Source organism: Rutidosis leptorrhynchoides, chromosome 8, assembly GCF_046630445.1.
Source record: "Rutidosis leptorrhynchoides isolate AG116_Rl617_1_P2 chromosome 8, CSIRO_AGI_Rlap_v1, whole genome shotgun sequence".
NCBI classification, from domain to species: Eukaryota; Viridiplantae; Streptophyta; class Magnoliopsida; order Asterales; family Asteraceae; genus Rutidosis; species Rutidosis leptorrhynchoides.
The window spans coordinates 339,007,583-339,295,940 of record NC_092340.1 but is presented as its reverse complement, the minus strand read 5'-3'; the positions used below and the strand labels follow the sequence as shown (position 1 = coordinate 339,295,940).

Here is a 288,358-nt window from a genome sequence, read left to right as displayed (position 1 = left end):
TTATCACAAGGATACCATAGGCCCAAATTCGGAGTTTGCTTTAAGTAATGCATAATCTTTTTCACCACAAGCAAATGATGTACATTCGGATTTGCTTGATAGGGAGCACATAAACAAACTGCGAACATGATATCAGGGCGAGACGCTGTCAGATACATCAAAGAACCAATGATGGCCCTATATAAGGTTTGATCAACCTTAGCACCTTCCTTATCCGGTGTAATCCCGTGATTCACCGATAGCGGCGTCTTTGCAGGACGTTCATCTTCCATTTTGAATCTTTTCAGAATATCTGATACATATTTCATCTAATGTAAAAAGATACCCTAATTTGTTTGTACAACCTGAATACCAAGGAAGAATTTGATAGTTCCCATTGAACTCATCTTGAACCGTTTCTGCATTACCTCCTCAAAATCATCCACCATCGTCTTATCTGTAGATCCAAAGATAATATCATCCACGTACACCTGTACTAGCATAATATGCTTGCCCTTTTCTTTGATGAAAAGTGTCTGATCGATGACACCTCTTTTGAAACCATTATCAATCATATAGTTGGACAACGTACCATACCACGCTCTTGGAGCTCGATGAAGCCCATACAGTGCTTTTTCTAGACGATATACCTTTTCTGGAGAGTGTGGATCTGTAAAACCCGGTGGTTGCTTAACAAACGTGGTCTCATTGAGAGTCCCGTACAAAAAAGCGCTTTTGACATCCATTTGATAGACCTTGAAGCCTTTAAATGATGCGAATGCCAAAAATATTCGAATTACCTCCAGTCTAGCCACTGGTGCAAATACTTCATCATAATCTATATCAGGGATCTGTTGATATCCCTTCACAACCAGTCTAGCTTTATTTCGGATTACAATACCTTGCTCATCTTTTTTATTCTTCCATACCCATCGAAGCCCATAAGGTTTGCAACCATGAGGCGGATTCACCAGTTTCCATACTTCTAAATGCTTGAATTGCAAAAGCTCTTCTTGCATAGCATTTACCCAATCATCATATAGAAGAGCTTCCTCAACAGAGTCTGGTTCAATTTGACACACAAAGCATGAATATGCATGTAAGAAGAGTTTGCCTGACCTATTTAGCGAAGAATAGAAAGCTTGCATAACATTTTCAGTTTAAGCTTTATGATTTTCAGACGTTGAGGCATAATTTGATGGTGCTCCAGAAACTCCTTTCGAATCAACAATAAAATCATCTAAGTATCGTGGTAGGACAACTGTTCGTGATGATCTACGAACACCTTCAGGTTCTGGTTGTTCTTCCTGAACTTCTAAAATTTGTGGCAGATTATGAACACTTTCTCCACTATCTATATGTTGTGACTCCTCTTCAGAATCAGATCCATCATAAGATGTATCAGCTTGATGATCACCGGATTCTTTATCATCTTGAACAATTTGTTGTTGTAGCACTGTGTGGTTGTGGTGCCGTTTGTGATTGCGGAACCATTTGTGATGGAGACGTATGCATTTCATTCAGCAATTTTGCAATAACTTCATCATCAGTAGCAATAGACGGAAGACCAAAAGAATCAAACAAATCTTCATAATCGAACTGCCATGAAAAACCTTTCCCAGCAGGAATAGCAGCATTTCTTTGAACATCTACTTCGAAATGTTCTTCAACACGTTTAGATACAGTGTTGAAAACTCTTTTGTTTGGATTCCCATAACCAAGAAATATACCAGGAACAACCTTATGATTAAATTTTCCTCCAGTATCTCGTATCATGATTGAACACGGTGCACCAAAGGGTTCGAAATGTTTAATGTTAAGCTTCCTTTTATGTAGCAATTCATAGCAAGTCTTTCCATGCCTCTTGACTACTAACAATCGATTCATTGTATAACATGATGTAGCCACAGCTTCACTCCAGAAGTTAACCGGTAAACTTGAGTCGGCTAACATTTTTCTCGCAGTTTCAATTAACGTTCTGTTACGTCTTTCAGCAACACCATTTGATTGCGGAGTATAAGCTGGACTGAACTGTTGTTGAATGCCTTTCTCGTTGCAGAAACTCTCCATCTGCTGATTCTTGTGTAACAACCCAACCCTTAAGCAACCGAAATATGCAAAAATAAAAAAAAAAATTTGTTTGTTCAGCAAATGGCGCGGCTCGCCATATGGCCGCGCGGCGCGCCAAACTGGTCTGTCCAAAAAGTCTTTAAACGTGAAAAAGATTGGCCACTTCCCGACATATTTAGACGAAACGCTTTTACCCACATCTTCAAATATGTAAAACTAATACGATTCAAACATAAAATAAGTTTTACACAGTGGGGCCCACATCGGCCGTTTTACGAGTTTCATACAAAAGTTTGAGTTTCGACCACATTAGTTTAATTTCCAAACAAACTACGAGCATGATGTTTGGGGATAAACTACCCAAATCCTAGGCCGAATCCACAAGTAATCCAAGCAAGCAACCAAAAAGGGAAATCATCTAAATCTCGAACATACCCTTGCCACGTCCGCCTCCGAATCTAAAAATGTAAACAACGAGAGGGTAAGCTAATGCTTAGTGAATGCAATACTTATACGCATACATACATAATCTAATTACTTGCATACACCTACACAACAACACAATAACATTAGCAAACCGCAATATCGAATAAACGAATAATCGTACGTACAACAAGTCAACATCATTAGCATAGAGATCTCAACAACAATATACGCCAAATACAAATACGTACAATGCTAATAAAATTACACATCCCAATATACCCAATGTCGACATTCGACTCGATGGTGGCCGACGAAGAGTAGTAGGTCAAAATCGTTAACTACTCACCACCCATCGCACGCGTACGTGGCCGACGAAGAGTAGTAGGTCAAAATCGTTAACTACTCACCACTACGCACCATGAGGCCGACGAAAAGTGCAACCGAAACGTTAACACTTACCTCAATCACAAGGATGGCCGACGAAAAGCGAAACCGCTTCCATCCCACGATAAGTGGCCAACGAAGAGCGGATCCCCAAACGGATAACACTCACCACTTACCCCCAACACACATATGTGGCCGACGAAGAGCGATAGGTCAAACATTAATCACTCACCACATATCTAAACATACACATGTAGCCAACGAAGAGTGATAGGTCATACGTTAATCACTTGATACATGCCCAAACACACACATACACACGTGGCCGACAAAGAGCGATAGGTCAAACGTTAATCACTCGCCACAAACACAAAACGAATATAGCCAACGAAGAGCTATCCACACGGATATCACTCACTATATTTTCCCATCTCAATCGTGGTCCACGAAAAGTGAATCCTAACGGATGTCACTTACCACATCGCACACAAGCAACCAAATTATATACATAAGCGTATAAATATTCCACTCACCTTGATTACTTGAAAAGCAATCCCGCTTGAGCTCCTAATCGCCCAAATGCAATTTACCTAAGTAATTCACAAACAAATAAGCTAAACACTCTAGCTTATGCCCAAAACACCAATAAGTGCAATTTTGACCCATTTGCACTTCCAAGCACAAACCGCTCCCAAACTAACCAATAATAATTAAAACAAGTGAGAATGGTCCTAATATGCCAATCAAACCCAATCATAGGTGTTAAACACTTATCTTGCCCAAAATGACACTTAAACCCTAATTTGACCCATAAGAAGTCAATATCACGCCATTAGCAAGTTTTGACACCAAAACATATTTAACTCGGTTCTATGCTTCAACTTAATCCATTTTAAGTTTATAAACCTTATTAAATCGGCAATTGAGTCATAGTCATCAACAAACCCTAATTTTGACTCTAGTCAAAATTAGTCAACCATAAGAACCCTAATGGTTTCTAAAACACCAATAATCACTAACACTAGTGATTATACACCATTTACAAGTCTTAAACATGGTTAAATCATTAACCAACCCAAAAACCGTCAAATATCAAAATAACAAGTTTCAATAAACCCTCTTCATCAACCAAATGGGTTTTACAACTAACAATCTCAAACCCTAACTTGAATATCAAATCTAACAAATGAAATTCGGAGTTAGAACTTACCAATACTACCAAAACATAGCTAGGAGCGAGATGAACAACTTTAAAACCCGAGCTTTGGTGAGAATCCAACTCCTTCTTCTCCAATTCAAGCTCTCTCACTCTAGAACTCTTCCTCTGTCTCTAGATATGGATGAGAGTGTTTGTGTGGGTGAGAAATGAGCTCCAATGGAGTTCTAGATCAGTTTTGGTGACCCTAAACCGACCCTAAATGAAAAGACCAAAGTACCCCTCATTTGAAACTTTTAAAAAGACTGAAAAATGCTTCAGGGGCAATTGGCGCGCCGCGCCAAAAGGTGGAGCGCCACTCCAAACAACTGGAATTTGTGGTCGAGCCCAAAACAGGTTTCAGCAACTTGTTTTGGCCATAACTTTTCGACCGTAACTCCGTTTTCGATGAATCAAATATCGTTGGAAACGTAATAAGATTTCCTTTCCAATGGTAAGGCTTTGAAACATCAACACAATTTATTTAGGGTTGAAAAGATACGTACACACCTTGTCATTTCAGACAACGTCTAGTTTTCTTCGGCGTTCGAGCAAGCAACACGTACCCTTCATACACGCATCGTACACCATAAATACATTATGTACAATAAATATTTGGGTCTTACAACTCTCCCCCACTTAAACTCGATCACGCCCTCATGATCTTATCCACTTAACCAATCCGGACCTACTCAACGGTCCTCAATTATAACTCCCAATCCGAACTTTCCTAGATAATTCTTCCCAATGAATCACCTTTAATAACTAAATCGTCACCCTCGATTTATCAAATCCACCAACCGAGCACTAAAACCTTGTTCAATCCCTCACATCGGGAAAAAATCGACCAATCTTGAACCGAGATATCAATTCCTTAGCGTACCTTTACCAAGGACCACGCTAAAAGCGACCAAGTCTCAACCTAAAGTCAACAATCCGAACGTTGAAGATCGAACCACATGAATCCTTACGGACCCACCATCGGTGTATAAAATAACCGATAGATCACTCAACACCGGATGAAGTCAGCGAACCCCGTCAACGGTCATGGTTCACCGATATAACACTACACCCATGATGAAGTCAGCGGACCCCGAAGGTCATGCTTCACCAATCAACAATACCATGATGAAGTCAGCGGACCCCGAAGGTCATGCTTCACCAATCAACGCCCTTTTAGCCTCGAACAAGGAGTAACGTAACATCGCGCTCTGCTACACCATAGTGAATCCTAACGGATACCACTAACCATTCACACAATCGAGCAAGAACCACCTATATCGAACATAGGCACAAAACAAAAATTCTCTAAAAGAGAATCTGCCACACACACATCCCTTAACCGAGGGATTTCACCTTGCTCGCCAAACACGTCCTTTATCTCTCAACGAGATTTACCACATTACCACCCCGGTGATAATTCAAATCCAAAATCATAAGTACAATTTAACCGAAATTGTACTTTACCACAAATCGACCAAACTAGGTCCCAACACAAGTTTCGGATCTACCATAAGAATTATCCGAATGCTCACCCTAAGGTCCCCTCGTGCGGGTGTATAACTCCCCCACTTGGAACTACGTTCCATATCCACAACTCGTACAATGCTACCAAAAGTAGACTTTACCAACAATTGGGTTCACACGACCCATCGCCATATCTTGCTCTAATCTTGAGCACCCGAAGGATTTCAATCAATCCTTAAACACTTCGAACGAAAGGTGTAACACAATTACACAAACCATACCCCCGCAATCATCCAATTGCTTTAGTTTGTCAAATTCCACCTAGTCACTCATGTACCTAAGGGTTTCTCCTTGGTACCCTAAGTACAATGTAATCGCAACACAATCGAAGTCGAACACCACGCTAGTAGGTATAAAAGAGGCACCTAATGTCGCTTCACGTAGACTGCTTTACCAACATACATCGAGATCAACACTCGATTTCTACGGTTCCATCCCACCCGTCGAACCTCATGGTTCATCAACTTCAACACAAAAGCGAACACGCTCTAACATCCGAACACCAAAACCCACCCATATGGCTTGGTATAAACATTTCCCAAATATCAAGGAATGCTTGGTTGCACCAAGTCTTATGTAATGACCCGAACTTTTCCATGTTTAAAAATATATTAAATGAAATTGTTATTTACATGATTAAGTGTTTCCAACATGTTAAGCAATCAAACTTGTTAAGACTTGATTAATTGAAATAGGTTTCATATAGACAATTGACCACCCAAGTTGACCGGTGATTCACGAACGTTAAAACTTGTAAAAACTATACGATGACATATATATGGTTATATATATAGTTAAAATGATTTTATTATAAGTATGTATATCATTAGGTATTTTAACAATGAGTTATATACATAAAAATGAGACTATTAATTTAAGAAACTCGAAAACGATATATATAACGATTATCGTTATAACAACGTCTTACTAGGTACATATGAATCATATTAAGATATTGATACACTTGGTTAATTATGTTAAATGATAAGTAAATATATTATTAAGTGTATTAACAATGAAATACATATGTAAAAATAAGACTACTAACTTAATGATTTCGAAACGAGACATATATGTAACGATTATCGTTGTAACGACATTTAACTGTATATATATCATACTAAGATATATTATATATCATAATATCATGATAATATAACAATTTAACATCTCATTTGTTATAATAAACAATGGGTTAACAACATTCAACAAGATCGTTAACCTAAAGGTTTCAAAACAACATTTAATGTAACGACTAACGATGACTTAACGACTCAGTTAAAATGTATATACATGTGGTGTTTTAATATGTATTCATACACTTTTGAAAGACTTCAAGACACTTATCAAAATACTTCTACTTAACAAAAATGCTTACAATTACATCCTCATTCAGTTTCATCAACAATTCTACTCGTATGCACCCGTATTCGTACTCGTACAATACACAGCTTTTAGATGTATGTACTATTAGTATATACACTCCAATGATCAGCTCTTAGCAGCCCATGTGAGTCACCTAACACATGTGGGAACCATCATTTGGCAACTAGCATAAAATATCTCATAAAATTACAAAAATTTGAGTAATCATTCATGACTTATTTACATGAAAACAAAATTACATATCCTTTATATCTAATCCATACACCAACGACCAAAAACACCTACAAACACTTTTATTCTTCAATTTTCTTCATCTAATTGATCTCTCTCAAGTTCTATCTTCAAGTTCTAAGTGTTCTTCATAAATTCCAAAAGTTCTAGTTTCATAAAATCAAGAATACTTCCAAGATTGCAAGTTTACTTCCAAGTTTTCTAAATCCATTCCAAGTAATCATCCAAGATCAAGAAACCTTTGTTACTTACAGTAGGTTATCTTTCTAATACAAGGTAATAATCATATTCAAACTTTAATTCAATTTCTATAACTATAACAATCTTATTTCGAGTGGAAATCTTACTTGAAATTGTTTTCGTGTCATGATTCTGCTTCAAGAACTTTCAAGCCATCCAAGGATCCTTTGAGGCTAGATCTATTTTTTTCATTTCCAGTAGGTTTATCCAAGGAACTTGAGGTAGTAATGATGTTCATAACATCATTCTATTCATACATATAAAGCTATCTTATTCGAAGGTTTAAACTTGTAATCACTAGAACATAGTTTAGTTAATTCTAAACTTATTCGCAAATAAAAGTTAATCCTTCTAACTTGACTTTTAAAATCAACTAAACACATGTTCTATATCTATATTATATGCTAACTTAATGATTTAAAACCTGGAAACACGAAAAACACCGTAAAACCGGATTTACGCCGTCGTAGTAACACCGCGGGCCGTTTTGGGTTAGTTAATTAAAAACTATGATAAACTTTGATTTAAAAGTTGTTATTCTGGGAAAATGATTTTTTATTATGAACATGAAACTATATCCAAAAATTATGATTAAACTCAAAGTGGAAGTATGTTTTCTAAAATGGTCATCTAGACGTCGTTCTTTCGACTGAAATGACTACCTTTACAAAAATGACTTGTAACTTATTTTTCTGACTATAAACCTATACTTTTTCTGTTTATATTCATAAAATATAGTTGAATATGAAACCATAGCAATTTGATTCACTCAAAACGGATTTAAAATGAAGAAGTTATGGGTAAAACAAGATTGGATAATTTTTCTCATTTTAGCTACGTGAAAATTGGTAACAAATCTATTCCAACCATAACTTAATCAACTTGTATTGTATATTATGTAATCTTGAGATACCATAGACACGTATACAATGTTTCGACTTATCATGTCGACACATCTATATATATTTCAGAACAACCATAGACACTCTATACGTGAATGTTGGAGTTAGCTATACAGGGTTGAGGTTGATTCCAAAATATATATAGTTTGAGTTGTGATCAATACTGAGATACGTATACACTGGGTCGTGGATTGATTCAAGATAATATTTATCAATTTATTTCTGTACATCTAAATGTGGACAACTAGTTGTAGGTTACTAACGAGGACAACTGACTTAATAAACTTAAAACATCAAAATATATTAAAAGTGTTGTAAATATATTTTGAACATACTTTGATATATATGTATATATTGTTATAGGTTCGTGAATCAACCAGTGGCCAAGTCTTACTTCCCAACGAAGTAAAAATCTGTGAAAGTGAGTTATAGTCTCACTTTTAAAATCTAATATTTTTGGGATGAGAATACATGCAGGTTTTATAAATGATTTACAAAATAGACACAAGTACGTGAAACTACATTCTATGGTTGAATTATCGAAATCGAATATGCCCCTTTTTATTAAGTCTGGTAATCTAAGAATTAGGGAACAGACACCCTAATTGACGCGAATCCTAAAGATAGATCTATTGGGCCTAACAAACCCCATCCAAAGTACCGGATGCTTTAGTACTTTGAAATTTATATCATATCCGAAGGGTGTCCCGGAATGATGGGGATATTCTTATATATGCATCTTGTTAATATCGGTTACCAGGTGTTCACCATATGAATGATTTTTATCTCTATGTATGGGATGTGTATTGAAATATGAAATCTTGTGGTCTATTATTACGATTTGATATATATAGGTTAAACCTATAACTCACCAACATTTTTGTTCACGTTTAAAGCATGTTTATTCTCAGGTGAATACTAAGAGCTTCCGCTGTTGCATACTAAAATAAGGACAAGATTTGGAGTCCATGTTTGTATGATATTGTGTAAAAACTGCATTCAAGAAACTGATTTCGATGTAACATATTTGTATTGTAAACCATTATGTAATGGTCGTGTGTAAATAGGATATTTTAGATTATCATTATTTGATAATCTACGTAAAGCTTTTTAAACCTTTATTTATGAAATAAAGGTTATGGTTTAAAAATGAATGCAGTCTTTGAAAAAACGTCTCATATAGAGGTCAAAACCTCGCAACGAAATCAATTAATATGGAACGTTTTTAATCAATAAGAACGGGACATTTTAGTTGGTATCAGAGCGTTGGTCTTAGAGAACCAGAAAATTTGCATTAGTATGTCTTATCGAGTTTGTTAGGATGCATTAGTGAGTCTGGACTTCGACCGTGTTTTCTTTAAAAATGATTGGTTAACATTTTTGTTGGAAACTATATATTATTAACATGTATATATTATGTGATATATTAATCTCTTAACATGTTTGATATTGTGTGATAGATGTCTACCTCTAGCACAAATCCCATTGACTCACCTAATAATAACGAAGAGTCGAATATGTATTGGACTGATTCACAAGTTCCCGAAGAAGAACCGGAAGAAGAATCAGAACCGAAAGAAGAATCAGAACCGAAAGAGGAGGAACCGGAGGAGGAAATAGAACCGGTGGGGGAAATAATAAAATGGTTAAGTAAAAGAAAATCCTCAACCAACCGACCAAGGTTAATTATGGTCAATGGTGTTTCCGCCAAGGAAGCAAAATATTGGGAGGATTACCAATTCTCCGATGAATCGGATTCCGACGAAAATTCCGATGATGTTATAGAAATTACCCCAACTGAATTTAAAAAGGCAAAAGAAAATAATAAGGGAAAGGGCATAAAAATAGAGAAATCTAATTCCAACCCCGATGAACTTTATATGTATCGTCAACCCCCGAAGCCCTTAAGTTGTAACAATGACCCGGGAACCTCTAAACCACCAGGTTTTTCTAAACCGTTGTGGAAAACGACAGCTCGTATTAGGGGAACATCATATATCCCTAGAAACTTGGCAAAACGAACCAAAACCGAAGAAGAAGAAACGAGCGAGTCGGAATAAGATAGTTGTATTCGTGTGGTGTAATATATGTAATATAGTGTACTTATGCTTTATGATATATGTAAAAATTGCTTGTATTAATAAGTATTTTTTTTTATGAATCTAACTCTTGTCTATTTTACAGTATAAAAACACAAAATGGATAGACAACCCAATATTTTAAGAGACCTACCCGGAGACATGATTGATGAAATCTTGTCTAGAGTCGGTCAGAATTCTTCAGCACAACTATTTACGGCGAAATCAGTTTTTAAGACATTCGAAGAACGTTCCAAGAATGTCTTGGTATATAAGAGACTTTCGTTTGAAAGATGGGGGATATCACATTGGGAAACCCATAAGTTACGATGTGTTTACTTTGACGCATATATTGCGGGGAATCCAAATGCTATTTTACGCAACGGGTTAAGAAATTATTTTGATTCAATGTATCCGAATATAGGACTTCATGATTTAGAAAAAGCAGCTAACATGCAACATAAAGAAGCATGCTATGCTTACGGGTTAGTAATGTTCGCTTCTCACCAAAGTGAGAAAAAGAACATCGGGCTACAACTATTAAACAAAACGCTCCCACAAGTGACGGAGTCGGTAATTGGGGTAAGAAATGAGGTTTTTAGGTTATTACGAGACTGTTGGTCATTAAGTAACCCTCGTCCCTTTGACGACGTTACAACATGCTGTCTTATCAACGGCCATAACGGTTATGTTCCACAAGACCAAGGATGGGAAGTAGTCCTAGTAAAACCAGAATGCATGACTTGTTTCTGGACGTATGAATTACGTGTCTTTATTGCCTTTGCTGAACGACTTGTGTACTAGCTAAAATTATCTTCACAACTATCTTGTATCAAAGTTATTGTGTGCTATATTTCATGCTTTATGTAATATAAGCGGTATTGTAAATTTGTAAAATATTGTATAAAAGTTTGAACGCGAAATATTATTATAATCAGTTTTTCATATAGAATTGTAGTAGTTGAATTGTATATTAGCTACTAAGTATGAACTTAACGGGTAGGTACTACCCGAATTTAAACTTATAAAACGCTAATATGAAGAAAAAGTTTTATAAATGAGTTCATATTATGCTACGAAATACTATTAACTACTCTTAATATTCTGTATGATTAACTTGTTCCATTTGACTATTTTGAAGGAAATGGCACCGACTACTCGACACACCGTGAATATGAATGAAGAGGAATTCCGTACTTTTCTAGCTTCAAACATAGCCGCAGTACATGCTGCGCTACATACCAACAATAACCTTGGATCTAGCAGTACAGGAAATCGTGTAGGATGCACCTACAAAGAATTCACTGCCTGCAAACCTTTGGAATTTGATGGAACTGAAGGACCGATCGGATTGAAACGGTTGACCGAGAAGGTCGAATCGGTGTTTTCCATAAGTAAGTGTACTGAAGAGGACAAAGTGAAGTACGCTACGCATACCTTCACTGGTTCTGCGTTAACATGGTGGAATACCTATCTAGAGCAAGTGGGACAAGATAATGCGTACGCACTACCGTGGTCAGCATTCAAGCACTTGATGAACGAGAAGTACCGTCCCAGAACCGAGGTCAATAAGCTCAAGACAGAACTTAGAGGGTTACGAACCCAAGGATTTGATATTACCACGTACGAAAGACGATTCACAGAATTGTGCCTATTGTGTCCGGGAGCGTTCGAAGATGAGGAAGAGAAGATCGACGCGTTTGTGAAAGGATTACCGGAAAGAATCCAAGAAGATATAAGTTTACACGAGCCCGCCTCCATACAACAGGCATGTAGAATGGCTCACAAATTAGTGAACCAGATTGAGGAAAGAATTAAAGAACAGACGGCTGAAGAGGCCAATGTGAAGCAAGTCAAAAGAAAGTGGGAGGAAAACGGTGATAAGAATCACCAATACAACAACAACAGCAATTACAATAATAATCGCAACAATTATCCCAACAATCGCAACATCAATCGCAACTACAACAAACGGCCCAACAACAACAACAACAACAACAACAACAATAACAACAACAACAACAGCAACTACAACAATCATCCCAACAATAATAACAACCGCAACAACAACAACAATCAGAAGCAGCTATGCCAAAGGTGTGAAAAGTATCACTCGGGGTTCTGCACCAAATTTTGCAACAAGTGTAAAATAAATGGTCATAGCGCGGCGAAGTGTGAGGTCTACGGACCAGGGGTTAACAGAACGAAAGGAACAAATGGTGTCGGAATGAGTAATGGCGGAGCAAGTAGTGTCGGAGCAAGTTATGCCAATGTAGTTTGTTATAAATGTGGAAAACCGGGCCACATTATTAGAAATTGCCCGAACCAGGAGAACACGAATGGACAAGGCCGCGGAAGAGTTTTCAATATTAATGCGGCAGAGGCACAGGAAGACCCGGAGCTTGTTACGTGTACGTTTCTTATTGACAATAAATCTGCTTACGTTTTATTTGATTCGGGTGCGGATAGAAGCTATATGAGTAGAGATTTTTGTGCTAAATTAAGTTGTCCATTGACGCCGTTGGATAGTAAATTTTTACTTTAATTAGCAAACGGTAAATTAATTTCAGCAGATAATATATGCCGGAATCAAGAAATTAAACTGGGTAGCGAAATATTTAAGATTGATTTGATACCAGTAGAGTTAGGGAGTTTTGATGTAATAGTTGGCATGGACTGGCTGAAGAAGGTGAAAGCAGAGATCGTATGTTATAAAAATGCAATTCGCATTGTACGAGAAGAAGGAGAACCCTTAATGGTGTACGGAGAAAAGGGCAACATGAAGCTACATCTAATTAGTAATTTGAAGGCACAAAAACTAATAAGAAAAGGTTGCTATGCTGTTCTAGCACACGTCGAGAAAGTACAAACTGAAGAAAAGAGCATCAATGATGTTCCCGTCGCAAAAGAATTTCCTGATGTATTTCCGAAAGAATTACCGGGACTACCTCCACATCGATCTGTTGAATTTCAAATAGATCTTGTACCAGGAGCTGCACCAATAGCTCGTGCTCCTTATAGACTCGCACCCAGCGAGATGAAAGAACTGCAAAGCCAACTGCAAGAACTATTAGAACGTGGTTTCATTCAACCAAGCACATCACCATGGGGAGCTCCTGTTTTGTTTGTCAAGAAGAAGGATGGTACATTTAGGTTGTGTATTGACTACAGAGAGTTGAACAAACTTACCATCAAAAACCGTTATCCACTGCCGAGAATTGACGACTTATTTGATCAACTACAAGGCTCGTCGGTTTATTCGAAGATCGATTTACGTTCTGGATATCATCAAATGCGAGTAAAGGAGGATGATATTCCAAAAACTGCTTTTAGGACGCGTTATGGTCATTACGAGTTTATGGTTATGCCGTTTGGATTGACTAACGCACCAGCTGTGTTCATGGACCTTATGAACCGAGTGTGTGGGCCATATCTTGACAAGTTTGTCATTGTTTTCATCGATGACATACTTATTTACTCAAAGAATGATCAAGAGCACGAAGAACATTTGAGAAAAGTGCTAGAAGTATTGAGGAAAGAAAAACTGTACGCTAAGTTTTCAAAGTGTGCATTTTGGTTGGAAGAAGTTCAATTCCTCGGTCATATAGTGAACAAAGAAGGTATCCAGGTGGACCCGGCAAAGATCGAAACCGTTGAAAAGTGGGAAACCCCAAAAACTCCGAAGCATATACGTCAATTTTTAGGATTGGCTGGTTACTACAGAAGATTCATCCAAGATTTCTCCAAAATAGCAAAACCCTTGACTGCATTAACGCATAAAGGGAAGAAATTTGAATGGAAGGATGAACAAGAGAAGGCGTTTCAATTATTGAAGAAAAAGCTAACTATGGCACCTATATTGTCATTTCCTGAAGGGAATGATGATTTTGTGATTTATTGTGACGCATCAAAGCAAGGTCTCGGTTGTGTATTAATGCAACGGACGAAGGTGATTGCTTATGCGTCTAGACAATTGAAGATTCACGAGCAAAATTATACGACGCATGATTTGGAATTAGGCGCGGTTGTTTTTGCATTAAAGTCTTGGAGGCACTACTTATATGGGGTCAAAAGTATTATATATACCGACCACAAAAGTCTTCAACACATATTTAATCAGAAACAACTGAATATGAGGCAGCGTAGGTGGATTGAATTGTTGAATGATTACGACTTTGAGATTCGTTACCACCCGGGGAAGACAAATGTGGTAGCCGACGCCTTGAGCAGAAAGGACAGAGAACCCATTTGAGTAAAATCTATGAATATAATGATTCACACTAACCTTACTACTCAAATAAAGGAGGCACAACAAGGAGTTTTAAAAGAGGGAAATTTAAAGGATGAAATACCCAAAGGATCGGAGAAGCATCTTAATATTCGGGAAGACGGAACCCGGTATAGGGCTGAAAGAATCTGGGTACCAAAATTTGGAGATATGAGAGAAATGGTACTTAGAGAAGCTCATAAAACCAGATACTCAATACATCCTGGAACGGGGAAGATGTACAAGGATCTTAAGAAACATTTTTGGTGGCCAGGTATGAAAGCCGATATTGCTAAATATGTAGGAGAATGTTTGACGTGTTCTAAGGTCAAAGCTGAACATTAGAAACCATCAGGTCTACTACAACAACCTGAAATCCCGGAATGGAAATGGGAAACATTACCATGGATTTCATTACTAAATTGCCAAGGACTGCAAGTGGTTATGATACTATTTGGGTAATAGTTGATCGTCTCACCAAGTCAGCACACTTCCTGCCAATAAGAGAAGATGACAAGATGGAGAAGTTAGCACGACTGTATTTGAAGGAAGTCGTCTCCAGACATGGAATACCAATCTCTATTATCTCTGATAGGGATGGCAGATTTATTTCAAGATTCTGGCAGACATTACAGCAAGCATTGGGAACTCGTCTAGACATGAGTACTGCCTATCATCCACAAATTGATGGGCAGAGCGAAAGGACGATACAAACGCTTGAATACATGCTACGAGCTTGTGTTATTGATTTCGGAAACAGTTGGGATCGACATCTACCGTTAGCAGAATTTTCCTACAACAACAGCTACCATTCAAGCATTGAGATGGCGCCGTTTGAAGCACTTTATGGTAGAAAGTGCAGGTCTCTAATTTGTTGGAGTGAAGTGAGGGATAGACAGATTACGGGTCCGGAGATAATACAAGAAACTACCGAGAAAATCATCCAAATTCAACAAAGATTGAAAACCGCCCAGAGTCGACAAAAGAGCTACGCGGACAGTAAAAGAAAAGATATAGAGTTTGAAATTGGAGAAATGGTCATGCTTAAGGTTTCACCTTGGAAAGGCGTTGTTCGATTTGGTAAACGGGGGAAACTAAATCCATGGTACATTGGACCATTCAAGATTATAGATCGTGTCGGACCAGTAGCTTACCAACTGGAGCTACCTCAACAACTCGCGGCTGTACATAACACTTTCCACGTCTCAAATTTGAAGAAATGTTTTACTAAAGAAGATCTCACTATTCCGTTGGACGAAATCCAAATCAATGAAAAACTTCAATTCATTGAAGAACCCGTCGAAATAATGGATCGTGAGGTTAAGAGACTTAAACAAAACAAGATACCGATTGTTAAGGTTCGATGGAATGCTCGTAGAGGACCCGAGTTCACCTGGGAGCGTGAAGATCAGATGAAGAAGAAATACCCGCATTTATTTCCAGAAGATACGTCAACACCTCCAACTGCTTAAAATTTCGAGACGAAATTTATTTAACGGGTAGGTACTGTAATGACCCGAACTTTTACATGTTTAAAAATATATTAAATGAAATTGTTATTTACATGATTAAGTGTTTCCAACATGTTAAGCAATCAAACTTGTTAAGACTTGATTAATTGAAATAGGTTTCATATAGACAATTGACCACCCAAGTTGACCGGTGATTCACGAACGTTAAAACTTGTAAAAACTATACGATGACATATATATGGTTATATATATAGTTAAAATGATTTTATTATAAGTATGTATATCATTAGGTATTTTGACAATGAGTTATATACATAAAAATGAGACTATTAATTTAAGAAACTCGAAAACGATATATATAACGATTATCGTTATAACAACGTCTTACTAGGTACATATGAATCATATTAAGATATTGATACACTTGGTTAATTATGTTAAATGATAAGTAAATATATTATTAAGTGTATCAACAATGAAATACATATGTAAAAATAAGACTACTAACTTAATGATTTCGAAACGAGACATATATGTAACGATTATCGTTGTAACGACATTTAACTGTATATATATCATACTAAGATATATTATATATCATAATATCATGATAATATAACAATTTAACATCTCATTTGTTATAATAAACAATGGGTTAACAACATTCAACAAGATCGTTAACCTAAAGGTTTCAAAACAACATTTAATGTAATGACTAACGATGACTTAACGACTCAGTTAAAATGTATATACATGTGGTGTTTTAATATGTATTCATACACTTTTAAAAGACTTCAAGACACTTATCAAAATACTTCTACTTAACAAAAATGCTTACAATTACATCCTCATTCAGTTTCATCAACAATTCTACTCGTATGCACCCGTATTCGTACTCGTACAATACACAGCTTTTAGATGTATGTACTATTGGTATATACACTCCAATGATCAGCTCTTAGCAGCCCATGTGAGTCACCTAACACATGTGGGAACCATCATTTGGCAACTAGCATAAAATATCTCATAAAATTACAAAAATTTGAGTAATCATTCATGACTTATTTACATGAAAACAAAATTACATATCCTTTATATCTAATCCATACACCAACGACCAAAAACACCTACAAACACTTTTATTCTTCAATTTTCTTCATCTAATTGATCTCTCTCAAGTTCTATCTTCAAGTTCTAAGTGTTCTTCATAAATTCCAAAAGTTCTAGTTTCATAAAATCAAGAATACTTCCAAGATTGCAAGTTTACTTCCAAGTTTTCTAAATCCATTCCAAGTAATCATCCAAGATCAAGAAACCTTTGTTTCTTACAGTAGGTTATCTTTCTAATACAAGGTAATAATCATATTCAAACTTTAATTCAATTTCTATAACTATAACAATCTTATTTCGAGTGGAAATCTTACTTGAAATTGTTTTCGTGTCATGATTTTGCTTCAAGAACTTTCAAGCCATCCAAGAATCCTTTGAAGCTAGATCTATTTTTCTCATTTCCAGTAGGTTTATCCAAGGAACTTGAGGTAGTAATGATGTTCATAACATCATTCTATTCATACATATAAAGCTATCTTATTCGAAGGTTTAAACTTGTAATCACTAGAACATAGTTTAGTTAATTCTAAACTTGTTCGCAAATAAAAGTTAATCCTTCTAACTTGACTTTTAAAATCAACTAAACACATGTTCTATATCTATATGATATGCTAACTTAATGATTTAAAACCTGGAAACACGAAAAACACCGTAAAACCGGATTTACGCCGTCGTAGTAACACCGCGGGCTGTTTTGGGTTAGTTAATTAAAAACTATGATAAACTTTGATTTAAAAGTTGTTATTCTGGGAAAATGATTTTTATTATGAACATGAAACTATATCCAAAAATTATGGTTAAACTCAAAGTGGAAGTATGTTTTCTAAAATGGTCATCTAGACGTCGTTCTTTCGACTGAAATGACTACCTTTATAAAAACGACTTGTAACTTATTTTTACGACTATAAACCTATACTTTTTATGTTTAGATTCATAAAATAGAGTTCAATATGAAACCATAGCAATTTGATTCACTCAAAACGGATTTAAAATGAAGAAGTTATGGGTAAAACAAGATTGGATAATTTTTCTCATTTTAGTTACGTGAAAATTGGTAACAAATCTATTCCAACCATAACTTAATCAACTTGTATTGTATATTATGTAATCTTGAGATACCATAGACACGTATACAATGTTTCGACCTATCATGTTGACACATCTATATATATTTCGGAACAACCATAGACACTCTATATGTGAATGTTGGAGTTAGCTATACAGGGTTGAGGTTGATTCCAAAATATATATAGTTTGAGTTGTGATCAATACTGAGATACGTATACACTGGGTCATTGATTGATTTAAGATAATATTTATCGATTTATTTATGTACATCTAACTGTGGACAACTAGTTGTAGGTTACTAACGAGGACATCTGACTTAATAAACTTAAAACATCAAAATATATTAAAAGTGTTGTAAATATATTTTGAACATACTTTGATATATATGTATATATTGTTATAGGTTCATGAATCAACCAGTGGCCAAGTCTTACTTCCCGACGAAGTAAAAATCTGTGAAAGTGAGTTATAGTCCCACTTTTAAAATCTAATATTTTTGGGATGAGAATACATGCAGGTTTTATAAATGATTTACAAAATAGACACAAGTACGTGAAACTACATTCTATGGTTGAATTATCGAAATCGAATATGCCCCTTTTTATTAAGTCTGGTAATCTAAGAATTAGGGAACAGACACCCTAATTGATGTGAATCCTAAAGATAGATCTATTGGGCCTAACAAACCCCATCCAAAGTACCGGATACTTTAGTACTTCAAAATTTATATCATATCCGAAGGGCGTCCCGGAATGATGGGGATATTCTTATATATGCATCTTGTTAATGTCGGTTACCAGGTGTTCACCATATGAATGATTTTTATCTCTATGTATGGGATGTGTATTGAAATATGAAATCTTGTGGTCTATTGTTACGATTTGATATATATAGGTTAAACCTATAACTCACCAACATTTTTGTTGACGTTTAAAGCATGTTTATTCTCAGGTGAATACTAAGAGCTTCCGCTGTTGCATACTAAAATAAGGACAAGATTTGGAGTCCATGTTTGTATGATATTGTGTAAAAACTGCATTCAAGAAACTGATTTCGATGTAACATATTTGTATTGTAAACCATTATGTAATGGTCGTGTGTAAACAGGATATTTTAGATTATCATTATTTGATAATCTACGTAAAGCCTTTTAAACCTTTATTTATGAAATAAAGGTTATGGTTTAAAAATGAATGCAGTCTTTGAAAAAACGTCTCATATAGAGGTCAAAACCTCGCAACGAAATCAATTAATATGGAACGTTTTTAATCAATAAGAACGGGACATTTCATCTTACGCCCTTCGCCCTATAACCAGACCATCAACATAGGGTAATTCCACAAGGAACGCTACCCCTCATTACACTACACACTAACACAAAACGCATTACACAACATCATAAGTACGTTTCAATAAGATAGTCGAAAAGTACCTGAACACCGTCGTCAGGTTCTCATGCATCACCAACTAGATCCGGGCACGCTGACTTTCGGTGTCCCTCCTTTCGACAATTAAAACAAGTAACCTTGTTAGACTTCGCATTCGTACATTCACGCGACAAATGACCCCGTTCCCCGCAATTATAACACGTGGGCACAAAACCACAGTTGCCACTCTTCTTCACACTTCCGCCACCCTCGGAAGTGCTCTTACTTTTCTTGTTCGAATGCATCGTAGTCTCGGACTTCCGCTTACTAACATCGGGAACACTTTTCCTAAGGACAAGCGCCTCAAAACCCTTCGCCATGTCAAACAACTCGTCAAAAGTTTTCACCACGTTTACGCTAATCTTCTCTTGATAACCATCGTTCAAGATTCGATAGAAGTCTTCCTTCAACATTTTATCATTACCGACATACTCCGGGAAAAATTGGGTCTTTGATAAAAACACGGATTTGAAAGTGTTCAAATCCATCGACCATTGCCTCAAGGAACGTAACTCGTCCTTAAGCCTTTTAAGATCGGCCGAAGTTCGGTATTCGTCGAAAAACTCTTTCTTGAATTCATCCCAGGTGAACTCCATGCATTGTTCTTCGCCATAAAGTCGGATCTTCCCGTCCCACCACAATTTAGCATCACCTCTTAACATGCTACAACCATATCTCGTCTTTTTATCGAGAGGGCATTCACACGTACGAAAAGCCCCCTCCATATCGGAGATCCAACAGGCACTCTTAAGTGGGTCCCATTCACCTTCAAAGGTGGGAGGTTGAGAATCCTTGAAATTCTTAAAGAAAAAGTCCCGTCTCCTCACATTATCCTCTTGAAGAACGGCCTTAACTTGCTCCTTTACCACATTGACTAGTTGCTCGTCAATCGTATCTAGGAACATCTTCTTAACATCTTCGAGAAACTCCTCTTTTTGACGTTTAAAGATGGCCTCAACTTTGGCCGTGAACTCAACGTCCTCACTCGTACTTCCATCATTGGTGTCGTGTCCATTTCTCATCTTCATTCTATAAAACGAAGTAATTAAGCAAAGAAACGAAGGGACATAACACATAGGTATATACATATACACCACACTACACCATCTTGCTCAACAATCGTCTTACATCACTCGTTTGACACGATTTGAACCCGTAACAATGGTAGCTAATCATTGTTACGCGAACACGTCGCATTAACTCGCTAGTACAACGTCCATCTCGCTTGATGATTGCTAAACACAACACAAATCAATTAGCACAATGTTAGTTCATATAAATCAAAGCACTAACAATTCCCGATTAGACCCAAAGTCCTACAAGTCCCGTATAAAGTGTACACACAATAAATTCTAAGTCTAGGCACCTATCTCAAGTCGCTTAAATCCCTTAGACCATGCTCTGATACCACTTGTAACAACCCAACCCTTAAGCAACCGAAATATGCAAAAATAAAAATAAAAAATTTGTTTGTTCAGAAAATGGCGCGGTGCGCCATATGGCAGCGCGGCCCGCCAAACTGGTCTGTCCAAAAAGTCTTTAAACGTGAAAAAGATTGGCCACTTCCCGACATATTTAGACGAAATGCTTTTACCCACATCTTCAAATATGTAAAACTAACACGATTCAAACATAAAATAAGTTTTACAAAGTGGGGCCCACATCGGCCGTTTTACGAGTTTCATACAAAAGTTTGAGTTTCGACCACATTAGTTTAATTTCCAAACAAACTACGAGCATGATGTTTGGGGATAAACTACCCAAATCCTAGGCCGAATCCACAAGTAATCCAAGCAAGCAACCAAAAAGGGAAATCATCTAAATCCCGAGCATACCCTTGCCACGTCCGCCTCCGAACCTAAAAATGTAAACAACAAGAGGGTAAGCTAATGCTTAGTGAATGCAATACTTATACGCATACATACATAATCCAATTACTTGCATACACCTACACAACAACACAATAACATTAGTAAACCGCAATATCGAATAAACGAATAATCGTACGTACAACAAGTCAACATCATTAGCATAGAGATCTCAACAATAATATATGCCAAATACAAATACGTACAATGCTAATAAAATTACACATCCCAATATACCCAATGTCGACATTCGACTCGATGGTGGCCGACGAAGAGTAGTAGGTCAAAATCGTTAACTACTCACCACCCATCGCACGCGTACGTGGCCGACGAAGAGTAGTAGGTCAAAATCATTAACTACTCACCACTACGCACCATGAGGCAGACGAAAAGTGCAACCGAAACGTTAACAATTACCTCAATCACAAGGATGGCCGACGAAAAGCGAAACCGCTTCCATCCCACGATAAGTGGCCAACGAAGAGCGGATCCCCAAACGGATAACACTCACCACTTACCCCAAAACACATATGTGGCCGACGAAGAGCGATAGGTCAAACATTAATCACTCACCACATATCTAAACATACACATGTAGCCGACGAAGAGTGATAGGTCATACGTTAATCACTTGCTACATGCCCAAACACACACATACACACGTGGCCGACAAAGAGGGATAGGTCAAACGTTAATCACTCGCCACAAACACAAAACGAATATATCCAACGAAGAGCTATCCACACGGATATCACTCACTATATTTTCCCATCTCAATCGTGGTCCACGAAAAGTGAATCTTAACGGATGTCACTTACCACATCTCACACAAGCAACCAAATTATATACATAAGCGTATAAATATTCCACTCACCTTGATTACTTGAAAAGCAATCCCGCTTGAGCTCCTAATCGTCCAAATACAATTTACCTAAGTAATTCACAAACAAATAAGCTAAATACTCTAGCTTATGCCCAAAACACCAATAAGTGCAATTTCGACCCATTTGCACTTCCAAGCACAAACCGCGCCCAAACTAACCAATAATCACTAACACAAGTGAGAATGGTCCTAATATGCTAATCAAACCCAATCATAGGTGTTAAACACCTATCTTGCCCAAAATGACACTTAAACCCTAATTTGACCCATAAGAAGTCAATATCACGCCATTAGCAAGTTTTGACACCAAAACATATTTAACTCTGTTCTATGCTTCAACTTAATCCATTTTAATTTTATAAACCTTATTAAATCGGCAATTGAGTCATAATCATCAACAAACCCTAATTTTGACTCTAGTCAAAATTAGTCAACCATAAGAACCCTAATGGTTTCCAAAACACCAATAATCACTAACACTAGTGATTATACACCATTTACAAGTCTTAAACATGGTTAAATCATTAACCAACCCAAAACCCGCCAAATATCAAAATAGCAAGTTTCCATAAACCCTCTTCATCAACTAAATGGGTTTTACAACTAACAATCTCAAACCCTAACTTGAATATCAAATCTAACAAATGAAATTCGGAGTTAGAACTTACCAATACTACCAAAACATAGCTAGGAGCGAGATGAACAACTTTAAAACCCGAGCTTTGGTGAGAATCCAACTCCTTCTTCTCCAATTCAATCTCTCTCACTCTAGAACTCTTCCTCTCTCTAGATATGGATGAGAGTGTTTGTGTGGGTGAGAAATGAGCTCCAATGGAGTTCTAGATCAGTTTTGATGACCCTAAACCGACTCTAAATGAAAAGACCAAAGTACCCCTCATTTGAACCTTTTAAAAAGGCTGAAAAATGCTTCAGGGGTAATCGGCGCGCCGCGTCAAAAGGTGGAGCGCCGCTCCAAACAACTGGAATTTGTGGTCGAGCCCAAAACAGGTTTCAGCAACTTGTTTTGGCCATAAATTTTCGACCGTAACTCCGTTTTCGATGAATCAAATATCGTTGGAAACGTAATAAGATTTACTTTCTAATGGTAAGGCTTTGAAACATCAACACAAACTTTATTTGGGGTTGAAAAGATACGTACACACCTTGTCACTTCAGACAACGTCTAGTTTCCTTCGGCGTTCGAGCAAGCAACACGTACCCTTCATACACGCATCGTACACCATAAATACATTATGTACAATAAATATTTGGGTCTTACATCTTGAATTCAGTACCATTATCTGTTCGAGTCTTCCTAACCTTTAACTTGTACAAAGATTCCAGCTTCAAAAACAACAACTTTATATTTTCAAACGTGTCAGACTTCTTCTTTAACATCACTACCCAAGAGTATCGTGAGTATTCATCAGTCACTACCAAACAATATGAATCTCCAGAGATGCTTGTTCTATTAATCGAACCAAAAAGATCCATATGTAACAACTCTAGAGGAATAACAATTGAATGATGTTTCTTTGTTGCATGTGAATTTTTAGTCTATTTGCCTTTCTTACATGGAAAACATCCTTCAGGAATTTAAAAACTCTTAACATTTACTACCTCAACCAGATTATTATGAACAAGATTGTTCATCTTTCTCAAGCTCAAATGACCCATACGCTTGTACCATGATATTGATTCTTGTTCTGTAGCTTTGGATATGAAAGCTTGATGACCTGTTGCAGCTTTAACATGGGCTGTGGACATATCCAAAATATACAAATCTTTATTTCTGAGAGCTATCATAAGAATCATATCTTTCGGTATTACATATTCTTTCTTCAAAATGTAGCATCTTTGATCATCAAAAGCAACCTTATGCTTTTTATCTGCTACTTGCGAAACTGACAGCAAATTATTTGACATCTGCTTCACAAAATTTACTTTATCAAAACTAACATTAGCATTAGAAATCACACCCTGAGCTGTAATAAAACCTCCTTCATCTCCTGCAAAAGAAACAGATCCTCCATTTACTGACTTGACATTAGAAAGTAAGGACATGTTTCCTGTCATGTGCCGGGACGCCCCACTATCAACAATCCAGGTATTTCTACTAGGATCGTAGGCGACCTGCACAACAAGAAAAGAAGTTAGTTTGAGATGGACATCCATGCCCGAATGGCAGTGGGTTTCCCATCGACACCAATAACTTGCACATCCATCCATTGACCCTTTGATCCTGATGGATCTTTGGACTTGTTAACAACCTTTGTCTCAGTTTTAGGTTTCCAAACGGTACGTTTACCAACAAATTTCTTATAATAGTCATTCGTTTGAAAATTGGTGTTCACCCTTGACTGTACCCTTGTGGATGAATTAGCAACATAATTTGACTTTGGTCTACAAAAACTTTTTGAACTATTATTTGAAGTACCTATGGAACTGGTACTAGAAGCATAGTGTTTAGTTTTCGTTTCAGTGTCAGATTTTCTGTTTGGTGTTTTCCAACCCTGTTGACAGTTAACAGCACAATGACCCTTTTTCCCACATTTATTACAGTTTTGAGTTCCTTGAGTAGGTGCTTTTGAACTCAGATTATTATTGGGCAAAGACTGTTTCTTGGGTGACATAGGCTTCTCAACTTGATGTTTCAAGCCCGGTCGATGGTTAGGGTGTACATATTTAGGCACATTGTCAGTATTAGGGCCCTTCTTATTAAATAGCTCTTCAGGTGCTTGTGTAAGAACATATTCTTTATCTAGGTTGAGTCCCTGCTGATACTTAACAGGTTTCTAAAATATTTTCTTTCCATTAGAATACCTAGAGTTTACTTGTTTTCTAGGTGTGGGTCGTCTGCTTTCACTAGCCTTACTAGCATTCAATGGATTTTTCAGGATAGTGATTGGTTTGGATTTTGGTGTTACAATCTCAGAAACTTTTTCATACTCTGAGTCAGATTTACTGTCCTCCACTAAGCCTTCGACAACAGGCTTAGTACTGTCTGATTTTTCATTCTCTACAGGCTGAACACTTAGGATTTCACTAAGGCAAGAATCAGAAGGTTTATTAATGTACTCATTCCTAAGAGGAGGAGGACACTCTTTATAACCTAAACCCTTTTTACCATCATTCTTGTTGTAGACAGTATAGTCAATGACATATGACATTCGTTGTCAAGTGTCATTTCTAGCCTTTTCTGACTCATACTTAATCTTAAATTCTTCCTTTTCTCTCTTAGCACATTCAAGTTGATTTAAGTACATCATTATGGCCTTTTGATCACCTGAAATTGTAGCTCTTAAATCATGAACTTGATTTTCTAGAGTTTTGATTGTGTCTCCCTGAATTCCTTTTTATTATTAAACTGAGTTAAATTAGTCTCGTATAGGTCTTTTACCTCAAGATAAGCTGCTTTAACAATCCTAAGTTCCTGTTTTACTTCAGGACAATAAATACATCCTAAGGGGATATCATTCAGTTTAGAAACTATGCATTCAAGTTTAGCAATTTCTAACTTATGATCAGCACAATCGTTACATACCAAAGAAAATTCAATTTGTACCTTAGAATCACTTGATGTGTTTGCCATGAACGCATATTCCTTTTCTTCAGTCTCTGATTCAAGTTCAGATTCTGAACTAGAACTGGAACAGTCAGAATTACTCAACTCAACTGAAGTCTTGACATCATCTACCACAATAGTTTCGCCATCTGATGAAGACGAACTACTGTAATCAGTCCATACATCGCCGTCATTGTGCATTGCGTATTTGAACTTCTCATACACTCTCTTGTTAAGAACACCTCTTCTAACATATCTGATCGTTGCATAAGTTTGCTCAATTCTTGCTTCCATCTTGCAGATGTAACACATGCATTCATTCGCAGTACCAACACAACCAGCTTTCTCTCTCTCTTGTTTCTCACTTTCAATTTCTTCTACGGTCTTAGGCATTCTAACAACATTAGCATGATTTTCATCATCAGCAAATACTGTCCAATCACAACCTTCGTCTGAATATGTTGCAATTAAGCCTTTTGCTTTATCATTTCTGATAGTATCACTGCTCGTTGTTTCAACTGGCACATTAACCTTTGTCTTATTATACTGATTGTGAAAACCAGTTTTCTATGGCCTGGTACATGTTCTTTTGAAGTGTCCTAACTCATTGGAATTGAAACATCTCATTTTTGACATATCAAAGCCTAACTTAGTATCTCTAGTAACACCTAAGCTCTGTTGACCTGTCCTTTTCAGAAATTTCTTAGCTCGTCTAATCACACTACCCATAGCCCAGAGGATATCCATCTTTTCAAGTTCATCCTCGTCAATCTGCTCATAATCTTTTGCTTCTAAATGAGCATTACCAATTTGATCACCAACCATTTCATTATAAGAATTAACTACCAAAGCAACTAAAGCCATATCTTCCTCTACAACTGCAAGGGCCTAGTTCTTAAATTCTCAGTGTTGAGAACTACAGTTTTTGGCTCCTGTCTAATAGTGGACTGATTTGTACTAATAGGCTTATTTACTTGGGTTTGAAACATCACATTTTGAGCAGGTTGTGATCTATTTACAACACTATCACTAGAAACAAACGCTGTTTGTAAGGGAGCATGAACATTACTCAATCCAGAAGTACCAGCTTTGTAAATTATAGGACTCTGCTGACCCTCAAGGCGTTTCTTCTTGATTTCCATATCCAAGTCCTTTACCAGAAAAATGGAAGAACTCTCGGCCGTTACTATGAATGCTAATTGTTCAGCAGTGCTGTTGAATAAGATACCAGAAAAACTATCTGATCCAGGAAGTTTCACAATTCCATGTTTTCTGGGTAGTCTTAGTTCAATAGAAGCATTGGCAGACTTAGGTGCTAGTATAAATTTAATGCCGTATTCACTATACGCTAAACTAGACCTTGGAGAATTGAAACCAACAAGAATAAGTATACAACTAGCCGATAGATCAATAAAATATCCTAGAGGGATAATGGAGAACATGCTAGTTAAAGTTGGTACTTTAGTATTTCCAGTAGATTTTGTTGTTCTAGACATGGAAGAAGATTATCAAGTTCCTCTCATATTAGGAAGACCATTCTTAAACACGGCTAAAGCAATGATAGACGTGTTTGGTAAGAAACTGACCCTAAGTATAGAGGACGAGAGTGTTACCTTTTCAATTGATAGAGCAATGTAACAACCGTAATCTGCAGGTGATACATGCTATTATATTCAAACTATAGATTCACATGCAGAATTGTTAGAAGAATTTCCAGAATTACAAGGAACAGGAGAATGTTCTTTAGGAGAAGAAACTGAACCAATTGATGAAACTGAAATGTTAGTTACACTAATGGCTAATGGATATGAACCAACAACAGAAGAAATTTAAATGCTAAAAGAAGAAGACAGATATCGATATAAATCATCGATAGAAGAACCTCCGACATTAGAGTTAAAGCCACTTCCAAATCATTTGGAATACGCTTATTTACATGGTGAATCTGAATTATCTGTAATAATATCGTCTTCTGTTACTGAAAATAAAAAATCTCAACTCATTTCTGTGTTGAAAGCTCATAAACCAGCTATTGCATTGAAGATTCATGATATTAAAGGAATAAGTCCTTCGTATTGCACACATAAAATCCTTATGGAAGAAGGTCATAAAACGTATGTGCAACGCCAACGAAGACTAAATCCTAATATGCAAGATGTAGTTAAGAAAGAAATTATTAAACTGCTTGATGCAGGTTTAATTTATCCAATTTCTGATAGTCCATGAGTAAGCCCAGTTCAATGCGTGCCTAAGAAGGGTGGCATGACTGTCATTACAAATGAAAAAAATGAGCTTATTCCTACTAGGACTGTAACAGGATGGCGTGTATGTATTGATTATAGAAAATTAAATGACGCTACCAGAAAAGATCACTTTCCCTTACCTTTCATTGCTCAAATGTTGGAAAGGTTAGCCGAAAATAGTTACTATTGTTTTCTTGATGGTTTTTTCGAATATTTTCAAATTCCAATAGCACCCGAGGACCAAGAGAAAACAACGTTCACGTGCCCTTATGGTACTTTTGCTTACAAACGCATGCCATTTGGACTTTGCAACGCCCCTGCAACCTTTCAAAGGTGCATGATGGCGATTTTTCACGACATGATAGAAGAATGCATGGAAGTTTTCATGGATGACTTTTCAGTCTTCGGTGATACATTTGAATCATGTCTAGTTAATCTGGAACGAATGCTTATTAGATGCGAACAATCAAATCTAGTACTTAATTGGGAGAAATGCCATTTCATGGTTAAAGAAGGCATCGTTCTTGGACATAAAATTTCAAAGGAAGGAATTGAAGTGGATAGAGCTAAAGTAGATGTAATTGCTAAACTTCCACATCCCACCAATATTAGAGGAGTTAGGAGTTTTCTAGGGCATGCCGGTTTTTACCGACGCTTCATAAAAGATTTTTCTAAAATTGCCACTCCTATGAATAAACTCCTAGAAAAAGATGCTCCATTCATCTTTTCAGATGAATGCATCAAATCTTTTAATATTCTTAAAGAGAAACTCACTAATGCGCCGATCATGATAACTCCAAATTGGAATCTACCATTCGAACTAATGTGCGATGCAAGTGATTTTGCAATGGGAGCCGTTTTAGGACAAAGGATTGAAAAACGATTTCAACCTATATATTATGCTAGTAAGACGTTACAAGGAGCACAAACAAATTACACAACTACTGAAAAAGAACTCCTTGCTATTGTCTTTGCTTTTGATAAATTTCGTTCATATCTCGTTCTAGCTAAAACGGTGGTCTATACCGACCATTCTGCTCTTAGATACCTATTTTTGAAACAAGATGCCAAACCTAGATTAATCTGTTGGATCTTACTCTTACAAGAGTTTGATATTGAAATCCGAGATAAAAGAGGAGCAGAAAATCTCGCCGCTGATCATCTTTCTCATCTTGAAAATCCCAAATTAGAAGTTCTAAATGAATCGGCCATACAAGACAACTTTCCTGATGAATATCTATTGAAGATAGATTATAATGAAATACCATGGTTTGCAGACTATGCAAACTACTTAGTTTGTGGATTCCTTGAAAAAGGATTATCATAACAAAAACGAAAGAAATTCTTTAGTGATATAAAACACTATTTCTGGGAAGATCCACATTTGTTTAAAAGTTGTCCCGATGGAATAATACGCCGATGTGTATTCGGAGATGAAGCCAATCAAATCTTAAACCATTGTCACACAGGACCAACAGGAGGGCATTATGGGCCTCAACTAACAGCAAGAAAAGTTTATGATGCTGGATTCTATTGGCCTACAATTTACAAAGACGCACACCTTCTTTGCAAATCCTGTGATGCTTGTCAAAGGGCCGGAAAAATAAGTCAACGTGATGAAATGCCACAAAATGTCATTCAAGTATGTGAAGTATTTGACATTTGGGGTATTGACTTTATGGGTCCATTTCCAAAATCTCATAATAATCTCTACATACTCGTTGCCATTGATTATGTATCTAAATGGGCGGAAGCACAAGCTCTCCCAACTAACGATTCACGAGTTGTAGTCAACTTTTTAAAACGTCTTTTTGCAAGGTTTGGAACACCGAAAGCTTTAATAAGTGATCGGGGAACTCATTTCTGTAATAATCAACTTGAGAAAGTTCTCAAAAGATATGGAGTAACTCATAAAATCTCCACCGCTTATCATCTACAGACAAGTGGATAAGTTGAAAATACTAACCGAGCTTTGAAACGTATTCTAGAGAAAACCGTAGGATCAAATCCGAAGGAATGGTCCATTAAATTGGAGGATGCACTCTGGGCTTTTAGAACAGCCTACAAAACTCCAATTGGAACCACACCTTTCAAACTCGTTTACGGAAAAGCATGTCATCTTCCAGTAGAAATTGAACACAAAGCATTTTGGGCTTTGAAGACATGTAATCTTGATTTACATGAAGCCGGACGTCTACGGTTAAGTCAACTAAACGAATTAGAAGAATTAAGACAAGAAGCATACGAAAATCCGTTAATCTATAAGGAAAGAACGAAGAAATGGCATGATAAAAGAATCAGAAGTTCAAAAGAATTTAAAGAAGGAGATAGAGTTCTTCTTTTTAATTCACGATTCAAGCTATTTCCTGGAAAATTGAAATCAAGATGGTCTGGACCATTCATAGTCAAAAGAGTTTTCCCTTACGGAACAGTAGAATTAATAAATTCAAATGGGATTGAATTTAAAGTTAATGGTCACAGAGTTAAACATTACATAGATAGTAAAATGGAAGTTGACAACGAAGTTAATCACAATTTCGATACCACAGCTAACTAAGTGTGGGGAGAATCAAGTCTTTAAAGGATAATATGTATTTCTGTTAGAGTTAGATTTTCTGTTTTCGTGTAGTTCTCGAAAATGGAACCCGAATGGTCTTTCCCTAGCAGACCCTAAAGAACTAGTCTTCTCCCCCCCATTCTGAATTTTTATTTTTTTAGGTTTTTACGAAATGAAGACTTCCTGTGAACTGAACCATGGTCTAATGCTACACGCTTTGATTACTAAACGTAATAATGACACACTTCCTAGTGAACTGGTATTAGTAATCAGAGAAAAATTGGACGGAGTAAGAAAAGAATCCAGATGCGAAGATAATAAGTTACAATTTGGTAAAGGAAAATCAAAATCCGCAGCGAAAAGAAGAGCACGACACCTTGAAAAATGTCACAAATGCAGAAAATGGTCACACGAAGGTAAATGTTCAAATAATCAAACCTATTCAAACACCGAATTTGTTACTTTATGCAGAGACGGACCGTTCATATGTTTAGAAGAAAAAACACTGAATGCTCGAGGTTACGCCTATGTAGCCATGGAAAACCAATTAGTCCGACTATCTTATGAGTGGGCTAGAGCATATCACTAAGAAATATATTTCACAGGTAAGTTTGTATAGTTTTCATTTTTATTTATTTATTTATTTTTTTTAACCTTTTGATAATAAACGCTAATTTATTCGCTATAAAGTATTAAATTGATATTCGATAAAATTAGGTCTTGCGACCGAAATTATTTAATCATTCAAAAATTTATTACATCACTGCGAAATTTAACGTTTATTCTTAAGGTATAAATATCTTTAATCAATCAACCCAAAATATTTCAAAAATTCGTCATGAGTTAAATTAGGTTATGGAACCGAAATTACTTTACCAAAAAGAGGGGCGTATATTTTTGATAATATTTGATTGATTAAAGTGGGATAAAAGCCAAAAAGATTTTTAATTTTATTTTTACCATGTTTTTAAAATTAATATATAAATCTTAAATTGATATTGTAAACTTTTTAAATCAATATATTTAAAATTGTAAATATTTTAAAAATTAATATTTTTAATATAAGTTTTTATGTGTAAAAACAAAATTAAATTTAAGTTTGGTGGGAATTTTTAATAATATGAATTTTTAATTTTATGCATTTTAAATTTAAGTTTGGTGTGAATTTAAAAACAAAAATTTACTTTATTTCGCTAAGTTAAAAATATGATTTTTAAAATTCGTCGTGAGTTGAAGACTAGGTCTTTGAACCGAAATTGCTATACCCGAGGGAGGGACGAGAACTTTTATTATCATTATTTTTAATCTTATTGAATTAAAGTATGCCAAAAAAATTTAAAAACCCAAAAATCTTTGTTTTTAAAACCGCGCTTTAAATTGACAAATTTTAAAATTTTGTCGAGGGACGGACTAGGACATCATTCCGAAACGACCTCATCCTAAATAACAAAGGAAACAAAATTTTAAAATTAATTAATTAATTGTTTTATAAGTTAAGGTTTTTATAAAAAAAAAAAAAAAAAAGGACATCGCGACTCGCGGAGTTTGAAGGTGTTATACACCGCGACTCGCGGAGTTTGTAAAATACAGAAAAAAATAAAATGCAAGAACAGATCAGTTTACCAACACCCACACCCAAATAACTGCGAAAATACCCGAAAAACACACACAAAAACCTCCCAAATTCGCAATTTTCACCAAAAATCATAAAATCTTTCACAAAATCATGTTGAGAAGGATGCTATCAAGGAATTACTCAAGGAAAACGGTAATTTCTTCATCAAAACACCCATTTAATCCGAAAATTAGTGTTCTTGAACAAATTTATACCCAATTCGATTTTGATGCTTTTTAGTGTAATTATGCTTAAATTGCTTATGTATTATGCTTGTATAACCTAGATTGATGCTATTTAACATGATTAGAAGTCTTAAACTTTAAATTTTGCGTAATCTAGGGTTTGTGTTCTTGAGCAATTTGGGGCTTTTTGATATAAACAGGTTATGGCCGATTTTTGTCATGAATTATTGCTAAATTAAGTAGTGTAACATGTTTAGGTAGTTAAATGATCTAAACTTTGAGCCTAAACATGATTTTTGAGAATTAAAGTGGACTTTTTCAAGTCTAAAATTCATGAACTTGATTTTTGAGAGATAATGCCATTTGAAACTTGTTTAATTGCTAATAATGATTATTTTGACATGTTATTTGAGTTGAATGCTTATGAACTTGGCGAACATTTTCGTATATGCTTATTTGAAAAAGTGTAGATTTGATAAAAATATGAAAATGAGCATAAGTTTGATATAAATTGAACATGTCATTCTAATTATTTTGATTGATGATTTTGCTGACACTAATGCATATTTGGATGCACAAAAATTGTATTTGATGTGTTTTGCAGACTGAAAGGGGTGAATCTTCATCCCAAGCTCGCATTGCTCCTCCTGAGAATGCGGAACAACAGGATGTTGATAACTATTACAAACAAGATATACCTCATCCAGTTATGATATTTTCAGATATGCACGTGGAAGATTTGCACCCGAACTTGAGATTAGACAGACGTTGGATAGATTATCCAAAATACCAAAGGAGCTTGCACATTCTTCATTCTAAAGCTGTTGAAGTACCTAGGGTAATAGAATGGGAACCATTAGAGGTAGTGGAATTGGCCGAGCCAATCAGGGAATTACTTACTCAGAGGTATGGTAATTCTACTTTTAACGATTGGGTACGATTATTCAACATGCGTAGACCTGTATATAAAGTATGGTGTGAAGAATTATTGTGTAGTATAGAAATAAATGATCGGGTAGCTAGTTTAACCGATCGAACTTTTATTAGATTTTTGTTAGGAGGTTCGATGGGCCACATGTCTCTACTAGACATGGCTCAGGCCTTACGTATATATACGCCTGAGGAGCTAGCATCTGCCGATTGTCAAGGGTTGATATTAAATGGTAGGAAGATTGATGAAAATTTTGATAAGCATGGTGTATGGAGTCAAATGACTAGCCATCACCGATTTAAAGGGGGAAATTACTCTTATACGGATATAGATAGAGCTGAGTTAAGAGTAATTCACAGGTTTCTAGCGAACTCGATTACACAGCGAGGTAAAAATAAGGAAAAGGTAAATGAGCAAGATTTATTTTACCACATGTGTATTCGAGACCCACAAAGCGCTGTAAGTATACCTTATTGTGTGGGTTATTATTTATCGGCTATGGTTTGGGGGATGAGACCGCACAGTATAATAGGAGGTGGTATATTTATTACATTAATTGTTGAGTATCTCGATGTGGATATAAGTCGGGGGGAATTATTAATCGAAGAACCAGAACCCCACGATAAAATTAGTTTAAATGTATATCATGGTGCTAAGGTTTTGAAGAGGCGAAATAACGCCGAAGTACCATATAATGGAAGACATCCACAGGTTAAGAGAAATCAACAGCCAGGTAATGTGGGAGGGGGAAATGAAATGACAGAAATACAAAGGTTTATAGCTTCACAAGAATATGAAAATGCTAGACATCGAGCATTTGAAGATTGACAAGTTCATCAAAACCACATCATAGCTCATTGCCAACATGTAGGTAGAAACTATATTCCTACTCCAAAGCCCGTATTTCCTCCCTGGTCTATAGAGATCCAACCACCGTATCCTACTTATAACCCAGCTGAAGCATTTTATAACACATACGGTTATGCATGGAACCCCTACTGGTATCAGTATCAACCCTAGTTTATTTAGTTTTATTTATTTTATTTTTGTAATGTTACTACATTTAACACTTATGTTGATATTGTAATAGTTTTTATAATTTTCGAACTTTTATTATTAGATTTTAATAATTTTTGAATGTGGGGTAATATACCAAACTTCAAAAATATGTATATATGTTTGCAGTTTATCTTATGTACACAACAGGGTAAAACAACGCATTTTCAAAGACTGACATTAAGTTCAGCAAAAGCAACTAATTTTGACGACAAGATGAAAAATAAATGTGATCTAACAACAAGATGGAATGAACAAATGATATGCACCATTTATCATTCAGCAAACAAACGCCAATATGTTTGGAAACTTTGGTAAAATTTAATCATTTCTACGCTAATCACCCTCAATAATTTAAATTGTTACTGATTTCTTGCAAATGAGGGCATTGCAAGATCTTAAGTGTGGGAAGGGGTTAAATTCTTTCGGATTTTTAAAATTTTTACTTTATACACTTGGTTATCATTAGAAATACTAGTAACGCAGTAGTTGTATTAGAATCTAGTGCTCTCTGATAATAAAGAACAGCCCTAGTCTTATATACTGACTACCAAATTCTAGTAAAATTTTTCAAAATTTTCAATTAAATGAATTCAAAATCATGTTTATACATATTTATGAACGATAAAACTAGGTGTTAACACCGAAATTATTGTTACCTTGGAAAGGACATAAATTGAGAAACAAATCAAAATGTTAGAATTCATTTAAAATAGAATAGAGGACAATAAAAAGGCAAATAAAAGAAAATAAATGCCAAGTGTGGGAATATTTACCAAATTATTTTAAACATATGTCACATATTTTTGTACAAATAACTGAAGATACTTTTGTTTTGGACAATTTCTAAAAAGTTTTACCCGATTTACTGTAAGAAAGATGGATCTACACGATGAATCAATTCCATCATTAAAAGGAAGTAAAGTCTTCCGAAAAAGACACGCGCTTCTTGATTTAGGTCAAGAAGTTGTCGTTCAGACCAGCTGTAGGTTAACGAAAAATCTAGAAAAGTCATCACTAAAATCAGCAGGAAATCCACGGACCTCAGCATCAAACAGGGTCGCCATGTGGTCATATTTATCCTAACCATGAGAAGAATTTATCTCGTACAATGGGGGGCACCGTGCAAATTAGCTTGATAAAACTAATGAATCAGATCCCCAGAAAGGATAATCTCCTTAAAGATCAAAAATCAGCTTTTAAGACTGATATTACTCAATTCTTGAGATTGACCTTAAAGATTGAGAATTACAAACTCATGGAATTCGATGATATCTAAACTCGAGCTTGAACGAGAAAATATTTTGATCAAAATTACAAACCAATTTGTTTTCTGAAAACCCATTTTCAATGCGTTCATTACCATTGAACGTAAAATCCTAGGAATTCACCTGGAATTCATTAGGTCACCTGAACCAAATCGGGTGTCAACCGTAAGAACGGTAGTTGTATAGCATGGTCAAAGACAGGACCTTGTGCCAGATCGGAAAATTATAAGGGTGAGCTTTACTATTGCTCATACCAAGGATAGTAATTGCGTCCGACACGTTATAGACCATAATTAAAAGCATGTCAGGGGACATTGCCTTAACAGTTGCTTGTTCAACGCTTTCCTTTACAACCGGACGGTAGTTTATCGAAAGGTAATATACGGAGCAAGTATACTGGACGTGTTGCTGTCCCAATACAAGGTTAGCAAGTGGGTGACTCAAAACCACAAGTTTTGAGCTAAAATTTTCAAATCTGAAACCCACCAAACCCACAAAAATATTTTGCAAACATCGGTGAAGGGTTATTCCGGAAAACTTATCTAGGGTAAAAAACTAGATTTAATTTTCAAAAGATCAAATGTTTTCATAAAGATCCAATTTCCTTAATGGATCTAAATTTTATAGTCATGTGGGACTGTAAACCACATCGTTACTACCATTGTTTATACTGCCGTATAGAAATCACTGATGTACAAAGTGTGAAGAATAAAGAAGTGATTCTATTATATTTCAAGACTATATTACTTGAGGACAAGCAACGCTCAAGTGTGGGAATATTTGATAATGCTAAAAACGAACATATATTTCATAGCATTATTCCTCAAGAAAGACAAGCTTTTAGTTGCAATTGTCCTATTTACAAGTGATATTCGGTTAAATAATAAAAGGTGAAGACAAAAGATAGATTCGACGAATTGAAGACGCAAACGACCAAAAAGCTCAAAAGTATAAAATACAATCAAAGAGGTTCCAATTATTGATAAGAAACGTCTCAGAATTACAAGAGTACAAGATTCAAAACGCAAAGTACAAGATATTAAATTGTACGCAAGGACGTCCGAAAATCCGGAACCGGGACCAGAGTCAACTCTCAACGCTCGACGCAACGGACTAAAAATTACAAGTTAACTATGTATATAAATATAATATAATATATAATTAATTATATAAATTATATATATATATATATATATTATATTTATATATTAAAACCGTCGGCAGACTAGGATCCAAACCTGTGTGAGCTGGATTTACGAACTCCGCAACTCGCGGAGTTTGTAGTGCAAAAATGTCGCGACTCGCGGAGCCCCAAATTATGAAACTGCCTATAAAAGCCAACGTATTTGATCCGTTTTAAATATCCATCCATCAATCTCTCTATCTATATGTAAACGTATATATATATATTTATATTTTAATTTTAATTTTAAATCCTAATAATAAGGGTATGTTAGCGAATGTTGTAAGGGTGTAAGTCGAAATTCTGTCCGTGTAACGTTACGCTATTTTTAATCATTGTAAGTTATGTTCAACCTTTTTAATTTAATGTCTCGTAGCTAAGTTATTATTATGCTTACTTAATCCGAAGTAATCATGATGTTGGGCTAAAAAATATTAAAATTGGGTAATTGGGCTTTGTACCATAATTGGGGTTTGGACAAAAGAACGACACTTGTAGAAATTAGACTATGGGCTATTAATGGGCTTTATATTTTTTTTTTAACTAAATGATAGTTTGTTAATTTTAATATAAAGATTTGCAATTGAACGTCCCTATAAATAACCGTATACACTCGATCGGACACGATGGGCGGGATATTTATATGTACGAATAATCGTTCATTTAACCGGACACAAGAATGAATTAATAGTCTATGGAATTATTAAAACATGGGTGAAATTATGTACAAGGACACTTGGCATAATTGATAACAAAGTATTAAAACCTTGGGTTACACGAAGTCGATAACTTGGTGTAATTATTAAACAAAGTAATAAAACCTTGTTACAGTTTAAGTCCCCAATTAGTTGGAATATTTGACTTCGGGTATAAGGATAATTTGACGAGGACACTCGCACCTTAAATTTATGACCAATGGACTGTTATGGACAAAAACCAGACGGACATATTAAATAATCCAGGACAAAGGACAATTAACCCATGGGTATAAAACTAAAATCAACACGTCAAACATCATGATTACGGAAGTTTAAATAAGCATAATTCTTTTATTTCATATTTAATTTCCTTTATTTTATATTTAATTGCACTTTTAATTATCGCACTTTTATTTATTGTTATTGTATTTAATTGCACTTTTAATTATCGTACTTTTTAATTATTGCAATTTTATTTTATCTCACTTTTATTTATCACAATTTCATTACCGTTATTTACTTTACGCTTTAAATTAAGTCTTTTATTTATTTAATATTTTACATTAGGTTTTAACTGCGACTAAAGTTTTAAAAATCGACAAATCGGTCATCAAACGGTAAAAACCCCCCTTTATAATAATAATATTACTTATATATTTTTGTATTTTTATAAATTAAAACTAATATAGCGTTAAGCTTTGTTTAAAAGATTTTCCCTGTGGAACGAACCGGACTTACTAAAAACTACACTACAGTACGATTAGGTACACTGCCTATAAGTGTTGTAGCAAGGTTTAAGTATATCCATTCTATAAATAAATAAATATCTTGTGTAAAATTGTATCGTATTTAATAGTTTTTTCGTTGTAAAAGTAAAGCTATTTTATATACACCTCGCATAACATCACTTATCTTTGAGTTTTTATTACTATTATCATTGTAAATTGTTATAATTTGATTATTATTAGGAAGTGGAAGCGGAACTCATAGCTCTGAAGACAAATGTGCTGAATTCGGCCGGCTCTTCTAGTGTTAAGGTAAAAATTAGAAAATTTCTGGTCAGGGATATTATCTAGTTTCGAGGTAGGAATGCCAAAAGAACCTGAACCCGACGGGTTCAGGATGGGTTGGTTTGGGTAATGGGTCATAACATTTTTGGGTTGAAATGGGTCATGGGTCAAATGGGTCCAAATTGGTCAGGTTGGGTTGGGGAACGGGTCGAAACGGTTTTGGGTTGAAATGGATCACGGGTCAAGACGGTCAGATTTTTTAAACGGGTCCAAATTGGCCAGGTTTGGTAACTGGTCATGGGTCAAACAGGTCATTTTTTCAAAATTTTTATTTATGTATTATATTATTTTAGTTATTTATTATTCATAGTTATTATATATATAATAATTATAATTATAATAAAATATTATTGTAATATACATAATAAATAAATGATATAACTATAAATGTTTTCATAAATGTTTGATGGATGAAACATGTTATCATCTTTAAGCTCGAACCGTTTGACCCATTCACAAGACCCATTAGACCTATATGAGCTTTATGAATCGATACCCATTGGACATGTTCCTTTATAATTAGTATATGACCCAATAGGTTGGTGGGAAACCCGTTGGACCTTTTTAAGGTTTTTTCTTATTATTATCATTGTAAAATCATTAACATTATTATTATTTGATTATTATTAGGATAAGGGAAAGGAAATTGAGCAGCTTCCGGGTTCCGGTGCTGAGGTAAATATTAGAAAAATTCGGGTCGGGTCGGGGATATGATATTAGCTATAATATTGATTGAGTTTACAAGATAAGTGATGTTTAAAATGTGGTGCAGTAAAACAATAAGTTGAGTTTAAAGCATGTGGACGGACTTTGGCGAAATGTTCGGGATAAGGTTTCTTGATGAAGAAGAAAGGGTGAACATGCTTAAACGGATAGAAACCCTGCAAACGGCGAGTGAGGTGAGAAACCTTGTGTTTTTAATCTTTATTTATTTATGTTTTGTTTAAATATAGGGATAACAATTTTTAATAATTGATGCAGGGGAGCTCATCAAAAAAGAAGAAGGAGAAGGGTACTTTCGAAAGGATGTTTGGAATGAAGAGAAAAAAAGTATCTAGTGGTTGAAGAATATGTTTTCGGGATGTAGGATCCTTATCAAGTTATTTTTATATTTTATGAATTTGAATCAATCAAAATGTTTAACTTAACCGGTACCAAGAGAAATCAGAGGAATATCTTAAACCTATTTGAATTCGAATATTAGTATTAGTTGAATTCAAACCAAAATGGTCAACAAATGTGAATTTCTTAAACCAATAAATTCTTAATACTAACTGACCACTAATTCTTCAATTTCCCCTTTTTAAGGATCACCTTTCTGCAATGCTCTTTTTATAGCCTCACATTACTACTACTTGTTCATTAATCATTATTGACTGCAAAAAAACATACTACGGAGTAATATTTTTCCAATCAAAAATGGACTTTATGTCTCTTCCTTCCTCTTATTACCTTTCTGCACCCACAAGCCCCACTAGTTGCCTTTGGTCGAACCCGATGCAACCTTTTGACCCTCGCTTGGTGCAAAAAAGTTCGACAACGATGACGCATTTGAGTTCGAGTTCGATACTAGTCGATGGGAGGACCATGTGTATCGAAAACCAGCTCGAGCAAATTCGTTTTCAACCATTGGTCAAACCTTGCCTTTGAAACTCCCTCCGCGCCTTCAAAAATCGGTCCCTACCTCACCTAAGTTGTTAAGTTCACGGGCCCGGAGTCCATTTGCACGGAAATGTACATGGAATGACGGTTTTAACCCTTAACGGGTAGGTACTACCCGATTTAAACTTATAAAACGCTAATATGAAGACTTGTTTAATTGAAATAGGTACTAACCCTTTCATTGAGATTGATATTTACATGATTAAATGTTTCCAACATGTTAAGCAATCAAAGTTGTTAAGACTTGTTTAATTGAAATATGTTTCATATAGACAATTGACCACCCAAGTTGACCGGCGATTCACGAACGTTAAAACTTGTAAAAACGACATGACGATATATATATGGATATACATATGGTTAACATGAGATTATGATAAGTAAGTATCTCCATAAGTATATTAACAATGAGTTATATACATATAAACAAGACTACTAACTTAAAGATTTCGAAACGAGACATATATGTAACGATTATCGTTGTAACGACATTTAAATGTATATATATCATATTAAGATATATTAATATATCATAATATCATGATAATATAATAATTTAACATCTCATTAGATATAATAAACAATGGGTTAACAACATTAATTGAGATCGTTAACTTAAAGGTTTCAAAACAACACTTACATGTAACGACTAAGGATGACTTAACGACTCAGTTAAAATGTATATACATGTAGTGTATTTAGATGTATTAAAATACTTTTGGAAGACTTCAAGACATATATCAAAACACTCATACTTAACGAAAATGGTTACAGTTACTTTTCCATTCTTTTCTTTCATCAAGAATTCTAGTCGTATTCTTACCCGTATTATACACAGCTTCAAAACGTACTTACTATGAGTATATACCAATAGGAACTAGCATGGGATTCCACTCTTGATTATGTCATGTATGACTAATCAATTTTAACTTCTACCATGAGCTAGTTAACTAACTAGAACTCCTTTTAACCCCACTCACTACTCACCAATTACCACTCATCATTCACTCCATTTCACTTCCAATTCTCTTTCTAATTCTCTCTCAACACACACACACACTATTATGAACGTATTTTTCCAGTAGTTAATCATCATCTTCATCAAAAATCACTTCAAGAATCAAGCTATAATCATCATAGGAAGAACACTTCAAGAACACTTCAAAAATGCCTTCAAGTTTACTAATTTACTTCCAAGCTTTCTAATCCATTCCAAGTAATCATATAAGATCAAGAAACCTTTGTTATATACAGTAGGTTATCTTTCTTATTCAAGGTAATATTCATATTCAAACTTTGATTCAATTTCTATAACTATAAACTATCTTAATTCGAGTAAAAATCTTACTTGAACTTGTTTTTGTGTCATGATCCTACTTCAAGAACTTTCAAGCCATCCAAGATCCTTTGAAGCTAGATCATTTCTTGTCACTTCCAGTAGGTTTACCTACTAAACTTGAGGTAGTAATGATGTTCATAACATCATTCAATTCATATATATAAAACTATTTTATTCGAAGGTTTAAACTCGTAATCATTAGAACATAGTTTAGTTAATTCTAAACTTGTTCGCAAACAAAAGTTAATCCTTCTAACTTGACTTTTAAAATTAACTACACACATGTTCTATATCTATATGATATGCTAACTTAATGATTTAAAACCTGGAAACACGAAAAACACCGTAAAACCGGATTTACGCCGTCGTAGTAACACCGCGGGCTGTTTTGGGTTAGTTAATTAAAAACTATGATAAACTTTGATTTAAAAGTTGTTATTCTGAGAAAATGATTTTTATTATGAACATGAAACTATACCCAAAAATTATGGTTAAACTCAAAGTGGAAGTATGTTTTCTAAAATGGTCATCTAGACGTCGTTCTTTCGACTGAAATGACTACCTTTACAAAAACGACTTGTAACTTATTTTTCCGACTATAAACCTATACTTTTTCTGTTTATATTCATAAAATAGAGTTCAATATGAAACCATAGCAATTTGATTCACTCAAAACGGATTTAAAATGAAGAAGTTATGGGTAAAACAAGATTGGATAATTTTTCTCATTTTAGCTACGTGAAAATTGGTAACAAATCTATTCCAACCATAACTTAATCAACTTGTATTGTATATTATGTAATCTTGAGATACCATAGACACGTATACAATGTTTCGACCTATCATGTCGACACATCTATATATATTTCGGAACAACCATAGACACTCTATATGTGAATGTTGGAGTTAGCTACACAGGGTTGAGGTTGATTCCAAAATATATATAGTTTGAGTTGTGATCAATACTGAGATATGTATATACTGGGTCGTGGATTGATTCAAGATAATATTTATCGATTTATTTCTGTACATCTAACTGTGGACAACTAGTTGTAGGTTACTAACGAGGACAGCTGACTTAATAAACTTAAAACATCAAAATATATTAAAAGTGTTGTAAATATATTTTAAACATACTTTGATATATATGTATATATTGTTATAGGTTCGTGAATCAACCAGTGGCCAAGTCTTACTTCCCGACGAAGTAAAAATCTGTGAAAGTGAGTTATAGTCCTACTTTTAAAATCTAATATTTTTAGGGTGAGAATACATGCAGGTTTTATAAATGATTTACAAAATAGACACAAATACGTGAAACTACATTCTATGGTTGAATTATCGAAATCGAATATGCCCCTTTTTATTAAGTCTGGTAATCTAAGAATTAGGGAACAGACACCCTAATTGACGCGAATCCTAAAGATAGATCTATTGGGCCTAACAAACCCCATCCAAAGTACCGGATGATTTTTTATCTCTATGTATGGGATGATGTTTACGAAAAATGGAAATATGAAATCTTGTGATCTATTAATACGATTGATAAATATATAGGTTAAACCTATAACTCACCAACATTTTTGTTGATGTTTTAAACATGTTTATTCTCAGGTAATTGTTAAGAGCTTCCGCTGTTGCATACTAAAATAAGGACAAGATTTGGAGTCCATGTTTGTATGATATTGTGTAAAAACTGCATTCAAGAAACTGATTTCGATGTAACATATTTGTATTGTAAACCATTATGTAATGGTCGTGTGTAAACAGGATATTTTAGATTATCATTATTTGATAATCTACGTAAAGCTTTTTAAACCTTTATTTATGAAATAAAGGTTATGGTTTGTTTTAAAAATGAATGCAGTCTTTGAAAAACGTCTCATATAGAGGTCAAAACCTCGCAACGAAATCAATTAATATGGAACGTTTTTAATCAATAAGAACGGAACATTTCAACCATGGTCAAGAAAAGGAGCCCGATATGATGGATCACAAAGGGTCCATGTATTCAAAATGGGCCAGGAGTCAAACCATGGTCAAGAGCCCAACGGCTCGAACCATGATGAAAAAGATGTGGTTGGGCCACGATGAACCTGCGAAGCACATGAAGCGAAGCGAACCTAGTAGAGAATCAAAGATGAAAAAAGTAAAATCAGTTTTGTTTCGGTATGCATCATTAAAGAAGGAAACTAGTGAAAGTAAGCAGTCGAGAGAGATTATAACAACACGATCAAAAACAAGTTATTTCAAGCGATTTAGCCGAGAATCAAAGGAAAATTAGAGGAATAAAGATTCATTTGAAGAAACCAAAATGGTTATCGTTAAACATGATAAGAAACTGCCTCAATGCTTAAGTTATGCTCCGATGACTCCAAAATGGCTATAGTTCATTGGTGGTGTAAGGGAAGATAAGATGTCGAAAATCTTATTTCTAACGATCCAACCAACTTTGTTTTCAACTATAAAATCGCGTTCGAGATGATTTCTGAAAGTTTCAACTGTCATCTAAGATCTATGGTTAACAACAAAGATGTTATCTGAAGAAGAAATATAATGGTTACCTTTTATGCAATTAGCTCTTTGAAAAACATTAGTTTTTTGTGTATTTGGTATGATATTATAGATATTTCTAACGATATCCTAATGACTGTCGTTAACACGCTAAAAATGTTGCACATATTGGTTAATTATTATTTTTAGAGGGGTGATTATTCATATCATCATCATCATATGTACAACACTTTTAAACGTATTAATGACAACTTTTAGGGCTGTCGTTAGAAAAATTCACTTTTTATATTTGCCACATAGTGGTAACTTAAGAAGATCAGTACAGCACAAGGAAAGTAGTTTCACATTTGAATGATAGAATTGTAAGTAGTAACAACTAGTTTTCGAACCCTCGCTTCGCGGCGGGGGTTCGGTTTTCAATGTATTTTATTGCGTATAGTTTGTAAAATTATTCTGTGACTAACGATGATGTCGTTGAAATGCAACTCTAGTCGAACTAAAAGGTTTAGCTCGTGAAAGATTTAAATGTTATGTTAAATTAACAATATATGTGCATTTCCGCGTTTCGCTATGGAGTTGTCGACTTTTAAAAATTTAACGCAAAATCAACGTGTATGAAAAGTACCCAAAATATTTAGCACTTTTTAAAAAGCGTCCGTTTTGCGTATAGTTAGTGACATTGTGTTCCTAATATTTTTTCGAGTTTAACGATGGTGTTGGAAAAATTTAACTCGTTGCGAGCGAGAAGATATAACCCGTTAAAGATTTGGGGGGAGTTTGTTTAAGAATTTTTTTTTATGAAAATGGTTATTTGACACTTTACCCCCTGTTTAGGGGGGCAATTTGAATTTTCGGAGAAAGTCTGGGGTTAAATAATAATAATAATCCAAAAAAAAAAAAGTGTAAAGTTGGAATTACCCCTGGTCACTATTCATTTCACCTATGTCAATAATAATAATAATCCACAAAAAAAAGTGTAAAGTCGAAATTACCCCATGTCACTATTCATTTCACCTATGTCTTTTAGATATAGGTATAAACCAGCCAGGGAATGGGTAGACTTGCCACCCCACTCTTACAAATTTTATGCTTTAGTGCTGTTTTTTACATGATTAATTTTCAGCATCTTTTCATTAGGAAGTTCATGTCCAAATATTAGTATTACATTTAAGTGAATCAGTTTTCATTTACTTTCTTTCAGGAGTTGATTGATGGATGCGGATCTTGTACATGTTAGTCAAATAGTTATTGTAGACGGTTTGTTTGGACAAAGTAATTCTATGTTGATAGAGGAAAGATGTTGATAGAGGAAAGATAGTTGAAGCAAATACAAAGTTTGGCTTGGCTAGATTTCATCTGTAAATATCACATCATATATAAATGTAAGTTTAGGCCTGTATTGCTAATAGGCAATAGCCCCATTTCGCATCATTAATTTGTATGATCTGTTGGTACGCATATAGTCAGGGACGGAGCTTCAACACTTAAATAGGAGGGGCCGAACTCCCTTAAACATAATATATAATCTTAGAATATATATATATATATATATATATATATATATATATATATATATATATATATATATATATATATATATATATATATATATATATATATATATATATATATATATATATATGTCACTGACGTGAAAAAGACATATTCAATGGGGTGATACACATAAGTTAACTGATCATTAAATATAATAAAGATGATTTAAACATATTCATGAATCTAAGTTATGATTAGAGTTACTAAAGATGATCATTACAAATAGATTAGTTGTGATTAGAGTTGATGAACATGTTAAATTACTAAAGAGATGATTTAATCATATTCATGAATCTAAGTCATTTAATAGAAGTAAACATATGATCGAATGAAATGGTGTATTACTAAAAATTTACAAGAGAAATAGAAGAACACTTGTATATATACTTTAATAGAAGATGCATGTTGAAAATAAAATTGTAAATAATTAATATGAATGCAAACAAAAAGTCACACAGATTTCAATTTTTCAATTTTAAAAATGCAAGCAGATAGATAGTTAATTCATCAGGTTATCAGGTAGATTTTAACAATATTTAATTCCTAGACTTATAGAATTTGCTGTTTGGTCCAAAACTTTCTGAGGTGGCCAAGGCCACCCCTAGCCCTAAGAAAGCTCCGTCTCTGCATATAGTTTAAAACATACTTTGTTGGTTAAATACAAAATTCAGCGACAACTTTCCAAGTTGCCGATTACTTTGAAATTCAGTCAAACTCAGTCAAAACTCCTGAGTACTCCCCGAGATGCCGATTACTCTCTAAAACGTATTGCTAGTTATTGATTTCGTACATAGAAAAGAGAAAAAAAATTAGATTGAGCATATTGGCAACCACAAAATGTAGCCACAATCACATATATCATATATACTTAATATTCCGGAGTCCTTTTATTCAAAGGTTCTTTAAGGTCCTTCCCACTGATAAAGCACCAAAGTATGATCCGGGTGCTCTATGATAATAGCTAAACACTCATGTGCTTGATCTTTGACTAAAAGGGTTAGGTTGTAAGTTAAACCAATAAAATGATACCTTTGACTGGATGAACGTACACGTATTAAATTAATTGTAGTTAATGAAATGATTTTTTTTATAAATTTTATTCAGAGAGAATTTGATTATTCCACTCTCATAAATACGTAAGAACCTTTTTCTTTAACATACTCAAGCTCATATAGATTATAGATATACTACTACTTTTAAGGTGTGTATCTATATCTATATATATACTCCTTTCTTCCTGCAATTTAAATTCTTTTCTTCCTGCAAAAACACACATACACAGAATCAAATTCATTCACAACATTTAATTCACTTTCGTCATCTTGATCGAAGCCCCATCCATATTTTTTATTTAATTTTATTCAATGTGATCAAAACTATTATCGCGAGAATTAGTACAAAAAACAATATTTGATTTATTTTTAGAATATAATCTTCGTCCGTGCTGCTTAGTTTTGGATTGTGTATGATGACGTGAGTAAATTAAAAAATGATTGTGATTGTAATGCATGCGGTTAGTTAATTAAGGTGAAATATGAGGTTAATTTTAGGTAACTGTAGTTAGGTTTTAGTTTCAGAGATGATGTTGATAGATGCAAACTCCAGGGATGATTTCTGATGCCAGTAGGACTGTTACTACTGATATATAAAATAAATAAAATAATATTAGAATATTTGATTATCAAGTGCATGTTTATTGTTAGTGTTTTATTCTTAGATTATTAAATTACTAATTACTATGGTAGTAATAGTTTTTTTTTTCCTGTATTTTATTAGCATGTTACAGTGATGTTTTGGTATTAAAAGTGGATTTGTGGTATCTAATAAATGTAAACTGATTCATTAGGTTTCAATCTAGAAGGTAAACAATGTGTTTGTTTTTTATGTTATTTGAATTTGTTCTGTAATCGGGATATAGGGCAGGGTGTTTTTCTTTTTCTTTCGGAAGGTTAATGCAGGGTGTTATGACTTATGTCCATACCATAAGGTACCACCAAAGGACTAAAGATTATCAAATGCAAACTATGGTATCATCCATGTTAACTTGATCTAATTAAAAGTAACTGTTTCTTGTTATCCGATATTACTTTCTTAACTGGTTTATGCACTTTCTCTAGTAAATCTATCTTTATTACTGATATGTGATGTATGCATTTAACGTAATATCCGGATGATATTCATTATCGGCAATTACTGCTTTAAAGAAGGGGCTTATCTTCTCAAATATGGAAGAAGAGGGAAGCCTAAGTTTTGTCCCTTCAGGCTAGCTAATGTAAGTTTTGTCAAATCTTGGTGCTATAATTACTCACCCTTTTTTTTAGATTTAATTTATGTAAATCTTATTATTATAGCTCAGTAATTAAATAAACTATAAAATAAAATGTTGATTTGATATGATATGATGTTTCAGGATGAATCGGTTCTCATATGGTTTTCTAGAAAAGAGGAAAAACACCTTAGACCAAGTCATGTCTCTAGAATTGTTTCAGGGCAGCCAACTGTAAGTTCCTATGGTAAAACTTATACTGTAAGTTATCTGGGGCAGTACCATTATACCATGAACTGTTGATAACTCGTTTTAGTTAAAATAAAAGTTGTTTTGATGGTTGTGGAAAGTAATTAACTGATTCTGAAATAACAATACGATTCTCCTGATGATAAAATTGCATGAATTATCATGCACATAAATTAACATACTATACACTAATATACACTCACTCATGTTTTCTTAGGATTAAAAATAATTGATGTTTTACTTGGAACTTGTTAAATTACATGTATAGTTCTATACTTTTTCCTTACCATGAATTAACGTACCATTTTGATTTGATTTTCTTTATGTAGCCAACCTTTCAAAGGTATCCGCGGCCTGAGAAAGAGTGTCAATCATTTTCTTTACTATATAACGACAGATCTCTATATTTGGTAAGATAGTCATCCCTTTTCTTGACACATATTGTTTTTACATAGTTGTATTATTAATTGTCAAGAACAAGTTTTTGTGATTCATATAAATATTCTTGAACTTAGTAGTTAATTATTTAATGTTTCTAGATATGCAAGGATAAGGATGAAGCCGAGGTATGGTTTAGTGGTCTTAAAAGCTTTAATATCACGTAGCCGTCAAAGGAAATGGAGAACAGAATCAAGTGATGGTATCCCATCTGAATCTACTGTTAGAAATCGGGTATAAATTGACTGACAGATTCGTTCTTGAATCGTGTAATCACTATCTCTATAAAGTATTTCAACCCTACGATTGCCTTGGTTGCACGAAATCTTTACAGGGATAAGACAAGAACGCGATCAGTGTTTTTGGCAATGAAATCACTGATCAAATTGTTAGAGAATATGTGTATGTTTCTGTTTGTTGATGAATGCAGAGAATTGATGGAAAAACGTCCACCAAATTGTTATATAAAACAGTTAAAACCGAAAGGGTGTATCCCTTCATATTTGGCGGGAAAATTGGTTATACAGAAAAGGTATAACTGTTGAAATCCCAGCCAGGGGCGCTGCCCCTTGGACCCCGCCAGTTACGGGCGTGTACTCCACACTCTCCGAACCCGTTGTTAAGTATAGCTAGCTAACACCTACATTCAAGTAAATCACAACTAACTAAAATGCACGTTGGATGACACTAAAATCACCAACAAATCCCCCCATTTTAGTGTAATCCTTGATTTACTAAAATAACTAAACAAACAGAACAAACTAATGCATAAATGAAAATGTTTCAGAAATTAAATTTTCACTTAGTATAATATTTACGAGAATTCGAGTATCAGGGTGTTTCAGAAATTGAACCCTTACAATCGTATGAAAACTATAAAATATTATACACATCAGTTTCTTACATATCTCTATAACAATCTTGACACTATTATAAGCCATGTGTCCCAATCCTTCAGTGAACATATTGGCAGCTAAGTCCAAAGCTCCATTGAAGCGACAAAACTTCATGCTCACATAGGTTGTCCTTTTATATCTTGCACCTGCATATGCAATTTTTCAAAAGAACTATTAAGAAGAATAACTTCAACCTAACTCAACTTGCAGGTCTAAACACATACTTTGGGATCAGAATTTTATGTGTTTCAATCTTTAGAAAGTAAGCTTACCTCATTGAATTCAGCTTCTAGCGTTGTACTAGAAGGAAATTGGGCGTCTCACTTTGGAAGATTTATGTGGACTTCAATCCCACTCAGCCGACTTGTGCACTAAGTCTCGGGCTAATGCTTTAGTCAAGTGATCCGCTAAATTTTGTTGTGATCTAACGAAACTTATGGATATCACTCCATGTGAAATCAGCTCGTGAACCATACTGTGTCTAACACCTAAGTGTCTAGACTTTCCATTGTACATTTGGCTTTAAGCCTTAGCCAAAGTAGCTTCACTGTCACAACGGATGGAAATAGGAGATATTAGCTTCGGCCACAAAGGAATTTCATGAATCAGATTCCTCAACCAATCAGCTTCCTTACCAGCTGCAGCTAAAGCTACAAATTCAGACTCCATGGTTGAATTTGTAATGCATGTTTGTTTCTTAGAAGCCCATGATATAGCACCTCCTCCAAGTAGGAATATTCAACCAGTCGTAGATGAATGATCTTAGACGTTAGTTATCCAACTTGCATCCGAATATCCTTCTAAAACTAAAGGGAACCCAGTATAAGTGATACCATAATTCATAGTACCCTTTAAATACTTGAATACTCTAACCACGGCACGCCAATGAGTAGCATTTGGATTACTAGTAAACCTACTCAGTTTTCCCACTATGAAAGCAATATCGGGGCGTGTGCTTGTCATAGCATACATCAAACATCCAATTGCTCGAGAGTACTCAAGCTGTGATACAGCTTTACCCGAATGGGGCATAAGCTTCACAGTTGTATCAACGGGAGTATTCAAGGGAGAACATTGATCACACTTAAACCATTTCAGAATCTTCTCAATATAATGAGATTGTGTGATCGTGATACCTCTATGATCCTTTTTGATCCTTATGCCTAGGATTACATCCGCCACTCCCATGTCCTTCATGGAGAACTTCGAAGATAAAACTCCTTTATTCTATCAACTTGATCTTGGTCAGTACCAAAGATCAACATGTCATCTACGTATAAGCAAATGATCACACCTTTTCCAGATTGATCGAATTTGCTATATACACATTTGTCAGATTGATTTAGTACAAAACCATTAGACAACACCACATCATCAAACTTCTGATGCCACTTCTTGGGAGCTTGTTTCAGCACGTACAAGGATTTAACCAACTTGCACACCTTATGCTCATGACCTGGCATAACAAACCCTTCTGGTTATCTCATATACAATTCCTCTTCTAAATCACCATTCAAGAATACTGTTTTGACATCCATTTGATGGATCACTAGATCATACGTAGCAGCAAGTGCTATTAACAATCTAATAGTATTAATACGAGCAACAGGAGCATATGTATCGAAATAATCAATACCCTCCTTTTGTTTAAAGCCTTGGATAACCAATCTAGCTTTAAACTTATCAATTGTGCCATTGACTTTCATCTTCTTCTTGAAGATCCACTTGTTTCCCAAAGGTTTGCATCCCGGTGGTAAATCTGTTAATACCCAAGTATTATTCTCCAAAATAGAACTCATCTCGTCGTCAATTGCTTCTTTCCAAAAAGCAACGTCACGAGATTTCATAGCCTCATCAAAGGTTCTAGGATCATCATCTATATTATAATAGTAAGAAAATTGTGACTTAACACAATCTCTCGATCCTTCAACTAGGTAAAGTTGAAAATCAGAACCATACGACTTGGGTGTCCTAGTTCTAGAACCCCTACGAGGTTCTAGTGACTCACTTGGAATTTCTTCCAAGTTAACTCCTTGTGTAGTCTCATTTGAATGAGAAATCACGTCCCTTGGTCTAGGTATTGATGTAAAACGGGATTCATCAAATATTGCATCTCTTGATTCTATAACGGTGTTAATCGAAATAAAATCATTAGGTTCTATCACATAAAACCTAAGAACTTTGGAATGCTCAGCATATCCAATAAAGATGCAATCAATACCTCTTTCACCCAAAGTTTTCCTTTTGGGTTCGGTTAATCTTACAATTGCCCGACATCCCAAACTCGCAAATAATGCAAGTTTGGTTGTTTCTTGTACCAAAGTTCATAAGGAGTCATAGTTCCTCTTTTATTAGGAACTCTATTCAAAATGTGACAAGCCGTTAACATGGCTTCTCCCCAAAATCCGTCACTCAAACCCGAGTACGTCATCATGGAATTAACCATTTCCTTGAGAGACCTATTTTTCCTCTCAGCTACACCATTTTGTTGTGGTGTATATGGAGCTGTAGTTTGAAGAATAATCCCTACAGATTGGAAATACATTAGATCATAATACTCACCACCTCTATCGGTGCGCAACGTTTTAATTAAACCATTTTGTTGTAATTCCACTTCAGTCTTATAGATTTTAAATTTGTCTAAGGCCTCATCTTTAGCATGCAAAAGATAAACATAGTAAAACCTAGACGCATCATCTATAAATGTGATTACATACTTCTTATTTCCTAAAGAAGGTGTTGCATGAAAATCACAAAGGTCACTATGAATTAGTTCTAAATTCAAAGACGTCCTGTTTATGGTCTTAAAAGGTTGTCTCGTGATTTTATTCAACATACAAGTATTACATTTTTCATAACATTTTTCAAAGGTAGGAATCAAATAAACTTTAGATATTTCATACATTCTTTTATAATATACATGTCCTAGATGCGAATGCCATAAACTTGACTCATTTGAACTAGAACTAATCATGCAAGCAGAATTATCAACAACAGGAACATTCTTAAGATTCAACATAAACATACCATTATTATAGTATCTAAATCCAATAAACATGCCACCCTTCGACAAGATATACTTATTGGATTCAAATACTTGTTTATAACCACACTTATTTAATATAGGATTCGAAATCAAATTCTTTCTCAACCCATGAACATACACAACATTATTTAAAGTAATTGTCTTATCAGAACTAAATTGTAAAACAACATCCCCACGACCAAGGACAGGAGTGACTGATTCGTTCCCCATGTGAAGCACATCATCATCAGGTTGAAATGTCTTAAACCAACAGCGATCTTTACATGCATGACATGTGGCCCTGGAATCAATCCACCACGCTATGTTATCATCATGCACATAAAATGCTTCATAAATATGTGATACATAATTCTGAACAGAATTTATAATACAATCAAAATTCTGACCTTGGTTAGGAACTTGGTCCTTAGACCCGTTTCCCGAACCCGAACTGCTTGCTCCATCCTTGTTCTTTCCAACACGACATTCTTTCTTAAAGTGACCAGGTTTGTCACAAATCCAACAAGATAGAGATTTCTTATCCTTCTCGTTGGAACCATCGTTGTTCCCTTGAAACTTACGTTTCTTTCCATTAAACTTTTTGTTGTTTTTGTTCCCACGTTTATATCCTCAATCATGTTAACAGAGGATGATGCAACGTCCTTTTCTTTAGTCTTACCACCCTCTTGATCACGTATTGATTCCTCAATACGTAGGGTGCCTCCCAATTCAGTCAAGGACAATTCTTCTTTCTTATGTTTTAACATGTGTTTGAAAGTCTACCATGATGGTGGCAGTTTGTCTATAATTGAAGACACTAAAATGGATTCATCCATTTTCAGATTGTGTTGTGTAAACTGTCCCAAAATTTGAAGAATTTCATGGAACTGTTCCATAACAGGCCTTGAATCTACCATTTTGTAATTATTGAAATTACTCACAAGAAACTTCTTACTCGAAGCATCTTTGGCCATGTATTTGGATTCAAGTGAATCCCATAGTTCCTTAGCAGTTTCTACAGATTGGTAAACATCAAAAAGAGTATCAGACATACCATTTAGAATGTGGCCATGACATATGAAATCATCGTTATCCCACTTATTTCTTCTCCTGATTTGATCCAATGTTGCATCCTCAGGAAGTTCTGGCATGGGGGTGGATAGAACATGAACAACCTTCAACGTTGTTAACAAAAATCGCATCTTCTGTTGCCATCTACGAAAATTAACTCCTTCAAATTTCTCCAGTTTTACAAACTGCCTTGTCATCTCTTCACTGTTTCCCAGACATGATTACAGACTAAATACTTTATAGATTTGTAAGAAATCGGGTATAAATTGATTGCCGGGTTCGTTCTTGAATCGTGTAATCACTGTCTCTATAAAGTATTTCGACCCTATGATTGCCTTGGTTGCACGAAATCTTTACAGGGATAAGACAAGAACGCAATTAGTGTTTTTGACAATGAAATCACTGATTAAATTGTTAGAGAATATGTGTGTGTTTCTGTTTGTTGATGAATGCAGAGAATTGATGGAAAAACGTCCACCAAACTGTTATATAAAATAGTTAAAACTGAAAGGGTGTATCCCATCATATTTGGCGGGAAAATCAGTTATACAGAAAAGGTATAACCTGGGAGCGGGGCCCCAGCCAGGGGCGCTGCCCCTTGGACCCCGCCAGCGGCGCTGCTGTGACAACCCGAAAATTTCCGACCAAATTTAAACTTTATCTTTACCTTATTCCGACACGACAAGCAAAGTTTGTTAAGTTGAATCTCAAGGATTTTAAACTGTGTTCATACATTCTTTTAACCTCGACCAAATTCCGACGATTCACGAACCACTATATAAATGAATATGATTATATATATATATATATATATATATATATATATATATATATATATATATATATTATAACTTGAGAATATTAACAAGGTATTTAAATGTATAATACTTTACAATGAACGTATCTGCTTCAATATGTTTATCAATGGAATTATAAGATAATATCAAATGATTGAGTTATCAAAATTCATTAGGATACGATTTACATGTCTCTGTTGAGAGGTCCACTTTGAATTAGGAAACCTTTCCTTTTAACGGTATTCGGAATAAATGGTAAAGTGATTACAAGTAAGAACAAAGTGTCACTTAACAAGAATTAGACAAAAGTTAGTGGAGATTCCTATTTGATTTTCAATTCATGCTTTACAACATTTTCCTCGTGATTTTTATAAGATAACTATTTTAACTTTCATCTTAAAGATGGAACGTGGAATGTAAATAACTTAGACGTTGAATATCGATATTTTACATTAAGATGATTTCATACGTTTATCTAACCTTTGGACTTTATCCCACGCCTCGTCATCAAACGGTAATTTAAAAACTTGAAACCTATTAAGAGTATATTTAATCTTATTTTTCTAAAACGTTTTACGATATAACAACTTCTACTATTATAACCTTTTTAGTAAAATGATTCTTAAATATATTTAGTTTTGGAAAACAAAGTTTTTATATTTATTTAATATTGTTTCAGACGTACAAAAATATTTTTTGGTTTAAAAAGAACTTTATTATAAAAACGTTTTATAAGATAATTTGTTCATAAGTTTTAAAGAACTTAATTAAAGATTTGTATTATAAATTACATATATATATATATATATATATATATATATATATATATATATATATATATATATATATATATATATATATATATATATATATATATATATATATATATATATATATTGTTTCAAAAATGTAAACGTGATACGACATAATATTTTCTATTACTTAAACAATTTTTAAAATGAACTTTGAAATATAATTCTGAAAAACTAAACGTTATATTATTAAATAGATATTTCAATTATATATAAGATGTACAAAATTATATTTTTTAATAAGAATATATATATATATATATATATATATATATATATATATACAATACGTTAATGTATAATTTAAATATAAAACGTTTCGATATTATTAAACTTATTTTAATAAACAACGAGACACTGATTTATAGAAGCAAATGACCACAACACTGAAATGAAAAGATTATACTTTGGGTAATATAGATTATAGATGATTAATTCTAATTATTGATAATAGGTACACGTCGTGTAACATAAAGAGCTAGTTTTCTAAACTTACGAAAATCCGTTCGAGAAACCTAAACCTGAACATAAGTCGAGAGACAACGTACGCGTCATCGAAATGGAAATTATAAATTAACTATGTACGTAAATATAATATAATATATAATTAATTATATAAATTAAATAAATATATATTAAATAAATTAAACGAGTGTCGGCAGCCCTTGTTGGTGGGTTATGAGCTGGAAAAGACAGCCATGCGATCGCATGGCATCTCCTCACAATACCCAAGCGATCGCATGGTGAGGAGGAAGTGGCCAAGTGCTATAAAGCTCGATTCATTCAATTCTTCTGATCCATTTTTCACACTCTCTATCTCTCTCAATGTATATATATATATATATATATATATATATATATATATATATATATATATATATATATATATATAATAATAATAATAATAATAATAATTATTATTATTATTAATATTAAGATTAATATTATTATTAATCTTATTATAATTATTAGTATTATACATAAAATAATACGACGGAGACATGAGCGAATAAATTCTAAACGGGTTTTACTAGTGGGGCATGAAATGTCCCGTTCTTATTGATTAAAAACGTTCCATATTAATTGATTTCGTTGCGAGGTTTTGACCTCTATATGAGACGTTTTTCAAAGACTGCATTCATTTTAAAACAAACCATAACCTTTATTTCATCAATAAAGGTTTAAAAAGCTTTACGTAGATTATCAAATAATGATAATCTAAAATATCCTGTTTACACACGACCATTACATAATGGTTTACAATACAAATATGTTACAACAAAATAAGTTTCTTGAATGCAGTTTTTACATAATATCATACAAGCATGGACTCCAAATCTCGTCCTTATTTAAGTATGCGATAGTGGAAGCTCTTAATAATCACCTGAGAATAAACATGCTTAAAACGTCAACAAAAATGTTGGTGAGTTATAGGTTTAACCTATATATATCAAATCATAATAATAGACCACAAGATTTCATATTTCAATACACATCCCATACATAGAGATAAAAATCATTCATATGGTGAACACCTGGTAACCGACATTAACAAGATGCATATATAAGAATATCCCCATCATTCCGGGACACCCTTCGGATATGATATAAATTTCGAAGTACTAAAGCATCCGGTACTTTGGATGGGGTTTGTTAGGCCCAATAGATCTATCTTTAGGATTCGCGTCAATTAGGGTGTCTGTTCCCTAATTCTTAGATTACCAGACTTAATAAAAAGGGGCATATTCGATTTCGATAATTCAACCATAGAATGTAGTTTCACGTACTTGTGTCTATTTTGTAAATCATTTATAAAACCTGCATGTATTCTCATCCCAAAAATATTAGATTTTAAAAGTGGGACTATAACTCACTTTCACAGATTTTTACTTCATCGGGAAGTAAGACTTGGCCACTGGTTAATTCACGAACCTATAACAATATATACATATATATCAAAGTATGTTCAAAATATATTTACAACACTTTTAATATATTTTGATGTTTTAAGTTTATTAAGTCAGCTGTCCTCGTTAATAACCTACAACTAGTTGTCCACAGTTAGATGTACAGAAATAAATCGATAAATATTATCTTGAATCAATCCACGACCCAGTGTATACGTATCTCAGTATTGATCACAACTCAAACTATATATATTTTGGAATCAACCTCAACCCTGTATAGCTAACTCCAACATTCACATATAGAGTGTCTATGGTTGTTCCGAAATATATATAGATGTGTCGACATGATAGGTCGAAACATTGTATACGTGTCTATGGTATCTCAAGATTACATAATATACAATACAAGTTGATTAAGTTATGGTTGGAATAGATTTGTTACCAATTTTCACGTAGCTAAAATGAGAAAAATTATCCAATCTTGTTTTACCCATAACTTCTTCATTTTAAATCCGTTTTGAGTGAATCAAATTGCTATGGTTTTATATTGAACTATATTTTATGAATCTAAACAGAAAAAGTATAGGTTTATAGTCAGAAAAATAAGTTACAAGTCGTTTTTGTAAAGGTAGTCATTTCAGTCGAAAGAACGACGTCTAGATGACCATTTTAGAAAACATACTTCCACTTTGAGTTTAACCATAATTTTTGGATATAGTTTCATGTTCATAATAAAAATCATTTTCTCAGAATAACAACTTTTAAATCAAAGTTTATCATAGTTTTTAATTAACTAACCCAAAACAGCCCGCGGTGTTACTACGACGGCGTAAATCCGGTTTTACGGTGTTTTTCGTGTTTCCAGGTTTTAAATCATTAAGTTAGCATATCATATAGATATAGAACATGTGTTTAGTTGATTTTAAAAGTCAAGTTAGAAGGATTAACTTTTGTTTGCGAACAAGTTTAGAATTAACTAAACTATGTTCTAGTGATTACAACTTTAAACCTTCGAATAAGATAGCTTTATATGTATGAATTGAATGATGTTATGAACATCATTACTACCTTAAGTTCCTTGGATAAACCTACTGGAAAAGAGAAAAATGGATCTAGCTTCAACGGATCCTTGGATGGCTCAAAGTTCTTGAAGCAGAATCATGACACGAAAACAAGTTCAAGTAAGATCATCACTTGAAATAAGATTGTTATAGTTATAGAAATTGAACCAAAGTTTGAATATGATTATTACCTTGTATTAGAATGATAACCTACTGTAAGAAACAAAGATTTCTTGAGGTTGGATGATCACCTTACAAGATTGGAAGTGAGCTAGCAAACTTGAAAGTATTCTTGATTTTATGTAACTAGAACTTGTAAAATATATGAAGAACACTTAGAACTTGAAGATAGTACTTGAGAGAGATCAATTAGATGAAGAAAATTGAAGAATGAAAGTGTTTGTAGGTGTTTTTGGTCGTTGGTGTATGGATTAGATATAAAGGATATGTAATTTTGTTTTCATGTAAATAAGTCATGAATGATTACTCATATTTTTGTAATTTTATGAGATATTTCATGCTAGTTGCCAAATGATGGTTCCCACATGTTTTAGGTGACTCACATGGGCTGCTAAGAGCTAATCATTGGAGTGTATATACCAATAGTACATACATCTAAAAGCTGTGTATTGTACGAGTACGAATACGGGTGCATACGAGTAGAATTGTTGATGAAACTGAACGAGGATGTAATTGTAAGCATTTTTGTTAAGTAGAAGTATTTTGATAAGTGTATTGAAGTCTTTCAAAAGTGTATAAATACATATTAAAACACTACATGTATATACATTTTAACTGAGTCGTTAAGTCATCGTTAGTCGTTACATGTAAATGTTGTTTTGAAACCTTTAGGTTAACGATCTTGTTAAATGTTGTTAACCCAATGTTTATAATATCAAATGAGATTTTAAATTATTATATTATCATGATATTATCATGTATGAATATCTCTTAATATGATATATATACATTAAATGTCTTTACAACGATAATCGTTACATATATGTCTCGTTTAAAAATCATTAAGTTAGTAGTCTTATTTTTACATATGTAGTTCATTGTTAATATACTTAATGATATGCTTACTTATCATAGTATCATTTTAACTATATATATATCCATATATATGTCATCATATAGTTTTTACAAGTTTTAACGTTCGTGAATCACCGGTCAACTTGGGTGGTTAATTGTCTATATGAAACATATTTCAATTAATCAAGTCTTAAAAGTTTGATTTCTTAACATGTTGGAAATATTTAATCATGTAAATATCAATCTCAATTAATATATATAAACATGGAAAAGTTCGGGTCACTACAGTACCTACCCGTTAAATAAATTTCGTCCCGAAATTTTAAGCTGTTGAAGGTGTTGACGAATCTTCTGGAAATAGATGCGGGTATTTCTTCTTCATCTGATCTTCACGCTCCCAGGTGAACTCGGGTCCTCTACGAGCATTCCATCGAACCTTAACAATTGGTATCTTGTTTTGCTTAAGTCTTTTAACCTCACGATCCATTATTTCGACGGGTTCTTCGATGAATTGAAGTTTTTCGTTGATTTGGATTTCATCTAACGGAATAGTGAGATCTTCTTTAGCAAAACATTTCTTCAAATTCGAGACGTGGAAAGTGTTATGTACAGCCGCGAGTTGTTGAGGTAACTCAAGTCGGTAAGCTACTGGTCCTACACGATCAATAATCTTGAATGGTCCAATATACCTTGGATTTAATTTCCCTCGTTTACCAAATCGAACAACGCCTTTCCAAGGTGCAACTTTAAGCATGACCATCTTTCCAATTTCAAATTCTATATCTTTTCTTTTAATGTCAGCGTAGCTCTTTTGTCGACTTTGGGCGGTTTTCAACCGTTGTTGAATTTGGATGATCTTCTCGGTAGTTTCTTGTATAATCTCCGGACCCGTAATCTGTCTATCCCCCACTTCACTCCAACAAATCGGAGACCTGCACTTTCTACCATAAAGTGCTTCAAACGGCGCCATCTCAATGCTTGAATGGTAGCTGTTGTTGTAGGAAAATTCTGCTAACGGTAGATGTCGATCCCAACTGTTTCCGAAATCAATAACACATGCTCGTAGCATGTCTTCAAGTGTTTGTATCGTCCTTTTGCTCTGCCCATCAGTTTGTGGATGATAGGCAGTACTCATGTCTAGACGAGTTCCTAATGCTTGCTGTAATGTCTGCCAGAATCTTGAAATAAATCTGCCATCCCGATCAGAGATAATAGAGATTGGTATTCCATGTCTGGAGACGACTTCCTTCAAATACAGTCATGCTAACTTCTCCATCTTGTCATCTTCTCTTATTGGCAGGAAATGTGCTGATTTGGTGAGACGATCAACTATTACCCAAATAGTATCAAAACCACTTGCAGTCCTTGGCAATTTAGTGATGAAATCCATGGTAATGTTTTCCCATTTCCATTCCGGGATTTCGGGTTGTTGAAGTAGACCTGATGGTTTCTGATGCTCAGCTTTGACCTTAGAACACGTCAAACATTCTCCTACGTATTTAGTAACATCGGCTTTCATACCCGGCCACCAAAAATGTTTCTTGAGATCCTTGTACATCTTCCCCGTTCCAGGATGTATTGAGTATCTGGTTTTATGAGCTTCTCTAAGTACCATTTCTCTCATATCTCCAAATTTTGGTACCCAAATCCTTTCAGCCCTATACCGGGTTCTGTCTTCCCGAATATTAAGATGCTTCTCCGATCCTTTGGGTATTTCATCCTTTAAATTTCCCTCTTTTAAAACTCCTTGTTGCACCTCCTTTATTTGAGTAGTAAGGTTATTATGAATCATTATATTCATAGATTTTACTCGAATGGGTTCTCTGTCCTTCCTGCTCAAGGCATCGACTACCACATTTGCCTTCCCCGGGTGGTAACGAATCTCAAAGTCGTAATCATTCAATAATCCAATCCACCTACGCTGCCTCATATTCAGTTGTTTCTGATTAAATATGTGTTGAAGACTTTTGTGGTCGGTACATATAATACTTTTGACCCCATATAAGTAGTGCCTCCAAGTCTTTAATGCAAAAACAACCGCGCCTAATTCCAAATCATGCGTCGTATAATTTTGTTCGTGAATCTTCAATTGTCTAGACGCATAAGCAATCACCTTCGTTCGTTGCATTAATACACAACCGAGACCTTGCTTTGATGCGTCACAATAAATCACAAAATCATCATTCCCTTCAGGCAATGACAATATAGGTGCCGTAGTTAGCTTTTTCTTCAATAACTGAAACGCTTTCTCTTGTTCATCATTCCATTCAAATTTCTTCCCTTTATGCGTTAATGCAGTTAAGGGTTTTGCTATTCTGGAAAAGTCTTAGATGAACCTTCTGTAGTAACCAGCTAGTCCTAAAAATGGGCGTATGTGTTTCGGAGTTTTTGGGGTTTCCCACTTTTCAACAGTTTCTATCTTTGCCGGATCCACCTTAATACCTTCTTTGTTCACTATGTGACCGAGGAATTGAACTTCTTCCAACCAAAATGCACACTTTGAAAACTTAGCGTACAATTCTTCCTTCCTCAATACTTCTAACACCTTTCTCAAATGTTCACCGTGTTCTTGGTCATTCTTTGAGTAAATAAGTATGTCATCAATGAAAACAATGACAAACTTGTCAAGGTATGGTCCACACACTCGGTTCATAAGGTCCATGAAAACAGCTGGTGCATTAGTTAAACCAAACGGCATGACCATAAACACGTAATGACCGTAACGTGTTCTGAAAGCAGTCTTTGGAATATCATCTTCTTTCACCCGCATTTGATGATACCCGGAACGTAAGTCAATCTTTGAATAAACAGACGAGCCTTGTAGTTGATCAAATAAGTCGTCGATTCTCGGTAGTGGGTAGCGGTTCTTGATGGTAAGTTTGTTCAACTCTCGGTAGTCGATACACAACCTGAATGTACCATCTTTCTTCTTGACAAACAAAACAGGAGCTCCCCACGGTGATGTGCTTGGTCGAATGAAACCACGCTCTAAAAGTTCTTGTAATTGGCTTTGCAGTTCTTTCATCTCGCTGGGTGCGAGTCTGTAAGGAGCACGAGGTATTGGTGCAGCTCCTGGTACAAGATCTATTTGAAATTCAACGGATTGCTGTGGGGGTAATCCCGGTAATTCTTTCGGAAATACATCGGGAAATTCTTTTGCAATGGGAACATCATTGATGCTCTTTTCTTCAGTTTGTACTTTCTCGACGTGTGCTAGAACAGCATAGCAACCTTTTCTTATTAGTTTTTGTGCCTTCAAATTACTAATAAGATGTAGCTTCGTGTTGCCCTTTTCTCCGTACACCATTAAGGGTTTTCCTTTTTCTCGTATAATGTGAATTGCATTTTTGTAACAGACGATCTCTGCTTTCACTTCTTTCAACCAGTCCATACCGATTATCACATCAAAACTCCCTAACTCTACTGGTATCAAATCAATCTTAAATGTTTCGCTAACCAGTTTAATTTCTCGATTCTGACATATATTATCTGCTGAAATTAATTTACCATTTGCTAATTCGAGTAAAAATTTACTATCCAAAGGCGTCAATGGACAACTTAATTTAGCACAAAAATATCTACTCATATAGCTTCTATCCGCACCCGAATCAAATAAAACGTAAGCAGATTTATTGTCGATAAGAAACGTACCCGTAACAAGCTCCGGGTCTTCCTGTGCCTCTACCGCATTAATATTGAAAACTCTTCCGCGGCCTTGTCCATTCGTGTTCTCCTGGTTCGGGCAATTTCTAATAATGTGGCCCGGTTTTCCACATTTATAACAAACTACATTGGCATAACTTGCTCCGACACTACTTGCTCCACCATTACTCGTTCCGACACCATTTATTCCTTTCGTTCTATTAACCCCTGGTCCGTAGACCTCACACTTCGCCGCGCTATGACCATTTCTTTTACACTTGTTGTAAAATTTGGTGCAGAACCCCGAGTGATACTTTTCACACCTTTGGCATAGCTGCTTCTGATTGTTGTTGTTGTTGCGGTTATTATTGTTGTTGGAATGATTGTTGTAGTTGCTGTTGCTGTTGTTGTTGTTGTTGTTGGGCCGTTTGTTGTAGTTGCGATTGATGTTGCAATTGTTGGGATAATTGTTGCGATTATTGTTGTAATTGTTGTTGTTGTTGTATTGGTGATTCTTATCACCATTTTCCTCCCACTTTCTTTTGACTTGCTTCACATTGGCCTCTTCAGCACTCTGTTCTTTAATTCTTTCTTCAATCTGGTTCACTAGTTTGTGAGCCATTCTACATGCCTGTTGTATGGAGGTGGGCTCGTGTGAACTTATATCTTCTTGGATTCTTTTCGGTAATCCTTTCACAAACGCGTCGATCTTCTCTTCCTCATCTTCGAACGCTCCCGGACACAATAGGCACAATTCTGTGAATCGTCTTTCGTACGTGGTAATATCAAATCCTTGGGTTCGTAACCCTCTAAGTTCTGTCTTGAGCTTATTGACCTCGGTTCTGGGACGGTACTTCTCGTTCATCAAGTGCTTGAATGCTGACCACGGTAGTGCGTACGCATCGTCTTGTCCCACTTGCTCTAGATAGGTATTCCACCATGTTAACGCAGAACCTGTGAAGGTATGCGTAGCGTACTTCACTTTGTCCTCTTCAGTACACTTACTTATGGCAAACACCGATTCGACCTTCTCGGTCCACCGTTTCAATCCGATCGGTCCTTCGGTTCCATCAAATTCCAAAGGTTTGCAGGCAGTGAATTCATTGTAGGTGCATCCTACATGATTTCCTGTACTGCTAGATCCAAGGTTATTGTTGGTATGTAGCGCAGCCTGTACTGCGGCTATGTTTGAAGCTAGAAAAGTACGGAATTCCTCTTCATTCATATTCACGGTGTGTCGAGTAGTCGGTGCCATTTCCTTCAAAATAGTCAAATGGAACAAGTTAATCATACAGAATATTAAGAGTAGTTAATAGTATTTCGTAGCATAATATGAACTCATTTATAAAAGCTTTTTCTTCATATTAGCTGATGTCGAACGAGGTGTATATAAAATAGTTTATAATTTTAGCAGGAAATACTATTAAATACGATACAATTTTACACAAGATATTTATTTATTTATAGAATGGATATACTTAAACCTTGCTACAACACTTATAGGCAGTGTACCTAATCGTACAGTAGTGTAGTTTTTAGTAAGTCCGGTTCGTTCCACAGGGAAATCTTTAAACAAAGCTCAACGCTATATTAGTTTACTTTTATAAAAATACAAATATATATATAGGTAATATTATTATTATAAAGGGGGGTTTTTACCGTTTAATGACCGGTTTGTCGATTTTAAAACTTTAGTCGCAGTTAAAACCTAATGTAAAATATAAAATACAAGACTTAAATTAAAGCGTAAAGTAAATAACGATAATTAAATTGCGATAAAAGTACGATAAATAAAAGTGCGATAAAATAACAATAAATAAAAGTGCGATAATTAGAAGTGCAATTAAATATAAAATAAAGGAAATTAAATATGAAATAAAAGAATTATGCTTATTTAAACTTCCGTAATCATGATGTTTGACGTGTTGATTTTAGTTTTATGCCCATGGGTTAATTGTCCTTTGTCCTGGATTATTCAATATGTCCGTCTGGTTTTTGTCCATAACAGTCCATCAGTCATAAATATAAATTGCAAGTGTCCTTGTCAAATTATTATTATACCCGAAGATAAATATTCCAACTAATTGGGGATTCGAATTGTAACAAGGTTTTAATACTTTGTTTAATGAATACACCAGGTTATCGACTGCGTGTAAACCAAGGTTTTACTACTTTGTTAACAATTACACCAATTACCCTTGAATGTAATTTCACCCCTGTTTTAATTATTCTAGTGGCTATTAATCCATTCCCGTGTCCGGTTAAATGAACGATTATTCGTACAAATAAATACCCCGCCCATCGTGTCCGATCGAGTGTATATGGTAATTTATAGGGACGCCCAATTGTAAATCTTTATATTAACATTAACAAACTTTCATTTAGTTAAACAAATATAAAGCCCATTAATAGCCCATAGTCTAGTTTCCACAAGTGTCGTTCTTTTGTCCAAACCCCAATTATGGTACAAAGCCCAATTACCCAATTTTAGTAATTAGCCCAACATCATGATTACTTCGTTTTAAACAAGCATAATAATAACTTAGCTACGAGACATTAATATAAAAAGGTTGAACATAACTTACAATGATTAAAAATAGCGTAGCGTTACACGGACAGAATTTCGACTTACACCCTTACAACATTCGCTAACATACCCTTATTATTAGAATTATAATTAAAATTAAAATATAAATTATAAATATAAATATATATTATTCGTATATATTGAGAGAGATTGAGAAAAAAAAGATGATAAATTCGATCAGAATTCGGTTGGCTTTATAGCCAGAAGTGAAATTTGGGGCTCCGCGACTCGCGGCAAAATGGCCTTAAAACTCCGCGAGTCGCGGAGAGGTATTTTCATTTCACACCCTTGGAGTTTCTGGCTGCCGACGGTTTTAATAATATATATATATAATATATATATAATTAATATAATTAATTATATATTATATTATATTTATATACATAGTTAACTTGTAATTTTTAGTCCGTTGCGTCGAGCGTTAAGAGTTGACTCTGGTCCCGGTTCCGGTTTTTCGAACGTCCTTGCGTACAATTTAATATCTTGTACTTTGCGTTTTGAATCTTGTACTCTTGTGATTTCGAGACGTTTCTTATCAATAATTGGAACCTTTTTGATTGTCTTTTGTTCTTTTGAGCTTTTTGGTCGTTTGCGTCTTCAAATCGTCGAATCTGTCTTTTGTCTTCACCTTTTATTATTTAAACGAATATCACTTGTAAATAGAACAATTGCAACTAAAAGCTTGTCTTTCTTGAGGAATAATGCTATGAAATATATGTTCGTTTTTAGCATTATCAAATATTCCCACACTTGAGCGTTGCTTGTCCTCAAGCAATATTGTCTTGAAATACTAGAATCACTTCTTTATTCTTCACACTTTGTACATCAGTGATTTCTATACGGCGGTATAAACAATGGTAGTAACGATATGGTTTACAGTCCCACATGACTATAAAAATTTAGATCCATTAAGGAAATTGGATCTTTATGAAAACATTTGATCTTTTGAAAATTAAATCTAGTTTTTTTTACCCTAGATAAGTTTTCCGGAATAACCCTTTACCGGTGTTTGCAAAATATTTTTGTGGGTTTGGTGGGTTTCAGATTTGAAAATTTTAGCTCAAAACTTGCGGTTTTGTGTCACTCACTTGCTAACCTTGTATTTGGAAAGCAACACGTCCAGTTTACTTGTTCCGTATATTACCTTTCGGCAAACTACCGTCCGGTTGTAAAGGAAAGCGTTGAACAAGCAACTGTTTAAGGCAATGTCCCGTGACATGCTTTTGATTATGGTTTATAACGTGTCGGACGCAATTACTATCCTTGGTAGGAGCAATAGTAAAACTCACCCTTATAATTTTTCGGTCTGGCACAAGGTCCTGTCTTTGACCATGCTATGCAACCACCGTTCTTACGGTTGACACCCGATTTAGTTCAGGTGACCTAATGAATTCCAGGTGAATTCCTAGGATTTTACGTTCAATGGTAATGAACGTATTGAAAATAGGGTTTTCAGAAAACAAATCGGTTTGTATTTTTGATCAAAATATTTTCTCGTTCAAGCTCGAGTTTAGATATCATCGAATTCCATGAGTTTGAATTCTCAATCTTTAAGGTCAATCTCAAGGATTGAGTGATATCAGTCTTAAAAGCTGATTTTTAATCTTTAAGGAGATTATCCTTTCTGGGGATCTGATTCATTAGTCTTATCCAGCTAATTTGCATGGTGCCTCCCCATTGTACGAGATAAATCCTTCTCATGGTTAGGATAAATCTGACCACTTGGCGACCCTGTTTAATGCTGAGGTCCGTGGATTTCCTGCTGATTTTAGTGATGACTTTTCTAGATTTTTCGTCAACCTACAGCTGGTCTGAACGACAACTTCATGACCTAAATCAAGAAGCGCGTGTCTTTTTCGGAAGACTTTACTTCCTTTTAATGATGGAATTGATTCATCGTGTAGATCCATCTCTTCTTTTCTTTCATTGGGTAAAACAGTTTAGTTTAGTTCAAAGCAAAAGTATTTTCAGTTATTTGTTACAAATATATGTGGCATATGTTTAAAATAACTTGGTAAATTTTCCCACACTTGGCTTTTTATTTTTCTTTTTATCGTCCTCTATTCCATTTTAAATGAATTTTGACGTTTTAGTTTGTTTCTCAATTTATGTCCTTTTTGAGGTAACAATAATTTCGGTGTTAAAACCTAGTTTTATCGTTCATAAATATGTATAAACATGTTTTTGAATTCATTTAATTGAAAATTTTGAAAAATTTTACTAGAATTGGGTAGTCAGTATATAAGACCAGGGCTGTTCTTTATTATCAGAGAGCACTAGATTCTAATACAACTACTGCTTTACTAGTATTTTTAATGGTAACCAAGTGTATAAAGTAAAAAATTTTAAAATCCGAAAGAATTTAATCCCTTCCCACACTTAAGATCTTGCAATGCCCTCATTTGCAAGAAATCAGTAACAATTTAAATTATTGAGGGTGATTTGTGTGAAAATGATTAAATTTTTACCAAAGTTTCCAAATATATTGGCGTTTGTTTGCTGAATGATAAATGGTGCACATCATTTGTTCATTCCGTCTTGTTGTTATTTCACATATATTTTGCATCATTGTCGTCAAAATTACTTGCTTTTGCTGAACTTAATGCCAGTCTTTGAAAATGCGTTGTTTTACCCTGTTGTTTACATAAGATAAACTGCAAACATATATACATATTTTTGAAGTTTGGTATATTACCCCACATTCAAAAATTATTAAAATCTAAGAATAAAAGTTAGATAAATATAAAAATGGTTACAATATTAACAAAAAATATTAAACATATCAATAATTACAAATTACAAAATAAAAATAAAAATAAGTAAACTAAGGATGATATTGGTACCAATAGGGGTTCCACGCATAACCATAAGTGCTATAGAATGCCTCGGCAGGGTCATACGTAGGATATGGTGGCTGCATCTCTATCGACCAAGGAGGGAAGACGGGTTTCGGTGTAGGAATATAGTTTCTACCTATATGTTGGCAATGCGCTATGATCTGGTTCTGATGAACTTGCCAATCTTCAAATGCTCTCTGTCTAGCATTTTCGTATTCCTGAGAAGCTATAAACCTATGCATTTCTTGCCCCCCTCCTACATTACCTTGTTCCTGGTTTCTCTCTACCTGTGGATGTCTACCATTGTATCGTACTGCGGCGTTGTTTCGCCGCTTCAAAACTTTCGCACCATGGTACACATTTAAACCTATAGTGTCGCGGGGTTCCGGCTCTTCTACTAATAATCCCCCCCGACTTATATCCACACCGAGATATTCACCAATCAAAGTAATAAAAATACCACCCCCTATTATGCTATGTGGACGCATCCCTCGAACCATAGCTGATAAATAATAACCCACACAATATGGTATACTTACAGCGCTGTGTGGGTCTCGAATACACATATGGTAAAACAAATCTTGTTCATTTACCTTTTCTTTGTTTTTACCCCTTTGTGTAATCGAGTTAGCTAAAAACCTATGTATTACTCTTAATTCGGCTCTATCTATATCCAAATAAGAGTAGTTTCCCCCTTTAAAACGGTGATGGCTTGTCATTTGACTCCACACACCGTGTGTATCAAAATTTTCATCTATTTTCCTACCGTTTAGTATCAATCCTCTACAATCGGCAGACGCTAATTCCTCAGGCGTATATATACGTAAAGCCTGAGCCATGTCCAGTAAAGACATGTGGCGCATCGAACCGCCTAACAAAAATCTAATAAAAGAACGATCGGTTAAACTGGCTACCCGATCATTCAACTCTATACTACATAACAACTCTTCACACCATACTTTATATACAGGTCTGCGTATGGTGAATAAACATATCCAGTCATTAAAAGAAGAATTACCATACCTCTGTACCAGTAATTCCCTAATTGGCCCGGCCAATTCTACAGCTTCCAAGGGTCCCCATTCTATGACCCTCGGTACCTCAATAACCTTGGAATGAAGAGTATGCAAACCCCGTTGATATTTTGGATAATCTATCCAAAGTCTGTCAAATCGCAGGTTCGGGTGCAACTGTTCCAAGTGCATATCTGAAAAGGTCATGACTGGATGAGGTACATCCTGCTTGTAGTAGTTATCTACCTCCTGTTGTTCCAAGTTCTCAGCAGGAGCATGGCGGGCTTGGGATGAAGATTCACCCCTTTCATTCTGCAAAACACATCAAACACAAATTTTGTTCATCCAAATATGCATTAGTGTCAGCAAAATCATCAATCAAAATAATTACAATGACATTATTAATTTATATCAAACTTAAGCTTATTTTCACATTTTTATCAAATCTACACTTTTTCAAATAATCATATATGAAAATTTTCGCCAAGTTCATAAGCATTCAATTCAAATAACATGTCAAAATAATCATTACTAGCAAATAAACAAGTCTCAAATGGCATTATCTTTCAAAAATCAAGTTCATGAATTTTGGACTTGAAAAAGTCCACTTTAATTCTCAAAATCATGTTTAGGCTCAAAGTTTTGATCATTTAACTACCTAGACATGTTACACTACTCAATTTAGCAACAATTCATGACAAAAATCGGCCATAACCTGTTTATATCAAAAAGCCCCAAATTTGCTCAAGAACACAAACCCTAGATTCTAAAAATTTTGAAGTTTTTGGCTTCAAATCATGTTAACAAGCATCAATCTAGGTTATACATGCATAATATACTAACAATTTAACACTAATTACACTAAAAATTAACAAAATTCAAATTATGAAAATATGCTCAAGAACACACTAAAATTCGGATTTAAAGGTGATTTGGGGTGTAATTGTACCTGTTTTCTTGAGTAATTCTTAGATAAGATCCTCCTCAACATGATTGTAGTGAAAAATTTGAAGATTAACGGTGAAAAATCGAGTTTTTGGGATGATTTTCGTGGGTTTTCTCGGGTTTTTTCGAGCTGTATTTGGGTGTTTATGTGTGTGTGTGAGTTATCTGATCGAGCAGCTAGTTTTATTTTTTTTTCTGTAATTTTGTCCCTCCGCGAGTCGCGGAGGTTTGCACTTAAAACTCCGCGAGTCGCGGAGTTTACCTTTTTTTTTTTTTTTTATAATCTTTAACTTCTTAAAACAATTAAGAAATTAATTTTAAAATTTTGTTTCTCTTGTTATTTAGGACGAGGTTGTTACGGATCGATGTCCTAGTCCGTCCCTCGACAAAATTTTAAAATTTGTCTTTTTGTAGCGATTGTTTTAAAAGCTAAGATTTTTGGGTTTTTTTTTAATGTTTTTGGCATACTTTAAATCAATAAGATTAAAAATAATGATAATAAAAGTTCTCGTCCCTTACTCGGGTAAAGCAATTTCGGTTCAAAGACCTAGTCTTCAACTTACGACGAATTTTAAAAATCATATTTTTAACTTAATGAGATAAAGTAAATTTTTGTTTTTAAATTCACACAACATAAATATAAAATTCATAATTAATATTAAAAATTAAAAATTCACACCAAACTTAAAATTTGAAATGCATAAAATTAAAATTTCATATTTTAAAAATTAAAAATTCACACCAAACTTAATTTAAAAATTTATAAATTCATACCAAACTTATATTAATTTTTCAAATATTTACAATTTTAAAAATATTGTTTTTACAAAGTTTACAATATTAATTTAAGATTTAAATATTAATTTTAAAAACATGGTAAAAATAAAATTAAAAATCTTTTTGTCTTTTTATCCCACTTTAATCAATCAAATATTATCAAAAATATGCGCCCCTCTTTTCGGTAAAGTAATTTCGGTTCCAAGACCTAATTTAACTCATGACGAATTTTTGAAATATTTTGGTTTGATTGATTAAAGATATTTATACCTTAAGAATAAACGTTAAATTTCGCAGTGATGTAATAAATTTTTGAATGATATCAATAATTTCGGTCGCCAAACCTAATTTTATTTAATACCAATTTAATACTTTTTAGCGAACAAATTAGCGTTTATTATCAAAAGGTTAAAAATAAAAATAAAAATAAAAACTATACAGACATACCTGTGAAATAGATTTCTTAGTTATATGATCTATTATATTCATAAGATAGTCGGTTTAATTGGTCTTCCATGGCTGCATAGGCGTAACCTCGAGCATTCATTGTCTTTTCTTCTAAACATATGAACGGTCCTTCTCTGCATAAAGTAACAAATTCGGTATTTGAATAGGTTTGATTATTTGAACATTTACCTCCATGTGACCATTTTCCGCATTTGTGACATTTTTCTAGGTGTCGTGCTCTTCTTTTCGCTGCGGATTTTGATTTTCCTTTACCAAATTGTAACTTATTATCTTCGCATCTGGATCCTTTTCTAACTCCGTCCATTCTTTCTCTGATTACTGATACTATTTCACTCGGGAGTATGTCATTATTACGTTTAGTGATCAAAGCGTGTAGCATTAGACCATGGTTTAGTTCACAGGCAGTCTTCATTTCGTAAAAACCTAAAAAAAATAAAAATTCAGAATGGGGGGAGAAGACTAGTTCTTTAGGGTCTGCTAGGGAAAGACCATACGTGTTCCATTTTCGAGAACTACACGAAAACAGACAATCTAACTTTAACAGAAATACATATTTTTCCTTTAAAGACTTGATTCTCCCCACACTTAGTTAGCTGTGGTGTCGAAATTGTGATTAACTTCGTTGTCGACTTCCATCGGACCATGTATGTAATGTTTAACTCTGTGACCATTAACTTTAAATTCAATCCCATTTGAATTTATCAATTCTATCGTTCCGTATGGGAAAACTCTTTTGACTATGAATGGTCCAGACCATCTTGATTTCAATTTTCCAGGAAATAGCTTGAATCGTGAATTGAAAAGAAGAACTCTATCTCCTTCTTTAAATTCTTTTGAACTTCTGATTCTTTTATCATGCCATTTCTTCGTTCTTTCTTTATAGATTAACGAATTTTCGTATGCTTCATGTCTTAATTCTTCTAATTCGTTTAGTTGACTTAATCGTAGACGTCCAGCTTCATGTAAATCAAGATTACATGTCTTCAAAGCCCAAAATGCTTTGTGTTCAATTTCTACTGGAAGATGACATGCTTTTCCATACACAAGTCTAAAAGGTGTGGTTCCAATTGGAGTTTTGTAGGCTGTTCTAAAAGCCCAGAGTGCATCCTCCAATTTAATGGACCATTCCTTCGAATTTGATCCTACGGTTTTCTCTAGAATACGTTTTAAAGCTCGGTTGGTATTTTCAACTTGTCCACTTGTTTGTGGATGATATGCGGTGGAGATTTTATGAGTTACTCCATATCTTTTAAGAACTTTCTCAAGTTGATTATTACAAAAATGAGTACCCCGATCACTTATTAAAGCTTTCGGTGTTCCAAACCTTGCAAAAAGACGTTTTAAAAAGTTTACTACAACTCGTGCATCGTTAGTTGGGAGAGCTTGTGCTTCCGCCCATTTAGATACATAATCAATGGCTACGAGTATATATAGATTATTATGAGATTTTGGAAATGGACCCATAAAGTCAATACCCCAAATGTCAAATACTTCACATACTTGGATGACATTTTGTGGCATTTCATCATGTTGACTTATTTTTCCGGCCCTTTGACATGCATCACAAGATTTGCAAAGAAGGTGCGCGTCTTTGTAAATTGTAGGCCAATAGAATCCAGCTTCATAAACTTTTCTTGCTGTTAGTTGAGGCCCATAATGCCCTCCTGTTGGTCCTGTGTGACAATGGTTTAATATTTTACTAGCTTCATCTCCAAATACACATCGGCGTATTATTCCATCGGGACAACTTTTGAACAGATGTGGATCTTCCCAGAAATAGTGTTTTATATCACTGAAGAATTTCTTTCGTCTTTGGTACGATAATCCTTTTTCAAGGAATCCACAAACTAAGTAGTTTGCATAGTCTGCAAACCATGGGATTTCTTTATAATCTATCTTCAATAGATATTCATCAGGAAAGTTGTCTTGTATGGCTGATTCATTCAAAACTTCTAATTCGGGATTTTCAAGACGAGAAAGATGATCAGCGGCGAGATTTTCTGCTCCTTTTTTATCTCGGATTTCAATATCAAACTCTTGTAAGAGTAAGATCCAACGGATTAATCTTGGTTTAGCATCTTGTTTTGAAAATAGGTATCTAAGAGCAGAATGGTCGGTATAGACCACCGTTTTTGCTAGAACGAGATATGATCGAAATTTGTCAAAAGCAAAGACAATAGCAAGGAGTTCTTTTTCAGTAGTTGTATAGTTCGTTTGTGCTCCTTGTAATGTCTTACTAGCATAATATATAGGTTGAAATCGTTTTTCAATCCTTTGTCCTAAAACGGCTCCCATTGCAAAATCACTTGCATCGCACATTAGTTCAAATGGTAGATTCCAATTTGGTGTTATCATGATCGGTGCATTAGTGAGTTTTTCTTTAAGAATATTAAAAGATTTGATACATTCATCTGAAAAGATAAATGGCGCATCCTTTTCTAGGAGTTTATTCATAGGAGTGGCAATTTTAGAAAAATCTTTTATGAAACGTCGGTAAAAACCGGCATGCCCTAGAAAACTCCTAACTCCTCTAACATTGGTGGGATGTGGAAGTTTAGCAATTACATCTACTTTAGCTCTATCCACTTCAATTCCTTCTTTTGAAATTTTATGTCCAAGAACGATGCCTTCTTTAACCATGAAATGGCATTTCTCCCAATTAAGTACTAGATTTGATTTTTCGCATCTAATTAGCATTCGTTCCAGATTAACTAGACATGATTTAAATGTATCACCGAAGACTGAAAAGTCATCCATGAATACTTCCATGCATTCTTCTATCATGTCGTGAAAAATCGCCATCATGCACCTTTGAAAGGTTGCAGGGGCGTTGCAAAGTCCAAATGGCATGCGTTTGTAAGCAAAAGTACCATAAGGGCACGTGAATGTGGTTTTCTCTTGGTCCTCGGGTGCTATTGGAATTTGAAAATATCCGGAAAATCCATCTAGAAAACAATAGTAACTATTTCCGGCTAATCTTTCCAACATTTGATCTATGAAAGGTAAGGGAAAGTGATCTTTTCTGGTGGCGTCATTTAATTTTCTATAATCAATACATACACGCCATCCTGTTACAGTCCTAGTAGGAATAAGCTCATTTTTCTCATTTGTGATGACAGTCATGCCACCCTTCTTCGGCACGCATTGAACTGGGCTTACCCATGGGCTATCAGAAATTGGGTAAATTAAACCTGCATCTAGCAGTTTAATAATCTCTTTCTTAACTACATCTTGCATATTAGGATTTAGTCTTCGTTGGCGTTGCACATACGTTTTATGACCTTCTTCCATAAGGATTTTATGTGTGCAATACGAAGGACTTATTCCTTTAATATCATGAATCTTCCATGCAATGGCTGGTTTATGAGCTTTCAACACAGAAATGAGTTGTGATTTCTCATTTTCAGTAAGAGAAGACGATATTATTACAGGTAATTCAGATTCACCATGTAAATAAGCGTATTCCAAATGGTTTGGAAGTGGCTTCAACTCTAATTTCGGAGGTTCTTCTATCGATGATTTATATCGATATCTGTCTTCTTCTTTTAGCATTTGAATTTCTTCTGTTGTTGGTTCATATCCATTAGCTATAAGTGTAGCTAACATTTCAGCTTCATCAATTGGTTCATTACCTTCTCCTAAAGAACATTCTCCTGTTCCTTGTAATTCTGGAAATTCTTCTAATAATTCTGCATGTGCATCTATAGTTTGAATATAATAACATGTATCATCTGCAGATTGTGGTTGTTGCATGGCTCTATCCACTGAAAAGGTAACACTCTCATCCTCTATACTTAGGGTCAGTTTCTTACCGAACACGTCTATCATTGCTTTAGCCGTGTTTAAGAATGGTCTTCCTAATATGAGAGGAACTTGAGAATCTTCTTCCATGTCCAAAACAACAAAGTCTACTGGAAATACTAAAGTACCTACTTTAACTAGCATGTTCTCCATTATCCCTCTAGGATATTTTATTGATCTATCGGCTAGTTGTATGCTTATTCTAGTTGGTTTTAATTCTCCAAGGTCTAGTTTAGCGTATAGTGAATACGGCATTAGATTTATACTAGCACCTAAATCTGCTAATGCTTCTATTGAACTAAGACTACCCAGAAAACATGGAATTGTGAAACTTCCTGGATCAGATAGTTTTTCTGGTATCTTATTCAACAGCACTGCTGAACAATTAGCATTCATAGTAACAGCCGAGAGTTCTTCCATTTTCTTTCTATTTGTGATTAGATCTTTCAAGAATTTAGCATATCTTGGCATTCCTGAAATCACGTCAATGAAAGGAAGATTTACATTTATCTGTTTAAACATATCCAAAAATTTGGATTGCTCGGCTTCAAGTTTTTCTTTCTTCATTTTACTCGGATAAGGAAGAGGTGGTTGGTATGGTTTAACATAAGGTTTATCCTTAACTGTGTTATCTTCATTAACCTTTTCAACTACCGGTTCTTTTTCCTTATCAGGTTGTGGTTCTTGTGGAGTAGGAATAGTTTCATCAGAAGTTACAGGTATTTCAGGTGGTTTAAGTGTTGTACCACTTCTTGTGGTAATAGCTTTAGCTGTTTCATTCCGGGGGTTAGCATTTGTATCACTAGGTAAACTTCCCGGTTTTCTTTCACCTATTAACCTTGCTAGGTTACTCACTTCTTGTTCCAGATTTTGAATAGAAGCTTGTTGATTTCTAAATGCTTGAGCATTTTGTTCATTGGTTTGTTTTTGAGATGTGAAAAACTGCGTTTGAGTTTCAACTAGCTTCGTCATCATTTCTTCTAAATTCGGCTTTTTATCATCGGTTTGTTGTGGTGGTTTGTTTTGAAAATTCGGTCTTTGCTGATTGTAAGTATTATTGGATACTTGTTGATTGCTAGGACCTTGTTGGTTGTTGTATGGAATATTTCGGTTATAATTCTGGTTTTGATTGTAAATCGGTCTTGGCGGTTGATAATTATTCTGATAATTATTTCCAGGCCTTTGGTTTATGTATGAAATATTCTCTCTTTGTTCCATTGTTAATTCAATACTGAGACAATCTTTTGTCAAATGTGGTCCTCCACACTGCTCACAACTAATTCGTATAGCATGAATATCTTTAGTCATCTTTTCCATTCGTCTCTCGAAAGCATCTATCTTTGCGGAAATGGAATCTAAGTCATGGCTAGAATCGGCTCTAGCTGCTTTAGATGATCTAATGATATCTTTTTCTTGGTGCCACTCATGTGAGTGGGAAGCAGTATTATCAATAATTTTGTAAGCATCAGTTTCGGTTTTCTTCATAATAGAACCACCAGCTGCTATATCTATATCTTTCCTTGTAGTGATGTCGCATCCTTGGTAAAATATTTGTACTATTTGACAGGTGTCTAAACCATGTTGCGGACATCCTCTTAATAACTTTCCATATCTTGTCCACGCCTCATATAGAGTTTCATTTGGCTTCTGTGTGAACGTAACAATTTCTGCTTGAAGTCTTACTGCTTTAGATGCAGGAAAAAATTGTTTAAGAAATTTGTCAATTAAAACATCCCATGTATCGATCGCTCCTTCAGGTAACGATTCCAACCAATCTTTGGCTTCTCCCTTTAAAGTCCAGGGAAATAACATGAGATATATCTGTTCATCCTCCACTTCTCGGATTTTAAATAGTGTGCAGATCCTATTAAAGGTACGTAGATGTTCATTTGGATCTTCCTTCGGCGCACCACTAAATTGGCATTGATTAGTCACCATGTGTAGAATTTGTCCTTTGATTTCATAATCTGGCGCATTAATGTCTGGATGAGTAATTGCGTGACCTTGGCCAGTGCGTTTAGCTCTCATTCGGTCTTCCATACTTAAAGGTTCCAGATTCTCCATAATTGAATTTGTTGACTCGGTATCACTAGATGCTTCAGATTTAATGGTTCGTTCCTCAACAATCTCTGTTTGAATGATTGGTGGTTCCGGAGGAAAGTTTAATGGTTCAGGATCTATGAACCGTTCCTGAATATTTTCTGGATTCTCAATTGTGAGGTTTGTTTCAAAAAATGGATTATCGGAAATTTGAACTGAAGTACTTGGTCGACTGGATGACGATTCTAAAGAAAAATCAACGGCGGTTATATTTGTTAAACGATGTCTTGATCGAGTTACAGGTGGTGAACGTACAAAAGGTGATGAACGTCTTGCTCGGTGCATTCACTGAATATCCTATTAGTTTTTAAAAGGAAAGAAAAATTATAATAAGTTATCCAATCAATAGACTTTTCTGATTTTGCCCACGTTTCGAATAGCCAAAAGATGCAGCAGAGGGGCAGGATTCGTTTGGTCTCAATATAATTGAGGACTGTTTGGCTCCAATAACCCGGTCCACGTACAAATCCAACTATTACTACGAACCAGAAAATTTTGATGTCTATCAATTTAACCACTTAAAATAAGTTTTCGTAATTTTTAGAAATTTAGATAAGAAGTAGAAAAAATTCTAAGTCCTAAAACTAGAATAGCGAGAAATAAGAAAGACAAAGAGTTCGTCGCAAAATGTCGAAAAAGAAATGGTTGAAAAATAAAAGGTGACGGAAAAATAAAAGAAACTTATAAAAACTTAAAAATACTTAACTAATTTAACCTTATTACTATAACTAACTTAAAATTATAATCGCAAATTGAAATTACTAATTGGAATGATAATTGATACATAGTAAAAGGTCTAAAAATATTAAAGCTTACAGGAAAAACTAAATCCCAAATGGAAATAACTTAAAAAGAAACTAAAACTTAAAAAGGCGTCGCAAAATTCTAAAGCACCTAAATCTTAGTCTAAAGAAAAAGCACTTAAGGAATTCTACGGCAAAGCCTAAAAATCTAGGAGTAAAAATAACTATAGCTAAAACTAAGTTTAAAATTAAATATGAGCTAAAAATATAAATATTACGCTACAACGATTAAAAAGGTACAAAATATAAAAATATACAAAAAGTTGTAAAAAGTACAATTTTTATAAAAAATATTATTTTTATATTATTTATTTAATAAAAACTACTAATTTTACAATTTTAATAAAACTAATTAAACAAAATACATAAATATAAAGTAAAAAGTAAAAATAAAACTAAAATTAATAATAATAATAATAATAATTAAGTTAAATAATAATAATAATAATTAAAACCCCGTAATCAATGCTTGATTAGGGTTTTGTCCGTGTGTCAGAAACCCTCCGCGAGTCGCGGCAATTAAAGAGGAAAACCCCGCAAGTCGCGGGGTTCAGAAAAACAGTTGACAGGTTTCACTTTTTTACGCGTTTTTCTTTATTTTTTTTTTTTTTTCTTATTTTCTTTTTTCTGTTTTTAGTTTAAATAAACGATTTTTAATAAAATTTATATTTTTATAAATTAAAATAAAGATAAAGAAACTTATAAAACTTAAATATTTAACAAAATCCTAAAAATACTTATATTTTTGTTTTTCTTTTTATATTTTTGAATAATTAAAACGTAATTTTTACAAAAACGACTTTTAATAAAAGTAGATAAAAATCTTTTTTTTTTTTCTATATTAGCGTTGCGCTTCCGGCTTTTAAGATAGATCCCCGGCAGCGGCGCCAAAAAATACTTGATGTCGAACGAGGTGTATATAAAATAGTTTATAATTTTAGCAGGAAATACTATTAAATACGATACAATTTTACACAAGATATTTATTTATTTATAGAATGGATATACTTAAACCTTGCTACAACACTTATAGGCAGTGTACCTAATCGTACAGTAGTGTAGTTTTTAGTAAGTCCGGTTCGTTCCACAGGGAAATCTTTAAACAAAGCTCAACGCTATATTAGTTTACTTTTATAAAAATACAAATATATATATAGGTAATATTATTATTATAAAGGGGGGTTTTTACCGTTTAATGACCGGTTTGTCGATTTTAAAACTTTAGTCGCAGTTAAAACCTAATGTAAAATATAAAATACAAGACTTAAATTAAAGCGTAAAGTAAATAACGATAATTAAATTGCGATAAAAGTACGATAAATAAAAGTGCGATAAAATAACAATAAATAAAAGTGCGATAATTAGAAGTGCAATTAAATATAAAATAAAGGAAATTAAATATGAAATAAAAGAATTATGCTTATTTAAACTTCCGTAATCATGATGTTTGACGTGTTGATTTTAGTTTTATGCCCATGGGTTAATTGTCCTTTGTCCTGGATTATTCAATATGTCCGTCTGGTTTTTGTCCATAACAGTCCATCAGTCATAAATATAAATTGCAAGTGTCCTTGTCAAATTATTATTATACCCGAAGATAAATATTCCAACTAATTGGGGATTCGAATTGTAACAAGGTTTTAATACTTTGTTTAATGAATACACCAGGTTATCGACTGCGTGTAAACCAAGGTTTTACTACTTTGTTAACAATTACACCAATTACCCTTGAATGTAATTTCACCCCTGTTTTAATTATTCTAGTGGCTATTAATCCATTCCCGTGTCCGGTTAAATGAACGATTATTCGTACAAATAAATACCCCGCCCATCGTGTCCGATCGAGTGTATATGGTAATTTATAGGGACGCCCAATTGTAAATCTTTATATTAACATTAACAAACTTTCATTTAGTTAAACAAATATAAAGCCCATTAATAGCCCATAGTCTAGTTTCCACAAGTGTCGTTCTTTTGTCCAAACCCCAATTATGGTACAAAGCCCAATTACCCAATTTTAGTAATTAGCCCAACATCATGATTACTTCGTTTTAAACAAGCATAATAATAACTTAGCTACGAGACATTAATATAAAAAGGTTGAACATAACTTACAATGATTAAAAATAGCGTAGCGTTACACGGACAGAATTTCGACTTACACCCTTACAACATTCGCTAACATACCCTTATTATTAGAATTATAATTAAAATTAAAATATAAATTATAAATATAAATATATATTATTCGTATATATTGAGAGAGATTGAGAAAAAAAAGATGATAAATTCGATCAGAATTCGGTTGGCTTTATAGCCAGAAGTGAAATTTGGGGCTCCGCGACTCGCGGCAAAATGGCCTTAAAACTCCGCGAGTCGCGGAGAGGTATTTTCATTTCACACCCTTGGAGTTTCTGGCTGCCGACGGTTTTAATAATATATATATATAATATATATATAATTAATATAATTAATTATATATTATATTATATTTATATACATAGTTAACTTGTAATTTTTAGTCCGTTGCGTCGAGCGTTAAGAGTTGACTCTGGTCCCGGTTCCGGTTTTTCGAACGTCCTTGCGTACAATTTAATATCTTGTACTTTGCGTTTTGAATCTTGTACTCTTGTGATTTCGAGACGTTTCTTATCAATAATTGGAACCTTTTTGATTGTCTTTTGTTCTTTTGAGCTTTTTGGTCGTTTGCGTCTTCAAATCGTCGAATCTGTCTTTTGTCTTCACCTTTTATTATTTAAACGAATATCACTTGTAAATAGAACAATTGCAACTAAAAGCTTGTCTTTCTTGAGGAATAATGCTATGAAATATATGTTCGTTTTTAGCATTATCATTAGCGTTTTATAAGTTTAAATTCGGGTAGTACCTACCCGTTAAGTTCATACTTAGTAGCTAATATACAATTCAACTACTACAATTCTATATGAAAAACTGATTATAATAATATTTCGCGTTCAAACTTTTACACAATATTTTACAAACTTACAATACCGCTTATTTTACATATAGCATGAAATATAGCACACAATAAATTTGATACAAGATGGTTGTGAAGATAATTCTAGCTAGTACACAAGTCGTTCAGCAAAGGCAATAAAGACACGTAATTCATACGTCCAGAAACAAGTCATGCATTCTGGTTTTACTAGGATTACTTCCCATCCTTGGTCTTGTGGAACATAACCGTTATGGCCGTTGATAAGACAGCGTGTTGTAACGTCGTCAAAGGGACGAGGGTTACGTAATGTCCAACAGTCCCGTAACAATCTAAAAACCTCATTTCTTACCCCAATTACCGACTCCGTCACTTGTGGAAATGTTTTGTTTAATAGTTGTAGCCCGATGTTCTTGTTCTCACTTTGGTGAGAAGCGAACATTTCTAATCCGTAAGCATAACACGCTTCTTTATGTTGCATGTTAGCCGCTTTTTCTAAATCACGAAGTCCAATATTCGGATATATTGAGTCAAAATAATTTCTTAACCCATTGCGTAAAATAGCATTTGGGTTCCCCGCAATATATGCGTCAAAGTAAACACATCGTAACTTATGGATTTTCCAATGTGATATCCCCCATCTTTCGAACGAAAGCCTTTTATAAACCAAGGCATTCTTGGAAAGTTCTTCGAATGTCTTACAAAATGATCTCGCCTTAAATAGTTGTGCCGAAGAATTCTGACCGACTCTAGACAAGATTTCATCAATCATGTCTCCGGGTAGGTCTCTTAAAATATTGGGTTGTCTATCCATTTTGTGTTTTTATACTGTAAAATAGACAAGAGTTAGATTCATAAAAAAAAAAATACTTATTAATACAAGCAATTTTTACATATATCATAAAGCATAAGCACACTATATTACATATATTACACCACACGAATACAACTATCTTATTCCGACTTGCTTGTTTCTTCTTCTTCGGTTTTGGTTCGTTTTGCCAAGTTTCAAGGGATATATGATGTTCCTCTAATACGAGCCGTCGTTTTCCACATTGGTTTAGAAAAACCTGGTGGTTTAGAGGTTCCCGGGTCATTGTTACAACTTAAGGACTTCGGGGGTTGACGATACATATAAAGTTCATCGGGGTTGGAATTAGATTTCTCTATTTTTATGCCCTTTCCCTTATTATTTTCTTTTGCCTTTTTAAATTCAGTTGGGGTAATTTCTATAACATCATCGGAATTCTCGTCGGAATCCGATTCATCGGAGAATTGGTAATCCTCCCAATATTTTGCTTCCTTGGCGGAAACACCATTGACCATAATTAACCTTGGTCGGTTGGTTGAGGATTTTCTTTTACTTAACCGTTTTATTATTTCCCCCACCGGTTCTATTTCTTCATCCGGTTCCGATTCTCTTTTTCCGGTTCCTCTTCGGGAACTTGTGAATCAGTCCACGAATCATCCCAATTTACATTTGACTCTTCATTATTATTAGGTGAGTCAATGGGACTTGTTCTAGAGGTAGACATCTATCACATAATATCAAACGCGTTAAGAGATTAATATATCACATAATATTCACATGTTAAAAATATATAGTTTCCAACAAAATTTGTTAAGCAATCATTTTTCAAGTAAACACGGTCGAAGTCCAGACTCACTAATGCATCCTAACAAACTCGATAAGACACACTAATGCAAAATTCTGGTTCTCTAAGACCAACGCTCAGATACCAACTGAAATGGTTTACAATACAAATATGTTACAACAAAATAAGTTTCTTGAATGCAGTTTTTACACAATATCAAACAAGCATGGACTCCAAATCTCGTCCTTATTTAAGTATGCGATAGCGGAAGCTCTTAATAATCACCTGAGAATAAACATGCTTAAAACGTCAACAAAAATGTTGGTGAGTTATAGGTTTAACCTATATATATCAAATCATAATAATAGACCACAAGATTTCATATTTCAATACACATCCCATACATAGAGATAAAAATCATTCATATGGTGAACACCTGGTAACCGACATTAACAAGATGCTTATATAAGAATATCCCCATCATTCCGGGACACCCTTCGGATATGATATAAATTTCGAAGTACTAAAGCATCTGGTACTTTGGATGGGGTTTGTTAGGCCCAATAGATCTATCTTTAGGATTCGCGTCAATTAGGGTGTCTGTTCCCTAATTCTTAGATTACCAGACTTAATAAAAAGGGGCATATTCGATTTCGATAATTCAACCATAGAATGTAGTTTCACGTACTTGTGTCTATTTTGTAAATCATTTATAAAACCTGCATGTATTCTCATCCCAAAAATATTAGATTTTAAAAGTGGGACTATAACTCACTTTCACAGATTTTTACTTCGTCGGGAAGTAAGACTTGGCCACTGGTTGATTCACGAACCTATAACAATATATACATATATATCAAAGTATGTTCAAAATATATTTACAACACTTTTAATATATTTTGATGTTTTAAGTTTATTAAGTCAGCTGTCCTCGTTAATAACCTACAACTAGTTGTCCACAGTTAGATGTACAGAAATAAATCGATAAATATTATCTTGAATCAATCCACGACCCAGTGTATACGTATCTCAGTATTGATCACAACTCAAACTATATATATTTTGGAATCAACCTCAACCCTGTATAGCTAACTCCAACATTCACATATAGAGTGTCTATGGTTGTTCCGAAATATATATAGATGTGTCGACATGATAGGTCGAAACATTGTATACGTGTCTATGGTATCTCAAGATTACATAATATACAATACAAGTTGATTAAGTTATGGTTGGAATAGATTTGTTACCAATTTTCACGTAGCTAAAATGAGAAAAATTATCCAATCTTGTTTTACCCATAACTTCTTCATTTTAAATCCATTTTGAGTGAATCAAATTGATATGGTTTCATATTGAACTCTATTTTATGAATCTAAACAGAAAAAGTATAGGTTTATAGTCGAAAAAATAAGTTACAAGTCGTTTTTGTAAAGGTAGTCATTTCAGTCGAAAGAACGACGTCTAGATGACCATTTTAGAAAACATACTTCCACTTTGAGTTTAACCATAATTTTTGGATATAGTTTCATGTTCATAATAAAAATCATTTTCTCAGAATAACAACTTTTAAATCAAAGTTTATCATAGTTTTTAATTAACTAACCCAAAACAGCCCGCGGTGTTACTACGACGGCGTAAATCCGGTTTTACGGTGTTTTTCGTGTTTCCAGGTTTTAAATCATTAAGTTAGCATATCATATAGATATAGAACATGTTTTTAGTTGATTTTAAAAGTCAAGTTAGAAGGATTAACTTTTGTTTGCGAACAAGTTTAGAATTAACTAAACTATGTTCTAGTGATTACAAGTTTAAACCTTCGAATAAGATAGCTTTATATGTATGAATTGAATGATGTTATGAACTTCATTACTACCTTAAGTTCCTTGGATAAACCTACTGGAAAAGATAAAAATGGATCTAGCTTCAACGGATCCTTGGATGGCTCAAAGTTCTTGAAGCAGAATCATGACACGAAAACAAGTTCAAGTAAGATCATCACTTGAAATAAGATTGTTATAGTTATAGAAATTGAACCAAAGTTTGAATATGATTATTACCTTGTATTAGAATGATAACCTACTGTAAGAAACAAAGATTTCTTGAGGTTGGATGATCACCTTACAAGATTGGAAGTGAGCTAGCAAACTTGAAAGTATTCTTGATTTTATGTAACTAGAACTTGTAAAATATATGAAGAACACTTAGAACTTGAAGATAGTACTTGAGAGAGATCAATTAGATGAAGAAAATTGAAGAATGAAAGTGTTTGTAGGTGTTTTTGGTCGTTGGTGTATGGATTAGATATAAAGGATATGTAATTTTGTTTTCATGTAAATAAGTCATGAATGATTACTCATATTTTTGTAATTTTATGAGATATTTCATGCTAGTTGCCAAATGATGGTTCCCACATGTGTTAGGTGACTCACATGGGCTGCTAAAAGCTGATCATTGGAGTGTATATACTAATAGTACATACATCTAAAAGCTGTGTATTGTACGAGTACGAATACGGGTGCATACGAGTAGAATTGTTGATGAAACTGAACGAGGATGTAATTGTAAGCATTTTTGTTAAGTAGAAGTATTTTGATAAGTGTATTGAAGTTTTTCAAAAGTGTATAAATACATATTAAAACACTACATGTATATACATTTTAACTGAGTCGTTAAGTCATCGTTAGTCGTTACATGTAAATGTTGTTTTGAAACCTTTAGGTTAACGATCTTGTTAAATGTTGTTAACCCAATATTTATAATATCAAATGAGATTTTAAATTATTATATTATCATGATATTATCATGTATGAATATCTCTTAATATGATATATATACATTAAATGTCTTTACAACGATAATCGTTACATATATGTCTCGTTTAAAAATCATTAAGTTAGTAGTCTTGTTTTTACATATGTAGTTCATTGTTAATATACTTAATGATATGTTTACTTATCATAGTATCATTTTAACTATATATATATATCCATATATATGTCATCATATAGTTTTTACAAGTTTTAACGTTCGTGAATCACCGGTCAACTTGGGTGGTCAATTGTCTATATGAAACATATTTCAATTAATCAAGTCTTAACAAGTTTGATTGCTTAACATGTTGGAAATATTTAATCATGTAAATATCAATCTCAATTAATATATATAAACATGGAAAAGTTCGGGTCACTACAGGGCAGAGCTAAGGAAAGTATTGGTTATAGCTATGGAGGTTATGGTTATGGTTCGGGGGTATGCTCGTGAGGTCAACCTAGTGATTATCGTCTCCGTTGCGTCTACTTAATTTCCTGCAATATTAAATCTCAATATTGATACGTGAGCACTCATAACTTAACTTTTATATATTAATAGTGTATCCCTGACTAGTGCTCGAGTATATATGATTATGCATGCTTGTATGTTTAATTTTTGTCGTGAGATAGTTATGATAAATCGCGAATTTGATACTGATGATGTAGCGTGAGGGTACGAAATAGTATTATTTTTAATACAAAATACTACAAAATATGACACAAGTTTTATTAATTTACGGATGGGATATACCTAAACCTTGCTACAACACTATAGGCAGTGTACCTAATCGTAGAGTAGTGTAGTTTTTAGTAAGTCCGGTTCGTTCCACAGGGAGCTGGTGATACTATATTTTTAACTATATTTATACAAAATATATATAATTATATAAGTAGTAATATTATTATAAAAGAGGGGTTTTACCGTTTAATGACCGGTTTGTCGATTCTATATTTTAAGCGTAAAGATAAATGACGATAATTAAAGTGCGTAAAATAATGACAATAAATAAAATGACAGTAAATAAAATTGCGAGTAATAAAATGACAGTAAATAAAGATACGATGAGAAATATAATAAAAGAATTATGCTTATTTAAACTTCCGTAATCATGATGTTTGACGTGTTGATTTTAATTTATTACCATGGGTTAATTGTCCTTTGTCCTGGTTTATTTGATACGTCTATCTGGTTTTTGTCCATAATAGTCCATCGGTCATAAAAATAAAGTGCGAGTATCCTCGTCAAATTACCCTTATACCCGAAGTCAAATATTCCAACTGATTAAGGATTTAAACTGTGACGCAGTTATCACTTCTGTCAACAATTACACCAGTTATCACTGTATGTAATCCACCCCTGTTTTAATTAGTTTATGAATATTAATTCATCCACTTGATCAGAATGAATAATCAATTACCCAACCCAATTGATTAATTAAATGATTATAACAGATTCCATATGAACATCACTAAATAGGACAACCATAATCATTATTAATTATTAGGTTAATTAATTTGAAGATAGGTTCGACAGACTCCAATGAGTTGTCACTCAATTAGACAATACCCCCCATCTATTAATAGTCAATAGTTCAATTTCCACAAGTGTCGGTCTTTTGCCCAAACCTTAATTATGGTCCAAAGTTCAATAACCCCTTCTTAATATTTTAGCCCAACATCACGATTACTTCGGCTCAAATAAGCATAATAATAACTTAGTTACGATACATTAATGTAAAAAGGTTGAACATAACTTACAATGATTAAAAATAGCGTAGCGTTACACGGACAGAATTTCGACTTACACACTCAAACGATCTCTATCATAAATCTTATTATTATCATAATTTAAAATTAAAATTAAGATTATTGTTATATCTTATTAAGTTAACATTATGATAGAGATATAGAATATAGATATTGATAATTGATATTGATAAATAAGAAAAAGATAGAAAAAGGTGTGTTTTTACATTACGATTACAAAGCCTTTTATAGGCGAATTTAGAAATTGAATTTTCACTTATGACCCCTGAACTATGCTCAATTAACAACTTTTTATTATTTAATATTATTCTTATTATGAATTATTTAAATATTATATTTTATTCTTGTGCATAGTTGACTCGTAATTTTTACACCGTTGCGTCGAGCGTTGAGAGTTGACTCTGGTCCCGGTTCCGGATTTTGGAACGTCCTTGCGTACAAATTTATATTTTGTACTTTGCGTTTTGTAACTTGTACTCTTGTCATTTTTAGACGTTCCTCATCAATAATTTGAACCTTTTTGATTGTATCTTGTACTTTTGAGCTTTTTGGACCTTTGTGTCTTCAATTCGTCATTTTCGCCTTTTGTCTTCGCACTTATTTAAAATAAACGAATATTACTTGAAAATGGAACAATTGCAACTAAAATCTTGTCTTTCTTGGGGGATTTTGCTATGAAATATATGTTCCTTTTTAGCCTTATCAATATCCCCACACTTGAGCGTTGCTTGTCCTCAAGCAATACAGTCTTGAAATAATATAATACATCACACGAATCACTTCTTTATTCTTCACACTTTGTACATCAGTGATTTTGATAGAGCGGTATAAACAATGATATTAACAATAGAACCATGGTTAAAGGTGGGTGTGTCATCCACAGTTGCCTCGGGTTTAGGTCAACGACACTTGCAATCAAATAGCCGATTTACTTTCGGTTTCCAAAGCAAAGTGCACATTTGAAAGGCGGTTTACAGTCCCACATGACTATAAAAATTTAGATCCTTTAGGAAATAGGATCTTTATGAAAACATTTGATCTTTTGAAAATTCAATCTAACTTTTACCCTAGATAAGTTTTCTGATTTGATCCATCATCGGTGTTGCAAAATATATTTGTGGATCAATATTTTTGCTAAAACTTTTAGGTTCGTGTAATCCACTGCTATCCCGGTATCGGAAAGTACACATCCAGTTTACTTGTTCCGTATATTATCTTTCGGTAAACTACCGTCCGGTTGTAAAGGAAAGCGATGAACAAGAAACTGTTAAGGCAATGTCCCGTGACATGCAGATGATTATGGTCTTTTAACGTGTCGGATGCTAGAACTATCCTTGGTAGGAGCGATAGTAAAGATCATCCTATGATTTTTCGGTCTGGCACAAGGTCCTGTCTCCGACCATGCTATGCAACCACCGTTCTTACGGTTGACACCCGATTTGGTTCAGGTGACCTAATGAATTCCAGGTGAATTCCTAGGATTTTACGTTCAATGGTAATGAACGCATTGAAAATGGGTTTTCAGAAAACAAATCGGTTTGTATTTTTGATCAAAATATTTTCTCGTTCAAGCTCGAGTTTAGATATCATTGAATTCCATGAGTTTGAATTCTCAATCTTTAAGGTCAATCTCAAGGATTGAGTAATATCAGTCTTAAAAGCTGATTTTTAATCTTTAAGGAGATTATCCTTTCTGGGGATCTGATTCATTAGTCTTATCAAGCTAATTTGCACGGTGCCTCCCCATTGTACGAGATAAATCCTTCTCATGGTTAGGATAAATCTGACCACTTGGCGACCCTGTTTGATGCTGAGGTCCGTGGATTTCCTGCTGATTTTAGAGATGACTTTTCTAGATTTTTCGTCAACCTACAGCTGGTCTGGACGACAACTTCTTGACCTAAATCAAGAAGCGCGTGTCTTTTTCGGAAGACTTTACTTCCTTTTAATGATGGAATTGATTCATCGTGTTGATCCATCTTTCTATCAAATATATTACAGTAAACCGGGTAAAACTGATTAGTATCATCCAAAACAAAAGTACCTGCAATAATCTTGTACAAAGATATGTGATAGATAATTTTTAATTGAATAACTTGGTACATTCTCCCCACACTTAGTTTCTTTCTTTTCCTTTTTATTCTCCTTTATTCCATTTTAAATGAATTCAAGCATTTTAGGTTGTTTCTCAATTTATGTCCTTTCCGAGGTAACGATAATTTCGGTATTAACACCTAGTTTTCATCGTTCATAAATATGTATAAACATGATTTTGAGTTCATTTAGTTGAAAATTTTTCAAATTTTCACAAAATTTGGCAAATAAACCAAGTATAAACCTGAGAGAATTTATAACCCTTCCCCACACTTAAGATCATGCAATGCCCTCATTTGCATGAAATCAGACTATAATTTAAATTCATGAGGGTGATTAGCGTAGAAAAGTGATTAAAAATACCGAGTTTGCAAACATATTGTTATTTCACATTTGATTTTTTGCGTCTTGTCAAAATCAGTAGCTTTTGCTGAACTTCATGACAGTCTTTGAAAGTGCGCTGTTTTACCCTGTTTTGTACATAAGATAAAATATAAACATATATATATATATATATATATATATATATATTTTTGAAGTTTGGTTTATAACCCCACTTTTCAAAAATTTATAAAGTATAATATTTTTGGCATACTTTAAATCAATAAAATTAAAAATAATGATAACAAAATTTGTCGCCCCGCCCTCGGGTAAAGTAATTTCGGCTCAACGACCTAGTCTTCAACTCACGACGAATTTTAAAAATCATATTTTTAACTTAATGAAATAAAGTAAATTTTGTTTTTTAAAATCACAATAAAACATAAATTAAAATGCATATTAATTTCAAATAAAACCTAAAAAAAATAAAAATTCAGAATGGAGGGAGAAAACTAGTTCTTTAGTGTCTGCTAGCGGAAAAGACCAATCGGATTCCATTCTCGGAACTACACGAGAACAGAACAACTAACTCTAGATAACATTTTCTTAGAACATTTGAATCTCCCCACACTTAGGTAGCTGTGGTGTCGAAATTGTGATTAACTTCATCGTCAATTTCTTTTGGTCCATAATCAACTTGCCTATCTGTGACTTTTTCTTTAAGCCAGTGCCCGGCTTCTTCCGTAATATCCCAAAATTCAACTAGTTTCGCCTTTTCTTTAGGCGAAAGATTGGATACTAACCTGTTACATAACTTAAAGTTCCCCTTACTTCTAGCATCGATAGCCCGTTTAAAAATTTTCTTCATTGAACTGTTAATAACGGGGTCATTTAATTTCGTATCAACAACGGGGTTCTTTATTATCAAGTCATCATTAGGTTTTACTTCATTTTCCCCACACTTAGGCGTTTTATTATTGCTAAGCACTACCGTTGGAGTTGGTAAAACAACATGGTTATTACCAATCATTTTTACTGGTTCAACGGTTTTAGTTGGTGGAGATTTAGACTTTCGAATCATAAAGGTGATTGATTTGTTACCACTTTTAAGTGTCATTCTTCCATTTCCTACATCAAATAACGCCCCGGTGGACGCAAAGAATGGTCGACCTAAAATTAGAGGAACGTTTGGGTCCTCTTCTATGTCAATGACAATAAATTCGACTAGAAAGGTTAAATTGCCTACTTGAATGGGTAGGTTGTCAGCAATTCCAACTGGGTGCTTAATGGTTTGATCAAAGAGTCGAACACTCATATCCGTTGGACTTAACTCACCTACTCCTAATCTCTTATATAATGAAAGAGACATAACACTCACACTTGCACCTAAATCTGCCAGTGCATCATACATGACACAATCACTAAGTAGACAAGGAACAATAAATTCACCCGGATCACCTACCCTAGGTGGAGGTTTTGGTGGAACTGTATTCACCGGGTTTACTTCTACGGCTTTTGTTTCTTGTACTTTCTTATTCTTTTTCTTCTTCTTCTTTCCAGAGGTATCACCAACTTTATTACCTATTACTTGCTCATACTCAACTCCTTTTCTTGGAAACGGGATGGGTGGTTTGTATGGTGCCACCACTGGCTTTACATACTCGGGTGGTGGTGGTGTAACTTCTTCATTGTTACTCTCATCTAAAACCTTCCCATCTTCTGGAGCTGGTTTTTCAGAATTCGTTGAGACCATATTAACATTCTTATTCCGAGGATTTACTTCAGTATTACTCGGTAGCTTTCCTTGTTCCCTCTCACTCATCATGCTAGCAAGAGTACCTACGTGTTTTTCTAGATTCAAAATGGAAGCTTGTTGAGTTCTTAATGACTGATCAAATCTCTCGTTCGTTTGGGTTTGAGTTTCAATAAATTGTGTTTGAGATTCAACTAGCTTGAATACCACGTCTTCCATATTTGACTTTTTCTCTTCGGTTTGTTGTTGTGGTTTATATAAGCCAGGTCTTTGTTGATTGAAAGTGTTGTTTTGAGTTGGTTGGTTATTCGGACCTTGTTGGTTATACCAGTTATTTTCGGGTCCTTTTGGATTGTAAAGAATGTTTTGATTTCGATTGAAGTTTAGCTTTGGCGGTTGATAATTATTTTGATAATTATTTCCAGGCCTTTGGTTCATATAGGAAACATTCTCTCGTTGTTCCAATGTTGGTTCAATGTGACAATCTTTCAATAAGTGTGGTCCACCGCATAGCTCACAACTGATTCGTATTGCGTGAATATCTTTATTCATCTTTTCCATTCGTCTTTCGAAAGCATCTATTTTTGCGGAAACGGAATCAAAGTCATGGCTAGAATCGGCTCTAGCCGCTTTAGATGATCGAAAGATATCTTTTTCTTGGTGCCACTCATGAGAGTGGGAGGCTGTGTTATCAATAATTTTGTAAGCTTCAGTTGCGGTTTTCTTCATAATGGAACCACCAGCTGTTATGTCGATGTCTTTTCGTGTAGCAACGTTGACACCTTGGTAGAATATTTGTACTATTTGATAAGTGTCTAAACCGTGTTGAGGACATCCTCTCAACAACTTTCCAAATCTTGTCCACGCCTCATATAGAGTTTCATTTGGCTTTTGCGCGAACGTAACAATTTCTCCTTGAAGTCTCACGGCTTTGGATGCCGGAAAGAATTGTTTAAGAAATTTTTCAACTAAAACATCCCATGTGTCAATCGCCCCTTCAGGTAACGATTCTAACCAATCTTTGGCTTCTCCCTTTAAAGTCCAGGGAAACAACATGAGATAGATCTGCTCATCTTCCACTTCTCGGATTTTGAATAGTGTACAAATTCTTTTAAACGTACGAAGGTGTTCGTTAGGATCTTCATTCGGTGCACCACTGAATTGGCATTGGTTAGTTACCATGTGTAGAATTTGTCCTTTGATTTCATAATCTGGCGCATTAACTTCTGGCTTAATAATGGCGTGACCTTGGCCCGTGCGTGTGGCTCTCATTCGATCTTCCATACTTAGAGGTTCCGTTACTTCCATAATTGAATTTGTTGAATACGAATCACTAGAGGATTCTGATTTAATGGTTTGTGGCTCAGGAGGAATAATTAGTGGTTCAGGATCTTGGAATTGTCCTTGAATATGCTCCGGGTTCTTAATTGTGAAGTCGGGTTCAAAAGATGGATTATCGGAAATTTGAGTTGGAGTTCTTGTTCGACTAGATGACGATTCTAAAGAAAAATCAACGGCGACAATATTTGCTAGATGTCTTGATCGAGTTACAGGTGGTGAACGTATGAAAGGTGGTGAACGTTTTGCTCGGTGCATTCACAGAATATCCTATTAGTTATAAAAATAAGAAAAACTTATATAAGTTGTCCAATCAATAGACTTTTCTGATTTTGCCCACGTTTCGAATAGCCAAAAGATGCAGCAGAGGGGCAGGATTCGTTTGGTCTCAATATAATTGAGTACTGTTTGGCTCCAATAACCCGGTCCACGTACAAATCCAACTATTACTACGAACCAGAAAATTTTGATGTCTATCAATTTAACCACTTAAAATAAATTTTCGTAATTTTAAGAAATTTAGAGAAGAAGTAGAAAAAAATCTAAGTCCTAAAAACTAGAAAGGCGAGAAATAAGAAAGAAAAAGATTGCGCGTCGAAAAATAAAAAGGTCGAAAAATAGGCGTCGAAAAATAAAAATAAGAAAGTAGTGCGAAATACGGCGTCGTAAAATTCTAAAGCACCTAAAACTTAATCTAAGGAATAAGCACTTAAGGGATTTTACGGCAAAGCCTAAAAATTCTAGAAGTAAAAATAACTATGGCAAAACTAAACTTAATACTAAAAGTTGCGACTATAGTCTAAAAATCTAAAGGTAATAAAACTAAAAAAAAACAAATTTTTTTTTATAGACAAAATCTTAAAAAATATATATATATTTTTTTTAATAATTTTTTTTTTTTTTTTACGTTTTTTTTTTACGTTTTTTTTTAAAAACGAATTTTTTTTCTAAAAAAAACGTTTTTTTTTTACAATTTTTTTTTTTTTTTTTTTAAAAAAATGATTTTTTTTTACAAATTAATACTTTTTTTTATAATTATTATTTTTTTTTCAAAACTTTTTTTTTTAATTCATTTACTATTCATGAATAGTAAATGAAAAGAAATTAATTAATTTACTATTCACATGAAAGCGACATGATAGAAATTATTAATTACAATTTACATAATATACCCCTGAAGTATTTAATAAATACGACTTTTTAAAACTTTTACGATTCAAAATATATTCTAAAATATTATTATATTATTATATTCTATTTCAATATTATTATATTATTATATTCTATTTCAATATTATTATATTATTATATTTTATTTCAATATTATTATAATTAAAAATATAGCGTTTTAGCGCTCCCCGGCAGCGGCGCCAAAAACTTGATGATGTAGCGTGAGGGTATGAAATAGTATTATTTTTAATACAAAATACTACAAAATATGACACAAGTTTTATTAATTTACGGATGGGATATACCTAAACCTTGCTACAACACTATAGGCAGTGTACCTAATCGTAGAGTAGTGTAGTTTTTAGTAAGTCCGGTTCGTTCCACAGGGAGCTGGTGATACTATATTTTTAACTATATTTATACAAAATATATATAATTATATAAGTAGTAATATTATTATAAAAGAGGGGTTTTACCGTTTAATGACCGGTTTGTCGATTCTATATTTTAAGCGTAAAGATAAATGACGATAATTAAAGTGCGTAAAATAATGACAATAAATAAAATGACAGTAAATAAATTTGCGAGTAATAAAATGACAGTAAATAAAGATACGATGAGAAATATAATAAAAGAATTATGCTTATTTAAACTTCCGTAATCATAATGTTTGACGTGTTGATTTTAATTTATTACCATGGGTTAATTGTCCTTTGTCCTGGTTTATTTGATACGTCTATCTGGTTTTTGTCCATAATAGTCCATCGGTCATAAAAATAAAGTGCGAGTATCCTCGTCAAATTACCCTTATACCCGAAGTCAAATATTCCAACTGATTAAGGATTTAAACTGTGACGCAGTTATCACTTCTGTCAACAATTACACCAGTTATCACTGTATGTAATCCACCCCTGTTTTAATTAGTTTATGAATATTAATTCATCCACTTGATCAGAATGAATAATCAATTACCCAACCCAATTGATTAATTAAATGATTATAACAGATTCCATATGAACATCACTAAATAGGACAACCATAATCATTATTAATTATTAGGTTAATTAATTTGAAGATAGGTTCGACAGACTCCAATGAGTTGTCACTCAATTAGACAATACCCCCCATCTATTAATAGTCAATAGTTCAATTTCCACAAGTGTCGGTCTTTTGCCCAAACCTTAATTATGGTCCAAAGTTCAATAACCCCTTCTTAATATTTTAGCCCAACATCACGATTACTTCGGCTCAAATAAGCATAATAATAACTTAGTTACGATACATTAATGTAAAAAGGTTGAACATAACTTACAATGATTAAAAATAGCGTAGCGTTACACGGACAGAATTTCGACTTACACACTCAAACGATCTCTATCATAAATCTTATTATTATCATAATTTAAAATTAAAATTAAGATTATTGTTATATCTTATTAAGTTAACATTATGATAGAGATATAGAATATAGATATTGATAATTGATATTGATAAATAAGAAAAAGATAGAAAAAGGTGTGTTTTTACATTACCATTACAAAGCCTTTTATAGGCGAATTTAGAAATTGAATTTTCACTTATGACCCCTGAACTATGCTCAATTAACAACTTTTTATTATTTAATATTATTCTTATTATGAATTATTTAAATATTATATTTTATTCTTGTGCATAGTTGACTCGTAATTTTTACACCGTTGCGTCGAGCGTTGAGAGTTGACTCTGGTCCCGGTTCCGGATTTTCGAACGTCCTTGCGTACAAATTTATATTTTGTACTTTGCGTTTTGTAACTTGTACTCTTGTCATTTTTAGACGTTCCTCATCAATAATTTGAACCTTTTTGATTGTATCTTGTACTTTTGAGCTTTTTGGACCTTTGTGTCTTCAATTCGTCGTTTTCGCCTTTTGTCTTCGCACTTATTTAAAATAAACGAATATTACTTGAAAATGGAACAATTGCAACTAAAATCTTGTCTTTCTTGGGGGATTTTGCTATGAAATATATGTTCCTTTTTAGCCTTATCAGATACATATGCGATTGAGATAAGGTATATGATATGCATGTCATTGGAAAGCTGGCGAAAAATTAATAACTTTTCATTTAGATATTGAATGGTTTCGATGAACGGATTAGAAGTTATAGTCAACTGAATTTTAGTATTATTGTTAAAATGATTATTATTACTATCGTCGTTATTATTATTATTATCTAATTATGATTATTATTATTATTATTATTATTATTATTATTATTATTATTATTATTATTATTATTATTATTATTATCATTATTAATATAAGTACTATTATTAAAAAATGTTATTGTCATTATTATTATTATTGTTATTATCATTAAAAATTATTATTAATATTATCATTATTATAATTATTAGTATTATCATTAATATTATTATAATACTTATTAGTATCATTATCATTAAAAACTAATATTAGTATCATCTAATTATTGTGATTGCTATTATTATCATTATTATGAATGCGATATAAAGGAGTATTAAAAGCTATTAAACGAATCAATTAGGAAATAATGAGTATAAGTATAATGATGAAATAAAAATATTGTAAGTTATTGATTTAGATAAAAATATAATTTTCATTATTTTTATCATTATTATTATTATTAAAAGTATTATTAAAATTAAAACTATCATTTTTACTAAAATTATTATTTTTAATAGAAATATCATTGTTATTATAAAATATCAATATTATTATCATTTTAGTATTATTATTATTAAAAATTATCATTTTGAATAAAATTATTATTTTTATAAAATATTATTATTAATTACTGTTAATATTAAAAAATATCGTTATTATAAAAATTATCATGATGAGAATTATCATCTTATCATAATTAATATCATTATTAGTAAATATAAATATTTTTATTAGTATTAGTAGAATAATAATAATTATAAAATAATACAACTTTTACTCATTATTATTATTATCAATATTATTTTATCAAATAAATATGTGATACAAAGATATTTTTACCACAAGTAATATAATCACTTTAATAATACATGTCACTATATTTTTATGATATTAAGTGCACTTTATAAATGTTATTACTTTAAATATACATAAAAGTATATTTTTATCATATATAAATTTTTAAAATAAATTCTTATAAAAGATTTGTATTATTTACTCTAAACTGATAAATATATTTAAATATATAAAACCACTATATTTAAGTTATATAATAATCATGTATAGATTTTGAAAGTCATTTTGGGTCAAGTTAATTTATGTTGACTTTTGCATACTAGTCTCGAGCATTAGAATTGTGATACACTATGACCTGACCTAAATTGTTAGACAGATATTGACCAACATATAAATATATATAATTAATATAGGTTCATGAATCCGAGGCCAACCTTGCACTTGTTCAATACCATCATAAGCATAATTACTACGAAATACAGTATTGTGAGTTCATTTGATTCCCTTTTACTCTTTATATTTTTGGGACTGAGAATACATGCGCTGTTTTTATAACTGTTTTATTAAATGCTTTCGAGATATATTTTTGAACTGAGAATACATGAACTGTTTTTTATAAATGATTGATGAAATAGACACAAGTATTCAAAACTACATTCTATGATAGAATTATTTGGATTCAGAGGTTCGATTTCTATAAAGATTGTATTATCGACCATCGGTGAGATGATTTTGCATTGTACGACGCATTAGCTACCGAAATGGTTCGATTTAGTAGTTAGTAATGGTGAGATGATTTTGCATTGCACGATGCATTAGCTACCGTTTTAGCTACCTCGGTGAGAAATTTTTGCTTTGCACAATGCATTAGCTACGGTTGTAAAATTATTTACGGTGAGATGATTTTGCATTGCATGATGCATTAGCTACCGTTATTGAAATTATATTGTATTAACTACCACGGTGAGAAATTTTTGCATTGCACGACGTATTAGCTACCGTTGGTGAGTTTGTTTTGAAAGGTTCCGGTGTTCTTCATATAAATGATTTTTACAGCAGTGAGTAGAGCTGCACAGATTGTTTTATAAATATGAGTATCTTGTGGTCTATTATATTATTGGAAATGACTGTTTATGATAACCTAATGAACTCACCAACCTTTTGGTTGACACTTTAAAGCATGTTTATTCTCAGGTATTAAGTAAATCTTCCGCTGTGCATTTGCTCATTTTAAAGATATTACTTGGAGTCATTCATGGCATATTTCAAAAGACATTGCATTCGAGTCATTGAGTTCATCAAGATTGATAATAAGTCATTCATAGTTTGGATATATATTATGTGACGACCCGGAAATTTTCGACCAAATTTAAACTTAATCTTTATATGATTTTGAAACGATAAGCAAAGTCTGTAATGTTGAGTCTCAAAACTTGTGAACTATTTTCATGGATTCATTTAACCTTTGACTATTCTCGATGATTCACGAATCTTTAATTGTAAACAGAAATGTAAATATAAATAATTACTTATGTAAATAATTATATTAAATATATCAATGAACCATTATGTAATTTAGCTATTATGAAAGATAACTTTAAATAAGTAAAAATTGTTACTTTAAATATATAAAGTATATTAGATATAAATGGTTTCAAACATAAATTGTCAACGTTATTAAAGTATTAAAGGTATAACGTTATACTTTGAGTTTAATTGTTTAAAATATATAAGTAGTTATCTATTTAATATTTAAAACATAATTGTATATATAGTAGTATATATATAAATCTATACATGAATTCTATTCATAATTATTATTAAATTGTAAAATATACATATCAAATATTCAATAAACGTTACCATATAATATATGATATGGTAATATTACATAATTAATAAAATGTAATATATTAACTGTAATTATAAGTTAAACATATGATTGTTATACTAATATCAACATTAATACTAATATTAATATTAAAATTTAGTGATAGTATTATTGTTATTTTCAAAAGATAATATATGGAGATGAAAATTGATACATATAAATTGTTATAATATTATTATTTCAAATATTGTTGTTATCAGTATTAATATCATTATTATGTTATAATGAGTTGTATAACTTTGATTAAGATTATTATTATTATTTTTTTCCATTATCCTTCAAATCATTATTATTAATATTATTAGAAAATAATACAATTTATTATTTGTATCAATAAGAATATTATTATTATTATTCTTAAAAAAATTATCATTTTGGTTGTTATTAAAATCCTCATATATTTATCGTTATATATATATTTTTTTAATTTATTATTATAAGTATTTGGTTAATAATATTTAATACAATTATTATTAATATTATATTTATTATTTACTAAAAATAAGAAACGAGTTTCTTTTTCTTTGGAATCAGTTTAACATCACGATCAACCTTTTTATTTTTGTTTCTTATCTGGTTACCAGGCGATTAAATCAATAGATTCAAACAAAATCCGTTACAAATCGTATTCACCTTTTTATTTTTTTATTTATTTATCTGTCCTTGAAAATAATTCCCGTCGACCTTAATTTATATTTAATCGATCATTACAAGTTGTTAAGGAACTGCATTTGACTACTTATCACCATTATCAACTACAGCTACCTTTAAAAGCTTACAGTTTGAGAAATTAAAGTAGAAAAATGAAGAACACAGGTCGAGTACCCTGTTCGTGTTTTATTTTTTTTTAAAGCTCTAATTTGAATTTAATTCAAAAATCTATTAATGAGATTTTGTTAGGAAGTTGTTATGTAATCTATCTGTAAAGCCTCAACATCCAATTCCATCTATCAAGTTCAAATTTAAGAGTCAAACTATAAAATTCAAAAGTCAACCGAACGTTCTTCATTAAAATTCGAATTGGATTTTGTGTTTCAAGTTAAATTGTTTATCCAGAAAGTTTCTATGTGTGATTTAAAATCTTTTTCATGTTGTAATTATAGGCTAAAACTTCTTAATTTTTCCAAAGTGATTTTTGGTTTACAAACGTGTTCTTCATTACAGCAGATATTTTTTTGTTTAATCTGTTTAAATTAATTTGAACAACTAAAATGGGTCGTTTCTGTTTCGTTTAAAAATCTAAAAACTAGAACAATTAATTCCTTGTTTGGGTTTTAGCTCTGGTCGATTAGCAGAGGAAGAAGAAGATGAATACGAGTAAAAGGATTAAATAAATATGAATTATGTATTAAAATAGATAGAAACAGACAGCATAATGGTAGAGGGCATTTGCGTGTGAGCGAGGGGTCTCGGGTTCAATTTCGGGCTGGGGCAATTTTTTTAAAGATCCTTTTATAAGGTAGTCTTCTATATTATTATTATTATTATTATTATTATTATTATTATTATTATTATTATTATTATTATTATTATTATTATTATTATTATTATTATTATTATTATAATTATTTTATTGATATTATTATGTTATTATTATTACTTACTAGTAATATTGTATTAATAATTATTATCATTATTATTAATAACATGGTCATTAAACTTATTATCATTAAGATAATTTATATTGTTATCATTTCTAATGTTATTAGTATTAACATCATTATTATTATTAGTATTATTATTATTGTTATTATTACTATAAATGTAATTATTATTATTATTATTATTATTATTATTATTATTATTATTATTATTATTATTATTATTATTATTATTATTATTATTATTATTATTATTATTATTATTACTACTACTAGTATAAGTATTATCAATATTATTATGATTATGATTATTATTATCATTATTAGGAGAATAATACAACCTATTATTATTATTATTATCATTAATATTAGTATTATTACCATACTTATAATTATTATTATCATAAGAATTATTATTTATGTTATCATTATTAATATTATTAGCATAATTATCATTATTAATATTGTTATTGTTAAAAACTATTATCATTATAATCATTATCACTTTATTAACATGAAAACTAATACTGGTATTATTATTAATATTATCAATATCATTATTATTAAAATTAGTATGATTATGAAAATAAAGATTTTAAAAATAAACATAATGTTTTCAAGAAAATTATAAATGAAATATCATTATTATTATTACCACTGATCATTATCAATATTATTACAAATAGATATTCGTATATAAAATTACATTACCATAATATTAGTAATACATATCACTATATTTTTTATTTATTTAAAATGATACTAATTAAGTTATAAAAGATATCAATTGATATACAAATATATGTTTATCATATAAAAACCCTAGTATAAATTTTTATTAATAAACTGTTATAAAGAAAGATAAATATTAGATACATAAAATATATAAATTAAATATATTAAATTAACTAAATAACATATAATATAACAAGCATATTACTAACAATAATATATATAAACTTGCTCGATTTCGATTATATGTGTTAATAGATATACAATTGATATAGGTTCGTGAACCCGAGGCCAACCCTGCACTTGTCCAGTGCCGTCATATGCATAATTGCTACGAAATATAGTATAGTGAGTTTCATTTGCTCCCTTTTACTCCTTACATTTTTTGGACTGAGAATACATGCGCTGTTTTATAACTGTTTAATTTAAATGCTTTTGAGATATATTTTTGAACTGAGAATACATGAACTGCTTTTATAAACTTTTGACGAAATAGACATAAATATTCAAAACTACATTCTATGATAGAATTATTTGGATTCAGAGGTTCGATTTCTATAAAGATTGTATTATCGACCATCGGTGAGATGATTTTGCATTGCACTACGCACTAGCTACCGAAATGGTTCGATTTAGTAGTTAGTAACAGTGAGATGATTTTGCATTGCACTACGCCCTAGCTACCGTTTTAGCTACCCTCGGTGAGATGATTTTGCATTGCACGACGCATTAGCTACCGTTATAAAATTATTGTTCGATTTCTATAAATATTGTATTATCGACCATCGGTGAGATGATTTTGCATTGCACTACGCACTAGCTACCGAAAGGGTTCGATTTAGTAGTTAGTAATGGTGAGATTGAAATGTCCCATTCATATTGATTATAAACGTTCCGTATTAATTGATTTCATTGCGAGGTTTTGACCTCTATATGAGACGTTTTTCAAAGACTGCATTCGATTTTAAAACAAACCATAACCTTTATTTTATCGATAAAGATTTAAAAACATTACGATGATTATCAAATAATGATAATCAAAATATAGCGTTTTCACACGACCATTACATAATGGTTTACAATAATATTACATAATAATATATGTCTTCGAATGCAGTTTTCAAACAATATTATACAAGCATGGACTCCAAATCTTGTCCTTAATTTAGTATGCAACAGCGGAAGCTCTTAACAATTACCTGAGAATAAACATGTTTAAAACGTCAACAAAAATGTTGGTGAGTTATAGGTTTAACCTATATATTTATCAATCGTATTAATAGACCACAAGATTTCATATTTCCATTTTTCGTAAACATCATCCCATACATAGAGATAAAAAATCATTCATATGGTGAACACCTGGTAACCGACATTAACAAGATGCATATAAGAATATCCCCATCATTCCGGGACATCCATCGGACATGATATAAATTTCGAAGTACTAAAGCATCAGCTACAACGGATGGGGTTTGTTGAGCCCAATAGATCTATCTTTAGAATTCGCGTCAATTAGTGGACTGGTTTACTAATTCTTAGGTTACCAAGCAAAAAGGGGCATATTCGGCTTCGATCATTCAACCATAGAAAGCAGTTTCACGTACTTGTGTCTATTTTATAAAACATTTATAAAATTGCATGTATTCTCATCCCAAAAATATTAGATTTTTAAAAATGGGACTATAACTCACTTTCACAGATTTTTACTTCATCGGGAAGTAAGACTTAGCCACGGGTTGATTCACGAACCTATAACAAATGTATACATATATATCAAAGTATGATCGAAATATATTCACAACATTTTTTTTTACGCTTTAACAATTTAAGTTTGTTAAGTTAGCAGTCCAACGTTAGTAATCTACAACTAGTTGTCCACAGTTAGATGTGCAGAAATAAATCAATATATATTATCTCGAATCAATCCACGACCCAGTGTATACAAGTCTCAGGCTAAATCACAAATCAAAGTATATATATTATTTTGGAATCAACCTCAACCCTGTATAGCTAACTCAAGCATTACTGCATATAGAGTGTCTATGGTTGTTCCGAAATATATATATAGATGGGTCGATATGATATGTCAAAACATTGTATTCATGTCTATGGTATCCCAAGATTACATAATATATGTTAGAATATATATAATACAATATAAGTTAGTTAAGTTATGACTTGTATAGATTTGTTACAAATTTCACGTAGCTACAACAAGCAAAATTATCCAATCTTGTTTTACCCATAATTTCTTCGTTTTAAATCCGTTTTGAGTGATTCAAGTTGCTATGGTTTCATAATTAACTGAAATTTATGAAACTAAACAGAAAAAGTATAAGTTTATAGTCGGAAATACAGGTTACAAGTCATTTTTTTAAAGAGGTAGTCATTTCCGTTGAAAGAACGACATCTTGATGACCATTTAGAAAAACATACTTCCACTTTGAGTTTAACCATAATTTTTGGATATAGTTTCATGTTCATAAGAAAAATCATTTTTCCAGAATAATAACTTTTAAATCAAATTTTATCATAGTTTTTAATTATCAAACCCAAAACAGCCCGCGGTGTTACTACAATGGCGTATGTCCGGCTTTACAGGGTTTTTCGTGTTTTCAGGTTTTAAATCATTAAGTTAGCATATCATATAGATATAGAACATGTGTTTAGTTGATTTTAAAAGTCAAGTTAGAAGGATTAACTTTATTTGCGAACAAATTTAGAATTAACTAAACTTTGTTCTAGTGATTACAAGTTTAAATCTTCGAATATGATAGTTTTATATGTATGAATCGAATGATGTTATGAACATCATTACTACCTCAAGTTTAGTAGGTAAACCTACTGGAAGTGACAAAATTTGATCTAGCTTCAAAGGATTCTTAGATGGCTTGAAAGTTCTTGAAGTAGAATCATGATATGAAAAACAAGTTCAAGTAAGATTTTCACTCGAAATAAGATTGTTATAGTTATAGAAATTGAATCAAAGTTTGAGTATGAGTATTACCTTGAATTAGAAAGATATCTTACTGTAAATAAGAAAGATTTCTTGAGATTGGATGATCACTTGAAATGGATTTGCAAGATTGGAAGTAAGCTAGTAAACTTGAAAGTGTTCTTGGTGTGTTCTTGAGTTGTTGTTTTGTATGTTGATCTAGGTTAGGATTTATGAGCTAGATTGAGCTAGATTTTGATGAAGATGATGAAGAACACTTAGAAAAATGGAAGAACACATGAGAGAGAGTTGTTTGATGCATGAAAGTAGTGATCAAAATGTGTTTGTGTGTGTGTGCATATTCACGTGAACTAGGGGTGTTCATAAAGGCTCCATTAGTTTGTAATTTTGTGTAATCATTCATGCTAGTTGCCAAATGATGGTTCCCACATGTGTTGGTGACTCACAAGGGCTGCTAAGAGCTGAATTATTATGTGTATATACCAATAGTATATACGTCTAGGAGCTGGGTATTGTACGAGTACGAATACGGGTGCATACGAGTAGGATTGTTGATGAAAATGAATGAGAATGCAATTGCAAGCATTTTTGTTAAGTAGAAGTACTTTAATATATGTCTTGAAGTCTTTCAAAAGTGTATGAATACATCTTAAAATACTACATGTATATACATTTTAACTGAGTCGTTAAGTCATCGTTAGTCGTTACATGTAAGTGTTGTTTGAAACCTTTAAGTTAACGATTTCATTTAATATTGTTAACCCATTGTTTATTATATCTAATGAGATGTTAAATTATTACATTATCATGATATTATGATGTATGAATATATCTTAATATGATATATATACATTAAAGTGTCGTTACAACGATAATCGTTACATATATGTCTCGTTTTGAAATTCTTAAGTTAGTAGTCTTGTTTTACATATGTAGTTCATTGTTAATCATACTTAATGATATAAATAATTATCATTTTATCATGTTAAATATAGTGTAACAATATCTTAATATGATACATATGTACTTAGTAAGACGTTGTCATAACGATAATCGTTATATATATCGTTTCGAGTTTCTTAATTCAATAGTCTCATTTTATGTATATAACTGATTGTTAATATACCTAGTGAGATACTTTCATATCATAATATCATGTTAACTATATATATATATATATATATATCCATATATATATATATATATATATATATATATATATATATATATATATATATATATAACATCATATAATTTTTACAAGTTTTAACGTTCGTGAATCGCCGGTCAACTTGGGTGGTCAATTGTCTACATGAAACTCTTTTCAAATAATCAAGTCTTAACAAGTTTGATTGCTTAACATGTTGAAAATATTTAATCATGTAAATATACCAATTTCAATATATATATATATATATATATATATATATATATATATATATATATATATATATATATATATATATATATATATATATATAAACATGGAAAAGTTCGGGTCACTTCAGTACCTACCCGTTAAATAAATTTCGTCCTAAAATTTTAAGCTGTTGAAGGTGTTGACCAATCTTCTGGAAATAGGTACGGGTATTTCAGCTTCATTTGATCTTCTCGCTCCCAGGTGAACTCGGGTCCCCTACGAGCATTCCATCGAACCTTGACGATTGGTATCTTATTTTGCTTGAGCCTTTTAACCTCACGATCCATTATCTCGACGGGTTCTTCAACGAATTGTAGTTTTTCGTTGATTTTAATTTCATCTAAAGGAATAGTGAGATCTTCTTTAGCTAAGCACTTCTTCAGATTCGAGACGTGAAAGGTATTATGTACATTGGCGAGTTGTTGAGGTAATTCAAGTCGGTAGGCTACTGGTCCGACACGATCTAAAATCTTGAATGGTCCAATGTATCTTGGATTTACTTTCCCCCATTTACCAAATCGAACAATGCCTTTCCAAGACAAAACCTTAAGCATGACCATCTCTCCAATTTCAAATTCTATATCTTTCCTTTTAAGGTCCGCGTAGCTCTTTTGTCGACTCTGAGCGGTTTTCAACCGTTGTTGAATTTGGATGATTTTCTCGGTAGTTTCTTGGATTATCTCTGGACCCGTAATCTGTTTATCCCCCAATTCATTCCAACAAATCGGAGATCTGTACTTTCTACCATAAAGTGCTTCGAACAGTGCCATTTCGATACTCGAGTGGTAACTGTTGTTATAGAAAAATTCTACTAATGGTAGATGTCGATCCCAACTGTTTCCAAAATCAATAACACATGCTCGTAGCATGTCTTCAAAAGTATGTATCGTCCTTTCGCTCTGCCCATCGGTTTGTGAATGATAGGCAGTACTCATGTCTAGACGAGTTCCCAATGCTTGCTGTAATGTCTGCCAAAACCTTGAAACAAATCTGCCATCTCTATCAGAGATTATAGAGATTGGTATTCCATGTCTAGAGACAACTTCCTTCAAGTATAATCTCGCCAACTTCTCCATTTTATCATCTTCTCTCATTGGCAGAAAGTGTGTTGACTTGGTGAGACGACCGACTATTACCCAAATAGTATCATAACCACTTGCAGTCCTTGGTAATTTAGTAATAAAATCCATGGTAATGTTTTCCCATTTCCATTCCGGGATTTTGGGTTGTTGAAGTAGACCTGATGGTTTTTGATGTTACAGCTTTGACCTTAGAACACGTCAAACATTCTCCCACATATCTAGCAATATCGGCTTTCATACCCGGCCACCAAAAGTGCTTCTTGAGATCTTTGTACATCTTTCCCGCTCTGGGATGTATTGAGTATCTGGTTTTATGTGCTTCCTTATGTACCATTTCTCTCACATCTCCAAACTTTGGTACCCAAATTCTTTCAGCCCTATACCGGGTTCCGTCTTCCCGAATATTAAGATGTTTCTTCGATCCTTTGGGTATTTCATTCTTCAAATTTCCCTCTTTTAAAACTCCCTGTTGCGCCTCCTTTATTTGAGTAGTAAGGTTAGTATGAATAATTATATTCATAGCTTTTACTCGTATAGGTTCTCTATCCTTTCTGCTCAAGGCATCGGCTACCACATTTGCCTTCCCCGGGTGGTAATGAATCTTAAAGTCGTAATCATTCAACAGTTCAATCCACCTACGCTGTCTCATGTTCAGTTGTTTCTGATTAAATATATGTTGGAGACTTTTGTGGTCGGTATATAATACTTTTGACCCCATATAAGTAGTGCCTCCAAGTCTTTAATGCAAAAACAACAGCGCCCAATTCCAAATCGTGAGTCGTATAATTTTGATCGTGAATCTTTAATTGTCTGGACGCATAAGCAATTACCTTCGTTCGTTCCATTAATATACTGCCGAGGCCTTGCTTTGAGGCGTCACAATATATCACAAAATCATCATTCCCTTCAGGCAATGACAATATAGGTGCCGTAGTTAACTTTTTCTTCAACAATTGAAACGCTTTTTCTTGTTCATCCTTCCATTCAAATTTGTTCCCTTTATGCGTTAATGCAGTCAAGGGTTTTGCTATTTTGGAAAAATATTGGATGAATCTTCTGTAGTAACTAGCCAGTCCTAAAAATTGGCGTATATGCTTCGAAGTTTTAGGGGTTTCCCACTTTTCAACGGTCTCAATCTTTGCCGAATCCACCTGAATACCTTCTTTGTTCACTATGTGACCGAGGAATTGAACTTCTTTCAACCAAAATGCACACTTTGAAAATTTAGCGTACAGTTTTTCTTTCCTCAAAAAATCTAGCACTTTTCTTAAATGTTCTTCGTGCTCTTGATCATTCTTTGAGTAAATAAGTATGTCATCGATGAAAACAATGACAAACTTGTCAAGGTATGGTCCACACACTCGGTTCATAAGGTCCATGAACACAGCTGGTGCGTTAGTCAACCCAAACGACATAACCATAAACTCGTAATGATAGTAACGCATCCTAAAAGTAGTTTTTGGAATATCATCCAGAACGTAAATCAATGCATTTGATGATATCCAGAACGTAAATCAATCTTCGAGTACACTAACGAACCTTGCTGCTGATAAAATAAATCGTCGATTCTCGGTAGTGGATAACGGTTCTTGATGATAAGTTTGTTCAACTCTCTATAGTCGATACATAATCTAAATGTACCATCTTTCTTTTTGACAAACAAAATAGGAGCTCCCCACGGTGATGTGCTTGGTTGAATGAAACCACGCTCTAAAAGTTCTTGTAATTGGCTCTGAAGTTCCTTCATTTCGCTGGGTGCGAGTCTGTATGGAGCACGAGCTATTGGTGCAGCTCCCGGTACAAGGTCTATTTGAAATTCAACAGATCAGTGTGGAGGTAGTCCCGGTAATTCTTTCGAAAATACATCGGGAAATTCTTTTGCGACGGGAACATCATTGATGTTCTTTTCTTCGGAATTAACTTTCTCAACGTGTGCTAGCACAAAATAGCAACCTTTTCTTATTAGTTTTTGCGCCTTCAGGTTACTAATAAGATTTAACTTCGCGTTGCTCTTTTCTCCGTACACCATTAAGGGTTTTCCTTTTTCTCGTATAATGCGAATTGCATTTTTGTAACAAACGATCTCTGCTTTCACTTCTTTCAAACAGTCCATACCGATTATCACATCAAAACTCCCTAACTTTACTGGTTTCAAGTCAATCTTAAATGTTTCGCTAACCAGTTTAATTTCTCGATTTCGACATATATTATCTGCTGTAATTAATTTACCGTTTGCTAATTCGAGTAAAAATTTATTATCCAAGGGCGTCGGTGGGCAACTTAGTTTAGCACAAAAATCTCTACTCATATAGCTCCTATCCGCACCCGAATCAAATAAAACATAAGCAGATTTATTGTCAATAAGAAACGTACCTGTTACAAGCTCCGGGTCTTCCTGCGCTTCTGCCGTATTAATATTGAAAACTCTTCCGCGGCCCTGCCCATTAGTATTCCCTGATTCGGGCAATTTCTACTAAAGTGGCCCGATTTTCCACATCCAAAACAAACTATGGCGGTGTTATTTGTTTCGACATTATTTGTTCTTTTAGTTCTGTTATGCATTGGTCCGTAGATCTCGCACTTTGTCGCACTACAACCATTTCTTTTACACCTGGTGCAAAATGTCGTGCAGAACCCCTGGTGATGCTCTTCACACCTTTGGCATGGCTGTTTTTGGCTTTTGTTGCCATTGTTGTTATTGAGATTGTTGTTGGGATTGTTATTGTTGTTGTTGTTATTGTTGTTGGGACGGATATTGTAGTTGTTGTTGGGACGTTTGTTGAAGTTGTTGTTGGGATTTCGATTGTTGTTGTTGCGATTGATGTTGCGGTTGTTGGGATAGTTATTGGGATTGTGGTTGTGATTGTTTTTGTTGTATTGGTGACTCTTGTCACTGGTTTCTTCCCACATTCTCTTGACTTGTTTCATTTTAGCCTCTTCGGCCGCCTGCTCTTTAATCCTTCCTTCGATCTGGTTCACTAGTTGTGAGCCATTCGACTTGCCTTTTGTATGGAGGCGGGCTCGTGTGAACTCACATCTTCTTGAATCCTTTCCGGTAACCCTTTTACAAATGCGTCGATCTTTTCTTCTTCGTCTTCGAACGTTCTGGGACACAATAGGCACAACTCTGTGAATCGTCATTCGTACGTGGTGATATCGAAACCTTGCGTTCGTAATCCTCTAAGCTCTACCTTGAGCTTATTGACCTCATTTCTGGGACGATACTGCTCATTCATCAAGTGCTTGAATGCTGACCACGGTAGTGTTTAAGCAGCATCTTGTCCTACCTGCTCGAGATAGGTATTCCACCATGTTAACGCAGTACCTGTGAAAGTATTCGTAACGTACTTTACTTTGTCTTCTTCAGTACATTTACTTATGGAAAACACCGATTTAACCTTCTCGGTCCACCGTTTCAATCCGATTGGACCCTCGGTTCCATCAAATTCCAAAGGTTTGCAGGCAGTGAATTCTTTGTAGGAGCATCCTACACGATTTCTTGTGGAATTAGTTCCACTGCTAGAACCAGAGTTATTGTTGTTATTTTGCATTGCGTCCTGCACTGCGGCTATATTCGCAGCAAGGAAAACACGGAAGTCTTCCTCACTCATGTTCAAGTTCTGACGAGTCGTCGGTGCCATTTCCTTCAAAAATAGCCAAAAGAATTGAGTTAATCATATAGAATTTAAGAGTAGTCAATAGTATTTCGTAGCATAATATGAACTTATTTATAAAAGCTTTTTCTTCATATTAGCATTTTATAGTTTTAATTCGGGTAGTACCTACCCGTTAAGTTCATACTTAGTAGCTACTATACAATTCAACTACTACGATTCTATATGAAAAACTTATTACAATAATATTTCGCGTTCAAACTTTTATACAATATTTTACAAACATACAATACCACTATTATACATATAGGATGAAATATAGCACATAATAACTTTGCTACACGGCAGCTATACATGCAATTCTAGTTAATACGCAAGTCGTTCAGCAAAAGAAATAAAGACACGTAATTCATAAGTCCAGAAACAAGTCATGCATTCGGGTTTTACTAGTATTATTTTCCATACTTGGTCTTGTGGAAAATAACCGTTGTGACCGTTGGCTAGGCAGCATGTTGTAATGTCGTCAAAAGGACGAGGGTTACGTAATGCCCAACAGCCCCGTAACAATATAAAAACCTTGTTTCTCACCTCAAGTATCGAGTCCGTCACTTGTGGGAATGTTTTATTTAAAAGTTGCAACCCAATGTTCTTTTTCTCAATTTGGTGAGAAGCGAACATTATTAACCCGTAAGCATAACATGCTTCTTTATGTTGCATGTTAGAAGCTCTTTCTAAAGAACGGAGTCCTATGTTGGGATATGTTGAGTCAAAATAGGTTTGTAACCCGTAGCATAAAATTGCATCTGGGTTTTCCGCACTAAATGCCTTAAAGAAAACTTGGCGTAACTTAAAGTCTCCCCAATGTGATATACCCCATCTTTCAAAGGAAAGCCTTTTATAAACTAAGGCATGCCTGGAATGTCTTTCAAACGTTCAACAAACTAATTTTGCCGTAAATAATTGTGCTGATGAATTCTACCCGACTCTAGACAAGATTTCATCAATCATATCCCCTGGTAGGTCTTCTAAAATTTTTGGTTGTCTATCCTTAACGTCCATTTTTGTTTTTATACTGTAAAATAAACAAGGATTAGATTCGTAAAAGATAATTAACAAACAATACAAGCAATTTTTACATATAACATAAAAATACAAACACACTACAATACATATATTACACAACATGATTACAACTCTTTATTCCGACTCACTCGTTTCTTCTTCTTCGGACTTGGTTCGTTTCGCTAATTTCCTAGGAATATATGGTGCTCCCCTAATATGAGCCGTTCTTTTCTCAAATGGTCTAGAAAAATCTGGTGGCTTAGATGTTCCCGGGTTATAGTGAAAGTTTAAGAAATACGGGTGCTTACGGTACACCCCATCAGGGTACTTCATGTTAACATAAAGTTCATCGGTTTTGGGCTCGGTTTTTTCTATTTTGATGCCTTTTCCCTTATTGTTTTCTTTTGCTTTTTCAAATTGGGTCAAGGTAATTTCTATAACATCATCGGAATCCTCATCGGGATCCGATTCATCAGAAAACTGGTAATTTTTCCAATATTTTTCTTCCTTGGCGGAAACACCATTGACCATTTTTAACTTTGGTCCATTGGTTGAGGATTTTCTTTTATTTAATCATTTTTCTGTAGTTATTAATATTTCATCCTCCGAAACCTCTTCTTCTTCCGGTTCCTCATCTTCCGGTTCTTCCTCTTCCGGTTCTTCCTCGGGAATTTGTGAGTCTTCCCAAAATATATTCGACTCTTCATTATTATTAGGTGAGTCGATGGGATTTGTACTAGAGGTAGACATCTATCACACAATATCAAACACGTTAAGAGATTAATATATCACATAATATTTACATGTTAATAATATATAGTTTCCAACAAAAAGTGTTAAGCAATCGTTTTTAAAGAAAACAAGGTCGAAGTCCAGACTCACTAATGCATCCTAACAAACTCGGTTAGACACACACACTAATGCAATTTCTAGTTCTCTAAGACCAACGCTCGGATACCAACTGAAATGTCCCGTTCATATTGATTATAAATGTTCCATATTAATTGATTTCGTTGCGAGGTTTTGACCTCTATATGTGACGTTTTTCAAAGACTGCATTCGATTTTAAAACAAACCATAACCTTTATTTTATCGATAAAGGTTTAAAAATATTACGACGATTATCAAATAATGATAATAAAAAATATAGCGTTTTCACACGACCATTACATAATGGTTTACAATAATATTACACAACAATAAATGTCTTCGAATGCAGTTTTCAAACAATATTATACAAGCATGGACTCCAAATCTTGTCCTTAATTTAGTATGCAACAGCGGAAGCTCTTAACAATTACCTGAGAATAAACATGTTTAAAACATCAACAAAAATGTTGGTGAGTTATAGGTTTAACCTATATATTTATCAATCGTATTAATAGATCACAAGATTTCATATTTCCATTTTTCGTAAACATCATCCCATACATAGAGATAAAAAATCATTCATATGGTGAACACCTGGTAACCGACATTAACAAGATGCATATAAGAATATCCTCATCATTCCGGGACATCCATCTGACATGATATAAATTTCGAAGTACTAAAGCATCCGCTACAACGGATGGGGTTTGTTGGGCCCAATAGATCTATCTTTAGGATTCGCGTCAATTAGTAGACTGGTTTACTAATTCTTAGGTTACCAAGCAAAAAGGGGCATATTCGGCTTCGAACATTCAACCATAGAAAGCAGTTTCACGTACTTGTGTCTATTTTGTAAAACATTTATAAAATTGTATGTATTCTCATCCCAAAAATATTAGATTTTTAAAAATGGGACTATAACTCACTTTCACAGACTTTTACATCGTCGGGAAGTAAGACTTGGCCACGGGTTGATTCATGAACCTATAACAAATGTATACATATATATCAAAGTATGATTTTAATATATTCACAACATTTTTTATTACGCTTTAACGATTTAAGTTTGTTAAGTTAGCAGTCCAACGTTAGTAATCTACAACTAGTTGTCCACAGTTAGATGTACAGAAATAAATCAATATATATATTATCTCGAATCAATCCACGACCCAGTGTATACAACTCTCAGGCTAGATCACAAATCAAAGTATATATATTATTTTAGAATCAACCTCAACCCTGTATAGCTAACTCAAGCATTACTGCATATAGAGTGTCTATGGTTATTTCGAAATATATATATATATATGGGTCGATATGATATGTCAAAATATTGTATTCGTGTCTATGGTATCCCAAGATTACATAATATATGTTAGAATATATGTATAATACAATATTAGTTTGTTAAGTTATGACTTGTATAGATTTGTTACAAATTTCACGTAGCTGCAACAAGCAAAATTATCCAATCTTGTTTTACCCATAATTTCTTCTTTTTAAATCCGTTTTGAGTGATTCAAGTTGCTTTGGTTTCATAATGAACTGAAATTTATGAAACTAAATAGAAAAAGTATAAGTTTATAGTCGAAAATACAGGTTACAAGTCATTTTTTTAAAGAGGTAGTCATTTCTGTCGAAAGAACGACATCTTGATGACCATTTAGAAAAACATACTTTCACTTTGAGTTTAACCATGACTTTGGATATAGTTTCATGTTCATAATAAAAATCATTTTTCCAGAAGAACAACTTTTAAATCAAAGTTTATCATAGTTTTTAATTATCAAACCCAAAACAGCCCGCGGTGTTACTACAACGGCGTATGTCCGGTTTTACGGTGTTTTTCGTGTTTCCAGGTTTTAAATCATTAAGTTAGCATATCATATAGATATAGAACATGTGTTTAGTTGATTTTAAAAGTCAATTTAGAAGGATTAACTTTATTTGCGAACAAGTTTAGAATTAACTAAACTATTTTCTAGTGATTACAAGTTTAAATCTTCGAATATGATAGTTTTATATATATGAATCGAATGATGTTATGAACATCATTAATACCTCAAGTTTAGTAGGTAAACCTACCGGAAGTGACAAAATTTGATCTAGCTTCAAAGGATTCTTGGATGACTTGAAAGTTCTTAAAGTAGAATCATGACACGAAAAACAAGTTCAAGTAAGATTTCCACTCGAAATAAGATTGTTATAGTTATAGAAATTGAATCAAAGTTGAGTATGAGTATTACCTTGAATTAGAAAGATATCTTACTGTAAATAAGAAAGATTTCTTGAGATTGGATGATCACTTAAAATGGATTTGCAAGATTGGAAGTAAGCTAGTAAACTTGAAAGTGTTCTTGGTGTGTTCTTGAGTTGTTGTTTTGTATGTTGATCTAGGTTAGGATTTATGAGCTAGATTGAGCTAGATTTTGATGAAGATGATGAAGAACACTTAGAACAATGGAATAACACTTAAGAGAGAGTTGTTTGATGCATGAAACTTGTGATCAAAATGTGTTTGTGTGTGTGCATATTCACGTGAACTAGGGGTGTTCATAAAGGCTCCATTAGTTTGTAATTTTATGTAATCATTCATGCTAGTTTCCAAATGATGGTTCCCACATGTGTTAGTGACTCACAAGGGCTGATAAGAGCTGAATTATTATGTATATATACCAATAGTATATACGTCTAGGAGCTGGGTATTGTACGAGTACGAATACGGGTGCATACGAGTAGGATTGTTGATGAAAATGAATGAGAATGCAATTGCAAGCATTTTTGTTAAGTAGAAGTACTTTGATATGTGTCTTGAAGTCTTTCAAAAGTGTATTAGTCGTTACATGTAAGTGTTGTTTTGAAACCTTTAAGTTAATGATTTCATTTAATATTGTTAACCCATTGTTAATTATATCTAATGAGATATTAAATTATTACATTATCATGATATTATGATGTATGAATATATCTTAATATGATATATATACATTAAAGTGTTGTTACAACGATAATCGTTACATATATGTCTCGTTTTGAAATCCTTAAGTTAGTAGTCTTGTTTTACATATGTAGTTCATTGTTAATCATACTTAATGATATAAATAATTATCATTTTATCATGTTAAATATAGTGTAACAATATCTTAATATGATACATATGTACTTAGTAAGACGTTGTCATAACGATAATCGTTATATATATCGTTTCGAGTTTCTTAATTCAATAGTCTCATTTTATGTATATAATTCATTGTTAATATACCTAGTGAGATACTTTCTTATCATAATATCATGTTATATATATATATATATATATATATATATATATATATATATATATATATATATATATATATATATATATATATATATATATATCAGTATATATAACATCATATAATTTTTACAAGTTTTAACGTTCGTGAATCGCCGGTCAACTTGGGTGGTCAATTGTCTACATGAAACTCTTTACAAATAATCAAGTCTTAACAAGTTTGATTGCTTAACATGTTGAAAATATTTAATCATGTAAATATACCAATTTCATTATATATATATAAACATGGAAAAGTTCGGGTCACTACAGAGATGATTTTGCATTGCACTACGCACTAGCTACCGTTTTAGCTACCCTTGGTGAGATGATTTTGCATTGCACGATGCATTAGCTACCGTTGTAAAATTATTGTTCGATTTCTATAAATATTGTATTATCGACCATCGGTGAGATGATTTTGCATTGCACTACGCACTAGCTACCGAAAGGGTTCGATTTAGTAGTTAGTAACGGTGATATGATTTTGCATTACACTATGCACTAGCTACCATTTTAGCTACCCTCGGTGAGATGATTTTGCATTGCACGACGCATTAGCTACCGTTGTAAAGTTTGTTTGGAAAGGTTCCGGTGTTCTTCATATGAATGATTTTATAGCAGGAGTAGACCTGCACAGATTGTTTTCCAAATATGATTATCTTGTGGTCTATTATACTAATGAAAATGATTTATTATGATAAATTAGTGAACTCACCAACCTTTTAATTGACACTTTAAAACATGTTTATTCTAAGGTATTAAGGAAATCTTCCGCTGTGCATTAGCTCATTTTAAGGATATTACTTGGAGTCATTCATGGCATATTTCGAAAGACGTTGCATTCGAGTCATTGAGTTCATCAAGATTATTATTAAGTCAATTATAGTTGGATATATTATGAAATGGTATGCATGCCGTCAACTTTCGATGTAATGAAAGTTTGTCTTTTAAAAACGAATGCAATGTTTGTAAAATGTATCATATAGATCTAATGACCCATCCTAATCCATCAGGACGAATACATTACATTTAGTTACATCACGAGGTACTTGACCTCTATATGATACATTTTACAAACATTGCATTCGTTTTATAAAATACATACTTTCATCACATCGAAAGTTGACGGCATGCATACCAGTTCTTAACATATCCAACTATAAATGACTTAATAATATTCTTGATGAACTCAACGACTCGAATGCAACGTCTTTTGAAATATGTCATGAATGTCTCCAAGTAATATCTCTAAAATGAGCAAATGCACAGCGGAAGATTTCTTTCATACCTGAGAATAAACATGCTTTCAAGTGTCAACCAAAAGGTTGGTGAGTTCATTAGTTTATCATAAATAATCATTTCCATTATTTTAATAGACCATAAGATTTTCATTTCCATTTCTCATAAATATACATCTCATATCAGGCATTTCGCAAACTGCATAGAGATAAAAATCATTCATATGGTGAACGCTTGATAACCGAACTAACAGGATGCATATAGAATATCCCCATCATTTCGGGACTCTCATCGGACATGATAATCGAAGTACTAAAGCATTCGTAACCCAAATGGGATGTGTCAAGGTCCATAGATCTATCTTTAGGATTCGCGTCAATTAGGGGCCATTTCCCTAATTCTTAGGCTACCAAGCTAAAAAGGGGCATATTCGATTCGATAATCCAACCATAGAATGTAGTTTCGATTACTTGTGTCTATTTCATAAAACATTTATAAAAGCAGCGCATGTATTCTCAGTCCCAAAAATATATATTGCAAAAGCATTTAAAAAGGGAGCAAATGAAACTCACAATACAATATTTTGAAGTAAAAATATTCATACGACGATACTGAACAATGCAGAGTTGTCCTCGGATTCACGAACCTATATCATTTGTATATTTATTAATACACATAATTGTAAGCGAATAAGTTATATATATATATATATATATATATATATATATATATATATATATATATATATATATATATATATATATATATATATATATATATAATAATTTATTAGTTGTATCATTTTTATTTTAATGATATATATATATATATATATATATATATATATATATATATCTCATATTTTCTTTTTGTATATGAAAATATTGATTTTTGTTATGTTATGTATTTTTATATTTTTATATATATCAGTTGTTTTGAAAATAGTTATTATAATAATACTAAATATGATAATCATAATAATACAGATAATGTTAATAATAATACTTATATTAATAATAATGATGATTTCAATAATTATAAATATGATAACGATATTAATATTAGTGATAATTATAATAAATTGTATTATGATAGTAATACTAAAACTAATAATACTTAATGTTAATATTTAGTGATAACAATAATAATAATATTATTAATTATTCTAATAATCATATTCTAATATTAATTATAATAACGATGATTTAACTAATCATTTTGATACTAACTCTAATAATAATAATGATAATACTAATAATAATAATAGTGATAGTAATAATAATAGTAATGATAATATATATAATAATACTTATGTTTCTAATAATAATAATGATACTTATACTAGTAGTAAAATGATATCATTTATATTTTTTAGATGATAATAATAATATTAGTAATAACATTAATAATAATAAAAATCATATTTGTAACTATAATCTTAATATAATAATAAATGGAAATTTCTATCATAATACTTATATTTGTAATAACAATCTTAATAATTATAATTCTAATAATAATAACAATAATGATAATAATAATAATAATAATCATAATAGTTATAATATTTGATAATAATAATACTAATACTTAATAATAACATAATAATAATAATAATAACAATAATAATAATAATAATAATAATAATAATAATAATAATAATAATAATAATAATAATAATAATAATAATAATAATAATAATAATAATAATAATAATAATAATAATAATAATAATAATAATAATAATAATAAAATTAGAAAGAAAAGAATGTATACCCTTAAGAAAATCGTTCTAAAAAGAAATGCCCACTACCGGGCTTGAACCCGAGACCTATCGCAATCACACAAACACTCTAACAACCTGAATTAACTTGTTTTTTCTGATTTTAAACCCATTCACTAAATATATATATTGATTCTTTCTGATTCATCTCCTTCGTCTTCTTTTCAAAACTCAGTCGACCCATACCAATCCTAAATTCAAATTTATGTTTGTTTAAGACTTGTAAATAATCAAAGACTATAAAGCATGATTCTCAATTAACAAAACAAAAACAAAAACAAAAAAAATAGAACCTGCTGTTGCTTCGCAAAAACAAAGAAAAAAATAAATATGGATTTCAAAATTGAAGATGTTTTACAACATATTTACAACATGAAAAAGGTTTTTAATCACCTATAGAAACTTTGTGAATCGTCAATTGAATTTAAAACATAACATAGAATTTGAATTTTACAAAGAACATATTGTTTGACTTTTGAAAATTTAAACTTTGACCCACGAATTCGTACTCGATACAACGAATTGAAACCTGAAATTTTGAAGAAAGATTGAGTGAATGATTCCTAACAATATTGCATTTAAGGATTTTGATAATTGGTTCGTTTTGAAGTTTTTGCTAAAAAATATTTGAACAGAGGTATCGACCTATTTTAAAGAAAATTATTACATTCACAGCTACCACAATTTTTGACTGTTATAATTGTTAGTGAAGGTTGAGAGTTTAAAGGATTTAATTAATAACACTGAGTAATCGATCAGCTGATATAGGAGAAAGAATCGACGTTGATATCAAGAGACAAGAGGAAGAAGTTAAAGAAAATCGGGAATTGAGATAGATGGATAACAGATTTTTGTTTGCATTGCATTTGATTTGTACTAGAAGCAATTATACACAGGAACGAATCTTCAACAGGTTGATTAAGATTGAGAACTGAATACGCGATTTATAATTATTTAGGTATAAACCGTATATATATAAATATTCTGTATCCTTATTTTATTTATATATCTGATATGTATATATATACAGACTAACTTTTGTAATATTACATAATAATATAAATCTATTAATAAATAAATATATTGGTAATATTAATACTAGTTAATAATAATTATAATAGTAATACTAATTAATAATAATAAAAATACTAATACTAATAATAATATTAATATTGATATTGATAAAAATGATTAATAATACTAATATTAACATTAATAATGATAAAAGTAGTAATAATAATAATAATAATAATAATAATAATAATAATAATAATAATATGTTAATAATAATAACTATAATAATAATTTTAATCAATTTTAAAATCATTAATGATAATGATAATAATATTATTAGTGATACCAATAATATTACTTATAATAATACTAATTATAGTATACTTATTATTAATGATCAAATTAGTAATAATAATCTATCACTATATATCATATTTCTTATCTATAGATAATAATATTAATAATAATAGTATTGATATTAATTTTAAAAGAAACAACAATATCATTATAACAATTAATAATTAAAATTAGTATTTTAGTATTATATGTTATTGCTTATGTAATATAACTATATAATGTATATTATAGAACTAATATTGATTATTAAGTTTTTATACATTTAAACATATATTACAATATACATTTAATAATAATTATATATAGAAATAATATATTTATATATAAGTTCATTTTTGTAACGACTCTGGATTTTCCAACGTTTAATTAATAATATTTATTATTAATGCTTGTGTTTAATGAATGTATTTTATTACATTTACTTGTTACCGTACATGACTTTTCATGGCCCGACTTGTCTTTGTGACGCACGTACTTTTCACGAATAATATTTTCGAATATTATTTACATTCATGATTAATTTTTATTAATCATTTTTAATTAACTAAGGTTACTAGTTAATTACTTGGGCTTTTATTTAGATTATTACTTATTTGGACTTGAGCTTGTGTTAATGGACTTAGAAGCCCATCCTACTTATCTTAATGGACTAATTAGCCCAACATTATGTTAATGATGCTTTAAGGCTTAACCAAGATTAATTAAGTTATGAGGAATCTAGTTACTTACACATTTACACCACTTTCCCATACCAATTTGCTTTATTACCACTCTAAGCTATCACCATTCTCCCACATTTGAAAGGTTGCATTTGACTTGCCTCTTATGGCTCTTGAAACCGTCGGCCAAGGTGGAGTAAAAGGGAGATCAAAACTTTTTTTTTTTGAGATACTTATTCACTAGTTTCCTTTCACTTTTCTCACACACAAACTTACACTTTCTTTCTCTCATCTCAATTGCTCTCTAACTTGTAAGTATCAAGCTTGGTTTTCTTTCTTTTTTCTTGTGAAAACCGAAACCTAAACCATCATCATCATCATCATCATCTTTTGCTTGTTTGTTACTTGTTCTTGTTTATTGATTACTTACTTATTGTTGTTGTTGTTTACTTACTAGTTGTAAGAATCAAACTTCCTAGTTTATTCTTCATATTATCTTGTCATTACAAGAACAAACAAGAACCTAAACTTTCTAGTTTATGGTTCTACATTTAATGTTTTAAAAGATTTAAAGTTCATGAGTTTATAATCATACTTGAGTTCATGTTGTAAACTTAAGGTTTACCCTCTTAAAGATCAAAGCCTTGGCTTGAATCTTTAAAAGTATGAACAACCATGAACTTATTACTTGTAAACTTAGTTTATTTCTTCATTTTCTTGCACTTTCAATTCGTGATTCATGTTGTTGTTGGTCAAGTGTTACTAGTTAATCTTGATCTCATTTTTCTTGAACTAAAGTTAACTTGTAAGTTCAAGAACATAGAAGTATAACTTTCTAGTTATAACTTCATATACTTGTGTTGGATCTAAGTTTCTATAGCTTATGGTCTTCTAATTTTGTTGTAAATAAGAGCTTACAAGCTTACATACATTTTTCAAGTTGAAAATCTAAGTTTCATAACTTATGGTTTCATTAAAGTGTAGATCCAAGTTTTGTAACTTAGGATTTAACTTAAGAACACTAGATCTAGACTTTCTAGTCTAGGATGTTTAAGATCTAGCTAAGATCTAAGTTCTACAACTTAAGATCTTGTTTATTTAGTTTACTTTCAAGTTTGTAGCTTAATATTACTAGTAGAACTCATGTATGTGTCGGATCTAAGATCTTGATGTAACTTTGGTTCATCAAACTACATACAACTCTTAAGTGAGTTGTGCTACTTATCTTAGACTTACAATAGTGTTACTATGGTCAAACCTTGGTTAAGATGATGCAAACCCATCAACGAGTTGTACACTTGAAGCTATACGCATCAAGGATGAGAACCGTGATGAGCATCAAGCACCAAGAACCCACTGGAATATCTTTAGCTACTGTTTATGGAACTGATCAGACTACCTGGCTACTGTAATATTGATTTTCAGTTAGTTCGGTTCGAGTATATGATTTTCCGTTTAGACCTTGTCTTAATCCGAGTTACGGTTTAGGATCTATGGCCTCCCGAAAGTCACTACACCCTATTAACGTTGTGCTGAAATTTCTGACCTACTCGCACTTAAACCGTCACCACGGTCAAACAAAGACGAGTTTGGTTCTGGAAATTGGTCAGTACCTAGGGGACTCATATATGTAGCCATGGCCACTGGCCTTAAATAATTTCAGTTTGTATAGAGGTCGTAGCGGCTGAACGAAGTCAGCCTTTGTTTCAAACTCATTTCTTGAATGAAACTTACTTTATACTTTTTGTTTGATGATGATACTTAAGACCTAATTTACATACATTTAAACCTTCAGGAACGATTTACTGACTTAGTAACTTTTGACTTAGGTCGAGGACCTTTCGGACCAACCACTTGCTTACTATTCCCGCGTATCGACTTTTACTACTTTCCACTGTGAGTTATAGCATTCCCTTTTTACTTTAACTATTTTGGGAACTGAGAATACATGCGCATTTTACATTTTACCTACTAGGCACGAGTACTTAAACTTTATATATGTGTGGGTTATACAACGGCATAAACTTTCCCCTTAGCTCGGTAACGTTTAGTCATTGGTCTTTGAACCGGTGAACGAGAATTTTAGATATGGATCCATAGGGTTTGACATCCCCACTCGGGCTAGTAGCGCTAGCATTTAACAGGTGTTTAATACTTCGTAAACATACTCACTCGCCAAGTGTACTTTTAGGGGGTGATAAACGTTAAGTTAGTTACCAAGTGCCCACGATTATACATATACTTTTCATACTGTTTTGAAACGCTGTTGAAGCACTGAAATCTCGTGGCCTACCTTACATTACTATTATACTTAAACTATAGCTCACCAACCTTTGTGTTGACGTTTTTAAGCATGTTTTTCTCAAGTGCTTAAGGTTTGCTTGCTTCCGCTGTACTAGCCATGCTTTGTAGACACTCGCTGCGCTTATTAGAGATGTCACCGCATGAAACGTTTATTTTTGCATTCAAACTATATTACTTTTGAAACGATGTATTTGTAACGACCTATGGGTCACGTACTATTATTTTGCTTGCTATTCGTAGAAGCATACTTTTGGTTGTTAAACATTTGACGTTGGTTAAAACGTCACCTTTATTCATGAATGCAAACTTGTTTTGAAATAGCATATAGTATTTGACCTTGTAGATCCTGTTGTTGATGATTCGTACACGATGGTTTTGTACGGGGCATCACATTTGGTATCAGAGCCAGGTTGTAGGGAATTAGGTTGCATTAGTGAGTCTGGACCAACCCGAGTAGGATTCACTAATAGGACTAATCTACAACTTGCTAGTTTACTTGTTTTTGCGGTACTTGCTGCATGCTGCTGCTTACTTTTACTGCTATATGTCATATGCTACTACATGATTTCACTACTGCATGCTACTATCAGCTTTCGATTGCATGATACTTGTCATTATTGCCATGCTACTTACTGCTATAGATGATCCAGACTGTCGTAGTTACTTTGCCTAATACGTGCTTGCTTTATGACTTACTGACATGGTAAAAGTTATTTTTCCTTGTTCAGATGTCGGATGCCCCGCCCACTATCATTCACTTGGAGAGCGACTCGGACTCATCGGCCACCTCACCTACCGTTGTTGCTGACTCGATCCCGTCATCTACACCTTCCAGCAACTCCGGCGATTCATCCTTCGAAGCCAGTAGCCATGCGCCCGGCCCAGTGATCACCTCTGATGGAGCCGAGGACCTACAGGAGATTCCAGCTCCACTTGCCCAGGACCCTCGGAGCCACAGCACCATCCCGGTGGTGCTGTGATTCCCCCGGAACTTGGGGAAGGTCTGGTCCATAATGAGCATAACCATTGGTGTAGACGCCTTCCTGATGGACGTTTAGTGCCGATCCCGCCTTTCAGATACAGACTGATGATGGCCGCCCGAGGAGAGCCACCCGTTCAGCCTCCCCCATATGATTTCGACGACTCATCATCCGACGACCCATCCTCTGATGACTCCAGTGATGAGGATTCTGATGAGGACCCTGATGAGGCACCTGTGCAGCCACCCTCTACCCCGCCGAAGAAGCGGTATCGTTTTGACAGTACTGTTATTCCTGGGGTTAACGGAGGGAGATCATCCGTTAACGCACATGGACTGAGGACTAGAGTTACCACCCGTAAGCGGCTTGTGCCGTATCCTGCTGATCCCTTCATCCGTAAGCCTTACCGCTGTGCACCATCCACTTCTGGAGCCGGACCATCTGCACCACTGGCACCACCCGTACCGACTGCACCGCCTGCCCCACCATCTCCCTCTGTCGAGGAACTGACGAGAGAGGTGGAGATCCCCCGCACTCGGGTAGCTGAGCTCGAGGACCAGATGTCCCACGTAATGGACATCCTACACCCACCATTACCATAGGACATTTGTAGTAGATTTCATTATGTAATCTCACTTATAGTTTTATGTTTTACTTATGTATTGTGCGAACCTATGCTGATGTATGCAACTTATTATTAATGAATAAAACTTTGTGTTGTTTAATTCTTGCACAGTGTTCTATTTACATTACTGTATGATGACTTCGTGGTATCTGTATCTAGTTGCATTACTTAATAAACATGTGATGTGTTGATTCCATGTTGGTTACCATATACTGTATTATTATGTATTGAATGCTGGATTTTGACTTGAGTCAAAATTTTTGTTTAGAACATCAATGGCCAACGGAAGATCAACACCCACCGCAGCCCAAATCGAGGAAATGATCAATGAACGAGTCACCGCAGTTTTAGCGGAAATGAACCCCCAAGCTCCACCGCCACCGGTTATCCAGCCCATACGTAATGGGTGCACATACAAAGAGTTTCAAAACTGCAAACCCCACAACTTTAGTGGAACTGAGGGGCCAGTTGGTCTCACTAGGTGGTTTGAGAAATTAGAATCTGTGTTCCGAGTTAGTAACTGCTCAGAGGCGAACAAAACCAAGTATGCTTCATGTACACTGTCAGACGGCGCACTAACCTGGTGGAACACACTGGCTCAAGCAAAGGGTATTGACGAGGCATATGCTACACCGTGGGAAGAATTCAAGGGGCCTATGATTGAAGAGTATTGCCCTAGGACAGAGATCCAGAAGATGGAGATTGAGTTTATGCAGTTGAAGGTTGTGGGAAACGACCTCGATGGTTATAACCGTAGGTATCTAGAATTAGCCCTGATGTGTCCTACCATGGTTACCCCGAAGTTTAAGCATATGGAAAGGTATTTGTGGGGACTTCCTAAGTCCATTAAGGGAAATGTCACCTCGTCTAAGCCACCCAACGTCCCAGAAGCTATGCGCATAGCGCATACCCTTATGAATCAAATTATCATTGATGAACCAGAAAAGGCTAAATCCGAAGCGGGTAGTAGTGATAAGCGTAAGTGGGACAACAACAAGGGGAGAGCCTATGATCAAACTCCCGCCAAGAGGCACAACGATGGAAGGAACCCCAATCCGAACACCAACTCGAACCCTAAATACAAGGGTACCCTACTGCAGTGCAAGAGGTGCTACAAGCACCATACCGGGTATTGTAACGTTGTTTGTGAAAAGTGCAAAAGGACCAGGCATATTGGTAGAGACTGCAAGATCACCACCATGACTGGGAAGCCAAACCCCAATGGACCGAGAAAGTGTTATGAATGCGGACAAACGGTGTAACGACCCAGATTTTTTCGATCGTTTTATACATATAAGATTAATATTTACATAAATTAAACATTACCAACATGATAAGCAATCCAAATTGTTAAGTCTTGTGTTTTTGAAAAGAGTTTTACACAACGTTTGACCGTCCAATTTGATCGATGATATCACGAACTATATAACATACAATAATTATACGATTTGTACATATACGTATTTATACATATTTAACATGATCTAAGGATGGTTTAACATCTCATTGTGTACTAATAACAATGAGTTATAAGTATACTTTGAGACTACTAACTTAAGTTTTCAAAACGGTAACTATACGTAACGTTCTTTGACATATATACCTATAACCTATAATGCTTATACAAGTATTGTATAAATACGTATTTAATCAATTTTAAAGGGCTTAAATACATAAAACAATATAAGTATATTCACAAAATATAGTTATATTTGAATTCTCGTTCCGTTTCCTCAAGATTTCTACACGTATACCTAGGGTATATGTAACCGTATTATACGCACCTTCTAGATGTATTTACTATTGATAAATACCAATTATTAGACCTCAATTATCTGCTCTTAGCAGCCTTTGTTAGTCAACAACATGTGGGATCAAGTGTTAACATCTAGGAAGACTTATGAGCTAGAAATCAAAACTTAAAATCTAAATATATACATACATATACACGTTTACATACTTATACATATACTTTCATACCAATGATGTGGTAGCGTGAGGGTACGAAATAGTATTATTTTTAATACAAAATACTACAAAATATGACACAAGTTTTATTAATTTACGGATGGGATATACCTAAACCTTGCTACAACACTATAGGCAGTGTACCTAATCGTAGAGTAGTGTAGTTTTTAGTAAGTCCGGTTCGTTCCACAGGGAGCTGGTGATACTTACTATATTTTTAACTATATTTATACAAAATATATATAATTATATAAGTAGTAATATTATTATAAAAGGGGGGTTTTACCGTTTAATGACCGGTTTGTCGATTCTATATTTTAAGCGTAAAGATAAATGACGATAATTAAAGTGCGTAAAATAATGACAATAAATAAAATGACAGTAAATAAAATTGCGAGTAATAAAATGACAGTAAATAAAGATACGATGAGAAATATAATAAAAGAATTATGCTTATTTAAACTTCCGTAATCATGATGTTTGACGTGTTGATTTTAATTTATTACCATGGGTTAATTGTCCTTTGTCCTGGTTTATTTGATACGTCTATCTGGTTTTTGTCCATAATAGTCCATCGGTCATAAAAATAAAGTGCGAGTATCCTCGTCAAATTACCCTTATACCCGAAGTCAAATATTCCAACTGATTAAGGATTTAAACTGTGACGCAGTTATCACTTCTGTCAACAATTACACCAGTTATCACTGTATGTAATCCACCCCTGTTTTAATTAGTTTATGAATATTAATTCATCCACTTGATCAGAATGAATAATCAATTACCCAACCCAATTGATTAATTAAATGATTATAACAGATTCCATATGAACATCACTAAATAGGACAACCATAATCATTATTAATTATTAGGTTAATTAATTTGAAGATAGGTTCGACAGACTCCAATGAGTTGTCACTCAATTAGACAATACCCCCCATCTATTAATAGTCAATAGTTCAATTTCCACAAGTGTCGGTCTTTTGCCCAAACCTTAATTATGGTCCAAAGTTCAATAACCCCTTCTTAATATTTTAGCCCAACATCACGATTACTTCGCCTCAAATAAGCATAATAATAACTTAGTTACGATACATTAATGTAAAAAGGTTGAACATAACTTACAATGATTAAAAATAGCGTAGCGTTACACGGACAGAATTTCGACTTACACACTCAAACGATCTCTATCATAAATCTTATTATTATCATAATTTAAAATTAAAATTAAGATTATTATTATATCTTATTAAGTTAACATTATGATAGAGATATAGAATATAGATATTGATAATTGATATTGATAAATAAGAAAAAGATAGAAAAAGGTATGTTTTTACATTACGATTACAAAGCCTTTTATAGGCGAATTTAGAAATTGAATTTTCACTTATGACCCCTGAACTATGCTCAATTAACAACTTTTTATTATTTAATATTATTCTTATTATGAATTATTTAAATATTATATTTTATTCTTGTGCATAGTTGACTCGTAATTTTTACACCGTTGCGTCGAGCGTTGAGAGTTGACTCTGGTTCCGGTTCCGGATTTTCGAACGTCCTTGCGTACAATTTTATATTTTGTACTTTGCGTTTTGTAACTTGTACTCTTGTCATTTTTAGACGTTCCTCATCAATAATTTGAACCTTTTTAATTGTATCTTGTACTTTTGAGCTTTTTGGACCTTTTTGTCTTCAATTTGTCGAATCTGCCTTTTGTCTTCGCACTTATTTAATATAAACGAATATCACTTGAAAATGGAACAATTGCAACTAAAATCTTGTCTTTCTTGGGGGATAATGCTATGAAATATATGTTCCTTTTTAGCCTTATCAATATCCCCACACTTGAGCGTTGCTTGTCCTCAAGCAATACAGTCTTGAAATAATATAATACATCACACGAATCACTTCTTTATTCTTCACACTTTGTACATCAGTGATTTTGATAGAGCGGTATAAACAATGATAGTAACGATATGGTTAAAGGTGGGTGTGTCATCCACAGTTGCCTTGGGTTTAGGACAACGACACTTGCAATCAAATAGCCGATTTACTTTCGGTTTCCAAAGCAAAGTGCACATTTGAAAGGCGGTTTACAGTCCCACATGACTATAAAAATTTAGATCCTTTAAGGAAATTGGATCTTTATGAAAACATTTGATCTTTTGAAAATTCAAGCTAGATTTTACCCTAGACAAGTTTTCTGATTTGATCCATCATCGGTGTTGCAAAATATATTTGTGGATCAATATTTTGGCTAAAACTTTTAGGTTCGTGTAATCCACTGCTATCCCGGTATCGGAAAGTACACATCCAGTTTACTTGTTCCGTATATTATCTTTCGGTAAACTACCGTCCGGTTGTAAAGGAAAGCGATGAACAAGAAACTGTTAAGGCAATGTCCCGTGACATGCAGATGATTATGGTCTTTTAACGTGTCGGATGCTAGAACTATCCTTGGTAGGAGCGATAGTAAAGATCATCCTATGATTTTTCGGTCTGGCACAAGGTCCTGTCTCCGACCATGCTATGCAACCACCGTTCTTACGGTTGACACCCGATTTGGCTCAGGTGACCTAATGAATTCCAGGTGAATTCCTAGGATTTTACGTTCAATGGTAATGAACGCATTGAAAATGGGTTTTCAGAAAACAAATCGGTTTGTATTTTTGATCAAAATATTTTCTCGTTCAAGCTCGAGTTTAGATATCATTGAATTCCATGAGTTTGAATTCTCAATCTTTAAGGTCAATCTCAAGGATTGAGTAATATCAGTCTTAAAAGCTGATTTTTAATCTTTAAGGAGATTATCCTTTTCTGGGGATCTGATTCATTAGTCTTATCAAGCTAATTTGCACGGTGCCCCCCCATTGTACGAGATAAATCCTTCTCATGGTTAGGATAAATCTGACCACATGGCGACCCTGTTTGATACTGAGGTCCGTGGATTTCCTGCTGATTTTAGAGATGACTTTTCTAGATTTTTCGTCAACCTACAGCTGGTCTGGACGACAACTTCTTGACCTAAATCAAGAAGCGCGTGTCTTTTTCGGAAGACTTTACTTCCTTTTAATGATGGAATTGATTCATCGTGTAGATCCATCTTTCTTTCAAATATATTACAGTAAACCGGGTAAAACTGATTAGTATCATCCAAAACAAAAGTACCTGCAATAATCTTGTACAAAGATATGTGATAGATAATTTTTAATTGAATAACTTGGTACATTCTCCCCACACTTAGTTTCTTTCTTTGCCTTTTTATTCTCCTTTATTCCATTTTAAATGAATTCAAGCATTTTAGGTTGTTTCTCAATTTATGTCCTTTCCGAGGTAACGATAATTTCGGTATTAACACCTAGTTTTCATCGTTCATAAATATGTATAAACATGATTTTGAGTTCATTTAGTTGAAAATTTTTCAAATTTTCACAAAATTTGGCAAATAAACTAAGTATAAACCTGAGAGAATTTATAACCCTTCCCCACACTTAAGATCATGCAATGCCCTCATTTGCATGAAATCAGACTATAATTTAAATTCATGAGGGTGATTAGCATAGAAAAGTGATTAAAAATACCGAGTTTGCAAACATATTGTTATTTCACATTTGATTTTTTTGCGTCTTGTCAAAATCAGTAGCTTTTGCTGAACTTCATGACAGTCTTTGAAAGTGCGCTGTTTTACCCTGTTTTGTACATAAGATAAAATACAAACATATATATATATATATATATATATATATATATATATATATATATATATATATATATATATATATATATATATATATATATATATATATATATATATATATTTGAAGTTTGGTTTATAACCTCACTTTTCAAAAAATTATAAAGTATAATATTTTTGGCATACTTTAAATCAATAAAATTAAAAATAATGATAACAAAATTTGTCGCCCCGCCCTCGGGTAAAGTAATTTCGGCTTAATGACCTAGTCTTCAACTCACGACGAATTTTAGAAATCATTTTTTTTCAACTTAATGAAATAAAGTAAATTTTTGTTTTTAAATTCACACAAAACTTAAAAAGAAAACATATTAATTTTATATAAAACCTACAAAACAAAAATTCAGAATGGAAGGAGAAAACTAGTTCTTTAGTGTCTGCTAGTGGAAAAGACCACTCGGATTCCATTCTCGGAACTACACGAGAACAGAACAACTAACTCTAGATAGCATTTTCTTTTTAGAACACTTGAATCTCCCCACACTTAGGTAGCTGTGGTGTCAAAATTGTGATTAACTTCATCGTCAATTTCTCTTGGTCCATAATCAACTTGCATATCTGTGACTTTCTCTTTAAGCCATTGGTCGGATTCCTGTGTAATATCCACAATTTCAACTAGCTTCACCTTTTCTTTAGGCGATAGATTGGATACTAACCGGTTACATAACTTAAAGTTCCCCTTGGTTATAGCATCGCGAATCCGTTTAATAAGTTTCTTCATTGAACTATTAATAACGGGATTATCTAATTTCGTATCAACAACGGGGTCCTTTGTTATTGGGTTATCATTAGGTGTTACTTCATTTTTCCCACACTTAGGCGTTTCATTATTGCTAAGCACTGCCGTTGGAGTTGGTAAAACAACATGGTTATTATCAATCGTTTTTTCTGGTTCAACGGTCTTGGTTGGTGGAGGTTTAGATTTTCGAATCATAAAGGTGATCGATTTGTCACCACTTTTAAGTGTCATTCTTCCATTTCCTACATCAAATAACGCCTTGGTAGACGCTAAGAATGGCCGACCTAAAATTAGAGGAATGTTTGGGTCCTCTTCTATGTCAATGACAATAAATTCGACTAGAAAGGTTAAATTGCCTACTTGAACGGGTAGGTTGTTAGCAATTCCAACTGGGTGCTTAATGGTTTGATCAAGGAGTCGAACACTCATATCCGTTGGACTTAACTTACCTACACCTAATCTCTTATATAAGGAAAGAGGCATAACACTTACACTTGCACCTAAATCTGCTAGTGCATCATACATGACACAATCACTAAGTAGACAAGGAACAATAAATTCACCCGGATCACCTACCCTAGGTGGAGGATTTGGTGGAACTGTCTTCACCGGGTTTACTTCTACGGCTTTTGTTTCTTGCACTTTCTTATTCTTCTTCTTCTTCTTCTTTCCAATGGTATCACCAACTTTATTACCTATTACTTGCTCATACTCAACTCCTTTTCTTGGAAACGGGATGGGTGGTTTGTATGGTGTCACCACTGGCTTTACATACTCGGGTGGTGGTGGTGGTGTAACTTCTTCATTGTTACTCACATCTAAAACCTTCCCATCTTCTGGAGCTGGTTTTTCAGAATTTGTTGACACCATATTAACATTCTCTTTCCGAGGATTTACTTCAGTATTACTCGGTAGCTTTCCTTGTTCCCTCTCACTCATCATGCTAGCAAGAGTACCTACGTGTTTTTCTAGATTCAAAATGGAAGCTTGTTGAGTTCTTAATGACTGCTCAAACCTCTCATTCGTTTGGGTTTGAGTTTCAATAAATTGTGTTTGAGATTCAACTAGCTTAAATACCACTTCTTCCAGATTTGACTTCTTCTCGTCGGTTTGTTGTGGTGGTTTATACAAGCCAGGTCTTTGTTGATTGAAAGTGTTGTTTTGAGTTGGTTGGTTATTCGGACCTTGTTGGTTATACGAGTTATTGTCGGGTCCTTTTGGATTGTAAAGAATGTTTTGATTTCGATTGAAGTTTGGTCTTGGCGGTTGATAATTATTCTGATAACTATTTTCCAGCCTTTGGTTCATGTAGACAACATTCTCACGTTGTTCCATCGTTTGTTAAATGTGACAGTCTTTCATTAAGTGTGGTCCACCGCAATGCTCACAACTGATTCGTATTGCGTGAATATCTTTATTCATCTTTTCCATTCGTCTTTCGAAAGCATCTAGTTTTGCGGAAACGGAATCAAAGTCATGGCTAGAATCGGCTCTAGCCGCTTTAGATGAACGAAAAATATCTTTTTCTTGATGCCACTCATGAGAGTGGGAGGCTGTGTTATCAATAATTTTGTAAGCTTCAGTTGCGGTTTTCTTCATAATGGAACCACCAGCTGTTATGTCGATGTCTTTTCGTGTAGCAACGTTGACACCTTGGTAGAATATTTGTACTATTTGATAAGTGTCTAAACCGTGTTGAGGACATCCTCTCAACAACTTTCCAAATCTTGTCCACGCCTCATATAGAGTTTCATTTGGCTTTTGCGCGAACGTAACAATTTCTCCTTGAAGTCTCACGGCTTTGGATGCCGGAAAGAATTGTTTAAGAAATTTTTCAACTAAAACATCCCATGTGTCAATCGCCCCTTCAGGTAACGATTCTAACCAATCTTTGGCTTCTCCCTTTAAAGTCCAGGGAAACAACATGAGATAGATCTGCTCATCTTCCACTTCTCGGATTTTGAATAGTGTACAAATTCTTTTAAACGTACGAAGGTGTTCGTTAGGATCTTCATTCGGTGCACCACTGAATTGGCATTGGTTAGTTACCATGTGTAGAATTTGTCCTTTGATTTCATAATCTGGCGCATTAACTTCTGGCTTAATAATGGCGTGACCTTGGCCCGTGCGTGTGGCTCTCATTCGATCTTCCATACTTAGAGGTTCCGTTACTTCCATAATTGAATTTGTTGAATACGAATCACTAGAGGATTCTGATTTAATGGTTTGTGGCTCAGGAGGAATAATTAGTGGTTCAGGATCTTGGAATTGTCCTTGAATATGCTCCGGGTTCTTAATTGTGAAGTCGGGTTCAAAAGATGGATTATCGGAAATTTGAGTTGGAGTTCTTGTTCGACTAGATGACGATTCTAAAGAAAAATCAACGGCGACAATATTTGCTAGATGTCTTGATCGAGTTACAGGTGGTGAACGTATGAAAGGTGGTGAACGTTTTGCTCGGTGCATTCACAGAATATCCTATTAGTTATAAAAATAAGAAAAACTTATATAAGTTGTCCAATCAATAGACTTTTCTGATTTTGCCCACGTTTCGAATAGCCAAAAGATGCAGCAGAGGGGCAGGATTCGTTTGGTCTCAGTATAATTGAGTACTGTTTGGCTCCAATAACCCGGTCCACGTACAAATCCAACTATTACTACGAACCAGAAAATTTTGATGTCTATCAATTTAACCACTTAAAATAAATTTTCGTAATTTTAAGAAATTTAGAGAAGAAGTAGAAAAAAATCTAAGTCCTAAAAACTAGAATGGCGAGAAATAAGAAAGAAAAAGATTGCGCGTCGAAAAAGGTCGAAAAATAAAAAGGTCGAAAAAATAGGCGTCGAAAAATAAAAATAAGAAAGTAGTGCGAAATACGGCGTCGTAAAATTCTAAAGCACCTAAAACTTAATCTAAGGAATAAGTACTTAAGGGATTTTACGGCAAAGCCTAAAAATTCTAGAAGTAAAAATAACTATGGCAAAACTAAACTTAATACTAAAAGTTGCGACTATAGTCTAAAAATCTAAAGGTAATAAAACTAAAAAAAAAAACAATTTTTTTTTATAGACAAAATCTTAAAAAATATATATATTTTTTTTTTAATAATTTTTTTTTTTTACGTTTTTTTTTTTAAGTTTTTTTTTTTTTTACGTTTTTTTTTTAAAAACGAATTTTTTTTTCTAAAAAAAAAAACGTTTTTTTTTTTACAATTTTTTTTTTTTTTAAAAATGATTTTTTTTACAAATTAATACTTTTTTTATAATTATTATTTTTTTTCAAAACTTTTTTTTTTAATTCATTTACTATTCGTGAATAGTAAATGAAAAGAAATTAATTAATTTACTATTCACATGAAAGCGACATGATAGAAATTATTAATTACAATTTACATAATATACCCCTGAAGTATTTAATAAATACGACTTTTTAAAACTTTTACGATTCAAAATATATTCTAAAATATTATTATATTATTATATTCTATTTCAATATTATTATATTATTATATTCTATTTCAATATTATTATATTATTATATTTTATTTCAATATTATTATAATTAAAAATATAGCGTTTTAGCGCTCCCCGGCAGCGGCGCCAAAACTTGATGTGGTAGCGTGAGGGTACGAAATAGTATTATTTTTAATACAAAATACTACAAAATATGACACAAGTTTTATTAATTTACGGATGGGATATACCTAAACCTTGCTACAACACTATAGGCAGTGTACCTAATCGTAGAGTAGTGTAGTTTTTAGTAAGTCCGGTTCGTTCCACAGGGAGCTGGTGATACTTACTATATTTTTAACTATATTTATACAAAATATATATAATTATATAAGTAGTAATATTATTATAAAAGGGGGGTTTTACCGTTTAATGACCGGTTTGTCGATTCTATATTTTAAGCGTAAAGATAAATGACGATAATTAAAGTGCGTAAAATAATGACAATAAATAAAATGACAGTAAATAAAATTGCGAGTAATAAAATGACAGTAAATAAAGATACGATGAGAAATATAATAAAAGAATTATGCTTATTTAAACTTCCGTAATCATGATGTTTGACGTGTTGATTTTAATTTATTACCATGGGTTAATTGTCCTTTGTCCTGGTTTATTTGATACGTCTATCTGGTTTTTGTCCATAATAGTCCATCGGTCATAAAAATAAAGTGCGAGTATCCTCGTCAAATTACCCTTATACCCGAAGTCAAATATTCCAACTGATTAAGGATTTAAACTGTGACGCAGTTATCACTTCTGTCAACAATTACACCAGTTATCACTGTATGTAATCCACCCCTGTTTTAATTAGTTTATGAATATTAATTCATCCACTTGATCAGAATGAATAATCAATTACCCAACCCAATTGATTAATTAAATGATTATAACAGATTCCATATGAACATCACTAAATAGGACAACCATAATCATTATTAATTATTAGGTTAATTAATTTGAAGATAGGTTCGACAGACTCCAATGAGTTGTCACTCAATTAGACAATACCCCCCATCTATTAATAGTCAATAGTTCAATTTCCACAAGTGTCGGTCTTTTGCCCAAACCTTAATTATGGTCCAAAGTTCAATAACCCCTTCTTAATATTTTAGCCCAACATCACGATTACTTCGGCTCAAATAAGCATAATAATAACTTAGTTACGATACATTAATGTAAAAAGGTTGAACATAACTTACAATGATTAAAAATAGCGTAGCGTTACACGGACAGAATTTCGACTTACACACTCAAACGATCTCTATCATAAATCTTATTATTATCATAATTTAAAATTAAAATTAAGATTATTATTATATCTTATTAAGTTAACATTATGATAGAGATATAGAATATAGATATTGATAATTGATATTGATAAATAAGAAAAAGATAGAAAAAGGTATGTTTTTACATTACGATTACAAAGCCTTTTATAGGCGAATTTAGAAATTGAATTTTCACTTATGACCCCTGAACTATGCTCAATTAACAACTTTTTATTATTTAATATTATTCTTATTATGAATTATTTAAATATTATATTTTATTCTTGTGCATAGTTGACTCGTAATTTTTACACCGTTGCGTCGAGCGTTGAGAGTTGACTCTGGTTCCGGTTCCGGATTTTCGAACGTCCTTGCGTACAATTTTATATTTTGTACTTTGCGTTTTGTAACTTGTACTCTTGTCATTTTTAGACGTTCCTCATCAATAATTTGAACCTTTTTAATTGTATCTTGTACTTTTGAGCTTTTTGGACCTTTTTGTCTTCAATTTGTCGAATCTGCCTTTTGTCTTCGCACTTATTTAATATAAACGAATATCACTTGAAAATGGAACAATTGCAACTAAAATCTTGTCTTTCTTGGGGGATAATGCTATGAAATATATGTTCCTTTTTAGCCTTATCAACCAACTTTATTTCAAGCTAGATTAACTTCTAAACTCTCTTATCTTCAACCTTCAAGTGTTCTTCAAGGTCCTCATAAGTTTCTAGCTTCATAATCAAGGTAAAACTATGTTTACACTTTGATTCAATTTATGTAAGTTAATTATCTTAAATCAAGATATAAACTTACTTACAACCTTTGTTTCTTTTCATGATTTCACTTCTTAATCTTCCAAGTCATCAAGAACAAGTTCATATCTTGTTTATTCAGTAACTTTCTTCATCATACTTGAGGTATAACCTTTGTTCATCATCTTGTTCAATTATAACTATCTTACTACGAATATACGAATTATAACAACAAGAACATAGTTTGAATGATTTCAAACTTGTTCGCAAACTAAATAGATCCTTCTAACTTGACTTTTAAAACACTTTAAGACCTGTAATATATCATAATGATATGCTAACTTAACAATATACAACTTGATTTTACAAAGAACACCTTAAAACTGAATCTACGTCGTCGGAGTGCAACCGGGGGCTGTTTTGGGTTGAATAATTAAAAACCATCTTAAACTTTGAATTGAAAGTTTATATTCTGGAAAAATGATATTTCTTATGAATATGTTAATATATAAAAATCTCATGGTATAACTCAAAGTATAAGATTCACTTTCATAAGATTCACCCAAGTTTGACCTATAACCTATGATTTCAAATGCAAACCAAGGTATTTACAGTTCATATTCATAAATAATGGCTCAATCCAAGGAAATGGCAAGTTGAACCAACAAAAACGGAGTTGTATCGAAGAAACTATGGCTAAAACAAAATTTGGTATCCGAAGCTAGTTTAGCTACGAAATTATTTGGAGTAAAACTAAACTAATCATATCTTTGCTAATAAATATGATATTTTATATATATTTACTTATGATTTGATTTTATATAATTCAGGACCACCCGTAAACAACACGAGAAGATTAATTATAAGACCTCATGATTGTACACAATACATCATTTGACAATACGGTACTTTGGGTCACGATTTTAAATCATAAGACACCATGTACACAATACGTCATTTGACAACACGGTACCATGGGTCGAGATTAATTCCGATCAATACAAATACTATGGTGTCTTTATTTATTTTATTGAGCAACAAATTATGGACCACTAACATCGGACTGCTAACTACGGACTACTAGATATTAAAAGTATTATAAGTATACATGTAACGATTATAGGAAAAAGAAAATATGTTGATATATTATATATGGTTAGGTTCGTGATATCTATCGGAGACCAGGTCGTGTTATATATCTTCAAGGCAAAAGTGAGTATAAAGTCCCATTTTTAAACTCTAAATATTTCGGGATGAGAATACATGCATTTTATGATTTACGTTATGGACACAAGTGATTAAAAATATATATTATACGTTGAGTTGTACCACTGGCATACTTCCCTGTAACTTGGTAACTACTATTTACATGCGGTATTGTAAACGTGAATCCTGTTGATAGATCTATCGGGCCTGACAACCCCAACCGGACTGGACGACCAGTATTCAACGGTTGCACAGTACTTCGTTTCGGTGACTACACTTGGTACGGTGTAGTGAGATTTCATAATAAAGGGAATATGCGACGTTGATTAAATGTTAAGTATGGTTATCAAGTGCTCAACCACTTAGAATATTTTTATTAAAACGTTTATGTATATTAAATCTTGTGGTCTATATTTATAACGCTGCTAGCATTAAACCTATATCTCACCAACTTTATGTTGACGTTTTAAGCATGTTTATTCTCAGGTGATAAATAAAAGCTTCCACTGCATTATGCCAAATTTAAGCAGGATTTGGAGTATGCATATTTGTGTCAAAAATAAAACTGCATATCGGAAGATTTGTAATGTGAAATATGTTGGAAATCGTATTGTTATTATCAAATGTAAAGTTTGTAAAACTAAGATTATCGCTAAACGGTAATCATTATTATGCTGTTTGAACCTTTGATTATAATAAAGGTTATGGTTTGTATTATAAAAACGAATGCAGATTTTGAAAAATGTCACATATAGAGGTCAATACCTCGCAATGACACCAATAAGTACGTGACGTTTATAATCGATATGAATGGGATACTACAGGTGGTATCAGAGCGTTGATCTTAGAGAACCAGAAAATTTGCATTAGTGTGTCTTATCGAGTTTGTTAGGATGCATTAGTGAGTCTGGACTTTGACCGTGTCTGATTTCGAAAACTATTGCTTATCCTTGTTGGTTAAAAATTAATATGTAAATATTATGTGGTACTAATGTACTAGTTGTTGTGTGATAGATGTCTGGCTTAAAACTTGTCATCACATTCAGCGACTCCGAACCAGAATCCTCAGATAGTGTTTCAGTTATTAACCTATCCGATGATGAAAACGACATCTTTGGGGAAGACTCACAATTTTTGGATGAATCAATTGAAGAGGAACCGAAAAGTGATCCTGAGGAGGAAGAAATACAGGAAATTACGAAAGCCAAGTTCGAAAGAGGAAAGAAACGAAAGGCTACTGAATTGGAAAATCCAAATCCCGAGTTTAGTGAGGATGTTGTGGCACCAACTCCACTAGACACTTCCACCCCTATTCCCGCTATTCCTATTAGTTCTATTCCGGCATCCAGTTCTTCGGCCCCTTCGCCAAAATGCAGGGAGACAGCCAGGATAAGCGTTAAGCAATTTCCTGAACACAAACGTTTTGGGATTATAGGCTAAATGATGCGCTGTTGTTTTAAACCATGTGATCATATAATATTTTGTATAATATTACTAGTGTGGTTTGCTTAATATTTAATGTAAGATAAGCATATGTGAAATAGTGAAGTGTGAAATACAATAATTTTTCATTGTGGAGTATTATTTGGATGGTAGTAATTAATTTCCGTACTAAGCTATTAAATATGAACTTTAACGGGTAGGTACTACCCTAGATATAATTATAAAACGCTAATAGGAAGAAAAGGCTTTTATAATAATAACTGATTCATATTATTAATAAGCTACGATGTACTATAAATACACACTACATCTATAATATTCTATGTGAATAATTAATTTTTTTCATTCTTATTGAAGAATATGGCGCGATTGAACCGAATGACGGAACAAGAAATCGAGGAACTCATCAATCAGCGAGTGAACGACAGAATGTTATGGGTCGAGGCTGCAAGAGGTGCTGCAGTTAACCCAAATCCTCGTGTGGGATGCACCTACAAAACTTTTCAAGGTTGCAAGCCCTCATCATTCAGTGGAACATAAGGATCGGTCGGTTTAACCCGGTGGATCGAAAAGATTGAGTCTGTGTTTAAAATCAGTGGTTGTATTGAGAAGGACATGACCAAGTATGCATCGTACACCTTACAAGATAGTGCACTCACGTGCTGGAAAAACTATGTGAAGGCCGTAGGAGGAGATGTAGCTTATGATACTCCATGGGAAGAATTCAAAATAATGCTAATCAACGAGTATTGTCCAAGGAACGAGGTTAGGAAGTTGGAAGCTGAATTACGAAGCCTGAAATTTGTTGGTACTGAACTCACCAACTACAATCAGCGATTCATGGAATTAGCTTTGCTATGTCCCGAATTGGTACCAACCGAAGAACGGAAGATAGAACTGTACAAAGATGGTTTGCCTAAAAATGTCAAGGCAAATGTTACAGCATCGAAACCCAAGACTATTCTTGAAGCCATCACCATGGCAAATGAGTTGATGGACCAGATTATTCTGGATAAGAACACCGATGTCAAGACATCAGAAAACAAAATAAAGTGGGAAGGTAATCATCAACAATCCAACAAGAAACAAGAAACCACGCAAGGTGCGGGTAGTGGTTCAAGCTCAGGTTACAAAGGACGAAATCCTTTATGTAACAGATGCTACAAACATCACTCTAGTTATTGTAATGTGGTGTGCAACAATTGTAATCAAAGGGGTTATCTTACTGAAGATTGTAGGGTTCTCGTTACAAATACAAATGGCACCAAGACTCCTGCCACCAATGCAAATAGAACTGCCTTGGCCACTGTTACTTGTTATGGGTGTGAGAAACAGGGTCATTATAAGAGCCAGTACCCAAATCCAGAGAAGAATAACGGATCTGCACATGGAAGAGCATTTATTATTAATGCTAGAGAGGCGTGTGAAGACCCAGAGCTTTTTACGGGTACGTTTACCATTAATAACTTATCAGCATCTATTATATTTGATACTGGTGCCGATAGAAGTTATATGTGTAGAGACTTTTACGCTAAATTGAATTGTTCATCATTACCTCTAGATGCTAAGTACATGATTGAGTTAGCTAATGGTAAACTAATTAAAGCCGATAAAATTTGCCGTGATTGTAAAATAAATCTAGCCGGAGAAACGTTTAAATTTGATTTGATATCTGTAGAATTAGGAATTTTTGATGTAATAGTCGGCATGGACTGGATGTCCAAAATAGGAGGTGAAGTTATGTGTGCCAAGAAGGCAATTCGCATTCCTCGTAAGGATAAAACGTCAGTAATGATTTATGGAGAGAAGGGTAACTCAAAGCTAAAACTCATTACCTGTTTGAAATCCCGAAAGTGCTTGAAGAAAGGGTGTATGCTATCTTAGCACATGTTAATAAAGTCGAAACGAAGGAAAAAGAGAAGAGCATCAACGACGTGCCTGTAGCAAAAGATTTTCCTGAAGTCTTTCCGGAAGAGTTGCCGGGATTACCTCCATTTAGATCTATAGAATTTCAAATAGATCTAGTACCAGGAGCTGCACCAGTGGCTCGTGCTCCATACAGACTTGCACCATCTGAGATGAAAGAGTTACAAAGCCAGTTACAAGAATTACTGGACCGTGGTTTCATTCGACCAAGCACTTCACCGTGGGGAGCTCCAATTTTATTTGTCAAGAAGAAAGATGGATCCTTCCGAATGTGTATAGATTACCGTGAATTAAATAAGTTAACTATCAAGAATCGGTATCCACTACCGAGAATTGATAACTTATTTGATCAACTACAAGGATCATGTGTTTATTCGAAAATCGACCTAAGATCGGGCTATCATCAACTACGCGTCAAAGAAGAAGATATTCCGAAAACTGCTTTCCGGACACGCTATGGTCATTACGAATTTTTGGTCATGCCGTTTGGATTGACGAATGCGCCAGCTGTATTCATGGACCTCATGAATCGAGTTTGTAGTCCGTATCTAGATAAGTTTGTTATCGTTTTCATTGATGATATTCTTATCTATTCCAAAAATGAGCAAGATCATGAGCAGCATTTAAGGTTGGTATTAGAATTGTTAAGAAAAGAACAGTTATACGCCAAATTTTCTAAGTGTGCATTTTGGTTGAAAGAAGTACAATTTCTTGGCCACGTTGTTAGTAGCAAAGGAATTCAGGTTGATCTAGCTAAAATTGAGGCCATTGAAAAATGGGAGACTCCTAAGACACCAACACAAATACGTCAATTTTTGGGTTTAGCCGGTTATTATAGAAGGTTTATTCAAGATTTTTCCCGAATAGCTAAACCATTAACAGCATTAACACAAAAAGGGAAGAAGTACGAATGGACTTCTGAGCAGGAGAGTGCATTTCAATTACTGAAGAAGAAGTTGACTACGGTGCCTATTTTATCGTTACCTGAAGGGAACGATGATTTTGAGATATATTGTGACGCTTCGCGACAAGGTTTTGGTCGCGTCCTTATGCAACGAAAGAAAGTTATTGCGTAAGCATCCCGACAATTGAAGATTCACGAGCAAAATTATACGACGCATGATCTAGAACTGGGAGCAGTAGTGTTTGTATTGAAGATATGTATACACTACTTATATGGGGTTAAATGCACTGTGTTTACCGATCATAAAAGCCTTCAACATATTTTTGATCAAAAACAGCTGAACATGAGGCAATGTAGATGGGTCGAGCTTATAAACGACTATGATTGTGAGATTCGCTATCATCCCGGGAAAGCGAATGTAGTGGCCGACGCTCTAAGCAGAAAGGAACGAGAGCCAATTCAAGTACGAGCGATGAACATAAAAATTCGCATGAATCTCAACTCACAAATCAAAGAGGCTCAACGAGAAGCTCTTACTAAGAAAAACATAGGAAATGAAATAATGAAGAAGTATGAGAAGCAACTCGTTATACGGGAAGACGGAATTCGATATTTTGCAAAACGTATTTGGGTACCAAAGTTGGGTGGATTAAGGAAGTTGATATTGAACGAGGCACATAAGACAAGATACTCGATACATCCTGGAGTTGAAAAGATGTATCAAGATCTTAAGACGCATTATTGGTGGCCTAATTTAAAGACAGACGTTGCAACATATGTCAGGGAATGTTTAACTTGTTCCAAAGTCAAAGCAGAACACCAGAAGCCGTCAGGGTTACTTCAACAACCAGAAATCCCAGAATGAAAGTGGGACGGTATTACCATGGATTTTATCATGAAGTTACCCAAGACTGCATGGGGTTATGACACCATTTGGGTAATAGTTGATTGTCTCGCCAAATCTGCATATTTCTTGCCTATAAAAAAACAGATAGAATGGAGAAACTATTACGATTATACATAAAGAAAATTGTATCAAGGCATGGAATACCTATTTCCATTATATCCGATCGTGATAGTAGATTTACATCAAAGTTCTGGCAATCACTACAGGAGGACCTGGGAACTCGCTTAGATATGAGCACCGCATATCATCCGCAAACTGACGGGCAGAGTGAAAGAACAATTTAGACTCTTGAATACATGCTCAGGGCAAGTATGATCGATTTTGGAAACGGATGGGATAAATATCTACCATTAGCAGAATTCTCGTATAATAATAGTTATCATGCGAGCATTAAAGCTGCACCATTTAAAGTACTGTATGGAAGGAAGTGTAGATCCCCTATCTGTTGGAATGAAGTAGGAGATCAACGATTAACTGGTCCCGAGATCATACACGAAACTATTGAGAAGATAGTACAAATCAAGGAGAGATTGAAAACAGCCCGTAGTCGCCAAAAGAGCTACGCCTATGTCCGAAGGAAACCATTAGAGTTTCAGATCGGTAACATGGTTATGCTAAAGGTGTCACCTTGGAAAGGTGTAATACGTTTCAGCAAAAGGGGTAAACTGAACCCAAGGTATGTAGGCACGTTCAAGATCATCGAACGCATTGGACCGGTAGCTTATCCACTTGAGTTACCACAACAACTCGCCGGAGTACATAATACGTTTCACGTTTCAAACCTTAAGAAGTGTCTTGCAAAGGAAGACCTCACCATTCCTCTTGAAGAAATCCAAGTCGACGAGAAACTACAATTCATAGAAGAACCAGACGAAATCATGGACGTGAAGTTAAACAGCTCAAGCAAAGCAACATACCAATCGTTAAGGTTCGTTGGAATGCTCGAAGGGGTCCCAAGTTTACTTGGGAACGAGAGGATCAGATGAAACAAAAGTACCCACATTTGTTTCCCGAGAACGCAAAATAGGTACAACTTTAAAATTTCGGGACGAAATTTATTTAACGGGTAGGTACTGTAACGACCCGGATTTTTCCGATCATTTTATACATATAAGATTAATATTTACATAAATTAAACATTACCAACATGATAAGTAATCCAAATTGTTGAGTCTTGTGTTTTTGAAAAGAGTTTTACACAACGTTTGACCGTCCAATTTGATCGATGATATCACGAACTATATAACGTATAATAATTATACGATTGTGTACATATACGTATTTATACATATTTAACATGATCTAAGGATGGTTTAACATCTCATTGTGTACTAATAACAATGAGTTATAAGTATACTTTGAGACAACTAACTTAAGTTTTCAAAACGGTAACTATACGTAACGTTCTTTGACATATATACCTATAACCTATAATGCTTATATAAGTATCGTATAAATACATATTTAATCACTTTTAAAGGGCTTAAATACATAAAACAATATAAGTATATTCACAAAAGATAGTTATATTTGAATTCTCGTTCCGTTTCCTCAAGATTTCTACACGTATACCGAGGGTATATGTAACCGTATTATACGCAGCTTCTAGATGTATTTACTATTGATAAATACCAATTATTAGACCTCAATTATCTGCTCTTAGCAGCCTTTGTTAGTCAACAACATGTGGGATCAAGTGTTAACATCTAGGAAGACTTATGAGCTAGAAATCAAAACTTAAAATCTATATATATACATACATATACACGTTTACATACATATACATATACTTTCATACCAACTTTCTTTCAAGCTAGATTAACTTCTAAACTCTCTCATCTTCAACCTTCAAGTGTTCTTCAAGGTCCTCATAAGTTTCTAGCTTCATAATCAAGGTAAAACTATGTTTAAACTTTGATTCAATTTATGTAAGTTAATTATCTTAAATCAAGATATAAACTTACTTACGACCTTTGTTTCTTTTCATGATTTCACTTCTTAATCTTCCAAGTCATCAAGAACAAGTTCATATCTTGTTTATTCAATAACTTTCTTCATCATACTTGAGGTATAACCTTTGTTCATCATCTTGTTCAATTATAACTATCTTACTACGAATATACGAATTATAACAAGAAGAACATAGTTTGAATGATTTCAAACTTGTTCGCAAACTAAATAGATCCTTCTAACTTGACTTTTAAAACACTTCAAGACCTGTAATATATCATAATGATATGCTAACTTAACAAGATACAACTTGATTTTACAAAGAACACCTTAAAACTGAATCTACGTCGTCAGAGTGCAACCGGGGGCTGTTTTGGGTTGAATAATTAAAAAACATCTTAAACTTTGAATTGGAAGTTTATATTCTGGAAAAATGATATTTCTTATGAATATGTTAATATATAAAAATCTCATGGTATAACTCAAAGTGTAAGTATTTTTATAAAAATGATCATCTAGATGTTGTTTTTATGACGGAAATGATCACTTTCATAAGATTCACCCAAGTTTGACCTATAACCTGTGATTTCGAATGTAAACCAAGGTATTTATAGTTCATATTCATAAATAATGGCTCGATCCAAGAAAGTGGCAAGTTGAACCAACAAAAACGGAGTTATATCGAAGAAACTATGGCTAAAACAAAATTTGGTATCCGAAGCTAGTTTAGCTACGAAATTATTTGGAGTAAAACTAAACTAATCATATCTTTGCTAATAAATATGATATTTTATATATATTTACTTATGATTTGATTTTATATATTTCAGGACCACCCGTAAACAACACGAGAAGATTAATTATAAGACCTCATGATTGTACACAATACGTCATTTGACAATACGGTACTTTGGGTCACGATTTTAAATCATAAGACACCATGTACACAATACGTCATTTGACAACACGGTACCATGGGTCGAGATTAATTCCGATCAATACGAATACGATGGGGTCTTTATTTATTTTATTGAGCAACAAATTGTGGACCACTAACATCGGACTGCTAACTACGGACTACTAGATATTAAAAGTATTATAAGTATACATGTAACGATTATTGGAAAAAGAAAATATGTTGATATATTATATATGGTTAGGTTCGTGATATCTATCGGAGACCAGGTCGTATTATATATCTTCAAGGCAAAAGTGAGTATATAGTCCAATTTTTAAACTCTAAATATTTCGGGATGATAATACATGCATTTTATGATTTACGTTATGGACACAAGTGATTAAAAATATATATTCTACGTTGAGTTGTACCACTGGCATACTTTCCTGTAACTTGGTAACTACTATTTACATGCGGTATTGTAAACGCGAATCCTGTTGATAGATCTATCTGGCCTGACAACCCCAACCGGACTGGACGACCAGTATTCAATGGTTGCACAGTACTTCATTTCGGTGACTACACTTGGTACGGTGTAGTGAGATTTCATAATAAAGGGAATATGCGACGTTGATTAAATGTTAAGTATGGTTATCAAGTGCTCAACCACTTAGAATATTTTTATTAAAACGTTTATGTATATTAAATCTTGTGGTCTATAATTATAACGCTGCTAGCATTAAACCTATATCTCACCAACTTTATGTTGACATTTTAAGCATGTTTATTCTCAGGTGATAAATAAAAGCTTCCGCTGCATTATGCCGAATTTAAGCAGGATTTGGAGTATGCATATTTGTGTCAAAAATAAAACTGCATATCGGAAGATTTGTAATGTGAAATATGTTGGAAATCGTATTGTTATTATCAAATGTAAAGTTTGTAAAACTAAGATTATCGCTAAACGGTAATCATTATTATGCTGTTTGAACCTTTGATTATAATAAAGGTTATGGTTTGTATTATAAAAACGAATGCAGATTTTGAAAAATGTCACATATAGAGGTCAATACCTCGCAATGACACCAATAAGTACGTGACGTTTATAATCGATATGAATGGAACACTACAAATGGGCCACTTCAAAAATGAGTGTCCCAACAAGCGAAAGGACGGCGGACCACTGCGTGAAAGAGCATTCAACGTAAATGCAAGGGATGCTCGTGAGAACCCTGACTTGGTGACATGTATATTCACTATCAACAATCTATTAGCTTCTGTCCTATTTGATACTGGTGCCGATAGAAGTTATGTATGTAGACACTTTTGCTCTAAGATAAATTGGTCATTAGTTCCTTTAAAGGAGAGTATACTTGTAGAAGTAGCCAATGGAAAACTTGAGAAAGTTGACCAAATTAGCCGAGGAGCTATTATCAATATAGCTGTTATGGATTTCGAGATTGACTTGATACCCATTAAGTTGGGAAGCTTTGATGTTATTGTTGGTATGGACTGGTTGACCAAGATAAGGGCCGACATTATCTTTGGAGATAAAGCTCTTCGTATACCACACGGAGATGGTGAGCCACTGATTATTTACGGAGAGAGATGTAGCTCGAAACTGAATCTCATTAGTTGCATGAAAGCACAAAAGATCATAAAGAAAGGACGTCTTGCTGTCTTAGCACATGTGAAAATGTTAGAAACTGAGGTGAAGAGCGTGGATGACGTACGAATTGTGAACGAATTTTCCAATGTCTTTCCAGAAGAATTGCTTGGATTACTGCCACCGAGAGCAGTAGAGTTTCAGATCGATTTAGTGTCAGGAGCTGCACCCGTAGCTCGCACACCTTATCGACTTGCACCTTCCGAAATGCAAGAGTTGCAGAGCCAATTACAAGAACTGCTAGACCGTGGATTTATCCAACCAAGTTTCTCGCCTTGGGGTACACCTGTTTTATTTGTGAAGAAGAAGGATGGATCTTTTCGCATGTGTATCGACTACCGTGAACTCAACAAATTGACGATCAAGAATCGGTATCCTCTTCCCTTAATTGATGATCTTTTTGATCAACTACAAGGATCAAGTGTTTACTCTAAGATCAATTTGCGATCCGGTTATCACCAGTTGAGGGTGAAAGAGAGCGATGTGATGAAGACTGCATTCAAAACCCGTTATGGCCATTATGAGTTTCTCGTGATGCCATTCGGTTTAACCAATGCACCTGCTGTATTCATGGATCTCATGAATCGTGTCTGAAAGCCATACCTAGATAAGTTCGTTATCATCTTCATAGATGATATTCTCATCTACTCCAAAAGCAAAGAAGAACATGAGCAACATCTACGATTAGTGCTTGAACTCTTGAGACAAGAGCAACTTTATGCAAAATTCTCCAAGTGTGAGTTTTGTTTGAAGGAAGTCCAATTTCTGGGTCATGTTGTGAGCGATCAGGGTATCAAAGTTGATCCCGCAAAGATTGAAGCTATCAGTAAGTGGGAAACCCCCACTACTCCAACTCACATTCGCCAATTTTTAGGTCTCGCCGGTTACTACCGAAGATTTATTGAAGGTTTCTCTCTGATTGCGCGTCCTTTGACCGCACTAACTCACAAAGGGAAGAAGTTCATTTGGGAACCCGAACAAGAATCCGCATTTCAAACCTTAAAAAAGAAGTTAACCACCGCACCTATCTTATCACTTCCTGAAGGCAGTGATGATTTCGTCATTTATTGTGATGCTTCGAAAAGTGGTTTTGGTTGTGTATTGATGCAACGCACAAAGGTTATCACTTACGCCTCCTATCAACTGAAGATCCACGAACGAAACTACACTACTCATGATCTCGAACTTGGAGCCGTTATCTTTGCATTAAAGCTGTGGAGACACTATCTTTATGGAACTAAGAGCACTATTTTCACCGATCATAAAAGTCTCCAACACATCTTCGATCAGAAGCAACTGAATATGAGACAGCGTCGATGGATCGAGATGCTAAACGACTATGATTGTGAACTTCGTTATCATCCTGGCAAGGCCAATGTTGTAGCTGACGCTTTGAGCCGAAAGGAGAGGATGGCACCTCTTCATGTCCGAGCCTTGAACATCACCATTCATTCGAACCTAAATAGCCAGATCCGAGCAGCCCAAGATGAGGCTCTCAAGGAAGAGAATATATCTCATGAATACTTGAACATTCACGTTTCTCGATTCGAAGTTAAGGAGTCTGGACTCCGATGCTATGCCGGAAGGATTTGGGTACCTCGTTACGGAGATCTACGGAACCTCATACTAGATAAAGCCCACAAGTCGAGATATTCGATTCATCCAGGAGCCGGAAAAATGTACCACGATCTTAAAGAACAGTATTGGTGGTCTAATCTTAAGAAGGACGTTGCAACTTATGTTGGAAAGTGTTTGACTTGTTCGAAAGTTAAGGCCGAACAGCAGAGGCCTTCTGGGTTACTTCAGCAACCGGAAATCCCGCAATGGAAGTGGGAAAGGATAACAATGGATTTCATTACGAAGTTACCAAAGACGGTGGGCGGATACGATACCATCTAGGTTATTGTTGACCATCTTACTAAATCTGCACACTTCTTAGCCATGAAGGAAACAGATACAATGGAAAGACTAGCTCAACTATACATGAAAGAGGTTGTATCTCGTCATGGTGTACCTCTATCGATCATCTCAGATCGCGATCCCCGCTTTACTTCTAGATTTGGCGTTCTTTGCATGAAGCCTTGGGAACCCGTCTCGACATGAGCACTGCATATCACCCACAGACCGATGGACAAAGCGAACGCACGATTCAGACTTTAGAGGACATGTTGCGTGCTTGTGTTATTGATTTTGGAAAGGCTTGGGAAAGGCATTTTCCGTTATCCGAGTTCTCTTACAACAACAGTTATTATTCGAGTATTAATGCCGCACCTTTCGAAGCGTTGTATGGCTACACGTGCCGTTCTCCTATTTGTTGGGTCGAGTTAGGCGAAGTGCAAATCACCGAACCCGAGATAGTCCATGAAACAAATGAGAAGATTGTCCAAATTTAAACGAGACTTAAGACGGATCGTGATCGCCAAAAGAGTTATGCCGACCTTAAACGTAAAGACTTCAAATTCAACGTGGGTGACCGTGTAATGTTGAAGGTCGCGCCTTGGAAAGGTGTGATCCGTTTTGGAAAACGTGGAAAGTTAAACCCGCGATACATTGGTCCTTTTGAAATCTTGGAGCGTGTTGGGCCTGTTGCTTACCGTTTGGATCTTCCAACTCAATTGAGCTCAGTTCATCCTACTTTTCACGTATCAAATTTGAAGAAGTGTCTTGCTGAGCCGGAACATGTCATACCATTGGAAGAACTTACAATTGATGACAAACTCCACTTCGTGGAAGAGCCTGTTGAAATTATGGACCGTGAGGTCAAAAATTTAAAACACAACAAGATTCCGATCGTTCGAGTATGATGGAATGCCAAACGAGGACCTGAGTTTACCTGGGAACGAGAGGATAAAATGATGCGGAAGTATCCTCACCTTTTCCCAACTCCTCCATCTACCTCAGCTTAAAATTTCGGGACGAAATTTTATTTAACAGGTGGGTAATGTAACGACCTTGGATTTTCCAACGTTTAATTAATAATATTTATTATTAATGCTTGTGTTTAATGAATGTATTTTATTACATTTACTTGTTACCGTACATGACTTTTCATGGCCCGACTTGTCTTTGTGACGCACGTACTTTTCACGAATAATATTTTCGAATATTATTTACATTCATGATTAATTTTTATTAATCATTTTTAATTAACTAAGGTTACTAGTTAATTACTTGGGCTTTTATTTAGATTATTACTTATTTGGACTTGGGCTTGTGTTAATGGACTTAGAAGCCCACCCTACTTATCTTAATGGACTAATTAGCCCAACATTATGTTAATGATGCTTTAAGGCTTAACCAAGATTAATTAAGTTATGAGGAATCTAGTTACTTACACATTTACACCACTTTCCAATACCAATTTGCTTTATTACCACTCTAAGCTATCACCATTCTCCCACATTTGAAAGGTTGCATTTGACTTGCCTCTTGTGGCTCTTGAAACCGTAGGCCAAGGTGGAGTAAAAGGGAGATCAAAACTTTTTTTTGAGATACTTATTCACTAGTTTCCTTCCACTTTTCTCACACACAAACTTACACTTTCTTTCTCTCATCTCAATTGCTCTCTAACTTGTAAGTATCAAGCTTGGTTTTCTTTCTTTAATCTTGTGAAAACCGGAACCTAAACCATCATCATCATCATCATCTTTTGCTTGTTTGTTACCTGTTCTTGTTTGTTGATTACTTACTTGTTGTTGTTGTTGTTGTTGTTGTTTACTTACTAGTTGTAAGAATCAAACCTCCTAGTTTATTCTTCATATTATCTTGTCATTACAAGAACAAACAAGAACCTAAACTTTCTAGTTTATGGTTCTACATTTAATGTTTTAAAAGATTTAAAGTTCATGAGTTTATAATCATACTTGATTTCATGTTGTAAACTTAAGGTTTACTTTCTTAAAGATCAAAGTCTTGGCTTGAATCTTTAAAAGTATGAACAACCATGAACTTATTACTTGTAAACTTAGTTTATTTCTTTATTTTCTTGCACTTTCAATTCGTGATTCATGTTGTTGTTGGTCAAGTGTTATTAGTTAATTTTGATCTCATTTTTCTTGAACTAAAGTTAACTTGTAAGTTCAAGAACATGGAAGTATAACTTTCTAGTTATAACTTCATATACTTGCGTTGGATCTAAGTTTCTATAGCTTATGTTCTTCTAATTTTATTGTAAATAAGAGCTTATAAGCTTACATACATTTTTCAAGTTGAAAATCTAAGTTTCATAACTTATGGTTTCATTAAAGTGTAGATCCAAGTTTTGTAACTTAGGATCTAACTTAAGAACACTAGATCTAGACTTTCTAGTGTAACAACCCAACCCGTAATCCTTACGATAAATTTTTTTTTTATACTACACAATTACACGCCAATTAAATATGTAACCCATTTCACGAGTTCTATTTAAAACGCACAACAATTAATTGTTTACAATAGGCACGAGGGCCACGAATAAAGTTTAGTACAAGTTTGACTCATTACAAATGATAGTTTATAAACCAAACGACGTTCCGAGCATGGTTTGGGACTAAACTACCTAAAACTAGGCCAACTTCCAAAAGCTCCAACACAACAACAACAAGGGACACCTAGTGCCCAACGACCCCCTTGCCCTTGCCCGCGCCTGCATCTAAAAAGATAAACAACGAGAGGGGTAAGCAAAGCTTAGTGAATGCAATAATTATACACATACATATATAACCTACTTACATGCAATCACATACACAATTACCTCATACACGCTAGCAATTTAAAAGACATACCAACGCAAGGCATGACGCTAAATCTCCAAGACCACAAGCTAGCACAACGATAACATATATAACTCGAATATTGTGAAAACACCACACAACAAACACATAACCATGGTTAACCAATAGTACAAGGAATGGTACTTCGAGTTTCCCATTGGTGTTCCCAACAACCGTTAGCGTACAACGAATTATAACACTAACCCCGGAGTGGTATCGATCGCCCGAACTTTAAACCCACCCGTCACGTGTAATGTGGTATCGAACGCCCAAACTTTAAACCCACACTACACGTCCACACACATACATGACATGGCATCGAACGCCCGAACTTAAATCCATATCATATATTGACCCGATGTGGTATCGACCGCCCGAACTTAGACCCACATCGAATCTCGTACAAGTAAATACATTATATACACATATGCATAATCATTCCACTCACCTCAAGATTCTTGTGGAAGCTAACCGAGCTTGCAACCCTTCAATGTAACGTACCTATTACATTATGCATTTATTAACATACAATCTAGTTGTATTAAATGCCAACTTCTATCCCTTGAGCATTTAATGACCCTATTGCATTAAATGACTCACAACACCAAAACCGCCCATTAATGACCATTCCTTGTCATAAATCACTAAAAGCTAGTGATTAGGGTCTATTAACATCAACTAACATAAACTTGGTGTATTTCATACCCATTTTACCCAATTAGTTCAACTTTGACTCATATGACCCATTTTGACACTTACACATTCAAACTTTGTCAAACATGACCTATTCACAATCTCAACAATATTTAACAAGTGTATTTAATGCTTACAACACCATTAACACTTACAAACCCCATTTCATTAGACCAAACCCTAGGTTATGGTAATTAGGGTTTCCTTTCAACAATTTAACCCAAAAACCACCCATTTAACCCTCAAATGGGTCACACGAGTTTCATATGAACCAAACCCTAGCTTAAACTAAATGAAACTCAAAACTTAGAGTTAGAACTTACCAAGACTATGAACGTGTAGCTAGAGATACGATGAACAACTTTAATTCTTGCTCCTAGGGTTGATTCACAACTCTTAACCTTCAAATCTCAAAATTAAACTTAGTGGGTTTTATGTTTTGGGAGGAATATGTGGAAGAAAATGGAAAAGAAAATGAGAAATTGAGAACAAGTGGTTGAGATTAAAGGCTCCAATCTGATCTATACGCGAAAAGACCAAATTTCCCCTAAACCCTATTTAATTTGAGTGGAATTCGGAGTCTGAACTGCAGATGTGCCGCAGCGCGGCTCGTTTGTCGCGGCACGACATAAAGAAGGAAAAACCACCCTTCTTAACTCAAGTTCTGATCTGGATTTGCTTTGATTGTCACGTCGTGGCCCCATTCCTCGCGACGCGGCATTGGCCTGTTCCTGGTCACTTCGACAACAAATCATAAAACAATGGTTCAAACACAAGCACAACAACTTTCACCCTTCCTATGCACGTCTAAACCTCGACCTTAAGTCTCACACGACTCGATGCCAAACACGACACATTCATATATGCGTACACGCACGCATTTGAATATACCTATATATATACACACATATACATATATGCACTTACACCTAACTAACACTTTAGTTCATTTAATCACATGACGAGTAAGTTATAAGCGTACTATTGATTAAGTACGTACCTTTAGACGCGCACGGGAAAACGGAGTGTTACATCTAGTCTAGGATCTTTAAGATCTAGCTAAAATCTAAGTTCTACAACTTAAGATCTTGTTTATTTAGTTTACTTTCAAGTTTGTAGCTTAATATTACTAGTAGAACTCATGTATGTGTCGGATCTAAGATCTTGATGTAACTTTGGTTCATCAAACTACATACAACTCTTAAGTGAGTTATGCTACTTATCATATACTTACACTAGTGTTATGATGGTCAAACCTTGGTTAAGATGATGCAAACCCATCAACGAGTTGTACATTTGAAGCTATACGCATCAAGGATGAGAACCGTGATGAGCATCAAGCACCAAGAACCCACCGGAACACCTTTAGCTACTGTTTATGGAACTGATCAGACAACTTGGGATACTGTAAGGTTGATTTTCAGTTAGTTCAGTTCGATTAGATGATTTTCCATTTATACCTTATCTTAATCCGAGTTACGGTTTAGGATCTATGGCCTCCCGAAAGTCACTACACCCTATTAATGTTGTGCTGAAATTTCTGACCTACTCGCACTTAAACTGTCACCACGGTCAAACAAAGACGATTTTGGTTCTAGAAATTGGTCAGTACCTAGGGGACTCATATATGGAGCCATGGCAACTGGCCTTATCTTATTTCAGTTTGTATAGAGGTCGTAGCGGCTGAACGAAGTCAGCCTTTGTTTCAAACTCATTTCTTGAATGAAACTTACTTTATACTTTTTGTTTGATGATGAATGATGATGATACTTAAGACCTAATTTACATACATTTAAACCTTCGGGAATGATTTACTGACTTAGTAACTTTTGACTTAGGTTGAGGACCTTTCGGACCAACCACTTGCTTACTATTCCCGCGTATCGACTTTTACTAGTTTCCACTGTGAGTTATAGCATTCCCTTTTTACTTTAACTATTTTGGGAACTGAGAATACATGCGCATTTTACATTTTACATACTAGGCACGAGTACTTAAACTTTATATATATGTGGGTTATACAACGGCATAAACTTTCCCCTTAGCTCGGTAACGTTTAGTCATTGGTCTTTGAACCAGTGAACGCGAATCTTAGATATGGATCCATAGGGTTTGACATCCCCACTCGGGCTAGTAGCGCTAGCATTTAATGGGTGTTTAATACTTCGTAAACATACGCACTCGCCAAGTGTACTTTTAGGGGGTGATAAACGTTAAGTTAGTTACCAAGTGCCCACGGTTATACATATACTTTTTCATACTGTTTTGAAACGCTGTTGAAGCACTGAAATCTTGTGGCCTACCTTACATTACTGTTATACTTAAACTATAGCTCACCAACCTTTGTGTTGACATTTTTAAGCATGTTTTTCTCAGGTGCTTAAGGTTTGCTTGCTTCCGCTGTACTAGCCATGCTTTGTAGACACTCGCTGCGCTTATTAGAGATGTCACCGCATGAAACGTTTATTTTTGCATTCAAACTATATTACTTTTGAAACGATGTATTTGTAACGACCTATGGGTCACGTACTATTATTTTGCTTGCTATTCGTAGAAGCATACTTTTGGTTGTTAAACATTTGATGTTGGTTAAAACGTCACCTTTATTCATGAATGCAAACTTGTTTTGAAATAGCATATAGTATTTGACCTTGTAATGATCATGTTGTTGATGATTCGTACACGATGGTTTTGTACGGGGCATCACAATTTTACTTATTTTATATTTAATTTTAATGTTTATTTTATAATTTCCAATTACATATATATACATGCATTTATATACATATTTATTTACAATAAAAAATTGTTCGTGAATCGTCGGGAGTAGTCAAAGGTCAATTGAATATATAAACATAGTTCCAAAATTTTCGAGACTTAACATTATAGACTTTGCTTATCGTGTCGGAAACATATAAATATTAAGTTTAAATTTGGTCGAAAATTTTCGGGTCGTCACAGTACCTACCCGTTAAAGAAATTTTGTCCCGAAATTTGAGTGAGATCATCATGGCTAACAATAAGAATGTTTTCCTGACAAATATGAGCTGATAAATAGAGTTTTATTACTGTTGAGTAATATGGATAAGATAATTCGACTAATCGAAGCGTACGAGTGAAGCCATCACAAAAGAGTGAAATGAATAAATGAAGGTTCGACTTAACCGGTGACGTAATCACGGTTGATTTCCAGAATTCAAGAAATTTAAAGAAAATCTTCGAAATCTAAAAGATCTGATTCTTCGGGATTTAAGGGAATTAGGATCTCTTTAATCAAATGCGATCATCTGTCTCGATTGTTACGTCTGATTTTTCCTTTATAAATTAAACTCTTCCGTTCCATTATTCTCACCATTCCTATACTTTATTTCTTAGTTCATACATCCAAAAGATTATGAAAATGCTTAATCCAGTTCTAATCCTTGTCCTTATCCTTACTATCGCAACAATCATTCTCCTTTTCCAACTTCCACCGGAGAAATCTGTTTACTTCTACTTCGCCCTTAGGGTTATAGTATTTTTAATCATCCCGTGTCTTTATGTTGCGATAAACATTGATATACATGGTTTGTAATTTATGTGTTGTTATCGGGCTTTATATTCTCCCTTATATTTCAGAGTTTCATACTTTTATTTTCTCTTCCCGATTTTAAGTCAAACGAATAATGGTCCAGAATTTGTAGGTATGAAGTTTCGAATGAACATGACTAATGTTCTAAGAGAGATATTGAAATAGCACAATCTTGATTGATTAAGTTATCAGAATTCAGGAGAAAAGTTAGAATTATCCAGAAGATATATTCTTGATATGTTTGGAAATTAGGTAGAATGTATGAGTCGTGTAACATGGCACATGATGACGTTTTAGTCTGTAAATATTCACATTCCATTAGAAACTCAGCATGACTTACTGTAATATAATCACATTGATCAAGTGTCATTATATTATACTAATTCATGCATCAATTTCTTTACATTTCTCCAGAATTCATTCATAAATTAAACTTAGATTTTACAGAAGTTTCCGATATAATGAAACACAGGAAGCACGAAGAGGTATATAATTTCGGACGAGAATATTTATGAAAATATCCTCAGAAATATCGAAGATATTTATGATGATATTTTGGAATTTCCAAGTTCGAAGGTTGATGAAGAAAAATTTTCCGCAAGATTTTAACATGACTTCGGAGCAAGATATTCTCTAAAGATCTCAAAGGATCCAGAATTATCTGGATTCTTTGAATATAGGGTATGGTCCTTGTATTTGTCCTTGGTCTCCTTCGTGTTTAGCTCCATCCATTTTCCAGTTCCAACTTTTCTGAGCTTTTTCAACATACTATTCTTTATCATCAAACTTCCGACGATTAAGGTCATTTACGGTTGTCTACAGTTTCTGCTGCTTCATTCAGCTTTTTCAAAGTTCAATGTATTGATTCGTAGGCTGGATGCTTTTCAAAATTTTAGAATTGAAGATTGTAATTCTAGGAGATAAATGTTATATGTATAACTGTTGATGTAGACATGCTGTGGGTTTTACAAGTACTGATTGCTGATTCCCGGTAATTGGTATGGCAGTTCTTATTACAAGATGCGAATGAGTATATGATAGGATTTTAATGAATAAATATAGTGATTTATCGGAGAGGTTTAAGCCACGGAGCGACGAGGTTGCTGTTATGTCTGCTGGTAATATGGTGGGATATAAAAGGTTCATCGGTAATAATATCAATGGCAAACCTATATATCAAGGTTATAATAATGTTGATTCGAATGAAAAATCAAAGTTGACTTGCTGGAGCTGTGACAAAATTTGCTACTTTGAAAGGGATTACCAAGTTATTTTGGGTAATAATAACACTAAAGCATTAACACAGCTACGTGTTAAATGTTTACTCAGTTTTCGAGAGTTTTTCAGATGCATAGCTATATGCATAAATCTTTCCTTCCGTAGATGAAGTGCGGTTGGTTCATCCTCTGGATTGAGGTGTTTTCAAGAATCATGAAAGGTTTGAATCGCAGATTGTAATCGTCAAGATACAAATGAGGTTTAAGATGAAATCAAGTGGCAAACTTGAAGAATTATTTAGTTTCATATGTTATAATCAATATTTTAATTCATTTTAATTGTTCAATGTTGGCAGTCCACAGTTAGCAGTCCACAATTAGTAATCCAATAATTCATATATAGTTTAATATATAATATTCGAATTAATTAATACATGTCGTCACCCGTTATATATATGTCTCAGACTCGATCACAACTCAAAGTATATATATTATTGTAGAATCAACTCAACCTTGAATAGCTAACTCAAACATTACTGCATATAGAGTGTCTATGGTTATTCCAAATTATATATATAGATGCGTCGACATGATATGTCAAAACCTTGTATACGTGTCCTGATATTTAAAGTGCATAAAATAAATAACAGAAATTAAATCACGATAAATAAGATTGCGAGAATTTAAATTGTGATAAATAAAATGTAATCAGTTAGCTAGAAACAGTTAGGTAGGAACAGTTAGTGTGGATTCTTAACAAAATTTCTTATAGTTAATTTGTTTGTTTCTAACAAATTTTATTTTTGTCCAATGTTTTCTTCATTATGCCACTTATTGGATTCTGACAAGTTATAATCCATATATGAAATTGAATGAAAATAGTTATTCGGTGGTGAACGGATTTGTATATCAGTGGATGTAAGTAGGATAGTAAATGACTGTTGAATCAAATTAGAAGAATGTACAGTGTAACTTATTAATGTGAAATCTAAATATTCCTCGGGTATTACCTACTCGTTAAAATATTTTCACCATTAACAGTTTGTACGAAAGAAATTTTTTTTTATTACAATATTTATGAAAATATACTTACATATATATTTTTTCAGATGTAATCATGGATTTAATGAGTCAATATGATATTAATCTCATTTGATTTACCGTTAGAACTAGAATATATAATCTCTAAAACATCAGAGATTACATAATCGCCATGTAGAACGAGGATAAATGATGTAGAATAAGATGTAGAACGATATGTAGAACGAAGATTATACTCGAGGTATAGAATGTGATGTTGAGGCGTGTGTTGTTGGTGGTACAGTTGCTGATACTGGTGGTACTGTTGGTGTCGATGATGCTGCTGGTGCTTGTAACTTGTGCACCATATTCTCCAAAATCATTACTCGGGCGCGAGGAATCAGCAACACCTATAACATCACAAGCTCCGCCAGTTCGAGAATCACCGTGGACAACATTACTAATCAACAACGCGTATAATGAAGTATTGATCACAGTAGTGAAATACTCTGTGAAGATTATGTAATCTCTAAGGTTAGAGATTATTCATTTCTAATTCCAGTCTAAAATCAAATGAGCTTAATTTAGTATTAACTCATCAAATCTGTATTACATCTGAAGAAAATATACATATATTTTCATAAAGACTGTGATAAAATTCTCTGGTACAAAACATTATTTGTGAAATTTTTTTTTAACGGGTAGGTAATACTCGAGAAATACTTAGATTTCACATTAATATGTTACACTGTACATTATTCGATTCTGATTCAACAATCATCAACTATACTCACTACTTTCACAACGATATACATTCTTTCATAGAAATCAAAACAACCGTTCTCATTCAAATTCAATTTCATATTCTAATCAAAATCCAAGTCAAGACTCAACAGGAGACATCACTCTTAAATCTCTACATCTTTCAAAGTTATACTTTGACTTCAAAACTGTGCTAGAACATCATATGTATATTAATGATTACAATCTATGTTCAAACCCTTCAAAATTCTTGAAGACACTTCAAATAATGAACAATCGAGATGATGATCCAACCACATGTTACCCATAGTTATGTATCTGAAAAACTCTTGAAACCAAAGTCAATATTAACACGTATCCGTGTCAGACCCTTTGGCATTTACTAGCTAAATTCTTTTTCAAAGTAGTCAGTTTTGTCACAACTCCAGCAAGTCAACCTCGACTTTTCAGTTGAAACACTCTTATTATAACCTCGATATATACGTTGCCCTTTCACCATCATTACTGGAGAGCAGTTTATATTCCACCACATTAGCAATAAACTTATCAACAACTTCACTGATCTTTGATTTTCCGAAAAATCAATATAGTTATCGAAACCCCATCATTTACTCATCTGCATCTTGTAATAAGAATTGCCATACCAACTACCAAGAATTAGCAATCAGTCTTTTGTATCTCGCAATGATTCTACGCCAACAATTATATATATACATATAACGTCTTCCTCCAAGACTTACATACTTCGAATGTGAAATTTCTGAAAAACACCCCAATCTACGATTTCGTTCTCTGAATTTTGGAAAGATGCTGATGAATCAGTAAAAACTATAAACGACCTTAACAGTCAAAAGTTTGATGATAAAGAATAGTGTGTTGGTAAAGCTCAGAAAAAGAGAAGATTTGGAACTGAAAAACGGGTGAACAAACCATGAAAGAGGCTGTGGACAAATCACAAGGACGAAATCTACCTTCAAAGAATCCAAATGATTCAGTGTCTGCTGAAATCATTAGCAAATACCTTATTCCTTATTCTAAACCTTCACAGACAAATTTTTCGCATCATCCTTTGATTCCAGATATTTTTGAAATTCTAAAACATCATCGAATCTTTCATTATAAATACCTTCGAAAATCCTGAAGATATATTCATAACTATTCTTATCTGAGGGTATTAATCTCTTCGCGCTATCTGTGTTACATCATAAAAGAAACTATTTTAGTTCTGAAACGTTCGAGTTTAAGGTATGAATGTTTTGAAGTAGTGTTAGGAACTGAAGCATGAGTTAGTATAATATAATGACACTTGATCAACGTGATTATATTACAGTAAGTCACGCTGAGTTTCTAATGAAACATGATAATTCACAGACCCAAATGTCATCATGTGCCATGTTACACGACTATTACATTCCACCAAATCTCCAAACATATCTTCTTGATAGTTATATTTTTCCAAGGTATTCTGGTAATTTGACAAATCAAGATCAAGCCATTACAATTCCCTTCTGAGAACATTAACTATGTTCATTCCGAAATTCATATCTGCGAATTCTGGACCATTACAAGCGGTGCTTAATCGCAAGAGGAGTAAACGAAAGAATGAAGCTCCGAAATTGAAATGAGAGTATAAATCGCAGCAAATAGAAGGGAGCATTAACTGTGGATGACAATGATTATAGAAGACAGAAGTAGGGACTTTGAAATATAAAGGAAGATATAAAGCCCAACGGCAACCTAGAAATTACAAACCATATATATCGATACATATAGCAACATAAAGACACGGTGAAAGGACCCGTCCTAATCCATCTGGATGAATACATCACATTTGGTTACATCGCGAGGTACTTGACCTCTATATGATACATTTTACAACATTGCATTCGTTATTAAAAGACAAACTTTCATTTACATAGAAAGTTGACGGCATGCATACCATTTCATAATATGTCCAACTATAATTGACTTAATAATAATCTTGATGAACTCAATGATTCGAATGCAACGTCTTTTGAAATATGTCATGAATGACTCCAAGTAATATCTTTAAAATGAGCAAATGCACAGCGGAAGATTTATTTCATACCTGAGAATAAACATGCTTTAAAGTGTCAACCAAAAGGTTGGTGAGTTCATTAGTTTATCATAACAATCATTTCAATATTTTAATAGACCACAAGATTTTCATTTTCATTTCTCATAAATATACGTCCCATGCATAGAGACAAAAATAATCATTCATATGGTGAACACCTGGTAACCGACATTAATAAGATGCATATAAGAATATCCCCTATCATTTCGGAAAATCCTTCGGACATGATAAAAACAACATCGAAGTACTAAAGCATCCGGTACTTTGGATGGGGTTCGTTAGGCCCAATAGATCTATCTTTAGGATTCGCGTCAATTAGTAGATCAGTTTACTAATTCTTAGGTTACCAAGCAAAAGGGGCATATTGGGCTTCGATCATTCAACCATATAATGTAGTTTTGATTACTTGTGTCTATTTCGTAAAGCATTTATAAGAGCGCATGTATTCTCAGTCCCAAAAATATATATAGCAAAAGCATTTAAAAAGGGAGCAAATAAAACTCACCATACTGTATTTTGTAGTAAAAATACATATGACGACATTGAACAAGTATAGGGTTGGCCTCAGATTCACGAACCTATATCATTTATATATATTAAAATACATAATAACAATTAAACAAGTTTTATATATTAATATTAATATACTTAATAATTTGTATGTTATGTTAATAAATAGTTTAATTATAACTATTTATATATTTTAGTTAAATAATTAATATTCTTACATATATATATGATTATATTAAAATATATTTATCTGTTATATACCATTTAGTTGATATGTTATAATAATAACTTTTTATTTAAATCTATATATACTATTAGTATAGTTAGGATATATGTAAAAATATATTTTTTATATAAATATCATTCGTTTATTAAAATTCTAATTATAATAATACTAAAAAAATATAATATTGGTAATGATAAAAATAATACTAATGATAATACTAATAATAATAATAGTAATAATATTAATATTAATAGTCATAAAAAATCTTTGTGTTTAGTTCCTAAACTTATAGTTATAACTTCAAAAATCCTAGTTCATAATCACATACATAATCGTACATGTATTAATATAATTGTAATCTTTTTACATAATCTTTACTATATCATCTTTTATTAACTTCTTAATATAAATATGTTTATAGTATTAACATGTTCAATAATAATAATAATAATAATAATAATAATAATAATAATAATAATAATAATAATAATAATAATAATAATAATAATAATAATAATAATAATAATAATAATAATAATAATACCTTTCTAAAAGCCTTCCAAAAAGAAAATGGCAGATACAAGGCTCGAACTCGAGACCTCTCGCTTGCCCACATCATACCCAACCATCCAGCTAAATCCGTTTTTCTGATTTAGCTCACAAACTAAATTACTTAACCCAATTTTCTATTTTTCATGTGCTTAAACTAAGAACCCAAACATACCTAAACCCAATTACCAATATATGGCCCAACTACTTATACGGCCCAACAACAAAATCCCCTAGCCGTCACTGTAGGGTTTCATTGTCTACAGGAAAGAAAGAAAATAGGAAGCAACAAGGGAACCGTTTGCAAACATCATTCGATCCATCATCTTCAACATTATCATCATTCATCATCTCGTATCATCATCTTTATCATTAATCATCATCATCATACCATCAATATCATTGTTGTTATATCATCATCCAAAGCATCCATCATCTTAATTAATCATCACAGTCGCCATCATCATCATTATACTCATTACCTCATAATCCTTTTCATAAACATAATATCATCTCCATCCAAATATCCTTATCATTGAGATAGAAACCGGATGACAAAGAAAGAATGGAACGTACTACAGCCATGTTAGTTGAATTATTTTAATCCCAAGTTGCACTTTAGGATGATTGAAGTGGGAGTGGGTTTCGATAGAGACTTTACCTAATAAATAAAAAAATTCGCACGCTCCTTTTATTGACACCAATTGGTCGGCCATGAGCTGTGTGTTGCCCCACCCTATGTACTCATTCGATTGGTAATTTGATAAAGCATTTAACAGGAAAAGGCAAGTGGTAGTAGTTGTATATGCCCCCTGCTATCATTATAATATTCGTTCCTTTTATAACCCACAACATCTTCTTTATTCATTGAGTTTAGAGAAGAAGAAAAAATAAATATGCAGCAGGTGGTTCATAATAGCAGTGAATAAAAGTGACATCATGGTGGTGTGTTGCGTGACAAAACCGAAAATCAGTTAAAGGAATTGATGGTGGTCTCTGGGGTGGTGAAGGTTTACGGGCCAAACAGAAGACAGAAAAGAATTGTAATGGTAGTAGCTGCAGTGGGTTCGAATGAAGCAGGAAAAGATATGTATGGTGGTTGATAGATAACACAGAAAACAGAAAGCAATGATTGGTGATGGTTTCGGTTGTCTTGCTCGTTTCATATAAACAGAAGTCGAAGAAAGAAGAAAAAGAAGAAAAATATTAGAAGTGAGAGAGAAGTGAGAGAGTAGGGTGATAGGGTGATGTTGGAGGTTGTTCACAATATTGGAAGTGGTTCGAAAGGAATAGACAAGAAACAGTAACCATGATGGTTCCATTGATTGATGATCTTCATTGAACTGCAACAAGTTTCGGTTAATGGTAGTAAATGGGTTTTTCATGGGTGATAGTCGGTGATGGAAGGTGACCGGGTTGTTGTGATCGTTGGACAAAAAAACAAAGAGAAGAAGAAGAAGGAAAGGTGGTATTTGTTGATGGTTGTAGTAAGGGTGTTCATGGTGGTTTTGATGATCAATTTACAGCATGTTTTTGAGGAGGTTTATTGTTTATTTACGAAAAGAAAATATAAGAAAGGGGTGTAGCAACATCTTGGTTCTTGAACTGAATCATAAACATACTTTGCAGAAGGGATTGAAGAAAAAAAATGTTGGGTTTCTTTCTGTTTTAATTTCGATGTTTTGGTTGAAAATGTGATAGCAGGTAGTTGTGTAGCAACTAAGTAACATCGTTACAGCTCATTTGATTCTAATTACACTTTGTTTGCTAGCTTGATTTACTCGACAGTTTGTACAATTTGAAACAGGTGAAGAAGAAAATAATAACAGACCCAATTTTCTAGTATGACTCGTACACTAATTGATTATGTCATTCAATAATTTTAGACAGAAAACAAATTGGTTACAGTTTATGATTGGGATAAGAACTGATTTTTGGTCTCTGTATATATATTAATACGTAGGATTTATATTGTTGAGTATTATATACAGTATATATATATATATATCGTATAATGTACTTGTACAATTCAGTATATCTGTTTTTATACATTTATGTATATATCTGTATTCATATATTGTATATATATATCTGAATTTATGTATTATAATTAATCTTCTAAATATAACTATAATAATAATATTACTCTTAATATTATGAATAATAATAGTAACAATATAATAGTAATAATAATAATTATATTATTAATGATGATAATAATAATAACTATAAATTTATAATAATGATTTTAATAATATTAATAATATTAATTATAATAATACTGATAATAATAATGAAGATAAGAGTAATTATAAAATGATAATAATATTATTATTGATGATACTATTAATAATACTAATTACAATAATATAATCGTTTACTTATATATATATATATATATATATATATATATATATATATATATATATATATATATATATATATATATATATATATATATATATATATATATATATATATATATATATTCATATTAATATTACTAATATAGATTTTAATATTGAAAGTATCAATAATATTATTATAACAAATATAATTTATAATTAACTTATTATATTAAATATTAATATTACATATTATTAAATATGTAATATATATATATATATATATATATATATATATATATACACACACACATATCTATTTACAATTAATGGTTCGTGAATCGTTGAAACTGATCGAAGGTAATTCAATACATGAACATAGTTCCCAAAATTTTCAAGACTCAACATTACAGACTTTGCTTATCGTGTCGCAATCAAATAAAGATTAAGTTTAAATTTAGTTGGAAATTCCCGGGTCATCACAGTACCTACCCGTTAAAGAAATTTAGTCCCGAAATTTGAGTGCGGTCGTCATGGCTAACAATAAGAATGTTTTTCTGACGAATATGAGCTGATAAATAGAGTTTTATCATTATTGGTTAATATAGATAAAACGATTCGTGTACTCGAGTGAAGCTGTCACAACAGATCGAGATAGAGATTTAACTTTTGACGTAGCCATGGTGGATTTCCGGAATTCAAGGGATTAAAGAAAATCTTCTAAATCTAAAAGATTTGATTCTTCGGCGAATAAGGAAATTAAGATCTCTATAATTAAATACGGTGATCTGCCTCGATTACTCTGTCTGATATTTCCATTATAAACTAAACTCTTCCGTTCTATTATTCTCACCATTCCTATACTTTCTTTCTTAGTTCATACATCCAAAAGATTGTGAAAATGCTTAATCCCATTCTAATCCTCGATATTTTTCCTAATTATCATTTCTGTCATCCTTCTTTTTAATCTTCCACCTGGAAAATATGTTTACTTTTATTATTACCTTGGGGTAATACTATTCTTAATTCTACCGTGCCTTTATATTGCTATTCGTATTAATATCTACAGTTTGAAATTTCTGGGTTGTTGTTGGATTTTATATCTTCCCTTATATTTCACTGTCCCTGCTTCTATCTCCTATAATCATTGTCATTCACCGTTAATGCTCTCTCTTATTTGCTGTGATTTATACCCCTTTTCTATTTCGGAGCTTCATGCTTTTATTTTCTTTTCGTAAGTAATAGTCCAGAATTCGTAGGTATGGAGTTTCGAATATCATAGTATACAAGGTAGAAAGGAAAGGTAGTAGCACGATTTGATTTGTCAAATTACCAGAATTCGAGAGAAAAGATAGAACTATCAAGAAAATATGTTCTTGATATGTTTATAGATTAAATAGAATGTAAGAGTCGTGTAACATGACACATGATAATGTTACAGTCTGTGAATCATCACATCCCATTTAGAAACTCAGCATGACTTATTGTAATATAATCACGTTGATCAAGTGTCATTATATTATACTAACTCATGCATCAGTTCCCAACATTACTTTAATAACATTCATATTTTAAGCTCGAAAGTTTACAGAATATAGAAACTAACAGTTTCTATATGATGTAACACTGATAGCACGAAGAGATTAATGATTTCAGATAAGAATAGTTATGAAAATATCTTCAGAAATATGGAGGACATTTATAATGAAAGATATGATGATATCTTGGAATTTCTAATATCGAATGATGGTGAAGAAAATTTGTTCGCAAGAGTTTGGAGTCAGAAGCAAGGTATTCGCTAAAGATTTCATCAGAAACAGAATCATTAGGATTCTTAATGTACAAGTTTAGTCCTTGTGATTTGTTCAGAGACTCCTTCGTAGTTTGCTCAATCAGTTTTTCAGTTTCAAACTTTTTCTGAGCTTTGCCAACATACAATTCTTTATCATCAACTTTTGGCTGTTGAGGTCGTTTACAGTTTTTGTTGCTTCATTCAACTTTTCAAAATTCAGAGTATTAATTCGCAGACTGGGTGCTTTTTAGAATTTCAGAATGGAAGATCATAGTTCTAAGAGATAAATGTTATATGGATACATATAACTGTTGATGTGGAAACGTTGCGAGACTCACAATACAGATTTGCTGATTCCCGGTAATTGGTATGGCATTTCTTGTTACAAGATGCGGATGAGTACATGATGAGACTTCAATAGATAAATATAGTGATTTGTCGGAGGAATTTAAACCAAGGAGCGACGAGGTTGCTGTTACATCTGTTGGTAATATAGTGGAATATAAAGGTTCTCCGGTAACAATTAAAGAGCACGCATATATATCAAGGTTATAGTAAGGCTAGTCCGATTAAAAAGTCGAAGTTGACTTGCTGGAGCTGTGACAAATTTGGCTAATTTGAAAAGAGTTGCAATGTTATTTTCGGTAATAACAATGCCAAAGGAGCTAGCACAGATACGTGTTAAACGTTTACTCAGGTTCCGAGTGTTTTCAGGTGCATAACTATATGCATCAATCTTTTCTTACGTAGATGAAGTGCGGTTGGTTCATCCTCTCGATTGAGGTGTTTTCAAGAATCATGAAAGGTTTGAACGCAGATTGTAATCGTCAAGATACAAATGAGGTTTAAGATGGAATCAAGTGGCAAACTTGAAGAATTGTTTAGTTTCATATGTTATAATCAATATTTTAATTCATTTTAATTGTTCAATGTTGGCAGTCCACAGTTAGCAGTCCAATAATTCATATATAGTTTAATATATAATATTCGAATTAATTAATACGTATCGTGACCCATGTACATGTCTCAGACTCGATCACAACTCAAAGTATATATATTATTATAGAATCAACCTCAACCCTGTATAGAGAACACTATCATTACCGCATATAGAGTGTCTATGGTTATTCTAAATAATATATATAGATGCGTCGATATGATATGATATGTCAAAACCTTGTATACGTGTCCCGATATTTAAAGTGCGTAAAATAAATAACAGAAATTAAATGACGATAAATAAAGTGCATAAAGTAAATAACGGAAATTAAATGATGATAAATAAAATTGCGATAATTAAATTGTGATAAATAAACTGCGATAAATAAAATGTAATCAATTAGCTAGGAACAGTTAGCTAGGATTTTGTTAGCGTGGATTCTTAACAAAATTTCTCATAGTTAATTTGTTTGTTTCTAACAAATTTTATTTTGTCCAATGTTTTCTTCATTATGCCACTTGTTGGATTCTGATAAGTCAAAATCCAAATATGAAATTGAAAGAAAATGGTTATTCTGCGGTGAACGGATACGTATATCTTGTGGATGTAAGTATGACAGTAAATGACTGTTGAATTAGATTCAAAGAATGTACAATGTAACTTATTAATGTGAAATCTAAATATTCCTCGAGTATTACCTACCCGTTAAAATATTTCCACCGTTAACAGTTTGTACAAAAGAATTTTTAATTACAATCTTTATGAAAATATATATACATATATATTTTCTTCAGATGTAATCATGGATTTAATGAGTTAATATGATATTAATCTCATTTTCTTTTCAGTTTGAGCTAGAATAAATAATCTCTAAGACTTTAGAGATTACACAATTGCCATGAAGAACGAAGATAATTGATGTAGAACGGTACGTAGAACGATGATTATACTCGAGGTATAGAATGAGATGTTGAGGCATGGATTGTTGATGGTACTGGTGCTGTTATTGATGGTACTATTGATGCTTGTGATGTTGCTGAAGCTGATAAGTTTTGCACCATATTTTCCACATTGATTACTCGAGCGCGAAGTTCGTTGACTTCTTCTATTATTCCGGGATGATTGTCGGAAGGAACGAGCGAATGAATAAGGTTTAGAATTTTAGATAGAATATAATCGTGGTGAGATACTCTGGAAATGAGGGTGAAAATGGTATTTTGGACTGATTCGCCGGTAAATGTTTCAGGTTCTTCACCAAGAGGTGAATTTGGTTGGTGGAAGGGATCGCCTTCTTCGTGTATCCATTGATTAAGTTGACTACGAACCTATCAGATGAATTGATGATGGCTAAATGGTTGATCCATTCCGGTCTCACTGCTTTCAGAGTTTGAGTGGAAATTCATATCAGAATAGCTGTCAAAATCCGAGGGATTTGAACTAGTTGAGGGATTCATCTCGTACGATCAGATGAAGGATTTTCGATAAGAAATAGATTATAGGATGTAGATTAGTACCCTGCAATACATAATTTACATATGCATATATAATACTAAAATCCCATACTGTGATGCCCCGTACAAAACCATCGTGTACGAATCATCAACAACAGGATCATTACAAGGTTAAGTACTATATGCATTTTCAAAAAGAGTTTTGCATTCAATAATAAAGTGATGTCTAAACCAACATCGAATGTTTTACAATTCAAAAGCATGCTTCACTAAGTAGAAGCAAATAATAAGTGTATGTGACCACAATGGTCGTTACAAGTCATAGTTCAAAAGTACGAATGTTTGAATGCAAAATAAAGTAGTTCATATGACAACTCTAAGCAGCGGGTGTCTACAGCACGACTAGTACACAGCGGAAGCTAACCTCAAGCACCTGAGAAAAACATGCTTAAAAACGTCAACACAAAGGTTGGTGAGCTATAGTTTAAGTATAACAGTAAGTAAGGTAGGCCACAAGATTTCAGTGCTACAACGAGCGTTTCAAAACAGTATGATAAAGTATATGTTAACCGTGGGCACTTGGTAACTAACTTAACGTTTAATAATATAATACCCCCTGAAAGTACACTTGGCAAGTGCGTATGTTTACGAAGTTTTAAACACTCGTTGACTGCTAGCGCGACTAGCCCGAGTGGGGATGTCAAACCCTATGGATCCATATCTAAGATTCGCGTTCACGGTTCAAAAACCAATGATTAAACGTTACCGAGCTAAAGGGAATGTTTATGCCGTTGTATAACCCACACATATATAAGTTTAAGTACTCGTTCCTAGTATGTAAAACATAAAATCCGCATGTATTCTCAGTTCCCAAAATAAGTTAAAGTAAAAAGGGAATGCTATAACTCACAATGATAATGTAGTCGTAAAGTCGGTTAGGAAAAGGTGTGCAAGTAATCGGTCCGAAGGTCCTCAACCTAAGTCAAATAGTACTAAGTCAGTAAATTGTCTGAAAAGGTTTAAAAGTATGTAAATAAGGTCTTAAGAGTCATCATCATTCATCATCAAACAAAAGGCGTAAAGTAAGTTTCGTTTATGAAAGTAGTTTACAACAAAGGCTGACTTCAGTCAGTCACCACGGCCTCTACCCTTAATGAATTAAGGTAAGACCAGTGGCCATGGATCCATATATGAGTCCTCTAGTTGTGGTAAAATTTACAGAAGCAAACTCGTCTTGGTTTGACCGTGGCGACGGTCTAAGTGCGAGTAGGTCAGAAATTTCTGCACAACGTTAAAGGACATAGTGACGATCGGAGGGCCATAAATCCTAAACCATAACTCGGATTAAGACGAGTCCGATATGAAAAGTTATCTACTCAAAAAGATATATTTGAAAATCATGGTCTCAGTAGCCCAGGTCTACTGGTCTGTTACAGAAACAGCAGGTCAGTAGGGTTTGGACAGAAACAGTAAGTTTAAGTGAGTTCCGGTGGTCTTGGTGCTTGATGTTCATCATGGTTCTCATCCTTGATGCATATAGCTTCAAGTGTACAACTCATTGATATATCTACATCATCTTAACCAAGTCTTGACCATCATAACCCTAGTGCAAGTCTAAGACATGAAGCACAACTCACTTAAGAGTTGCATGTAGTTTGATGAACCAAAGTTACATCAAAGTCTTAGGTTTGACACTTACATGAACTATAATAGAAATATTGAACTCTAAACTTAAAAATAAACTAACTAATCAAGATCTTAAGGTGTAGAACATGGTTCTTAGTTAGATCTTGAAGATCCAAGACCCAAAAGTCTAGATCAAGCATAAGTATACAAAGTTATATTTAAAGAAAACTTACTTGTGTGTTCTTGAACATTCAAAGTTAACTTTTAGTTCAAGATTAATGAGATCAAGACTAACTTGTAGTACTTGACCATTTAAACTAATTACATGAAATTAAAGTGCATAAAATGAAGTGATAAACTAAGTATACAAGTAACTTATTCATGGTTGTTCATACTTTAAAGATTCAAACCAAAGTTTGATCTTTAGAAAGTAAACTTTAAAGTTTACTTCATAAACTTCAAGTATGAGTTTAATCAACACATGAACTTGCAATCTTTTAAGAAAGTATATGTAGAATCATAACTAGTAAGTTATGTTCTTGAGTGTTCTTGATAAATACAAGATATTATGAAGAATCAAACTAGTAAGTTTGATCCTGTAACTAGTAAAGAACAACTAACAATTACATGTAACAAACTAACAACAACAAGTAACAAAAGATGAGGATGATTGTGGGTTGTTGAGCCACGGTTTTGGCAAGAAAAAAGAAGGAAGAGATGCTCAAGTTACTTACCAAAACTAGAGAGAAAAGAGAGAAAATGAAAGCAACTTTGTGTGTGTTTGTGTTTGAATGAGAGAATGAATGAGAAGTAAGTAGAAGTAATAAAAAAATGAAATAAAACTCCCTCTACAAGGGGTGGTCGAGGGTTTGAATGGTTCCAAGGGGGAGGGAGTTGTCTACTAGATTATACAAGTTAAAGCCTTAAAAAGTGTGGTTAAAAGAGGTAGTTTCATGGGGATTGTGTAGCAACTAGATTCCAAGTCTTTTAAACTAACTAGTTCCATTCAAACATGATACTTACATGTAAATAAGGGCTAAATAGTCCAACTAAGAAGTAGGGTGGGCTTATAAGCCCAAAGTCATAAGTCCATAACACTAATAAAGCCCAAGTTCACTTAATTAACAAATAAATCCAAATAAAGCCCAAGTAATTAACTAATCACCATAGTTAATTAAAATGATTAATAAAATTAATCATGAATGTAAATAATACTTGAAAATATTATTCGTGCAAGTTCCGGGTGTCACAAAGACGTTTCGGGCAATTAAAGTCAAGTTCGGGCAATCATGGCAACATGCAAATGTAATGACATACATTCGTTTAATCACACGTATTAATAATAATTATTATTAATAAATAAACGTTGGAAAATCCAGGGTCGTTACATTACCCACTTGTTAAAGAAAATTTCGTCCCGAAATTTAAGCTGAGGTAGATGGAGGAGTTGGGAAAAGGTGAGGATACTTCCGCATCATTTGATCCTCTCGCTCCCAAGTAAACTCAGGTCCTCGTTTGGCATTCCATCGCACTCGAACGATCGAAATCTTGTTGCGTTTCAAAGTTTTGATCTCACGATCCATAATCTCAACAGGCTCTTCCACAAAGTGGAGTTTGTCATCAATCGTGAGTTCCTCAAGTGGTATGATAAGTTCAGGTGCAGCAAGACACTTCTTTAAGTTTGACACGTGGAAGGTAGGATGAACTGAGCTCAATTGTGCTGGTAGATCCAAACGGTAAGCAACGGGTCCAACACGTTCCAAGATTTCAAAAGGACCAATGTATCGTGGGTTTAACTTTCCACGTTTTCCAAAACGGATCACACCTTTCCAAGGTGCAACCTTTAACATTACACGATCACCAACGTTGAATTCAAAGTCTTTACATTTAAGATCGGCATAACTCTTCTGACGATCGCGGGCAGTCTTAAGTCTAGCTTGAATCTGAGCAATCTTTTCCGTTGTTTCGGTGACGACCTCGGGTCCGGTGATTTGCTTTTGCCTACTTCGGCCCAACAAATAGGAGATCGGCACTTACGTCCATACAATGCTTCAAAAGGTGCAGCATTAATGCTCGAGTGGTAACTGTTGTTGTACGAGAATTTGGCGAGTGGCAAATGTCTTTCCCAGGCCTTTTCGAAATCTATGACACATGCACGCAACATGTCCTCCAAGGTCTGAATCGTTCGTTCACTTTGCCCGTCAGTCTGAGGATGATAAGCAGTACTCATGTTAAGACGAGTTCCCATGGCTTCTTGCAAAGAACGCCAAAATCTAGAGGTAAAACGGGGATCGCGATCGGAGATGATCGATAAAGGTACACCGTGATGAGATACAACCTCCTTAATGTATAGTTGAGCAAGTCTCTCCATTGTATCCATTTCCTTCATTGCTAGGAAGTGTGCAGATTTGGTAAGGCGGTCAACAATAACCCAAATAGTATCGTATCCGCCCACCGTCTTTGGTAGCTTGGTGATGAAATCCATTGTTATCCGTTCCCACTTCCATTGTGGGATTTCTGGTTGTTGAAGCAAACCAGAAGGTCTCTGATGCTCGGCTTTAACCTTCGAGCAAGTCAAACATTTACCAACATAAGTCGCAACGTCCTTTTTAAGATTCTGCCACCAATACTGTTCTTTAAGGTCGTGGTACATCTTGCCCACTCCGGGATGAATCGAATATCTCGATTTGTGTGCTTCATCAAGTATAAGGTTCCGTAGATCTCCATAATAAGGTACCCAAATTCTCCTGGCATAACATCGGAGTCCAGACTCCCTAACCTCGAATTGAGAGACAAGTATGTTCAAATGTTCGTGGGATATATTCTCCTCCTTGAGAGCCTCATCTTGGGCTACTCTGATCTGGCTGTTGAGGTTCGAATGGATGGTGATGTTCAGAGCCCTAACACGAAGAGGTGCCGTCCTCTCCTTTCAGCTTAAAGCGTCAGCTACAACATTGGCCTTGCCAGGGTGATAACGGAGTTCACAATCGTAGTCGTTAAGCATCTCGACCCATCGATGCTGTCTCATATTCAGTTGCTTCTGATCGAATATGTGCTGGAGACTCTTGTGATCGGTGAAGATGGTGCTCTTAGTTCCATACAAATAGTGTCTCCACAATTTGAGAGCAAAGACAACGGCTCCAAGTTCAAGATCATGCGTAGTGTAGTTCCGCTCGTGAATCTTCAGTTGGCGGGAGGCATAGGCAATAACCTTTGATCGTTGCATCAGTACACAACCAAAACCGCTCTTCGATGCATCACAATAAACAACGAAATCGTCACTGCCTTCGGGAAGCGATAGAATAGGTGCGGAGGTTAACTTCTTCTTCAAAGTTTGGAATGCTGATTCGTGTGGGGTTCCCAAATGAACTTCTTGCCCTTGTGAGTCAGCGCGGTCAAAGGACGCGCAATCAGAGAAAATCCTTCAATGAACCTTCGGTAGTATCCAGCGAGACCTAGGAATTGGCGAATATGAGTTGGAGTAGTGGGGGTCTCCCACTTGCTGATGGCTTCAATCTTGGTGGGATCGACTTTGATACCCTGGTCGCTCACAACATGACCCAGAAATTGTACTTCCTTCAACCAAAATTCACACTTGGAGAATTTGGCGTAAAGTTGCTCTTGTCTCAAGAGTTCAAGCACTAATCGGAGGTGTTGCTCATGTTCTTCTTCGCTCTTAGAGTAGATGAGGATATCATCTATGAAGACGATAACAAACTTATCCAAGTACGGCTTGCAGACACGATTCATGAGGTCCACGAACACGGCAGGTGCATTTGTTAAACCGAATGGCATCACGAGAAACTCATAATGACCATAACGGATCCTGAATGCAGTTTTCATCACGTCACTTTCTTTCACCCTCAGCTGGTGATAGCCGGATCGCAAATCGATCTTTGAGTAAACACTTGATCCTTGTAGTTGATCAAAAAGATCATCAATTCGTGGAAGAGGATACCGATTCTTGATAGTCAATTTGTTGAGTTCACGGTAGTCGATACACATACGGAAGGATCCATCCTTCTTCATTACAAACAACACAGGTGCACCCCAAGGCGAGAAACTTGGTTGGATAAACCCTCGATCTAACAGTTCTTGTAGTTGACTCTGTAATTCTTGCATCTCGGAACGTGCGAGTCTATAAGGTGCGCGAGCTACGGGTGCAGCTCCTGGCACTAAGTCGATCTGAAACTCTACGGCTCTCGGTGGTGGCAATCCAGGCAATTCCTCGGGGAAGACATCAGAAAATTCGTTCACAATTCGAACGTCGTTCACGCTTTTCACCTCAGTTTCTACCGCTTTCACATGTGCTAGGACAGCAAAACGTCCCTTCTTCATAATCTTTTGCGCTTTCACGCAACTAATGAGGTTCAACTTCGAGGTACATCTCTCTCTATAGATAACCAGTGGTTCGCCATCTCCTTGTGGTATGCGAAGTGCTTTATCTCCACAGATAATATCAGCCTTTATTTTGCTCAGCCAATCCATACCGACGATCACGTCAAAACTTCCCAGTTTGATAGGTATCAAGTCAATTTCGAAATCTGAACCAGCTATGTTGATAATAGCTCCACGACTAATATGGTCAACCTTTTCAAGTTTTCCATTGGCGACCTCGACAAGCATACTCTCTTTTAACGGGACTAATGACCAATTAATCTTATCGCAAAAATGTCTACATACATAACTTCTATCCGCACCAGTATCAAACAAGACAGAAGCTAAAATATTGTTGATTTTGAATATACCTGTCACCAAGTCGGGGTTATCGCGTGCATCCCTTGCATTAACATTAAAAGCTCTACCACGGGGTGGTCCTCCGTCTTTTCGCTTGTTTGGGCACGCATTTCTGAAATGGCCCGTCTGCCCGCATTCGTAGCACTTCTTCGGTCCATTGGTGTTTGGCTTCCCATTTAAAGTGGTGACCTTGCAGTCTTTCCTGATATGCCCGGACCGTTGGCACTTCTCGCAGACAACATTGCAATACCCAGTGTGGTGTTTGTAGCACCGTTTGCATTGTGGTAAGGTTCCCTTGTAGTTCGGGTTGGAGTTGGTGTTGTCGTTGGGATTAGGGTTTCCACCGTTGTTGTGCCTCTTGGCGGGGGTCTGATCGTAGGTTCTCCCCCTGTTGTTGTGGTGGTTGTTGTTGTTGTTGTTGTTATTATCCCACTTTCGCTTTTCGCTACTACCAGCTTCAAACTTAGCCTTCTCTGGCTCATCGATGAGAATCTGATTCATGAGGGTATGCGCCATGCGCATTGCTTCGGGAACATTCGGTGGTTTGGACGAGGTGACGTTACCCTTGATGCTCTTAGGGAGTCCCCAGAAGTACCTTTCCATTCGTTTGAATTCCGGGGTGACCATTGTCGGACACATGAGAGCTAGTTCCAAAAATCTCCTGTTGTAACCATCAAGGTCGTTCCCAACGGCCTTTAACTGCATAAATTCAATTTCCATCTTCTGGATTTCGGTTCTCAGACAATACTCATCAATCATTGCCGCTTTGAATTCCTCCCATGGCGTAGCATACGCCTCATCAATGCCTTTCGCTTGATCTAACGTGTTCCACCACGTTAGCGCGTCGTCAGATAGCGTGCACGAAGCAAACTTGGTCTTGTTATCCTCCGAACAGTTTCTAACTCGGAATACTGATTCAAGTTTCTCGAACCATCTGTGAGACCAACCGATCCCTCGGTTCCACTGAAGTTATGCGGTTTGCAGTTCTGGAATTCCTTGTAAGTACACCCATTTCGAAAGGGTGGGATAACTGGTGGTGGTGGCGGTGGAGCTTGGAGGTTTCTTTCTGCTAGGGCTGCGGCTACACGTTCTTGGATCATCTCTTCAATTTGAGAAGCAGTAGGTGTGGATCGACCGTTAGCCATGATGTTCTAAACAAAAATTTTGACTCAAGTCAAAATCCAGCATTTAATATATAATAATATAGTGTATAACAACCAACATGTAAACAGCACAACACAAGTTAATTAAGGAACGCAAGTTGATACAAGTACCGCAAAACACCATACAGTAACGTAAATAGAACATCGTGCAAAGATTAAATAATGCAAAGTTCCATTAATAATAATAATAATTTTTATACATCCGAATAAGTCCGTACAATACATGAGTAATACAATAAACTACAACTAGATTACATAACGAAATCTAAATACAAAAGTCCTACGGTGAAGGTGGGTGAAGGATGTCCAAAACCTGAGCCAACTGCTCCTCGAGTTCAGTAACCCGAGCTCGGAGGATTCCCACCTCCCTTGTCAATTCCGCGACTGTGGGAGATGGTGGGACAAGCAGTGCCGGCAGTGCAGGTGGGGCCGGTGGAGCGGATGGTGCTGGTGGAGCGGGTGGTGCAGACCACACGAAGCGGGGTGCAGATGTCCCGGCTCCAGAAACAGTCAGCACGTAACGAGGTGCCTTACGTATGAGTGGGTCGGCAGGGTACGGCACAAGCCGCTTACGGGCAGTAACCCTCCGACGCCGACCAAAAGCGTCAGTGAAAGCACGACCTCCATTCACCCCTGGAATAACGGTACCATCAGGACGGTACCGCTTCTTTGGCGGGGTGGAGGGTGCCTGTATAGTTATATCAGCAGGGTCCTCGTCGTCACTGGAGTCATCCGAAGAGGTGTCGTCTGATGGAGCATCGGTGGAAGACCCGTCGTCTGAATCATGTGGTGGCGACACGGGTGGCTCAACTGGCAGTCCGAAGGCGGCCAACATCTGTATGTGTCTGCCTGGCGGAATCGGCACTAAACGTCCGTCGGGAGTGCGTCGGCAAGGCGTGCGCATATGGTTACGAAATGGCCCTTCCCCGAACTCTACGGGAATCTCAATCCCACCGATGCGGGGCTGTGACCCCGAGGGTCCGGGAGCAGACGGAGCTAGAATCTCCGTAGGGTCCACGTGTCCATCAGAAGTAGCCACTGGTGCAGGCGGCTGGCTGCTAGTCCCGGAAGATGAAGCGCCGGGGTCACTCGTGTGTATCGGGATCGGTGGATCGGCAACGGTGGTAGGTGGAGTAGCTGAAGAATCTAAACTGCCCAAAACACTAGCAGGTGGTACATCCGACATCTGAACAAGGAAAAATAAATTTTCCATGTCAGTAAGTCATAAAGCAAGCACGTATTAGGCCAACAGTTTTAGATCATGTATAACAATAAGTAGCATGGCAATAACAGCAAATCGTACGAAGGTAGCATGCAATCGAAAGCAAGTAATAGCATGCAGTAGTGAAATCATGTAGTAGCATACGGCATATAGCAGTAACAGTAAGCAGCAGCATGCAATAAGTTCAGCGGAAACAAGTAAACTAGCAAGTTGTAGATTAGTCCTATTAGTGAATCCTACTCGGGTCGGTCTTAGACTCACTAATGCAACCTAATTCCCTACAACCAATGCTCTGATACCAAATGTGATGCCCCGTACAAAACCATCATGTACGAATCATCAACAACAGGATCATTACAAGGTTAAGTACTATATGCATTTTCAAAAAGAGTTTTGCATTCAATAATAAAGTGATGTCTAAACCAACATCGAATGTTTTACAATTCAAAAGCATGCTTCACTAAGTAGAAGCAAATAATAAGTGTATGTGACCACAATGGTCGTTACAAGTCATAGTTCAAAAGTACAAATGTTTGAATGTAAAATAAAGTAGTTCATGCGATGACAACTCTAAGCAGCGGGTGTCTACAGCACGACTAGTACACAGCGGAAGATAACCTCAAGCACCTGAGAAAAACATGCTTAAAAATGTCAACACAAAGGTTGGTGAGCTATAATTTAAGTATAACAGTAAGTAAGGTAGGCCACGAGATTTCAGTGCTACAACGAGCGTTTCAAAACAGTATGATAAAGTATATGTTAACCGTGGGCACTTGGTAACTAACTTAACGTTTAATAATATAATACTCCCTGAAAGTACACATGGCAAGTGCGTATGTTTACGAAGTATTAAACACTCGTTGACTGCTAGCGCGACTAGCCCGAGTGGGGATGTCAAACCCTATGGATCCATATCTAAGATTCGCGTTCACGGTTCAAAAACCAATGATTAAACGTTACCGAGCTAAAGGGAATGTTTATGCCGTTGTATAACCCACACATATATAAGTTTAAGTACTCGTGCCTAGTATGTAAAGCATAAAATCCGCATGTATTCTCAGTTCCCAAAATAAGTTAAAGTAAAAAGGGAATGGTATAACTCACAATGATAATGTAGTCGTAAAGTCGGTTCGGAAAAGGTGTGCAAGTAATCGGTCCAAAGGTCCTCAACCTAAGTCAAATAGTACTAAGTCAGTAAATCGTCCGAAAAGTTTTAAAAGTATGTAAATAAGGTCTTAAGGGTCATCATCATTCATCATCAAACAAAAGGCGTAAAGTAAGTTTCGTTTATGAAAGTAGTTTACAACAAAGGCTGACTTCAGTCAGTCACCACGGCCTCTACCCTTACTGAATTAAGGTGAGACCAGTGGCCATGGCTCCGTCTATGATTCCTTTAGTTGTGGTAAAATTTACAGAAGCAAACACGTCTTGGTTTGACCGTGGTGATGGTCTAAGTGCGAGTAGGTCAGAAATTTCTGCACAACGTTAAAGGACATAGTGACGATCGGAGGGCCATAAATCTTAAACCGTAACTCGGATTAAGACGAGTCCTATATGAAAAGTTATCTACTCGAAAATATATATTTGAAAATCATGGTCTCAGTAGCCCAGGTCTACTGTTCTGTTACAGAAACAGCAGGTCAGTAGGGTTTGGACAGAAACAGTAAGTTTAAGTGAGTTCCGGTGGTCTTGGTGCTTGATGTTCATCATGGTTCTCATCCTTGATGCATATAGCTTCAAGTGTACAACTCATTGATGTATCTACATCATCTTAACCAAGTCTTGACCATCATAACCCTAGTGCAAGTCTAAGACATGAAGCACAACTCACTTAAGAGTTGCATGTAGTTTGATGAACCAAAGTTACATCAAAGTCTTAGGTTTGACACTTACATGAACTATAATAGAAATATTGAACTCTAAACTTGAAAATAAACTAACTAATCAAGATCTTAAGGTGTAGAACATGGTTCTTAGTTAGATCTTGAAGATCCAAGACCCAAAAGTCTAGATCAAGCATAAGTATACAAAGTTATATTTAAAGAAAACTTACTTGTGTGTTCTTGAACTTTCAAAGTTAACTTTTAGTTCAAGATTAATGAGATCAAGACTAACTTGTAGTACTTGACCATTTAAACTAATTACATGAAATTAAAGTGCATAAAATGAAGTGATAAACTAAGTAAACAAGTAACTTATTCATGGTTGTTCATACTTTAAAGATTCAAACCAAAGTTTGATCTTTAGAAAGTAAACTTTAAAGTTTACTTCATGAACTTCAAGTATGAGTTTAATCAACACATGAACTTGCAACCTTTTAAGAAAGTATATGTAGAATCATAACTAGTAAGTTATGTTCTTGAGTGTTCTTGATAAATACAAGATATTATGAAGAATCAAACTAGTAAGTTTGATCTTGTAACTAGTAAAGAACAACTAACAATTACATGTAACAAACTAACAACAACAACAAGTAATCAAACTACAAGTAACAAAAGATGAGGATGATTGTGGGTTGTTGGGCCACGGTTTTGGCAAGAAAAAAGAAGGAAGAGACGCTCAAGTTACTTACCAAAACTAGAGAGAAAAGAGAGAAAATGAAAGCAAGTTTGTATGTGTTTGTGTTTGAATGAGAGAATGAATGAAAAGTAAGTAGAAGTAATAAAAAAAATGAAATAAAACTCCCTCTACAAGGGGTGGCCAACAGTTTGAATGGTTCCAAGGGGGAGGGAGTTGTCTACTAGATTATACAAGTTAAAGCCTTAAAAAGTGTGGTTAAAAGAGGTAGTTTCATGGGGATTGTGTAGCAACTAGATTCCAAGTCTTTTAAACTAACTAGTTCCATTCAAACATGATACTTACATGTAAATATGGGCTAAATAGTCCAACTAAGAAGTAGGGTGGGCTTATAAGCCCAAAGTCATAAGTCCATAACACTAATAAAGCCCAAGTTCACTTAATTAACAAATAAATCCAAATAAAGCCCAAGTAATTAACTAATCACCATAGTTAATTAAAATGATTAATAAAATTAATCATGAATGTAAATAATACTCGAAAATATTATTCGTGCAAGTTCCGGGTGTCACAAAGACGTTTCGGGCAATTAAAGTCAAGTTCGGGCAATCATGGCAACATGCAAATGTAATGACATACATTCGTTTAATCACACGTATTAATAATAATAATTATTAATAAATAAACGTTGTAAAATCCAGGGTCGTTACACATACGTTACGGAGGAATCTACGGAAGCTGTCAGGTAAAGGTAACAATAACATATACGCTAGGATATGAATTTATCTATACACTTTCTATGAATTAGAGGCAGTAAGACATGTCTAGACTTTAAGGATGATAAGCAAATAATTTTCGACACTAAATGATAAGCAAAACTTTTGACATGCAGACACGGTCGAAGTCCAGACCCACTAATGCATCTAAACAACTATCAGTTAGACACACTAATGCAAGACCTGGTTCGCTAAGACCACCGCTCTGATACCAACTAAATGGACCCGTCCTAATCCATCTGGATGAATACATCACATTTTGTTACATCGCGAGGTACTTGACCTCTATATGATACATTTTACAACATTGCATTCGTTTTTAAAAGACAAACTTTCATTTACATAGAAAGTTGACGACATGCATACCATTTCATAATATGTCCAACTATAATTGACTTAATAAAAATCTTGATGAACTCAATGACTCGAATGCAACGTCTTTTGTAATATGTCATGAATGACTCCAAGTAATATCTTTAAAATGAGCAAATGCACAGCGGAAGATTTCTTTCATACCTGAGAATAAACATGCTTTAAAGTGTCAACCAAAAGGTTGGTGAGTTCATTAGTTTATCATAACAATCATTTCAATATTTTAATAGACCACAAGATTTTCATTTTCATTTCTCATAAATATACGTCCCATGCATAGAGACAAAAATAATCATTCATATGGTGAACACCTGGTAACCGACATTAACAAGATGCATATAAGAATATCCCCTATCATTCCGGGAAATCCTTCGGACTTGATAAAAACAACATCGAAGTACTAAAGCATCCGGTACTTTGGATGGGGTTCGTTAGGCCCAATAGATCTATCATTAGGATTCGCGTCAATTAGTAGATTGGTTTACTAATTCTTAGGTTACCAAGCAAAAGGGGCATATTCGGCTTCGATCATTCAACCATATAATGTAGTTTTGATTACTTGTGTCTATTTCGTAAAGCATTTATAAAAGCGCATGTATTCTCAGTCCCAAAAATATATATAGCAAAAGCATTTAAAAAGGGAGCAAATGAAACTCATCATACTGTATTTTGTAGTAAAAATACATATGACGACATTGAACAAGTATAGGGTTGGCCTCAAATTCACGAACCTATATCATTTATATATATTAAAACACATAATAACAATTAAACAAGTTTTATATATTAATATTAATATACTTAATAATTTGTATGTTATGTTAATAAATAGTTTAATTATAACTATTTATATATTTTAGTTAAATAATTAATATTCTTATATATATATATATATATATATATATGATTATATTAAAATATGTTTATCTGTTATATACCATTTAGTTGATATGTTATAATAATAACTTTTTATTTAAATCTATATATACTATTAGTATAGTTAGGATATATGTAAAAATATATTTTTTATATAAATATCATTCGTTTATTAAAATTCTAATTATAATAATACTAAAAAATATATAATATTGGTAATGATAAAAATAATACTAATGATAATGATAATACCAATAATAATAATAGTAATAATAATATTATTAATAGTCATAAAAAATCTTTGTGTTTAGTTCCTAAACTTATAGTTATAACTTCAAAAATCCTAGTTCATAATCACATACATAATCGTACACGTATTAATATAATTGTAATCTTTTTACATAATCTTTACTATATCATATTTTATTAACTTCTTAATATAAATATGTTTATAGTATTAACATGTTCAATAATAATAATAATAATAATAAGAATACTACCTTTCTAAAAGCCTTCCAAAAAGAAAATGGCAGATACAAGGCTCGAACCCGAGACCTCTCGCTTGCCCACATCATACCCAACCATCCAGCTAAATTCGTTTTTCTGATTTAGCTCACAAACTAAATTACTTAACCCAAATTTTCTGTTTTTCATGTGCTTAAACTAAGAACCCAAACATACCTAAACCCAATTACCAATTTATGGCCCAACTACTTATACGGCCCAACAACAAAATCCCCTAGCCGTCACTGTAGGGTTTAATTGTCGACAGGAAAGAAAGAAAATAGGAAGCAACAAGGGAACCGTTTGCAAACATCATTCGATCCATCATCTTCAACATTATCATCATTCATCATCCCGTATCATCATCTTTATCGTTAATCATCATCATCATACCATCAATATCATCGTTGTTATATCATCATCCAAAGCATCCACCATCTTAATTAATCATCACAGTCGCCATCATCATCATTATACTCATTACCTCATAATCCTTTTCATAAACATAATATCATCTCCATCCAAATATCCTTATCATTGAGACAGAAACCGGATGACAAAGAAAGAATGGAACATACTACAGCCATGTTAGTCAAATTATTTTAATCCCAAGTTGCACTTTAGGATGATTGAAGTGGGAGTGGGTTTCGATAGAGACTTTACCTAATAAATAAAAAAATTCGCACGTTCCTTTTATTGACACCAATTGGTCGGCCATGAGCTGTGTGTTGCCCCACCCTATGTACTCATTCGATTGGTAATTTGATAAAGCATTTAACAGGAAAAGGCAAGTGGTAGTAGTTGTATATGCCCCAAGCTATCATTATAATATTTGTTCCTTTTATAACCCACAACATCTTCTTTATTCATTGAGTTTAGAGAAGAAAAAAAAAATAAATATGCAGCAGGTGGTTCATAATAGCAGCGAATAAGAGTGACATCATGGTGGTGTGTTGCGTGATAAAACAGAAAATCAGTTAAAGGAATTGATGGTGGTCTCTGGGGTGGTGAAGGTTTACGGACCAAACAGAAGACAGAAAAGAATTGTAATGATGGTAGCTGCAGTGGTTTCGAATGAAGCAGGAAAAGATATGTATGGTGGTTGGTAGATAACACAGAAAATAGAAAGCAACGATTGGTGATGGTTTCGGTTATCTTGCTCGTTTCATATAAACAGAAGATGAAGAAAGAAGAAAAAGAAGAAAAATATTAGAAGTGAGAGAGTAGGGTGATGTTGGAGGTTGTTCACAATATTGGAAGTGGTTCGAAAGGAATAGACAAGAAACAGTAACCATGATGGTTCCATTGATTGATGATCTTCATTGAACTGTAACAAGTTTCGGTTAATGGTAGTAAATGGGTTTTTCATGGGTGATAGTCGATGATGGAATGTGACCGGGTTGTTGTGATCGTTGGACAGAAAAACAAATAGAAGAAGAAGAAGGAAAGGTGGTGTTTGTTGATGGTTGTAGTAAGGGTGTTCATGGTGGTTTTGATGATCGATTTACAGCATGTTTTTGAGGAGGTTTATTGTTTATTTACGAAAAGAAAATATAAGAAAGGGGTGTAGCAACATCTTGGTTCTTGAACTGAATCATAAACATACTTTGCAGAAGGGATTGAAGAAAAAAAATGTTGGGTTTCTTTCTGTTTTAATTTCGACGTTTTGGTTGAAAATGTGATAGCAGGTAGTTGTGTAGCAACTAAGTAACATCGTTACAGCTCATTTGATTCTAATTACACTTTGTTTGCTAGCTTGATTTACTCGACAGTTTGTACAATTTGAAACAGGAGAAGAAGAAAATAATAACAGACCCAATTTTCTAGTATGACTCGTACACTAATTGATTATGTCATTCAATAATTTTAGACAGAAAACAAATTGGTTACAGTTTATGATTGGGATAAGAACTGATTTTTGGTCTCTGTATATATATTAATACATAGGATTTATATTGTTAAGTATTATATACAGTATATTTATATATAGATATATATCGTATAATGTACTTGTACAATTCAGTATATCTGTTTTTATACATTTATGTATATATTTGTATTCATATATTGTATATATATCTGAATTTATGTATTATAATTAATCTTCTAAATATAACTATAATAATAATATTACTCTTAATATTATGAATAATAATAGAGTCAATATAATAGTAATAATAATAATTATATTATTAATGATGATAATAATAATAACTATAAATTTATAATAATGATTTTAATAATATTAATTATAATAATACTGATAATAATAATGAAGATAAGAGGAATTATAAAATGATAATAATATTATTATTGATGATACTATTAATAATACTAATTACAATAATATAATCGTTTACTTATATATATATATATATATATATATATATATATATATATATATATATATATATATATATTCGTATTAATATTACTAATATAGATTTTAATATTGAAAGTATCAATAATATTATTATAACAAATATAATTTATAATTAACTTATTATATTAAATATTAATATTACATATTATTAAATATGTAATATATATATATATATATATATATATATATATATATATATATATATATATATATATATATATATATATATATATATGCTGAATATTTAATATTCAAATATGGAATTTATATACATATATATACACACATATCTATTTACAATTAATAGTTCGCGAATCGTCAAAACTGGTCGAAGGTAATTCAATACATGAACATAGTTCCCAGAATTTTCAAGACCCAACATTACAGACTTTGCTTATTGTGTCGAAATAAATAAAGATTAAGTTTAAATTTAGTTGGAAATTCCCGGGTCGTCACACACGGAAGAACTAAAAACACTATAAAACCAAGAGTATAGTAGAAGTAAATGGATTCTTCCGGCGGTAGATAAAAAAGAAGAATGGCAGATATGAAAGTTAGGAGTATATCGAGAATCAGCACTGGATGGAGCATATTGACGAATACTTTAAAATATGAGTTAAGAGAGAAAGAATAGAAGGTGTGAGTTGTAAGGAAACGAAGGAGGTGAATTTATAGGGAAATATCCGACAGAGAAATCGAGATGGATTATCGCATTAAATCAAAGAGGATCATAATTTCCTTAATCGCCGAAGAATAAAATCCTATATAGATTACAAAGATTTTCTTTAATTCGGAGATCAACCGTGATGACGTCAAAAGATAAGGCAAATCTCTATTTTCTCAATTCACTCTTTTACGATAGCTTCACTCATACGCTTCGAGAAATCGGACTATTTTATCTATATTTCTTAATCATGATAAAATTCTATGTATCGGCTTATATTGGTCATAATAACATTCTTACTGTTAGTCATGACGACCTCGATCAAATTTTGGGGACGAAATTTCTTTAACGGGTAGGTACTGTGACAACCCGGAAATTTCTGACCAAATTTAAACTTTATCTTTACCTTATTCCGACACGACAAGCAAAGTTTGTTAAGTTGAATCTCAAGGATTTTAAACTGTGTTCATACATTCTTTTAACCTCGACCAAATTCCGACGATTCACGAACCACTATATAAATGAATATGATTATATATATATATATATATATATATATATATATATATATATATATATATATATATATATATATATATATATATATATATATATATATATATATATATAAGGGTAGGATCAAGAGGGAAGTAACCAATCGGGGGAAGCGGGGGGAAGCAAAAAGTTTTTTTTTCGTTTTTTGAAAAAACTTTGTTCACGAACATTATAGATGAGATGAAAATATGAACATTTAGTAGAGACACTTTGTGATAAATGTTTTTATTTTGGCTGGAAAACGCTCGAAGAAGTAATATATAACAATTATCGTGTTTTCGAGCGTATTTTGAGGTTTTAGATATTGGAGTTTAGATATTAGGGTTTAGATATTAGGGTTTATAGGGTTTAGATATTAGGGTTTAGGGTTTAGATTTAGGGTTTAGATTTAGGATTTAGATTGAGTTTTTAACACGAACGGTTTAGAGTTTAGGGTTTAGGGTTTTGGATTTAGGGTTTAGGGTTTGGTGTTTTGGGTTTATGGAATAAACCCAAAACACCAAACCCTAAACCCTAAACCCTAAACTCTAAATCAGGCTAAATTTTACTTCACAAAACATGAAGAAAAAAAAATGTTCATATTCTTCACGAACAATATTATCTTGAATGTTATTTTTGTCTATCGTTTTCCCGCCTAAATAATAACATTCATCACGAAGTGTCTCTTCTAAATGTTCATATTTTCATATGATCTTGATGCCGGAAAAAAAAATTTCAAAAAAAAACGAAAAAATAAAAAAAATTTGCTTCCCCCCGCTTCCCCCCGATTGGTTACTTCCCCATTGATCGTGCCAATATATATATATATATATATATATATATATATATATATATATTATAACTTGAGAATATTAACAAGGTATTTAAACTTATAATACTTTACAATGAACGTATCTGCTTCAATATGTTTATCGATGGAATTATAAGATAATATCAAATAATTGAGTTATCAAGATTCATTAGGATACGATTTACATGTCTTTGTTGAGAGGTCCACTTTGAATTAGGAAACCTTTCCTTTTAACGGTATTCGGAATAAATGGTAAAGTGATTACAAGTAAGAACAAAGTGTCACTTAACAAGAATTAGACAAAAGTTAGTGGAGATTCCTATTTGATTTTCAATTCATGCTTTACAACATTTTTCTCGTGATTTTTATAAGATAACTATTTTAACTTTCATCTTAAAGATGGAACGTGGAATGTAAATAACTTAGACGTTGAATATCGACATTTTACATTAAGATGATTTCATACGTTTATCTAACCTTTGGACTTTATCCCACTCCTCATCATCAAACGGTAATTTATAAACTTGAAACCTCTTAAGAGTATATTTAATCTTATTTTTCTAAAACGTTTTACGATATAACAACTTCTACTATTATAACCTTTTTAGTAAAATGATTCTTAAATATATTTAGTTTTGGAAAACAAAGTTTTTATATTTATTTAATATTGTTTCAGGCGTACAAAAACATTTTTTGGTTTAAAAAGAACTTTATTATTAAAACATTTTATAAGATAATTTGTTCATAAGTTTTAAAGAACTTAATTAAAGAATTGTATTATAAATTTTATATATATATATATATATATATATATATATATATATATATATATATATATATATATATATATATATATTGTTTCAAAAATGTAAACGTGATACGACATAATATTTTCTGTTACTTAAATAATTTTTAAAATGAACTTTGAAATATAATTCTGAAAAACTAAACGTTATATTATTAAATAGATATTTCAATTATATATAAGATATACAAAATTATATTTTTTTAATAAGAAAATATATATATATATATATATATATATATATATATATATATATATATATATATATATATATATATATATATATATATATATATATATATATATATATATATATATATTACAATGCGTTAATGTATAATTTAAATATAAAACATTTCGATATTATTAAACGTATTTTAATAAACAACGAGAAACTGATTTATAGAAGCAAATGACCACAACACTCAAATGAAAAGATTATACTTTGGGTAATGTAGATTATAGATGATTAAGTCTAATTATTGATAATAGGTACACGTCGCGTAACATAAAGAGCTAGTTTTCTAAACGTACGAAAAGCCGTTCGAGAAACCGAAACTGGAACATAAGTCGAGAGACAACATACGCGTCATCGGAACAGAAATTATAAATTGACTATGCACGTAAATATAATATAATATATAATTAATTATATAAATTAAATAAATATATATATTAAATAAATTAAACGAGTGTCGGCAGCCCTTGTTGGTAGGTTATGAGCTGGAGAAGGCAGCCATGTGATCGCATGACATCTCCTCACAAAACCCATGCGATCGCATGGTGAGGAGGAAGTGGCCAAGTGCTATAAAGCTCGATTCGTTCGATTCTTCTGATCCATTTTTCACACTCTCTATCTCTCTCAATGTGTGTGTGTGTGTGTGTGTGTGTGTGTATATATATATATATATATTATAATTATTATAATTATTATTATTATTATTATTATTATTATTATTAATATTAATATTAAGATTACTATTATTATTATTATTAATCTTATTATTATTAGTATTATACATAAAATAATACGACGGAGTCATGAGCGAATAAATTCTAAACGGGTTTTACGAGCGGGGCAGAGCTAAGGAAAGTATGAGTTATAGCTATGGAGGCTATGGGTATGGTTCGGGGGTATTCTCGTGAGGTCAACCTAGTGATTATCGTCTCCATTGCGTCTACGTACTTTCCTGCAATATTGAAATACAATATTGATACGTGAGCACTCATAACTTAACTTTTATATATTAACAGTGTATCCCTGACTAGTGCTCGAGTATATATGATTATGCATGCTTGTATGTTTAATTTTTGTCGTGAGATAGTTATGATAAATCGCGAATTTGATACATATACGATTGAGATAAGGTATATGATATGCATGTCGTTGGAAAGCTGGCGAAAAATTAATAACTTTTCATTTAGATATCGAATGGTTTCGATGAACGGATTAGAAGTTATAGTCAACTGAATTTTAGTATTATTGTTAAAATGATTATTATTACTATCGTCGTTATTATCGTTGTTATTATTATTATCTAATTATTATTATTATTATTATTATTATTATTATTATTATTATTATTATTATTATTATTATTATTATTATTATTATTATTATTATTATTATTATTATTATTATTAATATTATCATTATTAATATAAGTACTATTATTAAAAATTGTTATTGTCATTATTATTATTATTGTTATTAACATTAAAAATTATTATTAATATTATCATTATTATAATTATTAGTATTATCATTAATAATATTATAATATTTATTAGTATCAATATCATTAAAAACTAATATTAGTATCATCTAATTATTGTGATTGCTATTATTATCATTATTATGAATGCGATATAAAGGAGTACTAAAAGCTATTAAACGAATCGATTAATAAATAATGAGTATAAGTATCATGATGAAATAAGAATATTGTAAGTTATTGATTTAGATAAAAATATCATTTTCGTTATTTTTATCATTATTATTATTATTAAAAGTATTATTAAAATTAAAACTATCATTTTTACTAAAATTATTATTTTTAATAGAAATATTATTGTTATTATAAAATATCAATATTATTATTATTTTAGTACTATTATTATTATTAAAAATTATCATTTTGAATAAAATTATTATTTTTAAAAAATATTATTATTAATTACTGTTAATATTAAAAAATATCGTTATTATAAAAATTATCATGATGAGAATTATCATCTTATCATAATTAATATCATTATTACTAAACATAAATATTGTTATTAGTATGAGTAGAATAATAATAATTATAAAATAATACAACTTTTACTCATTATTATTATTATCAATATTATTTTATTAAATAAATATGTGATACAAAGATATTTTTATCACACGTAATATAATCACTTTAATAATACATATCACTATATTTTTATGATATTAAGTGAACTTTATAAATGTTATTACTTTAAATATATATAAAAGTATATTTTTATCATATATAAAATTTTAAAATAAATTCTTATAAAAGATTTGTATTATTTACTCTAAACTGATAAATATATTTAAATATATAAAATGACTATATTTAAGTTATATAATAATCATGTATAGATTTTGAAAGTCATTTTTGGGTCAAGTTGATTTATGTTGACTTTTGCATACTAGTCTCGAGCATTAGGATTGTGATACACTATGACCTGACCTAAATTGTTAGACAGATATTGACCAATATATAAATATATATAATTAATATAGGTTCGTGAATCCGAGGCCAACCTTGCACTTGTTCAATGCCATCATAAGCATAATTACTACGAAATACAGTATTGTGAGTTCATTTGATTCCCTTTTACTCTTTACATTTTTGGGACTGAGAATACATGCGCTGTTTTTATAACTGTTTTATTAAATGCTTTTGAGATATATTTTTGAACTGAGAATACATGAACTGTTTTTTATAAATGATTGAAGAAATAGACACAAATATTCAAAACTACATTCTATGATAAAATTATTTGGATTCAGAGGTTCGATTTCTATAAAGATTGTATTATCGACCATCGGTGAGATGATTTTGCATTGCACGACGCATTAGCTACCGAAATGGTTCGATTTAGTAGTTAGTAACGGTGAGATGATTTTTCATTGCACGACGCATTAGCTACCGTTTTAGCTACCCTCGGTGAAGAATTTTAGCATTGCACGATGCATTAGCTACCGTTGTAAGATTATTTACGGTGAGATGATTTTGCATTGCACGATGCATTAGCTACCGTTATTGAAATTATATTGTATTAACTACCACGGTGAGAAATTTTTGCATTGCACGACGCATTAGCTACCGTTGGTGAGTTTGTTTTGAAAGGTTCCGGTGTTCTTCATATGAATGATTTTTACAGCAGTGAGTAGAGCTGCACAGATTATTTTATAAATATGAGTATCTTATGGTCTGTTATATTATTGAAAATGACTGTTTATGATAACCTAATGAACTCACCAACCTTTTGGTTGACACTTTAAAGCATGTTTATTCTCAGGTATTAAGGAAATCTTCCGCTGTGCATTTGCTCATTTTAAAGATATTACTTGGAGTCATTCATGGCATATTTCAAAAGACGTTGCATTCGAGTCGTTGAGTTCATCAAGATTGATAATAAGTCATTCATAGTTTGGATATATATTATGAGATAGTATGCATGTTTGTCAACTTTAGTTGAAATGAAAGTTTATCTTTTAAAAAAAACGAATGCAATGTTTGTAAAATGTATCATCTAGAGGTCAAATACCTCGCGATGTAATCAACTATTGTGAATCGTTTATATTGTATATGAACGGGTCCTTTCAGCTGCCCCTTGGACCCCGCAAGGGGCGCAGCCCCCTTGAACCCCCGCATTTTGCGCGACAGTTAGTAGCCAACTCTTATGGGCGTGTATTCCACACTCTCCGAATCCGTTGTTAAGTATAGCTAGCTAACACCTATATTCAAGTAAATCACAACTAACTAAAATGCACGTTGGATGACACTAAAATCACCAACATCTACTAGTCCCGGGACCCATACACGGAGAACCTCGCCTTTACATTCTCCATTTAGTAGTAATGAAAGCACTCAAAAGGTACAGTTTCTCTACTTATCTCTACATACTAAAATTGAAACATATTGAATATTTATACACTCGTGTATGCCCATTATATCTTCTCATCCATTAAAAGTATGCCTGGAAAATGGGCCGGGTTGGGTCGAGACCCAAATGGATTTGGGTCAAAACGGGTCATTGTTCGGACGTGTCTCAATTTTTAAATGGGTCGAATGGGCTGGGTCCAAACGGGTCAGGTTGAGACCCATTTTTTCTTAACAAATTTTAGGCTGATTATTTTTTTTATTGTATTTTTTCAAATATATATATATATATATATATATATATATATATATATATATATATATATATATATATATATATATATATATATATATATATATATATATATTATTTTCTTTTTTATATTGTTTTTATATTTCTATTTTAAAATAAAAAAAATCTCAATAATTTTTTATTTTTAATTTGTATTTGTATTTTTTTGTTATCCTTTTTTTATTACTTTTTAGTATTTTTTTTTTAATTTTTTTTTTATTGAAATGTGTTTCAACGGGTCTAGATGGACCGTCTAATATATTAATAAACTAAAGATGGGTCCATATTGGACCCATTTCTTTTGCTTTCTCGAGACCCAATAGACCCAAATGGTTGACCCAATGGACTCAATTTTTATGAGAATGGGTCTTAATTGCCAGATATAATCTATATAGTCTAATAAACCTTTAAAATGATGACATCATCATTAAGGTAAATTACCTTTTACTTTTCATAATGATGATGTCATAATTATATATTAATTTAATTAAAAAATAATACAAAATCTTTTATAAAAGGAAATATAAATCTCTCATAAATTGTAATTTTATTTTTTTTTAAATTTTAAAAAGCATTTATTATTAATTATTATTATTATTATTAAAAATATAAATATAAATATAAATATTGAACTTTGAGCAAAATTTAAAAGGCATTTATTATTATTAATAATTATTAGTATTATCATTAAAAATATAAATACAAATATTCAACTTTAAGCGAACTTTATGTTTGTAAAATTAACGACAAGTTTCTTAGTCGGAATTTGTGGTTTCACGGGGCAATAAACTAAATGACTTTAACATTTACATTCACTTAGTACCTAAAACATATCATTAAACTGTTTCGTTTAAATAAACCCGTGTTTTCACGGGTCATTTCACTAGTTAAAACATATCATTAAACTGTTTCGTTTAAATAAACTCGTGTTTTCACGGGTCATTTCACTAGTTAAAATTAACATCTTAATTCAATTAACTTCCCAATTTACACCTCTTTCAAGCGTGAATTTTCAAGCGTAAATAGTACCACGTGAAATAATAAACTTGAGCCCAATTCAATCCCAAAAGTTAACTCAAGTGGATGAGAAACCCAAGTTATTATAAGCACCACAATATTTTTACCCAAGGCCGATGCGGGATGATTTACTCAACAAAGTCCATTTGGAAGCCCTTCTAAAAACATTTTCTACTAATAGTTCTATCCATTCATTATCATCTTGGGGTTCCGATAGCATCATCCATGGGCCCACAAGGGTTATGAGTGTAGACACCTTTAGAGTAAGCTTATCAAGTGCTGTTTAGCTCTTCAAGGTTCTGGTCATGATATGATGATGGTGATGCATTAGGAGACGTATTTCTTTGGGGTGACATCACCGGTAATAGTGGACCCCACAGCACTAAATTTGATACCTTTTTACCAAAACCTAAAGAATCTACAGTATCACTCGATGTTCAGAATATTGCTTGTGGTGGTAAGCATGTTGCATTAGTAACCAATTAAACAAAGTGAAATCTTCACATGGGGTGAAGAATCGGGAGGACTCGGGCATGGCGTTAATTTAAACGTTTCACAACGAAACTTATTGATTACCTTAACAACACAAACTTTGAGTTTGTAGCATGTGGTGAGTATCATACATGTGATGTAACATTATCTAGTGATCTTTACACATAGGGTAATAACCATAGGGTTCCAAAACTAGTAAACGGGCCCTTACTCCCTTAGAAGGTATACGCGTGTCATTCATCTCATGTGGGCCCTACCATACAGCTATAGTCACTTCTTCGGATCAATTATTTACTTTTGGTGATGGGACATTTGGTGTAGTAGGACACGGAGATAGAAAAAGTAATTCAAAACCTCGTGAAGTTGAATCTTCATACTGTTTCTAATTCCGACTCTGATGTCAAAGGCAAATAGTGTACTTTTTGATAATGTGGCAAGGTCAAGAGATAAAGTTAAATAAAGGAGAGTGTCAAATTTGTGGGTTAAGTTTGTGAATGGATGATGTGATAAATATCGACTTAGCAATGGTGATACAGAAACTAAACTTGTTCCCGCTTTCGTTTCTTCACTTGTTGACCCGAATTTTGCTCAAGTTGCATGTGGACATAGCATGACGGTTGCACTTACAACTTCGGGTCATGTGTACACAATGGGAAGTCAAGTTTATGGTCAACTCGGTAACCCTCAAGATGATGGCAAACTCCCAACTCGTGTTGAAGGAAAATTGTCTAAAAGTTTGTTGAGGAAATAGCTTGTGGGGCCTACCATGTTGCAGTTTTGACTTCAAGGACCGAGGTTTACTCGACGAGCATGTGGTTCTCTGGTTTGGAGTGTTATATGGTTCTTCGGGTACGAGAGGTTATTTTGATTTGCAGGCCTCGGGTTAGGTGTTGCTGGAGTGCCCGACGTTCATTTTACTGTGCGGCTTTTAAGAAGTGTTGATTGTGGCGTAGATACGTGCCCGGTTTTATGTTGTGTTTAGATTTAGGTTTGATGGTTGTACATTTGTTGTATCTTTACTTTTACAATGCGCTCGCTCTCTTTCAATCATTGTTTTCGTCCATTGTTTGTAGGACGATCAGAGCGAGCCTTTACAATTTCAATCATTGTCGTCTGTATGTACCATCGGATCTTTATGATATATATATATATATATATATATATATATATATATATATATATATATATATATATGGTCATAATCAAGAGGGAAGCACTTTTTTGGGGGAAGGGGGAAGCAAATTATTTTTTTTTATTTTTTAGTTTTTCTGAAAAAACTTTGTTCACGAATATTATAGATTAGATGAAAATATGAACATTTAAAAAAGACACTTTGTGATGAATGTCATTATTTTGGCGAGAAAATGCTCAAAGAAAAAAAATAAAAATATTCAATGCATTGAATGTTTTGCTGCTGAGTTTATTTACATCGTTTTGTTTTCATCTTGTGTGAAGTGTTTTTTTTCGAATTTAGCCCGATTTAGAGTTTAGGGTTTAGGGTTTTGGGTTTTCGGGTTTACTCCGTAAACCCCCAACCCACAACCCAAAACTCTAAACCGTCCTCTAAACCCTAAACCCTAATTTCTAAACCCAAAACCCTAATAGCTAAACCCTAATTTATAACCCCCTAATTTCTAAACCCTAATTTTTAAACCCTAATTTCTAACCCTTTAAAAAAAACTCAGCAGGAAAACATTCAATGCATTGAATGTTTTTATTTTTTTCTTCGAGCGTTTTTCCGCAAAAATAATGACATTCATCACAAAGTGTCTTTTTTAAATGTTAATATTTTCATCTAATCTATAATGTTCGTGAACAAAGTTTTTTCAAAAAACGAAAAAAAAATTACTTCCCTCCACTTCCCCCAAAAAAGTACTTCCCTCTTATATATATATATATATATATATATATATATATATATATATATATATATATATATATAGAGAGAGAGGAGTGTTTAAAATGAGAACATTTTCATTTTCATTTTTTGTGAGAACAGTTGTGAACTACTCATTTGTTATATATATACACTTAAATATATTATTTATTTTAAAATCTAATATAACGAATACCCAATTAAATCGGTAACTATCAACATCATGTTCTTACTCATCAAGTTTTTGCTTTTTATTTCTCCCTAAACTAAGTTGTTAGCATATATTATCATATTGAACTAATCAGTTGCATAATCTAAATGGTTGACTCGAATCGGAAACCCATAATTGAGATTTATTTTGATTCACATATTAGTTTCAACTAATTAAATTTGTGTTGTAACCCTTAATGTATCCCGATGTTAATTTGTAACTACAAATTCATCCATAAAAAAGATTATAATTCAAGTTATATGGTATTCGCATCCCTATATTACTTTACATCACGAAGGATCTCATTTTCATCTTCAATTGCCTAAAACGTTTTATACGTATGTACATGCGTACACTTTTGCATCCTACATAAATTAATTACGCATCATTTTTAAGTGGATGCATGTGTATGCTACATATTGGCTGAGTTGATGCGTCTCTCGTAAACATATAAATATGTACTAGTTAAAGACCCGCGATTTCGCGGCTTTTATATAATGATTATAATTTAAGAGAATCATAATAGCCAGTCTTCGATGTACATATAGTAGTATGATTAGATACAATTAAACTCACAACAAATCAACTAATTAAAAGATGGTCAAGCAAAACATGGCCCATGTCACAAAACTTTGTTATAATATACAAAATATAATAATATCATCAAGAATTAGCAAGAATATTTTTACACCATCTATCTTAATTATCAAAATCCTTCACTATAACTCGGGTCTTCTCTTTTATACTTGCCCATTTCCATTTCACGAGTATTTCCTCCTTCCTCATTGAATCCAGATGGATACAACCCGCATTTACTCGTGGGTCGGCTATATTCACTACTGGCATACTCTTGTGTACCTCCTAAAGCCATTTTCCCGATCTTAACCATGTCATCATTATACTGAAATGTGCCATAGTCTGAGCTTCCATGGGACCCGAATGCTGAGTTGTTTCCAGGTCAGATCCTTTTAGGTCAGAGAGTGAGACGTCTCATTTCAATGCTCGAAGCGCATGGCTCATCCTGTGTCGGTGACAGGCTGAGTGACGAACATTGTGACTGTCTTGGTTTTTGAGGTGACGGATGCCCTATTTTTGCTTTCTTAAGTGGAGAACCTTGCCCCGGAACCTGAGGGGTTTCATTCTTCAGCTTACCTACTTCCCGACTTTTAAGCTCATGCTCTCTTTCTAGAGCATCCTTTGATTTAAAAACTATATCTAAACCCTAATCCCTAAAATTCTAAACCCTGAAATCTAAACCCCAAATCTAAACCTACACCCTAACCCTAAAATCTAAACCCTAAATCCTAAAACTAAACCATAAACCCTAACCTAAACCCTAAATCTAAACCCAAAACCCTAACCCTAACCCTAAACTCTAAACCATAAACCTTAAATCTAAACCTTAAACTTAAACTCTAAACCCTAAAAACTCTAAACCATAACCCTAAACCCAAAAATATAAACCCTAAAATCTAAACCATAAACCCCAAACTAAATCTTAAATCTAAACACAAAACCCTACACCTAAGCTTTAAAAACCCTAAATGTAAACCCTAAACCCTAAATGTAAACCCTAAACCCTAAACGTAAACTCTAAACCCAAAACCTAACCCTAAACCCTAAGCACTAAAATCTAAACCGTAACCTAAACCCTAAATCTAAACCTAGAACCCTAACCCTAAAATCAAAAACCTAAACCCTAAATTTAAACCCTAAACCATATCCTAAACCCTAAACCCTAAAATCTAAACCCAAAACCCTAACCCTAAACTCTAAACTATAAACCCTAAAATTTAAACCCTAAATCTAAACCCAAAACCCTAATCCTAAATCGTAAACCCTAAATCTAAACCGTAAACCTAAACTCTAAACCCTAACCATAAACCCTAAAATATAAACCCTCGAATCTAAACCCTAAATCTAAACCCTAAACCCTACACCTAAACTCTAAACCCTAAAATCTATACCCTAAACCCTAAATCTAAACCCTAAACCCTAAACTCAAAATCTAAACCCTAAACCCTAAATCTAAACATTAAACCATAAACGTAAACTCTAAACCCTAAATCTAAACCCTAAACAAAAACTCTAAAATATTTTGAAAAATAAATAGAAAGCATTCATCCCCCATGTCCTTTGAGTCATGGGATAGGGAGAGGTCATGAGTTCGATCCTTAGAGATGACATGATTTTCTTTAAACCAATTGAACACCAATAATGGTAGTATATATTGACCCTATAGGGGGTTTTACAGGATTCGTTCACGGACCTCTACCCGAAACACTGCCCGAATAGATGTGTTCCCAGGTACCGTCAATCAGGTTTGAGTTTCCGCCCGAACGTGCGTGTTATGTGCAAATGATGAGGGTCGTTGAAATAAATGAGCTACTGATGCCAAAAAATCGCCGTTAAAAAAATAGAAAGCATTCTTGGTAAACCCAAGGCATGTTGCAAAATATTTGCCAATTCTACACATACACATATTGAGCAGTTGGGAATCTTCAAGTCCAATTGAGAATCTTTTGCTCAACTTATTCTCGAAATGTAAATGTTGCAACAAATGTGCTTACGGAACAACAAAAGGATTAGAAATATTGGCAACGGTAACAAACTTCACAATGCAGATACAAAATACTTGGCAATCAACACGGTACTCAATTGTGTTCATCAATTGCAGCTCTTATAATATGGCATGTCTTTCTTACTCAACTCGATATGTAAGAAACTTTGGGTACAAAGCGAACATGCTCAATCATATTTGCAATACCTTGCTCATTATCTTCCTCATCAACTAACCCTGTGTGAACCTCCATATGGGCATCAAATCTTCATAAATGTGTCATAGTACAAAACAACAACAAAAGAGTAAGAAGAATATTAAAACTATACCATACATGTACTGAAATAGCAATATAATCACAACTATACCGATTTTGTGAAAATAAAGAGCAAACATTTTAACAGAGATTAGCTACTGTACCAATGATAATGTAAAATCCAACAGGTACACAATTATAAATGGCCATATTTACATGTTTTATGACATATAGACTCGCCTCCAAAATAATACACAGTATACATATTTAAGTAAACAATTCCAAAACGTAATAAATCAATACACAGTTCAATTATATAAATCACCTAAGCAATCGATTGTGACGGCGGAGATGGCAGCAAATGTGGCGATAGAGGCCACAACTGTTATGGCAGCGGTTGGTGTTTTAACGCCGCAAACATTAACATTTACACCATATAAACAATCGATTTTTCAAAAGTTGGAACCATTAACGGATTAAAAGGGTCGAAACAATTGCAGGAAGCACGCACAAATCACTCGAAGCAAAAATCGCCCAAGCAATCGCTGTCAATTTCTCGTCCATATTTGATTATTTAGGTTGGTAGACATATATTCAGTTGTAGGGAGAAAGAAAAAAGATGTAGGAGGTGATGCATGATATTTTTTTGGGTTTTTTTCATCAAACGTATCTAAATAGATTGAAGTGTAACGTATGATCTGCGAGGGTAATTTTGTTTAAATATTAACCACATACCGCCATGTAACCACAGTAGATATTACAATTAGATTTAAGCCTCTTAGTATAAAAAGATTGCAAAATACAAAACAAAATTTAAACTGGAATAATGTATCGAAACACTCTTAATTAACGAAGCTCATACATTACACCTATAGTGCATTTGAGACAAAATGATCAACTTATTTAGGCTGAACAAGGTAGAGGTCAGCCGCGCGTTGCTGCTGCTAACCTGAGATTTTTTGTAGGCATCGTTGTAGGATGTTATATATGATATGCGAATAGTTTTTTTGCGAATTATTTTTATACATATGAATAAAAGAAACATATATAACTGTCTAACTCAATCAACCCATTTTAGCCCAATAGCTAAGAAGTGCTACAAATCAGTTCAATTAACTAATGCTTAGATATGTAGTCATTCAAGTAACACACATGCATAACATAAAACGAAATCTCCAACAAAATTTCAACTCATGATAACGTTCCAAAATTAAGAAAGATATCAATTAATCAAACTCCTACATCAAAACCTCTTTTGTCTTTTCCCTTAAAACCGTATAATTTTCTACCAACTTGAGACTTGTGACCCACATTGATGCAAACTTTAACCCAAGAACCACAATCATCAATTAGTACCTAAATAGCAACATATGAGCATTATAGCGTATTCTTCAAAAAGCTATTAACATAAACTATACAACCAAATGTTTACCATCACAGGCACATCTAATTCTCTTGCTTTGTTGATTTAAAAAGTCGAATGCAGCCAATTTTACAATAATTTCCCAAAATGGCAGCAGGCTCGGTTTTTTTGAACTCAATCATTACCATCATAGCCCCAACTGAAACATGTATCAAACAACATAATTCTCTCCAGCTTAAAATACATGTTTCAAATGATTTGTATCTAATAAGTTTTAAGAAAACTTACCAAGAAGCAACAAATATGAAGTCCATGTAGCCTTCTATCCATATGCTGTAGTTGTAACAAAAGAGCATTAAAGAGATAAATAGAGTTGAACATATGGTTTCTCAGTTTTACCTAAACGATTTGATCTTTTAAGCTGCAAAACATAAATGTGTACATTTTTCGTGTATGAAACATGTATCTATAGATGTACAACTTAAAATGTATCAGCTGTTTTAGAGCAGTGGAATCATAATGAATGCGCAATATTTGCTACTTGCTACAAATTACAACAAAAATTACTAATATGTGATTCAAAAATAGTAGGATATGTTGGGTTTTGGACTGAAATGAAATAATCCCTAATAAAACTTCTAAACCTAGAACCCCACTTCATTTTTTTCTCTTAAAAATGAAATATAACTCATATTGACCCGTTTATAAATCTTGAATCTTTTAACACAACAATTTAGGATGAAAAAATTAATATAATAAATTTAAGAGACTGTAAATATTCACAGAAACTAAACTTCAATGGTTGAATATATACTTTTCAAACCAAAAACATATTAGGTAGCTAGATTATTGATCATACCTGAAGTGCAATGGTGTTAGTTGCAAAAGCAAGTATACATAGTACCATTTCCCATGGGCTATTTTTCTTCGCCAAAAATGCAGCACTACTAAATTCCCCATTGGGTTGTCTGATTCGCCTTAGTGGGTTAATCGTAAACCTAACAAAACAGAGCACGTAACCATCTAAAGAGATAACAGGTTGTAGTGGCAGAATAAATAGTAAACTATGCAAAACTATTTAAAGACTATTAAAAAAAAGATAAAATCAACCAACGCCGCAACAAAAGCAGGAACAGTTTGCATTGAGACTACTTACAATAGAAGGCATACGACTTCTTTGGTACTCCCTCAATTTTTTGTTGGATTCTACAATGACTCGTGATGCTTCCTACACTTCGTCAATTTTTCAATAACAAAAGCAGCAGCAGCAGCAACAACAACAACAACAAAAGTTTAAAAAGGATAAATAAAGGAGAGAAATAAGGCTCGAGTTCGTGTTTTAAATCAAGCAAGAGAACATGAATCGCCATGGCTACAATCTATAGATTGCCTCGCCAAGATATAGAAACATTTCTTCTCATTGCTCGACCCAACTCCCATGTATTTATTGAACCTTCTTATAATGTACCTCGCTCATTCTTGAAGGGAGAGGTGAGTTGGCGTCAAACACAGTCGCTGACACAAATCCCGAGTCCACAACGGTGTTACTAATCACGACAAAGAATATGATTTTTCATTCAATCATTTAGCAACAAATAGGCTACCACGTCCTAGAACGGAAACCATATTTCGTGAAGTGGCTGTCATGTCCGAAGACAGCAGAGAAGACAGCAGCAAGAGTACATTATTGCCATGACAAAACAGTAGAAAACTATAATTCCCAACATCTATTAAAACGCAAAGCAGCACATCAAAGGTGATAATGTAGTAATATTTATGTTCCTCAAGACGACAAATGAAGTTTGTGAAAAGCGTGCCACAACCGCCGTCGGCCTACATACAACACAAAAATTCAGGAGTTTAGTAATCTGATTCTAAGTTGATATTATTACCCGGCTTATTGTTTAATTTACTTTTTCCATGCTTTTAGTTACTCATCCTACTTGGTTTGAAGCAACTGTTGAAGTTAGATTATGCAGCCACTATTAAACTTCTGTTTCACTTATAAACCAAATGGGCTAAATTATTCACTATTAATTAAATTTAAAATAAGGTATTAAACAAATAAGCTATTAAACCCGTTCATATCCAATCTCGATATGCAGCCACTATTAAACTTAGATTACTCATTTTGACCAAGAAAAAGATAAAAAATCATGAGTAGGTTTATAACCTTCGCTTATATTTTTTTTGTATTTTGCTAGTTCTTTGGTTTTAGATCAACGGGTTAGCTTCCCAAAATTTATTTCAAAATAAAAACCCTAGGAAACAAATGTAAGCAGAAATTAAACAATCTTAAGAATATACAATCGAGAAGAAAGAGGAATACCATTGACCGATTGTAACGGCAGAGATAGCGGAAACGAAGAACATAAAAACTATGGCAACGACGGCGACGTTTGAGTCCGGAAAATCTTCATTGGATTTTCATAAATACCGGAGAAACAACATCAAAGGGAATCCCTAAAAAACCACTAAAGAAGGAAACGATGAAGCATCAAATAAGAAACTCTAGAGCGGAGATGAAGAAGGTGGAAGACATCACGAGAAACATACACAGCATCGGTGGGGAACAATTGAAAGCAGGAGGTGATAAATATTCCGACGATGACAATCCTAACCTTTTATTTATCTCGAGTTCCGTGTTTATTTTAATTAGGAGGGTATTAATGACAAAAAAGTTAGCTAATTATGATTTATTAGCTAATATTTTTAGTGGACGATTAAGGACCGTTGGATCAAGGGGTATTATAATGTAATTTTCTAATCTAATAGTAATTATGATTAAGGACCGTTTGAAGAAATTTGGTACCAGATTATAAGACAGAATAGTAAAATTTAAGAACAAGAACTTATTGGAAATCCTTCTCCAATTATAGAAAAACTCTTATTACAATCTCCTTATTACATCCCTATTTATAGTTGATTAACCTTATCCATTAAGTTAATCAAGTCTAGTCTAGAATAATCTAGGATAACCAAGTCTAGAATCATCTAGGATAGTCAAGTCTAGAATAAAGTAGAAAAGTCAAGGAAGAAGCAAAATTGAAAACAATGACGGCTAGCTCACTTGTTATCCGTTCACATGTTCCACCTCCTCAAATCCATTTGAGATATAATTTCACAAAATAAACCTCTAACTATTACTTTATGTCAAGATTGGTCCAACAATCACCCCCCAATCTTGACCTTGAGTAATCATTTATTTCTTTGAGTCTTCAATCCTTTGAACCCCAAGAATCTCTCTCATTTTAGCAAACTTTAACTTCGGCAATGCTTTTGTAAGAATATCAGCCCGTTGCTGATCCCCACTGATGTGTTCAACTTTAATCTTCTCCATTTCAACACATTCTCGTATGAAATGATACCGTGTGTCGATATGCTTACTTCTTCCATGAAATACCGGATTTTTCATCAATGATATTGCTGACTTATTATCAACTTTGATCACGACTTGTTCTTCTTTTCTTCCAGTTATTTTAGCTAAGAGTCCCCTTAACCATATTGCTTGACAAGCTGCTGCAGTAGCAGCCATAAATTCTGCTTCGCAGGATGATAAGGCCACTGTTTGTTGTTTTTGTGAATTCCAAGCAATAGGTCCATCATCAAAGTAGAACACTAATCCAGTAGTACCCTTTCCATCATCTGGGTCCACCGAGAAGCTGCTGTCACTAAATCCAAGTAGGTTATTGCTACCATTCCTTCGATAGTGAATACCCAGGTCTACTGTACCTTTCAAGTACCTGAGAATTTGCTTAACAGCTTGAAGATGAGTAATTTTAGGAGTTTGCATATACCTACTTGCATATCCCACCGTGTATGCAAGATCCGGCCGTGTATGAGTTAAATACCGAAGGCATCCAATTGTTTTCCGGTATTCAGTTGCATCAACACATTTGCTGCCATCATCTTTCATCAACTTCAGACCTGGTCCCATTGGATATTTGGTGAAATTGCACTCCCACATTCCTGCTTCCTCTAGGATTCTTTTAGCATATCTTGATTGATGAATTTTTATTCCATCTATGCCTTGTATTACTTCGAGTCCGAGATAATAAGAAAGTAAGCCCAGATCACTCATCTCGAATTTATCTTCCATTTGCCTTTTGAATTGTTTGATTTTCTCCAGGTTATTACCCGTTACAATCAAATCATCAACATAAATTCCTACCAAAAGTGATCCTTCTTGTGTTATTTTTGTGTATACAGCTTGTTCAAGCTTACACCTTCGAAATCCATATTCCTTTAGAACTCTATCTAATTTTGTATTCCAAGCACGTGGGGCTTGCTTCAGGCCATAGAGAGCCTTTGACAGTCTGTACACCTTTTGTTCCTTCCCCTTTATCACAAAACCTTCCGGTTGAGATACGAAGACTTCTTCCTTGAGGTCACCGTGTAGAAATGCTTTTAACATCTAGGTGATGAACATCCCACCCTCTTTGGGCTGCCAAAGCTAGAATAAGTCTAACAGTCTCAAGTCTAGCTACGGGTGCGAATACCTCGTCAAAGTCTACACCATGTGTCTGGATGTAGCCTTTGGCAACTAGCCGTGCTTTATGTCGTGTGACATTTCCTTTTGCATCCCTTTTAATTTTGTATACCCATTTTAGTCCAATAGGTCGGTGTCCTTGGGGTAGATCCATCAACTCCCAAGTATTATTCCTTTCAATGGAAGCTATTTCACCTTCCATAGCTTGCTGCCATTCTTTATATCTTGTAGCTTCCCTGAAATTTGTTGGTTCTCCTTCAGTAAGAAGAAGATCATATACATCACTTTGATTTTTCCAACCTCGAGGTGGTGTATCATCATATGTCTCCTCTTCTGCCATAGATGGATCTGACTCATTGACTGTATCTATCGGGAGACGAGACAACATAGGTCCTCGTTGTTTTACTGTTGTTTCAGGACTGCTAACATCAGAATGGGTTATGCTTTCCTCATTGATCGATCTTCCTTGAGTTGAGGAGTTGCTGCTTTGTGGGCTATATGAGCTACTTGGGCTGCCTGGTCCAGTAGGCCCATTTTCAGAATTTTGATCAGCCGAGAAAACTTCACCGGGGTTTATATGTATCACGAATTCTCCTTTGTGATTAGGTTCTTGATTGTATTCTACTCCAGAATGCCAATCCCATTTGCGTGCTTCATCAAATTCCACATCTCGACTGATTACTATTTTCATCTTCTCGGGATCATACATACGATGTGCCTTAGTTCCTGGTTCAGTTCCTAAATAAACCATAGGAATACTTCTGTCATCAAGTTTTTTTACTTGATCTGAAGGTACTTTCACATATCCAACACATCCAAACACCCGTAAATGATCAAGATTTGGTCTTCTTCCTTTTAAAGCCTCATATGGTGTTTGATTTTTCAGAATCTTCGTGGGCAACCTGTTTAGAATATAAACCGAGTGACGTACTGCTTCAGCCCAGAAACTTTGTAGCATATCCATTGCTTTAAGAATACTCCTTGTTGTGCTCATCACTGTTCGATTTCGCCTTTCAACGATACCATTCTGCTGTGGCGTGTAAGGTGCAGTCAACTGTCTTGTGATTCCAGCATAATCACAATACTGATTGAACTCATTGGATGTAAATTCTCCTCCCCGATCAGTTCTAAGGACCTTTATTTTCCTTCCATATTGATTTTCAGCAATCGCCTTGAATTTCTTGAATTGCTCAAATGCCTCTCCTTTGGTTTTTAACATGAAAGACCACATAAACCTGTTGTGATCATCAACAATCAGCAGAACGTACCTGTTTCCAGCTTGGCAGGCAGGGGATATGGGTCCGCACAGATCTGCATAAACCTGCTCCAGTGGATTTTGGGCTCTAAAAGTTGTCTGAACAGGAAAACTTTGTCGTGAATGTTTCCCTGCTAAACATGCTTCGCATATCTGTGTAGGGTGATCAATAACCGGCACTCCATCAACTAGATTGTTGGTCCCTAGCCGCTTTATTGTATCAAAGTTCACATGACCGAGACGGGCATGCCACAACCATGCTGGATCATCAATCTTGGCATGTAAACAGATTGGTGTCCCAACCTCGAGATTAATTTTATACAGCCGATTAAGAGACCTTTGAACCTTCATTAGCAGCGATCCATCTACCTCAAACATATACAAGAAACCATGTTTGATCAAGATTACACAACCCCCTTCTTCAGCTTGCCCAAGACTAAATATGTTAGTCTTTAAGTATGGGATATAAAGTATGTCGGTCAACAAACGTTGTTCACCATTCTTACATGTTAAAAGAATAGATCCTCTTCCTTCTATATCTACACACGAGTTATCCCCAAATCTCACTGTACCACCAATATCCGTATCAAGTTTTGAAAACAGTCCTTTGTTTCCTGTCATGTGGTTTGTTGCTCCAGTATCTAAGTACCACATGTTTTCTCCACCATCATGTGACTCATACTTTGCTGGAAAAACCTTCTTTTCACTTAGATGAATTACTTCCTTCTCGCTTCTTTGATTGGCTACGGACATCAATAGTGCAGGTCTATCATCATTAGCCACTGGTAGTTCGGTTGATCTAGCTTGAGTCAAATTTGCTTGTTCGCTTTTCTTTCGCGTTGGACAATCCGATGAGAAGTGTCCAAATGCATCACATCGAAAACACTGCAGCTTGGATCGATCTTTAGTTAAGTTTTCAGTTGTTTGTCTACCAGCAAAAAAGTTTTATCCCCAGCCTGAACCCCTTCCTCGACCACCAAACTGTCCACGACCTCGGCCCCTACCCCGGATGTCTTGGCCATTCCCTCGACCTCGACCAAAGCTATTTTCCCTTTTCTTTCTTGAGTCCCATCCTTCATAGGACAACAGAAGTTGGTCATGGCTGTTATTTGTAGTCTTTAGACTGGTTCGTTCTTCGTAAGCTTTTAGCCTACCCACAACTTCTTGGAATTTCACCGTTTTGAGATCAACCAGTTGTTCGATAGTGGCTGCCATATTTAAGAATTTTTCTGGTATGGCAGTTAATATTTTTCTCACCAACGTGGTTTCCTCAATGATGGTTCCAAGTGCAGCTGATTTTGAGGCAATTCCAGAAAGTTTTGCTGCAAAATCATCAATTTTTTCGTTATCTTTCATCCGTGCTGCTTCAAATTCAGCTTTAAGAGTTTGAAGCCTAGCCTCCATTACTCGTTCAACTCCAAGGTGACGGGTCTTGATTGCATCCCAGATTTCCTTTGCATGGGTGCAACCTGCAACTTGAAGAATCAAGTCTTCAGGTAAAGACTGATACATATAAGCAATTGCAGCATTATCCTTTTTCTGATCGACATCAGTTCCAGGTTCAATTGATTCCCAGATTCCATGTGCCTTAAAAATCGCTTTGATCCTAAGCGACCAGATGGGATAATTGGTCGCAGTTAGGATAGGGCACTGGAACGTAAGATGGCTGGTATCCTTGATTGCATCCGAGGTATTGATAATATCCCCCATGAATCTGGTCTTCGATCGACGCTCGTATTTTTCTGTCTTAAAATCTGGTGATTGATCTAGTCCTTTTGATCAACAACACGATCCCTTTTGTAACTTAGCTCTGATACCAATTGAAGAAATTTGGTACCAGATTATAAGACAGAATAGTAAAATTTAAGAACAAGAACTTATTGGAAATCCTTCTCCAATTATAGAAAAACTCTTATTACAATCTCCTTATTACATCCCTATTTATAGTTGATTAACCTTATCCATTAAGTTAATCAAGTCTAGTCTAGAATAATCTAGGATAACCAAGTCTAGAATCATCTAGGATAGTCAAGTCTAGAATAAAGTAGAAAAGTCAAGGAAGAAGCAAAATTGAAAACAATAACGGCTAGCCCACTTGTTATCCGTTCACATGTTCCACCTCCTCAAATCCATTTGAGATATAATTTCACAAAATAAACCTCTAACTATTACTTTATGTCAAGATTGGTCCAACACCGTTGGACCGTTGTGATCCTAATTGAAAGATGTAAAAAGAAAAGAAAGTGAAAATGACAAATTTGGTCAATGTGTGTTGTACCTTGTATGTTGTTGGGTTTTGAAGTGGGTATGTGGATAATTTGTTTTTATTATTTTCTTTGTCTGGAGCGTTGCAGCGTTGTTGTGTAGCTCATGTAATGGACGCTCTTCACACTTCCTTTTGTACCTGTTTGAAAATGCGGTTAGTTTAATTTTTTCTGTTATGTGCTTCGGTATGGAAAAGTGTATTGTGTAGTTGTATGACAGCGGTAGGCAGTGGTGAAGGTAACTAAAGTAGAAACAGGTCATTCATTTTCAGGGGATAAGATAAATTGGGTTGTGTCGGAGCGACCTACAAGGTAGTTTTAATAAAAGCTAAGACGTGAAATTGGTTATGAACTTTTTCACAAGAATGATACTCCGTATATAATGTTTAATAAAAGAATATAAAAGGTTGCATGTATTCCCAATACAGTTTATGTTACTTTTACCCAGTTTGACAACTTAAACCTATTCCTCTTTGAGCTAAATGTTTTGTATTAACCTATTGACCCGCCATAAGTAAATGGGTCAAAAAAGTCACCTCTATCTACAACCAATCTGAATTAAGCTCCCATGATGCTATTTGCCTATTTGACTATTTGAAAATGACCAAATCTTAATCGGTCAAGTTTAGCCTGCAAAAGCATCTAAATCCATTCCAAGAGTAATTAGCTACAAAGAAATATGGACTATATACCATTTGAGTTGCTACTTATCATCGAAGTTTTCAAATCTATTATATGAACAATTCTAATACACCTTCAGACCTTCTAATAAATCAACTAAGACATATATTAAAAGAAAAGTAATCTACGTCAAGTTTAATAACACACAAATCGTCGGTCAATGACTTCAAGTAGCTTTCATGGAGAAGGAGATTACAATATATAATTTTTCCATGAATGTCGTAATCTCGAGTTGCCTTACCACAGTAGCTCGAACTACCCATTGAACAAATAACATGAAGCTAAGTTCAAATCCACCACATTTAAAAATAACAAAGTCGAATTTATTACCTATAAGTGTAACCAAAGAGTGCACCAGAGTGTGATTCTTATATTAATTAGCAACCTTCTCACATCAGTTGTGATAACCTAGTCCTCTAGGTTATGAGTTCACCCGCTCTTCATACCAAAAAACTGCACAACAGTAGATACAAAGACAATCGCAATCACCAATATCTCGTTACAACTATGAAATGCATACAACATATAAAAAAAAAACTCAGATAACAAAAGATAAAACAATCACCACGAAACCAACAGTAGGAAGTATTTATTAATTTAAAAGTCATAAAGCACCTGTATTTGCTCAAAATATATTCTATTAAAACATCGTTTGCTCAAAATATAAATATATAGTTGATTCAAGTTTCCTTACCAAGATGATCAATAACGATGTTCCATTTATCATTATCTTTTAATGATGCTACCAATACCAAGAGAACCTTATGCTCTCCAATTAAAAAGCAAAAGCATAAAATGAAATTAAATGACACCAAATATCTATAGCCAATACGAAAAAATTAAATGAAACATTAACACCGAGAAGACTTACATACCATGGATTTGGAGAGCATGAGGGTTTGATCATGTTGGTACTTGCACGAATTTACTCAATGCCATGGATCTTAAGACATTAACAGCAGTACAAAAACCCATTAACTCATTATATTAGTAAACATTCACAACAGACATCAAATTTCTGATTACCATGGGAACAGAATAAATTACCTTTGTGTTAGCAATAAAAATACGAATCATTCAAATCCAGTTCTAAAAATTAATAACAAATCAAATGACATTATAGATTTGTTGTTGGAATCCGCCATTTTTTGTTGGTTCGAGATGGAGGCACTGAATTGGGTTAGGGTTTACAAAAATTGGTTTTAGAGAGATGGAGGCTGATTTAGGGTTTACAAAATTTGTGTTGCTGGGTGGAGATGTTGGCGTTGAATGCCGCTGATTTGGGTTTAGGGTTGAATGTCGCTGATTTAGGTTTAGGGTTTTACAAAGTTTGCAAATCAGTAACCCCACCCCGTATTATTCCGTAATTTGGTGGGTAAGGATCCGAATATAATTAAGGTCCGCGTGTTTTTAAGGGTATAAAAGGTATAATTTTGATTAAGAATGATTTTTTAGCTAATATTTTAAGTGGATGATTAGTGACCGTTAGATCGAGGGGTATTAAGCTGTAATTTTCTAATTTAACGGTAATTAAGGGAGTTTTGAAAACAATTATTAGCTAATCGAGACTCTCTTTTAATGTATATAGTGATAGTGATATTTGTAAGTTGATGCATCCCTCACTACTACTTAAATTGAGGTGCGTGCATCCAAACTAATTGAAGTACATCAAGCATTCATACATCTAAATATATAGCAACTTAAGGGCCTGTTTATTTTGGACTTAATTGGGATTAATGACCTAGATAGATTATTCGGTAATCACTATAGGGTGTTTACTTGGACCTTTTTGATTAATCCCAACTGGCTAGAAGGCATTCTGATACATCCCCAAAACCTATGTTGTCCACATACAGCAATCCATATTCCATGGTTACCCTTGCATCTAAAAAAATACAAATAAAATCTTCATCCTCCTTTATGTTATCTTCCTATCAAGATGAGACAACCACAACATTTAGCATTTAGCAGACAACGATCAAGCAGATAATCATTAACCTCTTGTATCTTGTATCTCCGACGATCATCTAGTTTCTTTGGCAAGCACCACCGCTTGAATCCCATAACCTCTTGTATCTCCGGCGAGCATCAGTTGTGGCTCCGTTTGTATATCCGATGACACCGCTTGTAGCTCCGTATATATCTCCGCCGAGCACCCATCTGTAACTCCGGCGACCATCACTAAATTTTATTGTTTCTAGGTAAAAGCAAAGCCAATATGTTGTTTTTATTACTTTGGTGCTCTCTTGTTAAACTTGAAATTCAAATGTTAAAGTAGTATTTTGATGATGGAAATAGATTGAAGAGAGGATTGTTTAAGACCACAGATATTGGTGATTGTGACGTGGAGTGGGTGAGGTGGACATTTTGGGGAAAAACTGTGACTGGACCATGACATTTTGGGGGGGAGTTGTAATGGGGGGCTTTTGTAAGGGCGTTTGTGGGTGATGTGTCAAAATATGATTGGAGGTTGGGTTAAAAAGTGGTGAAAAAGGTAGAAAAGAATTAAAATAAAATAAAAAAAATCACAAACGCACATTTTCATGCCCGTGCTTTCTTGACAAACGCCCCAACACAAACGTCCCACAAACGCCCGATTCCGGGCGTTTGTGGGGCGTTTGTGGGCGGATTCAGGCAACATGAAAAGAAGGAATCATGAAAAGAAGAAATGGGTGTATTTTTTGTGGTAGGTGATTTTATTAATTGTTATTTTTCCAGATGATGAGAATGATGAGATATTTTACAAGGGTAAAATGGTAATTTGGTTTTATTAAGACAATTTATTAAGTGAGAAAGTAAACACCAAGCTTTTATTATCATCTTAGTGGATTATGCCTATCATTATCTATATAGCCATCTATATCCATACTGTGACTTAATGAAAAAAAAAGTAAACAGGCCCTAAAGATGATAAATAAATTGATATGGTACCACATGTTAAGTGTAATATACGGGAAACACCAACGAATGAAAAATACAGTACAACAAATTCATTTGCTTAGTAACCGTCCCTATTTTTTTGGACGAGTGAGATTCGTTAATTACTCTTTTATTTGTTAATAAAATAAAATGTGTGGCTTATATTTGTTCTCACCATTTCTTAAAATGAGAACATTCTCATAGGAATGCTACCATATATTTGAGATGAAAAAGGTTAGATCGGCGGGAAACCTTTAACCTCGTGCACCCTTTAGATGCCAACTGCCTGTTGGGACACAGGTCCCTTAATAACTTGAATATATTAAACGAATTATAAGAAACGGAGTATAAGTTACTCACATAAATGACCAGAAAGAAAAAGTAACAAAAAATACTTTCTGGCAACGAATAACTCAAATGACTACATTTCTAATTCTCTTAAATAAAATGATTACAATGCATGAATTTAAATAGTAGGAAAACTACATCCGATTAACTCCATGAAACCCGGTATACCACGTCTACACCACGTGCACAATAATACTCGGTCAACCTAATACTAGTTCAATTTAATAAACTACCACTCATAATGCTATCTCAATCTACTCCTAAATAAGTTGTAGACTACACCCACGTGTAATATAGCAACCGTTTACAATTTAACCAATATAGTCTAATCTTGCATCCATTCAAGTTTACTTAGACATATATAATAATCAAAATATTAAAACCAAACTTATGATATAAACAGATTAACCCAACAATCACGCCCTTAATCAGTTTATCCGCATCATTACCACACTTGTAACATATACCGCGGCTCTTATCCCGGATCCGTTCACCACCTTCTCGACTCTTCCCGGACCCCCGACCTTTTCCCCGGTCACGTCCATAGTCATCTCGGTTAGAACTCCCGCCGCTACAATGATTACACCCGTGTGTCTTCTCATGACTAGCCAACAACAAACCACCTTGAATGCCCTCCATTCTATCGGTTCCAAAATTCCATAAGCGTCCATGATTGCCTTCACCTTGACAGCCCACACAGGGTAGTTTTTAGTTGTTAAAATTGGTACCTGATATGTCAAAGAACTTCCATCTCTGGCCGGAACTAATGCCATATTTTCAGCCTTTTAGAGCTTAAAAAACAGCACATTAACACAAAAAAAAAACAGCAACTTAACACCTCAATCAACACCTTCTTGACAGCTCCCAACAACACCCTTGACAGCTACAAAAATACAATCTTTGACACCTTCAATGGAACCTCTAAACACCTTTCACAGCTTCAACATTGTGATCAAATTGCTCGAAAAAATTCTTCTACCACCCAAGAAAACAACCCTGGCCACGGGTTCTACAGCTTTCTCGTCCCCGATTTAGTTTCTTATCACGAGCAACAACATGATCTAAGATGAAGCTGCTACCAAGCTCTTGATACCAAATGTTGGGACACAGGTCCCTTAATAACTTGAATATATTAAACTAATTATAAGAAACGGAGTATAAGTTACTCACATAAATGACCAGAAAGAAAAAGTAACAAAAAATACTTTCTGGCAACGAATAACTCAAATGACTACATTTCTAATTCTCTTAAATAAAATGATTACAATGCATGAATTTAAATAGTAGGAAAACTACACCTGATTAACTCCATGAAACCCGGTATACCACGTCTACACCACGTGCACAATAATACTCGGTCAACCTAATACTAGTTCAATTTAATAAACTACCACTCATAATGCTATCTCAATCTACTCCTAAATAAGTTGTAGACTACACCCACGTGTTATAGCAACCGTTTACAATTTAACCAATATAGTCTAATCTTGCATCCATACAAGTTTACTTAGACATATATAATAATCAAAATATTAAACCCAAACTTATGATATAAACAGATTAACCCAACACTGCCTACCGGGTCGTGTGCAGTCCCAGGCAAGTGTGGTCGGAACCAACTCCTGTTCCATCGCCAAGCACAAATGGTGGCCGATTCAAGAATCGAACCTTCGCCTTATTTGAGATGAACAACCATTTGACTTGGTCAACTGGACGTTTGCGGGGCACCCTGGCCACCCAGGCTATGCCCGGATGGTTGGAATGCTACCATATATATATATATATATATATATAGGCAGAAGATCCAGCGCTAAGTGGATATTTTGGGATAAGGAGATAAGTGATTTTGTGATTTTTATATCTCGAGTTCTACAGCTCCGATTTAAAAAAAAAATTGCTGGTATCTATTTTCAGTGTGCAGATTCTGAATTTTTTTTTTTTTTTACTGGAGCGTTAAGATGCATCTGATGCATGTTAACCGCTGTTTTGATGCTGTTTGATGCATGTTAACTGCCTTCCATGCAGCAGATGCATCTTAACAAAAAACAAAGAAAAAATGACTTTTGATAAATAAAAAAAATAGGGTTTAGTAATTAGAGTTTAGAAATTAGGGTTTAGGGTTTTAGAACGAGTTTTTAAACGAACGGTTTAGAGTTTAGGGTTTAGGGGTTAGGGTTTAGGGTTTAGGGTTTTCGGGTTTACTGTAAACCCGAAAACCCTAAACCCTAAACCCTAACCCCTAAACCCTAAACTCTAAATCGAGCTAAATCCTAAAAAAACTCAAAAAAACCTCAAAAAACGTTAACATGCAACAGGTGCATTTTAAACTCCTGTTGAAAAAATATATATATAAATCTACACAATGTCGGTAGATTACGGATTTTTTTTAAATTAGAGCTCTAATGTAAAAGATATAAAAATCTCATTTTACTTATCCCCTTATCCCAAAAATACCACTTATCCCTTGATCTCCCCCATATATATATATATATATATATATATATATATATATATATATATATATATATATATATATATATATATATATATATATATATATATATGCCAAAAGTTCAAACGAGAACCATAAAAAAGGCGAGAACTGCGAGAACTTTTGATTTATAAAGATTTTCACATGTAAGAACTTTTGATTTATAAAGATTTTCACATGTAACTAGATTGAATCACACATAAACCTTGATGAAGAGTATGAATGAACATAAAATAGTTGAAAAACACTTATATTTTATCTATATAATTAAATATATAGTTTCTCGTTCACATGTGCATATTTGTTTCTGAACATGTGAACAGTTTCATATAATTAACAATTTAACATGTAATTTGAGCTAATGAACATATATTTGTTAATGATATGTGCATTAATTAACATTTGCATGTAATTTGTTGCATTTAAATGCGTAAAAACTCTTAAGTTCAATAGTTCTCGCAGTTCTCACCTTTTTTGTAGTTCTCGTTTGAATCTGCCCCTATATGTGTGTGTGTGTGTATATGTATATATATATATATATATATATATATATATATATATATATATATATATATATATATATATTCGCCGTAAAAAAAAGGGGTTCTTAGTTTTGCAGAACTATAGCCACCTGTTTCTTTCTCTTTCTCTCTCTCTTGATTGATTGCAATGCTGCGTTTTCTCTAATATTTATATTTATTTATTTAAATTCATAATTGTTGTACAAGAAAAATATTTACGTTTATAAGTTTTAGCTTTCATAACAAGTATGGGATTACCTTATATATTTTGTCTTGAAAAGAAATAAACGAAAAATTTTAGAGGCATGATTAAAAAAAGTTTGGAACTAGGGATATGCATGGTACGGGAAAAAATCGAGGACCAGAATCGAACTGGACTGAGAAGTTTTGGTACGGTCCATGGTCCTTAAATTTCATATTTTTCAGTCCTCGGTACGGTACAGACCGAACCCGAAAAAAGGAGAATCGGACCGGACCGAAATATGTACATTTATCCATCTATAATTTAACAAATAGTTTCTACTATTATTGTAACGACCCAACCTCGTTTTACCAAAAACATGACTTAATTTTTTTTTGTTTTAATAGACAATCTGGACGGCGTCCAGTTATCTGGACGGCGTCCAGCAGTGAAGACCAGGACGGCGTCCATGTGACGACCCGAAAATTTCCGACCAAATTTAAACTTAATCTTTATATGATTTCAAAACGATAAGCAAAGTTTGTAATGTTGAGTCTCAAGGTTTTTGAACTGTTTTCATGAATGTATTTAACCTCGACTGCTCTCGACGATTCACGGACTACTATTTGTAAATAGATATATATATATATATATATATATATATATATATATATATATATATATATATATATATATATATATATATATATATAACTCGACTAAGAGTGAATCTATATTTTTTTTTTCATTGACTCTACCATTCTCACATCTTCCATATTTCTCTTTTCACAATCGCCACCTTAAATTAGAGTCTGTTACTTATTCAATTACTATATTAATGGTCACCATCTAGGTTCATCAAACCACCATTTAAAACACCCCTTAAAACCGCTACCATTTTCAGTTATCATCACCAACACTTACAACTACTTATGATTTGGTTTAATCACCTTGATCATTAACACATCAAAACAACCACCATGATCGATCAACTATTCGATACTATTATTATCTTTCTATTTCGCAGCTCAAACCTTTGTTCGATCACCCATCATAATTGCTATAGATGCTACGTGACTTGTTGTGTGTCGAGAACCAACCCAAGCAAATACCACACTTCTTGTTTGACAAAGATCACCATCAATCACCCTATAAAGACCCTACTTGTTTATGCTACTAGTCTCTATGCACGTTTAGAATGCAACTGAGTTTATTATAATTATTGTTATATTATATTTGTTTCTTTCTTTTGCCTTTCGAGTCACTAAACAAAACAAAGAAGTTCACGGGTGTAATATGAATTTAAAGTGGCAACTTTTCAAATGAAACCCATTTGAGTGCTTCTTCACGTGATGATCACCCCACCATGCATTATTAATATCTAAACCATCTCACTCACCTCTTTATTACATTTTAATTCAGTTTTTCTCTCACAAAAATCACAGATTCACTAACAGATAGAGATATTAGGCGACACCATCTCATCCTATGTCGTTTCTTCTACTTCGGATCGTATCATCTTCCTGCTTTATCCATTTTCTGCTACTACTATTGTTTTGGTTCGATCACTATAGATTACCATCACTAAGATGTAATTGATGTTGTTGTTTCTCACTTGAAACCCTACCCTTGCAACTGCGTTACTGCTGCCTTCAATCCTAACGTCACGACATACAACCACCCAAACAATCACCCAACTCCATCATATTAAACAAACACCCATTTGGGCTGTTTCTTTCCTGTCGAACACAAGAACTAAACACCATCAAGTTTTGTTGTTGCACCAGTTCGAAGGCTTCACCAACATACTATCATCTTCATTAACATTACCATCGTGACCACCACTGCACTACCCAAAATCACCATACCATAACCTCTATAATCCGCCACCCTACAACTCTCTAACTATCACTCACACTCTCTCTCTCTCTCTCTCTCTTCTAAAAACTCACGATTTCTGCTGCCTTTCTATTCAAGAATCATCACAACCTCGCCATCATATCGATATACACACAAGTTATGTTGTTCGAGCCAAAACAACCCAAACCAACTGCCCAACACCATTAAAGACCCCAGCTAACAAGCTTCTGTTTCTGTTTCAGTTTCAGAATATATTTTTTTTCTTTCTCTTTTCTTTCACGAACCAAGCTGCTGTTACTCTTTTAAGTTATAAACGAAAACGAAATTTAAAGAAAATGATGAATAATAAACTGAATGATGAGATGCTTCTGGGTCAAAGATGATGATAACCGTTAATGTTAATTATGAAAATAATTTCATGAGGAAGATAACAAGAATGATAATTGATGATCAATAACAATAATGATGAATGATATTGAGTGAATCGAAGACCCTACTAGCTGTTTTTCCCGTCGTTTAAAAATAATAAAAGTTGAAAGTGATAGCAGAAAGGAGATGGTTGCTTACTTTGTTTCTATTCAGATTCCAATTTCAAAAAAATCAAACTCAACTAACAACGACGGATAAATTATTGTCATGATCTAATTGGGCCGCTATGATCACAGTTTTCTTTTCGGGCCGAATACTTTCTTCTGTTGTTGGGTCATTTAATTTAAACCTGTTATAAATCAGCCCAAGATCCACTAGCTATTGATGCTTGTCGATATTCTATTGATGTTTCGTTCTTCTGTATGATTAATCATGAAGATGCAATATTATAACGATGAAGAGCTGGTAACTGTTGCTATTTCCATTCATACTCCAATCGCCTAACATCATAGAAGATCTCTGTAAATCGTCGATCTACTTCTATTATTTTGTTTATGTTTCTAATTCCACAGCCGCTCTAAAACTTCTGTTATCAAATCCAAAACCACGAAATTACTTGTAGATTGGGCCACTACTTATTCTTGAACTCTTGATGCAACTTGGGCTTTCTATTTCGGGCCTCATTTTTATTTCTAAATAAAAGGCCGAGGATGTTGATAACTATATTTGATGAGTATGATTATGATAATCGTAATGTTTGTTGATGATGAATGAAAGATTACATGAAGATGATAGATTAGAAGGATGGTTAAAATAATTAAAAGAGGAGATTAATTAAGGAAACAGATGAATGGTTCATTGGTTTAGGGTGTGGTTGTTAAGGGAGAGGTCGCAGGTTCGAGCCCGGGCAATGGCGTATTATTTTTAGAAGCTTGTTTCTTCAAAGGTTGTATTCTAAAATTATTATTATTATTATTATAAATATTATTATCATTTTTAATATTATCATCATTATTATTATTATTATTATAATAATTATTATTATTATCATTATCATTATTATTATTATTATTATTATTATTATTATTATTATTATTATTATTATTATTATTATTATTATTGTTGTTGTTGTTGTTGTTGTTGTTGCTGCTGCTGCTATTAATATTGTTGTTAATATTATTATAAATCGTAACCTTAATAATAATAATATAATGATATTTGTGTAAAAAATGAAATTTACTATGTTATGATGACCATATGGAAATAAAAGGTTATAAAAATATTAACACGATGCATAGAAGTATATGTATATAAAAGATTAGGAATACCGATATTATTATGAAAACAATTAATATTATCATTTTTATTATTTTATTATTATTATTACTAGAATTATAAATATAAAGATTATAGATACAAATTTTATTTCGAAAATGATTAAATTATAATTTAAATAAATTATTAAGTTTATTATTAAGATCACTGTCGTTATTATTAATATTATTATATTTATCACTAATAGAATTATTAACGTTATTATTTTATTAGTAATATTAAGAAATATCAATATTATCATTTTACCATTACAAATATTATTTTAGTATTATTACAATTACTAGTTTCAACAAACAAATGATATATATATAAAAATATATTTACATAACTTAACCATATTAATACTTTTATTTATTTTCAATATATAAAATGAATACATTTAATTAAATAATGAAATATATATAAATTATTAATATAAAAATTATATCACTAATAATATATATATATATATATATATATATATATATATATATATATATATATATATATATATATATATATATATATATATATTTATTCAAGTACAAGAATATGTTTTAATACATATATGAATAATATAGGTTCGTGAATCCGAGGCCAACCTTGCACTTGTTCAATGACGACATATGTATTTTTACTACGAAATACAGTATTGTGAGTTTCATTACTCCCTTTTTATATATATTTTTGGGACTGAGAATACATGCGCTGATTTTACTAATGTTTTACGAAATAGACACAAGTGATCAAAAACTACATTCTATGACTGGATTATGAATATTGAATATCACCCCTTTTTAGCTTGGTAACCTAATAATTAGGAAACGGTTATGGCCCCTAATTGACGCGAATCCTAAAGATAGATCTATGGACCTCGACAAGTCCCATCCGGGGTACGGATGCTTTAGTACTTCGAGATTATTATTATTATACAGACGAGAGGTTCTGTTTGGGGATATTCTATGCATTAAAGTTAAGTCGGTTATCAAGCGTTCACCATATGAATGATTTTTTTTTAATTCGCGGGTTACACGTATTATTTTGTACTCGGGTTACGTGTACAATTAAATATATGAAATCTTGTGGTCTATTAAAATGATGGAAATGAATGTTTATGATAAACTAATGAACTCACCAACCTTTTGGTTGACACTTGAAAGCATGTTTATTCTCAGGTTTGAAAGAAATCTTCCGCTGTGCATTTGCTCATTTAGAGATATTACTTGGAGTCATTCATGACATATTTCAAAAGACGTTGCATTCGAATCATTGAGTTCAACAAGATTACTATTAAGTCATTTATAGCTTGGAAATATTATGAAAGGGTATACATGCCTGTCAACTTTCGATGAAATGAATGTTTGTCTTTTAAAACGAATGCAATGTTTGTAAAATATATCATATAGAGGTCAAATACCTCGCAATGTAATCATATGTTATTGTATTCGTTCTTATGGGTTAGGACGGGTCTTTACAGTCCAAGCCTTTTGGACAGCGTCCAAATGAACTAAAAGTTTCTGCTCAGTTTTTCAAATTCACGCGGGCGGAAAACCCGCTTCCCAACACTTTTAAACGAAGCGACTTTCACAACACATCATTTTAATTGAAACTAAGAGGTTTCCACAATAAAAATGAGTTTTACAACACCGGGTCCACAATGACCCGTTTTACAAATAATGTAGTGATTTCGACCCATTTATATCTTTAGGCGGATTAGGACTCTACAACCCAACCCGATACCAAGAGCATAATCCCGGAGACTACCAAATCCCCAATCCGCATTCATATATCCAAAAGCTACCCCATCGAGCCCGAGCGCTCCTAAGCATCTAGTCTAACAACTAGTTAGCTTTATAATCATAATACCTGTAAAAAGGTAAACAACGAGAGGGTAAGCTAAAGCTTAGTGAGTAGAATAAATATATACATGCATATATAACTTACCTACTCGCAACCACGACATCATATAATGCATATAATCGCATATTATCTCATAACAAAAGCTAGTATCATCAAATCGTAAATCTAGCAACATCAATGCATAATAATCATAATAATAATTAAAAGATAACATCAACAACTATAAACCATGGTTAACCAATTCTTCACAAGGGAATGACTTCGCGAAATAAGTCATCGATGTTCATAACAACTGTTAGCGCCCAAACACAGCTATGGTATGCTAACCCCTGAGGTGTTCCAAAAACGGCTATGGCATCACCCCCAAATGTTCCAAAAATGGCTATAGCATCACTTGATCAACGTGTGAGTAAAATACGGCTATTACTCACAACCATGTGCACAAATACGGCTATGTACACAATTAATACGGGCAAACAACGTGTGAGTAAAACACGGCTATTACTCACAACCATGTGCACAAACACGGCTATGTGCACAATTAATACGAACAACTATCAATGTGGACAAAACGGCTTTGCCTCACAACTATGGTCACAAAACGGCTATGTGACACCATTAATACGGGCACATAAATCATATATGTAGTGACCCGAATTTTTTCATGTTTTTATATATTAAATGAAATTGATATTTACATGATTAAGTGTTTTCAACATGTTAAGTAATCAAACTTGTTAAGACTTGATTAATTGAAATAGATTTTATATAGACAATTGATCACCCAAATTGACCGGCGTTTCACGAACATTACAAATTCGTAAAAACTACATGATGATATATATATATATATACAGACATATATATGGTTAACATGAGATTATGATAAGTAAGTATCTCACTAAGTATATTAACAATGAGTGCTATACATAAAAATGAGTTTATTGAATTAAGAAACTCGAAACGATATATATAATGATTATCGTTATAACAACGTATTACTAAATACATATGAATCATATTAAGATATTGTTACACTATGTTTAAATATGATAAATGATAAGTAAACATATCATTAAGTGTATTAACAATGAACTACATACGTAAAAATAAGACTACTAACTTAAAGGTTTCGAAACGAGACATATATGTAACGATTATCGTTGTAACGACATTTAAATGTATATATATATCATATTAAGATATATTAATACATCATATTATCATGATAATGTAATAATTTAACATCTCATTAGATATAATAAACAATGGGTTAACAACATTTAACAAGATCGTTAACTTATAGGTTTCAAAACAACACTTACATGTAACGACTAAACGATGACTTAACGACTCAGTTAAAATGTATATACATGTAGTGTTTTAATATGTATTCATACATTTTTGAAAGACTCCAAGACATTTATCAAAGTACTTCTACTTAACAAAAATGCTTATAATTACATCCTCGTTCATTTTCATCAACAATTCTACTTGTATGCACCCGTATTCGTACTCGTACAATACCCAGCTCCTAGACGTATATACTATTGGTATATACACATAATAATTCAGCTCTTAGCAGCCCTTGTGAGTCACCTAATACATGTGGGAACCATTATTTGGCAACTAGCATGAAATATCTAACAAAACAACAAAGTAATGGAGCCTATATTTGACTCCATTTTCACGCCTCATTCACCAACCACAAACACACTTTGATTTCTATTTTTATGCATCAAATTACTCTCTCTCAATTAATCTATTAGTGTTATAAGTGTTCTTCATCATTTCCTTCATAATCTAGCTCAATCTAGGTAACCTAGATCAACATACAAAACAACTACTCAAGAACACACCAACAACACTTCCAAGTTTGCTAGCTTACTTTCAATCTTGCAAATCCATTTCAAGTGATCATCCAAACTCAAGAAATCTTTCTTATTTACAGTAAGATATCTTTCTAATTCAATGTAATATTCATATTCAAACTTTGATTCAATTTCTATAACTATAACAATCTTATTTCGAGTAGAAATCTTACTTGAACTTGTTTTCGTGTCATGATTTTGCTTCAAGAACTCTCAAGCCATCCAAGTATCCTTTGAAGCTAGATCTATTTTTCTCATTTCCAGTAGGTTTATCCACAAAACTTGAGGTAGTAATAATGTTCATAACATCATTCGAATCATATATATATAAAACTATCTTATTCGAAGGTTTAAACTTGTAATCACTAGAACATAGTTTAGTTAATTCTAAACTTGTTCGCAAACAAAAGTTAATCCTTCTAACTTGAGTTTTAAAATCAACTAGTCACATGTTATATATCTATATGATATGCTAACTTAATGATTTAAAACCTGAAAACACGAAAAACACCGTAAAACCGGATATACGCCGTCGTAGTAACACCGCGGGCTATTTTGGGTTAGTTAATTAAAAACTATGATAAACTTTGATTTAAAAGTTGTTCTTCTGGGAAAATGATTTTTCTTATGAACATGAAATTATATCCAAAAATCATGGTTAAACTCAAAGTGGAAGTATGTTTTTCAAAATGGTCATCAAGACGTCGTTCTTTCGACTGAAATGACTACCTCTTATAATATTGAATTGTAACATGTATTTTCGACTATAAACTTATACTTTTTCTGTTTAGATTCATAAACTTAAGTTCAATATGAAACCATAGAAACTAGAATCACTCAAAACGGATTTAAAACGAAGAAGTTATGGGTAAAACAAGATTGGATAATTTTGCTTGTTGTAGCTACGTGAAAATTGGTAACAAATCTATATTAATCATATCCTAGCTAACTTATATTGTATTATACATGTATTATAATATATTATGTAATCTTGGGATACCATAGACACGTATACAAATGTTTTGACATATCATATCGACCCACGTATATATATTATTTGGAACAACCATATACACTCTATATGCAGTAATGTTTGAGTTAGCTATACAGGGTTGAGGTTGATTCTAAATATATATATATATATATATATATATATATATATATATATATATATATATATATATATATATATATATATATATATATATATATACTTTGAGTTGTGATCTAGCCTGAGACGTGTATACACTGGGTCGTGGATTGATTCAAGATAATTTATATCAATTTATTTCTGTACATCTAACTGTGGATAACTAGTTGTAGGTTACTAATGAGGACAGCTGACTTAATAAACTCAAATCATTAAAACATAATAAAAATGTTGTAAATATATTTTGAACATACTTTGATATATATGTACATATTTGTTATAGGTTCGTGAATCGACCAGTGGCCAAGTCTTACTTCCCGACGAAGTAAAAATCTGTGAAAGTGAGTTATAGTCCCACTTTTAAAATCTAATATTTTTGGGATGAGAATACATGTAGTTTTATAAATGTTTTACGAAATAGACACAAGTAATTGAAACTACATTATATGGGTGAATTATTGAAGCCGAATATGCCCCTTTTGCTTGGTAGCCTAAGAATTAGTAAACTGATCTACTAATTGAAGCAAATCCTAAAGATAGATCTATTGGGCCTAACGAACCCTATCCAAAGTACCGGATGCTTTAGTACTTCGAATTCGTTTTTTATCATGTCCGATGGATTTCCCGGAATGATAGGGGATATTCTTATATGCATCTTGTTAATGTCAGTTACTAGGTTTTCACCATATGAATGATTTTTATCTCTATGTATGGGATGTATATTGAAATATGAAATCTTGTGGTCTATTATTACGATTTGATAAATATGTAGGTTAAACCTATAACTCACCAACATTTTTGTTGACGTTTAAAGCATGTTCATTCTCAAGTGATTATTAAGAGCTTCCACTGTTGCATGCTAAAATATGGACAAGATTCGGTGTCAGGATGATTGTATAATATTGTTTAAAATTGCATTCGAGATTTACTTTGTTGTAACATATTAATATTGTAAACCAATATGTATTGGTAGTGTGTAAGTGTGATATTTTTAGATTATCAATTCTTGATAATCTAGGTGGTGTTTTTTTAACTTTGTCGATAAAATAAAGGTTATGGTTTGTTTTAAAAACGAATGCAGTCTTTGAAAAATGTCTCATGTAGAGGTCAAAACCTCGCAAAGAGATCAATTAATATGAAATGTTTATAATCGATATGAACGGGACATTTCAGTTGGTATCCGAGCGTTGGTCTTAGAGAACCATAAAATTTGCATTAGTGTGTCTTATCGAGTTTGTTAGGATGTATTAGTGAGTCTGGACTTCGACCGTGTTTCTTTAAAAATGATTGCTTAATATTTTTTGTTGGAAACTACAAATTGTAACATATAAATATTATGTGATATATTAATCTCTTAACGTGTTTGATATTGTGTGATAGATGTCTACCTCTAGTACAAATCTCATCGACTCACCTAATAATAATGAAGAGTCGGATATATTTTGGGAAGATTCACAAATTCCCGAAGAGGAACCGGAAGAGGAGGAACCGGAAGAAGAGGAATCGGAAGAAGAAGAGGTTCCGGAGGAAGAAATATTGATACCTACAGTAAACCAATTATATAAAAGAAAATCCTCAACCAACGGACCAAAGTTAATAATGATCAATGGTGTTTCCGCCGAGGAAGCAAAATATTGGGAAGATTACCAATTTTCCGATGAATCGAATCCCGATGAGGATTCCGATGATGTTATAGAAATTACCTTGACCCAATTTAATAAAGCAAAAGAAAATAATAAGGGAAAAGGTATAAAAATAGAGAAACCTGATTCCAACCCCGATGAACTTTATATGTATCGGCAACATCTGTATTTCCTAAATTGTAACAATAACCCGGGAACCTCTAAACCACCAGGTTTTTCTAAACCATTATGGAAAACGACAGCTCGTATTAGGGGAGCACCATATATCCCTAGGAAATTAGCAAAACGAACCAAGTCCGAAGAAGAAGAAACGAGTGAGTCGGATTAAAGAGTTGTAATCATGTTGTGTAATATATGTAATATAGTGTGCTTGTGCTTTTATGATAAATGTAAAAATTGCTTGTATTGTTTGTTAATTATCTTTTATGAATCTAACCCTCGTCTATTTTTACAGTATAAAAACACAAAATGGACGTTAAGGATAGACGACCAAATATTTTAGAAGACCTACCAGGGGATATGATTGATGAAATCTTATCTAGAGTCGGTCAGAATTCATCGGCACAATTAGTTATGGCGAAATTAACTTGTCAAACATTTGAAAGACTTTTCAGAAATGCCTTAACTTATAAAAGGCTTTCCTTTAATAGGTGGGGTATATCATATTGGAGAGACCGTAAGTTACGCCGTGTTTTCTTTAAAGCGTTAAATGCAGGAAACCCAAATGCAATTTTACGTTACGGGTTAAGAACCTATTTTGACTCAACATATCCCAACATAGAATTTCATGAATTAGAAAGAGCTTCTAACATGCAACATAAAGAAGCATGTTATGCTCATGGGTTAGTGATGTTCGCTTCTCACCAAAGTGAGAAAAAGAACATCGGATTACAAATATTAAATGAAACATTCCCACAAGTGACGGACTCAGTAGTTGGGGTGAGAAACAAGGTTTTTAGATTGTTACGAGGCTGTTGGGCATTACGTAACCCTCGTCCTTTTGACGACATTACAACATGCTGTCTAGCCAACGGTCATAATGGTTACTTCCCACAAGACCAAGGATGGGAAGTCGTCTTAGTAAAACCAGAATGCATGACTTGTTTCTGGACTTATGAATTGCGTGTTTTTATTGCCTTTGCTAAACGACTTGCGTATTAACTAGAATTGCCTTTATAGCTGCCGTGTAGCAAAGTTATTATGTGCTATATTTCATCCTATATGTATAATAGCGGTATTGTAAGTTTGTAAAATATTGTATAAAATTTGAACGCGAAATATTATTATAATCAGTTTTTTCATATAGAATTGTAGTAGTTGAATTGTATATTAGCTACTAAGTATGAACTTAACGGGTAAGTACTACCCGAATTAAAACTATAAAACGCTAATATGAAGAAAAAGCTTTTATAAATGAGTTCATACTATGCTACGAAATACTATTGACTACTCTTAAAATTCTATATGATTAACTTAATTCTTTTGGGCTATTTTTGAAGGAAATAGCACCGGCGACTCGTCAGAATTTGAACATTGGCGAGGAAGACTTCCATATTTTCCTTACAGCAAACATAGCCGCAGTACAGGCTGCGATGCAAAATAACAATAACTCTGGATCTAGCAGTGGAACTAATTCCACAAGAAATCGTGTAGGATGCTCCTACAAAGAATTTACTGCCTGCAAACCTTTGGAATTTGATGGAACCGAAGGACCAATTGGATTGAAACGGTGGACCGAGAAGGTCGAATAAGTGTTTTCCATAAGTAAGTGTACTGAAGAGGACAAAGTTAAGTACGCTTGATGTGTGAAATCTAGTATATAAATTTATCACTGGAAATATGCCTGGTTTAAAGATTACTACACACTAACGGGCAGTGTACCCGATCGTGCAATAGTATAAAAATGGTAATTCCAAGTATCGTTCCAAGGACAGTATTAACGTGAGAATTAAGTTTGCAACTAAGAAAAGTAAACTAAGTTAAACTATGAAAGTTGAAAGTACGAGATAGTTCGTTTTGCGGCTATTTAACGATTAGCCAAATCAAGATAGCTTTGAAAATAAAAGACAATATTTTTGGTTTTTAAGTTTAAATAAAAGAAATGCAGACTCGACAGAAAAATAAAGATATTTGAATTCAATGGATAAAAGAATGTTCGCCTAGATATCCTATTCGCAGTGTTGGATGATTTGTTATTAAGCACTAGTTCTATTAATCAATGCACGCAATTACAGAGTCGGTTTACCCAGAGTTCTCTTTTAGCAAACACATCAAACTAGGACTTATTGGCTTAGGGTTCCCTTTCACCAAAAACTATCTTTCGTTTGTGACTTAGTAACTAGCTAATTACAAGATTAAGATTCAATTGGTTACGCGTTCGCTCCACACAATTCACCCCTATTTTGGTTAATTACGTTACACGGTTTACCCCCTTGGTCCAGTAAGCACCCAATCGGTTAAGACAAATCAATTGGAAATTAGATCACTAAATTGAAACAGGGTTCCCTTTGTTCAAACAAGTTTCACTAATCAGCCTAGTAACAATAATTAACACCCACAAGAATGGTTCTTTAATCAAAACTCATAATTAATCATGCATCAATCAATAAAACATTAAAGTATCATCCAAACACTTGCAAATATTCAATCTAGACAAACATTAAAGGTTTAGCCTACAATCATGGCTGAAATCAAAATAACAATCAAAGACATAGAATAATTCATTGTTGATAACAAAAGAATAAAACTAATTAAAGATTGAAATCTGAATGATACACGAATCGAGACTTGTTCCCGGAATGATTAATACCTTAGAATGACCTTGAAGATCTCCAAAAATCACCTAAGTTCGTCAAAAAGTGGCTGGAATTCGTCAGGATACGATTATGATAAGTTAGGGTATAATTCGGGCTTTTATAGGAGGGAATTCTGAACCCGGGCACAACCCCGCGCGGCGCGCCAATATACCGCGCGGCGCGCCGAATAACTGTGAACTGACATTTGATTCTTGAAAAGGCTCGAACTGTTTTTGTAGTTAAATGGCGCGGCGCGCGCCCTTTTGGAGCGGCGCTCCATGTAACAAATGCTGAAACGAAGCTGAAAACTCAATATTAACACCCAAACTCGAACCGAATCAAACCTTTTCACTTGTAAACAACGAAACACGTCCAAAACCATCAAATAACATCAAATTTAACCTTCTTGGTCTTGGAACTCAAACTTTCACAACTTTAACCGAAATAACTCCAAATCGTATCCATAAGGACCAAAATGTAACCGATATCGCTAAGGAAAATGCATATGAAATATGCGATATCAAACAACCCCACACTAGAGTTTTGCTTGTCCTCAAGCAATGAACTCGATAATAATCTTCTATAATAAAATAACGTCTTCAAGCAAATATGTAGAATCAAACGAACAAGAACCAAACAAGCAACTAGCGTGGGCACGATTTGGAGTAAATAACAACCATGGTTCCCACTTGCATTCCCCCGATGTAACTTCCCAAACCGCAATCAATATGAATCAAAATAGTAACCAAAAATAATCTCGATAACGTACCATACTGATGAAATAGAGAATCTCGAACCATAATAAAAGTCTTCAAAGAAACCGGGAATCAAGTAGGAACCAAGCACCAAAGATGTAACAATCGAACCATGTGTGCCAAGAGAACGTACGGGCTACCCCGCAATTGGTCAAGCCAAGCCTCCCACAGTACCTAACATCGCGAGATGTCGGTAGAAAATAATGTGCTTAGGAGGATACACATTACGTCCGGATATCATCGATGGTTATGAGGTAACCGTCTAATCCGTTATTTCAACCATAAAGATTGAGGTTCATCAGGCTTAAAAGCTGATATCTTACCTTTCCGGAGGTTATCCACTGGGAATCTGATCAATCACTGACATTTTGTGTATCATGGTGCGCTTCCCATTAAGCTAGCAAATCTCCCTCATTGAGATAAGCTTCGACTACCAGTTTCCCTGTTTGATGTTGAGGCCTGGTAGATTTCCAGTCGATTTTAGCAATGACTTTTCAAGGTTTTTCGTCACCCTACAACTGGTCTGGACTACAACTTCTGAAATGAATCAGCAAGTGTGTCGTTCGGGAGACTTGACTCCCTTTAGGATGGAGTGGATACATCCTGTATGGTCATAAAAGGTGGTCGAGCGCATACATTATCCTTGTTAGGAGAAACAATGAAGACCGCCCTATAAAGTTTTCGATCTAGCGTGTGGCCCGGCTTCGACCACACGATCCAATCACCGTTCATACGGTTGACACCCGTTTTTGTACAAGTGACCTACGTATGAACTGAATGTTCATGTAGGATTTCACATTCAAAATAATGAACGTGTTTTGAAAGTTCAAGACTTTCTCCTCTAACAGTACCTCATCGTGAAATGATGGGTAATGAAATGGCACGCTTAAGAGGTATACGAACCAAGTAGGACGATCGGAAGACTTTACTTCCTTATGAGTGGATCTGAATCACTCGGAAGTGCCAATCTGTTTCAATTGACACCGGTTTTGAAAAATCCCGAAAACCTTCGGGTTCCATAGCTTTTGGCTATGGGTTGTGTTGTCTAAGCAAACACAAGCACGTAGCTATTGCTCCTGAAAAGGACAGCACTGGTGAAGCTCAAGGCTCCTCTTCCCACAGTATCACATCATTAAATGATGCAATAATAAAATGATATAGTTTCGGAAGTATGCTATACCAAGTAACCAAAAGTTTTTGATCTGGCACGTGATTCGGTCACAATCACGCTATGCAATCACCGCTCTCTCACGGTTTACACCCGTTTTGGTACAGGTGACCTACTATTGAGTTCTTCGAACTCGTAGGATTTCATGTTCAATGGTAATGAACATGTAAAACAACTTTGGCTTCTTTAAACATCATGAAATATAAATTCCAAGCCATACTTAAACAAAGGTTTTGGTCGAATTTTTAACTACTTTTATATATATTTTTTTTTTCTTTTTAACTAACTAATTTTTTTATTTTTTTTTTATTTTCCCCTAAATTTTTCAATTTTTTTTTACGACCAAAACCCCGTGAAACGTCATTTAAATATCAAAACCAAAATAATGATGATTCTATTAATAACCAACCCGAGAGATTTTACATCCCCCACCCCACACTTGAGATCAAGTAATGTCCCCATCACTTGAGATCAAAAATGGATTAACATCAAAAGGGTAAGAAAAATAAAAACTTATCGAGCTTAACCACAGATCGTGGAATGACAGTGACAGATGGCGCTGAACTGACTGCCAGCATAAGAACATCGTCCATTCCCGATCCTCACACCAATACCATCATTAAAGTAGTTTTGCTGAACTTAATGCCAGACTTGAAAAACCGTTTCACCAACACACCTAACAAAAAGAAAAACACACCAAATACATAAATGGGCAAGGTGGTACCACCCGGTACCGAAACGCCTTGCCCCAAATAGGTCTCAAAGTACATCATACGAAAAATAAAAATAGTCTAGTACAACCAAATCGAAACGGAAATAGTTTAAACAAATACAACAATAATACGTGCAACACATCAATCGCTTCCCGGCCAAAAATCTCTCAACGGGTCCCAAGTCACGCCATAAGTATCTTGGCAAGCTTGATACGGGTCATAATACGGATCCGGTCTCGGAGGCGTCACGGCGGTGTAGTCCGGAATAGTGGTTTGCGTAGGAATGTACGCATCCGGCACATGACGCATCTGCCGTTGGAGCTGCCTCTGATGAATTTCCCACTGATTGTGGGCCCGAATCCCTCGAACATCATACTCTATCCTGTCAACACGGTCGCCCAAATTACCAACCTCTGTCCGAACCTGACCCAAACTCGTGTTAAGCGACCCATAGTTACCCTGATGCCACGTCATCAACTCCTCATTATGACGGCGCTGCTCGTCATACATACGCTGATTATGCTCAACCTGATCATTATAAAATGTACGACTATCTTGGAACTCGAGATGCAGCCCGTCAACACTATTCACCAACCCATTAAAAGCTTCCTCATCGGGAGTCCATCCTCCCCGAACATTACCACTAGAACTTCCTGCTTCATACGTGGACCCAATACCACGTCCTCTACCTTGACCTCGACCTTGACCCTGCTCTTGCTGTTGTTGTTGACCTTGACCCTGTTGTTGCTCTTCATCCTCTACCAAAACCCAACCGTTCGGTCCTCGCCTAATAAAATCGACTTTAGCGAAAAACAAAATGTTTGTTACCATTGCTTCGACCCCCGCGATAGTACACCTATCAGTAGGCACAGAAAATGCCTCAGCTATCCGTGTCACTAAATGACCCCCTAACAACGGGCGCTCGGGACGATTATCTTCACCGATTTCCTGAAACCAGGACCCCAACATAGTCGGCACATCAATTGCCTCTCTCGCTTTTATCTGCTGGAGGATCCAAAGATCCTTTCGTTTGATCTTGTTTGCATTTCTCCGGGCCATGAACATAGTAGCAATCATTTTAAACAGAATACGGTCCACCGGACGTCGAAGATTAGACTGAATGCTTCTACTAGAACTGAAAGCCCTAACCCCCGGATTAATAATCGTCGGCCAATACTCACTTTCACTAAACTCGCCGTCACCGAATACCCTGCACCCCAACAAATGGTACCCTAAATCGATGTCATCATTTAACTCGGGGTACAAACCCAACGCCCGAGCTAACTCAACTTTACTCATTTGACGGTCCGCCCCGCCAAGCCTAAATATCAAAAAGTCCGAATCACGAGGAGCAACTCGGGGCCGACAACTTACAGTCGAAAAGAACTCGACAGTCAATTGCTCATACACATCTTCGTTAATCTGAAACAACCGCTCATACGGTCTCAACTCAGTACCGCTATACGTAACCCATAAGTAACCGCGCAATTCTCGATAAGCTTGAACACTTTCATTCCGAAGTTGCGTCCAATCCAAGTAATAGGTTTGCTCAATCGGACGAGCAAGATTGATGTTAAACCTTTGTTCCAAATCCTCATTATTACCAACTTGGGACAACCACAATTCAGGGTTGTTCGGTGGTTGCTGTGGTGGGTTACCTCTTGTTCTCTGCATTCATGAAACAAGTAAAGAAAACAAACACAAAACTCAAAAGTTAGTGTTAGTCATCATAATAAGCACCAAACACCTTTACAATCAATCCTTGTTTCATGCTAAATCACTTTCAAATACAATAACCATTTAAACCAATAACTCTTTTGAAAACGTTTCAAAAACTAACTCTCAACCAAATCACATTATCCATAAACAAATAATTCATAACCTTATTCATCAAACAACATAACCATAACACGACCAACATGATTACTTATAACTCCTTTAAATTCCAAAAATCCAATCAACTTCATCATGTTAGCAACTTTTATCAAATTCAACAACCATTAAACAAAAGCTTTATCTCAATTAAAATCATATGTTTAATCATCACTAGCATGGCATATCACATAATTTGAACAATGTAGCTTAAGTCATTCAAAACAAAGTGACCCGCCCATATGGACACTACCCCACACTAGTTCAAAACCACATGAACAATTCAAAGAACAACACACCTTCAAGCAATTAACCCCTTTTTACTTACAAAATTCGGACCTTTAACCCTACAAACCCTAGGTTCATGTTAAACTTCTAAAAACACCAACTTTAGCATAAAATCAAAGCATATAAACAATATCTAACAAAAACCCATGACTAATTGAATCATATAACCCAAATTAAAGCAACCCCACACTAATTCATCATGACAATTAAGAATTAAACAAGCAATTAACATATAATAAGATGAAATTAGTAAAGAAAGGAACAAATTCGGACCTTCTTAGGTGCCATTCTTGAAAGATTAAGGTTACTTGAAACAAGAAATTAAACTTTGTAGAATTAGGGTTTTGAAAGATCAAAGGATTTGTAGGTGTTTAAGAGATGTAAGAATGAAAATAATTGAAGTAAAAAGGACTAAATACAGCTGGTCACCCGATTTTAAGTTATGTGGATGGGAAAATTCGGGTGTAATTTAAATTAAAAGCCCAAAACAGTCTACCCGACCAGGTGGCGCGGCGCTCCAATAAGTCGCGCGGCGCGCAACAAAACCGCGCGGCGCGCCGAAAGCTCGCGCGGCGCGCAGAATAACTAAAAATTGATGCCGAGCTGTTTTCAAAAACTGGTACTTCAGATATACTCAAGTGGCGCGGCGCGCCCCTTATTGGAGCGGCGCTCCATGTACTGTAACTTCAAAAATCCGCATTTTTAAGCAATAAAACCCAGTTTTCTCGCCATAAAACAACCAAACCATCCCCAATAAAAACTAAACATGATCGTATTGCACATATTATCAAACTAGCACCAAAAATATACAAACTTTACAACAACGTGAACCTTATTTAACGAGTCGTTCACACGACTCGTCCCCAACTTCAAGTGGCGTTGGTGTCGGGTTCAACGTGAACCTCGTCATCAATCACTAACGGACCATCAAAATACTTCTTCACACGATGTCCGTTAACCTTAAAGGTGATACCATTCGCATTTTTCAACTCGATCGTACCATATGGGTACACCTTAACAACCTCAAATGGTCCCGTCCACCGGGACTTAAGTTTTCCCGGTAAAAGCTTTAACCTTGAGTTAAACAAAAGCACTCGATCGCCTTCGTTAAACTCTTTTGGACCCTTTAACTTCCTATCATGCCATTGCTTGGTCTTTTCTTTATAAATCAATGAATTCTCGTACGCATCAAGGCGTAACTCACCAAGCTCATTCAATTGCCCCGCCCTTAGGCGTCCGGCTTCCTTCAAATCTAAATTGCACTTTTTAAGTGCCCACATAGCTTTATGCTCAATCTCCAATGGGAGATGGCACGCTTTCCCATAAACCAACCGATAAGGAGTGGTACCAAGTGGCGTTTTGAAGGCGGTTCTAAACGCCCACAAAGCTTCATCGAGCTTATTTGCCCACTCCTTCGGATTCGAACCCACAGTTTTCTCAAGAATACTTTTAAGAGCTCGATTGGTATTCTCAACTTGTCCGCTCGTTTGGGGATGGTATGAAGTAGAAACTTTATGGACAACTCCATATCGCTTCAATACCTTCTCCATTTGAGCGTTACAAAAATGAGTACCCCTATCGCTAATTAAAGCTTTAGGAGTTCCAAATCGAGAGAATAAACGCTTAAGGAACGAAATCACAACTCGTGCATCATTTGTGGGTAAAGCTTGCGCTTCGGCCCATTTAGACACGTAGTCAATGGCAAAGAGTATGTAACTATAGTTCTGAGATTTCGGAAATGGCCCCATAAAGTCAATTCCCCAAACGTCAAACACTTCGCAAACTTGGATGCTTTGTTGAGGCATCTCATCACGTTTGGTGACTTTACCGGCCCTTTGGCACGAATCACATGACTTACAAACCAGGTGGGCATCTTTGAAGATTGTCGGCCAATAAAAGCCGGCATCATAGACTTTACGCCCCGTAATTTGGGGTCCAAAATGCCCACCAGTAGGCCCACTATGGCACTCGGTTAGAATTCGCATACACTCATCACCGGAAACACACCGGCGGATAATACCATCGGGACAACAACGAAAAAGATAGGGATCCTCCCAGAAATAGTACTTAAGGTCACTGAAGAATTTCTTCCTCTTTTGGTGTGACCACCCTTTCTCCAAGAATCTCCCAACTAGATAATTAGCAATGTCCACGTACCACGGCTCATCAACCTTATCCACCTTCATGAGATATTCGCCGGGAAAATCATCATGAATGGTCGTCTCATCGAGAACCTCACGGGAGGGGTTCTCAAGACGTGAAAGGTGATCGGCCGCCAAGTTTTCAGCACCCTTTTTATCCCGGATCTCCACATCAAATTCTTGCAAAAGCAAGATCCATCTAAGAAGTCGTGGTTTTGCATCCGGTTTAGCAAAAAGGTACTTTAGAGCAGAATGGTCCGTAAAGACAATAGTCTTAGATAAGACTAAGTAGGACCGGAACTTATCAAACGAAAAGACCACCGCAAGGAGCTCTTTTTCAGTGGTAGTATAATTTAATTGCGCTCCTTGCAAGGTCTTGCTTGCATAGTAGATGGGTCGGAAATGCTTCTCGACCCTTTGACCCAAAACTGAGCCAACAGCGAAATCAGATGCATCGCACATAAGCTCGAACGGAAGGGACCAATTCGGAGCAATTATGATTGGCGCATTGATGAGTTTCTCCTTCAAAAGCTCGAATGCCTTTTGGCACTCGTCGGAGAAGTTCCACGGGGTGTCCTTTTCAAGGAGTTTATTCATCGGGTTGGCAATCTTAGAAAAATCTTTAATGAATCGCCGGTAAAAACCGGCGTGCCCGAGGAAACTCCTAACACCCTTAACATCGGTAGGAGGTGGAAGGTTCTTAATAGCGGTAACCTTTGCGGGATCCACCTCTATACCGTTTTTAGAAATCTTATGCCCGAGAACGATGCCCCCTTGAACCATGAAATGGCACTTCTCCCAGTTGAGCACAAGATTAGATTTTTCGCACCTGACCAACATCCGTTCTAAATTAAGAAGGCATGAATCGAAAGTGTCACCGAAGACCGAGAAGTCATCCATGAACACCTCCATGCAATCTTCGATCATGTCATGGAATATGGCCATCATGCACCTTTGAAAAGTGGCCGGAGCATTGCAAAGGCCAAAGGGCATGCGTCGATAAGAGAACGTGCCATACGGGCACGTGAAAGTAGTCTTCTCTTGGTCCTCGGGCGAGATAGGAATTTGAAAATAGCCCGAGAAACCATCGAGAAAGCAATAGAAACTGTTTCCCGCCAACCTCTCTAGCATTTGATCCATGAAAGGTAGCGGGAAGTGGTCTTTACGTGTGGCGTCGTTCAACTTACGGTAGTCGATACAAACACGCCACCCCGTGACAGTCCGGGTGGAAATTAACTCATTTTTATCATTGGTGGTAACAGTCATACCACCTTTCTTAGGTACACAGTGTACCGGGCTAATCCATGGACTGTCAGAAATCGGGTAAATCAGACCTGCATCAAGGAGCTTTATGATCTCTTTCTTCACGACATCTTGCATGTGCGGGTTCAACCTCCTTTGGCGTTGCACCACAGGTTTGGAGTTATCCTCCATTAGAATCCTGTGGGTGCAATAGGAGGGACTAATACCCTTAATGTCGTGAATCTTCCATGCAATGGCCGGTTTATGGGCCTTTAGCATGGTTACAAGCTCAGTTTTCTGACCTGCTGAAAGAGAAGAAGAAATAATTACCGGAAGCTTAGATTCCTCATGCAAGTAAGCGTATTCCAAATGATCTGGAAGTGGCTTCAATTCAAGCTCGGGAGGTTCTTCAATCGAAGACTTGCTCCGGTAATTTGAATCACGTTCAAGTTCTTTGAACTCCTCTTCAGTCGGCTCATAGCCGTTTTCCATCAAGGTGGTTAAAATATCCACCTCCTCCACCTGCACATCCTCATCAATCTCAACCAATGAGCATTCTCCTGAACCCTGTAACTCTGGGAATTCCTGCAAAAACTCAGACTGGACATTCACAGTGTTAAGAAAATAACATGTATCATCAGTGTGGCCAGGGTATTTTAGAGCATGGTCGATTGAGAATGTTGCACTCAAATCGTCTATCCTAAGGGTCAACTGTTGGCCATACACATCAATCATACACCTAGCAGTGTTTAAGAATGGCCGACCCAAAATTAGTGGAATCCTTTCATCCACTTCCATATCCAAAACCACAAAATCCGCCGGAAAAACTAACGACCCGGTCTTCACTAGCATATTCTCTATGATTCCACGAGGGAATTTAATAGAGCGGTCGGCTAGCTGCACAGCCATACGCGTGGGTTTTAACTCCCCGGGGTCTAGCTTTAAGTAAATAGAATAAGGCATTAAATTAATGCTAGCCCCCAAATCCGCCAAAGCCCTCATACAGTCTAGATTACCAAGTAAACAAGGAATTGTAAAACTTCCAGGATCCTCAAGCTTCTCGGGAAGCTTGTTTGCAACTACCGCTGAGCATGCGGCATTCAACCTGACTGAAGACACGTTCTCCAGTTTCCGCCTGTTAGTCAGCAAATCCTTAAGAAACCTCGCATACTTAGGTATACCTGCAATAACATCAATAAAAGGCATATTTATGTTAACTTTTTTAATCAAGTCCATGAACTTGGACTTTTCGGCCTCTAGCTTCTCCAATCGCTGTTTCCTCGGGAATGGGAGCGGTGGTTGATACTCTCTAACTACCGGTTTAGCAGCAACAGTAACCGGTTCCTTAACAACTTTTTCAGCCACCTGTTCCGGCTCCTTTTCCTTTTCCGGTTCACTTTCAACAACCGGCTCACTATCATTAACTAACGGTACCCTCAAATCATACTCGTCGGGCTTTCTCGGTGGATGATACGCTAAACCACTTCGGGTGGTGATAGCATTAACATGCCCGTTTTTCGGGTTAGTATCCGTCTTGCTAGGTAACTCCCCCGGTTTTCTCTCACTACTCTTATTAGCAAGTTGACCAATCTGCTGTTCAAGATTATGAATGGCTGCTTGTTGATTTCGAAACATTTGGTCATTCTTTTCATTATTCTGAGTAACGGTAGTGACGAGTTGAGTCTGAGATATCACTAACTTCTCGATCATAGCCTCAAGGTTGGACTTTTTCTCTTCGACCTGTGGTTTCTGAAAATAACCGGGAGCTTGCTGCTGAAAACCTCCACTAGAACCCGGTTGGAACCTCGAACCCTGATTACCTTGCGGATTATAAGGATTATTGAAATTCCTATTAAACTGAGCACGTCCCTGAAACTGATTGTTATTCTGCTGACTAATATAGTTGACCTCTTCTTTCTGATTCATAGTCAAACCCGCATCACAATCTTTGCCCAGATGCAAACCTCCACAGTATTCACAACCAACCTTCATACCATGAATATCCTTGTTCATCTTCTCCAAATTCCTACCAAACGAATCCAACTTAGCACTGATAGACCCAAAATCATCATAAGCACCTGTACCTGTAGTCTCTGTTCTCTTAACTGAAGCAGAATGGAAAGACTCATGATCCTGATGCCACTCATGAGAATAAGCAGCTTGCTTTTCAATGATCTCTAACGCCTCTTCTTCAGTCTTATCCATTAACGTACCACCTGCAGCTTGATCAATACTCTGACGCGTAGGAATATCACAACCTTTGTAGAAAATCTGAACCTTCTGTAAATCATTCAACCCGTGTTGCGGGCACGAGCGTAACAAAGTAGCAAAACGGTCCCAAGCATCAAACAATGTCTCACTGCTCTTTTGTCTAAATTGAGAAATATCTGCTTGAAGTCGAGCAGCTCGAGATGCAGGGAAAAACTTCGACAAAAACTTATCTTCCAAAGTCTCCCAAGATGTAATCGTACCTTCTGGTTGCTTATCTAACCATCTCTTAGCTTCTCCCTTAAGAGTCCAAGGGAAAAGTCTTGTCTTAATTGAAGTGTCGGCAACCTCATGTAGCTTAAACAAGTTACAAACATCATTAAAATTACGAAGATGCTCGTTAGCATCCTCGGTATCTTTGCCATAGAATCGGCAATCAGAAGAAATCAAATTCAGGATCGGCCCTGTAATTTGAAAAGGCTGAGTAATATTCGGTTGAGTAATCGAATTGCCTTGGCCTCCTCGGGTGGCCTTTAACTTTTCAGCCATAGTCTGAGGACGGGGTGCTTCTCCTTCGGCCATTTCTTCAGTTTCTGTAGTATCAGACGAAGCGTAAGAGTCTTCTTCGTTAAAAATTTCAGGTGGTGTCTCGGGCACCACAGTCTCAGAAGTACTTCCCAAATTAACGTAAGTATCACCCGATGAAACTGATGAATCCACTGTTAACTTTTGCTTCTGACTTAAAGCTTTAAACAACTCTCTTTCAGGCTCGTCAAATGGTTTAACAATTGGAGAATCTGAAGAACGCGTATGTTGCATGCACTACCTGTAACTGCAAGAACACAGCTAACAAACCGATTAAACGCACCGACTCAATTAGAATTAAATTAAACTAAACAGTTTAAAATTAACTAAGAACAAACTTAATTATCAAACTTAATTTTCAACACAACTGTCCCCGGCAGCGGCGCCAAAAAAACTTGATGTGTGAAATCTAGTATATAAATTTATCACTGGAAATATGCCTGGTTTAAAGATTACTACACACTAACGGGCAGTGTACCCGATCGTGCAATAGTATAAAAATGGTAATTCCAAGTATCGTTCCAAGGACAGTATTAACGTGAGAATTAAGTTTGCAACTAAGAAAAGTAAACTAAGTTAAACTATGAAAGTTGAAAGTACGAGATAGTTCGTTTTGCGGCTATTTAACGATTAGCCAAATCAAGATAGCTTTGAAAATAAAAGACAATATTTTTGGTTTTTAAGTTTAAATAAAAGAAATGCAGACTCGACAGAAAAATAAAGATATTTGAATTCAATGGATAAAAGAATGTTCGCCTAGATATCCTATTCGCAGTGTTGGATGATTTGTTATTAAGCACTAGTTCTATTAATCAATGCACGCAATTACAGAGTCGGTTTACCCAGAGTTCTCTTTTAGCAAACACATCAAACTAGGACTTATTGGCTTAGGGTTCCCTTTCACCAAAAACTATCTTTCGTTTGTGACTTAGTAACTAGCTAATTACAAGATTAAGATTCAATTGGTTACGCGTTCGCTCCACACAATTCACCCCTATTTTGGTTAATTACGTTACACGGTTTACCCCCTTGGTCCAGTAAGCACCCAATCGGTTAAGACAAATCAATTGGAAATTAGATCACTAAATTGAAACAGGGTTCCCTTTGTTCAAACAAGTTTCACTAATCAGCCTAGTAACAATAATTAACACCCACAAGAATGGTTCTTTAATCAAAACTCATAATTAATCATGCATCAATCAATAAAACATTAAAGTATCATCCAAACACTTGCAAATATTCAATCTAGACAAACATTAAAGGTTTAGCCTACAATCATGGCTGAAATCAAAATAACAATCAAAGACATAGAATAATTCATTGTTGATAACAAAAGAATAAAACTAATTAAAGATTGAAATCTGAATGATACACGAATCGAGACTTGTTCCCGGAATGATTAATACCTTAGAATGACCTTGAAGATCTCCAAAAATCACCTAAGTTCGTCAAAAAGTGGCTGGAATTCGTCAGGATACGATTATGATAAGTTAGGGTATAATTCGGGCTTTTATAGGAGGGAATTCTGAACCCGGGCACAACCCCGCGCGGCGCGCCAATATACCGCGCGGCGCGCCGAATAACTGTGAACTGACATTTGATTCTTGAAAAGGCTCGAACTGTTTTTGTAGTTAAATGGCGCGGCGCGCGCCCTTTTGGAGCGGCGCTCCATGTAACAAATGCTGAAACGAAGCTGAAAACTCAATATTAACACCCAAACTCGAACCGAATCAAACCTTTTCACTTGTAAACAACGAAACACGTCCAAAACCATCAAATAACATCAAATTTAACCTTCTTGGTCTTGGAACTCAAACTTTCACAACTTTAACCGAAATAACTCCAAATCGTATCCATAAGGACCAAAATGTAACCGATATCGCTAAGGAAAATGCATATGAAATATGCGATATCAACGCTATACATACCTTCACAGGTACTGCGTTAACGTGGTGGAACACCTATCTGGAACAGGTAGGACAAAATGCTTCTTACGCACTACCGTGGTCGGAATTCAAGCAATTGATGAACGAGCAATACCGTCCTAGAAATGAGGTCAATAAGCTCAAGGTAGAGCTTAGAGAGTTACGAACACAAGGGTTCGACATTACCACGTATGAACGACAATTCACAGAGTTGTGCCTATTGTGTCCGGGAGCGTTCGAAGATGAAGAAGAGAAGATCGACGCGTTTGTAAAAGGGTTACCAGTAAGGATTCAAGAAGATGTGAGTTCACACGAGCCCGCTTCCATACAAAAGGCAAGTTGAGTGGCTCATAAACTCATAAATCAGATTGAGGGAAGAATTAAAGAGCAGGCGGTCCTAGAAGCCAACAGGAAACAACTCAAGAGGAAGTGGGAGGAAAACGATGACAAGAATCACCAGTACAACAACAATAACAATTACAACCATAATCGCAACAACTATCCCAACAACCGCAACAACAATCGTAACAATAACCGCAATCCTAACAATAACTACAACAAACGTCCCAGCAACAACAACAACTACAATAACCGTTTCAACAAAAATAACAATCCCAACAGCAACCTCAATAACAACAACGGCAACAAAAACCAAAATCAGCCATGTCATAGGTGTGAAGAAAATCACCCGGGGTTTTGCACAACATTTTGCAACAGGTGTAAAAGAAATAGTCATAGCGCGACAAAGTGTGAGGTCTACGGACAAAAGTTTAACAGAACTAAAGGAACAAATAGTGTCGGAACAAGTAATGCCGGAACGAATAGTGGCGGAGCAAGTAATACCAACGCTGTTTGTTATAAATGTGGAAAACCAGGCCACATTATTAGAAATTACCCGAATCAGGGGAATACTAATGGGCAGGGCCGCGGAATAGTTTTCAATATTAATGCGACAGAAGCACAGGAAGACCCGGAGCTTGTTACGGGTACGTCTCTTATTGACGATAAATCCCCTAGCCGTCACTATAGGGTTTAATTGTCGACAGGAAAGAAAGAAAACAGGAAGCAACAAGGGAACCGTTTGCAAACATCATTCGATCCATCATCTTCAACATTATCATCATTCATCATCCCGTATCATCATCTTTATCGTTAATCATCATCATCATACCATCAATATCATCGTTGTTATATCATCATCCAAAGCATCCACCATCTTAATTAATCATCACAGTCGCCATCATCATCATTATACTCATTACCTCATAATCCTTTTCATAAACATAATATCATCTCCATCCAAATATCCTTATCATTGAGACAGAAACCGGATGACAAAGAAAGAATGGAACATACTACAGCCATGTTAGTCAAATTATTTTAATCCCAAGTTGCACTTTAGGATGATTGAAGTGGGAGTGGGTTTCGATAGAGACTTTACCTAATAAATAAAAAAATTCGCACGTTCCTTTTATTGACACCAATTGGTCAGCCATGAGCTGTGTGTTGCCCCACCCTATGTACTCATTCGATTGGTAATTTGATAAAGCATTTAACAGGAAAAGGCAAGTGGTAGTAGTTGTATATGCCCCCTGCTATCATTATAATATTCGTTAATTTTATAACCCACAACATCTTCTTTATTCATTGAGTTTAGAGAAGAAAAAAAAAATAAATATGCAGCAGGTGGTTCATAATAGCATCGAATAAGAGTGACATCATGGTGGTGTGTTGCGTGATAAAACAGAAAATCAGTTAAAGGAATTGATGGTGGTCTCTGGGGTGGTGAAGGTTTACGGACCAAACAGAAGACAGAAAAGAATTGTAATGATGGTAGCTGCAGTGGTTTCGAATGAAGCAGGAAAAGATATGTATGGTGGTTGGTAGATAACACAGAAAACAGAAAGCAACGATTGGTGATGGTTTCGGTTATCTTGCTCGTTTCATATAAACAGAAGATGAAGAAAGAAGAAAAAGAAGAAAAATATTAGAAGTGAGAGAGTAGGGTGATGTTGGAGGTTGTTCACAATATTGGAAGTGGTTCGAAAGGAATAGACAAGAAACAGTAACCATGATGGTTCCATTGATTGATGATCTTCATTGAACTGCAACAAGTTTCGGTTAATGGTAGTAAATGGGTTTTTCATGGGTGATAGTCGATGATGGAATGTGACCGGGTTGTTGTGATCGTTGGACAGAAAAACAAAGAGAAGAAGAAGAAGGAAATGTGGTGTTTGTTGATGGTTGTAGTAAGGGTGTTCATGGTGGTTTTGATGATCGATTTACAGCATGTTTTTGAGGAGGTTTATTGTTTATTTACGAAAAGAAAATATAAGAAAGGGGTGTAGCAACATCTTGGTTCTTGAACTGAATCATAAACATACTTTGCAGAAGGGATTGAAGAAAAAAAATGTTGGGTTTCTTTCTGTTTTAATTTCGACGTTTTGGTTGAAAATGTGATAGCAGGTAGTTGTGTAGCAACTAAGTAACATCGTTACAGCTCATTTGATTCTAATTACACTTTGTTTGCTAGCTTGATTTACTCGACAGTTTGTACAATTTGAAACAGGAGAAGAAGAAAATAATAACAGACCCAATTTTCTAGTATGACTCGTACACTAATTGATTATGTCATTCAATAATTTTAGACAGAAAACAAATTGGTTACAGTTTATGATTGGGATAAGAACTGATTTTTGGTCTCTGTATATATATTAATACATAGGATTTATATTGTTAAGTATTATATACAGTATATTTATATATATATATATATATATATATATATATATATATATATATATATATATATATATATATATATCGTATAATGTACTTGTACAATTCAGTATATCTGTTTTTATACATTTATGTATATATTTGTATTCATATATTGTATATATATCTGAATTTATGTATTATAATTAATCTTCTAAATATAACTATAATAATAATATTACTCTTAATATTATGAATAATAATAGAGTCAATATAATAGTAATAATAATAATTATATTATTAATGATGATAATAATAATAACTATAAATTTATAATAATGATTTTAATAATATTAATTATAATAATACTGATAATAATAATGAAGATAAGAGTAATTATAAAATGATAATAATATTATTATTGATGATACTATTAATAATACTAATTACAATAATATAATCGTTTACTTATATATATATATATATATATATATATATATATATATATATATATATATATATATATATATTCGTATTAATATTACTAATATAGATTTTAATATTGAAAGTATCAATAATATTATTATAACAAATATAATTTATAATTAACTTATTATATTAAATATTAATATTACATATTATTAAATATGTAATATATATATATATATATATATATATATATATATATATATATATATATATATATATATATATATATATATATATATATGCTGAATATTTAATATTCAAATATGGAATTTATATACATATATATACACACATATCTATTTACAATTAATGGTTCGCGAATCGTCAAAACTGGTCGAAGGTAATTCAATACATGAACATAGTTCCCAGAATTTTCAAGACCCAACATTACAGACTTTGCTTATTGTGTCGAAATAAATAAAGATTAAGTTTAAATTTAGTTGGAAATTCCCGGGTCGTCACACACGGAAGAACTAAAAACACTATAAAACCAAGAGTATAGTAGAAGTAAATGGATTCTTCCGGCGGTAGATAAAAAAGAAGAATGGCAGATATGAAAGTTAGGAGTATATCGAGAATCAGCACTGGATGGAGCATATTGACGAATACTTTAAAATATGAGTTAAGAGAGAAAGAATAGAAGGTGTGAGTTGTAAGGAAACGAAGGAGGTGAATTTATAGGGAAATATCCGACAGAGAAATCGAGATGGATTATCGCATTAAATCAAAGAGGATCATAATTTCCTTAATCGCCGAAGAATAAAATCCTATATAGATTACAAAGATTTTCTTTAATTCGGAGATCAACCGTGATGACGTCAAAAGATAAGGCAAATCTCTATTTTCTCAATTCACTCTTTTACGATAGCTTCACTCATACGCTTCGAGAAATCGGACTATTTTATCTATATTTCTTAATCATGATAAAATTCTATGTATCGGCTTATATTGGTCATAATAACATTCTTACTGTTAGTCATGACGACCTCGATCAAATTTTGGGGACGAAATTTCTTTAACGGGTAGGTACTGTGACAACCCGGAAATTTCTGACCAAATTTAAACTTTATCTTTACCTTATTCCGACACGACAAGCAAAGTTTGTTAAGTTGAATCTCAAGGATTTTAAACTGTGTTCATACATTCTTTTAACCTCGACCAAATTCCGACGATTCACGAACCACTATATAAATGAATATGATTATATATATATATATATATATATATATATATATATATATATATATATATATATATATATATATATATATATATATATATAAGGGTAGGATCAAGAGGGAAGTAACCAATCGGGGGAAGCGGGGGGAAGTAAAAAGGCTTTTTTTCGTTTTTTGAAAAAACTTTGTTCACGAACATTATAGATGAGATGAAAATATGAACATTTAGTAGAGACACTTTGTGATAAATGTTTTTATTTTGGCGGGAAAACGCTCGAAGAAGTAATATATAATAATTATCGTGTTTTCGAGCGTATTTTGAGGTTTTAGATATTGGAGTTTAGATATTAGGGTTTAGATATTAGGGTTTATATGGTTTAGATATTAGGGTTTAGAAATTTAGGGTTTAGGGTTTAGATTTAGGGTTTAGATTTAGGATTTAGATTGAGTTTTTAACACGAACGGTTTAGAGTTTAGGGTTTAGGGTTTTGGATTTAGGGTTTAGGGTTTGGTGTTTTGGGTTTATGGAATAAACCCAAAACACCAAACCCTAAACCCTAAACTCTAAATCGGGCTAAATTTTACTTCACAAAACATGAAAAAAAAATGTTCATATTCTTCACGAACAATATTATCTTGAATGTTATTTTTGTCGATCGTTTTCCCGCCTAAATAATAACATTCATCACGAAGTGTCTCTTCTAAATGTTCATATTTTCATGTGATCTTGATGCCGGAAAAAAAAATTTCAAAAAAAAACGAAAAAATAAAAAAATTTGCTTCCCCCCGCTTCCCCCCGATTGGTTACTTCCCCATTGATCCTGCCAATATATATATATATATATATATATATATATATATATATATATATATATATATATATATATATATATATATATATATATATATATATATATATATATATATATATATATATATATATTATAACTTGAGAATATTAACAAGGTATTTAAACTTATAATACTTTACAATGAACGTATCTGCTTCAATATGTTTATCGATGGAATTATAAGATAATATCAAATAATTGAGTTATCAAGATTCATTAGGATACGATTTACATGTCTCTGTTGAGAGGTCCACTTTGAATTAGGAAACCTTTCCTTTTAACGGTATTCGGAATAAATGGTAAAGTGATTACAAGTAAGAACAAAGTGTCACTTAACAAGAATTAGACAAAAGTTAGTGGAGATTGCTATTTGATTTTCAATTCATGCTTTACAACATTTTCCTCGTGATTTTTATAAGATAACTATTTTAACTTTCATCTTAAAGATGGAACGTGGAATGTAAATAACTTAGACGTTGAATATCGACATTTTACATTAAGATGATTTCATACGTTTATCTAACCTTTGGACTTTATCCCACTCCTCATCATCAAACGGTAATTTATAAACTTGAAACCTATTAAGAGTATATTTAATCTTATTTTTCTAAAACGTTTTACGATATAACAACTTCTTCTATTATAACCTTTTTAGTAAAATGATTCTTAAATATATTTAGTTTTGGAAAACAAAGTTTTTATATTTATTTAATATTGTTTCAGGCGTACAAAAACATTTTTTGGTTTAAAAAGAACTTTATTATTAAAACATTTTATAAGATAATTTGTTCATAAGTTTTAAAGAACTTAATTAAAGAATTGTATTATAAATTATATATATATATATATATATATATATATATATATATATATATATATATATATATATATATTGTTTCAAAAATGTAAACGTGATACGACATAATATTTTCTATTACTTAAATAATTTTTAAAATGAACTTTGAAATATAATTCTGAAAAACTAAACGTTATATTATTAAATAGATATTTCAATTATATATAAGATATACAAAATTATATTTTTTTAATAAGAATATATATATATATATATATATATATATATATATATATATATATATATATATATATATATATATATTACAATGCGTTAATGTATAATTTAAATATAAAACATTTCGATATTATTAAACGTATTTTAATAAACAACGAGAAACTGATTTATAGAAGCAAATGACCACAACACTCAAATGAAAAGATTATACTTTGGGTAATGTAGACTATAGATGATTAAGTCTAATTATTGATAATAGGTACACGTCACGTAACATAAAGAGCTAGTTTTCTAAACGTACGAAAAGCCGTTCGAGAAACCGAAACTGGAACATAAGTCGAGAGACAACGTACGCGTCATCGGAACAGAAATTATAAATTGACTATGCACGTAAATATAATATAATATATAATTAATTATATAAATTAAATAAATATATATATTAAATAAATTAAACGAGTGTCGGCAGCCCTTGTTGGTAGGTTATGAGCTGGAGAAGACAGCCATGTGATCGCATGACATCTCCTCACAAAACCCATGCGATCGCATGGTGAGGAGGAAGTGGCTAAGTGCTATAAAGCTCGATTCGTTCGATTCTTCTGATCCATTTTTCACACTCTCTATCTCTCTCAATGTGTGTGTGTGTGTGTGTGTATATATATATATATATATATATATATATATATATATTATAATTATTATAATTATTATTATTATTATTATTAATATTAATATTAAGATTAATATTATTATTATTATTAATCTTATTATTATATTATTAGTATTATACATAAAATAATACGATGGAGTCATGAGCGAATAAATTCTAAACGGGTTTTACGAGCGGGGCAGAGCTAAGGAAAGTATGAGTTATAGCTATGGAGGCTATGGGTATGGTTCGGGGGTATGCTCGTGAGGTCAACCTAGTGATTATCATCTCCATTGCGTCTACGTACTTTCCTGCAATATTGAAACACAATATTGATACGTGAGCACTCATAACTTAACTTTTATATATTAATAGTGTATCTCTGACTAGTGCTCGAGTATATATGATTATGCATGCTTGTATGTTTAATTTTTGTCGTGAGATAGTTATGATAAATCGCGAATTTGATACATATGCGATTGAGATAAGGTATATGATATGCATGTCGTTGGAAAGCTGGCGAAAAATTAATAACTTTTCATTTAGATATCGAATGGTTTCGATGAACGGATTAGAAGTTATAGTCAACTGAATTTTAGTATTATTGTTAAAATGATTATTATTACTATCGTCGTTATTATTGTTGTTATTATTATTATCTAATTATTATTATTATTATTATTATTATTATTATTATTATTATTATTATTATTATTATTATTATTATTATTATTATTATTATTATTATTATCATTATTAATATAAGTACTATTATTAAAAATTGTTATTGTCATCATTATTATTATTGTTATTATCATTAAAAATTATTATTAATATTATCATTATTATAATTATTAGTATTATCATTAATATTATTATAATACTTATTAGTATCAATATCATTAAAAACTAATATTAGTATCATCTAATTATTGTGATTGCTATTATTATCATTATTATGAATGCGATATAAAGGAGTACTAAAAGCTATTAAACGAATCGATTAATAAATAATGAGTATAAGTATCATGATGAAATAAGAATATTGTAAGTTATTGATTTAGATAAAAATATCATTTTCGTTATTTTTATCATTATTATTATTATTAAAAGTATTATTAAAATTAAAACTATCATTTTTACTAAAATTATTATTTTTAATAGAAATATTATTATTATTATAAAATATCAATATTATTATTATTTTAGTACTATTATTATTATTAAAAATTATCATTTTGAATAAAATTATTATTTTTAAAAAATATTATTATTAATTACTGTTAATATTAAAAAATATCGTTATTATAAAAATTATCATGATGAGAATTATCATCTTATCATAATTAATATCATTATTACTAAACATAAATATTGTTATTAGTATTAGTAGAATAATAATAATTATAAAATAATACAACTTTTACTCATTATTATTATTATCAATATTATTTTATTAAATAAATATGTGATACAAAGATATTTTTATCACACGTAATATAATCACTTTAATAATACATATCACTATATTTTTATGATATTAAGTGAACTTTATAAATGTTATTACTTTAAATATATATAAAAGTATATTTTTATCATATATAAAATTTTAAAATAAATTCTTATAAAAGATTTGTATTATTTACTCTAAACTGATAAATATATTTAAATATATAAAATGACTATATTTAAGTTATATAATAATCATGTATAGATTTTGAAAGTCATTTTGGGTCAAGTTGATTTATGTTGACTTTTGCATACTAGTCTCGAGCATTAGGATTGTGATACACTATGACATGACCTAAATTGTTAGACAGATATTGACCAACATATAAATATATATAATTAATATAGGTTCGTGAATCCGAGGCCAACCTTGCACTTGTTCAATGCCATCATAAGCATAATTACTACGAAATACAGTATTGTGAGTTCATTTGATTCCCTTTTACTCTTTACATTTTTGGGACTGAGAATACATGCGCTGTTTTTATAACTGTTTTATTAAATGCTTTTGAGATATATTTTTGAACTGAGAATACATGAACTGTTTTTTATAAATGATTGACGAAATAGACACAAATATTCAAAACTACATTCTATGATAAAATTATTTGGATTCAGAGGTTCGATTTCTATAAAGATTGTATTGTCGACCATCGGTGAGATGATTTTGCATTGCACGACGCATTAGCTACCGAAATGGTTCGATTTAGTAGTTAGTAACGGTGAGATGATTTTTCATTGCACGACGCATTAGCTACCGTTTTAGCTACCCTCGGTGAGAAATTTTAGCATTGCACGATGCATTAGCTACCGTTGTAAGATTATTTACGGTGAGATGATTTTGCATTGCACGATGCATTAGCTACCGTTATTGAAATTATATTGTATTAACTACCACGGTGAGAAATTTTTGCATTGCACGACGCATTAGCTACCGTTGGTGAGTTTGTTTTGAAAGGTTCTGGTGTTCTTCATATGAATGATTTTTACAGCAGTGAGTAGAGCTGCACAGATTGTTTTATAAATATGAGTATCTTATGGTCTATTATATTATTGAAAATGACTGTTTATGATAACCTAATGAACTCACCAACCTTTTGGTTGACACTTTAAAGCATGTTTATTCTCAGGTATTAAGGAAATCTTCCGCTGTGCATTTGCTCATTTTAAAGATATTACTTGGAGTCATTCATGGCATATTTCAAAAGACGTTGCATTCGAGTCGTTGAGTTCATCAAGATTGATAATAAGTCATTCATAGTTTGGATATATATTATGAGATAGTATGCATGTTTGTCAACTTTAGTTGAAATGAAAGTTTATCTTTTAAAAAAAACGAATGCAATGTTTGTATAATGTATCATCTAGAGGTCAAATACCTCGCGATGTAATCAACTATTGTGAATCGTTTATATTGTATATGAACGGGTCCTTTCAGCTGCCCCTTGGACCCCGCAAGGGGGCGCAGCCCCCTTGAACCCCCGCATTTTGCGCGACAGTTAGTAGCCAACTCTTATGGGCGTGTATTCCACACTCTCCGAATCCGTTGTTAAGTATAGCTAGCTAACACCTATATTCAAGTAAATCACAACTAACTAAAATGCACGTTGGATGACACTAAAATCACCAACATCTACTAGTCCCGGGACCCATACACGGAGAACCTCGCCTTTACATTCTCCATTTAGTAGTAATGAAAGCACTCAAAAGGTACAGTTTCTCTACTTATCTCTACATACTAAAATTGAAACATATTGAATATTTATACACTCGTGTATGCCCATTATATCTTCTCATCTATTAAAAGTATGCCTGGAAAATGGGCCGGGTTGGGTCGAGACCCAAATGGATTTGGGTCAAAACGGGTCATTGTTCGGACGTGTCTCAATTTTTAAATGGGTCGAATGGGCTGGGTCCAAACGGGTCAGGTTGAGACCCATTTTTTCTTAACAAATTTTAGGCTGATTATTTTTTTTATTTTATTTTTTCAATATATATATATATATATATATATATATATATATATATATATATATATATATATATATATATATATTATTTTCTTTTTTATATTGTTTTTATATTTCTATTTTAAAATAAAAAAAATCTCAATAATTTTTTATTTTTAATTTGTATTTGTATTTTTTTGTTATCCTTTTTTTATTACTTTTTAGTATTTTTTTTAAATTTTTTTTATTGAAATGTGTTTCAACGGGTCTAGATGGACCGTCTAATATATTAATAAACTAAAGATGGGTCCATATTGGACCCATTCCTTTTGCTTTCTCGAGACCCAATAGACCCAAATAGTTGACCCAATGGACTCAATTTTTATGAGAATGGGTCTTAATTGCCAGATATAATCTATATAGTCTAATAAACCTTTAAAATGATGACATCATCATTAAGGTAAATTACCTTTTACTTTTCATAATGATTATGTCATAATTATATATTAATTTAATTAAAAAATAATACAAAATCTTTTATAAAAGGAAATATAAATCTCTCATAAATTGTAATTTTATTTTTTTTTAATTTTAAAAAGCATTTATTATTAATTATTATTATTATTATTATTATTAAAAATATAAATATAAATATAAATATTGAACTTTGAGCAAAATTTAAAAAGCATTTATTATTATTAATAATTATTAGTATTATCATTAAAAATATAAATACAAATATTCCACTTTAAGCGAACTTTATGTTTGTAAAATTAACGACAAGTTTCTTAGTCGGAATTCGTTGTTTCACGGGGCAATAAACTAAATGACTTTAACATTTACATTCACTTAGTACCTAAAACATATCATTAAACTGTTTCGTTTAAATAAACCCGTGTTTTCACGGGTCATTTCACTAGTTAAAACATATCATTAAACTGTTTCGTTTAAATAAACTCGTGTTTTCACGGGTCATTTCACTAGTTAAAATTAACATCTTAATTCAATTAACTTCCCAATTTACACCTCTTTCAAGCGTGAATTTTCAAGCGTAAATAGTACCACGTGAAATAATAAACTTGAGCCCAATTCAATCACAAAAGTTAACTCAAGTGAATGAGGAACCCAAGTTATTATAAGCACCACAATATTTTTACCCAAGGCCGATGTGAGATGATTTACTCAACAAAGTCCATTTGGAAGCCCTTCTAAAAACATTTTCTACTAATAGTTCTATCCATTCATTATCATCTTGGGGTTCCGATAGCATCATCCATGGGCCCACAAGGGTTATGAGTGTAGACACCTTTAGAGTAAGCTTATCAAGTGCTGTTTAGCTCTTCAAGGTTCTGGTCATGATATGATGATGGTGATGCATTAGGAGACGTATTTCTTTGGGGTGACATCACCGGTAATAGTGGACCCCACAGTACTAAATTTGATACCTTTTTACCAAAACCTAAATAATCTACAGTATCACTCGATGTTCAGAATATTGCTTGTGGTGGTAAGCATGTTGCATTAGTAACCAATTAAACAAAGTGAAATCTTCACATGGGGTGAAGAATCGGGAGGACTCGGGCATGGCGTTAATTTAAACGTTTCACAACCGAAACTTATTGATTACCTTAACAACACAAACTTTGAGTTTGTAGCATGTGGTGAGTATCATACATGTGATGTAACATTATCTAGTGATCTTTACACATAGGGTAATAACCATAGGGTTCCAAAACTAGTAAACGGGCCCTTACTCCCTTAGAAGGTATACGCGTGTCATTCATCTCATGTGGGCCCTACCATACAGCTATAGTCACTTCTTCGGATCAATTATTTACTTTTGGTGATGGGACATTTGGTGTAGTAGGACACGGAGATAGAAAAAGTAATTCAAAACCTCGTGAAGTTGAATCTTCATACTGTTTATGTCAAAGGCAAGTAGTGTACTTTTTGATAATGTGGCAAGGTCAAGAGATGAAGTTAAATAAAGGAGAGTGTCAAATTTGTGGGTTAAGTTTGTGAATGGATGATGTGATAAATATCGACTTAGCAATGGTGATACAGAAACTAAACTTGTTCCCACTTTCGTTTCTTCACTTGTTGACCCGAATTTTGCTCAAGTTGCATGTGGACATAGCATGACGGTTGCACTTACAACTTCGGGTCATGTGTACACAATGGGAAGTCAAGTTTATGGTCAACTCGGTAACCCTCAAGATGATGGCAAACTCCCAACTCGTGTTGAAGGAAAATTGTCTAAAAGTTTGTTGAGGAAATAGCTTGTGGGGCCTACCATGTTGCAGTTTTGACTTCAAGGACCGAGGTTTACTCGACGAGCATGTGGTTCTCTGGTTTGGAGTGTTATATGGTTCTACGGGTACGAGAGGTTATTTTGATTTGCAGGCCTCGGGTTAGGTGTTGCTGGAGTGCCCGACGTTCATTTTACTGTGCGGCTTTTAAGAAGTGTTGATTGTGGCGTAGATACGTGCCCGGTTTTATGTTGTGTTTAGATTTAGGTTTGATGGTTGTACATTTGTTGTATCTTTACTTTTACAATGCGCTCGCTCTCTTTCAATCATTGTTTTCGTCCATTGTTTGTAGGACGATCAGAGCGAGCCTTTACAATTTCAATCATTGTCGTCTGTATGTACCATCGGATCTTTATGATATATATATATATATATATATATATATATATATATATATATATATATATATATATATATATATATATATATATATGGTCATAATCAAGAGGGAAGCACTTTTTTGAGGGAATGGGGAAGCAAATTATTTTTTTTTATTTTTTAGTTTTTCTGAAAAAACTTTGTTCACGAATATTATAGATTAGATGAAAATATGAACATTTAAAAAAGACACTTTGTGATGAATGTCATTATTTTGGCGAGAAAATGCTCAAAGAAAAAAAATAAAAATATTCAATGCATTGAATGTTTTGCTGCTGAGTTTATTTACATCGTTTTATTTTCATTTTGTGTGAAGTGTTTTTTTCGAATTTAGCCCGATTTAGAGTTTAGGGTTTTGGGTTTTGGGTTTTCGGGTTTACTCCGTAAACCTCCAACCCACAACCCAAAACCCAAAACTCTAAACCGTCCTCTAAACCCTAAACCCTAATTTCTAAACCCAAAACCCTAATAGCTAAACCCTAATTTATAACCCCCTAATTTCTAAACCCTAATTTTTAAACCCTAATTTCTAACCCTTTAAAAAAAACTCAGCAGGAAAACATTCAATGCATTGAATGTTTTTATTTTTTTCTTCGAGCGTTTTTCCGCAAAAATAATGACATTCATCACAAAGTGTCTTTTTTAAATGTTAATATTTTCATCTAATCTATAATGTTCGTGAACAAAGTTTTTTCAAAAAACGAAAAAAAAATTACTTCCCTCCACTTCCTCCAAAAAAGTACTTCCCTCTTATATATATATATATATATATATATATATATATATATATATATATATATATATATATATATATATATATATATATATATATATATAGAGAGAGAGAGGAGTGTTTAAAATGAGAACATTTTCATTTTCATTTTTTGTGAGAACAGTTGTGAACTACTCATTTGTTATATATATACACTTAAATATATTATTTATTTTAAAATCTAATATAACGAATACCCAATTAAATCGGTAACTATCAACATCATGTTCTTACTCATCAAGTTTTTGCTTTTTATTTCTCCCTAAACTAAGTTGTTAGCATATATTATCATATTGAACTAATCAGTTGCATAATCTAAATGGTTGACTCGAATCGGAAACCCATAATTGAGATTTATTTTGATTCACATATTAGTTTCAACTAATTAAATTTGTGTTGTAACCCTTAATGTATCCCGATGTTAATTTGTAACTACAAATTCATCCATAAAAAAGATTATAATTCAAGTTATATGGTATTCGCATCCCTATATTACTTTACATCACGAAGGATCTCATTTTCATCTTCAATTGCCTAAAACGTTTTATACGTATGTACATGCGTACACTTTTGCATCCTACATAAATTAATTACGCATCATTTTTAAGTGGATGCATGTGTATGCTACATATTGGCTGAGTTGATGCGTCTCTCGTAAACATATAAATATGTACTAGTTAAAGACCCGCGATTTCGCGACTTTTATATAATGATTATAATTTAAGAGAATCATAATAGCCAGTCTTCGATGTACATATAGTAGTATGATTAGATACAATTAAACTCACAACAAATCAATTAATTAAAAGATGGTCAAGCAAAACATGGCCCATGTCACAAAACTTTGTTATAATATACAAAATATAATAATATCATCAAGAATTAGCAAGAATATTTTTACACCATCTATCTTAATTATCAAAATCCTTCACTATAACTCGGGTCTTCTCTTTTATACTTGCCCATTTCCATTTCACGAGTATTTCCTCCTTCCTCATTGAATCCAGATGGATACAACCCGCATTTACTCGTGGGTCGGCTATATTCACTACTGGCATACTCTTGTGTACCTCCTAAAGCCATTTTCCCGATCTTAACCATGTCATCATTATACTGAAATGTGCCATAGTCTGAGCTTCCATGGGACCCGAATGCTGAGTTGTTTCCAGGTCAGATCCTTTTAGGTCAGAGAGTGAGACGTCTCATTTCAATGCTCGAAGCGCATGGCTCATCCTGTGTCGGTGACGGGCTGAGTGACGAACATTGTGACTGTCTTGGTTTTTGAGGTGACGGATGCCCTATTTTTGCTTTCTTAAGTGGAGAACCTTGCCCCGGAACCTGAGGGGTTTCATTCTTCAGCTTACCTACTTCCCGACTTTTAAGCTCATGCTCTCTTTCTAGAGCATCCTTTGATTTAAAAACTATATCTAAACCCTAATCTCTAAAATTCTAAACCCTGAAATCTAAACCCCAAATCTAAACCTACACCCTAACCCTAAAATCTAAACCCTAAATCCTAAAACTAAACCATAAACCCTAACCTAAACCCTAAATCTAAACCCAAAATCCTAACCCTAACCCTAAACTCTAAACCATAAACCTTAAATCTAAACCTTAAACTTAAACTCTAAACCCTAAAAACTCTAAACCCTAACCCTAAACCCAAAAATATAAACCCTAAAATCTAAACCATAAACCCTAAACTAAACCTTAAATCTAAACACAAAACCCTACACCTAAGCTTTAAAAACCCTAAATGTAAACCCTAAACCCTAAATATAAACCCTAAACCCTAAACGTAAACTCTAAACCCAAAACCTAACCCTAAACCCTAAGCCCTAAAATCTAAACCCTAACCTAAACCCTAAATCTAAACCTAGAACCCTAACCCTAAAATCAAAAACCTAAACCCTAAATTTAAACCCTAAACCATATCCTAAACCCTAAACCCTAAAATCTAAACCCAAAACCCTAACCCTAAACTCTAAACTATAAACCCTAAAATTTAAACCCTAAATCTAAACCCAAAACCCTAATCCTAAATCGTAAACCCTAAATCTAAACCGTAAACCTAAACTCTAAACCCTAACCATAAACCCTAAAATATAAACCCTAGAATTTAAACCCTAAATCTAAACCCTAAACCCTACACCTAAACTCTAAACCCTAAAATCTATACCCTAAACCCTAAATCTAAACCCTAAACCCTAAACTCAAACTCTAAACCCTAAACCCTAAATCTAAACATTAAACCATAAACGTAAACTCTAAACCCTAAATCTAAACCCTAAACGAAAACTCTAAAATATTTTGAAAAATAAATAGAAAGCATTCATCCCCCATGTCCTTTGAGTCATGGGATAGGGAGAGGTCATGAGTTCGATCCTTAGAGATGACATGATTTTCTTTAAACCAATTGAACACCAATAATGGTAGTATATATTGACCCTATAGGGGGTTTTACAGGATTCGTTCACGGACCTCTACCCGAAACACTGCCCGAATGGATGTGTTCCCAGGTACCGTCAATCAGGTTTGGGTTTCCGCCCGAACGTGCGTGTTATGTGCAAATGATGAGGGTCGTTGAAATAAATGAGCTACTGATGCCAAAAAATCGCCGTTAAAAAAATAGAAAGCATTCTTGGTAAACCCAAGGCATGTTGCAAAATATTTGCCAATTCTACACATACACATATTGAGCAGTTGGGAATCTTCAAGTCCAATTGAGAATCTTTTGCTCAACTTATTCTCAAAATGTAAATGTTGCAACAAATGTGCTTACGGAACAACAAAAGGATTAGAAATATTGGCAACGGTAACAAACTTCACAATGCAGATACAAAATACTTGGCAATCAACACGGTACTCAATTGTGTTCATCATTTGCAGCTCTTATAATATGGCATGTCTTTCTTACTCAACTCGATATGTAAGAAACTTTGGGTACAAAGCGAACATGCTCAATCATATTTGCAATACCTTGCTCATTATCTTCCTCATCAACTAACCCTGTGTGAACCTCCATATGGGCATCAAATCTTCATAAATGTGTCATAGTACAAAACAACAACAAAAGAGTAAGAAGAATATTAAAACTATACCATACATGTACTGAAATAGCAATATAATCACAACTATACCGATTTTGTGAAAATAAAGAGCAAACATTTTAACAGAGATTAGCTACTGTACCAATGATAATGTAAAATCCAACAGGTACACAATTATAAATGGCCATATTTACATGTTTTATGACATATAGACTCGCCTCCAAAATAATACACAGTATACATATTTAAGTAAACAATTCCAAAACGTAATAAATCAATACACAGTTCAATTATATAAATCACCTAAGCAATCGATTGTGACGGCGGAGATGGCAGCAAATGTGGCGATAGAGGCCACAACTGTTATGGCGGCGGTTGGTGTTTTAACGCCGCAAACATTAACATTTACACCATATAAACAATCGATTTTTCAAAAGTTGGAACCATTAACGGATTAAAAGGGTCGAAACAATTGCAGGAAGCACGCACAAATCACTCGAAGCAAAAATCGCCCAAGCAATCGCTGTCAATTTCTCGTCCATATTTGATTATTTAGGTTGGTAGACATATATTCAGTTGTAGGGAGAAAGAAAAAAGATGTAGGAGGTGATGCATGATATTTTTTTGGGTTTTTTTCATCAAACGTATCTAAATAGATTGAAGTGTAACGTATGATCTGCGAGGGTAATTTTGTTTAAATATTAACCACATACCGCCATGTAACCACAGTAGATATTACAATTAGATTTAAGCCTCTTAGTATAAAAAGATTGCAAAATACAAAACAAAATTTAAACTGGAATAATGTATCGAAACACTCTTAATTAACGAAGCTCATACATTACACCTATAGTGCATTTGAGACAAAATGATCAACTTATTTAGGCTGAACAAGGTAGAGGTCAGCCGCGCGTTGCTGCTGCTAACCTGAGATTTTTTGTAGGCATCGTTGTAGGATGTTATATATGATATGCGAATAGTTTTTTTACGAATTATTTTTATACATATGAATAAAAGAAACATATATAACTGTCTAACTCAATCAACCCATTTTAGCCCAATAGCTAAGAAGTGCTACAAATCAGTTCAATTAACTAATGCTTAGATATGTAGTCATTCAAGTAACACACATGCATAACATAAAACGAAATCTCCAACAAAATTTCAACTCATGATAACGTTCCAAAATTAAGAAAGATATCAATTAATCAAACTCCTACATCAAAACCTCTTTTGTCTTTTCCCTTAAAACCGTATAATTTTCTACCAACTTGAGACTTGTGACCCACATTGATGCAAACTTTAACCCAAGAACCACAATCATCAATTAGTACCTAAATAGCAACATATGAGCATTATAGCGTATTCTTCAAAAAGCTATTAACATAAACTATACAACCAAATGTTTACCATCACAGGCACATCTAATTCTCTTGCTTTGTTGATTTAAAAAGTCGAATGCAGCCAATTTTACAATAATTTCCCAAAATGGCAGCAGGCTCGGTTTTTTTGAACTCAATCATTACCATCATAGCCCCAACTGAAACATGTATCAAACAACATAATTCTCTCCAGCTTAAAATACATGTTTCAAATGATTTGTATCTAATAAGTTTTAAGAAAACTTACCAAGAAGCAACAAATATGAAGTCCATGTAGCCTTCTATCCATATGCTGTAGTTGTAACAAAAGAGCATTAAAGAGATAAATAGAGTTGAACATATGGTTTCTCAGTTTTACCTAAACGATTTGATCTTTTAAGCTGCAAAACATAAATGTGTACATTTTTCGTGTATGAAACATGTATCTATAGATGTACAACTTAAAATGTATCAGCTGTTTTAGAGCAGTGGAATCATAATGAATGCGCAATATTTGCTACTTGCTACAAATTACAACAAAAATTACTAATATGTGATTCAAAAATAGTAGGATATGTTGGGTTTTGGACTGAAATGAAATAATCCCTAATAAAACTTCTAAACCTAGAACCCCACTTCATTTTTTTCTCTTAAAAATGAAATATAACTCATATTGACCCGTTTATAAATCTTGAATCTTTTAACACAACAATTTAGGATGAAAAAATTAATATAATAAATTTAAGAGACTGTAAATATTCACAGAAACTAAACTTCAATGGTTGAATATATACTTTTCAAACCAAAAACATATTAGGTAGCTAGATTATTGATCATACCTGAAGTGCAACGGTGTTAGTTGCAAAAGCAAGTATACATAGTACCATTTCCCATGGGCTATTTTTCTTCGCCAAAAATGCAGCACTACTAAATTCCCCATTGGGTTGTCTGATTCGCCTTAGTGGGTTAATCGTAAACCTAACAAAACAGAGCACGTAACCATCTAAAGAGATAACAGGTTGTAGTGGCAGAATAAATAGTAAACTATGCAAAACTATTTAAAGACTATTAAAAAAAAAGATAAAATCAACCAACGCCGCAACAAAAGCAGGAACAGTTTGCATTGAGACTACTTACAATAGAAGGCATACGACTTCTTTGGTACTCCCTCAATTTTTTGTTGGATTCTACAATGACTCGTGATGCTTCCTACACTTCGTCAATTTTTCAATAACAAAAGCAGCAGCAGCAACAATAACAACAACAAAAGTTTAAAAAGGATAAATAAAGGAGAGAAATAAGGCTCGAGTTCGTGTTTTAAATCAAGCAAGAGAACATGAATCGCCATGGCTACAATCTATAGATTGCCTCGCCAAGATATAGAAACATTTCTTCTCATTGCTCGACCCAACTCCCATGTATTTATTGAACCTTCTTATAATGTACCTCGCTCATTCTTAAAGGGAGAGGTGAGTTGGCGTCAAACACAGTCGCTGACACAAATCCCGAGTCCACAACGGTGTTACTAATCACGACAAAGAATATGCTTTTTCATTCAATCATTTAGCAACAAATAGGCTACCACGTCCTAGAACGGAAACCATATTCCGTGAAGTGGCTGTCATGTCCGAAGACAGCAGCGAAGACAGCAGCAAGAGTACATTATTGCCATGACAAAACAGTAGAAAACTATAATTCCCAACATCTATTAAAACGCAAAGCAGCACATCAAAGGTGATAATGTAGTAATATTTATGTTCCTCAAGACGACAAATGAAGTTTGTGAAAAGCGTGCCACAACCGCCGTCGGCCTACATACAACACAAAAATTCAGGAGTTTAGTAATCTGATTCTAAGTTGATATTATTACCCGGCTTATTGTTTAATTTACTTTTTCCATGCTTTTAGTTACTCATCCTACTTGGTTTGAAGCAACTGTTGAAGTTAGATTATGCAGCCACTATTAAACTTCTGTTTCACTTATAAACCAAATGGGCTAAATTATTCACTATTAATTAAATTTAAAATAAGGTATTAAACAAATAAGCTATTAAACCCGTTCATATCCAATCTCGATATGCAGCCACTATTAAACTTAGATTACTCATTTTGACCAAGAAAAAGATAAAAAATCATGAGTAGGTTTATAACCTTCGCTTATATTTTTTTTGTATTTTGCTAGTTCTTTGGTTTTAGATCAACGGGTTAGCTTCCCAAAATTTATTTCAAAATAAAAACCCTAGGAAACAAATGTAAGCAGAAATTAAACAATCTTAAGAATATACAATCGAGAAGAAAGAGGAATACCATTGACCGATTGTAACGGCAGAGATAGCGGAAACGAAGAACATAAAAACTATGGCAACGACGGCGACGTTTGAGTCCGGAAAATCTTCATTGGATTTTCATAAATACCGGAGAAACAACATCAAAGGGAATCCCTAAAAAACCACTAAAGAAGGAAACGATGAAGCATCAAATAAGAAACTCTAGAGCGGAGATGAAGAAGGTGGAAGACATCGCGAGAAACATACACAGCATCGGTGGGGAACAATTGAAAGCAGGAGGTGATAAATATTCCGACGATGACAATCCTAACCTTTTATTTATCTCGAGTTCCGTGTTTATTTTAATTAGGAGGGTATTAATGACAAAAAAGTTAGCTAATTATGATTTATTAGCTAATATTTTTAGTGGACGATTAAGGACCGTTGGATCAAGGGGTATTATAATGTAATTTTCTAATCTAATAGTAATTATGATTAAGGACCGTTTGAAGAAATTTGGTACCAGATTATAAGACAGAATAGTAAAATTTAAGAACAAGAACTTATTGGAAATCCTTCTCCAATTATAGAAAAACTCTTATTACAATCTCCTTATTACATCCCTATTTATAGTTGATTAACCTTATCCATTAAGTTAATCAAGTCTAGTCTAGAATAATCTAGGATAACCAAGTCTAGAATCATCTAGGATAGTCAAGTCTAGAATAAAGTAGAAAAGTCAAGGAAGAAGCAAAATTGAAAACAATGACGGCTAGCTCACTTGTTATCCGTTCACATGTTCCACCTCCTCAAATCCATTTGAGATATAATTTCACAAAATAAACCTCTAACTATTACTTTATGTCAAGATTGGTCCAACAATCACCCCCCAATCTTGACCTTGAGTAATCATTTATTTCTTTGAGTCTTCAATCCTTTGAACCCCAAGAATCTCTCTCATTTTAGCAAACTTTAACTTCGGCAATGCTTTTGTAAGAATATCAGCCCGTTGCTGATCCCCACTGATGTGTTCAACTTTAATCTTCTCCATTTCAACACATTCTCGTATGAAATGATACCGTGTGTCGATATGCTTACTTCTTCCATGAAATACCGGATTTTTCATCAATGATATTGCTGACTTATTATCAACTTTGATCACGACTTGTTCTTCTTTTCTTCCAGTTATTTCAGCTAAGAGTCCCCTTAACAATATTACTTGACAAGCTGCTGCAGTAGCAGCCATAAATTCTGCTTCGCAGGATGATAAGGCCACTTTTGTTGTTTTTGTGAATTCCAAGCAATAGGTCCATCATCAAAGTAGAACACTAATCCAGTAGTACCCTTTCCATCATCTGGGTCCACCGAGAAGCTGCTGTCACTAAATCCAAGTAGGTTATTGCTACCATTCCTTCGATAGTGAATACCCAGGTCTACTGTACCTTTCAAGTACCTGAGAATTTGCTTAACAGCTTGAAGATGAGTAATTTTAGGAGTTTGCATATACCTACTTGCATATCCCACCGTGTATGCAAGATCCGGCAGTGTATAAGTTAAATACCGAAGGCATCCAATTGTTTTCCGGTATTCAGTTGCATCAACACATTTGCTGCCATCATCTTTCATCAACTTCAGACCTGGTCCCATTGGATATTTGGTGGAATTGCACTCCCACATTCCTGCTTCCTCTAGGATTCTTTTAGCATATCTTGATTGATGAATTTTTATTCCATCTATGCCTTGTATTACTTCGAGTCCGAGATAATAAGAAAGTAAGCCCAGATCACTCATCTCGAATTTATCTTCCATTTGCCTTTTGAATTGTTTGATTTTCTCCAGGTTATTACCCGTTACAATCAAATCATCAACATAAATTCCTACCAAAAGTGATCCTTCTTGTGTTCTTTTTGTGTATACAGCTTGTTCAAGCTTACACCTTCGAAATCCATATTCCTTTAGAACTCCATCTAATTTTGTATTCCAAGCACGTGGGGCTTGCTTCAGGCCATAGAGAGCCTTTGACAGTCTGTACACCTTTTGTTCCTTCCCCTTTATCACAAAACCTTCCGGTTGAGATACGAAGAATTCTTCCTTGAGGTCACCGTGTAGAAATGCTTTTAACATCTAGGTGATGAACATCCCACCCTCTTTGGGCTGCCAAAGCTAGAATAAGTCTAACAGTCTCAAGTCTAGCTACGGGTGCGAATACCTCGTCAAAGTCTACACCATGTGTCTGGATGTAGCCTTTGGCAACTAGCCATGCTTTATGTCGTGTGACATTTCCTTTTGCATCCCTTTTACTTTTGTATACCCATTTTAGTCCAATAGGTCGGTGTCCTTGGGGTAGATCCATCAACTCCCAAGTATTATTCCTTTCAATGGAAGCTATTTCACCTTCCATAGCTTGCTGCCATTCTTTATATCTTGTAGCTTCCCTGAAATTTGTTGGTTCTCCTTCAGTAAGAAGAAGATCATATACATCACTTTGATTTTTCCAACCTCGAGGTGGTGTATCATCATATGTCTCCTCTTCTGCCATAGATGGATCTGACTCATTGACTGTATCTGTCGGGAGACGAGACAACATAGGTCCTCGTTGTTTTACTGTTGTTTCAGGACTGCTAACATCAGAATGGGTTATGCTTTCCTCATTGGTCGATCTTCCTTGACTTGAGGAGTTGCTGCTTTGTGGGCTATATGAGCTACTTGGGCTGCCTGGTTCAGTAGGCCCATTTTCGGAATTTTGATCAGCCGAGAAAACTTCACCGGGGTTTATATGTATCACGAATTCTCCTTTGTGATTAGGTTCTTGATTGTATTCTACTCCAGAATGCCAATCCCATTTGCGTGCTTCATCAAATTCCACATCTCGACTGATTACTATTTTCATCTTCTCGGGATCATACATACGATGTGCCTTAGTTCCTGGTTCAGTTCCTAAATAAACCATAGGAATACTTATGTCATCAAGTTTTTTTACTTGATCTGAAGGTACTTTCACATATCCAACACATCCAAACACCCGTAAATGATCAAGATTTGGTCTTCTTCCTTTTAAAGCCTCATATGGTGTTTGATTTTTCAGAATCTTCGTGGGCAACCTGTTTAGAATATAAACCGAGTGACGTACTGCTTCAGCCCAGAAACTTTGTGGCATATCCATTGCTTTAAGAATACTCCTTGTTGTGCTCATCACTGTTCGATTTCGCCTTTCAACGATACCATTCTGCTGTGGCGTGTAAGGTGCAGTCAACTGTCTTGTGATTCCAGCATAATCACAATACTGATTGAACTCGTTGGATGTAAATTCTCCTCCCCGATCAGTTCTAAGGACCTTTATTTTCCTTCCATATTGATTTTCAGCAATCGCCTTGAATTTCTTGAATTGCTCAAATGCCTCTCCTTTGGTTTTTAACATGAAAGACCACATAAACCTGCTGTGATCATCAACAATCAGCAGAACGTACCTGTTTCCAGCTTGGCAGGCAGGGGATATGGGTCCGCACAGATCTGCATAAACCTGCTCCAGTGGATTTTGGGCTCTAAAAGTTGTCTGAACAGGAAAACTTTGTCGTGAATGTTTCCCTGCTAAACATGCTTCGCACATCTGTGTAGGGTGATCAATAACCGGCACTCCATCAACTAGATTATTGGTCCCTAGCCGCTTTATTGTATCAAAGTTCACATGACCGAGACGGGCATGCCACAACCATGCTGGATCATCAATCTTGGCATGTAAACAGATTGGTGTCCCAACCTCGAGATTAATTTTATACAGCCGATTAGGAGACCTTTGAACCTTCATTAGCAGCGATCCATCTACCTCAAACATATACAAGAAACCATGTTTGATCAAGATTACACAACCCCCTTCTTCAGCTTGCCCAAGACTAAATATGTTAGTCTTTAAGTATGGGATATAAAGTATGTCGGTCAACAAACGTTGTTCACCATTCTTACATGTTAAAAGAATAGATCCTCTTCCTTCTATATCTACACACGAGTTATCCCCAAATCTCACTGTACCACCAATATCCGTATCAAGTTTTGAAAACAGTCCTTTGTTTCCTGTCATGTGGTTTGTTGCTCCAGTATCTAAGTACCACATGTTTTCTCCACCATCATGTGACTCATACTTTGCTGGAAAAACCTTCTTTTCACTTAGATGAATTACTTCCTTCTCGCTTCTTTGATTGGCTACGGACATCAATAGTGCAGGTCTATCATCATTAGCCACTGGTAGTTCGGTTGATCTAGCTTGAGTCAAATTTGCTTGTTCGCTTTTCTTTCGCGTTGGACAATCCGATGAGAAGTGTCCAAATGCATCACATCGAAAACACTGCAGCTTGGATCGATCTTTAGTTAAGTTTTCAGTTGTTTGTCTACCAGCAAAAAAGTTTTGTCCCCGGCCTGAACCCCTTCCTCGACCACCAAACTGTCCACGACCTCGGTCCCTACCCCGGGTGTCTTGGCCATTCCCTCGACCTCAACCAAAGCTATTTTCCCTTTTCTTTCTTGAGTCCCATCCTTCATAGGACAACAGAAGTTGGTCATGGCTGTTATTTGTAGTCTTTAGACTGGTTCGTTCTTCGTAAGCTTTTAGCCTACCCACAACTTCTTGGAATTTCACCGTTTTGAGATCAACCAGTTGTTCGATAGTGGCTGCCATATTTAAGAATTTTTCTGGTATGGCAGTTAATATTTTTCTCACCGGCGTTTCACGAACATTACAAATTCGTAAAAACTACATGATATATATATATATATACAGACATATATATGGTTAACATGAGATTATAATAAGTAAGTATCTCACTAAGTATATTAACAATGAGTGCTATACATAAAAATGAGTTTATTGAATTAAGAAACTCGAAACGATATATATAATGATTATCGTTATAACAACGTATTACTAAATACATATGAATCATATTAAGATATTGTTACACTATGTTTAAATATGATAAATGATAAGTAAACATATCATTAAGTGTATTAACAATGAACTACATACGTAAAAATAAGACTACTAACTTAAAGGTTTCGAAACGAGACATATATGTAACGATTATCGTTGTAACGACATTTAAATGTATATATATATCATATTAAGATATATTAATACATCATATTATCATGATAATGTAATAATTTAACATCTCATTAGATATAATAAACAATGGGTTAACAACATTTAACAAGATCGTTAACTTATAGGTTTCAAAACAACACTTACATGTAACGACTAACGATGATTAACGACTCAGTTAAAATGTATATACATGTAGTATTTTAATATGTATTCATACATTTTTGAAAGACTTCAAGATATTTATCAAAGTACTTCTACTTAACAAAAATGCTTATAATTACATCCTCGTTCATTTTCATCAACAATTCTACTCGTATGCACCCGTATTCGTACTCATACAATACCCAGCTCCTAGACGTATATACTATTGGTATATACACAAAATAATTCAGCTCTTAGCAGCCCTTGTGAGTCACCTAATACATTTGGGAACCATTATTTGGCAACTAGCATGAAATATCTAACAAAACAACAAAGTAATGGAGCCTATATTTGACTCCATTTTCACGCCTCATTCACCAACCACAAACACACTTTGATTTCTATTTTTATGCATCAAATTACTCTCTCTCAATTAATCTATTAGTGTTCTAAGTGTTCTTCATCATTTCCTTCATAATCTAGCTCAATCTAGGTAACCTAGATCAACATACAAAACAACTACTCAAGAACACACCAACAACACTTCCAAGTTTGCTAGCTTACTTTCAATCTTGCAAATCCATTTCAAGTGATCATCCAAACTCAAGAAATCTTTCTTATTTACAGTAAGATATCTTTCTAATTCAATGTAATATTCATACTCAAACTTTGATTCAATTTCTATAACTATAACAATCTTATTTCGAGTAGAAATCTTACTTGAACTTGTTTTCGTGTCATGATTTTGCTTCAAGAACTCTCAAGCCATCCAAGTATCCTTTAAAGCTAGATCTATTTTTCTCATTTCCAGTAGGTTTATCCACAAAACTTGAGGTAGTAATAATGTTCATAACATCATTCGAATCATATATATAAAACTATCTTATTCGAAGGTTTAAACTTGTAATCACTAGAACATAGTTTAGTTAATTCTAAACTTGTTCGCAAACAAAAGTTAATCCTTCTAACTTGAGTTTTAAAATCAACTAGACACATGTTATATATCTATATGATATGCTAACTTAATGATTTAAAACCTGAAAACACGAAAAACACCGTAAAACCGGATATACGCCGTCGTAGTAACACCGCGGGCTATTTTGGGTTAGTTAATTAAAAACTATGATAAACTTTGATTTAAAAGTTGTTCTTCTGGGAAAATGATTTTTCTTATGAACGTGAAATTATATCCAAAAATCATGGTTAAACTCAAAGTGGAAGTATGTTTTTCAAAATGGTCAACAAGACATCGTTCTTTCGACTGAAATGACTACCTCTTATAATATTGAATTGTAACATGTATTTTCGACTATAAACTTATAATTTTTCTGTTTATATTCATAAACTTAAGTTCAATATGAAACCATAGAAACTTGAATCACTCAAAACGGATTTTAAACGAAGAAGTTATGGGTAAAACAAGATTGGATAATTTTGCTTGTTGTAGCTACGTGAAAATTGGTAACAAATCTATATTAATCATATCCTAGCTAACTTATATTGTATTATACATGTATTATAATATATTATGTAATCTTGGGATACCATAGACACGTATACAAATATTTTGACATATCATATCGACCCACGTATATATATTATTTGGAACAACCATATACACTCTATATGCAGTAATGTTTGAGTTAGCTATACAGGGTTGAGGTTGATTCTAAATATATATATATATATATATATATATATATATATATATATATATATATATATATATATATATATATATATATATATATATATATATATATACTTTGAGTTGTGATCTAGCCTGAGACGTGTATACACTGGGTCGTGGATTGATTCAAGATAATTTATATCAATTTATTTCTGTACATCTAACTGTGGATAACTAGTTGTAGGTTACTAATGAGGACATCTGACTTAATAAACTCAAATCATTAAAACATAATAAAAATGTTGTAAATATATTTTGAACATACTTTGATATATATGTACATATTTGTTATAGGTTCGTGAATCGACCAGTGGCCAAGTCTTACTTCCCGACGAAGTAAAAATCTGTGAAAGTGAGTTATAGTCCCACTTTTAAAATCTAATATTTTTGGGATGAGAATACATGTAGTTTTATAAATGTTTTACGAAATAGACACAAGTAATTGAAACTACATTATATGGGTGAATTATTGAAGCCGAATATGCCCCTTTTGCTTGGTAGCCTAATAATTAGTAAACTGATCTACTAATTGACGCAAATCCTAAAGATAGATCTATTGGGCCTAACGAACCCCATCCAAAGTACCGGATGCTTTAGTACTTCGAATTCGTTTTTTATCATGTCCGATGGATTTCCCGGAATGATAGGGGATATTCTTATATGCATCTTGTTAATGTCTGTTACTAGGTTTTCACCATATGAATGATTTTTATCTCTATGTATGGGATGTATATTGAAATATGAAATCTTGTGGTCTATTATTAAGATTTGATAAATATGTAGGTTAAACCTATAACTCACCAACATTTTTGTTGACGTTTAAAGCATGTTCATTCTTAAGTGATTATTAAGAGCTTCCACTGTTGCATGCTAAAATATGGACAAGATTCGGTGTCAGGATGATTGTATAATATTGTTTAAAACTGCATTCGAGATTTACTTTGTTGTAACATATTAATATTGTAAACCAATATGTATTGGTAGTGTGTAAGTGTGATATTTTTAGATTATCAATTCTTGATAATCTAGGTGGTGTTTTTTTAACTTTGTCGATAAAATAAAGGTTATGGTTTGTTTTAAAAACGAATGCAGTCTTTGAAAAATGTCTCATGTAGAGGTCAAAACCTCGCAAAGAGATCAATTAATATGAAACGTTTATAATCGATATGAACGGGACATTTCAGTTGGTATCCGAGCGTTGGTCTTAGAGAACCAGAAAATTTGCATTAGTGTGTCTTATCGAGTTTGTTAGGATGCATTAGTGAGTCTGGACTTCGACCGTGTTTCTTTAAAAATGATTGCTTAATATTTTTTTTTTGGAAACTACAAATTGTAACATATAAATATTATGTGATATATTAATCTCTTAACGTGTTTGATATTGTGTGATAGATGTCGACCTCTAGTACAAATCTCATCGACTCACCTAATAATAATGAAGAGTCGGATATATTTTGGGAAGATTCACAAATTCCCGAAGAGGAACCGGAAGAGGAGGAACCGGAAGAAGAGGAATCGGAAGAAGAAGAGGTTCCGGAGGAAGAAATATTGATACCTACAGTAAACCGATTATATAAAAGAAAATCCTCAACCAACGGACCAAAGTTAATAATGATCAATGGTGTTTCCGCCGAGGAAGCAAAATATTGGGAAGATTACCAATTTTCCGATGAATCGAATCCCGATGAGGATTCCGATGATGTTATATAAATTACCTTGACCCAATTTAATAAAGCAAAAGAAAATAATAAGGGAAAAGGTATAAAAATAGAGAAACCTGATTCCAACCCCGATGAACTTTATATGTATCGGCAACATCTGTATTTCCTAAATTGTAACAATAACCCGGGAACCTCTAAACCACCAGATTTTTCTAAACTATTATGGAAAACGACAGCTCGTATTAGGGGAGCACCATATATCCCTAGGAAATTAGCAAAACGAACCAAGTCCGAAGAAGAAGAAACGAGTGAGTCGGATTAAAGAGTTGTAATCATGTTGTGTAATATATGTAATATAGTGTGCTTGTGCTTTTATGATAAATGTAAAAATTGCTTGTATTGTTTGTTAATTATCTTTTATGAATCTAACCCTCGTCTATTTTTACAGTATAAAAACACAAAATGGACGTTAAGGATAGACGACCAAATATTTTAGAAGACCTACCAGGGGATATGATTGATGAAATCTTATCTAGAGTCGGTCAGAATTCATCGGCACAATTAGTTATGGCGAAATTAACTTGTCAAACATTTGAAAGACTTTTCAGAAATGCCTTAACTTATAAAAGGCTTTCCTTTGATAGGTGGGGTATATCACATTGGAGAGACCGTAAGTTACGCCGTGTTTTCTTTAAAGCGTTAAATGCAGGAAACCCAAATGCAATTTTACGTTACGGGTTAAGAACCTATTTTGACTCAACATATCCCAACATAGAATTTCATGAATTAGAAAGAGCTTCTAACATGCAACATAAAGAAGCATGTTATGCTCATGGGTTAGTGATGTTCGCTTCTCACCAAAGTGAGAAAAAGAACATCGGATTACAAATATTAAATGAAACATTCCCACAAGTGACGGACTCATTAGTTGGGGTGAGAAACAAGGTTTTTAGATTGTTACGAGGCTGTTGGGCATTACGTAACCCTCGTCCTTTTGACGACATTACAACATGTTGTCTAGCCAACGATCATAATGGTTACTTCCCACAAGACCAAGGATGGGAAGTCGTCTTAGTAAAACCAGAATGCATGACTTGTTTCTGGACTTATGAATTGCGTGTTTTTATTGCCTTTGCTAAACGACTTGCGTATTAACTAGAATTGCCTTTATAGCTGCCGTGTAGCAAAGTTATTATGTGCTATATTTCATCCTATATGTATAATAGCGGTATTGTAAGTTTGTAAAATATTGTATAAAATTTGAACGCGAAATATTATTATAATCAGTTTTTTCATATAGAATTGTAGTAGTTGAATTGTATATTAGCTACTAAGTATGAACTTAACGGGTAGGTACTACCCGAATTAAAACTATAAAACGCTAATATGAAGAAAAAGCTTTTATAAATGAGTTCATACTATGCTACGAAATACTATTGACTACTCTTAAAATTCTATATGATTAACTTAATTCTTTTGGGCTATTTTTGAAGGAAATAGCACCGACGACTCGTCAGAATTTGAACATTGGCGAGGAAGACTTCCATGTTTTCCTTACAGCAAACATAGCCGCAGTACAGGCTGCGATGCAAAATAACAATAACTCTGGATCTAGCAGTGGAACTAATTCCACAAGAAATCGTGTAGGATGCTCCTACAAAGAATTTACTGCCTGCAAACCTTTGGAATTTGATGGAACCGAAGGACCAATTGGATTGAAACGGTGGACCGAGAAGGTCGAATAAGTGTTTGCCATAAGTAAGTGTACTGAAGAGGACAAAGTTAAGTACGCTACACATACCTTCACAGGTACTGCGTTAACGTGGTGGAACACCTATCTGGAACAGGTAGGACAAAATGCTTCTTACGCACTACCGTGGTCGGCATTCAAGCAATTGATGAACGAGCAATACCGTCCTAGAAATGAGGTCAATAAGCTCAAGGTAGAGCTTAGAGAGTTACGAACACAAGGGTTCGACATTACCACGTATGAACGACGATTCACAGAGTTGTGCCTATTGTGTCCGGGAGTGTTCGAAGATGAAGAAGAGAAGATCGACGCATTTGTAAAAGGGTTACCAGTAAGGATTCAAGAAGATGTGAGTTCACACGAGCCCGCTTCCATACAAAAGGCAAGTTGAGTGGCTCATAAACTCATAAATCAGATTGAGGGAAGAATTAAAGAGCAGGCGGTCGAAGAAGCCAACAGGAAACAACTCAAGAGGAAGTGGGAGGAAAACGATGACAAGAATCACCAGTACAACAACAATAACAATTACAACCATAATCGCAACAACTATCCCAACAACCGCAACAACAATCGTAACAATAACCGCAATCCTAACAATAACTACAACAAACGTCCCAGCAACAACAACAACTACAACAACCGTTTCAACAAAAATAACAATCCCAACAACAACCTCAATAACAACAACGGCAACAAAAACCAAAATCAGCCTTGTCATAGGTGTGAAGAAAATCACCCGGGGTTTTGCACGACATTTTGCAACAGGTGTAAAAGAAATAGTCATAGCGCGACAAAGTGTGAGGTCTACGGACAAAATTTTAACAGAACTAAAGGACCAAATAGTGTCGGAACAAGTAATGCCGGAACGAATAGTGTCGGAGCAAGTAATACCAACGCTGTTTGTTATAAATGTGGAAAACCAGGCCACATTATTAGAAATTACCCGAATCAGGGGAATACTAATGGGCAGGGCCGCGGAATAGTTTTCAATATTAATGCGACAGAAGCACAGGAAGACCCGGAGCTTGTTACGGGTACGTCTCTTATTGACGATAAATCTACTTATGTTTTATTTGATTCGGGTGCGGATAGAAGCTATATGAGTAGAGATTTTTGTGCTAAATTAAGTTGCCTATTGACGCCTTTGGATAGTAAATTTTTACTCGAATTAGTAAACGGTAAATTAATTTCAGCAGATAATATATGTCGGGATAGAGAAATTAAACTGGGGGATGAAACGTTTAAAATTGATTTAATACCAGTCGAGTTAGGGAGTTTTGATGTAATAATTGACATGAACTGATTGAAAAAGGTGAGAGCAGAGGTCGTTTGTTACAAAAATGCGATTCGCATTATGCGTGAAAAAGGAAAACCTTTAATGGTGTACGGAGAAATGAACAACGCGAAATTAAATCTTATTAGTAGTTTGGAGGTGCAAAAACTAATAAGAAAAGGTTGTTACGTCATTCTAGCACATATCGAGGAAGTTAAACCTGAAGAAAAGAACATCAGTGATGTTCCCGTCGCAAAAGAATTTCCCGATGTATTTCCGAAAGAATTACCGGGATTACCCCCACATCGATCCGTTGAATTTCAAATAAACCTTGTACCAGGAGCTGCACCAATAGCTCGTGCTCCATACAGACTCGCACCCAGCGAAATAAAAGAATTACAAAGTCAGTTACAGGAACTTTTAGAGCGTGATTTCATTCGACCAAGTACATCACCATGGGGAGCTCCTGTTCTGTTTGTCAAGAAGAAAGATGGTACATTCAGGTTGTGTATCGACTACCGAGAGTTGAACAAACTTACCATCAAGAACCGTTACCCATTACCGAGAATCGACAACTTATTTGATCAACTACAAGGCTCGTCGATTTATTCGAAGATTGATTTACGTTCTGGATATCACCAAATGCGGGTGAAAGAGGATGACATTCCGAAGACTGCTTTTAGGACGCGTTACGGTCATTACGAGTTTATGGTTATGCCGTTTGGATTGACTAACGCACCAACTGTGTTCATGGACCTCATAAACCGAGTGTGTGGGCCATATCTTGACAAGTTTGTCATTGTTTTCATAGATGACATACTTATTTACTCGAAGAATGATCAAGAGCACGAAGAACATTTGAGAAAAGTGCTAGAGTTACTGAGAAAAGAAAAATTGTAGGCTAAGTTTTCAAAGTGTGCATTTTGGTTGGAAGAAGTTCAATTCCTCGGTCATATAGTGAACAAAGAAGGTATTCAGGTGGATCCAGCAAAGATTAAAACCGTTGAAAAGTGGGAAACCCCGAATAATCCTAAACACATATGCTAATTTTTAGGGCTAACTGGTTATTACAGGAGATTCATCCAAGATTTTTCCAAAATAGCAAAACCCTTGACTGCATTAACGCATAAAGGGAGGAAATTTGAATGGAATGATGAACAAGAAAAAGCATTTCAATTGTTGAAGAAAAAGTTAACTACGGCACCTATATTGTCATTACCTGAAGGGGATGATGATTTTGTGATATATTGTGATGCCTCAAAGCAAGGTCTCGGTTGTGTATTAATGCAACGAACGAAAGTAATTGCTTATGCATCTAGACAATTGAAGATTCACGAGCAGAATTATACGACGCATGATTTGGAATTAGGCGCGGTTGTTTTTGCATTAAAGACTTGGAGGCACTACTTATATGGGGTCAAAAGTATTATATATATCGACCACAAAAGTCTTCAACACATATTTAATCAGAAACAACTGAACATGAAGCAGCACAGATGGGTTGAATTGTTGAATGATTACGACTTTGAGATTCGTTATCACCCGGGTAAGGCAAATGTGGTAGCCGACGCCTTGAGCAGAAAGGACAGAGAACCCATTCGAGTAAAAGCTATGAATATAATGATTCACACTAACCTTACTACTCAAATAAAGGAGGCGCAACAAGGAGTTTTAAAAGAGGGAAATTTAAAGGATGAAATACCCAAAGGATCGGAGAAGCATCTTAATATTCGGGAAGATGGAACCCGATATAGGGCTGAAAGGATTTGGGTACCAAAATTTGGAGATATGAGAGAAATTGTACTTAGAGAAGCTCATAAAACCAGATACTCAATACATCTTGGAACGGGGAAGATGTACAAAGATCTCAAGAAACATTTTTGGTGGCCGGGTATGAAAGCCGATGTTGCTAAATACGTAGGAGAATGTTTGACGTGTTCTAAAGTCAAAGCTGAGCATCAGAAACCATCATGTCTACTTCAACAACCCGAAATCCCGGAATGGAAATGGGAAAACATTACCATGGATTTCATCACTAAATTGCCAAGGACTGCAAGTGGTTTTGATACTATTTGGGTAATAGTTGATCGTCTCACCAAATCAGCACACTTCCTACCAATAAGAGAAGATGACAAGATGGAGAAGTTAGCATGACTGTATTTGAAGGAAGTCATCTCCAGACATGGAATACCAATCTCTATTATCTCTGATAGGGATGGCAGATTTATTTCAAGATTCTTGCAGACATTATAGCAAGCATTAGGAACTCGTCTAGACATGAGTACTGCCTATCATCTACAAACTGATGGGCAGAGCGAAAGGACGATACAAACGCTTGAAGACATGCTACGAGCATGTGTTATTGATTTCGGAAACAGTTGGGATCTACATCTACCATTAGCAGAATTTTCCTACAACTACAGCTACCATTCAAGCATTGAGATGGCGCCGTTTAAAGCACTTTATGGTAGAAAGTGCAGGTCTCCGATTTGTTGGAGTGAAGTGGGGGATAGACAGATTACGGGTCCGGAGATAATACAAGAAACTACCGAGAAGATCATCCAAATTCAACAACGGTTGAAAACCGCCCAAAGTCGACAAAAGAGCTACGCCGACATTAAAAGAAAAGATATAGAATTTGAAATTGGAGAGATGGTCATGCTTAAGGTTGCACCTTGGAAAGGCGTTGTTCGATTTGGTAAACGAGGGAAATTAAATCCAAGGTATATAGGACCATTCAAGATTATTAATCGTGTCGGACCAGTAGCTTACCAACTTGAATTACCACAACAACTCGCGACTGTACATAACACTTTCCACGTCTCAAATTTGAAGAAATGTTTTGCTAAAGAAGATCTCACTATTCCGTTAGATGAAATCAAAATCAACGAAAAACTTCAATTCGTCGAAGAACCCGTCGAAATAATGGATCATGAGGTTAAAAGACTTAAGCAAAACAAGATACCAATTGTTAAAGTTTGATGGAATACTCGTAGAGGACCTGAGTTCACCTGGGAACGAGAAGATCGAATGAAGAAGAAATACCCGCACTTATTTCCAGAAGATACGTCAACACCTCCAACTGCTTAAAATTTCGGGACGAAATTTATTTAATGGGCATGTACTGTAGTGACCCAAACTTTTCCATGTTTATATATATTAAATGAAATTGTTATTTACATGATTAAGTGTTTCCAACATGTTAAGCAATCAAACTTGTTAAGACTTGATTAATTGACATAAGTTTCATATAGACAATTGACCACCCAAGTTGACCGGTGATTCACGCCCGTTAAAACTTGTAAAAACTATATGATGACATATATATGATTATATATATATTTAACATGATATTATGTTAAGTAAGTATCTCATTAGGTATTTTAACAATGAGTTATTTACATAAAATTGAGTTTATTGAATTAAGAAACTCGAAACGATATATATAACGATTATCGTTATAACAACGTCTTACTAAATACATATGAATCATATTAAGATATTGATACACTATGTTTAATCATGATAAATTATAAGTAAACATGTCATTAAGTGTATTAACAATGAACTACATATGTAAAAACAAGACTACTAACTTAATGATTTCGAAACGAGACATATATGTAACGATTATCGTTGTAACAACATTTAACTGTATATATATCATACTAAGATATATTAATATATCATAATATCATGATAATGTAATAATTTAACATCTCTTTATATATAATAAACAATGGGTTAACAACATTTAACAAGATCGTTAACCTAAAGGTTTCAAAACAACATTTACATCTAACGACTAACGATGACTTAACGACTCAGTTAAAATGTATATACATGTAGTGTTTTAATATGTATTCATACACTTTTGAAAGACTTCAAGACACTTATCAAAATACTTCTACTTAACAAAAATGCTTACAATTACATCCTCGTTCAGTTTCATCAACAATTCTACTCGTATCGTATTCGTACTCGTACAATACACAGCTTTTAGATGTATGTACTATTGGTATATACACTCCAATGATCAGCTCTTAGCAACCCATGTGAGTCACCTAACACATGGGGGAACCATCATTTGGCAACTAGCATGAAATATCTCATAAAATTACAAAAATATTAGTAATCATTCATGACTTATTGACATGTAAACAAAATTACACATCCTTTATATCTAATCCATATACCAACGACCAAAAATACCTACAAACACTTTATTCTTTAATTTTCTTCATCTAATTAATCTCTCTCAAGTTCTATCTCCAAGTTCTAAGTGTTCTTCATAAATTCTATAAGTTCTAGTTTCATAAAATCAAGAATACTTCCAAGTTTGCTAGCTTACTTCCAATCTTGTAAAGTGATCATCCAACCTCAAGAAATCTTTCTTATTTATAGTAAGATATCTTTCTAATACAAGGTAATACTCATATTCAAACTTTGATTCAATTTCTATAACTGTAACAATCTTATTTCGAGTGGAAGTCTTACTTGAACTTGTTTTCGTGTCATGATTCTGCTTCAAGAACTTTCAAGCCATCCAAGGATCCTTTGAAGCTAGATCTATTTTTCTCATTTCTAGTAGGTTATCCACAAAACCTGAGGTAGTAATGATGTTCATAACATCATTCGATTCATATATATAAAACTACCTTATTCGAAGGTTTAAACTTGAAATCACTAGAACATAGTTTAGTTAATTCTAAACTTGTTCGCAAACAAAAGTTAATCCTTCTAACTTGACTTTTAAAATCAACTAAACACATGTTATATACCTATATGATATGCTAACTTAATGATTTAAAACCTGGAAACACGAAAAACACCGTAAAACCGGACATACGTCGTCGTAGTAACACCGCGGGCTGTTTTGGGTTTGATAATTAAAAACTATGATAAACTTTGATTTAAAAGTTGTTCTTCTGGGAAAATGATTTTTCTTATGAACATTAAATTATATCCAAAAATCATGGTTAAACTCAAAGTGAAAGTATGTTTTTTAAAATGGTCATCAAGACGTCGTTCTTTCGACTGAAATGACTACCTCTTACAAAAATGACTTGTAACTTATATTTCCGACTATAAACCTGATAGTTAAAGCTAAGGGGTATAAAATACTATTAAATTTTAGCAGGAAATACTATTAAATACGATACAATTTTACTCAAGATATTTATTTATTTATTGAATGGATATACTTAAACCTTGCTACAACACTTATAGGCAGTGTACCTAATCGTACAGTAGTGTAGTTTTTAGTAAGTCCGGTTCGTTTCACAGGGAAAATCTTTAAACAAAGCTTAACGCTATATTAGTTTAAATTTATAAAAATACAAATATATATAAGTAATATTATTATTATAAAGGGGGTTTTTACTGTTTAATGACCGGTTTGTCGATTTTAAAACTTTAGTCGCAGTTAAAACCAAATGTAAAATATTAAAAATAAATAAAAGACTTAATTTAAAGCGTAAAGTAAATAACGATAATGAAATTGCGATAAATAAAAGTGCGATAATTAAAAAGTACGATAATTAAAAGTGCAATTAAATACAATAACAATAAATAAAAGTGCGATAATTAGAAGTGCAATTAAATATAAAATAAAGGAAATTAAATATGAAATAAAATAATTATGCTTATTTAAACTTCCGTAATCATGATGTTTGACGTGTTGATTTTAGTTTTATGCCCATGGGTTAATTGTCCTTTGTCCTGGATTATTTAATATGTCCGTCTGGTTTTTGTCCATAACAGTCCATCAGTCATAAATATAAAGTGCGAGTGTCCTCTTCAAATTATCCTTATACCCGAAGTTAAATATTCCAACTAATTGGGGACTTAAACTGTAACAAGGTTTTAATACTTTGTTTAATAATTACACCAGGATGTCGACTGCGTGTAACTCAAGGTTTTAATACTTTGTTATCAATTATGCCAAGTGTCCTTGTACATAATTTCACCCCTGTTTTAATAATTCTAGTGGCTATTAATCCATTCCCGTGTCCGGTTAAATGAACGATTATTCGTACATATAAATACCCCGCCCATCGTGTCCGATCGAGTGTATATGGTTATTTATAGGGACGTTCAATTGTAAATCTTTATATTAAAATTAACAAACTATCATTTAGTTAAACAAATATAAAGCCCATTAATAGCCCATAGTCTAATTTCCACAAGTGTCGTTCTTTTGTCTAAACCCCAATTATGGTACAAAGCCCAATTACCCAATTTTAGTAATTAGCCCAACATCATGATTACTTCGTTTTAAATAAGCATAATAATAACTTAGCTACGAGACATTAAATTAAAAAGGTTGAACATAACTTACAATGATTAAAAATAGCGTAGCGTTACACGGACAGAATTTCGACTTACACCCTTACAACATTCGCTAACATACCCTTATTATTAGAAATTAAAATTAAAATTAAAATTAAAATTAAAAAATATATATATATATATATATATATATATACATACATATATATATATATATATATATATATACATATATATATATATATATATATATATATATATATATATATATATATATATATATATATATATATAATTTACGTATGATGAAGAAGGAAAAAGATGTGTTTTTGTGGTGCACCAAAGCTCGATTTTTATAGGCATGTGGGCTGGAACTGTGCACCATGCGATCGCATGGATTTATACCTTCCAGGCCATGCGATCGCATGGCCAGCTGGGGAGACTCAAAAGTCTTTGTTTTTTTATGCCGGCGGTTTTTAAATATAATATAATATATATATTAATTTTAAGAATTAATTATATATTATATTATATTCATGTGCATAGTTGACTTGAAATTTTTAGTCCGTTGCGTTGAGCGTTGAGAGTTGACTCTGGTCCCGGTTCCGGATTTTCGAACGTCCTTGCGAATAATTTAATATCTTGTACTTTGCGTTTTGAATCTTGTACTCTTGTAATTTTGAGACATTTCTTATCAATAATTGGAACCTTATTGATTGTATTTTGTACTTTTGAGCTTTTTGGTCGTTTGCGTCTTCAATTCGTCGAATCTGTCTTTTGTCTTCACCTTTTATTATTTAAACGAATATCACTTGTAAATAGGACAATTGCAACTAAAAGCTTGTCTTTCTTGAGGAATAATGCTATGAAATATATGTTCGTTTTTAGCATTATCAAAACCTATACTTTTTCTTTTTAGATTCATAAAATAGAGTTCAATATGAAACCATAGCAATTTGATTCACTCAAAACGGATTTAAAACGAAGAAGTTATGGGTAAAACAAGATTGGATATTTTTTTATTGTTGTAGCTACGGGAAATATTGTAACAATTCTATACAAATCATATTCTAGCTAACTTATATTGTATTATACATGTATTCTAATATACTATGTAATCTTGAGATACCATAGACACGTATACAAATGTTTTGACATATCATATCGACCCATGTATATATATATTATTTGGAACAACCATAGACACTCTATATGCAGTAATGTTTGAGTTAGCTATACAGGGTTGAGGTTGATTCCAAAAATATATATACTTTGAGTTGTGATCTAGCCTGAGACATGTATACACTGGGTCGTGGATTGATTCAAGATAATATATGTCAATTTATTTCTGTACATCTAACTATGGATAACTAGTTGTAGGTTACTAACGAGGACAACTGACTTAATAAACTTAAAACATTAAAATGTATTAAAAATGTTGCAAATATATTTTGAACATACTTTGATATATATATGTATATATTTGTTATAGGTTCGTGAATCGACCAGTGGTCAAGTCTTACTCCCGACGAAGTAAAAATCTGTGAAAGTGAGTTATAGTCCCACTTTTAAAATCTAATATTTTGGGATGAGAATACATGCAGTTTTATAAATGTTTTACGAAATAGACACAAGTAAATGAAACTATATTATATGGGTGAATGATCAAAGTCGAATATGCCCCTTTTGCTTGGTAACCTAAGAATTAGTAAACCGATCTACTAATTGACGCGAATCCTAAAGATAGATCTATTGGGCCTAACGAACCCCATCCAAAGTATCGGATGCTTTAGTACTTCGAATTCGTTTTTATCATGTCTGAAGGATTTCCCGGAATGAAAGGGGATATTCTTACATGCATCTTGTTAATGTCGGTTACCAGGTATTCACCATATGAATGATTTTTATCTCTATGTATGGGATGTATATTGAAATATGAAATCTTGTGGTCTATTATTATGATTTGATAATATATAGGTTAAACCTATAACTCACCAACATTTTTATTGACGTTTTAAGCATGTTTATTCTCAGGTGATTATTAAGAGCTTCCGCTGTTGCATACTAAAGTAAGGACAAGATTTGGAGTCCATGCTTGTATGATATTATGTAAAAACTGCATTCAAGAAACTTATTTTTGATGTAATATATTCTTATTGTAAACCATTATGTAATGGTCGTGTGTAAATGGTATATTTTAGATTATCATTATTTGATAATCTACGTAATGCTTTTTAAACCTTTATAGATAAAATAAAGGTTATGGTTGTTTTAAAAAGCAGTCTTTGAAAAACGTCTCATATAGAGGTCAAAACCTCGCGACGAAATTAATTAATATGGAACGTTTATAATCAATATGAACGGGACATTTCATTGAACACCCTTGCGGTCAAACTGCTTGCTGCCATATTCTTTCACCACAACCATAACCGCCACCACACAAACACCTTGATGAATTTTTCACTGCTGTTGTGCAGTCTCCACTCGTCACCATCTTCACCACTCTTCATCTCAAACACCACCATCGTTACCGGGATCAAATCGTCATCATTAACCACCTCTCAAACCCACTTCACCATTGTGAAACCACCATCAAGACGACATCACCATCGAAACCTTTTGTCACTTGTTGCTTCTTCTACATGATCACCATCTCCATGAACACCATCATGACTTGCAACGGATATTCTGTTTTCATTCGTCACCAACATCACCACAAAACACCACTATCTACATCACCCATCATCACATATGAAGTACCTGTAAACCAAAACCCATTGTACATGTTGCTACTTCTAAATTCCTGTTTCCCTTGTTCAATTACAGTGAAATACCACCATGAACAACAACAAAAACCACCATGGAAAAACCATTTTCTTGCTGCAAATCCTTCTAATTGTTCACTGTTCGATCACCATTATTGCTGCCATATTTATGTCATTACTCTTACAGTTCGAATAGCAACTTTATTGCTAATTTTATTTCTGTTTCCTGACCAGACTAACCCACAAAACCGCCACCATTTGAACCTACTTTGCTACTGTTTTTCTGTTTCATCTACACCGCTAGAACCACCACCTTTATGCTCGAAACACCACCACGTTGCCACCTTCAATCATCAAATACTTGTTGTAAAGTTCCTGCATCTATTTCTGTTTACATTCAAGAACCACCATGGCTGTTTACAACCACCTCCAACCGTCACTCAAACTCCACCGCTGCTACACCCATTATATTTTTCTTTCGCTATAAAAAAACCACTTGTGTACGGCTGCTATATTTTCTTTTTCTTTTTTGATCGAGAACCCCAAACCAAACCATATCATTCGTATCTGTTTTCTATTCGATCAATACAACTGGGTTATGTAAATGTAATTGGATTGGGCTGTTAATGGATTGGTAGTTTAAATGGGTTTGTGTTTTGGGCTTCATGTATCATCAGGTTAAAAGAATTAAGTGTAGGATTAATAAGATAAAACAAAACAGACGAATGGTTAGTGTGTTGTGTTGTTGAACGAGAGGTTTCGGGTTCTAGCCCTGTCTGGGGCGTTTTTCTTTTTTGGAAAAAGCTTTAAAGGTAGTTTACTCACTTTTAATAATAATAATATTATTATTATTATAATAATAATTATTATTATTATTATTATTATTATTATTATTATTATCATTATTATTATTAGAATAGAATTAGAATTAGAATTAGAATTAAAATTAGAATTATTATTATTATTATTATTATTATTATTATTATTATTATTATTATTATTATTATTATTATTAGTATATGTATCATTATTAGAATTATTATTATAATTATCATTTTTAATATTATCATAATTATTATTATTAAAAGAACCATTATTTTTAAAATTATCATTTTTATTAAAATTTTCATTTTCATTAAATTTATTAAGTATTATCAAAAGTATCATTTAAATGTATTATTTTTATTAAGATTTATATTATTATTATTATAACTATTATTATTAAAACTACTTTTTTATTTAAAATTCCATTATCATTATTATTATTATATTATTATAACAAATAAATTTTTTGGTATATATATATATATATATATATATATATATATATATATATATATATACTTATACTAAAATTATATTAATATTAACTATAATTATATATTAAAAATATTAACATTTCTATTATGTATATACAAAATAAATACATATATAACATGCAATTTAAGATATAAAATATTTTAGAATTTAGTACAAATTATATATAAACTACAACAATAAATATATAAATACTATATAATTAATAGATGGAATTATTTGATTTCATTATATGTTTTAATATATATAACTGGTATAGGTTCGTGAATCCGAGGTTAACCCTGCATTGTTCAGTATCATCGTATGCATATTTTTCCTATAAAATATCTTATCGTGAGTTTCATTTGCTCCCTTTTTTTTAAATACTTTTGCAATATATATTTTTGGGACTGAGAATACATGCGCTAATTTTATAACTGTTTGACGAAATAGACACAAGTACTAAAAACTACATTCTATGGTTGGATTATTAGACCGAATATCGCCCCTTTTAGCTTGGTAACCTAAGAATTAGTGTTTATTATATAACCTTCATGCTGGAAAATGGTATGGAGCATGTATAATGGCCACTAATTGACGCGAATCCTAAAGGTAGATCTACGGGCACTAACTCCCCTCATACTGAAAAATGGTATGCTTTAGTAATTCGAATTTTCGTATATTAGCTGCGCACTGTATACTGGGGAATATTCTATATGCATCTTGTTAAGGTCGGTTACCAGGTGTTCACCATATGAATGATTTTATCTTTATGCAGACAAGAGGATTCTGTTTATAAATATGAAAATCTTGTGGTCTATTAAAATTATAGAAGTGATTGTTTATGATAAACCTATGAACTCACCAACCTTTTGGTTGACACTTTTAAGCATGTTTATTCTCAGGTATGAAAGAAATCTTCCGATGTACATTTGCTCATTTTAAAGATATTACATGGAGTCGTTCATGGCATATTTAGGTCAGTACATCGCAATGAGACCAAATGTTGAAGACTTCGTCCAGGTGGATTAGGACGGGTCGTCTCAGTTGGTATCAGAGCGGTAGTCTTAACGAACCAGGTCTTGCATTAGTGTGTCTAACTGATAGTCGTTAGGATGCATTAACGAATCTGGACTTCGACCTTAGCTGCATATTATAAGTTTTGTTTATCATTCCTAGTGGAAAATTACATGTTTATCATTCCTAAGTCTTGACACGTGTTTTTACATTTATTGCATAGTGTATAGACGAATCATATCCTATCATAAATATCTATTACTGTGGATCTTATTTGGCACTTTTTGAAATTTCCTCCGTAAATTACGGAATCTTTTTGCTATATATATGTATTCGAGAAGACGGAAATACCATCCAGTATTCAACCCTCAATTCATATCAAGAATCATTTCATAACTTTCTGTAATCGCGTAAGATGGCCTCTTCGAATAGACCAAGTTCCTCCAGCTCCGAAGACAGCATGTCGGAGCGCACCAACCAATCAACTACCGTGATTTCTTTAGAAAATGGGGATGGGTTCGTGAAATACTTACCCTATGGAGAAATGAAGAAGGTACTCCATATCATGAGCCTAACTTGCCACCTAACGTCGGAGTACTCGATCCGCTTACCGGTGAACATGTTCGCAATACCGTTTTCACTCTTTTCGCAAGGATTTTCTGCCTCGAAGGTCGACTTAATGTAGTTAAAGATAGTATTCGTCCTCTACTCCTGAATTCTAATCAGATAGGATTATTAGAAGAAGTTAGAAGACTTCAAATTAAATATCAAGAATTGACAAACCTTACGAAAGAAATGGTAGAACTAATTCATAGACTCGAGCTTAAAGTAGAAACACTGGAGGTGACGGTGTTTGATTTGGAAGCCAGGCTCGCATCTACTACGCAGGTACCACAAGCAGTACCAACACCAACAACAACACCATCAGTACCAGCATCCTCTCCAACACCACAAGCACTGCAATCACCACAAGCTTCGTAGGCACTAGATACAACGAAGAGTACTGAGAATGATGAATTATGAAATATTAATTCATTACTTTCGGTTCGCGATTAAAAGATATATGTATATATATATATATATATATATATATATATATATATATATATATATATATATATATATATATATATATATATATATATATATATATATATATATGTTTATGTATATCTCAAGATCGTAATAAAAATTCTTTTCATATTAACTATGACGTGTGAATTTTTTTAACGGGTAGGTAATACCCGAGAAAGATAAGCTTTAAAAGGCTTTTTATCATAATTAAATTCACATATGCCATCCTGTACATTCTTCAAATTCGATTCAACAGTCATTGAACTATCCTACCTACATTCACAGATATATGTATTCGTTCACCGAAGAACAACCATTTTCATTCAAATTCAATTTCCTATTCAGAGTTTTACCGATCAGAATCCAAGTCAAGATTTGACAAGTGGCATAATGAAGAAAATAGTGGACATAATAAAATTGATTAGTAAACAATTAATTAACTACGTAAAATTTTAAATTTATACTAACCAAAACCTAGCTAACTGTTCCTATACTCGTTATGACTATTTCCTTATTACATTTTATTTATCGTCATTTAAATACTGTTATTTATTTTACACACTTTAAATATCGTCATTTAAATACTGTCATAATATACTAGTCTTGGTTAATCCCGAGACAATATAATATAATCTTGCTTAATTCTAAGATTTTATATATTGGACCATTGCACTATTGGACTACTAATATTGGACTACTAACCTTGGACAATTAAAAAGTATTAAAAGAGTAGGAAATATTAATTATAACACATTTTGATTTAAAATATCGTTAATAAGTTACATCTTCTACGGTTAAACATTTCTTCAAGTTTGCCACTTGATTTCATCTTAAACAACATTTATATTTTGACGATTATAATCTGCGTTCAAACCCTTCGAAATTCTTGAAAAACACCTCAGATTAATAACCAATGATTCAGATATGAGAGTGCTGATGAAGCAGCAAAAGCTATAGATGGTCCTAATAACCAGAACCTTAATAAAAAAGAACGGTGTGTTGAAAAGGCTCAGTTTTGGAACTGAAAAACGGATTGAGCATACTATGAAGGAGGCTGTGAATAAATCACAAAATCTGTACTTACAAAATCCATATGATTCAGTATCTGCTGAAATCTTTAGCGAATACTTTGCTTCTACTTATTCTAAATTCTTGCTAAAAAAAATTCTTCATTATCTTTCAAGCTTAGAAACTCTAAGATTTCATCGAATCTTTCAGTATAAATATCCTCAATATTTCTGAAGATACCTTCATAAATATATTTGTCCGAAATTATCTATCTCTTCGTGCTATCTATGCTACATATAAAAGAAACTGTTTTAGTTTCTATCCTTCTGTAAAATTTAGTTTAATTTATGAATGGTTTTTGGAGAAGTGTTGGGAATTGATGCATGAGTTAGTATAATATAATGACGCCTGGCCAACGTGATTATATTACAGTAAGTCATGCTAAATTTCTAATGGAACGTGATGATGGTTCACAGATCATACCCTCATCATGTGCCATGTTACATAACTCTTTCATTGTACTTAACCTACGAACATATCAAGAATATATATTCTTAATAGTTCTATCTTCCGTGATTCTGGTAATTTAACAAATCAAATCGTTCTATTACCTTTTCTTTCTGCTTAGTATATTATGATCATTCAAAACTTCATACATACGAATTTTGGATCATTATTCGCTTTACTTAAAGTCGGGAAGAAGAAACAAAAGCATGGAACTCCGAAATATAAGGGAAAATATAAAACTTGATAACAACACAGAAATTAAAAACCATGTATATAAATGTGTATAGCAATATAAAGACACGGGAGAATGAAAAACACTGTAACCTCAAGGTAATAGTAGAAGAAAATAAATTCCTCCGGTGGCAGATGAAAAAGAAGAATGAAAGATACGATAGACAGGAAAATATCAAGAATCAGGACTGGATTTAACATTCTTACAATCTTTTAGAAGTAAGAATTGAGGAAGAGATTATAAGAGTGGTGAAAATGTTGGAATGGAAGAGGTTAATTTATAGTGAAATTATCAGACATTGCAATCGAGGCAAATAACAGTATTTAATTAAAGAGAATCCTACTTTCCTTAATTATC

General features: G+C 33.7%; 1 pseudogene; it reads left to right on the top strand.

Annotated features, from left to right (window-relative positions):
- The first annotated feature begins 48,123 nt into the window (after positions 1–48,123).
- Positions 48,124–195,457, top strand: LOC139864549 (PH, RCC1 and FYVE domains-containing protein 1-like; annotated as a pseudogene).
- The last annotated feature ends 92,901 nt before the right edge of the window (positions 195,458–288,358 follow it).